Below are 288,358 nucleotides of genomic sequence, written 5' to 3'. Positions count from 1 at the left end.
CTATTTTAAGTAATTTACATGTATTATCTCACCCAAATAACACCTTATGAGATAGCTGGTATTATCATTCTTTATTTACAGAGAGGAAAACTGATGTTCAGAGAGGTTTAATAATCTGCCCAAGGTTACACAGATAGTTGGGGGAAAATCGAAGACGTCTGACTTCTAGTCACTGTGATATACTCCTTTCTAGAACAATTGCTCTCACCCTCCCTACTGCTCTTTTTCCTATGTGCCTACACTATTTCTTGTGCAATTTCCTCCTCTCTTGGAGAAAAAGCATTAACAAGTAATATTACAAGTTTTGGAGATTGTATCCCACTTGGGATTGTTGGACAGAGCTGTTGACTATATTGTACTCCATGTGGAGGCGACCCCTCCTCCCAGGGTGGGGTACATAACATGTCGACTCTTCTCTATGCTCAGGCCAATCCACAATATTTGCGAGAGTAAGAAATCCAAGTCATCCACCAATCAACCAGAGTTTAATTGTAATAAATACAATAAAACATGATAGGTTATAATTATGACAAAAGGCATGGCAAGATCCAAAAGTACTTCCTAAATTATTAGTCTGGTGACTTATGAGGGTACTAATAATACCCATGTTTTTAATAGACTTCTGGTTCCAGCCCCATGGTAGATTGAGCTAAATAATGTGTATTGTTCTTCTAATGCAATTACACTGAAAGGCTGAACAAAGTATAGTACAAACATTTTAAATCATAGTGGAGCTCAGAAATCATAGAGCTCAGAAAAGGGGCATTGCCATGTAACAGGAATGAGGAGTGAACCTGAAGTCACCGTGCTTATTTCTATCAAGCTGATGCGGGATACAAGAGCACAGAGGATGGCCTGTAGGAAAGTTTTGTGGGCCAGGCCTAGAAACAGTCTATACTGCTTCCACTAACATTCCGTTGAGCACACCTGACAGCAGCTAGGAAGCTGGTTTAGCTGTGTGCCAGGAGCAGGAGCTACTGTGTTTGGAGTTTGCACACCTGTATCATAGCAAACAAAACAGTCTTACCTTCTAACCACTCTGAATAAATAAGAGTTGGAGAAAAAAGTACTAACGCTTTGTCTCAGGTGCTTACATGTTCAGGAAGAGTAGATTGAGGTATTTTAAGTAAATTAATTAGTAGTTAAAAGTCTTTGTCCATGAGTACATTCTCTTTTTATCTTACTCTCACCTCTGTCCCCAGGTCTCCATGCTCCTCTCTCATCAGCGTGAAAGTGTGATATTGACTTGCACAGCAAAGGACAATGCTCTGCTTTTCCATTGATGAGTTCTCATTTGCCTAATAAAGTTATTTCTCAATCCAGGAAAATATGATTTCCCTGAATTACTCAAAATTGGCATGTATTTGCGGCTCTGTAGAAAATGATGAATGTACATAAATCAGGAGGGTAAAATATCTGCATATGTTTTTAGGGATAAATGAATTCAGATGTCATGGCCAAATCTACTGAATTGTAGATATAGTATTCATTTGAAAACATGAGTTCAATTTGTATATTTCTGAGCATTTGCTTCATAGTATTCTCATGTAAGAGTTTAGTTTTGCACAAAGCTTAAAGGTTGGTTTGATTTTCCTTAGTTTACCCTAAAAATTGAAGCTCATTGGCTAGAGATATCAAATCAGAAACTGAAGAGCAAGAGACAAAAAGAAAGAGTGTGCACTTAATTTTCCTTTCTTTATCTGGAAGGTTCTACAAGCCTCTCTTTATCCATGGTACCTGGAAATCCTTAAGACAGCCAGCCAGCCCCCTTGGTCTCAGTCAGGCAGGCTCACAGCTCACTGTGCTCTGAAGCCACTGATTTTTTTTTTTTTTTTAAATGAGGTATAATTGACATATAACATTGTATTGTTTTCAGGTGTACAACATACAGATTTGATATATATATGTATATATTGTGAAATGATTAACACTATAAGTTTAGTTAACATCCGTTATTGCACATAGTTATAATTTTTTTTCTTGTGGTGAGAACATTAAGCTCTATCTACTCTCTTAGCAGCTGTCAAATATACAATATAGTATTGTTAACCAAAGTCACCATGTTGTACATTACATCTCCAGGACTTGTAACTGGGAGTTTCTACCTTTCGAACACCCTCACCCATTTCACCCACTCTCACCCTCTGCCTCTGGCAACCACCAATCTGTTCTCTATCTATGAGTTTGGTTTCTTTTTTTTGCCGGGGAGGGGGGTTAGATTCCAAATATAAGTGAGATCAGACAGTGTTTGTCTTTCTCTACCTGACTTATTTCACTTAGTATGATGCCTTCAAGTTCCATCCATATTGTCACAAATGTCAGGATTTTCTTCTTTCAATGGCTGAATAATATTACATTGTATATGTACCACATTTTTGTTTCTTATCACCATGCCCCTTCCTCTTCCTTGTGGCATTCTTCTCCCTCTGCCAGGAGCACCATCTTTGCTAATTAACTTGTATTCATCTTTCATATGTCAACTTAAATGTCATTACAGAACCACACAACCTCAAGAAAACCTTTCCTGAACTATAGGCTGGGTCAATGGCCTTATAATATACTCTGTAAAACTGGTACTTCCTTGCAGAAATTTATCACAACTACAATTAAATATTATTTGCAAATTTGGTTGTTCAATATTTGTTTCCCCTGTGAGAATATAAGCTCCCTGATAGCAGTGGCCATCTATTTTGTTTACCGTTATAGTCCTAGTTTCTAGTAGAGTCCTTGGTTAAGATGGGCACTAATAGATATTAATGTAATATGAATATTATATTCATTCATAAACAGCTTGAAGAACCTTGCCTATCTTCTTCTTATGAATCTCTATGGCTTTTTACTGAGTAAAGGGCTAGAAGAATACACTTTCACATACCTTCCTAGCTGAGAACATCCCTATTCACTACTCTCTCTGCCGGGGCCTGCTGGTGGCTCCCACCTACCTATAAGGGTTCCAAACACAGCATGATGGAATATGCAAGGAAAAACAAGAAGATGGGCAGGTGTTGTCTTTGGCCAGCTGCACAGTGGTAGTTTAAGAGACATGGTACATCAAGCCTCTTTAATTGTGCCTGGACATGTTAGTCAAATAGAAAAAAACCTCAGGAAACCAGAAACTCTATTGTAAAGGCTTGAGATCCGAAGGTAAAGGTGGTGTGTGTGTGGTGGGGGGGCGTCTGCCTCCTATGATATTATTAATAATACACCTGGTCTAAATTCAAGCATGTTCTCTTTATACCATGAGGAGCAATCCTGCTGGGTTGGGCATTAGAGTAACTCATGTCTGAGGACAAGCACTGTCCACTCGTTCTTCTCATCTGGCTTCCCACTCAACCATTTGATGGGACTTTGGGGTGTCAGGCAATAGGACTTTTCAGATTCTTTTACAATTCCATTTCTGTCCTTGCCAGAGGCTTATGCAGGATTTTCTCAAGGCCACAGCTGCAAAGAGGTTGTCTCAGGTCAGTGAGAAAGACTGAGCCATCCCTTGGAGTGAGACTAAATAAAACTTTAAAGTCAATAGGGTTGCATTTTTCACAGGGATCCCTGAGAAGACTCAGGTCATCCAGGGCCACTGGACCATAGTCAGCAACATGTGGTGGGGACCTGACTTGGGGCTCCCTTATAGCTGGAGCAGAGGACAAAGGACCTCAAGACCTCCTTTCTGTGATCTGCAAAATTTTATTATTTTAAACAGAAACAAAGGTCTGATCCTTGCTTTGACTATTTCTGGAGCAAGAGATGAATAAACTGCACTTTTTTTTTTTCTGCTAAACCCTGAGAGATGTTTGAAACTAACCATGTGAAAAGAGGAAGAACTAGCGCCTCCCTCAGCTGGTTGTAATTCTCCACCTGGCTTCTTGGCTGGGACCTTCATTCAACCAGACCCTCAGTACTCTTACACCACAGGCCTTTCTCCTGAATTCTTCCACTTTCACCGGTAACTCTTCAACATTCCTTGGCTCACTCTTATTATAGTATTCTGTACAATTGCTTTTCGCAGATGTGCTATTCTAAGTATACGCTTTCTCTTAAGCCATCTAGGAAATAGGGCTTTTTCATGAACTGAGCAGTGGTTTTAGGTAGAAGGGTCTCCTTACACTAGAATTACTTTTTCTTAGCATTTACATTTGTCTATTGTTTGTAGAGGAATCTGAAAATGGTTGTATGTGCATAGTACCCATCCTGACCTAACTCTCCTATGTCTTTCACTTTCTATGGCCAGTTTTTGTAAGTCTTACATTATTAATAAATGAATTTAATAATATAACCTGCTAGTACATGCACCATAGAAATAAAAAACTTTCACAGAATCTTTTCAACATCTCTCTACCATTGGCCTCTAGAATGAATTTACTGCAGTATTCTGCACAGAGACTGCTAGCTGCTTCCCACTGTCTATGTTCTGTTTCTTAGCCATAGGAAACCAAACTTTTAGCTGGGTGCATTACTACCTACCTTAAGGCACATCTTTCAGCCTTCCGTGCAGCCAACTCTGGCTTTGTCATTAAGTTTCAGCCAATGGAGAGGTAAATGTAATGGTTAAATGGAATTTGGCAGGGAAGAAATCCTTCAAAAGGAAGTCTCTTCCATTTGCTATCTGGTCAATAGATCTAATTAAATGACTTCTTGGGGCATTCATGGACAAGGACCACCGCCTAGGGGTAGTGATACGGAGACCTGAAAGGACCCTGGGTTCCTGATGACTCTGTAGAGCCCTCAACAGCTCTGTACTGCCTACCTTTGTACTGCTTTTGTGATTGAGAGAAGTAAGACACAGCTGTCTTGTTTAAGCCACTGTCATTTTGAGTCTTTCTGTTACATGCTGCAGATCCTAATCCTAACTCATAGAGCCACCTACCATTTGCTTAATACCATTGATTCAGGGACCCACAAATGAGTATAGTAAGTGTTTTCAAACTATGGCTTTAAGGATAAAATGACAAAAGTGAATGGGATGCCTCCAGTTTCAAGAAGTAAAGTAATTGCTAAAATTCAGAGGAAAAACAGAGCTTAGAACCATTAACCTTATTTTCTTTCTTGCCCTTTCTGTCAAGTGTAGGATTATTAAAGTCATTACCCAAGAAACATGTCCACTGCCATCTAGATCCTGTTGCTTCATATCCCTGATTTCCATCCCTGCATGCTCCCACTGCTGTTCCTAGCACACACAAAATGAAATTGTTTGCTGCTCAGCCAAGATTAAAGCACTTTTACAAACAAAGTTTGGTTCCTGGGCTTGGACTAAAGAAATTAAATGGGGCTTGTGTACTTAATTACTGGGTTGTACAAAAGAATGTTTGTTCAAGTAAGAAATCAATTCAGGAAACAAAATGCCCAAAGTGATGTGTATTATAATCATGATATCAGAGCCCTTCATTGTTTGACAGCCAGACCCAATAAATCTTAAACTTTGTTCTTAGTGGTGGTTATTTGAGTTATGGATACTAAAGTCACCAGGATTTCAGAAAAAGCAACAAAAAGAGGCCATTTCACCTTTTCAGAAAGAAATGAATGAAGAAACATTTTATAAGTATGCTCTACTACTTTAATATGCCAATTCAGTTTTCCTTTCCTATTTAAATAGTTAAAATGAGAAACATTCCATAGATCAGAGATTCTGTTTAAACTAAAAAATAGAAGGAGAAGATAGTGTGTAAAGAATATCTAACTCCCTCTTGGTAATACTAACAGGCTTTGAAATATTTTTCATTCTCTTGAGTCCATTTGTCCCCAAATGGTGTTTCTCTCATTTCAGGCATGTGATGGTGCCATATGATCAGCAAAGATTACCTTGTTAGAGTAAAAAAAAAAATCTATAAAGAACTAAGCAAGTATGAAAGGAGCTTAGAATGTCCTTTTTCTAGAGTGAACTATATCTATGAATTATAATAGCTGCTGGTTTCATGATCATTCACCTTTGATCCAATTCCCAATGCCTCTGAAAGAACTGGCAAAACACATGTCACTTTTATATTCCAGGCCACTTAGTTGATTATTATAAAACTATATTCAGTCAAATCTCCTTTCTCAGTGTGAAGAGAAGGGGGGACAAAGATAATTCCCAATTAGGATGAAAACCAAGGTATAGTCAACTATTGATTATGTGAGATGACTTAACTATGGTTAAAGAGTTAGTGGGAACTTTGCCCCCAAGTTTTGTTCTTTTCAGTCCAACCAATGTCAATTGTTATCATTGCTCAGCCAGCGTCCAATCATAACCCCTAATCAGATATCTACTCAATACCTCATCCTGGGACCATGAATTATTCCACACCAAAATACTGTAACAACACCAACAATTTTCAAAAGTAACAGAGTGCTACTCAGAAGCACTCAATAGTCATTCTTTCAAGCTATGTATGTGCGTTAGCTCATTTATTCACATTAACTCTCTGAGATTCTATTATAATTCTGCTTTATAGGCAAGTTAACTGAAGCAAGAGATTAAATAACTTGCCCAAAGCCACCGGGCTTCTAAATGATACAGCACAGGAAGTGTGACTTCAGATCCCATGGTCTTAACCACTGCACACCCTGTCTCTCTAGTAAAGCAAATATAACAAGAAAAGCATGTTGGAGAGCATTCAAATAAAACTCAGTCTCATCCTGCATGGAGCCTGCCTCTTCTCAACCTGCGGAGATGTTAGATCTGATTAAGAGTTGCCGTCAGGTGATGATTCTAAAGGGAATACTAGCAACCTTTTGGGCATATGTTCTACTTGGGAATTTTGCTTTAGTGAAAGAAAATCTGAGTTATGCATTTAGAATTATGTCATCCTCAGAAGAATATCTCTCTCAGTTTCCCCTCCACCCCAAGTCTCTCCTTTTGAAGGAAGGTTAGTATTTATCATACTCTGGAGATGTTCCCACGTCTCCAAGTATTGCTACGTAGCCATGCCAAATACATTCCTCTGCTCTTTAAATGTGCTCCCCATACGCCCTGGCCTGTTTGACTCAGTGGTTGGAGCATCGACCTGCGGTCCAGAGAGACCCGGGTTCGGTTCCCGCTGGGGGCATGTACCTCGGTTGCAGTTTGTCCCGGTCCTGGTTAGGTTGTGAGGGTGGTGACCACTTGATGTGTCCTTTTCACGTCGATGTTTTTTTCTCTCTCTCTCTCTCTCCCCCACTCTATCTGAACAATATATATATATATATATATATATATATATATATATATATAAAGGTGCTCCCATACACTGTACACTAATAACTGAAAGAACTCTTCTATCATCTTTCTCAAAGCAAAAAAAAGAAAATAAATCTTTGCCTTTGGTGTTTTAATTGTATTGTTCTTTCTTATTTTGATGTTTTTATAAATTATTAAAATTTGACTCTTTTCCTAGGCAGGCTAAATTAACAAAATTTGGCTCATTTGTTTTTATATGAAAATAGTAATTGGGTAACCCTCATAAATCACCAGCATAATGAGTCAGGACCTGGAAACCAGCCTGACTTGAGTGTCATGCATTAAACAGCCTCTAAAGACCTATTTGTAAAAAAGCAAAATGCTTTAAAATGCTTACAAATGTTCCATTGGAGTCTGTCCTTTAGATTACTAGACTAAGAAAACTTCTACAACGTAGAATCTATGCGAATCTTTCCAAACAGGAATAGTGAAGCCCAGGAGGGATGAGTGACTTGTCTAAGGTCACACAGTTATTGACAAAGCCAGGACTCGATCTTTGTTTCCTAGCTTTCTTCCAGTGATGATCTTGCCATTTCAATACATTGTCTGCAAGGATAAGAACAAGACACATGCTCTGGCTCAGAGATCTCAGGCTGAACTTTCAGGAGCTAAAACAGACATTTACTATCATTCTCTCAAGAGCAGCTATAGATTCTAATACTCATATCTTTTCTAGAGTTCCCAGAAGAAAGTGGGGGAATAAAGAGCGTGTTCCTATGCATCATGGCTCCACCACAGAAACACATCCTCTGCAAGTCTTAATTGTTCTACTACCTGGTTTAAAACTTCTAGTTCAACTGTAGTTCTTTTCCATTCACCTTAGTGTCTGACCGTTAGAATTCACCCGAGGCCCTGGGCTCATCCTCCTTCTTACTCTTGCATATTGTAACCCCTAAGCCCCACCTCCTTCTCTTGCCTTGTGAGTACTTTCATCCTAAATTCTGCTTTCAGTTTTTATAGTTATTCTACTTCTTCAACATCATTTCTTCCAAACTAATAGCTAGATCTCTGATCAAGCCCTAAAAAGTCCCCCTCCTTGTAGCCCCTGACATCTCTCTAGACCCTCACTGGATTCAAGCTGTGGATAAACTCCAACATTTCTAACAACAGAAAATTAGAAATTCATCTATTTCTTTAGCAGTCTGCCTCAAATTAATTTAGTCTTCTTCTCTTCCATTTATCTTTTTTTTGGGTATAGTGGAAGGAATGCTGGACTTCGAATAAAAATAACTGGGTTACGGCCTCAGTGCAGCAATCTAGCAGCCTGGGTTCTACGGGAAAAGCATTTACTCTTTCTGAGATTCAATTTCCTCATCTATAAAATGAGAATAGATGGCAACCGCTCTAGCTACTTTAGTGGGTGATTATCATGCCAAATGAAATGACAGATTGCTCCATTCATCACAAATTCAACAAATATTGGCACCTGCTCAGAGTCAGGCTGTGGCTGTGGTTGGGTGTAACCAATTGTGACCAAACATACAAGAGTCACAGACATGGAAACAGTGTGCAAGTTGGAAACCGCCTCCTGGAATTTCCTTGCCCCTTCATTCTTATTGATTAAATCCCCAGGTTCCAAGGCAGGCTTGACTGAAACACTCACCACACATGTCCGAGCCCCACGACACGTTTGGCCCGAGGAATGAAGACGTGGGCACACTGAAAGACAGGAGTGACACGGAGGATGCCAACCCCTGAAAAACCACAGGGAGACTTCTCAAACGTGCTTGCAAATGGTAATGGGGCAGGGTGGGCCGAGTTGGGCCCGGAAGCCACCATCTGGAAGGTTCGTCTTAGCTTCCTGCCTTGTCCTTTGGGTTCTACCTTGCTTCACGTTTCAGCTCGTACAGCTTCAGGGTGGAGGGAGCAGCATCAGCGGTCCTAACCACTGATCTGTTTCCCAGATGTCGCCTTTTTCTTTCATTGGCTTATTTGAGAATATATCAGAAGTCTCTCTCTTTCTGTCCATTCCCAATGCTCCTAGAAAGATTTTTATTTGGAAGTATGAGCATAAGAGCAGGACTCTCATTTACCACATCCTCGGAACAGCAAAAGAGAGAGAGAAACAACTCAGCAGCTGTTGACTATAACATGCATGCTCCTAGATTTTCTAGTCAATGCCAGTGTCCTTGCTGCCAACACTTTATAAATTTAGGCACTATATGTTACAGATCACTTCTGAAATATATTATAGGTTTTCACTGATTTTTCTGAGCCCCATTTACAGTGAACCAAACTGTGTCAGCAGTTTTTGGAACTCGCAGCAGAAATTCAGACTTTGCGTGGAACTGGATGTATGTCAGTCCAGAATACGTTAAACTGACTGGGTTTTCTTTCCTCATCTTCCCGGTTCTCTCCAGTGCCAGGAAGTTCTGAAATAAACACCTAGTTTGCGGCTGATTTTGAAGGGGTGGCATGACTGCAGTTCAGGGTCTTGCCATTAGGAAATCTGTATCATTCCTTCTTATAAATAAATCCAATACTTACATAACCATCTGAGGTCATTCTTGGATTCCGTGCAGATGGTGGTGACAATTGCTGATTAATATAAAATTTTTTAAAGGAGGGTGAAAAGGTGAGAGATGTATGAAAAACATCCTCATGTTTTAAGCTGGTAGTGAAGAACCTGCCAGCACAAAAGTCAGTAAATATAGGCATATTTAATGCCTCAAGAAAACTAAGATTTTTCTGAATTTCACAAACGGGGGAATAGTCACTGCACACCCAAGCAGCAGCCTTGCACCACCTAACACATTTCCTGGCCCCAGGGCTTGGAGTAAACTTTGGGATGAAACCTAAACTATTATTTCTGAAATGCTGCTGGCCTTTAGCCACCACATCTCATGGGAGGATCTTAGAAAAAAGAAGTGTAGAGCATTTAAACAAAAAACCAAAGCCACATGTAACCTCATGGCTTATGTGGCAATGTCATGTGGATGGGACAAGGTAGCAAGGTCGATGGTCTGGCATGTGTTTTGGTAGCAGGGAAAATTCTCCAAATTCTTCATGTTCAGTGACAGTAAGATATTTCATAGAAAGGCAATGAACTCCCATATGTTTATTGACCTTAGTTAAGCATTTCATAGCAGTGTGTCTGGCAGCTTTGGGAACTATTGTGTAAGCGGGGTTACCCAGAAGTGGTTGCCAACATTCTGAGAATATTTCACGATCAAGGATTTGGCACATTCAGTGTGAATGGCATTGCCCCTAACTCCGTCTTTTTATAAGCCAGATTTTCGTTCTGAAACAGAACTTGGATAATTATCTCTTTTGAAAATGTAGCCCAGCTTGGCAACCCAGCAATGCACGTCAATTCGAGGACCCATTTCCAATTCTCTGGTCACATCTCCCGTTCCTACTGGCTGCCATCTCTCACTGATACCTTTGAGAAGAGTAAATCTGGGCTGATGACGGAACATTCTTTGCACACAAAAGAAAAGCTGCACAATCAACTACCTGTAAGGGCCCAGGAAAGCATCACAGGTTGAAAATGAGGCTGAAGAGTGAATATCAAGTGTCAAACCCTTTTGGGAAAACCCCGGACCTAGCCAAGGTCCCTTTGCAAGAACACATGGCAGAGAGCCTGAGTCTTGGACTGTCTGAGTGGCTGACTGATATTTGACTCTTTAAATAGACAAAGAATTCAAATTCAATCAGCAGGCACGTCTCCAGACAGAGAGAGAGAGAGCCAGCTATGTGTCTAGAAGGGCAGAGTGGTTCAGGACAGATTTCAGGCAGGACACCTAGAAGACTGGGGTTGAGGTGGCTGCTGGCCATCACTGTGGGAGGTGTGTGGGCTTCAGAGTAACATGCAGGAGGAAAGACTTTGGAGTGTTGACTTTGTCGCTGACTAGCTGAGTGACCATGAGTAAGCCCTTAACCTCTGAACCACCCGGGGATAACACTTTCCTAGGGTTATCACAGGACTAAATAAAGATTGTCTTGTTAAACACAGCAAGAGACTCAGACATAGGAAAGGCTCAAGAAAGGGGAGTTAAAATAATCAGAAGCTTCAATGAATGAACTTCTAAAGTGTCTCTTTAAAGCAAGAGGAATACATTCAGGGCCTAGAGACAGGTCACTGATTTATGCAGTGCAGTGAAGATGGGCTTTGTAATAAATTATACTGGGGCAACTGAGTATCCAAAGGAAGAAGGAACAAAAAAGCTGGACCTGTACCTCATCCTATACACAAAAATTGGTTCAGGGTTGATCATAAACCGAAACATGAAAAGCAGGATTATAAAACTTTTTGAAAAATCTAAGATAATATCTTCCTGAGCTCAGGAGAAGGAGTGTGGTGGTGATGAGGACCTCCCTAGATTCAATTCCTTCACCTGGGAGAAAGCTCTGCTATTATGCACTTCATAATTCCTTTGTAAGCTACAGATACGTGCTTTCTGGCCTCCTTTTTATGTATGATCTTTCTCTCCTTTCACATTCTCCAGAATCACATGTTATCTATGTCCCTTTTCAACACATCCCACAGTCAGGCCATTTTAGAGGACAAACTCTATGTTTAATGGAAAAAATAAGTAAATCAAATACAATAAATATTTAAATATAGCAAAATACAAATATTTGATTTTAGGCTCTGAAGTGCCTTAGACCATTTCAGCATGATCTGACTCTAAATTCAGTGTTTGCCCTGCAGCATAGAGCACATATATAAAGGCGTCTGCAAGGCGTGATTCTCAGAACAGGTGGCAGAGCACATCAAGGGGCATGCAGCCGTTCGTCATAACATTGCAGCCTCTTTAGCCTATCTACTTTCAGGACTGACTGCAAAAACCTTAATTTCTAAGTCTTTGGAAACTAATATGGGCAATGGCATGACTTGATAGCACATTGCATACCTATCCCCTCCTGTCTCAAAAAACTTAATACCTATCCCCTCCTGTCTCAAGGCTGAGCTCAGCAGTACTACCCAAATCTGGAGATCAACCAGATGATTTCTGGTATGGAGAGAAGAATGAAGACAGAGACACAGGGTGAGAAAGCTCTATTTATAGGATTTTTAAACTCCAAGTTGCTATTCAGACTTACTCATTATTGTTGCTATTATTAAGTGGGCCACAGTCAAGTGTTTCCCTCTAGGGGACATGTAACGGGACACAGGCTTATCCTGAATGATCAAGCTAAGAGCCCTGGACCTCAACTAGGATGACATGCACATGCATGTGAGAATATCCTTCCAGAATGTAAGTTATCTCCCAGGAAAGCACAGAAAGTCTCTCCCAACTTTAAGAAATCTCTTTGTGGAATATTTGCGATGACAAAATTTTGTGCTATGACTAAATCCAGTCTCCCTTCAAAGTGTCCTTCAATTTACTAAGGATCAATCTGTTGTGCTGCAGTATCTGCAGTGGTAGATTAGAAATCTGAAAGAAAAGTAGGCAATCCTGGTGAAAAGCAATTAGAGAAACTGACTCCGTTGGAGCTTCGCCACAGTGCTGATTTGGAGAGGATCAAATAAAGCTACACAGCTATGTGCTTCCCTGGAGACCTTTCTTTTGCCCAGATCCTCTGCTAGGTCATGTGTGAGAACGAAGGACAAATAATGCATCATAAAGGTTTTCAATTCTACAATGTCACCATTCATACAGAAAAAGAGATAAAGCTATGCCAATAGACTTGTTTTTTGCTTTAGAATTGCCAAACTAATCTCCCTAAAACATCTTTTGGATCAAGTCACTCTCCAGTTCAAGATTTTGCAGTGGCTCTTCTTACCCCATGAAGGCGAAGTCATTCTTCTTCACTTCAAAGTCTTGAAGAAGAAGTCTCTGCCCCACTTCTGCCTTTCTTAGTTTTCACGGTTCCCAGAGAGAAGTAACACAGCAAATTTCATTGAAAACCTACTATGTACACTAAGCACTGTTTGACATTTACATACATATTGCATTTAATTGCCCTCACTTTAGAGATGTATAAACTCAGATGAATGTTCAGAGAGTTTGAGTGACTGGCCTAAAGTCACAGAGCCAGCAAGAAAAAGCCAGGACTATAGAAGCCAAGTTTGCTTGATACCAAAGCTCGGGTCCCTTTACTTGTGTCTCACAGCCTATGCAGCATACTGCAAAAAAAAAAAAAAAAAAAAAATCTCTCTCTCTCCATATATATATATATATATGTAATGAATGACTGCAGCTCAACATAATATATTCAGGAAATACATCATTATGTGGGGAAACGTGAAAGTCCCCATTCACCCACATCAAACCCAAATGCCTCCCACATGCAAACAATGCTAACAATTTGATATGTATCTTTCTCATTTTGTTTTAGCATTTATAAATATGTATGCACAAATACACCTGGGTGTTTTTTGTTTTTTTTTACATAAATGAAAAAAAATGTTCAAACTTACTTCTTTTACCTAATATCTTTTCATAATGATCTTTCCCTGAAGCATATATAAATCTATTCCAATATTTACAACAATCATAGAGTAGTATTTTATAGTTTGACTGTTTCATCTGTATTTTGCCCCTGAGGGGCATTGAGGATTTCCAAATAAGCATCTTTGCAAACGTGTGTGAATCTTTTCGGATAGATAATCAGACATAAAATGCTGGCTGAAGTCATACACTTTTTTGTTATCACCAGCAGCGTATGCTATACTAGTTTATCCATATCCGACATCTTGTTACTTCACTGATTATTAGTGAGGTTGATTATCTTAACTTTATTTGTCCTTTTGCATTTTTTGTTCTGTGAATTGCTTATTACAAGTTTGGCTCATTTGAGAGGGGGTGTAGTTCCTTGTCATTTTCTTATAAATTTGTAAATCCTCCCTTCATAGTATGGACATTATTCTTTGTTATATGGATTCCAAATATCTTCTCTTAAATTGTCTCCTGCCTCTTCACATTATTTATGATGCCTTTGTCTAGTGAATTTAAATTGGTAATGGCAGAGTTGTAATGAGCTTAATTGAAATTTAAATATGTTTAAATTTGCATGTGGTCAAGTTTATTAATCTTTTTTCTTTATAGCATGTGGGTCTTGTGTCTTGCTTAGGAAAAAAAATCTCCTTTTACCTTAACCACTACCTTCCACCAGAGTAATTACATAAAAATTCTTTATTTTCCCCCTAATATTGTATTTTATTTAGCATTTATGTTTATAGGTAATAGTTCAGGGCATTAAATTTTTTTTTTTCAAAAAATTACAGGTCCAGAACCTCTATTTCTAGGAATAGTTCACTAAATAATTTGGATGAAGCTTTCTACTGACCACAATTAAAAAGCTAAAGAAAATGGTAAAAAAAAAAAAAAAGCCTTAAAAGCACCAAACAACCAATGAATGAAAGAGAATATAACTTCCAACCTAATAGAAGAAGGGAAACAGAGTAATAAAACAGCATGTAAACCACAGGGCATGACTGCTCCAATGAAACTTTATTTACAGAAATATCCAGCCAGCCTAGGAGTCTGCCAGCCCGTGACTTAGACCATCGCTTCCGAGGTGGCAGTGATGGGCTGCCGTCAGTCCTGCACGCGACATGTGCTGAGCAGAGGTGGCGGGAACTTCAGGGAGAGGCCTTGGCATGGCTGTGTACTCCACTTGGACTCGACCCTCCCTTCCCTATTCTGAGAGATAGTTACTATTCCTTAATAACTTTATTTTCTGCTGAAACTAGACAGAGTAAATTCTGTTATTTGAAACTTCAAGTCTGAGTTATACACCCTCCTTCTTACATCTGCGATTTTCAATAGGTGTACCGCAAGAATTTTTAAAGCTACTTGGTCGGGGGCACTGACCTCTTTTCCCTTAGATTGTCAAATAAAAAAATGACAACAGCCAATACTACAATAGACCCCTGGTGTGAATGAATCAAAATTATACTTATTTTTGGTCAAGTCAACAAGAAATATGTTTTTTGGTGTGCGGCAGAATTTCAGTAATTAGTTTATGTGTGCCATGAGATGAAAACGGTTGAAAATTGTTGCCCTTCATTATTGTACCTCCTCTAAATTTCTGTTGAAGAAAGGTATTTTCTTTTACTAATATAAATTAATTCTATCATTAAAATGTTTTTCTATGATCTTATGCAATGTATTCATCTGTCACTTGCTTCACTATCCCTGTAAGTCTCAGAGGAATTTTAAACAGTGAGTATTTATTCTCTTCAGCTGTTGCTTGAGAATCTTGCAATGTTGACTGTTGTAGAATGTATTAATCAGACTCCTCCTTCTATATGATGCTTAACTTATTCATATGTCTATGATATTGCAGGTGTCATTGCCTCACCTTAAAAATCCCACTTGTATACAAAACAGCTCAAGTGTCTCCACCTCCACAAAGCCAACTCTGACTTCTCTAGCTTTCATCAATATATCTGTGCTTTGAATTCTCAGCATGGATTATGTTACACCAATTGATTCGGAATTAACTTACTTGTTTAAGGTAGTGAATATAATAACAAGATCTAACATTTCTATAGCCCATACTATAGCCAAAACACTTCCAAGGAATAATTCATTTAACCCTCATAACTCCCGAAGGTTGGTGGCATTATTATTATCCTAGTTTTACTGATGCAATAACCAAGGCAGACTCCAGATTAAGAAAATTGGCCATGGTTTTACAGCCAGTAAGCAGTATAATCTGGATTCAAATTTAGAGTCTGGCTCCAGAGCCTTGGCTTTATTCTCTACACTATCCTACCTGTTATGTGTTTGTTTTGTTTCCCCTATTAAATTATAAATGTTTCTGCTTTTCTCTAGGAGCCTCGTAAAGGTGATGGATCAGAATGGATATAATTTGGTTTTGCAGATGAATTATATCGCCATGTCATGGCCATGTAGTCTGCATGATATGATATCAGTTAAAGTTACTCTGATCCACCTGGCTCCTCCAAGACTAACCAAGACAGTCACCGTTTTCCTGGGAAATGCAGCAGTTATCGGAAGTGGCCCTTGACAAATCCATGTTCTAACCAGTTGGTGGTCTTTGGTGGAGATGTGAACATAAGGTCACGATATTCATTCCTTGTTTCTTCTCATTTTCAAAAGACTGAGACTATGAGTGTCTTAAAACTAGAGAATGTAATACTAATTTTTATTTCTTTCAACTTGTCACTTTCTGGCACAAAAATAACACATAGTAAGTATTCAAAAAATATTGATAGAATTGAAATAATCTCAGTTTACCTCAATGACGACAGAAAAGTGGCTGGTAGATGGCTTGGAGAACTCACCGAACGCCACATGTGGCAGGGGACAGCTGCAAACCAGAGGGTTTGATTCCTGGGACCCGTGACTGTAACAAGTGCCATCTTCAAGCAAACAAATGCAGACAGAGGGGTTTCTGTCAGGAAACATGATTGCTCCCGTTGGCAGCATGTAAGGTTTTTGACACCTTGTGAATCATAAATACTAGAGACAAAGGATCAGATTTTCCCTGCTTCACTTGGGAAATGATTCAGTCCTTTGCTGCCACTTATTACCAGACTGCATGTGTGTGTGTGTGTGCGTGTGTGTGTGAGAGAGAGAGAGAGAGAGAGAGAGAGAGAGAGAGAGGGAGAGAGAGCGCGCGCCAGGAAGGGAGCGAAGAGGTGACTGGGGAAAGGAGTGTCTAGGGATGGGTGGAAGGATAAAAGTATCTTACAGATTTTGTCTTTTCTCTTTTTAAACAGTCTTTTGAATGTCTAAATTGGCCTCTAATTTGTAAATATTTTATTTTTAAGCCACCACAATGCTCCCCCTTTAATCTTTTTCTATATTAGAGGATAAACCTTGCATTTTCTTGGGACATTTTTATTCCTCTTTCAAGACTTTTCTGTAGCCACTGATTCCTCATTGCTTTCCCTGGGGTGTTAGGAAGGAAAGGACATGGTAATAGAGCGCAGGTGCAACAGCATGGAGCCACTAGTGGCATGTCTGGTCTCGGGGATGGAAGAAGACACTCGGCCATCAAAGCCAAGTGCAGAACTCAAGAAGAGTGATTCTTCCAGGCTGCAAAATTAGCAGCCTCAAGGGTGTGATTCTGAGCATGAGCTTCTACTAAATACAATTTTGTAATTATCTCCCACACCAGTGGAAAAAAACCCGTGTCCAGTCTAAAGGGAGGCCCAGCTGTAACACAGGACAATGAGCCCAGTTTCTCTATCATCTATAGGAGTGGAATGTTTGCATTGTTTTCAAGATGAAAAATTGCTGTTAATCTTGAAATCTGAGGGAGAAGAGAAACAGGAAGCCATTGGGAACATAGCATAACATGCTGAACTTTGAAATTAAAAAACAGGAAAATTCACTGCCTGGTTTGCCCTATGAAAATGGCTTTCATAGTCCCTTGAAGAAAACAAAAGGAATCTGTTTGTGAAAGATTCACTAAATCATATACATTTGCTCAGTGTTGACTGAAACTTGGAAGTCTGACTTCAAAGAACTTCACTTAAGTAAGAAGGTTGGCTTTTAAAAAGTTTTCAAAACCATTTTTTGCTTTTCCTTCTCTTTCATGTTCCTTGCATTCTGTCTCTCCACGATCCGTAGCAATGTCCACTAACATCTCATAAATGTTCCTGTAAGTAAGAAATGTTATATTAACGCATGTCATGTCTGTCAATTCAAGGGGTTGCCCAAACCTCTCCCAGCAGCGCAGTGGTGCAACGAACCCTGGGAGTTTAAACCTAGAATCCATTTTTGCTCGAAGACTAATTATAAGCAAGTCAAGTAATCCTTCTGTTCTATACCTTCATTTTTTTTTAAAAAAAGGGGTGTGGTCTTCACAGAAAATATAAAGTCCCTTTAAAACAATCTGATCCCAAAGCTCGTTTATGTTTAATTTATGCAATCTTCACTAGAATATAAACCATGAATGCAGGGTCTTGGTCTGTTTTGTTCACCACTAAGTCCTCAGAAACTATAACAATTCCTGGCCCTCAATAACTATTTGTTGAATGAGCAATGAATGAACAAATAAATAGAAGACACTGGTTCATTAAGAGCTGTGAGAAAGACAAGTGCCATATGATTTCACTCACATGTGGAATCTAAAAATTAAAATATCAAGCAAAAAAGAGACAGACCCATAGACAGAGAGCAGGTTAACAGCTGTCAGGGTGGGGTGGTGCTGGAGGGGTAGAGGAATTCATAATAAAGAGAAAAAACATGGACAGAGACAACAGTATGGGGATTGCTGGGGGGAGGAAGGGAAGGGGAAGGGGAAGAGGGCATAGGGGGGATAAATGGTGATGGGAGGAGACTTGACTTCGGGTGACCCCAGCAGATTTTAAAGTTGAAGTTGGGAGCAAGAAGGATTCAGCTTCCCTTGTTTCAAAGGGAAGAGCTCAATGAGAGCTGAGAATTTAAGACAAGACTGAGTGCAGAAGAAAAGCCCCTTCTCCCAGCCTCGGAAAATTGTGTTGATGCTATGGAGCCAAGTGGAAAAATAAGTCAACGGTCCAAAGTGGGCAAGAAAGAAAGCCTCAATTTCAGGAGTCAGATTCAAGCTGGCATGTGGAGGGACATGCATACATATGGAAAACTGCAGGTAAAGGAGAAAGATGAACCCAACTTACATAAATTACATAAAGAAAAAGAGACTCTTAGTTATATAGATATAACTAAGAGAGCTTTCCATGCTGTTACTAATAAGGCTATCTCTTTTGTAGCTGTTGGTATTGGTTAGAATTTTTTTAAGGTAATGGATATTAATTTCTATATTTTAAATAAAGGAGTCTATCAAGAAGTAGGAGAAAAAAAGTATCTAAAGGAAAGAATTTACTATTGTTTTATTTGGAGGAAACTAAGAGACACTGCTTTTAGCATTGCTTTCAAATGTAAAAAAATAATTTCTTTGTTCATGTGAAGTAGAACTTCCTGCTCAGGGAGATAACTTAAGAAATATGCAAACCAGGGAGCAGGGTGAAATCTCCTGCATTGTGGAAAACAGTCTGGCAGTTCTTCAAACAATTAAATATAAAATTGCTATATGATCCAGCAATTCCACTCCTAGGTATGTACCCAAGAGAAGTGAAACATACATCCATTAAAAACTTGTACATGGCCCTGGCCGGTTGGTTCAGCGGTTAGAGCATCGGCCTGCGGTCTAAAGAGACCCAGGTTCGGTTTCTGTTAAGGGCACGTACCTCGGTTGCAGTTTGTCCCCGGCCCTGGTTTGGTTGTGTGTGCAGGAGGCAGCCACTCGATGTGTCCCTTTCATGTCGATGTTTCTCTCTCTTTCTTTCTCTCTCTCCCTCCCACTCTATCTGAACAAAAAATGGGAAAATGTACTCAGGTGAAGATAAAAAACAAAAACAAAAAACTTGTACATGTATGTTCATAGCAGCATTATTCACAATAGCCACAAAGCAGAAATAATAGTAACAACCTAACTGTTTATCAACTTATGAATGGATAAATAAAATGTGGTGAATCCATACAACAGAATGTTATTCATCAATTTACAAAAATGAAGTTCTGCCCAGCTGGTGTGACTCAGTGGCTGAGTGTCGACCTGTGCACCAAGAGGTCGTCGGTTTGATTCCCAGTCAGGGCACATGCCCAGGTTGTGGGGCTGATCCCCAGTGGGGGGCGTGCAGGAAGCAGCCAGTGAAGTTCTCTTTCACTGATGTTTCTATCTCTCCCTCCCTCTCCCTTCCTCTGTCTCTAAAACCAAATATGGAAAAAAAAATTTTTAAATAAAAGTTCTGATACATGCTACAAAATGAATCAACTTTGAAAACATTATGCAAAATGAAAGAAGCCAGTCACATAAGGCCACATATATTATGATTGTTTATGTAGAATACACAGAATTAGAAAATTCAAGAAAACTGAAAGTAGGTTAGTAGTTGCTGAGGTTTGAAGGGGCAGCGGGTAGGAGGAATGTAGACTGACTACTAAGGGTGAGAAATTTCTTTTTGGAGTGATGAAAAATACTCTAAAATTAGATGATGCTGATGTTTGCACAACTCTGGGAATATACTAAGCACCACTGACTTCTATACTTAAAGTAGATAAATTTTGTGGCATGTAAATTACATTTCAATAAAGCTGTTAAACAATTTTTAAAGAGTAGACATTCATCTAAAGGTTCTAGGAATAGCCACGCTGAAACAAACAAATATACCATATAACCTCTTATTGGCTCTAGAATACTATTATTCTGTGACTTTGACCCACAAAGATACCAGACTTAGATACGATGCAAAGACTAAATAGATTGGATGTTTTAAAGGGGTAAACAATTTTGTACAGATCATAAGGGAAGATGCTTTACTCTGAATGCATGCAAGTAGATGCTGTTAAGAAACCAGTTAAGACTCAACCGTTACTGTCCAGAGGTGAAAAGTTTTATAGAGAGGACAATGTGATTTTTAAAAATGTAAATCAGAACCTGCTACTCTTCCTACTGTACTTAACATAATCCAATTGTTTACCCTCTCCTACAAGCCTCACAAGAGCTGGCTTCTGCATTCTTCCCCAGACTCAAGCTACATTGTCAGTTTTCTGGCTTTCTGGCATATAAAACTTGTTTCCACCTTAGAGCCTTTGCATTAACTGTCCTTCTCCCAGAAACACTCTTTCCCCTGATTTTATGTGGCTGGATGCTTCCTTCCTCTTCTTCAAGCTTCAGCTTCTCATTAACATTGTCAACACCATAAGAGCATACTATTTTATTCTTGGAGCTTATCATATAATAAATGCTCAATAGTATTTGTTGAAAGAATGAATTATGGATTTCTTACTACTCATTTTGAGGAATTGTGACATTTACCTCCTATAACAACCCTACAGGGCCCCCACTTTACAAATGGAAAAGTAAAGACAAAGCCTGTAAAAGGCTACATAGCAGGTTGAGGTGGATGTTGTGCAGTGAGGATACTTTGTTGGGAGAGTCATTTAGTGGTTCTCCCTGTAGGTTCCCACCTCCCACTCTGCCAAGCAGGTTGTCAGCCTTTGCACTTCCTTGTCTCAGGGATTGCTGCTGGGTTGTTTGAGGGCAGTGGCTTTTCCTGTATTTGTACGTTTCTTGTATTTCTTCCAGTTGACAAGCTGATTAGTGTTCTGAAGGGGCAAGGGAGGAGGGAATGCCTTTGAAAGGAACCAGTCTGAAAGGAAAATTCCGCAGAATAAGGACCTAGAGCCACAGAGAAGCATGTTCACTACAATGGCCCAGGAGAAAGCAAAGTTCAAAGGGACATGGTCCCAGGGATGACTCAGAACAGAAGGCGTGGCTTTCCCGCCCCAACAGTTTCACCTCCCCAGGCAGGTTACAGGAGTAGATAGTTGAATTTTAAGGGATTACTTAGGTTAAGACCTAATGATGTCAGTGTATCTATGATGTATAGAGACAGGAAAGCCATATCCTATAACACTGTGCTCTGTTACTCCCCCTTGAGGTTACAAAAATCAAGCAAAAATAAAAACAATTCACTTCCCTCAAAAAAAAAAAAAAAAAAAATCAGAACTTTGTTTAAATATTTGACCAAGTTAACATATCTATTAGGAACCTAGTTATACCACCCAGGGGAAAATGGGCACCTGCTCCAGGCGGAAGGAGCAGCTGCCAGCTGAAGGAGTGCGGAGGCTGGGAGGGAGGCGGAGCCTCTCACAGAGGGCGGGGAGGGAGGACAGACCTGTGTGCAGCTTTAAATAGGAGGGCCCTCGGGTCTTCTTGGCTGTTGGTTCAGAGGTGCCAAGCGGAAGATAAATCATCCCCACTTGCAAAAGTATACCCGAAGAGAGTTGGCATGAGTCAGTCAGTGACCTGTCAAGGGTTCAGCCACCTGGGAGTGCTATTTAGTGAGGGTCACTAGGTAGGGATGGGCTCTGCTTCAGTGAGTTGTCCTCTCTTGGCCCCTGGGGACCAGCTCTGGCCCTTCCGCTCAGACGCTGCAGCCCGCTCGGCTGTCCTCACCAGGACCGTCCGGGAGCTGTGTCTGCACAGCACAGGCCCTCCGGAGGAGAAGGCAACCAGCCTGCTCCACGAAGTGGTGGGCAAACAGGGCTCTGGCAGTGTTTCACCGGCGAAGCACTTAGGTGAAACCCCATCTAGGGTAACATGAGAGCAGTAAGCGTCCAAGCACGATTTATGAGGCAGCGCATTCCTGAGGGGCGGTGGCCGCTGCGGCGGTGTCAGTGGGCCGAGAGCCACAGGGCCTCAATCCCTCCGCCCGGGAAGCTGGAATTTCTATGAAACGCTGTTGTCCTGGTCTTTGGGAATGCTGATAAATCCCAAACTTTCTCACCAACATGAAAAACAAAGAGGTAAACACAGGCTTGCACTGCTCCCCTGTCGGTGGGTTAGCGGTCTCCGCCCTCGCACAGCCAGTCTCTGGAACCTCCCCTGCCGGATGGCCCTCAGCTTGCAGAGCCCCAGCAGCATCCTCTCCAGCGGGACCCCTCCACTTCCTCCACCAAGCCAGGTACCCACCGCTGCAGGACAGTGAGCACGTGAACACCTGCCCTTGCAGTTAGCCCGACTCCTCTGGCTTCTCCAAGGAGCCCCACAGAAAGGCAGACCCTGGCTAGTCCTGCCCTTCCCCCAGGGTGAAGCCTCCAGGTGGATGATTGAAGACCCACGAAGTGGAATCCAGCCCCAAACTGCTCCTTTGTTCTCTTCCAAAAGGGTCCTGTACCAGTGCCCATCTTTCTCTCATTGGCTCTCATGTTACTATGTCCCTACTTAAAGACTGCAAGTCACCTGACTCTCCTGTCACCTTCATTTCTAATGTTCATTCCGTCCTGTCTCAGAGGCGGACGTCTTTCACACCATCTCTCCCTTCCCATAGTCCTCCACCCAAGAACCTGGGATTCTACCTCTTTCCTGGGTGGTTTCACAGCCTGCAGTCTGTGTCCACCTCATTCCTCCCCAGGCCACTACCAAGTGACACTTCTTCGTTTATTTTCCATTTTCATTTATGCAACAAGTATCTACTGAGTCCTGCTATGTGCTGGGTACTGTTCTAAGCACCGAGTGTTGCAAAAAAGTAAATTGCAGAAAAAATATGCATGGTCGACACAGTTTTAGAGCTTACATTTCTAGTGGCGGGAGCACAAAGCAATCAAACAAGATACAGTAAGTCAGGTGGCGGCCAATGCTGTGGGGTAAAAGGAAGTGTTTACTAAGGGAAATAGACAATGCTGGGGCAGGGGCAGGGGCTACTATTCTATGCTGGGTGGGGAAGGAAGGCCCATCTGGGAAGGTGATATTTTAGCAGAGACCTCAAGGAAATAAATGGATGAGTGCGTAAATCATGGGAACGTCCGGGATAAGAACAGTCTGTGTAGAGAGTACAAGCAGCAAAGTCCTGAGGCAGAAGCAGGCTTGGTGTGTTCAAGGAGCAGTAAGAGGCCAGTGTGGCCGGAGCAGAGCGCGCATGGGGATTGGCAGGTGATGAGGACAGGCAGGGAGCCCAGCGGGCAAGGCCAGAGGATCTAGGGACCTGTCGGTGGCTGTAATGACTTAAGCTTTTATTTTGAGTGAAATCCAGAGCCATAGGGGGAGTTTGAGCAGAGGTCTCGTGAATTTTAAAAGGATTACTCTAGCTACTTTATTGAAAAAAAAGGGGGACATGGTGGAATGAGAGAGGAAGCCATTGCAGTAATCCCGGTGGAGAGATGATGGTGCTTGAACTAAAGCTTAGTGACGGGGTATTAAGAAGTAGTTGGTTCTGGGAATATCTTAAAGGTAGAGAAGGTAGGATTTGCTGATAAATGTGGGGTGTGAGGGAAAACAGACTTTGAGGTCTTTCTCCTAAGCAGTTAGTAGACTGGAGTATCCGTTTATAGAGATGTGGAGGACTTAAGAAAGAGAAAGTTGGTGTTGGAGGCAGGGGTTAAAATCTGGAGGTTAGTTTTGGCCATGTAAAGTTTGAGATGCTTTTTAGATACCTGTGTGGCAATGTCAAGAAAGCACTTGGATATGTGAGTGTGGAGGTCTGAAGAGAGGTTGAGTCTGGAGATATGCATTTGAAAAGTGTCAGCATATTGATGGCATTGATGGGACCAGATGAGATCACCCAGGGAGAGGCTGTTGGCAGCATCATATAGGGTGTGTAATGGCACTGAAATTTCTCACCGTCTACAGAGAACAGACGTTCCTTGCTCCTGCGGCTGCTCCCCAAGCCCAGCTTGACCCTGGCTGATCAAAAACCTTCCTTTTTGTGAGTCCTCTACACTCATCATTACTTTCATCTTCTTCCCACTGAGACCAGGTGTACCTTGCACATTTTCTTATCTTAAACCTTAAATGCTACCCATCTTAAAACGCCTGGTTCAAATCCCACCTTCACTTGTTCATTCACTCCCCAAATAATTTTGTAAATCTATGGTGTTGGGGGCCAAAGAGAGGGCAGTAACAAAGATGGTCCCTTTTCAGATGCCTTTCCCGATGCCTACCTAACTGCCCTTTCCCTTATGTTCTGTAGCAAACAAATCAGAAAATGTAATTGGCACTGACTAATGGGACACACTCCTCGGTAGGCAATAGGGCAAAACTAAACAAGAGATGATCACAGTCTACTGGAGAAGCAGCAAATCAACATGAAATTACAAAAAAAAAAAAAAAGTTCTTTGGTAAGCAAACCAATGCCTCACCAGCACCCGAAATGTCCATATCCTAATGCCCAGAACGTAGAATATGTTAGTTTCCGTGGCAAAGGGGGAATTAAGGTTGCAGATAAAATTAAGGTTGTTCATCAGCTGACCTTAAAGTAGGAAGAGTATCCTGAGCTCTCCAGGTGGGCCCACTGTAATTACCAGGAACTTGAAAGTGGAAGAGAAAGGTCTGTGATGATGGAAGTTGTGTTGTTGGCTTTGAAAATGGAGACAGGGAAGCATGAACCACAGAGTGTGGGTGGCCTCTAGAAGCTGAGGAGGACAGGGGAGTGGATTCTCTGCCAGAGTCTCCAGAAAGAAATGCTGCCTGTCATGTACCCATCCCTGGATTTTAGCCCAAGGACACCCATGTCAAATTTCTGTAAAATACTATATTTGTGTTGTTTTTAAGACTAAGTTTGTGGTAATTTCTTATGGAAGTTACAGAAAACGAATCTTGCACCCCATGGTTATTGAACTTTTCAAAGGTGTGTTATCTCTCTCATTATAAATTGCCAATTTCCAAAGATCAGAGAGGGTGAAAATATCTTTTAAAAGCCCCTCTTTTAATGTTCATATTAATTAGGGTTCTTTTGGTTGCAAGTAACAGAAAACTTGGTAAAATTTTTCTTAAGCTGGAAACCTGGCTCCATCAATGAAAAATTATGAAGGAGGTCTAGCTTCAGGCAGAGCTGGAAAAAAGATGCTCACGTGATTTTGATGTTATCAGAAATCCATCTCTCCTCTGTGCTTTCCTTTCTGCTTATTTTATTCTCAAATAAGCTGTTCTTAAGTGGTGGCAAAAATGTCCACACTAACGGTGTACCATAGTCCCATCACTGGGCCTGCGTCATGTGCCCATCCCTGGACAGCAGCACCCTCCACCCCCAAGGTGTGGAATGAGGATGAAGAGAGTCTACAGTGACCTCCCTTTCCCCATAATGCCAGGGCAGGGTGTATGGCCTAAAGCAGAATATCAGAGAGGTAAACGGACGTTGAAGTCAGATAGGTTTAAATTACATCTCTGTCTTTTTCTAACTGGGTGTCGATCAGCAAATCTTATAACCTTTCTGAGCTTCAGTTCCTTTTAAGCAAAGTTATGTAATAGTGTCTGTTTTATTGAAAAGTTCTTAAACCAGATCATTTGTGTAAAACTGCCTAGCACTGTGCCTGGCATGGACAGGGTGCTCAGGAAATGTAGGTTCCCTTCTCTCTTTCCATCTATCAAAGATGAGTGTCCTGCAGCCAGGCAGTCTCCTACAGAACACCTCTGCCCTTGGCTTATACTGCACTAGTCTCTGAAAAACCTTACTTGCCTCTACCTTCTGCCAACTTGAGTCTTCCAGCTTCTCGGGCGAGTTCTTGGCCATCTCAGAATCCTTCACGCGTCTCTAGCTGAAAGGGAATGCGCTTTAGTTACTTAGTTAGAAACAATGAACCCCTGTGCTCCTGCAAGAGGTACATATCCCTTGTAAGACATCCCTGCTCAGGCCTTAATCTGCAGTGAGAGGAAAATGCAGAGCAAAGGTGCATGCGGAGTGCTTTCATTTCCTTCATAACCTGAAGCATCCCACTGCCCTCATGAGAGCAGGCAAAGCCCAGCGTGCTACAGAATTTTCTAAATATTTAGCAAATCAATAGCAAAGCTGCGAGTGGGTATTTAGAAGCAAATGGAACTAAATAGTTCTCAAATTAAGAAAAAAAATCTATCTGGCACAGTACCCTGACCTATACTGTTCATTAGCTCACATCTCACCTCACACTGTCGCTACCCATGTCAAGAGCTGGAACAGGATTGGCAGAGTCCTGCCAAGAATTCCAGCCAGTGCTGATCCCCTTCTATGAGAACTCAATACAGGAAAACTAGAAAGAGTAAGGAGAGTGTCTCCAAGTCCTCAAGACCCATTATCAGTTCCTTTCTTCCTCTGTTCTTTTAGGTCTGACCTTATTTTACATACTGGTGTAGGCACCTCAACTCCAAACCTCAACATTTCCTGGTAGTTAAGTACCCTAATACCCTCTGAGTCTAGATGGATAGAGTTTTCCTCATCACCCACGTGCAGCCAGGAGACAGAAAACCCCCTAAAAATTCCATTCCACTAGAAACCAAGTGGAAAATCACATTGCAGTCCTGTTTCCAAGCCAATAAAGATGAACAATCCAATAGTGGGGAGGGGAAGAAAACAGGGGGGACAGTCTGGGAGAGAATGAATAGAGAGGACAAGAAAAGAAAACTCTAAAGCTATCTTCAAATGTCAGGGAACAAAATGAATTTAAGTTGCCCAGATGCACAGAATGAAAACATTTAGCCATTCTCCCAAATCTATAAGCAGAAGTAATAGGCTCCACATTAGTCTACCCAAACGAGGCACAAATCCCATCGGCAGGTCTATTAAAAGGAAAAAAAAATCTCTGCAAATATCATTAACTCACCCTATACCTGCTTCCAAAGGAAAATGTGAAGTGATGAAACAATATCAATAGGAAGATGTGGTTCACAAACAAGGGAAGACTGTAGAGCAAATGACATCCCTGGGATCGGCAAAGCTTTAAGGGGAGACCGAGAAAGTGGCTGGTTTTGCTCTAACGGAGACAGATACTTCATTTTCTGCATCTTCCTCCCGAGACAGCAGGAGAATTTGCCATGCCTTATTCTGCATGCTTAGCTTCACAGAAGGAAAGCAACATGATGAACTCCTGGGGGCTAGGGGGATGACAGCACTCTAAAGTTATAAAGCAAAAAATCGAAGTCAAGTATTGCCACACTAACCTTCCATCAGAAACTGAGTTAGATTTATGTTCAGACTGGTTGATAGTTTGGCAGGAAGGGTCATTGCCTCCCCTCTTTATGAGCTGATGGAGATTTTAATGGCAGCTTTTAACACAACTGACCCTATCTCCTTTGTGGACATTCTTTTCTCTGGGCTTTGCAAAAACCACAGTCTCCTAATATCTTTTCTTATACCTCTTTAGACATGTTTTATTACTTTCCTATGGAGTGACACTTCTCTTCCTTTTTTAATTTTTGCATTTATCTTTAGATAGAGTGGGGAAGAGAAAGTGGGAAAGAGAGAGAGAGAAACATCAACGTGAGAGAGACACATTGACTGGCCACCATCCACATGACCCTAACCAGGGCCGGGGACAAACTGCAACGGAGGTATATACCCCCAGCAGGAACGGAACCCGGGACTCTCTGGTCCACAGACCGATGCTCCAACTGCCAAGCCAAACCAGCCAGGGCAACTCTTCTCTTCCTGATGTTCCTTCCCCAGGCTTTGCTCTTGGCCTCCATTCTCTATTGAGCTTACTCTCCTCCGGTGTCTGCCCTTGTGACCTCAGCTGCCATCCTCGTGCTCCGGGCTACCTTCCCTTCTGTGCTCCAGAGAAATGTAGAAGCTGCTTCACTGGACATCTCCACTCTGGTTCCTCAGTGCATTTTGGCCCTCAAGTTTGTTCACTTTCCCTCCCCCAAACTGCCACATTCTTGGCATTGCTGCCTCAGTGCATGGTTCACCTATACTCATGAAACACTGGGTGGTATCCGTAACACCACCTTCTTGCCCATTCCCCACATCCAGGCCCTGTCTAATCTACCTTCTGTTTGTTGAGTCAGTCCGCCTTACATCCATCTGCCACCATTTTTATCCAAGCTGTGACATCAGAAAGCAGTGCAGAGCAGAGGTCAAGAGAACAGTCTCAGGAGACAGGGTTTACATTTCAATACTATTTCATCTGTACACAGAAAGTATAATGCAACAAACCACATATAGTTGTGGTAAAAGTTAATAACAATACATGTGAAATGCTTAGAAGAGTCTCCAGCACATAGTTAGCTCCAGAAAGTACTAATTGTGGTTACCATAGTTACTATTACTGTCATTATTTATTACCCACCTTGATCATTGAATCTCTCACCTAACTTCACCTCCTTATATACATTAATACTTCTCTCCAGGGCCTTCTGCACATTACTTGAAGAGTTATGGTTTCTAACAGCAAATCCTATTATAGCACCACCTTGATTATTCAGTTTCCCTCAGGATAAAGTCCAAATCCCTTCACGTCACTTAGAGGCTCTTCAGTACCTGGCACTTTCCTGCATCTCTCTTGCAACTAGTCCTCTCTGACATGTCTGGTCCTTTTCATGTGACTGGAACACTTCCCCTTCCTCACACAGATAACTCCTGCTCTCCCATAAATTTTCCATCAAGGGCCTCTTGTCGTTACTGGGGAAACGTAATTGGAAGCAAAATCTTCTCCCAGCCCAGAATACCTCCCCACAAAGGTAGTGGAAATAAAAAAAACAGTTTTATTATTGAGCAAGCATTAAACCAGAAAGTGATGTGTGGCTCAGACAATCCCCAAGAGACTGCGAAGACAGAAAGAAATCTCGCCCTTTTTGTAGCCAAGCAGATACAACCCATTACACGCGTTTTCAAGATAAATGATAGTTAGTTCACAAATAAGAGGACTCGGCTGTACCACTTGTCATACATGGTTCACCTTAACTTTGCCTGATAATTAGGGTGACCATCTGTGCTTGCTAATTGGCTTTATCCAAAAGAAAAACAAATTTCTCAGACCTTTATGACAGGAGGCAGTTTTGCAACTTGGATCAAAGAGCCCATGAAGTTAGGCTTCTGCTCCCCCACAGAAACTGGGGAACAGGGGTGCTATTGCCCTTGATGTTTATATTTCAAAGAGATAGCTTACAGGTCCTTGAGAAAGACACTTCTGGTCATAAAGCTGAGAAACGGTCTATCTATTTTCAAAAGGATTTATATATGTCTCAAAGAGAGGAGAAAGTACTTATACTTACAAGCTTTCTAAGGTAAATTCTCTGAGAAAAGAGAAGAGAGGAAAATCTTTTTCCTTATTTTCAACAGGGAGAATCAAGACTCTTATTTTTTATTTGTATTTGTCCTTACACTTGCACCAGACAGGTTATGAACCTGCCATTCTGCACAGAAGCAACCTCCTCTTCCCCTACATCACACTTGAAGCAGCCGGTATTTCATTCATTTAATATCTAATTTAACCAGGTTTGGATACTGGTTATGTTGTGTTTAACAAACTGACATGGTCTTATCTGAATGAAATTTATAGTTAGTGGGGGAGCTAGACAAATAACTAAACAAACAAACAAACAAACGACTGTATAACTAAAAATGTGATAAGTATAAAACAAGCATGTCACTTTCAAATAGAAACATTTTGTTCAGGTATTAATTAAGGGTTGAATGACTTTATTTCCAAGGCTCCATGATTTAGAAAATAGAGATGGCCTGGACAAATAAAAAAAAAATTAGAATTTAAATTGGTCTCTAGCCCCCAATAGAGAATGACTACGTTTCACATGGGCAGAATAGGTGGGGAGTGAGGACATTGGTTCATGCTGCTAAATGTCTCCCCCCTCTTCAGAGGGTAAGAGATGGTGTACAGACACTTTCTATGAAACTAAAATATTAATGCTGATGCAGCTGCAGGCATTCAAATTGTATGGCTCTAAAATCAGTGTTCTATTTCCCAGGCAATGAATTGGGAGAAATCTTTAATTCTTTAGGTGTTGGTTGACTGGTAACCTACACCCAGACTGTGGATTTCATTCTAGGACTTGTGAGAAAGGGTTAGAAATAAGAGATGTATATGACAGGAAGAATGAGGCAACACCATGGCCAATTGCAGTTGGCCTGCTTCCAAGGGCCCTGCCCATGCGGGCAGCATCTGTGCCTGATTCCACTCCCATCACTCATCCCAGCCAGAGATATGCTCCACTGCTCTCCAAGATAAACATCATCATTTTTTTTCTATGTCCCAACCTAATATATATTTTTAAGATGTTAACTCTGATCCAGCCAAGGAGGCTCCCTGCTTGGAAGATGTAAGGATGGTGTAAACAACTTCTTTGAAGCAGATTTAAGTTGTCCAGAGAAACATCTTTGTAGATAAACACCAGGGGTAAAATGCTCTGAAACCGAAGCAGTAACATTTATCTTGTATGGTAGGACTGGGAGGGAAGAATTCAAGTTGAGGCTTAGTTTGCATCAGAATCACCTATGGAGATTGGAGTTTCTAATTCAGTGAGTCTGGGTTACAGCCTGATTGTTTGCATTTCTAACAGTTTCCCAAATGATGCTGATGCTGTTTGATGTTAATGGTTGCTAATCTTAACTGCACATTAGAATGATCTGAAGTGCTTTTAAAAAATACTGATGCTGGAGTATTACATCAGACCAATAAAATCAGAATCCCTTGGAACAGAGCCAGCCCTCTGTATCTTTTATTAAAATGCCATAGAGGCACCAGGATTGAGGACAACTGTTTTAGATAAAGCCCTGAAGACAGAAAGCAGAGGAATGAGGGGAAGGTACAAAGAGTAGTGTGAGAACATCAGTGAACACCCACTCGAGCTTTGTGAGAGGTATAGAGTGGAACCAAAGCATGGCAGATTATGATTACATGGTCCAAGCCCCTCCTGTGAAGGATGGCCCAGAAGGGATGGGCAGTGACTTGTCTAAGATTTCACAGCAGATTCCTACTGGCTTTAGATATGACTTCAAGTTATCATGATTTCCAGTGCAGTAATTTCCCCCCACTAAACTTAAATTTCAGCTCTTCAAAATCTTCAAAACATTTAAAAGAAATTCATCTTCAGAGACAGGCAATAAGTAGACAGGAGAATGCAATGTTATAAATTTCATGCTATCGGAACAGGAACACCAAGTGAGTTATTTAGCTCCATCTAGTAGGGTTAAGTGATAAGTCAGTAATAACCAGTGGCCAGCAAAGGGTATTTTAGAGAGAAAGTACAAAACAAGGCATAGAGGTTGGTTTGTGAGGGATTCACAAAGCTTTCAGAAGAGCTGCAGCATAAAGAGAGGCAGGTAGGGCTCAGGTTGTAAAGGACCCAGATCTTACAGGTCATGGGAAGACATTGATGCATTTTAATAGCAAAGTGTGAGATAACAGGGTAACATTTGCCTTTTAGACAGGTCACTTTGTCAGCGGTGAAGAAGTTTGATTTGAGAAGAGCTAGTCTGTAGGTAGGGGTATATTTAAGGTGCTGTTGAAAGAGGTTAGGGAAAATATATGAAGGGTATATTTTAGGGCAGAAGTCTAGGGATCAAGAGGGAACAATGGATTTGAGAGACTTTGGGTTGGGAATTGAATAACTGAAGAATGTGGAGATTGTTTCGAGATGGCATATGAGAAAGGAAGGTGGATCAGGAGGATCTCCATTACTCACTGGACTGAGCAATGAGGAGAAATTGCAATGGGAACATGGAAGGAAAAGATGTATGGAGAAGATGAGTTTACTTTGAAGGACATTGAGTATTGGGGTGTCTACAGATTTGTAAGTGGAGAAGTCTCGTACATGTTGGACAAGAGAAAAACTTGTCCTCAATTCCCATTCAGAGACAGCGAGTCAGAATCACAAGAGTAGCTGATAAAAAACAGCAGGCAGTGCAATCATGGAAACTTGGGAGGATGCCAACATTTCAGGGGACGGTAGAGCAAGAGGGGCCAATTATGTGATGAGCATGGAATGGAACATAAACACTGATGTGTGAGTAATCATTCCTCTACATCACTTTTCCTCCACTCCTCACCCATGCTTTAAACAGAAACCTATATTTGGCCCCTTACTTATTGCTTCCTCTCCTTTCCAAAATAGGAAAGATAGCAAGAAGCAAGTAAGTCTATACAATGAAGAGATGGATGGAAAAGGGCATAGAAGAATGAAAAAAGTAGTCTTGTATCTGGAGCTCCAGAAGAGAATTTTGGAGATCATGGTGTAAGAAGCTCCAGACCAACTGTGAGGTTTAAGAAAACTTTTGGACATTGCAGGAGTCTTCGATAACTGTAGATGAATTAGATTCCTTAGGAATGTACAGTTAAATTGTCTTTAATTGTTGCTCTGGACATCTTTTTAAAAGTCTCTGAGCATAGCTGAGTAACATGACACAATAGATTTATCAGGATTATAAGAAGAAATCATCAGAAGAAAGTAATGCCACAGAAACCAGTGAAATAAAAGAGAGGCCCCTAATATAGAGTGCTGCTCAGAAATCAGGTAACCACAGTCAACTTTTGCCAATGTAGTTTTGAAAGAAAGGAGTCAGAAGTCAATGGACTAGCCCTGGCCAGTTTGGCTCAGCAGTTGGAGTGTCAGCCTGTGGACCAGAGAGTCCCGGGTTCTGTTCCTGCTAGGAGCATGTGCCTCCGCCCCACCCCACCCCCACCCCCCCAAAAAAGAAGAAGAAGAAGTGAATGGACTCTAACAAACAGCTTGACTGATAAAGGAAAGAAGTAGGAGTAGCTAATAGGAAATAAGACTATTGAAGTGAGACATCAGTTTATGCATGCACAAAGTCATTGATCCAAGCAGGTGTTTTCAGTTCATACACTTTGATTCTCTCTTGCTCACGAGTTAAAGGTCAGCTTCTCTTCTCTGATAACTTGATCTCTGAGCCACTTACCTCATTACTGTTGGTCAACTGCACATTATGCTCATGACATAATGCTCAAGAAGGAGTAGCAAAAAAGAAAAAGATTGGCTCTTCTCCAAGAATATTTGGAAGAGGACTTTCTATGTTCTCCTTTGTGTGTTCTATAACTATTTTATTGATTCTTTTTTTAGTTTAGGAAGTTCTCTTATAAAAATATTATAAAAAATGTTAAAAATGAAATCAATTCTCTCTTTCAAGTAACACATTTTCAATAATATATATATTTCAACAGTAAATATGGTGTCTCTACTCAGGCTAGCCTTGGCACAGACTGGAATTGAAATCCCTCCTGCTTACTCTGACTGGGGCAATAGCTCCTTTAGAAAGGAAGATTTACTTAGGAGGAGAAAAGCTAAACCCATGACTATCTACACATTCTTTTTTTTTTTTTTTAATCCTCATCCGAGGACATTTTTCCATTTTTTGTACAGACAGAGTGGGAGGGAGAGAGAGGAAGAGAGAGAGAGAGAAACATCGATGTGAAAGGGACACATCGAGTGGCTGCCACCCGCACGACCAACCAGGGCCGGGGACAAACTGCAACCGAGGTACATGCCCTTAGCGGGAACCGAACCCGGGTCTCTCCAGACCGCAGGCGGACGCTCTAACCGCTGAGCCAAACCGGCCAGGGCTATCTACACATTCTTATTTGCAAATTCAGAACTCTCTTCTTTGATGATTTCCAGTTAAGATCAGCTTGCCTGTGTCAAGAAGGTGGGAAACATATTGAAATTATTGAAATAGTACTCTGCTACCAGACATCTGTTTTTGGTGCTCGATATTGCCCAGCTTGAAGGTGTCAGACCAGCGCTCCACAAACTGTGATCTGTAGGACAGCTGCACAGGCAACTCCTGCAAGGCAGGGAACATGTCAGAAATACTAATTTTCCATCACACTCTTGATCTACTGAGTTGGAATTGCTGGAAGGTAGGGCCCCCAAATCAGTGTTTTAACAAGCCCTTTGTGAGTCTCGTGTCTGCTAAGGCGTAGGAAGCACTGCTGTCGGATCCTGGGAAGGAAGCCTGCCTTGTCCATCTGTGGGTTAGATATCTTCCTTTAGCCCTCCAGGTCTATTCTTCTGCATACTCACGCCAGCTCATTTAAGAAGCTGATCTGTATTGATAATATCAGCAGTATCCTGTGGGGTTTGATTGATAGAAAGCACCAGGAGATGGATGTGAGTGGTGAGTTTAAGATGTTTATTTTTTCCCAATTCTCTTCCTGCAAAATCAAGGGCTGATGGCTTCCTTTAACTAAGGGTCCTGCCTTCCCATCAGTTGATTCTCTCCACACAGCTTCCCCTGACTCAGTCTCCCCCTCTCAGCTCTTCTTGTGTAGTGGTGGGAATGAATTCTCCACCACTGCTGTTAATAGTCCCCCTCCCCCCAAATCTCACTATCCCTTATCTTTTCCTTGTGATTTAATTCTAACCAAATGATAATTTGTAAATAGTCATTCTATGGTACTCTCTTTAAATTATCCAACTTAATTTGTTTTCTTTATTACCCCAAAATTTATTTCCTTTCAGGATCCTGACTGATAAAATTCACATAATCCCAATGCCTAGCATACTGGTTTATAGAGGGAATGAATGAAGGAAAATATACATGGAAAAGAGTAACCCTCCCCAAAAGCCTTAGTCATTAGCAACTTAGTGACTTTGCGGTGTTTTTTAAAATGCCAGCCAATAGCCTACTTTGAAAATGGGATGAGGATTTTAACAAGTATGAGGTCCAGAGAGCTGGCTTTTAGAAGTAGCAGCTGGAATACAACCCTTGTTCATTAGGGGGGGGGGGTGATTGATCACAACCAAGGACCATCAAAATTCAACTGCCCTGGCCTTTTTTCGTTTGAAAAGTAAAATGAGTGATCATAGTCTCAAAGGAGGAAAAGACACAGTAGACAACTCAAAAACAACACATAAACCTCCAGGAATTAGCAAGGCTGGTTGGTGGGAGAAGAGCACCTCACAGCCATCAATCAAATCCTGCTCTTATAAGCAGTAAAGATACCCAACTGGCTCATGCTTAAGAGGTGGCGGTATTAAGGACAAAGCTCCAGTGCTCGGAATGGTGCCATGTCTGTATTGTCACTCAGTGGACATTTAGAAAATGGCTATTTTCTTTTATCACAGAAGAGATCTACAAATATCAATGTGCCCTGTTTTCATAGAACCTGCCAATTATTCTTGTTACCCTCTCTAAGGTGCATTCCCTGGCCTCTGCCAGCACTGGAAACCATTGTGACTATGAATCAAAAGAACTTGGGAGACTTGGTGGTTTGAGACCTAGTGCGCAGCCGCACCCCACACTCCATCACCTTTGTTAATCTTCCCCAGCTCAAACTTTCAGGGCCATGGGTAGGCACTTATCACTGTGTAAACAAACACAAATAGATGGACAATGGACATTGTTTGTTTAGAGTTATGATATCCTGGCTGTTTTTTAAATATCCCTGGTATTTTAAAAATTCTTTTTCTAAGAAGGACTGAATTTCCCAGTCAGCTTGTCAAAACAGGCAATCCTGCAAAGTTTTATTTAAAGTTTCCATCTGCAGCAGACCTTCTTCTTTAATCACTCCTTTCACCCAAACTTCTCTCAACATAACTTGATTCAACTCTTCAGATTCTTATTATGGCTTACCACATGTCAAATCTTGCTAAGCAAATGGAGAAACAACACTCAACACATCTCTTCCTGTCAACGACAACATCTGCATTTGAGTCATTAAAGGCTAGAACCTGAATTTCACCCCACTGCTTACTCTCTATCAAACTCTGCAAGGAATGCATATAAGAACTTTCCCATATCATTATGAGTTGAGGTATGCAAGGGCTCAGAATCTGCACCCTTATGTTTAGAAACTTGTGCCTTGATTGCTAATTAAAATAACTCATCTCCAACTACTTTTTCACCCACATGATGAATATCTTGCCTGAGAGAATGCAAATGTAGCTACTCTGTCAGACACAGTATATACCTTCTACTAAAGATGGGGAGACAGTAGTCACCAGGATGAACTGTCATCTGGTTAAAGCATTTTAATCGCAGAAGAGCAGTTTCTATCTCTACCTAAGTTTTTGTACTTCAGTCCCTTCAAGAAGTATTTCTATTTGAGGGCACCGAATGCCAGTACCCAGTCTAAGTTCTCAAAGCAGAAAAGAGTTATTAAAACAAAATATATTGTGCCCAAGAAATGACACACAGTCTAGAAAGAAACGAAAATGTTCGGGTAGCTAGTAATTTGCAATCTTTTAAAAACCCATCTGTATAAACTGGAAATGAGGGAACCACCCTCTCAATCTAACAAGCTTGGAAGAACAGTTGTTTTATATGGGCGGTGGAGGGGCAACAGTAGGTCTATAGTTGTTTATATGGAAAATAATACAATAATAAATAAATAATAATACAAAAAATAACTCACAACAGTAAACCTATTTTTGCCACACCCTGTATACATTTGAAAGTAAGCCACGAGGTTTTAAAAATTCAGTAGGAAAAAAGTATTGGCCATAGTTGGCTCTATGTGCAGGTTTCATTTTCCCTTGCTCACTTACACCAAGTGTCCATCATATCATGCATCACACGTCATCAATCTCCGCTGGAAATCCCACGTTCACTTCAAACTCAGCAAGTCACAAACTGATCTGATCACTCTTCCCGTATGTTAGTCTTCGTCTCTCGACTTTGTTATCACAGTGAATCGTAACCTGTTTATTCAGAGGCTCAAAGCAAAACTCTCATAACATTCCCATCTCTAACTAATCACCACATCCCTTTTCTATTTCTATTATATTTATTAAGTTTTTCCCTTTGTATTCTCCACCACCAATGTCTTAATTTTGTTCCTCAAAATTTCTTCCTTGAATAAGTGAAATATCTTCCTAACTGGTCTCTTTGACTCCAGACTATTTGAGTCTCAATCCATTCTCCATAGGTCAAAGTGGTTTTCTGAAAATATAAATATGATCTTTGGCTTCAATATCTTTTAGTAGCTTCTTATATCTTTAAGTGGTTTTTAAAAAATTCAAACCCCTTATTATGCACACAAACTACTTTATGAAATGACTCAGCCTTTGCTTCAGTCTTATTTCTTGCCACTTTTCATCTCTTATTTACATGAAACTGGAACAGACTATATATTTGTATTTTCTTCAGCGAGGTCTGGATTCTCTAGCTTTCGCATGCCGGCCTGCATCTCAGCCAGAACCCTGGTGACCCCCATTAGACCGGCAATATCTGGAGACATTTTTGATTGTCAGGATTAAGAGTCGTGCTGCTCCTAGGTACAGGACAGCCTCTCACAACAAAGAATTATTCAGCCCAACATGTCACTAGTTCCAGGGTTCAAAACCCGACCCTGGTCTCTCTTCTTCCTTTATGTAGGCAGAGCCTACGCCTTTCTTTTACTAGTCAAACTTCCCAAGTGTTGGCTGGGCACACAGTCACTTAGCTGGACTGTATCCTCCAGCTTTCATTGCAGCCAAGTGGAGGCATGTGTGTGGTGCAGAATTAGCATAGCAGGCTTGAGACTGATGTCCTTAGAAAGGCCTGCTTGCAAGGTTGACCCTTGGCTGGCATCTGGGAACTCATATTTCAGGGTAAAAGTAGATCACCACGCCTAAACTATATAAAAATACAAAGTTTATGATGAACATCTTCTTTCTTTCTGGGAGTCTGGAATTTTGGTGTGTTCTCAGGTAGAAAATGACTACATGACTAGCCTCAACAAAAACTCTGGGTAATGAGTCTAATGAGTTTCCTTGGCAAACAGTATTTCATACATGTTTTCACAATTTGTTGGTGGAAAAATTAAGCACATCCTGTGTGATTCAACTGGGAAAATACTTTTAGAAGCTTGCAGCTGGTTTCCTCTGGACTTAGCCCTACACGCCTTTGCCCTTTGATGAGTTTTCTTTGTATCATTGTCTTGCAATAAATCTTGGCCAAAATACAACTATATGTTGAGTCCTGCGAGAAGTCTAGAGACTCCAGACAAAACATTAACTAAGTTCTGGCCAATGAGAAGTGAACAAAAGTCAACTTCTGGGTCACATCCTTTGAACAATTGTTTGGTTCTTCCTCTTTTCCCTCTTCCTGTATGCTGGACTGTGGGTGTGGTACTTGCCAGCCAGCTTCAGTCAGGTGGAGAAGGATCATACCTTAGAGCAGAGGGTCGGCAAATTTTTTCTGTACAGTCTATATGGTCTCTGTTGAAACTACTTATCTCTGCCATTGTAGCACTAAAGCAGCCACAGACAATACATAAATAAATGTGCAGAGCTGTGTGCCAATAAAACTTTATTTACAACAGAAGAGGTGGGCCAGATTTTGCCTGAGGCTCATAGTTTGCCAATCTCTGCCCTGAAGGACAGAGGTAAGAACGTGTTGAAAGGCAATTCTCCCTGGGTTTAACTTTTCTGCTCATCTGGTGAGCAGAAACACTGATCACCTTTGTTACAGATGCTTTTCTTTCCAGGGATGTTTGTGTAGCAAATAGCATAAAAGAGAGAGAATGTCCCTCCAAAGGGCAAGTTTGTTACCAATCCAGGATAATAACATCTTCCTCTGGGATAAAAGTTAGGCCGACTTACTGACAATTTTGAAAGATTTGGTTTCCTAAATGTGGGGTTCCTCTCTTGTAAAGTAACTCACTGCCAGTGAGGTATCTTCTGCCCCTCTTAGTGTGCTTTGTGAGATTTCAGACTCAGGCAACTGGGACAAATGCTAACACTCTAGTCGCTGCTTTGACCATGAGTAACATAGTGCTTTGTCTCTGACTCAGGAGTCTCATGTTTGTTTCCATCTATAAACCTGTGGCATGCTAAATTGATACTTTACAAGTAAGATAAAATTTCAGGTTCTTCATGGTCCTTGACACAGGAATGTGGGACCTTGATAATCTAATGGGGTAGAGCTTCCTACATCCCAGTACTACCTTCCTCTGTTGGAAGAAAAAAATTAATTTGTAATTTATTTGAGGCACTGGAGATCAACTTAGCCTATAACTTAATACTCCTAAACTAATTAATGATCCTATAATTGCCAAGTTAGGGGAAGTCTCCTATGATGTAATCCAATCACCCACACACACTACCCATACAAATCCTGGGATAAGTTTTTCCATTTCATTCCAGGTATGAATCTATCACAACAATTACTTTCCTGAATTGTTTTTTTTCCCCTTCATTAATTCATAAGTTCTTGAGAGGAAGGACCATTTACACTCATATCTTTGATACCCGTCACACTGCCTAGTATGTAGAAAGACTAAAAACAAATTTGTTGATGTGGTTAATCAAGTATATTTTGCTTCTTGTGCTCTTTGTAACTCATCCCATGGTGTCCTTGGCAGTCGAATGATTGAAGACAGCCTCACTCCCCAGTCAGAGCTCGACGCTGTAGCATTCCCCTAAGGCCCTCCTATCTCGGCCACCTCTCAAAATAAGTACACTTCAGGGGTACACATGTTTCACTTTGCACGTGTTTTAGGTTTTACATAATAACACTTAATGCAATAGAACAGAATATACACTGAAATGATATTTATATCTCACTCCTAGAATCAGGTCCAGAATTTTAAAATTGTCCCCAATGAACTTTGTGTTCATTTATTACACACAGTACATAGCTTCCTCCTATGGGAAAATAACGATACCAGATATGTCCCAATAATTCAGGTGCTGTCACATTCAGGAGTATGTTCTAATATAGCTAAGGGACAAATGACACAGTGGGACTTGTCATGCTTGTGAGGGACAAAAATAATCACTTTTTTAAAAGGCCAGAATGTCTGGCCCTGGTACCTGCTCCACTGGTACACTCTGTGCCCTGTACAAGGAGAGCCAAACATCTCCCCATATGCCCTCCTCTGCTCTTGGAAACAGCCCTATGGGGCATGTTGAAGCTATAATTTCTTTATTTACATAATTGCTCTTTCTTTCCCCTATAGCCATGCTTGAGTGTTAGTCCTCAACTGGATTCACCCCAAAATTATGTGAAATGAAGGCTTAATCATAGCTGGGAGCCACCAGGTACAGCTCAGAACATGTCTTCAAGGCAGGCTGTCCAAGTGCGAAGGTTTAGGTGTTCTCCCTGCAGGCTGTCAGTTTCTTTGTGACCAACTAGTCTGTCCTCTCGAGTTTACATTAAGCACACCACTACCCCCATGAAGCATTCTCTGGCTATGACTGTTCACATGGTTCTCAGCTAGTTGTCTTTCCTGGTACCTGTCTTCAAAAAGGAGGCGGCAGGTCCCGAGGGAATCAACAGGACCAGCCTGTTTCTGGACTCAGAATCTCCTGAGGCTGCTGGTTTACCTTCTTTGGATGTCACTTATTGGCCACTTATTGTCCCTTAGTTTGAAACAATTAATAAAGGGACACCGAGACTTTCTGAAACCCAAGGTAATAAAATATTCATACATTGGTTCCTATCTGATTTGACCATTCATGAGGCAGGAGAAGAAAATGGTATATCAGGGACTGGGAAAATCCAGAGGTATAAACGGATATAATCACAAATATACAACATCTAAACAATAACAACTAAAAAAAAATAATGTGATATTGAAGAAGTACATAGTGTTTTGGTCAAAGTTTATGAGAACCAGGAGTGTCACCCCTAGACCCAAAGGCAGAGGTAAATAGGTAATTTCAGATTATCTGGATTTGTATCAAATAGAAATCAAATTCCTTATCTCACACCATATAAAAAGGTAATACAAGACAAAGAGGCAATGTGATAAACAAACCTAATCTGAACTGTTGTTCTATGCTTTACTTAGTTTTCTATTTCTGTCTATCTAAATAAATTCAGATAATTTTTCTTGCACAAAGTTCTTTATTATCCACCCACCATTCAGTTTCTACCCATCCCGCCAAGCCTACCATAAATTTTTTACTCTCAAGCATCCATTGCTCTCCCTTTGTGGTTCCATTTTCAGGAAATTTGTCTGCCACTCACAATATAGGCCTTCATCACACACGTCCTTGTGTTACAGAGTGTTCTTGTACACAAACTGTTTCTATCATCTCCTCTCAGGGATAAGCTGCTGGAGATCAGAAGCCTTCACTAAAGCACTTAGCTTAGCACAGTTACACTGTAGGTACTCAATAAATTCTTGTTGATTGGTGGGTTTTTAAACATTGTAAAAGTGAAGAAAAGCAAAAAATAATGAACACTGCGATACAATGAACACGAATGGTGTGCAAACCAATTTTGTGGTAGCTGAGGTCTTTCGAAAAGCTTCCGTGCTTTCATTGCAAGAAGTTCCCAGGACGCCCGGCCTGCAGCCGGAGATCCCAGGGAAAGTGTTCCCAGGCTGTTCCCTTCCTTGAGTTCTGAACGCTGGTATAAACGCATATTCAAATGCCCCACATTCACTGCCCAGAAAGAAAAGCCCAAGTTTGAAGTGCTTGACAGGTTAGAGTACTGGCCCCATATTTCAACAGATGTCTTCCGTGACCCAGGCATGGGTAGGACAGTCCGTAGGAGTTCTTGGATCCCAGCACAAGGCCATGTAGGGTGAGTCACGTGGGGCCTGAGAAAAACCAGATGCTTGGGAAAGAAGTAACAGGCGATACTGGAAATACTGTACGGTCTAGACTGAATGCTTCAGTGGTCTTAAGATAAACAAAGTAGGCCAAGGGTGAAATGTGTGAGCTCAGCCAGCTTTCCCCACGAGAGTTCCAGCTCCTATCTTCAGGAAACAGCTAAGGCTCGTGTATGCGACCACAGGCAAACTTGGCATGCACTTGACTCGCTTTCTTTCAGCCTGATTGGTGCACTGGATTTCAGAGGACGGCACATTTCCATCGCATGCATTTCCCCAGATCCCAGGGCCTGATCTTAGGACATATGGAAAGGAACTCTCCACAGGTGTTTCCTTCTTGCAGAAGGTGCTAACTGAGGTACTAGCTGCTTGCTCTCCTCAGATGTTACCAGGGGCAGGTCAGTGCTGATGGTCAGCACATTCACCATGGATGGCTTTGCAAAGGTTGGGGGAGGGCTGGCTGGGTGGAGGAGACGCCTGACAGCGCTGTAGGTGCCTCGTCCAGATGGTGTCAAAGCAGTTATCCTTCACACAGACATGAGCCATCTTCAGCACAAATCTCTCATCTGACAGACTAGGAAAACAATGCTCCAAAGCTGGTGCTTGCAAAATTGTCTGTCAATGCTGTTCCCTGCTCATCAAATTACGAGGATCTATCTGGGCTCTGATATTGTCAGAACAAGGGCGCTGTCCAGCTGGGCTCACTGACCTGCGCATAAGATGTTGCCAGAGCATTGTCTCAGCATTCCCAGGGCAAGTTCCTGAGTTGGCTTTGTCTCCAATCATCCTGTTTCTGACCCTCACTTTGATCCTTTGGCTCCTGTTTAACTCAGCTCCTCCAGTGTGATGAACTTTTTGATTTATTATTCTTTTGGGTTGACTTAACTAGACTTTTAATTAACTTTCTTCCTCTGATAGTTCCATGCAAGCCCTGTTGGCTCCCTTCCAGGATCCCCTCCCACACTTCTCCAGGGCAGCCCCGATTAGAGATGAACTAACTCCACCATCCCACCCTTCACATGACTTTGCCTTGGAGGCTGTAGAAAGCACTTCTGCAAAAACAGATGTATAATCAAGTTATATTAGAAAGCCAGAGTCTTAATACTTAAAAGATCCAAAATTTCCATCAATAGTTAGAGTGTCATAATTTTAGTCTATTAGTCAAAATAATGCAGAAACCACCAAGCTCTTTAAGGTCCATAGGTGGCAAGTATCAATGAAGGCACCTAAAATTGACCTCAATGGGCAATTATACTTTTAAATCCTGGGGGAAAAAATTGATGCTTGAGATCCCAGACTTAGAAATGGAATTTAAAATCAAGCTGGTGATCTATTAACACAGAGGCAGCATGTAGAAGTAATAAAAAAAAAAAATGGAGAAATGCAAATCTTCTGAAGAAAATCAGGGAAAAGTGAACATAATTTAAGTAGGTGCTCTGAGCACTCATGCAATGCCTTTCAGATTGTCTGCTTTTTGGGCTGCCTTATTAAAATATCTGAGTCTGCAGTCCCAAGATAAATTCAATTTTTTTATGCCTCTCAGCTCTAATTTGGGAAGTTAAGAACAGTAAGTAAGTAGCAATGTTTTTCTTTATTTTGTTATGTATGTATTTACTTATTCACCCAGCATTGCCTCTGTGCTGTTTCAGTCTGCTCGGTGGAAAATAAAGCATCTTTCAATTTCCTGCTTTTGGACTTGTGGTTCCACTGTGTCTTCTGCCCAGAAAAATTTCCTTCTTTCATCTGTTTTTCCAAATCTAACTATCCTTTGAAGGACAGATCAGGTTCTACCCCTTTCTTGAAGCTTTTTATGACTGTGCCAGGCAACTATATTTTATTTTATCTTTTGAACTCTCATTTTATTTTGTTTTGTTTTATCTTTTGAACTCTTATATTGCTCATTGTTCTTCCCATTCTTCTAGCATTGCCTGATTATTTGAACCAAATACAAAGGTTCATGAAAATTTACATAGGCATGCAGATTAACATATAACCTCATATCAGTATTGCATTCTATCAAAATAAAGGTCCTTAGTAATTGGGATTTGTTATTTGACTAGTATCTTAGTTCTAGGATTAAAAATGGCTTCATTCTAAAATTAGATGCAAACTGGCAGTACTTGGGCCATATTCAACACAGGAAGTGATTTTTGTGTTGTTTTTTTAACCTCAGAGTGATAGACTGCGAAATGTTCTAAAGTCAAATGATTATATACTTGATATTTTGAAATAGGGAGATTTCACTTAAAATATATATCTCTAACTTTTTGTCAATTGTTTGCATAATTGGCAGTCCCGGGTCCTCCTGATCGTTGTAGGACAGAGCACTCAACTTAGATATGGCAGCACTCTGGATGCTCTAGTCCTGTGTCACTCACGTTTCTACGGCACTTTCTGCCCGTGGCCTTCCATCACTTTCTAGTCATTTCCCCTCACTCATCTGCCTTGTCTGTCTTGCCACCATAAGCACCGGAGTTGGCAAAGTCCCTCTTCACCAATTTTTTTAAAAAAAATTTTTCTTCATTGATTTTTAGAGAGAGAGGAAGAGAGAGGGAGAGAGAGAGAGAAACATTGATGAGAGAGAACATCTATTGGCCGCCTCCTGCATGCCCCCCACTGGGGATCAGGCCCACAACCTGGGCCTATGCCCTAACCAGGAATTGAACCGATGACCTCTTGGTGCATAGGTTGATGCTCAACCACTGAGCCACACCGGCTGGACAACCCCAAATTGTATTTGACCACAGTTTGGCTCCGTTCAAATTTTAGTAACAATTTTTCAACTCCCTCTTGCCTTCACTTTAGGGGTCAAAATTCTTCTACTTAGCCTCACTGGCTGCTGAGAGTCTTCAGAACTTCAACGAAACTTAATTTCAAATGCTCTTAACTATGTACTTTGAAATAATCTGTCTTCTTAATTCTCCTAATTATTGAAACACTTCTAATGCACTGTTCTCTCTCTAACCTCTTTTTTCTTTCTTTCTTTTTTTTTTTCTTAAAGAGAAACTGACTTCCAATCCATATTGCCAGCTCCATTTGGTTTGGCTGAGTTAGAAAGAGCAAGATGGCAGCATCACCCCTGCCCATGTCCCTAAACTGTAGAGAGTGGCTGACTTTTCAGTTACAAATAAGAGAGACGTTTTCCACAAATTTGGCAGTTACACTGGCATTCCAAATGATAGGAAGTCAGCTCTAAAAACAAGAATTGATACCTACTTAGACCATACAACTGTCACGATCTCCCCTTCGAAGGGGCCGGGGAAGCAATCTGGCACCGGAGGAAACAGCCTGGAGTCTGGCTCCGCAGCTCAGCGTGTTCTCTCCCCGATCAGGTCTGTAGATATGCAGTCAAATCTCCTGCCACTCAGCTACTGGAGTTCAGCTACTACAAGGTCTTTGGAGGGCAATCAGGTGCTATTAAAAATATGCTAGTAGCAGTTTGTGATCTAGCAGCAGGACCCCAGGATTTGGGGTTGGCATGGCAACTGCCAGCAGCAGATAGTTGTGGCAGAGCGGGAACAACGGAAAGAATTAGAGCGAGCTGCTTAAATGCAAGTATTAATGAAAATTCTGGAGCACAGATGAGGATCAGAGAGCAGGTTTGGTGCCCTCAGCAGTGAAAACACACACACACACACACACACACACACACACGATCCCAAACCTGACCGTGAAATCAGCGCCTTTCATTGTGCTGTGGTGATAGAAGGAAAGCCAGCCGCTGGGGAGATGGAGTGTTTAGCCTGGTGGTTTCACAGAGGACCCGTGGCTCTGTTGAAAGTTCTGTGTTTCATATGTGGATGACAGAAGTGTCATGTGTGTAGGTGTCTCCTCGCCAAGACTGGGAGAAGAGGTCTGACAGGGAACAGCTTTTAGCAATCTACGATATCAAAGGCAGTACAGATGGCTGTTTTTGCTTTTAGCTCAAATGAATGTCGAAGAGAAGAAATGGGCTCCCTCTCTAGCACATACCCAATGTGTAGAAGGAGGGGGAACTAGGTCTTGTACCCAGGGGCATGTCAGTTACTGGGCAAACCGACGGCATGTTTACATGTATGTGCACACGGATGCCTTCCTGTATTTAGGTGTGCCCTGCACGCTTTTTTCTCTTTGCCTGAAGCTGGAACTTTCATAGCAAGTCAGCCTCTGTCGCTGTGGGCTTGAGACCACACAGAACAAGGTCTTCCCTGCGTTTTTTCCATTGCAAAGGGGACACACCACGGGAAAGGGTTTCTCATGGCGGGGATGGACAAAAAGCATGCCAAGTTCACTGTCTCCATTAGTCTCGTTAGCTGATGTGGCTGAGGCGAGTGACATAGAATAAAACAGTGTGAAAGGAAACTATCTGAGAAGGGCAACGATGGGAGGGACTCCCGGAGAACAGAGGTGATGTGTCGGCAGCCAGCACAGAGACGGTTGCATGCAGAAGATAAAAATAACGTCCGCAATGCAGAAAGGTGGCACCCACATCTCTGGGGGTGAAGGGGAAAGGAAACAGAGAGTCAGCTGGACCATGAGTTAAGTGAGTTTGGAAATGTAGAGAGGACACTGGGGAAACTCGTGAAAGCTCAAAGAGCGATCTGTATGCCGAAGAGTAGGAGCAGAGCAAAGAAGAAATTCAACCACTAAAAATGAATGTTACACACACACACACACACACACACACACACACACACACTGCCCTCAGCCTCACCTGAAACCTCTACTTTGGGAAAAAGTTTTGTCAGTTGAAAAATACACTTTTAAAATGACTTAGGCATAACTTCCTTTTCTTAGTCACTTCCTTCCTTCTCTTTGGGACAATAGCCCCTTAAAGAAAAACCAGGGGAGAAAAGCCGGTGGAAATGCGCAGGATTTGAAACAATTGCTATTGTCCTAGATGTGTTTAAGCTAGCAGAGACTCACAGGTGTTCTGTGGCTGAAAGCATGCACCTATGTATAGCTTCATATAAATAGCATCTGGGGACAGGCTGAAGTTTGTATAATTTGGGGAGACCCATTTAAGAAAAAAATTACAAAATTGTAGTACAAAATTACTAGGCCCCTCCAAGAACCTTGGAAAGGGCCTGGGCAAGTGAGGGACCTTGTCAAATAATCCTCGTTATCTACCATATGTTACTCTGTCAACATCTGCGGCTTTTTCTTTCTTTCTTTTTTAAAATATATTTTTATTGATTTATAGAGAGAGAGGAAGAGAGAGACGGAAACATCAATAAGAGACACACTGATCGGCTGCCTCCTGCATGCCCTGCACGGGGAATGGAGCCCAAAACCCGGGCATGTGCTCTGACCCGGTGACCTCTTGGTGCATGGGTCAATGCTCAGCCACTAAGCCACACCAGCTGGGTAGTCTGTGGCCTTTTCAAAAGGGGTCCTTAGGCAAGGGAAAATTGGGTTTATTTATTCTTTTTTTATTTAAGCAGTCATCCAAAATATAGTCTGGGCTTAAAACACCCCAACAGTAGTCTGCTATTAGACTAAACTCTGCATCCTGCACTGCTGTTAGCACTTTCTACGGAAATGGGCTGAAATTCCCAGATAATGGCACTAAGAAGCCAAATGTGACAGGCACATTCCTAGGGACAAAGGACTGTAGTATTTCACTTCAAATAAGACACAATCTCCTGGACTTGCAGCAGATCTGGCGGTGATGCAGATGGTTTAGAAATGATAGAAGTCAGCCCAGATGGTGTGGCTCAGTGGGTTGAGGGGCATGCGGGAGGCACCGATCTGTGTTTCTCTCTCATCAATGTTTCCATCTCTTTCTGAAATCAATAAAAACACACATCTAAAAAATATATAAAAATGACAGAAGCCAAAAGGTTCATCTTGAATTCTTCTAGGGGCCAGAAACAGGCAGCTCATTGCTTATATGATAAGTACAAATTAAATTAGAACTATTACAGAGAGTATTGGGCTCCTAACGGAAAATATGACTTAGGAAATAGAGCACTAAGGTTATAACAGGAGTTTTTTGTTTTAGAATCACAGCAGCAACCTTAATTAAGCTCCACATGAATTTAAGAGGGCCAGTGTCCTTTCTGTCATCATCAAAGATGTTTTCTTTTGGGGCCCCTCTGAGGACCTTCCTTTCCTCTGAGGTTGGTGGTGTCAGGCACAAAGGATGTGAATGAGTGAACAAGGACTTTCTTCTGCAAGGGTACCCTCTTGTGGGAATCTCATTAATAATCTTGTAAAGGAAGGGGTCATATACAGTGTACCGCCCTTACAGGGTATGTGTGGGGGATACATTCCAAACCCCCAGCGGATGCCTGAAACTGGATAGTACCAAACCCTGTATATACTCTGTTTTTTCCTGTACATACATACCTGTGATAAGTTTAATTTATATGTTAGGCACAGTAAGAGATTAACAACAACAATAATAAAATAGAATAATTATAACGATATATTGTAATAAAAGTTGTAAATGTGGTCTCTTTCAAAATATCTTATTGTACTATACTCACCCTTCTTGTGATGATATGAGACAATACAGTGGCTACTAAATGACTAATGTGGGGGTAGCATATACAGTATAAATACGCTGGAGATTTTATCATGCTACTCAGAACATCATGCAATTTAAAACTTTATATGTTGTTTATTTCTGAAATTTTGTATTTAATATTTTTGGAATATGGTTATCCATGGGTAACTGAAACCATTGCCTTATACAGGAAAAGTGTTTCTTATAAAGCCTTAACCACCAGGTCTGGCCTAGAAATGATCTCTCCTCTCTCTTCTCACTGTGGTTAAACTGGTGTATTTCTTGATTCTATTAGATCAGTTCCCTGTCAAGCAAAACGAGTGTCCTGAACACACACTGCTCGCACCCTAATTGGACATTCTGGCCGCTCCCTAAGGCACAGAATTAACCTGTTGCTTACTTGCCTCTTTCCTTGCCTTCACCCCTCCTTCCCTGAAGCCTCTCAACTCACTTTTGCCTCCAGGTACTCTCACAGGCTGTGGTTTTCTTCACCTGAACTATGCTTCCTCTTAACCCTCTCCACATCTTCATTTGGACACCTGCAAGTCACAGCCTCAAAGTCTGGGGAGGCCTACTCTTCCACAACATGGAGCTGCTGTGTCTCTCCTAGGCTCCTATTACAGCTCTTATTGGGCTCTATTTTGATCCCCAAAGGCAAACCTTCTGTCTGTTTCTACCTGGTCCGTTCCTGTTGTGAGACCAGTGCCCAACTCATCTGTCACTTAACAGGTGTTAAATAGGTGTTGGGTGATGAATAAATAAAGAGTGACACATAACCAGACACCGTTCTGACACTACACACCTACTTCTTAGTCCCAATGCACACGCTTCGGCTCAATTCCTAGGCAATATTTGATTACCACCAATATATTTAGAGAGTAAAAATTACCCAATATCAACTATGTGTCAAACACAGAACTCAGCACAGTGTAGAAGGAATTGAAGGAGAAATTAGGGAGAAACAGGATGATGAGCAGGGAAGAGTGGTGTCTTTAATGCCGAGGGAAGAGAGAGTTTCACCCAGGAGAGGACTGATCAGATAAAGCTTAACCTGCTGACAGCAAAATGCTCAAAGGCTTTGCTGGTTAGGTGGTCATGGCTAGAAACGCTCTCAGGAGCAATTCCAGTTAAGTAGAGAAAATGACTGGCTTGCACTGCTACTTTAATCACATTTCAAGGTTTCCATGTAGAGTAAGGAAGAAGCAGACACTTTCATGTCTATTGCAAGGAAGCTCCCCAAGCAGTTGTTAGTTTTTATTAAATCTTGGCCTTCATGTGGCCCCAGTGAAAGGTTTTGATTTGTTGGGCCCTCTGGTCAAGACCCTTGTGGAGCCCCGCATCCCCCAAATCTTCCTGCCTCCTTTGAACGTGTCTCATCTAGCTTTTTGGCTTCTCACTGGGCTCAAGGAACAATCTAAAATTGTGAGAGAGCACTTTGGAGGAAGTAACTCCTATGAATAACTAAAGAAGGTCTCCTAGCCTTAAAGTGTTGTTACCAGGATCTCTAAAACCTGCAACTGATATGATAATTATTCCTGAAGCGCCTTGGCAGCCCTTAAGTATAATTATCATGTAATCTGCAAGGCAAGTAATGTTTGCAAAACAAGCATGAACGAAAAAGAAAGCTAATGAGCCCCTCCCTTTTTTATTAGCACAGCCCAGCTCTGAGGTCAAAGGGACCAAGGTATGGCCCACAACAGGTCATGTCCAAGAGCGCCTCCTTCTGGTGGGAGGTCTGTCGCTTAGTAATCCATCCTGACAGCCTTGTTTGCCTGTTGGCTCTGAATGGTGATTCTGTGCTTCTGTGCTTTGTTCCCTCTCTGACACTGCAGGTAACTCCTGCACTTCTTTCGTGAAATAGTCAAGCGAGTCCTAAGGATTTAAAGATGAACTCAGAGTGAATTAACTTTGTCAGGCATGGTGGAGAGAGGCTTTTCAGTTTACTTAGATTGCCGGTAGAAAAGGGGAAATAGGGATTAATAGGTCCATAAAGCCTGTAGGTTCTGCTCTCTATGAGCAACGCGAACTGGATTTCACCGGTCCTCCCAGAGAACACATGGTGATTGTCTATCTCCTCCGGACCATTGGTGCCGTGGTGTGAAATGGGGCAACTATATTTAACAAACAAAGCACAACACAACTTTACAGCTCAGGGCAAGAGACCAAGAAAGGCTAATCATGTGGCTATTTGGGGAGATATTAAGTGAAAGATAATTTTGAAAACAGCAGCACATCCCCATCACAGAAGAGTTTATTTAGCTGCAGTAGTAACCAGAGGCTTGCCTGTGGGGGATGAAATCATTGAATTGTGAGGACCTACAGGACAGAGGGTGTGCATTAGTCCTTTCAGTGTTACAGGACACAGGTTCTGACGCACAGAATGACCTCAGTGGTGACTGAATGAATACCCTCCATACAGAAATCTAGAGCTCTTGGCTTGTAGCAAATGGAGACCATGGACACAAGACAGAAACAAGAGCAGACAGAGTTTGCTGGTGTGTAGGCTACAGCCACTAACCCCACGTGTTGTAAGATGTACTCCTGCTCCCATGGTCCCCCAACTCTGGGGCAACTCCACCTCAGCCAGGTCTTTCTCTTCCCACCTCTATCCCCCTGGTCAGTTGGCCAACCCTCTAGGACAGAGCAGTCAGATTCAATATAGAATAGTTCTTGGTCTCACACCAGAGACAAAACGTCAGAAGAGGATTATTTTTATAAATAAAATTTTGTTTGTTTTTTTAGTTTACTTCATAAACCTGTTTTTAAAAAGTTAGGAAAATAAGGAAAAGTAGAGAGTGTAAAAGTTACCCAGGATCACTGTAGCCTAGCTTTTAAAATATTTTTTTAAGCATATTTCCTTCTTATCTCTTTCTAAGCAGTGTTAGCCCCTTCCTTCCTTCCTTCCTTCCTTCCTTCCTTCCTTCCTTCCTTCCTTCCTTCCTTCCTTCCTTCCTTCCTCTCTCTCTCTCTTTCTTTCTTTCTTTTTCTTTCCTTTTTGTTTTTCTGTAATTGTGTGCATATAGCATATATCATTTGTATTTTACCTTAAACTTAAGTCATAATCATTTCCCAGTGATGTTATTGTACACTCTTCATAAATATTTTTAATGGCCATAGGATGACAGGGTCATAATTTATGTATCCATTGCTATATGGTGGCAACATGATATTATTTCTAATTTGTCAACATTGAGCAGTAGGGCTATGAGAATGTTCTTGTACATATAGCATTTTCTTTCTTTAAATTTATTTTCTTAGGGAAAAATTTTACAACCTTAGGTTCTGCAAAAAGTTCTTTAAAATGAAACCAAAATAATATCAATTATCTATAAAGAAAAATATATAATTCAGATCTAATCAAATTAAAAACTTTTGCTCTGTCAAGAAATTGCCAAGAGAATGAAGGGATAAGCTACAAACTTGGAGAAAATATTTGCAAACTATGTATCTGATGAAGACCATGTATCTAGAATATATTTTTTAAAAAACTATAGAAACTCAACAATAAAAAACAAACAACCCAATTAAAATGGGCAAAGGACTTGAACAAAATCTTTACCAAAGAGAATACAAGGATGGCAAATAAACACATAAAAAGATGCTCAACATCATTAGCCATTAGATCAATGTAAATCCAAAACCACAATTAGATATCACTACCCACATACCAGAATGGCTAAAATTAAAAATACTGACAATACCACATGCTGACAAGGAAACAGAACTCTCATATATTCTTAGTAGAAGTGCAAAAAGGTACAGCAACTCTGGAAAACAGTTTTGTGCAAAGTTAAACATAGTTTTACCACTGACCTAGAAATCCTGCTTCTGGGTATTTACCCTAGAGAAATGAAAACTTATGTTCACATAAAAGCCTATACACATGCATTTATAGTAGATTTGTTTGTAATAGCTAATAACTGGAAATTACCCAATGTTCTTTAATGAGCAAAGGCATAAAAAAACTGTGGTGCATTCATACAGTGAAATGCTACTAAGTAGTAAAAAGGAATAAACTATTAATATGCTAAACAACTTGGATAAATTTTGAAAGCATGCTGAGTAAGAAAAGCCAGTCTCAAAGGGTTATACATTGTGCTACTTGACATTCTCAAAAGACAATATTATAGTGATATATACCAGATCAGTGGTTTCAGGAGAGGGGTTTATGACTGTACAGGGATGGCTCAAGGGAACATTTTGGGTAATGGGACAGTGAAGTTTATTGACTGTGGTGATTACAAGAATCTATACATGTGTTAAATCTCATAGAATTCTACTTTAAATGAAAAAAGTCAGATTTACTGTTTGATCATTCTTTGGAAATTAAGTTAAATTTGAAAATAGTTATTTTTTAGGGAAAACCATCAAAAGTTGAATAAATGGGGCAAAAAAAATCAATCATATAAAAGAGCCATGAAGAGCTTCTTTAACCATTCAGCTCAACCTTTCGGAAACTAAGATGAGATGAGGCTTGCCCAAGGTTGTTGGCAAGCCTGGAATGAGAAGGCGAAGTCATACCCTCCTGTTCCAGTGCTGTTTCTGTAAGTGCCCAAGTCTCTGCAACGGAAGGATGTGCCACGGTGAGAATAATGGGGTAATCTTCTCCTCATGAATCCAGTCCACAGAGGGTATGGTTGGGGTAGGGGTCAGAGAATTGTCACTTGCACTTTGGGAAACCAGCCCCATTCTGTAGAAAATCTTGTTTTAATCAGTCTGTGACCATGCGTTCTCACCAGAGAGCAAACAGGCATAGCTCTGCAGGATGACGGATCCCAGCCCTGCATCAGACGGAAAAAAAGTTTAGTAAGCTGGTCCTAGGTTGGCTCATGAAAGCTCCAAATGTTTTTGTTAGAGGAAAAACTAACAAATTGTAACAAAAGGGTAAGAATTGAAAGCCCCATAAAATGATATGATCGTTCCCCATAGTGAAGATGACAGAAGTAATTCAGTTTTTCGTATCAGTGAATCATTATTGATTACATGAAAATGTATGCACTTAAATGTGGAGATTCTTAAGGGAATTCTCCTCCCCCCACCAACGGATATGCTATTTCATGATTGTTAAATATTCCATTCAAGACTGATGAGAATGCTTAATACATTTTTCTATCCTTTTTTTTTAGGATGATAAATAATTATAAAATATACAATGGAAAGTTTTAATTCAACTATCATGTATTGTCACAAATGTTTGTTTCATTTTTCCATATTTCCTCTAGCTTTTCCTATAGTTTCAAAGTCACTGAAAACCTCAGGGTAATAAAACAGCATAGGTATGCTGGTAAATAAAGCAATCACAATTCTAAATGGACTGGGAAATAAATCTGTAAATATATTATCAACTTCTTGTAAATTGCAATAATGGAGCATATACATGGAAAAAATTGAAATCTTAATAAAAAATATTATGTACATGTTCATTTATAAACTGGCCCCTGTACACAGAGGGCAAGCAGAGTCTTAAGAAAGAGTCAGACCACTCCAGATTGGTAGGTGACAGGTTTCATAAGCAAGGAATTCAAGAGGTTCGACTTCGGCAGCCTCAAGATAAGTAGATCTCTGCACCCACCTGCCAGAATCTTAAGGTTTATATAGAGGTCTTAACTGGATTCAGCCATGTATACCATTCAGATGGTCTCAGCAACACTTTGCTCTCTCAGGGCTGCGTACTTGAAACCAGCTGCGGTTGTGGGAATGGTGGGCAGACTGTACATTCCAAGGACAGAGGAGGAGGGAAGGAGCCTCTGATTGCCCGGGTCCAGCTTGAGGGTCAAGCAGCAGTCACATCCTCTCCATGACCTCCTCCAGCAACACTGAGTTTGAATTTGTGTCCAAACTCTCTTCTGTGACACTAACTACCTAAAAAAGTCTAAAACAAGCTTTGTCATACATTGAAATACTTGAAAAATGCATTTTATTTTTTCCAAATTTCTTTGATTTCATTCAAATAAGAGTTGAAATGATAGACTTTTAAAGCTGTAAGGAACTTTAAAGATCCCTTATTACAGATGTGGAGATTGAAGCAGAAAGAGGCCCACAGCTGCTGTGTGCAGAACTGGAGCTTGCTAGAAGTCAGTGCCCCCTCTCTTCCCTCGGCTCACAACTGGTTCTCCTCCCCACCCCCCTAAAAGCATAGATGTCTTCCTGACAGGTTGGGGGAACTTGGGATCTATCAGATAGTCTTCTGATAACACCACCTGCAAACAAACAGAACATATGCTTGCGAAATTTTCAGAACACTTTGTTTTAGGAGGCAAGTAAAATTATTACAGGTTTGTCCATTTTACTCTTTACTGTCCATACTTAGAGCTACAGAAATCTCTAAGAGAATAGACAGAACTTGTTTTGTTGCCTGCTATCCTCTGGACATGTCTATATGATCACCTCAATATTTGTTTTGGGAAAGTAGCAGGAAAATGTGGTAATTACTCAACTGCAAAATTATCTCAGGGAAGCATTTCAGGAAAGAGATTTATTGTAGAGAAAGAGATTGTCATGCGAAGTTGGGGGTTTGGTGTTAAAGACCACAGTGACAATTGAGTTGTGTGCATCTCACACTTGATTACTCTTGGTTCATGAGTGGGGTCTGTCTGTATGACTGCCAGCTGGCAACTGGCAATATGTGTTCGATGCCTGAATAAATGATACTCTTGCCCCATATAATGTTGTTTATGTCTACAGAAACTTAAAGAAGTAGTAAGATGATGTTAGAGCTCAGTATGATAAAGAAGTTTTGCAATTTTATTTTGTTTAAAATGGAAGAGAAAAAAAAGGGGGGGATGGGTTATCTTATAGAATATTTATTCTCTTCTGTGTGCCAGAAGAGGCCAGAAAAATCACTACCAAGGAATCTGGTGGAGACTTAAATACAGAATGGGCAAAAGTAGGTTTACAGTTATTTGTCTGGAAAATAATGTAATAATTAATTAATAATAATATAGGCATAAACTCTGTGTTTCCCTGACTCACAACTGTAAACCTACTTTTGCCCCCTTCTGTATACATCTACAATTCTTTCCTACTCTAATGATTCTGGGATAAATAGGTTGGCCCATATTTAAAATTATTCAGGGTTATTATCTCCTTCCTTCCTTCCTTCCTTCCTTCCTTCCTTCCTTCCTTCCTTCCTTCCTTCCTTCCTTCAATTTCTATTTTTCTTAAAACAAAAGATGTGGTTAAAACATTGATGAAAATTTATGTAATTATGCTATATGAATATATTCTATCTATATCTCTATATAGATAGAAATACATACATCCAAGCTAGGACATATATTCATATAGAAAGAACATATATTCATATACTTCTATATATAAAATAATTTTTAAAATTTCAAGACCTCATTTATGTAATTTATTTATCTGGGTATCAATTAGTTTCTCTTATCTATTATGAAATTAATAGTCAGGTGCCAAGGAGTGACTTCTGGTAATTAGGTCAGCAAAATGCCCTAATTGACTAATTCTATTCCATTACTTCTGAAAGGGATTGGTTATTTGGTGATTCAATCTACAATAATTCTGTACACCACTGGCAATTATTCTGTACACCACTGAAACTGATGAAAATATAGTTCTAAGCCTCAAGTGGGAGTTCATATTTGAATTTTTTTTCTTACATTAACCTTTCTATCAAGGAAATAATAATATGATAACTATTTGTACGGAATTTATAGTTTTCAAATAAATTTCACAAATTTATTAGATATAATGCTATTTATACCTTATTATCTATAGCCTCACAATAATCCCCTGTTATTACCAATTACAGACAAGAACACGGGTTCAGAGCAGTGGAGCGATTTGCCCAAAGGTACGCAAATAGTGACTGAACTGAGACTGAAAGCCCCGTTTTCCAATCCCGGATTCGACATTCCTTTTCCACTACACTAATAATTGATAAATGTTCTCAGCAGCTTCTTCAAAGATGTAATTGAGTTAATAATAGGGTTCTTTGATATCTATTTGAATGCTCTTCAGTGTAAAATGTAGAAATGTGATAAATATAAGTACTAGAAAATAGGCCCTGCGGAAACAGATTGATTTATAGAATATTTCAAAGACCCTTTAAAAATTAGAACAATGACATTTAACTTTATAATAAACACAATTAGGAACATTATGTTCCTAATAGTTCTGCTACTATATATTGAAATGACAAATAAAAGTGTGGCATAATCCCAAATAGGCATATATCATGACTATGTCTATACGACTCCAAAAATAACTGGTTTTCTTTTTAAATTTTATATTGTAGATTCTAATTATTTAATTACTCTTTCCATTCTTTGGTTATGTTTTTGATATAGCAGAGGTTAGAATTCTATCTAAAGAAGCATAAATACATGAAAATTGAAGAATTCAATCTAATATATCTGAATTTTCTTACATGAATCTTGCTAGTCCTTTTTTATATTTGACTTCAGAGTCTACTCTTTGATCTTAAGCTTCTTGAACACTGGAACTATATCTAGATTATATTTTTTTCTAACATGCTGTAAGGAACAGGTGAGTGGTCTAATATATGTGTATTGAATGGAATAAAACATCAAACAGATGGGCTTTCACAATATCCTGTTCTATGAACTTTGGTAATTTTCCATAGCTGTTAAAGTTTCTTGACAAGATGAGAACCATTTCTTTCAACGTGGATGACTACTCCTTCTTCCCTAAAATCATCTCACCCCACGGCTTGGGAACACTTCCTCCTGGTTTCTAGTTTTCTCTCTTCCTTTAGTGTCTGTGCTTCCCAGGACCCTCTTTTCTACTTCCTTTTGTTCCCTTTGCACATTATCCCCGGGTATCTTCACATACTAATAATTCCCACATTTATATCTGCAGCTCATAACTTTTCTTTGAGTTCTAGACCTACATATGTAGCTGCCCATTGGATAGCCTCATATCTGCACTTGAATATTACACAAACACCTCAAACTGAATTTATTCTCTTTCTCTACAACTGGCTTCTCTTATTTTTTTTTTAATCCTCACCCAAGGGTAGTTTTTCATTTTTCATCTTCAGACAGTGTGAGGGAGACACACACACACACACACACACATACACACACACAGAGAGAGAGAGAGAGAGAGGGAGGGAGAGAGAGGGAAATCGATTGGTTGCCTTCCGCACCATCCCAACCAGGGCCAGACCGAACCACAACCGAGGTACATGCCCTTGATTGGAATCGAACCTGAGACTCTGGTCTGCAGGCCAACACTCCACTGAGCCAAACCAGCCAGGGTTGGCTCCTTTTATTATAACCACTATTCACTTTGCCTTCTATACCAGAAACCCTAGAATCCTGACTTCCTCTGCCCCTCATTTCCCACCTCCCATGAGCCACCATGTCCAGATGAAACTGCCTCCTTAATATTTCCTTACATAGGTCTCTTTTCTCCATCCCCATTACACAGCTTCTAAAGAGGCTCTTACAATTTCTCTTAAATGATCTGGCCACTCAAGCTCATAATGCTATAGCCTGAGTCCTTGTTACAAAATGAAACTATGATCAGGTTTCTCCTGGCCTAAATTGTACCTCATTGGCTCCCCCTTGACCTCAGCCTCTCAGCAGAACCTTGCAGGCCCTCCACAATCTGATGCTTTCTCCCTCCTCTGGCTTCAGTGAAAGCCATATTAACCTATTCCTCCTCCCCCAGTACGCTATCCCTTATGTTTATGTGCCATTGAAGGTGTCTCAGGCTTTCAGACTAAAAATAAAGGAAGGAATTGGGGAGTCCATTACCCCACTCTAGCAGATGAAAGGAACGAGACATCCAGGGTCAATATGGGCAGTGGCAGTTACCTGGCGGAGACATAGCAGGCCAGGGCTTAGAGATCATAAGAAAATGAGAGTGGGGTTTGGAAGTCGGAATATCTTTGTGAGTTTTTCCAAGAAGAGGAAAGTCAAGGGAAATGCCTGGGGAAGAAAGGAAACGCCTTTGTTCCCAGCAGCCAGCTTGAGAACTAAGTGATCCTTCTTGATTTCCTGATTCCCATAGTTCCTTGGTAGGTATTGGATAGTAACATTTTACTGATCTTTTCATGCTCCCTTTTTCTTAATTTATAACAAAATTAATATTAGCTAGTTTTATTAAGAATTTAATATGTACCAACCATTTTTCTTAGGTGTTTTATATAATGTATTATTTCATTCTTATATCAACCTTAAGAGGCAGGGGCTCTTATTACCATTTTATAAATGAGGGCACTGATGAACATGGGTCAAATGACCAAAATTACTTTCCAAGCTTGCATAGCTAGAAGGAGGAATGTGTGATCATATATCTGTCTGGAATCAGATTTAAAGAAAATTGACATCTCCTTGACAGCTTCAGTCTTTTATCTGTGGGTAAAGACTTTGTTTACAAGGAATATTTTTTTTATTATAAGATAATTATTTTATGATTGATACTAAATGTATTCAATTTTTTAGATTATCTTTGTTAGATTATTATTTTTTCCTTTGCAGCAGACATAGAAGTTGAGAAATGGTTAGTAGTGGCAGTTAGAACTATCTTAACTGAATTGAATTTAACGCAAAGCTAATTCAATCAATCGATTCAATGACCTTGTAGAAACATGACCTTTTTCATGAGAGAACTGGAAATACAGTTTATTAATGACTTTATTCCAAACCACTATGTGCATAAACACAAGTTGTAAATGTGAAGGACATCCAAAGATATGAGCCACCGTGAACCAGACTTAGTAGCATGTACTAGTGGCCATACTTTGCTGGCATGAGAGGTCAATGTCATACCAAATTAATAATATGTCAGATGCACAGAGCAGAAGGTTTTTTAGCATCTAAATGTGTACCCTTTTTTCTTTTCCCTATACCAACAATATTTAGGAAGAAATATTTTTAAAACCAGTGTCAATAACAAGCCTCTCATAAACAATACCAGAATTTCAGACTCAAAAAGTACTGAAAACCATCTTAGACCACGAGAGATCATCCACCTTCTCATATATGTTTCTCATTCAACTTATTTTCAACCTTGCATATGTATTATATCTATCTCCATGTGAACAAATCAGATCATTATATTAAAAATACACTGTAATTGAGAGAAATGAGGCAGTGGAGTAATGAAGGGACGCGAGGGGGAGATAATTGCAAAACAGTAGCCCATATTTTAAGAAATATGGTGTATTTCAAAAACCCTACTCCCTTTGTATTTAGAAATAATTCTTATGTTTCAGCCAAAGCACAATAAATGTAGATGCATTTTATCATTAGACTTGTACATAATGTTATTTAATTGTCATCTGGTGGTCTGGACATAATCGACTTTCTGAGAACTGACAACCAAGAATTTTTAGAAACACATTAACTCTTTCATGTGAATGAGCTCCATTTGGTAATCCGCTGGTGCTGTGTACAAAATGTTGCTCTACAGATGAACAGGAACTGTTGTTGGTTCACAATTGCTTAAATTAGTAGAATAAAGACCTTGACTGATGTAAAAACAACCACCATATACTTGTGCATGTGCGAGCCCATTGAAATCCAAAGTAATGATAGTTAGGCTGTGTCTGGTCAACAACACAAAATGAAAAAAAAAAAAAAAATGTTAGCATAGCCTTTCCAGAGGGCTGGATGGCTAACTAGGATTACTGCTAAAAGCTGACTAGAAATTGTCTGGTGGGTTTAATCAAACCAGACACTAGTCTGGATAATTCAGACCGAAAGAATGATATTTCCTCTTACTAGAGAGTCATTTGAAGAGGCAACTTAAAGTCCATGTAAATCAAGTCATTAAAGCTTCCCTTTACTGTATGAAGACAGAGTCTCAGCTTATATAGAATCACTGATAGAACTATGTGCTTTTTTTTTTTAGCTGGTGGGGAATTCGGAACCATTTTGTTACTCAAGTTCCTTTTTCAGGAGCCACCATAAAATCACCCGTGAAGGGTTCTTCCTTGGTTTTACAATTCATGAGTGTTGCTAACAGAGAAAGTGGAAAACTTACTGCCCAAACTTAGAATTTGACAGTCTGAAAGTCATCCAGTCTTTGAACTGGGCTCAAATTTAGTGGTAGTGTGTCACACTGGAATTCTAGTCACTTAACCTAAAGACCCAAGCAAAATATTCACATTCACAAAAAACAAAATAAATGAACAAATAAAACAAGTTTTATGTGGTGAATAGATGGGGCAAAAGTAAGTGTACCGATTGAGAGCCAGTTTGATAGAAAGGTCAAATCGGTGCAAATAATCAGAATAGCCTGTGTGAGTTAATAAGATTTAGTTCAGTTTAAGAACTATTTATTCTGCATTCCAAACCATGTAACCATCATTGTACTAACTGATGAAATGAAATACCAGGCATACCTCAGACATATTGGGGGTTCAGTTCCAGACCACTGCAGTAAAGTGAGTATCACAATAAAACGAGTCACATAAAGTTTGGTTTCCCAATGCATATAAAAGTTATGTTTATACTCTATTGTAATATAGTGATGGACTACGTAGACAGCTGTGCTATGTAGCTTATTAAGTGTGCACTAACATTAAAATGTACATACCTTAATTTAAAAAGATTTTGTTGCTAAAAATTGCTAACCATCATTGGATTCTTCAGTAAGTTATAATCTTTTTGCTGGTGAGGGTCCTGCCTCAATGTTGATAGCTACTGACTGATCACAAATCACCATAACAAATATAATAATAATAATAATAATAATAATAATAATGAAAAAGTCTGAAATGTTGCAAGGTCACCAAAATGTGATATAGAAACATGAAGTGGGCAAATGCTGCTGGGACAATGGTGCGGATAGACTTGCTCAGTACAGGGTTGACAAACCTCTAATTTGTAAAAAACACAATATCTGTGAAGCACAATAAAACAAAGTGCAACATAAAGGTATGCCTACAGTGTCCCTGCCCCAAATGTCTCAAACCTATAAATCAATATTTGGAGTTCAGTTCCATATACAGGTAATGGATGTGTGAACAAGAATCAGAGTTTCTATAAGATGTTGGAGTTAAAAAAAGAGAGAGAGAGAGAATGGAGGAAAGAAAATCAGGACATTTGTCACATTTTCAGTGACAAAAGTGGAATTGAAAGATAAATGGTGACTAAGATGACCTTAACATCCCTCAGCTTGACTAATCTTTAGAAAATCTTGCTTCTGATTCTAGGCCCCTGGCCTTCCTTTTCTAAAAGCATTTACCTCAGAAAACTCTTCATTGTAAATTATGTCTCTGCCCCTTTGCGATGTAAATCTTTTTAAAAGATCATTGTCGGTTTTACAACCCAAGACTGTGTTCCTCAGTGACCTAGGAGCCATCCCTTTGAAATGTAATCATCAAGGAAAATAGATCCCCTGTCTCCCAGTCTCTGCAGGAAGGTTGAATCTTACTTCCATGGTGCCGATTAGCAATCACAGGTGGCCTAATCACAGAGAAAAACATTTACAAACCCAGGAACAACTCAATGTGCTGAACACATCCCATTGATTAGCCTCCTCCTAAAGTCCTCTGGCACTTTCCCACCAGCTCATCTCAGTCTTAAAACCGCCCTGCTCTGTTTCAGTGGAGTTGAGTTCAGATTCAGTTCTGGTTTCTCTTTGCTGTTGCAATGCCTTGAATAAAGTCTTCCATGCCTGGTTAACTTTGTCTGGTGTGATCTTGCTCTGACAATAGAAAGTTAACAAGTAGACAGAAGGCGGACAACATAGAGTTGGCAAAGACCTGGAAGCATCATATCATACTATGTAGTGAGGGATATTTAGCTATATTTGCTACATATATGAGGCTACAATCCTCTCTGCCTACACTCCACCTTGAGTGCCCTTGTGTCAGAATTTTCTACTCCACGCACCCTCGCCCTCCCGCCCCGAGCAACGCCAACATGCACTTAGGTGCACTTCTAAGAATCCCACCCGTTGTCTTCTGCTCTCTTCCCCCCGGCCTGGAGGCATCTTATCCAAGACCTACCTCCTCAAACACCTCTTCTGCTATTTCCTTCTGTTTCCTCCATACAATCTCCTAGGTGACTAAGTTTGAACACAAACCACCCTGCCGTGTCCTCACCTGGAGAAAGGAGGTAGAGTTGGCTGCCTGAATAGAACATAAGAAAAATACAAAATTTAAGCAGAAAACATAAATTAATAACTCAAAAAAAAAAATTTAGCAGACCAAGTCTAACCTCCTCTGTGAAGCAGTCCTTGAGTCCCAAGCTGATGTCAAAGCCTCACTTCTGCAATTCCAAAGCCCCACCCACCCAGCTCCTGGGGCCTCTGTTCTGGGGCACTCTGCACACTGAGGCCCAGAGTGCAGAATTCTCTTCAGTCTCTTTCTCTTCAGATCTGTAACTAGAACTCTCCAGTGTCCGCTAAAGTCTGTTTTATCTTCCTGATGAAAAACCCTAAGAGGTCTTTTAGTGTATGTCTCTGTCATTTTATAGAAGGAAACTGAGTCCTAGAGAACTGTGAGCACAAACCTAAATGCATGAAGTTGGCCAACTACACCAGCGATGAGTGGCAGTCATCTTGGGGAGCCTGTATTCAAGAACTTTAAGTATAGTAGACAACCCTGTATTTTAATTCTGAATATTTAGGACCCACAGATATAGAAACTCAGAATAATTCATATTTGAAAATCAGAGCACTGACCTCTAGAAATTTAGGCCTTTCCTGAACCTACACAGACTCTCAGCTGAGTCCCTGGTAACCTCCCCAGCATTAGACTTCTCTTCTGCCTCCATCTTGCTGCTGGATGTCTGCTCCCTGTCATGTCAGACCACAGCGTTGCTGTTACCCACAGAACAGCTGGCCAGAGGGAGGTTGGAGTGAAAGGATCTCTCCCCTATTGTTAGGTAGCAATGAGGTGGGGAAATGATGATTCCCAACATCCAGAGTGCACAGGTTGAACAAGCAAAGCCCCTTAGAGAACACAACCTTTGCCAGCTTCTGGTCCGGGTGTGCAGCCAAGTTAAGGAGGTCCCCAAAATACTATCTCTTCTGACCAAGGACCCCTGGCTCTAAGGGGAAGAGTTCTGGCTCTCAATTTCCTTCTTCTCCTTCCTCCCTATTGGAGGATGGAGACATCAGAAATGATGAAAGTAAATGGGAAATATGGAGCATTGCTTAAAATGATCAGTTTACAATTGATAAAATCATAACTAGTGTTTTATGGCCACCTAGTGGCCTAAATTGGGTTTTGCAATTGGAAATGTACTTTTCTCTCAAATATTAGCTCTAACTTTATTTGCTGTCTAAATACTCTTAGAGTCAGATAATATATGAGAAATCTTAGGTTAACTTAAGAGACTAAATATTAGAAAGTCAAATATAGGAGTCATTTCAATTTTCAATAGTTTGTCGCTAGTATATTGCTCTTATATCTTTCTATCTTGTTAAACTTACTTATTTACTCTAATAACTATAAAGATATATAGATTCCATACAATTTTCTATATAAATATCATGTCACCTGTGAATAAAGACAATTTTATTTCTTCATTTCTAATGTAGATGTCTTTTATTTCTTTGTTTGGCCTGGTTGGGCTGGCTAGAACCTCCAGTACAATGTAGACTAGAGGTGATAGGAGTGGACATCCAAGCCCATCTCCTCTTGGTAGGGGAAAGAATTTTGTCTTTCCTCATTAACTATAATGTTGGCAGTACAGTTTTTATAGTGGCCCCTTATCAGGTTGAGGGTAATCCTTTTATTCCTAGTTTGCTGACTGTTTTTTACCAGAATCAGATGTTGTGTATTTGTCAAGTGTTTTTTCTTTATCTATTGAGATAATAATATTGTTTTCATTTTTAGTTTGTTAACATGGTAAGTTACATTTTGAATATTAAACTAACGTTGCATTCCTGAGATAAGCTCCACTTGGTCATGATGTATTGTCGTTTTAATATAGGGTTAGTTTGATTTGTCAAAATTTGGTAAGAATTGTTGTGTCTGTGTCCAGGAGGAATATTGTACTGTAATTTTCTTACAGTACCTTTTTCTGGTTTTAGTATCATAGTAATGCTGGCCTCATAGAATGAGTTGGGAAGTCTTTCACTTTCTGAAAGAGCTTGCTGAAATAATATTATTTCTTCTTAAATGTTTGGTAGGATTCACCAGTGAAGGAATCTGAAAATAGAATTTTCATAGTGGGAAGGTTTAAACTCCAAATTAAATGTCTTTAATAGACATTGGGCTCTTCAGGTTAACTATTTCTTCTTGAACAAGCCTGGTAGGTTTGAATCTATTAAGGAACTTGAACATTTTCTTCCTTCTTAAGGTGGAAGCTGATGTCATTTACTAGGGCTATTTCTTCTTTTTTTAAAAATATAGATGTTCATAGCAAAAATACTCCCTGTACTTACTGCTTTAGGTATACACCATAAGTTTGCATATGCTATGTTTTCATTGTTATTCAGTTAAAATTTTTCTTAATTTCCCTTTGACTTCTTTTTTGGCCTATGGGTTACATAAATGTGTGTAATTTAATTTCCAAGTATTTGGGTTTTGTCCAGATAACTTCCTGTTATTGATTCCTAATTTAATTCTATTGTGGGCAGAGAACATACTTTGTATGTCTTTTGTTATTGTATCTTGATTGCAAACAGAAAATAATTCCATATTTTGGACTTGTAGCTTGTTTTTAATTTTTGTGCTATAAAAAACAATTCTTGGATAAAGATGAACTTGGAATCTTTGCACCCATTCTTTGGTATTTTCTTAAATAAATTCCCAGAAGCAAAATTCTGAGTCGAAGAATATTTGCTGCATTTTATAGAATTTGTACACACTGCTAGGTGGCTTGTTTCATGCTTTCTTTATATTCAATAATGTGCAAATATTTCCTTCAGATCAAACATTTTTTCTATCACATGTTCTTAAGACTACATAATATTTTATTGAAACACCAAATTAGCCCTGGCCAGTTTGGCTCAGTGGTTGGAGCGTCAGCCTGCGGTCCGGAGAGACCCGGGTTCGGTTTCCGCTAAGGGCACGTACTTCGGTTGCAGTTTGTCCCCAGCCCTGGTTGGGTCGTGTGGGTGGCAACCACTCGATGTGTCCCTTTCACGTCGATGTTTCTCTCTCTCTCTCCCTCCCACTCTATCTGAACAAAATATCAAAAAATGTCCTCGGGTGAGGACTAAAAAAAAAAGAAACACCAAATTATATTTAACAATCCTCTATTGTTGGACAGTTCTGCTCTGTCTAATTTGGGATGAATTTCCATAATGCTTTAATAAATCTCATTATGGACCATTAATATGTGGAAGAGCACTGACCTCCTAGAAGCAGTGAATCAGGAAAATTAGTTAGGAACTGGCTAGAGGATAGACTTGGGCTGAGAAGGACTGAAAGTAGGAAATCTGTTCCATACTATTAGGATTTTAATATAATACTACAAACATGAGTCTGTGGTGGAGACAGAGGAACAGGCTAACTGTAATAAGAGTTCCCTTCAGAAATAATATTGGGCCAGGCAGAAATTCAGAGACCTCTGCCCTGGCAACAGACTGCTATAATTTTCTGGGTGAGCCCATCTGGTTCCTCTTTCATGTCCATGACTGCTGGCTTTATTTTTCTAGAGGTCCTTCCTTGACCACATCTGAAATGAGCATAGATCAGATTAAGGCTGTTGCCCTGCCCTGCCCGGAGCTGAAAAACTTTCACATTCTGTGTTTTGCTGGTGCAGGTTTGGGTACTTACGTTTGCACTGTGCTCAGACAGCCAGGCTTTGGCAGGCCAGATGTGTGGTTTCTGTGGTAAAGATTTTCTCTTACACTGAAGTCTTCCAGGCTTTCTTCTGGTCAGTTTCAGTGTGAGGACTGTATCCAAAGAACTCACCTAGACATTATATATAAACTGAAGTTTGAAGATCTGGTTTTATTTATTAGCTACTATCATCTGCACCGTCTCTTTTCAACCTAACAGGGGTGTTTATTAGTTGAATTGTATTCCTTCAAAAAATGAAATGTTTGATTCTTAACCCTCAGTACCACAGAATGTGAACTGTTTTATAGATGGGATCTTTACAGGAGTAATTAAGTTAAAATGGGGTCATTAGGGTGAGCCCTACTCCAATACAAATAGTGCCCTTATAAGAAGGAAAGATTCCAACATAGGCATGCACACATGGAGAATACCATGTGCAGATGAAGGCGGAGATCAAGGTGATTCATTCACAAGCCAAGGAATGTAAGGTTGCCAATAAATCACTAGATTCTCCCTCACAGGTCTCAGAAGAAGCCAACCCTGCCAACACCTTGATCTTGAACTTCTACCTCTACAACCATAGAACAATAAATTCTTGTTGTTTAAACCACCCAGTTTGTGGTACTTAGTTACAGTAGCTCTATTTTGCCCTAAAATAAGGGTCTTGAATGGTAGGCAACACCCTTAACATGATCTATGCTGCTGGCTGGTTCTCCTTGTCTAGTTCAGAGTGCTTTGCAGAGGTATTTGTAAGTAGTTGGGGCCGCCGAGCTCCTTCCGAGCAAACCCTTAGTATTACTTCAGTGTGGAGGTGCAGACACACTGAATTTTTCAACCCTGTGAGGTGCGAAATTATTAGGCTCACGAATATTTTAGGTTCCCTGCCACAGATTGAAATTCTCTGCTACCATTTTAGATGTTCCGTCCTTTCCTTGGCAGAGATATATTCCCTTCATTTCTCTTTGCAGACTGACTAGATCTAGATTTAGTTCATCGTTCTCTTGCATAACTTCACTGAAAGTGGCGGAACAACCAACCTACAGCATTATGAACTTTTCCAATGATTTAACCTATAGCTACAGGCTGGATCCAATGTTAGGCAACCACTCATCAACTGTTTAGTCACTGAATACGGGGTCTCCAATTTTCCACATTGCTATGCCTGTCCTCACCACCTGCAGTTTGGACTGTTATGTCAAGAAAACATACATGAGTATCCTTAGGGGTGTGCCCCACTTCTGAAGTTTATATTGGTCAGAGTTCACTTGCAAAGAACAGAATCCACTTTAACTGGTTTAGTCAGAAAGGAAGTTAGTACAGGTGTTTTTCATGGCTCAGAGAATCAGTAGGAGTACTGAAGAAATAATCAAGAAATCCTTTGAGAACAGTTCAACAGAGTGGGGCCAGCAATGCTGATGCTCTGATATCTATTGGGAAACCACCAATATCATAAACCAATCTTGAACTAGGGCAGGGGTTTGGGAAACAGAAACCCATGGTAGAAGTACAGAAGCAGCAAAAGCATGATTTCTACCTTGCAAATGTGTTACAAGTATATTTGATTAGCAGGATCCAAGCCAATTCAGACCTCTAGCTTATCTGTGTGTTGAAAATATCTGTTCTTATGAACTATGATGTACCCAGCTAAAACCTAGCGGTTCTGTTTCTGTGAGAGAAAAAGGAAGAAGGAGATAAAGAACGAGTAGTTAGATTGTGAAGGTAGTATATTAGGATTATTTCTGACCTAGGGCAGGCCCTTAATAATGGACACATTTATGGAAACATAATACAAGTTCTCTCTTTCAGAGAGAAACACCTGAGATCAGAAATATAAGGTCAGGTTTATAAAAGGCAAACTATGTCACAATCACTTTGCATTATGCTTACTCAAGTGCAATACAGTATTCTCTGAGCTGGAATAATGATAAACGCAACCCTCTGGTTAACAAAGTTCATTCTCTGGAGGAGTAATTGACCTTAAAAATTAAAAGTCTCTATCCAATTGAATTTTCCTACGTTTTGTTCTTTTTCAAGTGGTTTTACCTCCCCTATGTCCTCTGATACCCATGATCCAAGGAAATAAGAGCTCTCAGATGTTATCAAGTCAGATTTTAGCTCTTTAACATTTCAGATGTAAACCTAGTTTTGTAAAATGTGCTTTGGAGCAGAGGTCAGCTTTGTGGGTCACAGAGTGTTTGCTGCACATCGTAGTCATGACACTGTAGTGTGAAAGCATCCATATACAGTTCATAGATAAATGAGTGTGCCTATGTTCCAACAAAACTTTATGTACAGAAAAGGTGGGCGACCTAATTTGGAGTGTGAGTTGTAACTGGCCAACCCTTGTTTTAGATACTTGCATGAAATAAATTAAACAAAAAACAAAGCCTTCATCAGAGGTACCTTGTTGATGACTGAAGATGTGGACTCTGGGTGGTCCATTCTCTTTTCCTTGCGTATGTAGAATCCTTTCTTTCACACACTACACTCAACCTAACATCTGGTGTTTGAGACACTTTGCAGTCATTTATCAATGTTCTTCTGAACAGTTTTGAACCTAAACACAACATGAAATTTCTTTAACTTCAATAACCATCTTTATAACGGAGACAGCAAGTTGCTACCAATTGACTCAGCCACACCTGGAGCAACCTGCGTGTTCTTCTGTCAGCCTAACCTGTGGGCTGGACCCCCGCACAGGTTCCTGATATCCTTCCCATACTATGAGTACCTGGGAGCTAGCATGGCTTCTCACACAGGACAGAAGTGCTATCGCTCCTGACAGGGCATTAGCTTTCATACTGAAAGGGAGAATGATCTCTGCCATTCATTATGCATATGGTCTTAGGATAATTACCTAACTTTCCTCTGCTTCAGTTTCCTCATATGCAGGATGGGGGGTCATCGTAGTACCTACTTAGAGCAGTGCCTGGGCTATATCACACATTCCATTGGTGCTATCTGCTAAGGAGAATTTGGTATCAGCTATTTATATCATTTAGGATGATTATAATTTTGTTAATTGGCCTCCATTTTCATCTGAATATTTTGATACATGAACAATTAGTAAAAGTTGAGTTTTGTTTGCTTGTTTTAATTATGGTCTCCTCACATAAATATTTTGTATACATTGGTACAGCATGTTTTACTAAAACATGCCCTAAAAGTGTATTTATTTGTTTTTGTTTTTTTAAAAAAACAAATGAGCATCAGCTTGAAACATTAGGGCATATAGCACAAAACAGTGAAGCACAAGAAGTAAGTAACAGAAATAAACACCATGGTCAATTGAGCATTATACCCATTGATTCTTAACAGTTGCCTGTTCCTCTGGCCTGCTATGTTCTCACACAAATCTTGCTTCCCTGTCTTTTTTGGGGAGTCTTACACACTGGTCAGACTGGTCTTAGATGAGGTAGGTGGTCTAATCCAGGGAGGCTTGTTAAAAGTCACATTCCCAGACCCGCACCCCCAGAGATTCTGATTTAGTAGTTTTAGAATAGGGTTTGAAATCTTTATTTTTCACATGCCTCCCACGATGCTGATGAATGGGAGATTTGGGGATCTGTGCTCCACATCCTCCCTAACTCCCACGCCCTTTGTCTGTGTGCCCACATAGTGCCAAAGGCTATGCCAACCTCTGCAGCCACTGTCTCGAACAGTTACAACAACCCTGCAAAGAAGATATTCTTAACCACACATTACAGGTAAGGAAACTAAGTTTCAGTTATGTTTAAAAAGCTGTGCAAAGTCTTCTGCCTCCTTCTTGACAAGAGCATGTAGTTAATAACCCTAGTTGACATTAGTCCATTTGTTTAAGCATGTAAAAAGTCTCCTTCAAGGGATAGGCCAAGTGTTGTACTTCTGTGAGTCTGGGATTGATTACAAGGAACAGAAACCCATTCACGACATGAAGTTTTATTGAAATGTTATAGGAGCATTTCATGGAATCCAACGTGGAAAATACAGTTTGGCCTTAAGGAAACTCGTTTCAACGTGGCCTTGGTGTGTGTGAAATTTGTAACAACAAAAGAAATACATAATTTTTATATATGTGTTCACTCGACATATGTATAAATAGCCTCACCCAGAAAGTTGCCCGGCTATGTGCAGAAGCTGCTCAGGAATGCAGGAACTCCCTTGTCTCCCCACAGCCAAAGCTAAAAATGTTCAGGTCCTCCTTCCTTAGAGCTAAGTCTAGGATATCCTGTCCCCACACCCCACCCTTTCCCTGGCTCTCCAGGCCATGTGCGGGATAAAACAAAGGGAGAAAGTGTGGCAAGGGAAAAGGGGCCCTCCATTTCCTAAAGCCCCCTTCGTCCTAAATGAGAGAAAAAACCAACTCAAATTGACTTAAAAAAGAAAATAGGAAAAGAAAAGAAATTTAGTGAGTTATGTAAATGAAAAGTTCAGAATTAAATCCAGCTCTGAAATTAGCTGGATTTCACTTTCTTAACTGCCCCAGCTTCAACAGGGTTCCTACAACAGGTATTTTATACACATTTGCCGAATTGAATTAAGGCTGTGAATTTTCCTGTGTCAAATTCTTTAAATATTAAATTTGTCATATTCCCTGCTTTTGATATATAGGGGTTTTATTTTAAATTTATTTTTATTAATGTTAATATTTATTGATATTTTACATATTTTTATTAATATTTTTCAGTAAGTAATATTTGATTTTCTTTTTGATCTAAGAGTTTGGGGGATACATTTTTTTTTTTTTTTTAGTTTTCAAGTAGTTGGGGATATTTATGCATGTGTGTTTTATTTTATTTCTATATTTATTGCCTCCTGGTTAGAAATTATGAATATATTATTCCTGTGTTTTCAACTTTTTTCCACTGTTTTTCTTCTTGGAAATTCTTTCTTTAGATTTGTTAATATAGTTACTCTGATTACAGACAGAGCTGGTCAGGGAAGCTGTTTTGTCTCTTTAGGGTGACTTTCCGCACAGCTGGTCAAATACATTACATGTCTCTTTTATACCTGAAGTCTAGATGTAAAGCTTATTTCCCCATATTCAAATTATTTGGAGAGGGACCTGTCTGTTGTCCTATATACTATGGTTATCTCATGAGTATAACAATAATAGCATATACCTCCTGGGATTGTTACAAGGTTTAAATGAGTCACTGTGTAAAATGCTCAGCACTGTTCCTGATTCATAGTAAGCACACATGAAAAGCTCCAGATGATATATACATATATTTTCTGAACCTGCAGGTCTGCTTTTAGTAGCATTTCAGTTTGATAGACACAGGGTGGTTTTTAATGACCCCAGCTTGTAACCTAGAAAAACATGGCAACAGATGAAGAATAAAAAGCAAAGAAACATAACTCACCTCACTGGACATAAGTGGGATGCAATGACCTGATGCAGCACCCCCTTACACAAAAAGAAAAGCTATTAATCTGGTCTTAAAGAGTTCTGCTAGATTCTGTGAGATAATATGCAGAACTGCCCCGCAATGTACCCATATCTGAATCCTAATAACAAGGGATACTAATTTTCCACTTTTATGAAAAGGGTATGAGAACTTGTTCCTCGCCTCCATTAAACAGCATAAACCTTCTGGGCAGGGATTAGGCTTTTTATTTCTGGTCCCCATGTGTGCCTGACTGACAGCTGTGAAACGCACTGAGTTTTGTGGGAGTTAAGAGCCCCAGTTTTAGACTTCAGTAGACTAAGACCAAATTCCAGTCCAGCTACTCAGAAACTAACCTGCCTTAAGGTAACTTGTTAGTTATTGTTAGACAATTGTGGTCCTTGTTTGCATATAAATGGGTAATAATTTGAGATAGTTGGGAGAAAGTGCTTTGTATAACGTTTTACACACTTGATATTTCATTGAGTCCATTTAACAGCACCCCAGCATAGGTGTGTTTTCACCTATTATAATGGAAAGTGATCAGCTCCTTTTATAGATCAACAATGAGGTAAGATTTATTTATTTATTTATTTTGTTAATCGTCACTGGAGGATATTTTTTTCTTTTTTATCCTCACCCGAGGACATTTTTCGTTCAGATAGAGTGGGAGGAAGAGAGAGAGAGAGAAACATCGACCTGAAAGGGACGCATTGAATGACTGCCTCCTTCCTGCACGACCCAACCGGGGCCGAGGACAAACTGCAACCGAGGTACATGCCCCTAGCCGGAACAGAACCTGGGTCTCTCTGGACCTCAGGCCAATGCTCTAATGCTGAGCCAAACCGGCCAGGGCGATATTTTTCCATTTATATTTTTTTAGAGAGAGTGAAAAGGAGGGAGAGAGAGAGAGAAACATCAATGTGAGAAAGGCACATCAATTGGTTGCCTCCTCCACGACCCTGACTAGGGCCAGGGATTGAACCTGCAACCCAGGTACATGCCCTTGACTAGGAATCAAACTCACAACCCTTCGGTCCAAGGGCCGATGCTCTAACTGCTGAGGCAAATCAGCCAGGGCATTGAGGTAGGATTTTTTTAAAAACCTGCTGATAGCCCTGGCCAGTTTTGCTCAGCGGTTAGAGCGACGGCCTGCGGTCGGGAGAGACCCGGGTTCGGTTCCGTTAAGGGCACGTACCTCGGTTGCAGTTTGTCCCCGGCCCTGGTTAGTCGTGCGGGTGGCAGCCACTCGATGTGTCCCTTCACCAAAAACAAACAAAAAAAACAACAACAACAAAAAAAACCTGCCAATAATAGCTAGCAAATGGAGTGTGGTAATTCTTTTCCTAATGCTAATTTAAAAATACATAAAGTATGATTTATTCTCATTGCAAGTATATCAATAATGACTAACAGTGTAGCATTCCATTCATTCCTAGTCTGGGTTTTCAAACTACATATCCTAGTAAATATAATTAGCAAACACCTTATTTTTAGAATTCAGATTTGCCAAATATCCCATCAGATGGGTGACCTCACAACCACTGGACGAAAAGGTACCTTCAAATAGATGAAAACTAGAGCGCTTCGTGAGGCTGTCAAAGATACCTGCCACACTTCTCTAATTTCAAGTTTGTCTGCCTCCAAACTCCCTTATCTGGGTACAAAGATTCACACCGTGGCAGGGCGCATCATCCTCAGCACTGGCGCCTTTTCTTTAAATATGCTTCTTTTGTTTTTATTTTATTAGAGAGAGGAAGGGAGAGAGAGATAGAAACCTCGATGACAGAGGAACATCCATTGGCTGCCTCCTGCACGCCCCATGCTGGGGATGGAGCCCGCAATCCGGGCTTGTGCCCTGACCGGGAATCGAACCCTCTCGGTCCATGGGGAGACTCTCAATCCACACCGGCGGGGCCTCTTCTTATTTGACTTGAGGTCCTGGGAGGGTGGTGCTTAGGCGTGTTCTAGATCTTAACAGCTGAGGAGAGTTTGGGCCCGCCTAATGCCTTCCTGTCACCATTCACTTCTTTGTGTTTGTATTTCTCTGGGCTGGAATCGTCCGTGGGACACCCCACGTCAGCGAAACGCACACCGCCAGGAAACCCCGGGCAGTTCCCGCTAACTCACACCCACGCGGAATCATTCCATTTTCCGGCGACCAATCAGCACTCTGCACGCTGCCGCGCCAGCCAATCCAAACGAACACACGTTGCTCGGTCCAACTTCTGCTTCTAGCCCCCCGCCGAGTCAAGGTTCGAGCCGGGGGCGTGGCTGGCTGGAGGTTCGGCCCGCCTTCCCCTGAGGAGCTCGATGCCTTCCAATTGGCTGCGACCCGCAGCGGCTCGACGCCCATTGGCTGACACCGCTGCCCCGACGGGCAGGGAAGCTTAGCGAGCTTGAACGCGTCAGCGCTGCGGGGAGCGGCGAGTTCAGTCCGGGTCTGATGCTCCTGAGCTCCGTGCCACTCACTCCTCGCTGCTTCCCAGGTAGCCTTGGGGAAGTGAGCGGGGTCGCGGCGGAAGCCAGGCGGCTTGGTGGGTGGGCGACGGGGCCGGTGCGTTGTCCCGGAGCTGTTGCGGGGAGTGCGGGGAGGGAAGCGGCAGTGGAGGGAGGCCGTGGCGCCCCCGGCGTCCGGGCCGGTGTGGACCTCCCAGGTGAGAGAGAAAACTGAAGGGGGGAGGGGGCAGAGGGCGATCCGGAAGTAACCCAGGGATTGCGCCTCGTCTCTGCACTGCTCAGCAACTTTAAGCGTTTGGACACCGATTAAACCCAGTTTCTTCATTTGTTAAATTGAGAAGGGGTGATAATAGCCTGGCTTCCAGGGCCACGGTGAAGATTCATTAAGGTCAGTTCTGTGAAGGGCACCGTGCTTCCTGGCTATTGTAGGTGCGCAGGCAGCGTAGGGTCCATCCTCTCACTAAGCATTGACCGAGATGGTGATGGTAAGAGGGCTTTTTCCAGTGCTCACTGTGCGAATCTTCCAAGTTCGGTGCTAAGTGTATAAACTTACGCAATTCCTCAAAACATTAGTGTTACTGTTATCCTTAAATTACCAGGGCTATTGTGGTTTCAGAAGTCAGGACGAAATATGAAAAATTCAATATGATATCAGATTTTAAAAAATGTTTTTATTGATTTTTAGAGAGTAAGAGAGAGGGAGAGAGAAACATCTATGTGAGAAACATTGTGTGAGAGAGAAACATCCGCCCATCAGTGCCTCCCTTACACATCCCCACCAGGGATTGAACTGGAAACCTGGGTATGTGCCCTGACAGGGAATGGAAGTGGCCACCCTTGGGTGCATGGGAGGATGCTCAAACAGCTGAGCCACACTAGCCAGGGCTGATGTCAGAATTTTAATGTAAAGTGTCTTCAAGCCAGTGATCAGCTTTCAGCGTTTTACAAAATAGACCATTAGTCTCTGAAGTCAGAAGCCTTGGGTTGGAATTCTGTCTCCATCACTTACTAGTTGTATGATCTTAGACAAGTGACCTAATTTCCTTATTGCTCCTTTTCCTTTCTGTAAAATAGGGATAAGGCTGGATTTTAAGGTTCTTAATGAGGATTAAATGAAAAAATACAAATTAAAGTGGCCAAAAAATTGATCACATAGTAAATGATAAAGAAATGTTAGCTCTGATTATTTTAAACAAAGGACTAGAGTATTAGGAGCTTGAGCATTAACTTGGACGTAAACTTAAGTTGTGCTGTCATTAGAATTCAGTGTTGCCTTGAGTGTTGTAAAAAGTCTCAACACTGTTGTAAAGCTTGTACTACATACAATAAACCAAAATGGGCACTAAACAGAGGAACATTAGTCACATTGCAGAAGTGGGCTTCCTTGTTGTACACCTGCTGTAGACAATCTCAAAAATGAGAAACTTCCTACTTGACTGAGTTGGAAAAGCTAAATTACCTATTCAAGACTGATTGGAAATCATGCATATGCTGAAATTGTTACTTTAAGTAGACAATGTAATGTAATTTAAAAGGCCTTGGTTTGCACAGCATTTTGGGGGGAAATCTGTGGCATGTTAAATTGAAACTATTCACATAAATGAAACTCATATATTGATTGATGGAAGGTCAATTTTGATATAAGCATTTTTAAGTGAATTCTGACTTAATCATACTACATAAGTACAAACAGATTTTGATGGCAATCATATTTATTAGAGGTTGAGATGTTTATTATGTTCTAGAAAATGCAGCCTGTCACCATTTCACTGTGACATATATTTGACGAAAATTGGGGTTGTACTGATCAAAGACTATGGGACTCATAGAAAAATTTTTACTGGAGAAGGCTGCTCACTCTATGATGGCACCCATTATCTACACCAGTGATCACTTCAAAAATATGGACATAGAAAACATGAACAAAAGGGTTAAAGTAAGGAAACAATGAAGATGGACATTACTCAGCACTGTGTAGTAAAACTATCAAAAGCATATAATCTTTTATATGGAGCTGTTAGATTCTGATAAGGTTAAGTGGTATCACTTCTCTCTGAAATGTAAGTGGTGGAGCTGGAGAGTTTCCTGATATTAGGTCAAGAAAGGGAATTAAAGAGTTAGTTAAGAGGGTGTTCAGAATGGTATTTAAAACATTTTCCTGACATTCTCTGCAGATGGAGATTGCAGTAGGGCATATGGCATGCTTTTCTTTCAATTAGCGTGAATGTCCTGTTATATTAGGAGAGTGCCAAGACCTTGATAATCCCTGCCCCGTCTTGGTTCTGGCATATATTTCTAGAGATCCTACATCATGTCTGCCCACACATACATAGTTTAGACAGTAACCATTACTCCCTTTTGGACTTAAGCTTGATGAACAAAAATGCATGCAAGAATTAACTGGTTAAATAGTTTATTGGCTAAAAGAGAGCTTTCCCAGTTTATAGTTTATTCTTTTCCTACTCCGCCACCCTTAAAGTGACTCATTAGCAGTTTTTATTGTTTTAGTTTTTGTTACTGTTGCAGTTAAAAGTTTACTTGAAGGGTGACATAAGCACAAACTGGATTATATCCATTTCTATAGTTCTAGGACCTGGTATATACACTTGGTGAATAAAATAGTAGAATTCTTTGAGAAATTGTTGTTTTTCATTACAGTAATGGAAGTTTTAGTCATTCAAGGATGATTAGTATAAACGGGCCTGCCTTAGATATCTTCAGGTCTTCCAGACCAGTAGCTCACTGTCCACCCATTTTTTTCTGTTTTATTCACTGGGTTCCTACTGTATGCTAGACTTCACATTTCCTGCCCCAGAAGATGTACAGTTAAATAGGGGAGGATGACAAGTGAATAATTAAAGAGTTGCTGTGAGAAAGCACTGGATGGGGAGCTAACCTAATCTTTAGGGGAATCCAGGAAAGAAAAGTAGAAATTGGGCAGTGAAGCTCGGCCAGTTCATGAAAGAGTCCATAAGCCATATTAAGGACTTTAGACTTGATAGTGATCAGTAGGAGTGAATGATTACTAAGGTAAGCACCATAAAGATTCAGATTCTCATTTTTATAGTTTATATTGCTTACATTTTCTGTGCTGGATTTGCACAGAGATAATATTGTTTATGATAACAGTAGCTTTCCATTTCATCTTTGATTTCTATCAGATATTTTTGAAAAAAAATTCTCTTACCTGCCAACCACAGGAACCTGGCAGGCAACCTTTGGGTTTAAAGAATTTGTTTAATTATGGTGATCCCAGTAATAGATAAATGAAATTTCTTTTGCAAGTCCTCTCTAAGAACTTATGCTTGTTTATAACATATTCTTGAATAAGGTCTTTGTTCTGGCTATCAAGTTGGCAGTCTTTTGAATGGAAATGGGATATATTCCTGACTGGCAGACTTTTTGAATGAGCTCATTCACATTTAGTCTTCAGGTAGGATCTGTACTTGTTATACATTTGGCATCACTTACATAGGTCCTAAATTTTCTATATTGAATTTTCTAGATATACTTTCCCATGTTTCTGAAGAGATATGCCACCCCAAAATATGCCACTTGGGATAAGGATTATTATTATTTTTTCTTTTTAATTTATGATTGACAGTATTGCAGATGTCCTCCATTCCTCCCACCACCCCCACCCCCTTAGCCTCCCTCCACCCAGCCCTTGCCCCACCCCACACCTTCCCCACACTATTGTCTGTGTCCATGGGCAATACATACATGCATATATGTTCTTTGGTTAATCTCTTCCTGTCCTCTCCACCCTCCTCCCCTCTGAGATCTGCATTCTGTTCCATGCATCCATGCCTCTGGACCTATTTTGTTTGTTAGTTTATTTAGATTACACATATAAGTGAGATCACATGGTATTTGTCTTTCTCTAACTGGCTTATTTTGCTTAGCATAATAATCTCCAGTTCCATCTGTACTGTTGCAAAGGGTAAGAGCTCCTTCTTTCTTACAGCTGCATAGTGTTCCATTGTGTAATTGTACCACAGCTTTTTATCCACTCATCTACTGATGGGCACTTGGGTGGTTTCCAGAGCTTAGCTGTTGTAAATAGTGCTGCTATGAATACAGGGGTGCATATATTCTTTCTGATTGGTGTTCCAGGATTTTTAGGATATATTCCCAGATGTGGGATCACTGGATCAAACATCAGTTCCATTTTTAATTTTTTGAGGAAACTCCATACTGTTTTCCACAGTGGCTGTACCAGTCTGCAGCCAGCAGCATACTAGGGTTCTCTTTTCTCAACATCCTCACCAGCACTTGTTTGTTGATGGTAGCCATTCTGGTGGGTCTGAGGTGATACCTCATGTAGTTTTAATTTGTATCTCTCTGATGATTAGTGACATTGAGCATTTTTTCATATGTCTGTTGGCCATCTGTATGTCCTCTTTGGAGAAGATCTTTTCAGGCCCTTTGCTTGTTTTTTGATTGAATTGTTTGTCTTCCTTGTATTGAGTTGTGTGAGTTCTTTGTATATTTTGGAAATTAACCCTGGGGTAAGGATTATTTTGAGCTGAAGGCAATTAAGCAGCAACAAATGAAAAAAGAGCTATTCCTCCCACTATCTGCCTTAAAGTAGGGCATAAATTTCCCTTTGTGAAGGTCTTCGCTGATTTCTCTTATACACCAGGAGGAGGGCAACTCTTATCACTGGGTATAGAAGGTTGGCATCAAGATGGTCCGCACAAACAAACTTTACTAGAATAACCCCATCTTCTGTTGTTTTCTTCCATATAATTACTTCCCATAATTTATCACCCCTAAAGCCCAACTCCTTTTCCTCTGTCTTGCCACTTCTCCATAATTTATCACTCTTTATTAAAGTGCTGTGCAAGCCCCTGGGTATAGCTACTATTTTGGGTCTCCATTTCTTTTTTATGAAGGCCTCTGTACAGGTAAAAATTAAAATCTTAACATCAAATAAGATTTGTGTACCTTTCTCCTATTAATCTATCTTGCGTCAATTTAATTTGCACATCCCGGAGACAGAACCTTAAGAGTGTAGAGGGAAAGTTATTTTTCTCTCCTACAGTTCTATATCATTTCAGTGTGTATTGTTTTTAATGGCTTGTATGCTCAGTGTTGTGCTATTTAAACATTGACTACAACATTGATTTATTTTTCACCTTTAGTTTTTCAATCAATGGTTTTCAACCCTGGCTGGATAACAGAATGATCATTGAGGCTTTATAAAGGACCTTGATTTCTGGGGCATACCCCAGAACAGACCCACTGGATCACACTGTCTATTCTAGTGGGCCCTGAAATCTAACATCTAAAAAGTGTAAAAAAAAAAAACTTGAGTCAGGCAGAAGTTAAAGTGGTAAAAACAAATCTTGTTTAAGAACTATTGCGATGGGAAATGGAAACCTCAATATAGAACTGTGCTTCCTTCTGACTACAGCAAGGACAAGTGTGAATTTATAGCCAAGGAGCAGAATAGTTGTCACTGGATGGAAAATTATTAACAGGAAACATTAGGGGTAATGAGGATTCTGGCTAAATTGACTTGATAGGATTCTTGCTGAAGGTAGACCAGAGTGGTAAGAATGAGGGTGGGATGAGAAATTTTTGAGGGTGAGGAATTTTCACTAAATTGATCTAGCAGGAGTCTTGCTAAAACTGAACCAAGGGGGCTAAGGACCAACCCGAGAGCTAGGCCTAGTCAAAAAGCAGACTCAGAGGAGACTAAGGAGGGAGTCCTTGTCAATAGCACAACTACTACAAAATATAACAAAGATGATCCTGATGTATGCATCTGTAGTTGAGAACTGAAGCCTTATTGTCACAGAGGCTTGATATGTCATTTATATCTTTTCTTGATCTACTTTTTAGTAGCTTGATGGGTCTGAAATGGACAGCTTTCCCCCCAAAGCCTTTTCTCTGTCAGGCTTTTCCTGGAGTGTACCATGGCACCAAAAGGAGGCAAAGTTAAGACCAAATAGTTCTTGTTTTGCGGCAAACACTGCAACAAAGATTAGGGCCCTGATGTGTTCCAGGCAGTTCTCATTGGTGGGGATATGGTGGTGAATAAGGCAGAAAAGGGCTCCTGCTGTTAGTTGGGGATATGATGGTCAAAGAGTAGAATACAGTATACCGATAAATGAACAATTTAATTTCAGATAGTGATAAGCACTATGAAGGAAATAAAAGAAGGCTATAATAGTGACTTAACAAAAGACTTAGTTAAGGACAAGAGGTCCAAATGGAAAAATTGTCATTATAGGTTGTTATTGATCATGCTCATATTTGGGATCTAGTAATCCAGGTAGAGAAATACCAAGCCCAAAGCCCAAAGTCAGTGACAAGCTTGGTCTATTTGAGGAACAGACAGAAAACTAGTAGGAAAAGAACATTGTAGGTAAATGGGATGTGGGGGAGGTGTGGATAGCAATCTCTTAATTCCTATTAAGGGTGATTTCTAGGTTTTGGACTTTAAGCAATGGGCTCAATTACCCTTTATTAGCAAATTGTTAAGATGGGAAAACTAAGGAAAATTGAGAGAAGCAAGAGGTGCCCATGGGGCATGAAGCTCTGAGTAGGCTTCTGGATCTGGGGCTTAGGAGTGGTGTCTCTCTCCCTCTTTCCCTGGGTCTTCCCATATGTCAGCTTCAGGAGAGCCAGATTTTTGCATGCTTGTATTGTTGATCAAAGGCTCCCAAAGCAGTCATTCTAAAAGAAACCTGCAGAAGCTGCATGGACTTTTCTAACCTAGCCTGGGAAGTCATGCAGAGTCACAGACTTGGTGGGAAGTGTGTTAAAGAATTTGCAGCAGTGTTTTAAAACCATCACATTACAGAATCTCTCTCTCTCTTTTTAAAATATGTTTTTATTGATTTTTTAGAGAGAGAGGAAGGGAGAGAGAGAATCATCAATGTGAGAGAGAAACATTTGTAGGCTGCCTCCTACACGCCCCCTACTGGGGATTGAGCCTGCAACCCAGGCATGTGCCCCAACCAGGAATTGAACCAGGACCTCTCAGTCCATGGCAGGACACTCAATCCACTGAGCCATACTGGCTGGGTGACATTACGGAATCTCTTAAGTTTGTTACCTTTCAAGATTAGCAGTCATTTCTCTTTAAAAATAATGTTGAACAGTACGTTGTCTTTGGAATTATTAGTGATATAGTACTTTTCTACTTTATATAATTAAAATTGTTCTCTTAAAATCGTGAACCATTTATTGATGCTGTGCTGGTGGTTCTACAAGTCTTCATAGGACCATTTTCCTTACACTTACTTAACTGAGTTGTTACCTAACTGAATGTGGTGTTTGCTGATGCTGATCTTGGTCTCTGTCTCAGGGGAACAAAAATGGAAGGCCTGCCTGATGCTGCTGATTTTGCAACTAAACTTAAAAACACTCTCATCCAGTACCATAGCATTGAAGATGATATGTGGCGCGTTGCAAAGAAAACGGTAAATTAGTTTAATTGCTTATGTTTGGGATGTATTTTCTGTCTAATGAATTAGTTAATGACTTTCAGAATAGTGTGGTAAAATATGGACCATACATCAGATGGATATGCAGGATAGATCATTTTGCTAATAAAGTGGGTGGTTTAGCATGTCATAAAGTAACAGACAGAGTAATCCCACACTGCTTTCACTAGTTCTTTAGATATTGGACATGAGAACAGACTCATGGCAACAAGAGCTAAAGAATAGCCTCTTAAGTCAACAGATAGAATGTATCATTATCAACTTAAGGAAGTATAGTAAATGATAGTTTGGAATATTTTCATTTATTTCAACATGCCTGTGAGGGTGGCCAGTTAGTATTCTTTTTTATCGATTTGACTTGCCCAAACTATCACATGGTTGAGTGTTGATGGAGCCAACCCTTGTCTTGTCAATTCTTTCTTCCCTTCAGGTAATTTCTATCTTGAAGTTGTGTGTATTATTTCTGTTTCATACTTTGACCACATGTGTGTATGTGCTTCCTTTAGTAACTTGCTTTTAATTTTATCCATTTAATATTTTGGTTAAGTGTTTTTAGCTATTCTGATGTTCAGAATTTCTTGGGAAATGATCAGAAAAAAAAAATGTAGAAACTAATTCAAGGTAGCATTGTCATTGTAGATGTGAATTGTTTAATGTTTTAAAAGATATGAGCAAGTTCAGAATGAATTATTTAGCATGTCTAATGTCTTAGTCTAAATGTGTCAGTGGATAAGATTGGGATAAGGCAAATAAATAATAATGGCCGATGACATAGAGCCATCACTGAATCTTCACAGTGTTTGAGTCACATTAAACTGCTGAAAAATCTCTTTTGGAGGTCTGTAATTTAAGTAAAATGTGAAGAAATTTGGGATAGAGAAGAAATTCAAATTCATTTGATGGTATAAATAACTTTTATGCATCTCTGAATATTAAGTTTTAATGCAAAGACTAATGTTCTAGACTTATGAAATTGTCAGTTTTATATTCAAGATTCCACTTACGTAATTATCACCATATGCTGTTTTTCATTATTCTAGAGAGATGTCACAATTTGGAGAAAACCTTCAGAAGAATTTAATGGATATCTGTAAGTAAATTCTAATAGTTTTATGTAGCTCTTAAGACATTGTTAAACATTTACACACACACACACACACACACACACACATTAATGATTACTAAATGATCATTACCAATAAAATTAAGCCTTTGCTTTTAAGATTTAAACTTTCTGAGAAGCAAATTACCTTATGAAGTCAAAGCCTATGTCCCTATCCCTTGTGGACTGAGTTGGTGGTGAGGGAATCATAAATAATGATGTGAAATGACTGATACAAATCTTAATTTCTTGGCATTGTGTATAAGATTCTTCTAATACTCTTCTATATTTACTCAGCGTTATAGCATACTTTATGCTAGGAATTTATCTTAAAGAAATCATCAGGCTCATTGCCACATGCATTGCGAGGATGAAAATCCTTCTCAGCAATCGGACTGTGAACATCCCAGACAATGTGGACATCTCTCTGAAGGGCTGCACAGTTATTGTGAAGGGCCCCAGAGGCACCCTGCAGAGGGAATTCAACCACATCAATGTAGAACTCAGTCTCCTTGGAAAGAAGAGGCTTTGGATTGACAGATGGTGGGGAAATAGAAAAGAATTGACCACAATTCATACTATCTGCAGTTATGTACAAAACGTGATCAAGGGTGCTGCACTGGGATTCCATTACAAGATGAGGTCTGTGTATGCTCACTTCCCCATCCACGTCATTATTCAAGAGGATGGTTCTCTTGTTGAAATCAGATAGTTCTTGGGTGAAAAATACATCGGCAGAGTTCGGATGAGGTCAGGTGTTGCTTGTTCAGTAACTCAAGCCCAGAAAGATGAGTTAATTCTTGAAGGAAACAACATTGAACTGTATCAAATTCAGCTGCTTTGACTCAGCAAGCCACACAGTTAAAAACAAGGATATCAGAAAATTTGGGGTAGTATCTATTTTTCTGAAAAAGAAACAGTTCAGCAAACTCATGAATAAAATCTAAGTTGTCCAGCTATAGAAACAGCAATCTGCTGAATGATTTGTCACACTTATTGGTGATATTTTAAAGATGCAATAAAAACCTCATATTGAAAAAAATAAAAATCATCAGAAAGACAATAGTTAAATACTTGTCTCTTCCACCACAGCATTGCTCATAATATTAAAAATTATAAACAACTTGAATAATCAACAGTTGGAGAATGATTAAATTTGGGAACTTATATGATATTTTACAATCTTTAAAAAATACATTTGCAAACATCATTTAAAAACACAAGAAAATGCTAACCATATAATCTAAAGCAAATACAATGAATATTCAACTGTGTATAGCACAATTTTGAGTTGACTTTATATATTTTTATATATTGAAAAATGTTTTTATTTAACACCAGATGCATGCCTCTAGATGGCAATTTTATGGGTGATTTTTATTTCCATTGTTTGGTATTTTTATGTAGTTGAACATAAATTATCCCTTTAACCAGAAAAAAAAAAAAATGTTGCTTAAAAAAGCCAGTGGGGACAATTGCCTTGTGTAATTGGAGTGGAATGTTCACATCCTTAGGACTCAGCCCTTTTAAATAAAACTGGGGTCCGGCCTCACTTACTATATACAGAATGTTCTGAAGTGTATAACACCAGAGATAGCTTTTGCAGAAAGATGAGTCATACAATATTTATGATGAGGACAGGGAAACTGGAGGTGGATTAAGAAAGTTAATCCTGAAACACCAATCAGAAAGAATATATGTACCCCCATGTTCGTAGCAGCACTATTTATAATACCTAAGATCTGGAAACAGTCCAAATGTCCATCAGTAGACGAATGGATAAAAAAGCTGTGCTACATATACATAATGGAGTACTATGCAGCTGTAAGAAAGAAAAATCTCTTATCCTTTGAGACGACATGGAGGGACCTGGAAAGTATTATCCTAAGCGAAACAAGCCAAACAGAGAAAGACAAGTTTCATATGATCTCACTTATTTGTGGAATATAATGAACATAACAGTCTGAGGAATGGGGTAGTCCCAGAGATGTGGAAGTGGGGTACAGACTGACAATCCCCAGAAGAGGGTGTGGTGGGGGAGAGATAAACCACAGAAAATATATGCATGTATGCATGAACAATGGACATGGACAACAAGCTGGGGACAGGGTGGGAGGGGGGAATCAGTGAGGGAAAAAGCAACATCTGGAACAAAAATAAATAAATTAATTAATACATAAATAAAAAACAGAAAAAAAAAAAAAGAAGAAAGTAAGTTAATCCTTTAGATCAGTAATTCCCAGTGGGGGTTGACAAGTATAAAAAGTGATAAGGGAACATTTTGTTTGGTGATTTGAAAGGACTTCACACAGGAGCTAATATCTGAGCTGAGTCTAAAAGGAAGAATGGTTATTTCTTAGGGAATGGAGGATTGATTCATGTCCCAGGCAGAGGGAATTGCATACTGCATAAACACAGATGGGAATCACTTCAAGAAGTTTGTTTAGGGAGGTAGAAGTTGTGTTTGTATAGCTGGAGCAAAGTATGAGGGTGGGGAGAACATACGTGTGCAGGAGTTTTGTCTACTAAGCTAAGAAATTCAGGATGGCACTTACCCTCTGTTTAGCCCCTCTGTTCACCTCCCCGTTCCTCAAAGGATTTTAAATGTACTCTAATAAGATTGTGAAATAGCATCGTGAAATGGGCATGGAGAGCTCAGAGAAGAGGTTTTACCTGTGGGTCCATGGGTAGCTTCTTGAATTTCCCCTAAGATTATATACAAAGTTTTGGATCAGTGTGTATATTCCTGGGAAGACTTTTTTCAGATTTCTAAAGATCAAAAGAGCTAGAGACTGATGCAGTGTTGAGTTGGACACAGACTGCACAAACTAAAAACAAAGCATGCGAGTTGAAAAGGACAAATCAGTCCAGCTGGTGTGGTTCAGTGGTTGAGCATTGACCTGTGCACGAAGAGATTGCCGGTTCAATTCCCAGCCAGGGTACATACCGAGGTTGTGGGCCCAATCCCTAGTGGGGGACATGCAGGAGGTGGCCAGTCGTTGTTCTCTCTCATCAATATTTCTATCTCTCTCTCCCTTTTCCTTCCTCTCTCTCTAAAATCAGTAAAGGAAAAAAATATAAAAATAAAGGGCAAATCAACATGAAAGAGATTTAGTGATGATGATAGTAGATGATAATGATAGCAATGACAATATTTTTTGAATATTTAGGAACTCATCTTATTAAATTTAGGAACTCATCTTATTAAAACATGGTAACTTTGCCCTGGCCGGGTTCAGTTCCCACTAGGCCCTAGCAGCTAGGGGCATGTACCAAAAATAAATAAATAAATAAATAAATAAATAAATAAATAAATAAATAAATAAAATAAAACGTGGTGACTTCTTAATTCTGACTGTTGAAATGAAGTTAAGAGAAAATGAAGAGTCAAAGTTGAATCCAAGATTTCTCATTTGGGTGACTGGATTAATTTATAATATCCCCACCTCCCATTCTCTACCCCAAGTTAGAGAACACAAGAGGGAAGAGCAGATTTAGGATGGAGGAAATAATATAAATTAGAACTTAGAATTTGTAAAATGATAAAACAGCGTCAGACATTTTAAAGAAAACAAACAAAAAAGACCTCCCAGAATGTTGCTCATGGAGTTAAAGCTAGTCCGTCTCTCATTTCTTCTCATTTCTTTCCTGCCCCTAGAAGTAATTGTTATCTTGAAGTTGTGTGTATTATTTCTGTTTCATAATTTGACTAAATGTGTGTATGTGTTTCCTTTAGTAACTTGCTTTTAATTTTATCCATTTAATTTTTTTTTTATTCTCACCCGAGGACATTTTTCCATTTTTTGTTCAGATAGAGTGGGAGGGAGAGGGAGGAACAGAGAGAGAGAGGGAAACATCGATGTGAGAGAGACACATCGAGTGGTTGCCACCCGTATGACCCAACCAGGGACGGGGACAAACTGCAACCAAGGTATGTGCCCTTAGCGGGAACCGAACCTGGGTCTCTTGAACTGCAGGCTGACGCTCTAACCGCTAAGCCAAACTGGCCAGGGCTCCATTTAATATTTTATTTTCAGGATTTAGCCATATAGATCTGTTCTTTCACTTCTACATGTATATACCACAAGGTGTTTCTCTGTTTGCAAATTTGCCTACTGATAACTTTTTAGGTTGCTGTCAATTCTTTCCTATAACATATAGTGCTATAGTAAACTTCATAGTAGCTATCTCCTACACATGTGTGATTTTCTTTGGGTGTATACCTGGATCTTAAGGATATACATCATTCAACTTGACATTGTCAAATTGCTCTCTAAAGTGATGGCAGCAGTTTGGGAGTTCTCATTCCCTTGCCATTCAATACTTATTATTTTAGTTTTTATTTTTTTTTTTCTTTATTGATTTCTTAGAGAGAGAAGGGAAAGGGGGAGAGAGATAGAAACATCGATGAGAGAGAACATTGATTGGCTGCCTCCTACATGCCTCCCACTGGGGATCGGGCCCACAATGTGGACATGTACCCTGACCAGGAATTGAACCGGCGACCTCTTGGTGCATGGGTTGATGCTCAACCACTGAGCCATACCAACCATGCTCAATACTTGTTATTAAGTTTATATTTTCTGCCAATCTGAGGGATATGAGATGGTATCTTATTAGTATTTAGTTGATTATGAATGAAGTTGATCATCTTTGTTAAATTTATTGACATTTCAGGTCAATCTTAACATGTCTTTTGCCCATCTTTTCTTTGGATTGTCTGTCTTTTTTCCATTGGTCTATAGGAATTATATATCCTGCATAATAATCATGTCTGTATATATGTGATGCACATATCTTCTTCCAGCCTATGACTAGTTTTTAAAGAAATTACTTATTTTGTCATGTGTGTTATGCAAGTTTTAAATTTAACTATCTTGTATTATTTGTGTTTTTATGTATTAAAAAAAAATCCCCTTTATCCTGAGGTCACAAAGATGGTCACTTGTATATTTTTTTCAAAGTTTAATAGTTTTGCATTTTACATAGCAGTCTTTACTCTGGAATTAGTTGTTTTGAATGGTGTGAAGTAGTGATTTAGTTTCTATTTTCTTCATTTAGGACAACTAGTAAATCCAAACATCATTTACAGAATAATACATACTTTCCCCACCAATATGTAATGCCACCTTTAAAATATGTCAAGTTTCAGTATTATTCATGAGTCAATTCTGGGTGTTCTATTCCTGGGTGACCTATTTTTCTGTTCCTAATGAAAAGTTTTTAAAAGTCAGGGTAAAAATATATGTATTGATGTTATTAATGTTAGAGCATAACTGGAAAAAGACTATCATACAAAATAAATGGAAGCGTAACTGTTCTGCACGCTGTTTTTGGCCACATTGTAACATGATGGTATTTTTGTTCATAATAACATATAACGTAGCCTTTTCATTTCTCATTAGATTTGAAAACAAAGAGTAAATTCTGATGAAATAATTGATAGAACATAATTTACCAGAAAAGTCTTTGGGATTTACACCCTTTAATAAATCTTAATTAACTTTTGTTCTTTTTGAAATTAGTTCTGAACTGTGAGGGCGTGCTGAAATTTTTTATTCTAATAGTATTTGACCTTAATATTTTTTCTCCAGTTTCAAAGCCCAAGGTGTTATAGATGACGTTGTCAGTAGTGTAATGGATCATATACGTCCAGGTCCCTGTCGCTTGGATTGGGACAGATTAATGACTTCGTTGGACATCTTGGAGCACTTTGAAGAGGTATTTGTTTAGAAACATTACTTCAGATGTGTGCATGTGTGTGTGTGTATGTGTGTGAGAGCGAGAGAGTGAGCGCCCTGTGGGTGTGAGCATGCGTATCCACTTGCAGTCATTGCTTTGAGAATAAGTAGTCATGGCAAAGTTGTCACAAGGGAATCCTTGGTGCCTTTTACAAAGTTGGGCTTTCTCCTAGTAGCTCATGAGTGCCGTCAGAACTGAGTTTGTTTTCCACGGTAGCTCTAGATAGCCTTGCTGCTTAGGAAAACCATCAGCATCTTTCATTGTAAAACTTGACTTGAGGTTCTGAAATCTAAAATTCTGAAAACACCATTTTTTTTTCAGGTTTCCAGGTAATTGTATGTAAGTTTTCTATTTATATTAAACCAAAATCAAAGACCAAGGATAAAAATGCCACCTTAGACTTCAGAGAATTAGGTAACCAAAGTGGCTTGCTCTCTTTTTCTACTTTTATTAATTCAGTTATTGTTGTGTTTGAGTTTCTTTATTGAACTGTGTGGTAGGTTAGTAGAAGTATTTGTGGATTTTATTTTAAATTCCTACTTCTACACCACCTACTTCCACGTTGAATATCATACAGGATACAGAGTGGCTGTACTGAATTAGAGATTTGGATATGGAGTAACTTATCTCTCTCTGTTTTGATTATCTTCTTCATGGGCACCTAGCAGCAGTGAGACTTAGAACAGAGATCTAAACCTGTCAGAATCACTGTAAAAATTATTACTATTAATTGTACATTTTAAATGAGTATTAGTTTCTTGCTAAAGATGAACTTATGATGTATAAGTCTATGTATGTGTCCCTGTAGTAGTAATACCTGTCACCTTTTCGCCTTCAGAATTGCTGTGTGATGCGTTACACCACTGCTGGTCAGCTTTGGAATATCATTTCCCCAAGAGAGTTTGTTGATTTCTCCTACACTGTGGACTATAAAGGAGGGCTTTTATCCTGTGGTAATGATCGCAAAACCTTATATTGTCTTTTAATTTGTTTTAAATACTTGAGTTTCTTAGGCTGGATGTTTCTTTCTATGCAAGATATGATTTCATAATTATTTTATAATCCTAGGCTTTGTTTGCAAATGTGAGCCCTAGGAATTAAATTAACAGTATCAAGAGGGTTCTGAAATCTTTCTAAGTTTTTATTTCCAGTTATGTAGTATATTGCAGGCCACAGCTAACAAATATGGATCACATGCCTCTAAGAAAGAGATCCAATAAATGAAAAATAGCTTCTTATTCATATACAGAGAACAAAATAGACTTAGTATGTGTTAGAATATTGTACTTCCCTGAGTCATATAGTATTCTTCTTTTCAAAATTAAAAATACTGCTATTAGAAGGCTCCTGCTTTCCAAGATATATCTATAGGTAAGTTAATGTATTTTCTGTATATACTTGAGTTGACAGTTGTTAAACATCTACTTGTTTATTCTTAACCAGCTAGTACCAAAGTTGGATATGGGAGCGCCCATGAGGAGTTGGTGGTACCACAGGTTTGATTATTGGCACCTGGAGGCCTGGATGCTACATCCACGATTCTTAGTTTCCAGGGAGTTACCGAGATGACATGATGTTGTCCATCCTGAAGAAATTAGAACTTTCTGCATTACCTATTTAGTCCCCTGTCAGAATTCTACTTGGTCATTTTGTTTTTTTCATTCTTCAATGGCCATTCTTGGGGCTGAATTTTCATCCACAGGAATAACAAGAGAAATATTTAAACAAAAATCTAATAATATTTTTTAATGAGAGTTTTAGACTTCTGTCAGTCATGACCATTAATAGTGTTATTTTAAAATTGTCTTGTAGGGGTAAGTCTTGACTGGAGTGAAAAGAGAGCAGAATTTGTTCGCGGATATAACCACCCCTGCGGTTGGTTTTGTGTCCCACTGAAAGACAATGCAAACCAGAGTCTTTTGACAGGTTATATTCAGACGGATCTGCATGGGATGATTCCTCAGTCGGCAGTAGATACAGCCATGGCAAGCACTTTAATCAACTTCTATGGTGACTTACGGAAAGCCTTACAAAAGGCATAAGGTGTTCAAACTTGTAGTACTGTGGTCCCTGAATCAACTCCTCTCAGCAAAATGGCCTGTAAAGATCATCACCCTTTCCTCTCTTCTTTGTAACCTGTAGACGAATTTGAGATGTTTTTGGGTTATGTTTTTCATGATGTAAATATCCAAGAGAGAGCATTGTCATTTTCTTAAATAGTTCTATGCACATTGTTTGGTATGACAGTATATCTATGAGTGGAGAGTATGTAAGTAGATAACAGTTCTTTGAGCCAAACTCTTAAGAAAATGAATAGCTGCTTGGAAATTAGAGCACAAGCTTCATGCTGTTAGGTTAAAATCTATTTTAGAGCTTTATGCACATTTTGTAAAAGTCATCATTTTTTTCATATTAGTGCTTTACTTTTGGTATGCTCTATGAGTTTGCCAATATCTTGGAATAAAGAAAAAACTCTTATCTATATTTTATAGAAATTAACCTCTTTGTCAATTGACTTGTACTACTTTAAGTATTAAGATCGGAAATAGGAAAAAGATAGATATTATACCTATAGGTTCAAATAAAATGCAATTCAATTTTGATACCTAGATAGCATTATTTTGTAGATACCTTTAAAAATATAGTTGTATCTTTATGTACATTTCTTTTGGGAGTCTTAAAGCATTTATACATAAATAAAAGTATAAAAACTGCCAAATGCGTGCTGGGAACACCTTACTGACTGGACAGTAGTCTGGGTTGTGTGAAATGGGTGGTGTATCCTGTATTTAGCAACAGGGAATCATCTCTCTAGAAGATGAAATTCAATTAATGTTCTGTACATGTTTCAATTTTAAAAGTAACACTCAACTCATAAAGCATTAACTAACTACTCATAAACATTCACAATTGTGATGTAACTTTTGTCTGAAACTGTAACAAATGCAGACATGTGTCCAAATGCTACATGAGTCATTTTATAACTAGAATGGCCTATAATAGGCCTGTTGATTCTATGGCCACCTTAAATGAACATTCCTATACAATTTCAACATTGCAAATGACTCTTTGGCTTTTGAACTCTCCACCTCGTTTACTTCTGAAATGAGAACTGGAGGCGACTCAGTGTGTCCAGGCAAGTTTTTTAATGTATGTTTGTATACATGCACACATCTTCAAATCTGTTTTGTTGTTCAATGTGAGTTCTCTCTGTGTTATTGTTACTGTTTCATTTCATTTTTTGGTTAATATGAAGTCACGTGAGCTCTGGAAACGCATGCCAGAAGGGCCACAAAAGCACAAGAGCGTATAGGGGTTCAAGTGCATAGAGGTTTGATCTGTGTTTTACTTTGTTATGTTTTCCTGAGTTTAAAAAAAGCATCAGTCATGGTTCCTCAGACCTGTTTTGATAAAGTACAAAAAGTTGAACTAGTTTTGTCTTTATTTTTATTGTTTTGCTATTAGTAATGAAGTTCAAAATAAATAAATAAAAGGTTGATGCACTACAATATCCATGGTGAATAATCTCATAGTTTTTAGACGGAAAATAATTTGTTTCATGATCTGGCAGAAGCAATGATGAAATGGTCTCATTTTCTTAACTGGAAATATATTAATCAATATTTTTTTCTAAATTGACTAACTTTGAGTTGCTGGATTTTTCTCCCATTTTTCTTCTTCTTGTAATAGGAAAAGAAAACTCAGCAGTTTAGTTTTCCGTTTCCCACAGGAATTGTTAAATGTTGATTTTGACTTTCTATTTTTTTATTTGGTTTTATTAGTGTAGCATAGGAAGTTTCTTATAATTCAGTATTCAATCTAAGATGATGAAACACCAATAGATGTTCAACGACAAAGGTGCCCAGATTACGGAAAGGATTGGCAACAATGTTGTGCATAAGGGCTACGACTGCCTGACCCGGGTGCCCCTGAACACAAGTGAACGGTCCGCTCTCAGTGACCCTAGTATTCCCTTTGTCCTTTTCAGTGTATACCTCCAGTTAGTGATTCCATAACCGCTGTTTACTGTGGACCCACAGGAGGTAAAAGGATACACATGGAAAAGTTTTCATTGCAACTGAGTCATGGATTGAAAAATTATATTTGAATTACCTGAAATGTAGATGCAGCTTCTAAATGGCGCTTTAGGTCTGCCATGCTCTAGCTGTGTACTTAAAAACAAGCAGCTTTATTGAGGTATAATTTACATACTATACAATTTACCGGTTGTAGGTATACGGTTCAGTGATTTTTTAAAAATACATTTATAGTTGTACAGCCATCACCACAATCCGGTTTCAGAACATTTCACCTTCCAAACAGACCCTGTGCCTGTTTGCAGACTCAGGCCTGACCAAAGTTTAGCACTGTTGCAAGTGTACAGAAGATGAAAAAGATTAGAGTAGGATTTTTTGTTTTTGTTTTTAGGAGTAGCAGTATATTTGAATCTAAGCTCAGGAATCTTGTGTTAATGTATTAAAATATGTTATCTCAAATACATAATGATACAAAAATGTGACGATGTGGGTTGGGACTCGTGAGTCTGCTGTTTCCATAGCAGTGCTATAGCATAGGAAAATAATGTGAAGTCATGTGTCATTTTAAATTTTTAGCAGCATCATTAAACAAAAAAGTAGCTGGAGTTAATTTTAATAATATAATTCATTTAATTCAACAGAACCAGAATATAATTTCAACATGTAGTCAATATTAAAAATCATAAGGATATTCTATATTATTTTATACAAAGTCTTTGAAAGCTTGTGTGTATTGTACTAATTTGGACTAGCCACATTTTAAGTGCTCATTATTCATATGAGGCCAGTAGCCTGTACTGAACAGCACAGTTCTATAGTATATATATTGATTTGTTATTCTATAATGAAGTAGAGAATTTCATGGGATTACTCTTGAATACAAAATATTTTCTGATTTCTGGAGCCTTCAGAGCTTGCTAAATGGGGACTTCCGAACATTAGACATAAATCACTTAGTAGTTGTCAATAAAATAAGTATAGCCCTCAAAAACTTCCTTTAAAGATAACTTTTCATTGGGGCAGTTAATGAAAGAATACAATCTGCCTTGTTATTATGTGGATGATTATTTTCTCTAGTTTATAGCTAGTTTGTATTAGATGTGTATGCAGGAATACTTGGCATAGTGGTTTTTATTACATAGTACCTATTTTTTCATACAAGAAACAGTAATTTATCATGTGATACTTTTGCATGAAATATTAGTTTTATTTTAACTCTTGACTCACTCTTGAAGTTTGACACAATAATCAGCAAAAATAATTGTGAGAATTTAGTGTTCTGCAATTATGTATACTAAAAACTTCTACAGTATGAAAGAGGTTGTAAATGTTCAAAATCTCTTCATTTCACTGATCATTGGGGTTGGATATATTTGGAACTGTAGATTTCTGTGTCTGAAATAATCTCCAGTGCAAAAAGCTTTTAGGTCTGAGTAATTCCCTTTGGCTATAGACAAAAGTTTTACCTGTTTACTCAAGAGTACAATAACATCCTTAAACTTTGTTGTAAATAAAGTCCAGTGTTTTTTAATTTAGCTGGTGCTATAGCTATCCCAACCCTATGGATAAATGAACAGAACCCAGAGAAGGTTAGGGAACTGAGCAGATTTCCATTAGAACCTGTGTTGTATAATTCTTATCTGATGTCTCCCATGCTTGCTTATTCAATTTCCAGAGGTAGGGGATGATGGGATCTGAGCATAGAGGAAACATTAGATTAGTCAGAGCACAGGAAATTGGAATTATAATTTTTTCATTATTTTATTGTTTCCAAAGATTTTTATATGTATAATTAAATAAAAATTCATCTCTTGCAATTTAATGAAACCTGTACTATATATTTATTTTATTTTGAAGACATGTATAATTCTTTTATGAACCTGTCTGTAAAACTAGAACCTTTATTATACCAAGAGCATGTGTTAATATAAGTAAAATTTGTATATATTTTAAATTGCTACAAAATATATCAAAATAAAATTTCTAGACTCTTATAATTTATCATTGATACTGTCTGTATAAGTTGCTTTAACCTTAAGTGCTGATGAATAGTTTCATGTCAGAACTTAAATTATATAATTTAACTTCCTGAACTCTTCCAAAAGTATACATATAAACTGGAAAATAAAGATTAGTATTGCACATGCTAACCTACCAGCAATGTCTCATGTAATATTAGCTTCAGTACTTCTGAATTTTGATTTATTATTATATAGCTAGGATGATGATGAATGTATTCTGCCTTTATTACAGTAACATATGGAGACATATACTATAATATGTAGTGTACATATGTTTAAATAATTGTGTTAATTTGATTAGGAATTATGGTGATAATTTTTTTTGGAGTTTTAAAAAACTGGAAAAGATTACAAAGAAATACTTGATCTATGTTAAAAAAGAAGCAGTTATGGATACTGTGTACAGTATGCAATAGAAAATTTGACCACTAAATGGTTCAAACAATAGGGAGTTATTTTTCTCATAAAAAATCTGGATATAGTCTGGCCGGTGTCACTCAGTGGTTGAGCATTGACCCTTGCACCAAGAGGTTGCCGGTTTGATTCCTGGTCAGGGCACATGGCCAGGTTGTGGGCTCAATCCCCAGTGGTGTGCATGCAGGAGGTGGCCAATCTATGTTCTCTCTTATCGATGTTTCTATCTCTCTTTCCCTCTCCCTTCCTCTCTCTAAAATCAATAAAGAAAAAATATTTTAGAAAAAAATTTGGATATAGGTCATTGTTAGTGTTTATCAGCTCAAGAATTCGGGGCCAGTGATTCATTTCTTCCTCACCTTTCCCTCATAGTGATGATCTGACTGACTAGCCATGGATATATGTGCACTCAAGTCAGGAAGTAAGGGAAGACATGATACCACTTACCTGTCTCTCTTATCAGGAAAGCAGTTTTCCCAGAAGCCTCCAGTAGCTTTTCTTTGCAGTAGTCTGGGTCACATGACTACTCTGAGCTGTTACCCTGGCTGGAAAGGCAAGCATAGGGATTTCCAGCCTTTTGGAGTGAGGGTTGGTGATGACTTTTTGGATCGCCAACCATTGCATCTCTCAGTGGCTCAGCTCTGGGAAGTGTGTGTAAGGTTCCTTCAGATGTCAACAGGAGCGTGACAGACTCCACAAATAGAAGTGAAAATGGCAAAGTAGTCATTCACTTCTTCATGAAACATTTACATAGCTATCCTTAACTGAGGTAGTGAGGTGATGGAGCTTCCTCTGTAGGTTAATTAATGGGTGACATCACATGACATCCAAAATGAATGACCCATGTTCAGATTACACCATGTTTCTATTCCTCTGGGGCAAAGGGTCCACTTTGAATGAAGGCTCCTATAGCTGGAGGCTCCCCGAGAGGGAGAGTGCCAGTTTAGTATTCTCATAAAGATAATGGAGGAAGCCCGGCCAGTGTGGCTCAGTGGTTGAGCGTTGACCCAGGCACCAAGTGGTTGCCAGTTCGATTCCCAGTCAGGGCACATGCCCAGGTTGTGGGCCAAATCCCCAGTGGGGAGCATGCAGGAGGCGGCCAGTCGATGTTCTCTCTCATCGATGTCTCTCTCCTCCCTTCCTCTCTCTCTAAAATGAATAAAGGAAAAAAGTAACAATGCAGTGTAGTGTACAGTACCAAAATAGGCGATTTACTCATCATTTGGATGGTACTCTTCTTTACAGGAGCTTTACCTTCCTACTTAGGTTTTGCTTTAGTGACATCCCTTAAGTGACAACTGATTTTTTTATTAAAGGAAATAGTCCAGGGATTATGCAAAACGGGGGTGAAATAAAAATATGTTTCTTACAGTCAAAACGGGTTTGCGGGTGGGAGAGGTTTTTGGTTTTCTCAAGCACGTCCTTCCATTGAGACGTCATTTATTAGGCTAAGTGTGTCTTTTCAACAAAGGGAGGATTTGGGATCTAATGGTAGTAGCAAGCTGCGGTTCTCGGGTGAGCTCTGCTGCCACATTACCCCCTCTCAAATCTTTCACACAAATGTTTGCTAACTGGTTGAATGGCCAAGCTTCAGAAAGATGTCCAGATCCTTACAACTCCTGCAGCTAACCATCAGCTTCTTAAGAGTGAACATGCGGTTTTATCCCTCTCCTTCTCGTGTCCTGTAATTTCTAAAGCATTATCATGAAGTGACATTTCCACTTTAGGATTATATCCTTAGGAGATTTCCCCAAACACAGAAGGGGCTTTACGTAGTGTTACTGAACAACAAACAATTGAGACTGCATTATTACACAGCTGTCATAAATGGGGAGATTCTGCAAAAATGTTTGTGCTTTAGTGTTAGGTTGATACAGAAACATTACAACATCATTACAAGTGGAAGAAAAAATAAACTAATGCTGGGAAAAGACACTGCTTGTCTTTGGAAGGTGTCATTATAATTTTCTGTATTTTCACAATGAAAAATCAGTTTTTATATGAATTGTTACATTTACCTTGTACCCACTGGTGACAGATGGGCAACCCAGATCTATTCTCTTCTTAGCCACTAACTGTGACCTTAGATAAGTTATTACCTTCTGGGTGTCATGTCTCTTTAACAAAATTATGGTGTTGGATTAAAGGGGAACTACTAAGTTCTCCTGTTGACTTGTATGGTGTTAGGACTTGAATGTCATCACTGTAGAGTGTTTAAAAATGCTATGAAACTTAAAGTATAATTTTATCCACGAGAATGGGAAAACACTGAAGGAATCATTCAACTCCGTATTTCAGATGTAAGGAAGATGTCCATTGTGCCACTCTTGAAGTATGGTAACCTTTCAAAGCACAGAATGCAAAGTTTTGGTGTGCTCTTAGATGATTTATTATCATACTGTACATGCAAATTGCTTTACAGATTTCCCAGCAGCATGATGTATGCTTCCTTTGGCATGTTCTTTTGACACATGTGGGTGACGTACACAAAGTAACATTGGTTCTCACTAAGGTCAATTTCAACAGTTGACCACCATCGTTTTTGCCTCATGTTGCATATTCTTCCTTTCTGTTCCTGGGAAACACCAAAAAAATGAGCCTGTTTAGTCATTTAATCGAGTTCCTTAATCCTGAGTCCAAAAGAAGCCACAGTGTGTGTGGCTCTCAGGTGGCTGCCCCAGGCTTTGGGCAGCTGGCAGCCAATGAGTGTGCTGTGCCTCCTCTGCAGGAAGCTGGGACTCACTGCCAGCCCCACCGACAACTGTGGCAGCTCAGTCAAACGCTAATGGACATGCTTTTGATGGTTCTCTACAAAGGTTTGCTGTATTTACATTTATGGCCAGGTTAGACTTATATGCTTACCTAAAAAAATTTCAATGTATCTGTGTATTAAGGAGTCGATAGCACCATTTTGACAAGGTTTTAAAATGGAAGTGTTCACAGCTTGTTTTTCAGTACTTTTCAACCAGAGTTGGGAAGGTAGCCTATAATCTTGGCTGTGTAAACTAATATATTTTATCCTCCAAATTCTACATGGACTTGTTTTTGGCTAATGACTTGCAATCTAAACTACTGGAGATGTAGGTTTCCTGTATGTAATGGTACCCATTCATCAGTATCTTTCGACAATCCAGAAATTCAAATTTCTCTGTGAAAAACTAGAAAAGACATACCAGATAATGCCATGTAAGCTTGAAAAACCCTAGAAGGAAGTTCTCCTTTCTGAATGCCCGCCAAGTTGTGTTTTCTGAACCCTCCCTGTGTCTACGTCTTAGCTTTTCTTCCATCACTCCGGTGACAACCTTTGTTCCTTCTTTCATTTCATTTGCCTGAGGAATGATGCAACCATTCACAGTCCCAGACATGACCTAAAACAAGCAAAGTGGCAAGATAACTAAAGTAGACATGCTGTAATCTAATCCTAATTGGTAAGTATTAACAAATAAATTTTTCAACATGGATGTAAAATACTGTCTGCAGTGAATGAGATACAGAGGGATTTATAGAAGGATGTGGGAAAGAGCCAAAGAGGGATTAAGAAGTAAGGACTTGACAGGACCAGCTTGATGTTTAAGGAAAGCAGTTGTGAACATTTTAAGTTTCATTGAGACTTAGCTTTTTTTTTTGTATAGGTTATCTTTTCAAGTCTAAATTTAGATGTATAATTCTATCTCAGCTCCTGCAGGGATTGCCTTTTCAGGTCAGATCATTTTTAAAGGGTTAAAATAACTATAGCAGAAGTAACAACACACCCCCTCACCCCCACCCATTGACAAAGCTTTAGTAAGTCCTCAGGTGATTTCTAGAGTTATTCAGATATTGGAGTTTTGCAAAACTTAGACAATCACTATCTTATTTACTCTGTTTTGTCAGTGGATACTAGCCAATGCAATCTTTGCATCAACTGATCACTTGCAAAAATGTTTGATGTCTTGGGTGATTTTTATTCTTAGGGATGTGCCCAATTAATAAAGCACATAGGAGATCACAGAAGGCTAGGTACTCAGGAAGTGCTGAACTTGTGTACCCAGAATAAGAAAGGAGCTAGGAGATCTGTTTAATTCAACTTTGCACAGGTCTGAGACTCTTATGCAGACTGAACAACACTTCCCTCAGAGTTCAGCTTTTCAACCCCAAGCTGTTCCTTCACCACTTTGCCTTGCATTTCTTTACTCTAGATTTCTCTGCCAGATGTGTCCCCCTCCTCTACCCACAAAGACTCTCCCCATCCTTCAAATCCATCCTGTGTTCCCATGAAGCTTCCCTGGATCATTCCAGACAGAAGGGAGCAGTTCTTTCCATTCCAAGAGGGCTTAATTCACTAGAGGCATCCAAGGTAGCACGGGCTGCATGTGAACACTTGTGTCTTCAACTGCAGTGCTTACTCCTAGAGTGCTTGAATTCCTCTCTGACTCCTTCATTGTGCACAACTGTTTCTCAGTGAAAATTTGCTGAGACCACGGGTTCCTAGCATGGGCTACTCCTGGAAGCTTCAAAATTAGTAAACCATTTCCTTAAAGTGTGCTTGTGCTGTAGGCCCAATGTCCCCTAAACCCCACTGTTTAAAATGGTTCTGAGAGGAAACTTAGCTGTTGACTTTCGTCTACTTATTTCTAAGGGAAGCAGGTGACCCAGATATTGAGAGTAATGTAGAAATGTTAATTTAAGTCCATTAACAACTGCCTTCAAACTGAGCAACAATGAAAAATGGGCAGGTAGGAACAGGGAATCTTAATCTACATTTTATCTTTTCCTTCTTCCATTCTAGGGAGACAGTTTCTCCCTCCTACACACATCAACCATGAGGAGCCGGCAGACGATTCGTCTAGTTTTTCCTGAGTTTTATATCGTGTCCCAGTGGTTACATCATATTATTAATTGCTGCAGCAGTTTAAAGAAAGAAGTCTATTATTTAATTAGAGTCATGATGTAATTTTAGGCACTCCTAATAATAAGCTGATAGTAGGTTTTCTATTCCGTATCTCATTTGTAACCTTTGGCTGCAGATGTTCAAAGTCAAACGCAAAGGTCGTGCATGCCTACATTCCTCAATGTCCAGGACGCCTGCTTTCCTGAAGACAGCTCCGATGGAATGAATAATTTCTCTGTGACAGGAACAGACTTAGAGAAGGACCCTTCTAGGATTTCTAAACACGTAAGAACAGTAAAGGAAAGCAGGAACTCAAGGCCCCCTCTTTCAAAAAAGTTGATTATATAACACTCAGAGAAACATGGGGGTTGAAAAGCAGCTTTCTTACAGGAAAGAATGGGCTGTTTGCCTGTTCCCTGAGCTATTGATGAGCAAGTTATTGTCATGAAATGTCACAGAATAAAGCACATTATTTCCTAACAATGATTAAATGCAAATCCAATTGATGTGAACTTGTTGAGAATATTCTAAATGACTCTGAAGCAAAGGTCTCTCTTATTTCTTGGCTGACTAAGTAATAGCTCCGGATTGACTTACATGTGCACAAACACCAGTGCAAGGTATCATTATATTATTTTAAACATAAGAATTGACTTTCTAAACATGCTCAAAGTGCTACAAAACTTTTTAATTCCTCACTCCCCCAAGTCAGTTCATACTGAAAATTTGTTTCAGGAAGGATGCAATTTTGAATTGTTAGCTATGTAGGGATATTTCATTGCTAAGTTGTACTTCTAGCAGTCACTGTGGTAAGACTATCTGCAACAGAAAGAAAGTTCTCCTAACCTCCTAAGAAGCAAAATGGCAATAAGAACCCTAGGCTAAGGAGAAGAAATCTGGAGTATGGGAATCTGTGTTCCTAGATGTCACCAAAAGTCATGAGGTCCACGAAAAACCAGAGTTGAGTTTCTTTTTTTAATTATTATTATTATTTTCTCTAAAGGGCCAGATAACCATATTAGGCTTTTCTGGGCCATATTGTCTGTGAGGAAACTACTCTGTACTAGTAGCATGACAGCAACCACAGATAATATACAAATAACTAAGAATGGCCATGTTCTCATAAAACGTTGTTTTAAAAAAACAGGCCTCTGGTGGATTTGGTCTGTGAACCATAGTTTGCCTAACTCCTGAAAACCGTTCTTTGGAGATTTGAATTTATTTCCTTGGGTAATTATGTGAAAATTACTGTTTTAAAAATGCACATATGTTGTATATGTATATCACAAAGACCATAGATAAAAGAATGATTGGCATTCAAATAAGAAAGAGTATAAACGTTAACCCCTAACTCCTTTACTAATAATTCCTTTTCCCTGATAGCCTTGGTTTATTGGGCATAAGGAACCACTTAAACCTGTCTCTGTGAACTCATAGGATATGTTAAAATTTCAAGGGAAACATGAACATCTGTCGGACATGGGACACAGTGCTATTATTACATTGTTTGGACCTAACTATTTAATCAATGGACATGTTGGGTAATTCTTTGGGCTTTCACGAGACCATAAAATATTAGAGACAGGGTGAGTGAACAGAAACACCTTCGGAACTTCTGACATCATAACCCTGACAAAAAAATGTAAACAAAATTGTAATTCATGAATGCGCTATCTGTACCCTATGCTACTGCTTATCAGCTGCACGATAGGCTATAAAACAGGTCAGGTTAGAGGAGGCGGTTATGAGATGCCAGTTTTCAATTTGTGGTCATACTTACTTGTATCCTTTTCAAACCAGATTACCTTCTACATATACACCAAGGAAAAGACAAAGAAAAAACAAACCTGGTAAATGTTTATCATCCACAACTGATGGTCAGAGTGAGGGTGCTTAGGAAAAACAGCAACTTTCAAAAATTCTAACATGAATCCTATTGCATGTGAGTAGCTTAAAATAATCTTCCAAATGGACAATAAAGATTATTTACTCTGAAATGAAATATCTATCATGTTTAATACAATGAATCACAGCAAAGATTCCTCGGGTATAAATATTCCATATCCATGGGTTTTCCAGGTCGTGATGTCCACATAGAAATTTCTTCAAAATGTGCTGAAAACAACTATTAAGAACAGTGTGATTTTGCAGTCTTAGCACTGCGGCTTAGTTTCAAACTAAGTTCTGGGCTCCCAAGCGCCCCACATTTCCGCAGCCAGCGTGGGACGCTCCTTCCAGGGTTTGAGAGAGGATCTCACAGTCTAGAGGCAGCCTGATGGCCAGAGGCGTGGAACAAAACAGATCCGGGGCAAATGGTAGCAAACCAAGACACCGGGAAGAGCAAATGATTGGTGAAACCCCACTTTCCATTACTAACTGCAATATACCAATATTCAAACTGCATCGCGTTCAGTCAGAGCTGGGGAAGAGGTTTTCTTCCATTTGGCTCATTTGAACTCAACCAGGTCAGAGGCCTGGAGTCTTCTCTAGAGTAATGTCTGATTCCTGCGAAGGAGTCAGGTGGTCCGCTGTCATGGGAAGACTTGCATCTTGCCCTAGGTGGACCTCTGGGCCAGGTGACAGAGCAGAAGCTGAGTGTTGAAGGAAATTAAAATCAAGCCATCAAATCTTCAAGTACATCACAAGCATTTATGAAAATTGGGATTTTACACAAGGAATCATAAATTAGTCAAGTTGGTTATTGCTCTCCAAAATAAGAATATAAATGGTTGGACTTTGTGAGCTGAGATTATCTGAGCTCAGGTGATATCTGAAAGGCATAATAATGGCAAAAACTGGTCCTTAATAGATCAGAATATAGAAAGAGGAAATGCTGAACTTGGTCATTATGGGTGGATAGTTGATATCTCTCCTGTGGTCATTTTTTTCCTATTTGTCGAGGAACCAGAAAATCCCCTAACTTATGCCAGGGGAAGAAAAGGACTTTGAAAAAATTATAGAAAATTATTGGGTACATTTCTGCTTATCATGTGGTTATGACTATTATAATATCAACATTGAGATTATATGTGCGTAAATATTTTTAAAAAACACTGAAGACACACAGAGTCTAACCATTAAGCAGTATTTAACCAGTAAGTGTGCAGATGTTAACCATGACCCTGATCAGGAACACATCAGTGATGAGCATTAAGAAAATTGGAATATGACCTAATAAGCAGTAATTACAAGGATATTACAAATCTTATTATGTAGGTAAATGTCTGGAAACTTTGCACCATCTAAAATAGTATACTAGATACTCTACAATGACACATAAATTACATAATGGCATTGTAATTATATATGACTCTGCTTTTAGTATATTTATGTCAATTATATGTGGAGTTAACCTTCATCAAGAAACCTAGTGCTGATTCACTTGGTTGCCTTTTTTTTTTTTGCATTTGCTTTGCAAGAACAATCCTAAAACAGAATAAGTAGTTTGTTAATTTCATTCTTTGCCTTTTATGGCATTTACTTTTTTTTTTTTTTTCCTAATTTGAAGTGCAATCAGATGCTTCTGTGAAAAAAACAACCTGAATTATGAAACAAAATGGCTCTCTCTAAATCATTGGTGTGTGGGCAACCCAGACAGTTACCTCGCATGTGAAACTGGAAATAGGAATTGTTAGACAGTCTAAATTACAAAATATGTTTAAAATGCTATGTAATTGAGGTCACAGTATAAGGCGAACTGTTCTTTCTTTTTAAGTCTGCCACTAAAGATGGCTATAGAACCTTGAGGATTATTCTAAAAAAGCAGTATGTAAGAAATATTCAAAAGTCTGTTGAATCCATGTGTAATGGCAGTGTTGATCAAACCCCTCTAAGAAAATCTAAGAAATGCCAGCCAACGGTCATATCCACATTTGGGGGCTTATTGTCCTCATCGTGTCATCTTCATCATGCAAATTTGGTGTGTTTTAGTTGCTTTCCAGAAAGAACTCTTGCTTGCAACACAAGGATGGTGCCAGCCTAGTCCAGGCCTACAAAGTCCTATTAAGATTCTGTGTGCAGTCCTTCCTGAATGGGGATGCATGGTTCACCCGCAGTAAATAGGGGTGCACGAGAATGCTACTGGCTCATGGCAGTACTAGGGAGAGACTAGCCTGCAGTCAAGATTCCAGGGCCCCGAGGGATCAGAGGGACTGTGGCCAACAGACAACTTGGCCATGCCCAGGGAAGTATTGTTCCCTAAGTCATGCTGGGAAACGCTCCTCCTCTTAAGCGGTGACTAAGCAGAAGGGGCCAGTAGAGTTTTTACTTATTTCAGTCTGTGACATGTCTGAAACATTTTCCTTTTGGCCTCCTACCACCTCATCAGTGTAGAGAACTTAGGCAGCTCTAATCTAAACATAGAAATTCAGGTGTCATTCTGCTTAGAAAATACTCTAGAACAGCACTGTTCCAATATGGCGGCCACCAATCATATGGGCTACTGAGCACTTGATTTACTTAAAGGTGTAACATATACTACTGATTTTTAAAACAGTACAAAAATAAAAATTTTAAATATTAATTTCTCATATGATATGTTGGAATAATACTTTGGATACATTGGGTTAAACTATGCAGTTAATTTTGCCTAATATATATTATATATATTTAATGTGGCTAAGAGAAAATTTAAAATTACGTATGTTCTAGAGGATAGTTCTTCAACCATATCGTTCAAACTTCCACCTTATTTATGTATTCATGGAACCAATGAGCTCTTATAGTATGAGAAAAATCACCAGGATTCCAACTAGGCTTTTTAAATGGGGAAGATTGAGACTGTCCTTCTTTGTGGTAAAATAGTTTAGGTTATGCTTTGCATCTGAACTTGTCTGAAAACAAAAAATCAATAATGTAAAATGATACCTGTCAGCTCTAAAATGCAAAACATAATTTATTGTTCTTTGTTGAAATTCTCTTAATTCTTTTGCCTTAAATATAATTTGACTATATTGTCAATTAGTGGTAACCTTATGAAGTAGTTCAGCAAATTAAAGCTCTGTCTGCCGTTATTTAGCCTGGTAATCTTTGAGAGAGAGAATAAATCCTATTTCAGTAAGTAACATATCTATTTGCTATTCTTGCAAAATGTTAACCCAATTATCCAAATTTAGGTTGTGTTTCTATGAAATCTTAGATTGAACCTCTTGGCTGAAAGGACCAAGTTTTATGACAGCTTGGCTTGTTTTCCCCTGAAATGACTCAATTAGCCACTATTTAGGCATTATCAAGGACTTAATCTTTAACATAAGAGTCAAAATTTAAAACTCCCACTGATGTTTAAAGAGTGCAATTTACAGATTAAAAAAATAATAATAAAGGAAATTACCCTCACACCTTCAAGTACTCATCAAGGAATAGGTATGTGTACTCATTGAAATGGGTGAAACTCTTACACACACATTGGCCCTGGCGTTTACAGTGCTGTCTCTATCGTCCACAGGGCCAACCGCCGAAGGCTGAAGTCAGCCCTGAGTGTGGGATGGTGTAGTGCCCTTGCAACAATATGGGGGTGGCTGGTTCTGATATGTTCTGATCCTTCATGTCATGCCACTCTCTATTAAGATCCCCTTCCCTCTCTTCCTCCCATTTGTAATATGTGGGGCATTTACTGTACATACCTGGTAAGTCTCACTGGGAAAAGTACACCAGGCAATTGATCTTTTAAAATGGAAATCTGAATGCTTAGTAAAAAAGGCATTTTAAAGGTTAAACATAATGAGCCCTTTATAATAGCTGAAATGAGAATTTTGAGAGAGAATAAAGAAGAAAGGAAAGATACAAAGAAGAGGAGGTTAAGTACCTTCTACTAGTTAATACAAATGAAATAAAACAAAAAATTGTCTTTCTCTGAGCCGAGATGATGCCTTACGTAAGGGCTGTTTCCTGCATGCCAGTGACCTGTCAGCCCCTAACCTATGGAAGACGAGAAATCCTACCTTGTTCTCTTCTCAGGAGAAAATCCGTACAGGAAGATTTGTGCTTGGAAAACAGAATGTCTACTAAAATCCAATCACCTCAGAAACCAGGGAATTCATTTTATTTTCCAATTTAATGGTTTTGAGGAAGAGCCAAGGAACTTTTAAGATCTCCTTTTTGGATGAGGATTTTTATGTGATAGTAATTTTTTTTAAGTATGGAACACTTCACGAATTTGCGTGTCATCCTTGAGCAGGGGCCATGCTAATCTTCTCTGTATCGTTCCAATTTTAGTATATGTGCTGCCGAAGCGAGCACGTGATAGTCATTTTTTTATTGTCTGTCATTTTGTACTTTGAATATAATTCTTATTTTTTTTCTTTATTGATTTTTAGAGAGAGAGAGGAAAGGGGGAGAGAGAGAGAGAAACATCAATGAGAGAGAACACTGATTGACCACCTCCTGCGTGGTCCCCACTGGGGATTAGGCCCACAGCCTGGGCATGTGCCCTGACCGGGAATAGAACCTGCGGCCTCCTGGTGCATGGGTCGACGCTCAACTTCTGAGCCACACCGACCGGGCAAATATAATTCTTTCTGGAAATTAAGAAAATGTACTAAAATGTGATACGTAATTAATTTTATAAAATGTTCATTTCATTTCATACTAGAAATAAATCTGAGGTACTTGGAATTTCAATGTGATTTCTATAAGGGAAAAGTATTCATATGAAAATCAAAGAAATTTATTTTGGAAAAAAGTCATAGTCAAGTATCAAGTCTAATGCTACAGCTTCTCAAGTCTGACTTAAAATCAGTGATTTTCCTTTTTGTTTTGTTTTTTAAGGTAAAAGTTTCACTGTCCTAAATTGATGTGAACATTTTCGAAACTACATTGGAAAATGTGGGCACTTCATTCCAAGTGTGAGAAGATATACTAGCTTTCCAAATATATCTTTAGTTTATAAGTAGTATATCTACATAATCATCAATTGAAGGGGGGAAAAAAGACTTTATAAACAAAAATGTTTCCTTATTCTAGTAAAGTCAATAATGAATGATCCTTTAATGAAATACTATTCCCACTCTATTCAGACATTTTGGCACTACCCTGTAGGGTAGATTTTTCTAAATATTTGAAACTTGGTAAGTATAAAGTTTATCCATAAAAATGCTCCTATCTTTAAAGTTGTACACACTCATTAATCAATTCAATTTTACCTCAAAAAATAACAAGAAGTTAATCTTTGTTATTCCAAGTCCTGGTCTTATCTCCTTTCTTCCCTAAAATTCCTTACTCCTCCCTAAGTGTTGTCCATCAGAAGGGCATCTTATTAGAGAGCAGGTAAAGGATGAATTTGTAAAATACTTTCCTCAGGATTGTAAACTGACAGAATTTTAGAACATTTTTGGTTATAATTAATATAGTATATATAAATAAGAACAAAATAAAAAAGCATTCTCCATACAAGCTTTGGAGCATATGGTCTCATGGCCCTTAAAGTGTGCTTCAATTTCTTACCACTGTGGATATTTTTTGCACATGCCGTACAACTATAATGTATAACCATCTCCTTGTAAACAATTTGAACACATTGATGATAAGTTAAATGTTAATGTCATAGGAACACATTTTAGAGCACGACCCAGCACTAGCTGAGGGAGAGTCCAAAGGAATGACTGCCTTGTGAAGATGTCCAAAGGGTGTAGAATGGTTAGGTTTCCAAAGCGAAAAACACTTGTTAATATTTACTTCAAATGTGTGCTACTGGTCCCTGAAAATGCATGTTTTTAAATGTTAGGTTGTGTTTACTTAACTCATCAGCATTAGGTATCCGTTACATACCATAGAAGACACTATTTTTCATAAAGCAGTCACATGCATTGAATTTAGGATTACCAGCTGATATATATGTATTTTTTTTTTTTGCACCTCAAAAACAGAATCACTATAGTGCATATCATGCTTCCACACCTTCCTGGCTGAAGGACGAAATGCATACAGTACCAGGATTTGGCTTCCAAATCGGAAGGAAGCCAACTTAGTACTCTGGCAGGATCACATCATTCTGCTGAGCTCCAAATTCCAGACCAGGGTTTTCTTCATCTTCTTTGGGGGCTGCTGCTTCTTCCACAGTCTTCAGCTTCTCCTGCAGTAAGCCCTCTTCTACTTCTGGGTCAGACACCTTTACCACATCCTCTACTGCCTCAAGCACCATCCTGGTGGCATCAGCAGCATTTGCATCAGCATCTTGAACTTCCTCCACGCCCTTCACCTTCATCAGCTCAGCCTCTGCACTCCCAACGGCCACGTGGGCCTCATCTCCTTGACCTTTCTTTTCTGGAACAGCTTCATTGCCATCTTGGGTTGGGGAGGGCTCTTGGCTGACCTTCTGGCTCTCCTGGATGCTGCCGTGGCTACTGCTGGCGCTGCCCAACCGGGAGGAGGCCACTACAGCCTTCACTGCTGCCTGATTGGAAACAGAAAGGGTCAGGCGTCACCTCCACTTAAAGTCCCAAATCAGAGCCCAGTCTCAAGTCTGCATTTAGAGATTTTGCTCTATATGTTAGTATTCGATCTTTCAAAGTAGTATTATACTAAGATTGTCCTATGAAAACTCATTTGGAGAATAAGCAGAAAAATCTCTCTGATCTCAAATCGGTCTGTGTACTTAATCATCTAGACAATTGAAAGCCCCGAGTAAATTCGTTTGTCCACGGATTACCAGTTTTTAAAATTTTAGACTTGTGTTTCCCAAAGTATTTGTTTCGTGAAACACGGGTTTCATAGATGTTAATAGGTGTTGGGAAAAAAGAGGTCCATAGTCAGATTTATTTGAGAAATCCTGGGTTAAGTCAAGGTTATTTAATCCAGGGTATTTGAAGTTTGTTTCACCATGAAGTTTCTTTAGCATCAGCCTGTCAGTACATGATGGCTGAGTAGAACCCCATTTTTGATCCCCAGCTGTTCACTGAGATCCCTGTACATCTAGCTAGTCCTAAGCAACAGGCAAGACAAAAGCACCTAGTCTTTATCTCTCATATATTTTCTACAAAGAGATGTATTTTTCTGGATACGTTTCTATATCATTTACATTTTTTGCCAAGTATGGTAATTATTTATCTGTATTACAAAATTTAGTTTTTAAAGATTGTTTCCCAATGTTCACAGATTCAGAAAGAAGACAACTTTCTGAATAAATATCAGGTCCCCAAACAACGCTATGCAAGCAGGTCAGACCTAAGTACATGAGAAGCAGTGATAAGGTACTTGGGTAAACCTCGACATGAACACACATGCCCTCTGTTAACAAGAAGGTCTTACAAGAGCATAACATGAGACTCTAGGTGGCTTTAGACCAGCATGGTGGGGATTTCAAAGCAGGATTTTGCCTGTTATCAGAGGAGATGAACAATAGTATCAGATGAAAAATGGTGGAATTATCTTTCATAGTTCAAGATAAGAGAGAAATCTTTTTGAAAGAAACAAATCAAATGCCCTCTTACCTTAAGCTTACGCCGGGCATTGAATTCCTGGAGCTTCTTCTGAGCGGTATCCATGTGCACAAAATTGGCTGCTTTACCTGTCACCCACGGGTGCTGGAGGGCTTGGAAAGTAGTCAGCCGTTTCTTAGGATCCAAAACAATTAGTTTTCTAACCTGAAGTGATAAAGAGCCGTAAGGAGATTTGTATGGTGACTTGGACTTGCCCTTCAGCTTGTGAACCTCTAGGTCTTATTCTGTTTCCCCAGCAGTACCACTGAATATACTTAAAAGCAGTCTGTTTCAGCTCTCAGAGGTCACTGTGGGTGACCATGGCTTTGGGCAGCAGTAGCTGAGGGAGCCTGAAAAGACAGTGGTGTTTGCCACCCGAAAGCCCAAACTGTCAGGCGACTTTCCAACAGAGGTCAGAGGAACAGGTGCTGGCTGGCCTGTCTCAAGGAGAACCAGTATCTCAGTAATTCTAGGCTACACATCACAACACTTAGAATTCAGAACTTCAACGCCCTCTCAGTGGAGATGGAATCATCTGCTCATCATTATTCTTTCTGAAGGATTAAATGACAAGAAATGGGATTGTGTCATAGCCTCTATGATTATGCCACGATTCATAAATTCACGGTTCTCTCTAATCCTTGGAGGGTACTTGAAGAAATAAGCAGAGTGTTGGGGTAAAAGCCTATTTGGAATCGAAGTAAAGGTGTTGGTGGCTTGGGGACATAATTTATTTAAAGGACTAATTCCACCGATGGCAACCCATTCCGGGAGGGTTACCCCTGCTCCTGAGGATGAGCAGACAATCAACTGCCAGGAAGATCAACAACTCAAGTAATCCCTGGCCCTGGGCTAGGAAGCGGGGTCTGGAGTGAGTCAGAGACTCTTTGAAGTCAGGAGGCATGTTCAAGCCCTATTTATGTCTCCAAGTACTTTTGTGACCCTAAAGAGCCATATATGAATTCAGTGCCAGTGGCCACTCTCCTGGGCCCTTTTGTTACATGATCTCATTTCCTTTGCACATGCATTCTCATATACATATAAAACAAATGTAACTTTATTGATTTATTTTTATTTTAGTTTATGTTTTTTATCACCATTTATTCCCTCTATGCCTTCTTCCACCCCCCACAATCATCCCTCACAATCACCACACTGTTGTCCATGAGTTCTCTCCCTGCCTTTTTTTTTTGCTCGATCCCTCCATGCCCCCCACAAGTCCCAAACCCCCCATATAGCTGTCACCCCGCTCTCTATCTATAAACCTGCCTCTATTGTACATGGTAGTCCAGTTTGTTCATTAGATCGTACATACAACTAAGATCATCTGGGGCTTGATTTCTCTCACTGGCTTATTTCACTTCGCACTTAAATAATGCATATAATCCTTTCCATAACCTTGTCAGCTCATAAAGGAGGGATGGAAGAAAGCTCAGAAAGAGGCAGTGACTTGTCTAAGGCCAAACCACTTGTCACTGGTGGAAGCTGGACTCAAACTCAGGTCTGTGCTGCTTTAGAGCTCATGTCGTGGTCCCTACATTGTGGCGCCACCCAGGCAGTCAGCTCCTCTGGCCCTTGGTCTGCTCACGCTTGAAATGAGGAACTTTGAATGATTTAGGTTATGAGAAAGGGGGCACTTGAATCCAGCGGTGTCAGTTTTCAAACATCCATGGTCTCTGTCCTGATTCAGTGTTTCACTCGGTAAACATTTATCGAGTCTGTCCGCTATGCCCATATGGCAGTAAGGTCTTTTCTAAATCTAATAACCTGAGAAGAACTGAACACAGGCTAACAAAATCAGGCAGCGTGTCAAAGAAAGAATAAACATATGGTTCTCCTTTTGCTTCTTTTCTTTAAAATATGCAAAAAAAAAAAAAATGTGTCTTTGGGGTAGAGACACTGACTTTGTAGAAGCCAAAGACATGAGCCTGCTTAGGCTTAAAGTCTGAGAAGAGGTGGAGGGAGGATTAAGAAAACAAATGCACAGCAGTAAATGAAAATCTGATAGTAGTCATGCCTATCATCTGCTGGACAGGTGAACTAATACTTTTTATGGAAATGGAAACTAATCTTTAACAACATCCTTGACAATGAGATATTTTCCCATCATCTTTTCCCTCTTCTTCCTCACTACCATCCTCCTTGTCATGAAAATATGAAGAATTTACTGAAAGCCAATAGGTATTGAAAATTTACATATATCCGCATTAATTCTTACATTTGAAGATATTGAAGCACTAAATTGTTAAGAAACTGAAGGAAGGTTGGAGAGATCTAGGATTCAAACCCAAAGCCTTACGGACATCCAAAGCCCCCCCTTCCAACCTGACTCCCCACTCTTGGCACTGACACCTCTGCTGAAACTAGAACAGATTTGAGTTCTGCTGATACGTACACATTTATGGACTCCAGGATTCCTTTAGTTCTAAAGTTTTATACAGTTATTGACCAACATGATTTAGTTAAATGAAGAAACATCGCTGCTAATCCTCTTATCCATTTAATCTTTAGAAGGGATGAAAAGAAATGGAAGGAGGGCTAAATAAAGGAACTATTATTAAGTTGGTGTAATTACTTATCATTATATCCCTTCAGTCTCCCAACAATCTATAGGTACCAGTATCATCCCAGATAGGAAAAAGCATAAAGAGGTTAGATAACAAGCCCAAGGTTATACCTGTAGGTTATGAGAAAGGGGACACTTGAATCCAGCTGTGTCAGATTTTTTAAATCCATGGTTTCTGTCCGATTCATTGTTTTATTCAGTAAACATTTATTGAGTTTGTCCTCTACGCCCATATGGCACTAAGATCTGGGCACCCATGTTTCATCCTCTTCCAAAGTTTACAATATAATTAAGGAAGGCTTTTGTACAAGGAAATGTAAGTGATGGCTATCGTGAAAGAGGAAGTCCAGGGGCAAAGGAACAATGTGGCAAAAGGAATGAACCAATTATAGGAGGAGGGACTGCCACAGAGGGGCAGACTAGGCCTCCCAGAGGATGTCAAATGGCAGCTAAGGCGTGTGGTGTGTGTGTGTGTGTGTGTGTGTGTGTGTGAGAGAGAGAGAGAGAGAGAGAGAGAGAGAGAGAGAGAAAGAGAAAGAAAGATGGTGGGGAGGAAGAGGGAGGAAGTATGGAGGAAAGAACCTTACAAAGCAGAAGAGAGAACGATGGCCATATGCAGAGCTACGTGGGCGAGGGACTGGGAGGCTGGGGCCCTGAAGTGCAGACCTAGAGGACAGTGATGTGGAATGAGTGGCACAGGAGAGGGTGGCAGGCTCCCGTGTTATGTAGACCTGGTTACAAATCTTGGATTTTATCCTCAGGGCCTTAAAGCAGAACCGTAAAATGATGTGATTTATTTATAGACTGTCCCTCTGGATGCTGTGTAGACAAGGCCACGAGAAGAGGCAGGAAGACCAGGCAGGAGGCTGTGGTAGTGGTCCAGTGGGAGAGGCTGGAGCTTGGACTGGACAGAGGTGGAGATGGAGAGAAACGGATGGATTCAGGAGATGTTTAGAAGTGTGGGGCCTGCCTTGAGGGCAACGTTGGGATCACACAGCCGCATGTCACTCATACTCGCACACTTCCCAAGCACACTGGAGAAGTAATGAGGGATCTGCCTCATTAAAGAACATGGATGGTAAGGAGGAAATGTTTGGAGGGGGAATGGGTTTGGATAAGGGGTCTGGAAACCCAGATCATTAGTTCCTGACAATGACTTTCTGCTGGGAAGCTATGTGACCTTGGACAGTCATTTCACTTCTCTGGGCTTTAGCATACTTTTCTTAAAAATGAGGGGAAGTCATTTCAGATGACTCCTAAGATCCCTTGGAGATCTAATCTCTGTGATTCAAAAGTCAGCTTGTAGTGATTTCTGTGTAATTCTATTCTAGAGGATTGATGGTAAATGTTTTAATCCCATGCCTGGCCGGTGTGGCTCAGTGGATTGAGTGTTGTCCCATGGACTGAGGGGTCCGGGTTTACTCCCAGTCAGGGCACATGCCCAAGTTTCAAGCTTGATCCCCAGTAGGGGGCGTGCAAGAGTTAGCTCATTGATGTTTCTCACATTGAGGTTTTTTTCTCTCTCTCTCCCTTCCTCTCTCTCTAAAAAAGTCAATAAAAACATTTAAAAAAAGTTTTAATCCCCTGCTGGTATCCTCTTTATTGTAGAACAGGTGGGCCATCTCCCCACTTATTTCCTGAATGCAAACAAACTTCAACACAAGCCCGAGTGACGAGCCAAGTAAAGCAACAAGAACAGAAACCAAATAAAATGCACTGTTAGCACAGTGTTCCCTGTTGACAATGCCAATCACGCATGATGGGACTTGTGTCAGGATCAGGATATTTTAATACGTTTAAACATTTTAAGAAAAATGCTGTTTTGTTTGAAATACAACCAAATCTAGATAATAGCCAGCCATTGTAAAAGCAGAGTTCTTCTGTATAAGTTACGTTTGGATTCAGCCAGAATATCTGTCTTTATCAGCAAGGCTCTACATTGACTTGGTGGAAAAAAATCACGAATTAAGGCTGCAGTAATTTTAATTTGTGATAATTTGGCTAGTGGTGAGTCATACCTATTTATTATTCATGATCTATAAGGAAAACATACTAGTTTGCATTGTTTTATTAAAAATACAATTATAAAGAAGTAAGATATTAAGAGGGGCAAATTTTAAAAACGGCACTGCCCATTAATTAGCTAAAAATGAATGTGAGGGGTTTTGTTGTATTTTGTTTTGGTCACACTTACCAAGTCCTTGGCGTTCAGAGATACTTCATCCCACCAGGGGGAGATAAAGTAATATTCACAATTCAGAATTCTCCTGAACATGAACTGATCGCCTCTTTCATCATAGAATGGTTCAAATCCACAAAGTCTAGAGGGACAAAAGATAGGTAATAAAATGTCTCTAAAAGCTTAAGTATATTTCACTAATTTTTTTTTTTTGCAGAAACTCCAGACTGTTCTTCTCACAGTCCCCTGTTATGAATGCAAGTTTATTCTGCACAAGTATGAAGTGGCCTGGTTATCACTCACTCTTCAGTGTGTAAACACACAATCATGTCTTCAGGAAGTAGGAAGAGATACAAAACCAATCTAGGATTTCCAAAAGCAGTTATAATAATATTAATAGTTATGACACAAAACAACAATTATAGTAGCTAACATTATTCTAGGCAACTTGCCAATGATTTTCCATGATTTTTTTCACCAGGAATTGAGAAGACAGAGATTGATTAGAGTTCTAGTTTATTACAAAGTGGAAGAATGAGGAGATTCAAAGGTGGAAAGAGATTTTCATTCAGCCCTATTCATTGAATTCCTACATATAAATGAGTCAAGTATTAGCTTTCCATCCTATTCCAGTTTGGATTCCGAGTGAACAGAGAGAGGAGCTAAAACTAGTGTTGGAGAATGGCCTTTTAAAACTTCATACAGTGCACAGAGAGATGCAACCAGAGTCCTCTACCGTGTGTGTGACACCCCGTTTTGTACATCTCAAGGACATTTCACGGTGTTCCCCTTCATTTCTCACAGCAGGGTCTGCATAAAAGTGACTGTGAAAGGTGGGAGGAAGGAAGCGGGAACCACCTCTGGCATCCCAAAGAGAGAAGAAAAGTGAGTTCTTGGTCCAGGACCGTCACCCTCTACTGTTTCTAGATGGGTGGAAGTTCTGAAGTCACTAGGAACCAGAACGAAACTATTAAAAAACAGTCCCTGCCAGAACATGTGTTGCATTTGACGAAGAATGAGGGGAAAAGAACGAAGAAGTTAAAAAACACTTTCCCAAATCCTTTCTTCAAACTGGCCGGGTTGGCGCAGAGCACAAACGTTTGTTTACGTGCGTCCTGACCTGACGTGGTGGGTTTCCACAATTTCTCATGGCCCTTTGCTCAGGGGATGGCCCCTTGGGAGAGTCTTTGTCTTTTTCAAACATTCTGGAGCCAGCCAGGCAACGGCAAGGTCAGGCGTGTGGAGGCGCAGGCCAGGGCACCCCGCCCTGCCGTGTCTGCACAGAGGATCCGGCTCCAGCTTACGGAGAGAAGGGGGCGCGTGTCCGCACCTCCACAGGAGGCAACTCGGCCCCACCTGGCCCTCCTGTGCCCTCCACAACACTAGAAAAACCCAGCCTGGTCCAGCTGGTGTGGCTCAGTGGTTGAGCGTCAACCCATGCACCAAGAGGTGGCCGGTTCGATTCCGGGTCAGGGCACATGCTCTGCTTGCGGCCCGATCCCCAGTGGGGGGCATGCAGGAGGTGGCCCATCAATGATCTCACTCATTGATGTTTCTATCTCTCTCTCCCTCCCACTTCCTCTCTCTATAAAATCAATAAAGGGGAAAAAAATTAAATAAAAAGAAAAACACAGCCTGTTGTTGGTTAGTCATGGAGAAATTAGCCACCTTTGCAGGTTTAGTTTAGGGAACTCCCGTGGTTCCCCTTCTGGAAATCTAGAGAGAAAAGTGACAGAAGGTACGGAACTCAGACGCCTTTCGTCCTCCTCAGTCACGTCAGTGTGCGCATTGCTGACGGGCAAACAGTGTCGTGTCAGCCTGAAGTGCCCCAAATGAAAGAGATGTGGCACACGGCAGAGTGTGCACGCGCACGCAGCACAGAAACCCTGCGGAAGGGGAACGGTGCAGGCTGCCAGGGGCGGGCAGGACGGTGGGGTAATCAGGCTGCAGTGTGCACGCACAACACAAGTAGCTCCAAGCCCCTGGGCAGAGCTGCTGCGTGGGAAGTGGAAGGAGAGCGTTTGAATCTCTGACGCCATCCGATTCTGACTCTGACCTGAGCATTGTAGTCACTGCTGTTGTCTGTGGGGACGAAGGGTTTAGGTGTACAAGGTAGAGGGCCCAGAGTTCCTGTGAGAAACAACAAAATGGCCTCAGACACAGCCAGGTCGTACCACGAAGCGGCCTGCTGGAGCGCTCAGTGATAATACAGGAGATGCACCGGTCCCAGGGCCGTCACTGGAGACCACGTTCCAGTGACCCTTGCTTGGCCGACTTCATCGATGATTAATGAACTACAGATGAAATGGGAAGTCCCCAGCCCCCTGGCAATGGGCAAGGAGCACCTGGTTGGTGGTGTGGCCGTCCTGTAGCCAGGGGCCAAGCAGACGTGCACTCCTGGTTCCTCCTGGCTTGACGCCTGCCAGGGGGCCAGAGCTGCCCACGCTTGGGGCACATACCAAAGGAACAGTCCCGGGTGGCAGAGTTAGGCCAGGATTGAGGGGTATTAGTTGTAAGCAGCAATCCTATTTTCATTCTGGGGGTTCTCACTGCTTACTTTCAGCCGACAGACTTTAAAAATTATTTTCAGGGCTATAAGAAGATGTGTCTCAAACGATCACATGTTTTTCCTCTTCATTTTCCCATGTCCGTAACCATATCAGGGAGTTTTACTCATCCCATACTTCAATTTTTCAAGGTGAATGTAACGCAATTTCCTTCATCCACCTCTCTGAGTTCTTACACATCCCTAATGCTTTAACCCCTTCCAGAACATTTCAAAGTGAAATTGTAACTGGGTGGACTTATTGACATTTTAGGGGCAAACCTGAGTCATTGTTTATGTGACTGAGTTTTACACTTAGCGTCACTAAGTATGATATACCACCTGCATAATTTAGGAGAGAATCTTCCTTCCCTGGTATCAATGTGATCGCAAACACAAGCTGAAGGGATCTATGATGGGGCCTTAGGAATCCATTTTCATGAAATCAAGCACTCAGTGTGGCAAACAGAAATTACCTAACAGTTTGCACTTTCATAAGAAAAAACATGGTTCTCACCTCTCCAAGTCTTCTGAAGCTTTAAGATATTCAGGAAACACAAGGAGTTGATCACTGAAAATATCCTTGGACACATCATAGCAGATGGCCATTTTATGGGTCGCTTGTTGACTCTTTAGTTTTGGCGACTGACCAGTGTATATACTAAGAGTTTACTAACTTGGTTGGGGGTCCTACCCCAGTTACCCCATGCCTAGCCATATTACCTAAACACCGCAATTTCTAAGATCACTATTACATTAAAAACAACAACAACAACATAAAGCCCTCTTTCTTCTATGGACTAAATTGTGTCTCCTCCTCAATTTGTGTGTTAAAGCTCTAACCTCCCAATGCGATGGCATTTGGAGATGAGCTTTTGGTAGGGAATTAGGGTTAGAGGGGGCCATGCCAGTGGGACCTCATCATAGTATTAGTACCCTGTTAGGAAGAGACACGAGAGCTAGAATCCTCTCTCTGCCATGTGAGGACACAGTGAGAAGGTGGTTGTCCACAAGTCAGGAAGAAAACTCTCACCAGAACTCAGCCTGCTGGCACCCTGACCTCGGACTCCCAGCCTCCAGAGCTGTGAGAAATAAACTTCTGTGTGTAAGCCACCCAGCCTGCGGTATTTTCTTATGGCACCTGCCTGGACAATACACTTTCTTTTACACCCTCTAAAATCTCTTTACAGATTTGAATATTACAGGTTTCGGTAATTAACCTTGCAGTGTCCTCTAAATGACAACCAAATCTACTTGTTTTGAATTCAGTTCTGGAGCTCATTGACATCTTGCTTTTGTAGCCGCTGCAGACGTCTTCCTCCCCAGACCCTCTGCCATTATTCCTTCTTATTTCCCTTGTAGTCACCTGCAGTTCCATCATCTCTTTGGCAAATTTCCTGAAACCCCTGTTTATTAGTACACAGGAGCTCAGGAATGGAATTGGGGATACCAGAGAGTGAGAGATTTAGCCCATTTTTTCCTACCAGAGAAAATGTTTCTCTGAGTTTAGGGTCTCAAACTCGGGGTCCTTGAGAATCAAACAAAGATAGAAAACAAAATTGATAGCCAAAATGTATTTAAAACATTTCTGATAAGAAATGTACCAGTTTTGCCTGGACGGCATGGCTCAGTGGATTGAGCAACATCTCATGGACTGAGAAGTCCAGTTTGCGGTTCCTGGTCAGGGCATGTGTGTGGGTTTCAGGCTCGATCCCAGTAAGCGTCGTGCAGGAGGCAGCTGATCAATGTATCTCTCTCCTATTGATGTTTCTATCTCTCTCCCTTCCTCCCCCACCAAAACAATAATAAAATATTAAATAAAAAAATGTACCAGTTATTTAATTAAGAAATTAAATAACTATTTGCCCTTTAAAAAGGACTAATGCCCTAATTATTTTGATATGATGCAAACCAGTAAAATAAGAGCTCTTTAAATAGGTATACATGAGTTTCATATTCATTATTATCACCAAATAATGACTTGTCCCCCAAATCTTCTATGTACTGCATAGCAGAATGAGACACAGAAAGCCCTGGATAGAAGTTCTAGTCCCAAGAAAATGACAAAATGAAAAGCAATGCTCATTTTCAGAAAATTCTACCACTAACTATATTTAGTATGTCACAGAAAATCACAAAAAGTAAACAAGTAATCTTGCTTTTTACGAGGACTGTGAGTACCTAGCCAACATCAGCCAAGGCAAACAGTTTGCACGAAGATTGCTTTCTTCACTTACAGGATGTAGGTGATTATCCCCACAGACCACATATCCACCTCAGGTCCGTAAGCGCAGCCTCTCAGAATTTCAGGTGCTGCAGGAAGAGCAAGAAGTGTGTTAAACTGGAGTTTAAATACAACACTTGCATTTTAATAACAATCAATGGGTCAGACATGAATTCATCAACATGAACTTCAGAATGGTTTTATAATCAACCTTCTCTTCCCCGAACCAAAGTAGGAGGCTACAGATTCTTTTATCTATGTTAGTGGGAGAGCTTATGGTCTCTGTGTTTGGAGTGTATAAAAATAAAGCCATTAGCTTTAATATTCTGCATCAGAACATCAGGATACTGCTCAAATCAGAGAGACAGGGCTCTGTCTCTACTACAAAAGATCCTTTACTTCAAAGGGAGCTTTGTACATACAAAAGAAAGAAATGAAAGTGCAGCGTAGTGAATTAAAGCAGGCACAATTACGCTACCTTGAGAACTCAATCTGCCCGGAGCTCGGGCATCCACGAGTGTGTATGTTTGACAGTGTACAAGCCAGAGACTGGGGCAGACGGTGGGAAGTTCTGGAAAGTCACTGGTGCTGAAAGGTTGGAACAGGAGCCCCGAGGGGCCCTGGCATACGCCCTGGATGGTATTGAGAACTACACGGAGGTCTGCAGAGAGCAGCTGCCCCGGTGAGTTTAGGACTGTGAACTGAGAAAAGAGGACTCCTCCGTGTATAATGAGGCCGCTCCCATTAGCCCTGCCCACACTGGGAAAGAGGAAGGCGGTTCTCAACCGCAAAACAGCCCTGGAGTGTAGAACTGGGAAGAGTTCTTTCATGTTCTTACTACTTGGGAGCTGTGAAGACGGAGAGCTAACTGAGTCTAATTATTGGCCCTGAGGATTGCAGGTGTTGTTGGTTTGCCTCACTCACAGAGGAAAAAAGGATGAGAGCGCTCTACTGTCTATGCAGAAATAGGGCCCAGGACCGCAGCCCACGGTGGCCTTTTTCTGTTTTGAACAGAAGTGCGATCAGTGTCAGTGGGGTCCCTGAAGAAGGAGCTGATTGAGGAATGCTGAGCGCTCCTTGAGGGAGGCTTTGGGGAGGGGGCACCACAGTCCTCCTTCCCGCTGGGGACAGGAGAGCAAGTGAGCTGGCTCCCCTGTCCACATTGCCCCAGGGGGCTCTGGAAGGAAGCAGTCCTCCCGCGCCTCAGGGGAAGAAACTCATAGGAAGAAACACAGTAGATTTTCCACTGACATATTCCCATACTACCCCCGCTCCCCATCCTTTCCCAATCGTGATAGTCTCATTCCTGTGGAAATTGTGTTCCATAGATATCAGAGACGAAGAGCCTGTAGGTGACATGGGAGTGGGCATCCATGCACTTGAAGGCAATTCAGCAAGATGCACCCTTTAAGAAACCGTATCTGGGGCCAAGTAGTTTTTCTCATCCATAGTCTAATTATTCCTAGAAAATTTCCCTTTTAAGATTAAACCAGCATAATTAAGAAAAATGCACGCTCAGTGCCAACACCATTCACTCTGTCAGGTTGGCTTTCACTTCCCAGAGCAATCTGAATTTCTTTGGGCCCCAACAGCCCCAACACCGAACTCCCACTCAAATGCTTTGCTGTGGTGACAGGAAGCTCGTTAGGCGGCCACTCTCACGAGGGCTCCTGCGTCTGTCTCTGTCTCTGAGACTTGTTGCAATCTGGGTGCTGAAATGCATGCCCAGGAAGCACCTTCCCGCTCAGGTCTTCACAGTGGTGAGGTGCTACCAAGTCCCCCCTCCCCGCACCATTTAAACATACATACAGAAATGTGTTGGGAGAGTCTTTTACGTTTTCTGGGTTTCTATGTCCCAAGTCTAAGAGAATTGGACATTTCCAAGTCTGCCTTGAGTTTTAACCGCAAGCCGCCGTGCCGCTGGTAAAGGGAGAGTCACTGATACTTCGAGCAAGAGGACAAGACAAGCACTCTACCTGCAGAGCCTGCTACACTCCCATCCTCCTGCCAGAGCACCTTCGTGTGGCTGCTCCGTGGGCATCCCTCCTGTGGGCTGTAGTGAATCAACCCTCTCACCCTGCCTGGTCTAGAGGTTAGCATGTTGCCGCAAAGGTCAGGTGCTTGCTCTGGCCATTCTTCATAGCCCCCAGGACGACAGCTGAATGCAGTCAATACCATGGAACAAAATAGTTTCTGAATCCACTTTCTAGGGCCTCTAGACATCCTACCTGCCATGGCAATATCTGCTCCGCCTTCACAGCACTGGGTGCAGCCCTATTCTCCAGAGGCAATATTTCCTGGTAAGGCATGTTGCTCTGCGAGTACCCTTGAGGTGTGAAAGCTACACTTTGCACCGTGAGGCGCACTGAGACCAAAGGAACATAGAATGTTTTTGTCCTCCATAAGGAATTTCTCTCAAAAAGGTTTTAAAGAAGGAATTGATAATATTTATTAATCATGACGTAAACTTTGGGTGAAACTCTAAACACCTAGACACAAGTTGATACCGTTCATACTATCCTTTAAATATTTTCAATTACTAGTTAATGCGGCCTTGACTTCAGAGCCAGCAGAACTTACTCTTGTCATCTATCTGGACCCTTTCCAAGAGCCAAATGCTTTTCTAGACTGAATATCAGGCTCTGGCACACCAGGGCTTCAAGTTTCCTAGCTATCAAATGTCGCTGCTGGCGAGTCTACAGATCTGTGATTTTCTTGTTTTAAAAAAAAAATTTTCTTCCCTTTATTGATTTCAGAGAGAGAGGAAGTGGGAGGGAGAGATAGAAACATCGATGCATGCCCCTCACTGGGGATTTGGCCCACATCCTGGCCACGTGCCCTGACCGGGAATCAAACCAGCAACCTCTTGGTACATGGGTTGATGCTCAAACAGAGCCACACCGGCCGGACATACAAATCTGTGATGTTTTTAGGGTGAGAAATTGTTAACTACTTCCAATTTTTTTCAAGAAAAGTCATCAGCTAGTCCACCTTTTCATCTGTAAGCACACCTGGCTGTCCTTCATGTCTTTTCTCACCTCATGGACAAAACAAGCAAAGTGGAGGAGGGAGAAAATCATTGCAGATGTATTACAGTTTTTTAGAATGAATTTAAGATCATTTAGAGTAATCTTTTCTGTTTATTTTTTTTTTAGAGTGGGAAGGAGAGAGAGGAAGAGACAGAGAGAGGGAGAAACATCGACATGAAAGGGACACATCGACTGGTTGCCACGCACATGACCCCAACCGGGGCCGGGGACAAACTGCAACTGAGATACGTGCCCTTAGCAGGAACTGAACCCGGGTCTCTCTGGACTGCAGGCCGACGCTCTAACCGCTGAGCCAAACCGGCCAGGGCTAGAGTAATCTTTTCTGAAATAGTCAATAATCATTGATTGTTTTTCTAAGTGGATCCAAGTTTTCTGCCACTTCCTAAAATTACTGTACCCTTCACGCTATTGCCCACTGAACACTAAACACGACAGAGCTCCTCGGAGAAAACACTCCAGTCTCCAGCACAGAGCAATCTGGTAGATGGTTTCGGAATTGCCAAGATACCAGACATACCTTTTTAAAAAGCAATTTTACCTGAATATAAAATTATATAAAAAATTATGTCTCTAATTATAATATTTATTCACCAATATACCACTTAGACCTCACAGTGCTGATATTTTTAGAAGACTATGATACCATTAAAATATCTAGAGATTGAGGGTCCACCTAGAGATAGGAGTAAATGTCAGTTTGTTAAAGAAACTCACTGTACCCAGCATCAGATATGGCCTCTGACACATAGGGACCATCTGTGCAAGGTTTTCCCTCTTTCCTGAAGCCCTGGGAGGAAAAATAGGGGATAATTCTGGTCCTTGATTGTACCTTTATTTTGTCAATGTCCTAGATGAGCTTTATGATTGCTTCTTACTGAGTGAAAACTACAGAGTGGCATTCTTTTTTCTAAATTATTTTTCTTTATTGATTTTAGAGAGAGAGGAAGGGAGAGGGAGAGAGAGATAGAAACATGAATGAGAAAAAACATTGACTGGCTGCCTCCTGCATGCCCCCCACTGGGAATCTGGCCCACAGCCTGGGCATGTGCCCTGACCGGGAATCAAACCAGCCACCTCTTGGTGCTTGGGTTGACGCTCAACCAATGAACCACACCGGCCGGCCGGGCCAGAGTGGCATTCTTTATCAGAGGACTTGGTCAAACTGCTGTTAACTTTTTTGAGAAAGACAAATCTGAGGGACACTAAGGTGAATGAAATCAACATGTTCATTCATTCACGTGTTAAAGACATTATGAGCGATGTATTCAGCTCCTGCTGTAGGGTAGGCAGTGTATTAGATGGTGGGGGGGGGGGGAAGAACAGTGGGGAGTTAAAGAGAACAAGTCCCTGCCATCACGGGGTTTATAGTTTGGTGAGGGTAGGAGATGTTGATCAAGAAAATCATGTGAAGAAACGCAAAGTGGTAACTGGAAGTGCTTGTAGCGAGAGTGTCTCTTAGAGAGGGCTGACTGTGTCAGATGAGAAAGCAATTTAACCTGAGATGCAGAGCATTTAGAGAAGTGAACTAGACAAAGGGGGAGAGGGCAGTGATTGGGGAAAAAGAGAAGAGGGTGTCTGGTGGAGAAAGCACATATGAAGGGTCGTTGTGGCAGGAAAGAGCAAGAGGCACTCAGGGAGCTGGGAGAAGGAGTGTGGCTGGGGCACAGCCTGGTGTGTGCAGTGAGGCTCTGGTGCGATGGGCAGGTCAAGGCCAGGCTGCAGATTCCAGTCGGTCAGGTTTGCTGTTTGTTTTTAAATTCTCTCCTGTGCTTTCATTTGAGCGATTCAAAACACGGGGAGAAATCTGTTTTCATAATAAAGCCTCAATCTGTCTTTACTCCCATCTTAGAGTATCGGAAAATGTTCGCTATAGAGGCTTGTCTTGAATTCAGAGTTTCTTGGGGCCACAACCATCCATTGGCATCTTCAGCACACTATCCAGAAGTCTCTCTAAACTTGGCCTCTAGGGAGTGAGCAGTGGGCAAGGAGGAGGGAGAGGGATTTATCTGCAGAAGAGAGTGTTGGGAAATTCTCTGCTCCCACCTGGGCCTGGGAACGCAGAGGAGAGAATGCCAGGCAGCCCCCTGCAGGCGGCAGGGCGGAGGGCCCATGCCAGGCGGACTCCTATGTTATGGTGCCGCATACATTTGGCAAGAACAGGGCACAACCCTTTTAACATTGTCAAGTGCAAATTTTGCTGTGACAGCAGACAAGAGAGGCGATGTCATAGCACAGGTGCGGGTCAGACCGGGTTGCAGTGGGAGCACCCTTGTCCACGAGTGTCCTGCAAAGACTCAGAACGCCGCCAATTCTGTGCACGCCACGCGGGAGGGGAGGGGCGCGCGGAGGAAGCAAGGAAACAGGTGGAGGGATGTTTTAAAACAAATGATACTTTACATGTTCTAACTCATGCTTTCCATTTCCTTGGGCTCTCTTGATCTTTTACACTACAAATAGTCAATCTACCTACCACTTCATACTTTTCGTGTAAGCTGTTAAAAATGTCTTCTTTGCCACACAAACTGTGTGATCTTTCTCTGTATAAATCGTATAAACGCATGAAGAAAATAACTTGCTTCTTTTCCTCACCTTACTTTTTATTTTTTAAATAATACCCTGAAGAGAAAACCAGATATTTGGAGAACACCTAGTACTTTTCAGAAGAGAGAAAACAAACTGAACCCAGCTTCTTTTTATAACTCTTGAAAGTTTCATTTCTGTGAAGTTCCCTTTGCTATGATTCCACGGGGCTCCTCTCCCACCTGGGAGTAGTCACTGTTGGTTCCAAATCTTAATCAGAATGGGTCTCCGGTCACTTGAAAGTCGTGAGGGCCACTGGCCCAGGACAGCAAAGGAGTATTAACTGCCTTTCCATTATTGTGGGATGAGGTGGGGTATAAATAAATTAACCTAATGAATAAATAAACCTGACATCCTATTGTGACACCATTTATGTATCTCTGTGGACATGGAGATGCAAATGGGAAGTAATGGACGTCGAATTCGAACTCTGACTCCTGTTAAGCATGGCAAAGGCTGGACTGTCTCTAACGGTGCTATAAATCTCACTGATAACTATCAATAATGATTCTTTTGAAACTTCTTTTATTTTATGTGTATCTTTTCTGCAGCAACATTCTGAAAAGGAACATTTTGCAGGGTGTTCAGGGCCCAAATAATATATTTTAAGCGAGTCATCTACCCACATGCCATCAATCACTCTTCCTTTTGACTTCTCCCTCACATCACTCCGCCCTCACACAGTGATAGCAGAGCTGAGCCTCATGGCTCTGGGAATTCTCCAGCCGGCTGGTTCTGTTCCGAAAGCAGTCACTTACAGTTACAAATAAGTGGGTACAGAAGATGCTTTCTAGTTCGGGGAGCCAAAAATTAAGGGTTACCAAGACCTTCAAACACTGATGCTAAACCAAAGAGAACAGGAGAAGTGAAGATATGATGTTGGTGAGGATTTCTTTAGACTCCATTTTATCAGCCATCTCAGGCCATATTATATATGGTTAACTTTGATTGAACTGATTGCCATGTTCTTCAACAGCTTCAGTGACAATGTTTAAAAACCATGTACCGTGTATCTGCTGGGTGATATAAATATTAGCAGGACTCCTCCTCCCTTCCTTGTTGATAGCCCTGAATCCCGAGAGATGCGTCAGTCGGCTTTTGTGAGCATTTTCCAAGCCAGGGAGGCAGCCTATCCTACCGCCGACAGCTTTAGATGTTAAAAAGTTGTTTTGCGTACTGAGCCCCAAATCTGTGCCTTACAGCACAATTCCTACTTCTGTCCTGCGGAGCTTTCTCTACTATGTGATATCTATGAATGATAAATGTAGTTCCTTCTCCCCTCTGGCCTCCTGATGGTATTGCCCAGGGATCAGTCTGGGCTGTTTCCTTTCCATCCTGGATAGTATCATGCCTTTAAATAGCACCTATATGCTGATAATGCCCATGTATCAACAGCGATGTCTTTGCTCTGAACTTCAAACATATATACCCTTCTGCCCACATGACATCTCCCCCCTTCTCCCAAAATCAACAAGGTCCCAAAGTCTTCCCCATCTCAGTAAATGTTAACTCCGTCCTTCCAATTGGAGCTCTCTGCCCTCCCCCCCGCCCCCCACCAGGCCCACTGCCTTGTCGCTTCACTCAATCAACCAATCTCTTTGCTGAACCTTAGAGGCACGCAGGCCTGTTCCAGCCTGGGGGCTGGTGTACTCTGTCCTCTCAGCCTGGAATGATCTCTCCCTAGACATCACATAGTTTGCTGTCTCCCTCCCCTCATTCAAGTCCTTGCTCTTATGCTCCCTCTTGAATGAACCTCCCAGATCACCCTGTTTAAATTGCAGCCCAGGCTCCTAGCACTCCCTATTCTCTTTCCCAACTCTATAGTCTTCCATAGAAATCACCACCTCTTTCCAGCTAATTTACACATTCATTTGTTTGTATTTATCTTCTTCCACTGAAATGTACTGTCCTTAAAGAGTATTTTTCCCCCATGGCTCGATCTCTAGCACCTAGAACACTGCCTGGGATGTAACAGGAGCTCACTAAATATTTATTAAATAAAAAAAGGAGCAAACAGCTACACAATGGAAGTTCCACAGAATACACGTTGTTTATGTCAGTACCAGACCAATGCAAAGACCCCATGAGATTCATTTCCTCTAGATGTAAAACTCTCAAGACAGCTTAAAGAAAATCTGCTTTCAACCTGCAGAGTCCTGTCCTCTGCAAGGTCAAGAACAAATGGGCTCTGGCCTTTCCTCACCACTTTTTCCTTCACCGGGCACTTGTTCGTTTGGATTGAACACCGCAATCATGCCTCTGGGACAGTCATATGATGGCTGTATTTCAGGGACACAGTGTATTTCAGGGACAAAGAAGGACTGTGGTCAGGAACAGGAGCTGGGCCTGGGCACCTTTTATCCACCTGCTTAGCATTTCCTTTCTTCCCCTCACCTTCCCGCTGCCTTCCTATCATCAACAAGCCCCGTGGGAACCCTGATGTATACACATTAGCTTGTCAAGCAGAATGTACACAAAGTGCAGTTGACATTTTTACTGTATATTTAATTCTTCTAGTTTTTAAAAAGTTCATAGTGAAGAGAAAGTCATCATTAGGCATATTTAATTAATTTTCAGGTGAGGTCACCTTTTACATGATTCGATTACCAATGTCATTTGATAATATTATTTTACTTTAGCTATTTAGTCCTCTAGCAAGCAACAAAAACATGTCTATAATGAAAATATTCTGAAAGCTTGCACTTTATATTTACTTCTTTTATTTCATTTAAATTTTCCTACATTTTTCAGTGAGTAGTTGTTCTGTTCTTGTGGCAGAAATCTCTTCTGACTGACTATAGGTTGTTGAAAAATTATCTTTAATTTTGGTATGAACATAATAGATTATTTCTTTAAAACATTGTAATGTGGCAACAACATGGAATTATGACTGTGATAATGAGACCCTGGCAAATGCCAAGAGATAATAAATTCTTAACAGCTTGGAACCTTGAAAATAGAATTTGAATAAATAGACGAGTAGAAATATGAAATAGGAACATACACAGTTTAATTAATTAAACTTATGGATTAATTAGATAATTGGTATTAGACATATTTTTTGTCTAACCCATCACCATATAAGTTTACTTTCTACTCTAATCACTTGTAGAGTAGGCCCTGGAACAACGTGGGTGCGAACTGCACAGGCCACTTACACAGATTTTTTTTCAATAAATACATATAGTACTGTAAATGTATTTCCTTCTCCTTATGACTTTCTTACTGACATTTTCTTTTCTCTAGCTTACTTTTTCATAAGAATATAGTATATAACACATACATAAAATATGTTTTAATCAATAGTTTATGTGATCAGTAAGGCTTCCCATCAACAGTAGACTATTGATAGTTAAGTTTTGAGGACGTAAAAAGATATACACAGATTTTTGACTGTGGGGGTTGGCACCTCTAACCCCCAAGTTGTTCAAAGGTCAACTATCCTTATTTTCTGTAATTGGCATGGGTAGTTTGAGCAACACCCATAGAATTTAACCCTTAAACATCTAAATCAGTTAAGACATTTTGGTAGTAATATTGCATAGTTAGATTGCAGCACATTTATCAGGAGCCATGGCCCAATGGATTTTTTTTTTCTAGAAATCTATTTCTTTGCCCAAGAACAAGATGTCGAGAATTTCTTTAATGTTGAACTCTTCATGGACTATATCAGAGAATTAGTCATTGATTTCATTTAGCTGGGTCACTAATTGTAATTTTCTGGCCTGGAGTTTTGTTTCAACTGGGCACATTTCCCAGGAAATAATATTTGCTTAAACATGCAGCATCTGTGATTTTTATTTTGAGATTCACTTTTAGGAGAACCCTCTGGGGTAAATAAAGGGTCTATGAATGAGACCGAATGTGTGACTTTTCTTTTTTTAATTTCTTGACAAATGACAAATGGTATAACATAAACATCCACTTTCCAGTGCACATAGGAATAATGGGCCTAGGATGTAATCACTCTTATAAGCAAGGAAAGAAGCTCCTATCCTCCCTCTCCATCAATTATATGGACCTCAAACACTTCAAGTTAAATGTTGTCTCCGTGTAAAGGCATGTAGCATGACAGTGAATCTCACTAGTCTTGTATTTGGATCTCATTTCCAACTCATTCTATAATTGGACAGTTTCCTCCCCACCTAAGTATCTCAGAAGGACACACACCAAACTCTTGACAGTACTTGTAATGTGGTGAGGGGACAAGGGGCTGGAACCGAGGGGGAACCTCACAGGGGACTCCAGCCTCATCTATAAACAGTCTAATTTAAGACAGGTAAATAGAAATAGTCATTATTATATTAAATTTTTTTTAAATTTAGAACTCGGCATCTTTCCTTTGTTCTAGGCTGTCCACTTCCTTTGCCCTGATGTCACTGTACTGTCACTTGTTTTTCCATAACTCAGCTTTTCCAGTTTTTCTGTGTTACTATACACAGGTATGTATTTTAAATCCTGCCTCCTCCTCTACTCCTACTTTGAGATATTTTCATTGGGTCAAGAGAATGTATAAATAAATGTGTTTATTTATATATAAGTTAGACCGTATGTTTGTAATTAAGTACATTGAACTTACTTGTTTTTGACTTCCAAGTCTGCCTCACCCTATAAAAGTAATTTCATGCATATATTTAGTACTTCACAGTCCACAAAGCATGTTAATTTTCCATGTCAATTCTCTCCCCTCCCACACTTCAGTTTTCTTGTTTCTTTCTCTTCCTTTTCTTATAAAATAGCAAATGATTCCTTCTTGGTGAGCTTCTACCTCTACAGCAGGGTGGAAAGATTATCTTGATCACTGGCAATCACTCAGTTCCCTTTTTCCTCATTATGCAGCCTTAGGGTGACATAGATATTTGCAAGGAAAAAAAATAGTAAGTGGAAAATAAGCATTCGTTATAAGATGACATTATCTGTAAGATAGGCTTGTTTATGGCAAGGACAGCATTTGATATAGTATTTTTACAGTCATTTATATTTAAAAAATAAATTATTGAATTTAGGAGTAGAACAAATACATTATTTGTTGAGAAACTGTGAAGTGACAATAAACTGTGTGTAGATTTCTGACATGAGGACAAGAAAGAGCACTTGTAATAGCTTTCGAATTTGTCTTTTTTTAAAAAAACACACAAAAAACCCTCTTTTCTTCTCAATTCCAGCTGTCATAATGTCATTGTCAAGGTATTTATAAAATACAGATTTGATTAAAAAATATGAGGGCTCTGATTAAGAACCTTTGATAGATCACTATTATCTATTAAAGCAAGTCTGAATTATTTAGACTGATGCACAAATTCTTTGAAAATATGGTCCATCTGACCTTTCCAAGTCCCTCTGTATCCTCTTCACCAAGGAGTCTATATGTTCCAGTCATGCAAAGTGACGAGGTAATAAACAATCCCTGAACGTGCCAGATGCTACCCCTCCTCTGTGACTTTTCCTGTGCCTGCTGACAAAGAAGGCCTTGTGGCCACCTCTTCACTTGTTAAGCTCCTACTCATCCTTCATGTCCAGCTCAAATGCTCCTCCGCTGTGAAGACCTCTCTAAGCAGGATTAATTGCTCCCTCCCCTCTGTACCCTTGAGCCTTTGGCTCAGATAAATATAAAATGTACTTGGATTTATTGTGTACAGTTCCTTCTTGTATGGCCCATGAAATCCTTGAAAGGCAAGACCATACTGTATTTACTTACTCTTGTCATCTCAGTGCCTAAAATCGAAACGAATGTTCATTTTATCAATGAATGAACCATTCATTTACAGAATGACCATTCTGTAATGCTGCAAAAAAGAACTGCTCCTACCGCTATTATTGAAGCCCTTGAAAGGTTGCTGCTCTCTCTGAGTCACAGAAGGGACTCTGAGGGATCACTCATGTAATCGCTTCCTGATCTCCCCATTTCAGGGCTGTTCAATTCCCAGGGAATTGTTCCAACCTACCTACTTCTTTGTAATACTTAGTGTTTGGTATTAGATAACAATTACTAAATTACTCATCAGCTTTCTTGTGGGAAACCCTTTAAGTGTTCTATCAATTTTTTTTTTTTCAGTTCTCTTTGCCCTTACCAATTGATCAGCAATTAGTGACCATAAATGGGCAACCCCATTTTGGCACATGGTACTAAATTCAGCACCCCCCCACCTTGGTCTTGGAGATCTGGAAGCCTGAAAGAAATACAGGAGGAGGGCAAATAAAGATGTATGAATAGAGAAAGGCTAAGTGCCTACAGCACCATTAGAAGAGAAGAGTCATGGACAGGTTGTCAGCTCACAGTTCTAAGGAAAACAAAATATACAAAAACAAATCAAGAAGATGCCCACAGGGAACGTGGTGTAGTACAATGGCTCTCACTTGTTTTTTTTTTTTTTTTAGGAATAGAGAAATTACTCCTAAATTTGTTGTAGAGGTAGCCAGTTGTCTAATGAAATACTCATCTTTAGTAACAGAACCCTGAACTCACTTGGGGTAGCAGCCTGTCCAGCTCATGTGGCAGGGTGAAGACTGTAACCAAGTACTGGCAATGAGATGGAAGTGGACATGACATGTGGGCCTTCCATAAGTCTATTTCACAGTGAAAAGGTACATTCTTTTTCTTTAAAAAATATGTTTTTATTGATATTTTAGAGAGAAGTGAAGAAGAGGGAGAGAGAGATAGAAACATTGATGAGAGAGACACAGTGATCAGCTGCCCCTTACTGGGGATCAAACCTGCAACTCGGGCATGTGCCCTGAGCAGGAATTGATCCGGTGACCTGTTGGTGCATGGGAAGATACTCCGTCTACTAGGCCACACTGGTTGGGCAGTACATTATTTTTTAGTATTTTCTCCTTCCTGTTGTGTAGAATGCAGATGTAATGACTAATTTCCAGCAGCCATTTTGGACCAAGAGGAAGCACACTAAGAAATGGTAGAACAAGACAGAAAAAGCCAAGATCCCTGGCAAAAAGATCCTTCACACCTGCCAAGCCGTAGTCATGGAACCCACCAGGATTGCCTATTTCTAGACTTCTGACATGAGAGAAATCAACTTCTATCTTAAGCCACAGTTATTGTGATTTTTCTGAATTGACTCCTAATTGATAAACTGCTCTTGTCCTCAGAGAGCTTAAGATCCAGAAAAAGAATATTAAGCACAGTGTAAATATCTAATAGAAATATAAGTACACTTAGTTCTGTGTAATTATTGATTTCATGAACACTTGAACAGCAATAAAATAATACTGTAGATTTACCAGAAAAACTAACCAGTTAAAAGCAAAATTATAAAATGTTTAGGAGAACATGGAAACATGAAGTAAGGGGAGAAAGAATGCATGAGGTTACTAATATTGATTATCAATATTTGCATTTTTACTTCTTATAATGACCACGTAATAACTCTTTACATTTAAAAAATTAAAATAGAAAACATTTTAAATTAAAAGCAATAACATAAGTATTTCTATAATGGAAAACTTGTATTGATTTATCGATATTGCTTTTTTAAAGAGGACAGTTTACAATTCTGTTTATAGGCCCTTGGAGACCTGGTTCTCATCTCTGATCCACTAACTAGTAGAATCTTGGGGAAATCATACATATTGGACCTTAGTAAAATGAGAATGTTAGTAAATAAACTTTAAGGTTTCTTCCAGCATTTACATTCTATGCATTTAATTGTACATTTATTTTGGTGGATTTCATACTGTACTTCTCCAGTCTGATTTCTATGAATTCAGTAGTTGCAAAAGTGAGTTAGCTATGTAGCTTTTATGTGTCTATTTCTTTTTTTTTTAGAGTTTTAAAACTGATTTTTAGAGAGAGTGAGAGAAACATCTATGTGAGGGTGAAACATCAATTGGCTGCCTCCTGCATGCCCCCTACCGGGGATTGAGCCCAACCCCAGCATGTGTCCTGACTGGAAATCAAACTGTCAACTTTGTGTTGCACAGGATGACACCGAACCAACGGAGCCACACTGGCCAGGGCATAATGTGTCTATTTCTGATGCCATGAAAGAATAAGACAGGTAACTTCAAATACCACATGTTTCCTGTGTTTTCATAATGGCTTTCCAGGCACATAAACGTGGTATTTCTTAAGGTACTATACTTTTTTGGTTTCCATGCCTGTCCCCCTATAGAATGTGAGCCCCTCAGGTGGGGCTGGGACCTGGAAATGAGTCTCCCCAGTCAGTGCCAAGCACTGGCCTGAGTATACAACAGGGGATTTTGTTGAAGAGATGAGTGAGTCAAGGAAAACTTGTGTGAAAAGACGATGATCCTAAAAGATAACGAATCTTGTGACTGATAATTTTTCATCTTGTCTCTTTTCCAGATTAGGTTTTTAATTTGCTTGTGAAATATTCATTAGTCACAAAATCTTTAGAAGTTTTTGATAATTTTTGCAAGCTTTAGGTTGTTGCCAGATGAATTTAGCCATCAAGAAAAAAAGACTGTGTATCATGCTTGTGCGGATTAACAACTATTGCTCTGTCTCTGGACTGTGGACTGTACATGGGGTGCCTCAGGCCATCCTGGGAGACTGGGAAGGAGGGTGTGAGGACTGTTGTACTGTTTATTTCAAGAGACTGGGAGCTCTGGTTGGGAAATCCTATCTGAAGCCCTTCTGTTAATTGAAAGGGTCGGTAATGTTTTAAAGGGTAAAGGTAAAAGCTTGCAAAAGGTGGAAACTGTGGAAATTGAGTTCCTTGCATGAACTTTGCTCAGCCTTCTGTTGAGAATGGATGAGGATTATCTGGATTATCTGCAAGGCAATGAATCACCCAGCAGATGACAGACGAGATACCAGACCAGTCCAACTGCAAAGTGGACAATGGGCCAGGCAGGGTACATCGGCAGGAACTGTAGGAAGCTAAAAGTAGAGTATATAACCTACACCCCAACTGCTATTCGAGGCTGACCCCTTTTCGGCTCAGCTCGCCTGCACCCAGGCACATGCAATAAAACCGGTTTGCTCTACAGTGGCCTTATGTTGTGGATGTGATCTCCGCCGGCTCAGACCTTTTATCAATGAGGCTAGGGCATTGCGAACTAGGGATTACCCCCTTCCTGCTGCTGTCCTGCATACCATCTGAATGAATGACAAGCTCTCTCCTTCCAAGTAAAAGCAAAAAAGGAAGTGCTAAAAGGCTCATGGCTTTAACTCCAAACACAAACAGAGCTGTTTCCCTGCCTTCTTTCTGGTGATGATCTTGCTACTCCCGAGTGAGTCCAAGGCAGATTCAGGGTACCCAGTCCTCCCTCCCCGGGCCCCCCACCCCTGCTGTTCTAACAGGAGTGCCCTGAAACCAACCTCATAGAGCCCCTCACAAAGAGCAGGAGGTGGTCTGAGGATGATTGGTACATGCCTTCCTTGTGAGAAACTCACGTCAAATTGTAAACATTGCAAATACGAATATTAGGAGTTAAAAATAAGAACATTAAGTAAAAATATGCTATAAATAACAATGAAAGTAGAATGTCAGTACTAAGGAGCCTACCGCAGTACCCTGGCGTTCCACACACTGTCTTCATGAGCACTTGATGTTCCACAATTTTGGAGAGTCCAAAATCAGCTAGCGACACAAGAAGAAAATGAAAAAAGCAAGTTTTGTCTCAGCTTTTATACAATGACAGAATACCTCCGTTCTTCAAAAGAAAAGTAACTTTTTTATGTGTTGGTTTGTTTTTGGATTGGATGATGGGTGGATGTAGATGGAGACCAGTCACCAGGGAGAGAAAACTAAAAACAACACCAATAATAATCTAAGTCTTGCTTTAAATTAGAGAAAAATATGACTCCTAAATACTTTTTTATACTTTTCTCTATAATCCCTAGCTTTTAGGAAATAAGCAATTTCTTCTTGAAGTAATAGATGCAAGAGATATATTTTGTTAAATATTAATTCTGAGATTTATGAAACTAACTCTAAAGGACACTATGGAGTTAGCAATATAATCCAGAGCTTTTACTCCATCGGAACAAATCAAAATAAAACATTAGACTCCCATATATGTTGAAGAAATTAACAGAAGCATCACAAGGTTTATTCTCCTTCAAAATAGTGCCATTCCTAGTGTATTTGACGAATAAGAATTTACTCTCTTATGAGGAATATGACTTTCTTTTTTTTTCTTGGCAAAAGTCTTTTTTATTTATTCCTCAGAATATTACCTAGATAAAACATGATCAAAAGTGGTATCCGTATGGTCTCCTTGCTGGACTACATCTGTCTCACCCAGGAAACACCAGGAACCCTTTTAAGGACATTTTTCAAGAGAGGCAGGTTCAAAATTGCCATTTTAGACTTCAAAGATAAACCCGTTTTTCCACAGAGGTGCCGACCCTTATCAGAGGAAGCAGCAGGAAGTCCTTCAGAAAGAAGGCGCCCCTGCCTAAATTAGTATCTCTCCATCCATTTAAAGAAAAGTCTTTAAGGGTAAAATCTTTGAAAGTGGTGTCAAAGGAGATGGGAGCCCCCCTGCCGTCCACCGCCTTTCAGGGGTGATTATGAGAACAGGCTGCAGCAGCAGGACTCGGCTCTTTCCTCCAGGCTCCTGCGTCACCCAGCCCACGGTGTTGTCTGAGCGCTTCTGTGAGATGCATAACTTCACTTTCAAAGGCGTTAACACGAATGCCGTGAACTCATCAGATTAGCATTAGAAAGAATAGCACTGGGAGTAATGTCCTTCAGAGGACTTCATTTAGAAAACTTTAAACCCCTTCCAGGCAAGGCGGAACAGATTCTGCTAAGGAGAGCCCGTCTAAAATAAATTTCACTCTTTTTATTGGCAAATGAAGATTTGCTTCCGAAGGCACATGCAAAGTAATGCTTAATATACTTTTGTCTAAAATGCTGATTGAAAAACCTCTTCGCGTAGATCAGGATTTCCCAAAGTTCATCTTTGTTGTTCTTCAAAGTGCATATTCGGGGAACACAAGGTTTCCAGGGTCAAATAAGGTCTGGGGAAAGCCTTTTTCAGGTTTGGGGGACGTTTTGAAGAAATAATCTTGTTTAAATTGGCATTTCTAACTTATTTGACCAACCTCAGCACCTCTGCAAACCACTTCCACTTCCCCAAAAGGGAATGGTGCACCCTTGTCCCGTCAGCCGGGAGCCAGCGCTCTGTGGCTGCACTTTGGGAAGCGCAGACCTACCCTTACCTCTGTTCACATGAACAAGAGACTCAGAGCCTACATTCACTGACCGGCACCAAACATTTTGCGGCAAAGTTCTTGATTATCTAAAATTAAGCTCCATCTAATTTGTGGAATAAAAGTTAATAACCAAGAAAGAAGTGTTATGTTATGTGTGATTTCTTCTACATAAACATATCTACAAGATACAAGGTCACCCCCTTGTGCCTGTTATTTCCAAGAGCTGTGATTCCATCTGAGTCCAGCAATGCAGCGCTAACTTTAGGCACGATTCCAGATTCATGTTCCAGGACGGCACACAGGCTTCCGACACTGTGCATTATTCCTTCACGGACAGCAAGGATTCGAGGAAATTGAATGGAGCCGTATTCTAAAATTCCACAGAATAAATGTCTCCTGCTCTGGGAAAAGGGGTCATGAAACATCAGGACACGTCCTCACCAATTTTGAGTGGTGCGTCTGGGGCTGGAGTTGCATAGAGAAGGTTCTCTGGTTTGAGATCACGATGGACAATCCCGTTTTCATGGAGGTACTAAATGGGGAATATAATGAAGGAACAGTCATGTCATTATAGTCATGGTTCCAACATTCATATTTACTATTTTCAGAACTGTAATAATCTTTACTAAGATATATGATTCAACAACACACATAGTATACTTTAAAATAAACACTATAAAAAAAAAAACATTTTAAAACTATGCACATTCTAAAATAGCTTAAATCTAGTTACCTAAAAGTAAAATACAATTTAAATGATATAGAATCGATTGCCAGAAATAAAATATTTACCCCTCTGAGAACATTATTTGCAGTTCCCTTTATGCATATCAGTTCAAAGTGGCTAATTATTATTATAATAAAGTCAAAGTGTTGTGTCTTGAAATTTGTCTGGTTTATCATCTGAGACGCGTAATTGTATGTGCCATCTTATGAATTTACAACCATGGCAAAGACTTCAAATTACTGTTTGCACAGACATTTAAATGTGAGTAGTTATTACAGAGAACACATCTGATTCAATCCAGGACCCTGTGTAGATCTCTCTCCTCACTCCCTCAGGTACCCAGCCACAACCCTGCCCCACTCCCATCCCTACCTAGTGCCCTTGGGCCACACCTATTTTCCCTCTTAATTATTCTGATGACTAGCTTAATTGCCAGCTCCCTTCAGCCCATGCCCCACACTGTCACGAGAGTCATTTTTTTAAAGTGCAGAGCTAGTCACTCCCTGGTTTCCCTGGCTCTGGACGGAGCAGCAGCAATGAAGAATTTGATTTTGCATCTCCAGCCTGGGTCACAGACCTCCAGGGGTAGGAAGGTACGGTAAAGAATGAAGGAAGCTGGAAGAGTGTGAAATAAGAGGGAGACCTTGGGAAGCCCTAGGGACTGCAGCTGTCCCTGGAGGGAGCATGAGCCTGAAGAGGCCAAGGTGACTCGGGGTCAGCCAGTTGTCAGGCAGGACTGCAGGCCCCGTGTTGCTGGCTCTTCTGAGTTTTCAAGGCAAGGTAGACATTCGTATTTTTTTTTTAGTGTAAGATATTACAAAATTTAAAGGTTGGCAATGAAGTTTGAAACCCGGTATTGGCCAGACAAAATACTCTGCAGTCTCTAATTCTTGCTTTGGAACTTAAAATAGTCCTTGGCGCTCAGTAGATGCTCAAGAGAAAATTGTTAAGTACATGAATACATTTTCTCTCCTGACTCTGCTTCTTACATCAAATCTTTGTTGAGACTCTGCTGCTGGGCTTCTGTTTTGCTGTAAACTCTGCTCTACTGTTTGTCTACCCCCCTCCCTTCTGCTACTTTTAATAGCCCCCCAAAAAGTATTTGTGAATAAAATAAAACTTTTGTGGTGGAATTGTCGTTAATTTTAGTCTTTTTCTTATATAAAATTGAGCTATAAAAATTATGTATTACTTGGGTGATACATTTAAAGAAATAAATTTTATATAACTGGCTGGCATTTCATGTTTGCTTATCCTGAATACCACCCATCTGCTGCAAATGATGTGCTCTGAATATGAATAAATACATTCGGTTGGTAACTATGTCTGGTCCCAAATTAACTAAACAGACGATGTAATTACATTGCTACCAGTTTAAGAACGTAAAGACCATTCCATGCTAGCATCCTAGAAAAGCGCTCCAGTTCACCCTGTTCCTAAGCTCCAGCCCGATTCCTCCCGCTGTCTGTGTCCAGCTCCCAGCTGGCTGCTTCACGGCACCTTCAGTCCCACGTGTCCAACCGAACTCCCTGCCCGGACCTTCCTGCTCTTCCCACCTCCAAGTGTGGCCTCTCAGTCAACTCAAGTGTTCAGGCCAGAAACTGATTCTCTCCCCCTCCCTGCTGCCTCCATCCAATGCACAACAGAGTGCGGTACATTCTGATTCCAAAACGACTCCTGAATCACCCTGCCTCTCTTCATGACATTGTCGTGATCTCAGCTGGATCCCACAACAGCCCCTTAACTACTTCTTTGATGTCCAGGGTGCCCCCTCCCATCAGCTCTCCTTGGAGCAGCACAGGGAATTGGGCCATTTCTCCTCCTTGGGAAAGTCTTCAGTGGTTTCCCGTTACCTTGTTCGGGCTTTCATGGCCTTGGCCATCCAACTCCCGCCTCTCCCTCCAATCTCATATTCTGCCGCTTCCCCTCCACTGCTCCGTTCTGCCCACGTGGACTTCCTTCCAGTTCCTCAAGAGCCTTGATCTCTTTCCCACCTCAGCACCCTTGTCCCGCTGCCTCTCTTATTGGACTGCTTCTTTACCCTTTCCACCTGGCCAGCCCTCCTCCTCCTCAGGACACAGTCATCACATCAGTTTCTCAGGAGGCTGTACCTGTCCTTTCAGTCTTCTGTGCTTTCATAGATTTCTCTTATTTTTCTTTACAGCATGCCTGTTTCTTCGGAAGTTTACGATCCGGATGTCTCCCTCGCTAGACTGAAAACTCTGAGAAGACATGGGTGTTTTTATCTGCTTTCCCAGATTCCTAGCACCTGGCACGGGGTATGCACCCAATAAATACTATTAAATGATAAATACATATCTCCATTTTCCTATTGAGAAATTGTAATTCCTATTGATAGAATTTGCGTTTTTTATTCATTTGCCAGTATTAATTTGTAATAGAAGTTAAATTTTTTGTGCCTACATGGCAGCAGTAAGTTCCAAAGCAACATCCCTTCGATACATTCAGCTGTAATAAGGCTCAGCATCAGTGTACTTATGAAGCATACTATACTTTATTGTTTAATAAACTTAATCACCTCAAAGATGCTCACTAAGTAGCAGTTAGATGAATTCGATTTATAGCATCATTTTGAGAAAAGCCCAAACCCAATAAGAACATTTTAACTGAAGATAAGGCAAAAGGGTTTCATCTTCGAAATGACCTTTTGAATAATTACATGATCACGTTTTGTTCTTCTGTAGTAGCATTAAGTTGATAGTTATGGCTGGCTGGACTAATTTCTTCACATCCTTTGAAGTTGATCTGAATATCCAATACAGAATATGCCTCAAGGGACTTTGGGTAATGACAGTTGAAAATGCATCTGTTAGTTTTCCCTTTGGTTTCCTTCGTGTTTTGCCAGTGTAATATAATGGAACTGATCAGCGATTCGGCCAGCTATAATAACACATTAATGAACAGTGGGCAAGCCAAAAGGCCTCTGTTAGTAAATGAGGGCACCCTGCTGGACTCCAGGGGTGAGCTTGAAGGTGACCGGGCCTGCTGCTGTCCCTGCAGAAAGGTTCGCAGGTGGGCATGGTTGCTTTAGGTTTGGAGTGCCTGGATAAAGCAAAGCTTTGCAAAAAATTCTGTTGGAATAGCAATTATCATGGGGAAAGTGAGGAGGATGCTAACAGAGAAGGTGACTGTAAATGCCATTGGATGGGGTAACCTAGGGGTCACGATAGAGTAGCTGTTGGGGGAGAGGTCATGAAGAACAGAGAGACTCCAGTTCTAGTTTCTGATTTTGATAGGAGGCTCCTGATATACAATGTCAGAATAGGAGAATATGGAGGGTTTCAGCAGGTTAGAAATTCATTTTCCTGTCAATTTATATTTATGCATGCCATAATACTCTGTTAAGTACAGTTTCCCAGAATGGTCTATATAGCACTGGTGGAAATGTCTTTTATCTGTATGTACTATTTTCCTTAGATTCAACTCAAAACCTAAAACATTCATTCAACTAAGACTTCAGTGAAACACTTACTGCTTTCAATAGCAATTATTAAGTGAATGGTAATCATTTTAAATTAGGCATTATGCAAAAAAATTAATGGAGAAAAGCAATGTGCCTTGATTTAGGCAGATAAGTCTCATGCTAACACAAAAATATAAAGAAAACTGAAGTAACGTACATGTAATCAACAAAAGAATCAGTACATAAATGTATCTGTGTATAACTGCATGTCCTGAGGCAACTGCCCAGGGGCATGTGGAGAATGTTTAGAGAGGATAAGCATGTGATAATTTCATTCTCTTTAACCAATGCATGTGTCTAGATTTGAGCAAAGATGAGATTTTAGGGCTGGAGGCTATGACATGTTTTCACCAATTAAATGGAGGCAGTAACCAGGAGATAATGCATAGCTTGAAATAAGGTCCAAAAATAATCTGCAGTTACAGAGAAAGAAGAAGCGAACATTTTTATAATGATAAAGAAGAAATCAGGTTGGAGCACAAGAAAATAAAAGGTAGCTCCTGAATCTGCATGCTCTGGTCTAGCAGACTCCATAGTCAACAGAGAGGGTGACCTCTGTTCTGTCTGGAGAAGCCGATTGGGCAGGACTGAGGATGCATGTAGAAAGCACTTTATCCTCAAAGAGACACGGAGAGATGACTGTGCTTCAGATTCCCATCCCCGCTTTATACATTGATAAGTTAAGAATGGATATTTGGGATGTATTAGAGAAAGTTTTTGGATACAAGTGAAAAGTATATCAAATATGACATAGCGAAAATCTGTACATTTTTCTTGGAAAACATTTATATCCACAGATGTATAAATGGGTCTTAAAAATGTATTAAAATAGAACGTGGGACTTAAAAAACCCGACCCAAACATAGTTTACCATTTGGTCTTTCAAAAGTATGCAATCACCCAACACTCAAACTCTCTTTTAAGCAGACAAAGATAATACTGATGCTCTGAATTCAGGGGTGTCTAGACATATAATTAAACTCTCTCTATGGTCCTAACAAAAACTGCGTCATTGTGTAATGAAAGCTACTGCATAGTAATTTAGTTTAATTACAGCTATACTGTGTTCGATGGGCTGTGTGTAGTTAATTGATCATGTTTCAGGAGTTAGTAGGGGGAAATTTGAATCTCCTTAAAAATCTAACAGGACAAAGAAGAACCTGTCATTAAAAAAAAGAAAACAGTGTTCTGACTGCAGTTCTCCTATTGGGAAGAAAAATTAAACTTCATTGAATTAGCTCTTCTCTACTCAGAAAATTTAGAACCAATACGCATCCATTTAAATAAGAACGTCAGAGTGAACATTCTACTTTTGGGTTGTATCTGCCTTGGAGAGCTGCTACCACCTTTGTCTTTACTCTTGAACTCTAGGATGTCTTCAGAATTCTCAACAGAATAGACGAGAACAGCAGTAGGTGACTATCTCCCATGGCCAGATGAAGGTTAGGACTGACTGGCTGTGAAATCCGTGGTAGGCCTTGATCTGTAGAACATCCCAGGGCTGGAGAAATCCACACTAGGCAAGGTAGCCAGTTCCGGGGCCTGGTAGGCTTTCTCATTATTTCAGTCATCTTTGAAGCCTCCTTTCCTCTCAGTAGGCTTGGCCAGTCATAACTCCTTCTCCAAAATATATCTCATATCTACTCTTTCCATTTACATGGTCACTGCTTAATACAGTCCTTCAGATTCCCTATGGGTACTATTACCATTTGTCTCCCAACCATCCCCACACATCCCTACACCCAGGTCTTCTTTGTAAAGCACAGAGCAATTGTCAATCTGCTAGTTTAAAAACAAAAACAATTCACCTTCAAGGGCTCCTCATTGCCTATGAATTAAAGTTTAGTCTCCTCAGTATAAACATTAAAAGTCTTTAGAGGTCTGACTACTTAGGCTCAGTGGTTAGAATGTCAGTCCATGGACCAAAAAGTCATGGATTCAATTCCAGCCAAGGGCATGTACCTCGGTAGCGGTTCATCCCTGGCCCTGATCAGGGTCATGTGGGAGGTAGCCAATTGATGTGTCTCTCTCACATCAATGTTTCTGTCTCTTCCCCTCCTGCTCTAGCTGAAGATATTTGAAAAAAAATATCCTCAGGCGAAGATTTAAAAAAAAAATAAGTCCTTAGAAAACTGTCCCCAATTTCTGGCTATGCACCATCCTGGGACAGCTTTTCCCATGCACTAGCCACATAACCTTACTTAATATTCCTCTGTCACGCCATACACATTTTTACTTGGTGCTTGGATAATAATAATAATAATCTTTCATGGGCCAAACTGTATTTTTTAGTCTTACAACAATGTTACTCATTCCAAATGTTTTTGTAGAATCTTGCCACTCCTCATCTAGAGGTGGACTCTAATTCTCCTCCCCTTGAATGTGGTCTGTGACTTGTCGGTAAGCAATAGAATGCAGTGTAAGTGACACTGTGTGATTTCTGAGGTTAGAGCGTAAGTCAATGCAGCTTCTACCTTGTTTTCTAGATACTCATTTTTATGTCCCTGAGCTGTCTGACTCTCCTAAGGCCATGATGCTGTCTGAAAACTGGGCAACACAGAGAAGCTAAATATAGTTGTTCCCGTTGACAGCCTCTGCTGAAGTCCCGTGTAACAGACATCAACTGCCACACATGTAAGTGAAGACACCTCTAAATGACTCCTGCCTCCAGTCATCAAGCCCCTCAACCTTTGAGACTTCCCAGCTAAGACTCCAGACACTATGGAGTCGAGCTAACCAAATAAATGAAATGGCGGAACTACCTGAGCTAGGGCGGGAACCAGCTCCTAACAGCTTGATATTAGAATACCTGTCCTATGTTCATCCTAGTTCGTAACTTTGTGTGGCTTTGTGTTCAAGAAACTTTGTGAACTCAACTCCTCCTGCTCCTTGGTGAAGGCAATAGCAATGGTTGCCCTTGGATTTCAGACTGGAAAGTGAATACAACGTAAATGGATCAGTTTTATTCTGCAGGGTACAACCTAAGTTACTTTAGTAGTATAGATCTGCTAGTGATAGATTCCATTAGGTTGTGTATGACTAACAGCCTTATTTTGTCTTCATTTTTGAAAGCCATTTTCAATGAGTTTAGAATATCAGCTTGCTCCAGTTTTTCCCCTTACAATACTTTGATACTGTTATCCCACTGTCTCTTACTTGCATAGTTTTTTATAAAAAATTTAATGTCATCCTTATCTTTGTTCTCCTGATATAATGTCTTTTTTTTTCTCCTATGACTGCTTTTATGCTATTGTATTTATCTTTAGTTAAGAAAATTAAATATAACGTGCCTTGGTATTATTTTTTGTGTGTTTCTTGTGCTTGAGATTTGTTAAGATTCTTGAATATGGAGCTTTATAGGTTTCATCAAATTTGGGAAATTGTGCATATTATTTCTTCAAATATAATACTCTCTCCCATCAGTTTTCAAAGATGCCAATTAATCATATATAAAATATATAAGTATAAATATATAAATATATATATATATATCCATAACTTATTGATGTTCTGTTCATTCTGTTTTCCGTCCTTTTTCTCTGTGTTCCACCTTGGACAGTTTAAAAAAAATTTTTTTTCTTTATTATTTTTTAGAGAGAGAGGAAGGAAGAGGGAGAGAGAGAGATAGAAACATCAATGAGAGAGAACATTGACTGGCCACCTCCTGCATGTCCCTTACTGGGGATCGGGCCCACAACCCGGCATGTGCCCTGACCGGGAATCGAACTGGTGACCTCTTGGTGCATGGGTTGACCCTCAACCACTGAGCCACAACTGCTGGCCCTCCTTGAATAGTTTTTTAATGCTATGTCTTCAAGTTCACTTTCTTTTATATCTGAAATGTCTAATCTGTTATCTTATGAATATTTACACAATTGAATTTTAATTTTCATTTGACCACAGATATGTTGCAGAATTGCTTTGTTATTAACATTGTTTATGAGAGATCTCAGGGTCAGTCCTTTTCAATGTTACATCATCTGATGAGATTAATAATATATAATACATAAAACCAGAACAGAAAAAGTTAGATCTTTTAAAAGAAAATGGAGTATTTTTAGAAAAGATTCTATTTTTTCGAGTAGGTTTAGGCTCACAGCAAAACTGAGGGAAGGGTAGAGTCTCCCCATTATCAGCATCCCCCACCAGAGCGGCACATTTCTTACAACTAATGAGCCTATACTGACATATCATCATCACCCCAAATCCATAGTTTACACTATAGTTCTCTCTTACTGTTGTACATTCTATGGTTTGGGAAAATGTGTGACATGTATCCATCATTATGGTTTCATACAGAGTATTTTCACTGCCCTAAAAATCTACTGTGTTCCACTTATCCATCCCTCCTGCCCCAGCCCAATCTCTAGCATCTGATCTTTCCTTCGTTAAATGTATCTTTATTGTTGAAAGTATTACAGATGTCCCCCCCCCTTGTTCCCCCACTGACTCTAGCCACCCTGCTCCCACCCCTCCCTAGGCCTTCACCACACTATTGTCTGTGCCCATGAGTTACGCATATATGCATATAAATCCTTTCGTTAATCTCTTCCCGCTGAGATTCATCAGTCTGTCCCATGCTCCCATGTTTTTTGTCTCCATACTTTTGCCTTTTCCAGAATGTCATAGAGTTGAAACGATATAGTATGTAACCTTTTCTGATTGGTTTCTTTCACTCAATAATATGCATTTAAGTTTCCTCCATGTCTTTTCATAGCTTACTGGCTCATCTCTTTTTAGTGGTCAATAATATTCCATTGTTTGTAATACCACAGTTTCTCTATTCACCTACTGAAGGACATCTTCATTACTTGCAAGTGTTAGCAATTATACATAAAGCTGCTATAAACATTCATGTGCAGGGTTTTGTGTGGACATACGTTTACACCGCCTGCTGGATCTTATGGTTAAGAGTATATTTGGTTTTGTAAGAAACTGCTAAACTGTCTTCCAAAGTGTCTGTACCATTTCGCAATACATGAGTTATTTTTGCTTTACTTCCTAACGAGCAGTTTGGGGTCTGGGATCTTTCTAATAGTTGTGTAGTGGTATCTCATTGGTGGTTTTAATTTGCATTTTCCTGATGTGGAGCATTTTTTCATGTGCCTGTTTGCCGTGTGTGCATCTTCTCTGGTGAGATATCTATTATGATCTTCAGCCTATTTTTAAGTCAGGTTGTCTTCTTTCTTATTGCTGAGTTTTAAGAGTTTTTGTATATTTTGGATAACAGTCCTTAATCAGATGTGTCTTTCGCAATTAATTTTCTCATTCTATGGCTTCTCCTGAAATTCTCTTCACATTGTCTTTCTTGGAGCAGAAGTTTTAAACTACAATGAAGTCCAGGTTATCGATCATTCCTTTCACAGTGCTACTGTCATAATAGGTCATGCTGATTCCTTTCAGCCTGTATTTATCATCATTTCTGATACTTAAAGAACATTGGATGAATGAATGAAGTCCTGAATTCTTCCAAGTTGAGCTCTCCAAGTCTCTCTGTATGTTGGTAGATGATTGCCCCTGGGAGAGTTACATCTGTGGAGCTACGATTTTCCCCACTTACTCTTGTCCTAAAAAGAACCGAGTATGCATTTGCACACATTCTTAATTTACCTGAGACAGATTTTTAAATCGATCATATAAAGTGATTTTCTTTTGTTATGTCAAGTCAGTAGTTTCCAAGAACTGAATCCAATAGTGAAAAAGCAGAGAGAAACATACACAGGCACACCTGCTGCCCTGCATCTGTGTCTTTAAAGAATACGTGCGACGTTTTTTTTTTTCTGTAACATGATCTCTAAAATGGATGTATCTCACTTGTCTTGTTTCAGCGTTAGCCCTGGAATTCCTGCAGTTGGGGCTTAGGTCTGCTCCTCTGTGTCTCTGGCTTTGGGCTCCACACAGTCTCTAGCGGAGTACAGTTGAGGAAGGCAGACCGCAGAGGAATTAAGCACATCAACTCTACAGCCATCTTTTAGTTTGCACTCTAATTCTGATTCTACCACGGGCCAACTGTGTGACCTTGAAAAAGTTACCTCACCTTTCTGAGTCTCTGTTTCCTTATCTGTGGAATGAATATAATGAGACCCAGAGCTTTATAGGTGTGAAGAGTCAGTGAGATAATACACCTAACGCTTTTGGCTACAGCTTGGTCCACAGCAAATGCTTAGTAACACATGGTAGTGATGGCTGGTATTATTATAATAATTGAGATAGTCATTATTAGGTTTTAGTCACATTTAGTCCAATTGGATATTCCTTTTAAGACTGTATCTTCTTTCAGTTTTCTAGCAAAATAGACCATAAGTATTTAGCTCCTTTGTTAAATGGCTCATTATATGGATAAACAGAAGGTATGAACATTGTGAATCAGTGGGTAACCAGGCTCTTTGTCAGTGATAAGAACTTACAAAAAGATGGCATTCCTAGAATTCTGCAGGATCCAGAGCCATTAAGCTTTCAGTGTGGCTAAGTTTCTCTAACAGTAATTTCACAGGCAAAATCAGGAAGATACAGTAACAGGTAGATACTGTGGTTTGGATCAGTTGCAACACCCAAGGGAACATTTCAGAGGGTAAATTGCACAGGTGGTCAGAACCTAAGGCACATTCCTCAAGGTTAAATTCTGAGAAGTAGAAACCAAGATTAGAATGCCAAATATACGTTTGAGAAATTACATTTTTCATTGTGGGTTTTCCCCTGCATCTATCATCATGTCAAGGTCTGTGAAGTTAGATATATTTTCCCAAACATACAGAAATATGCCCTGTGTGTTTATTTACATATTACAACCATATGTTGTTCTTTGAAAAGTGCTCTCCTGCAGAGTTAGATTAGCATTATCATTTTTTAAAGTAATATGATGTTTTCAAGTAATGTGATTAAACAGTTTTTTGAACTATTAAATGTATTTGAAGTCCTATTGTCTTGTAGACACCATGAATATGAAGCCAGTTCCATAATAGTCCTAGTATTTAAAATGCTGAATCCTAAACAAAATGTGTAAATAATTGGATTCAAGTCAATGAGTATATATTACGCCTATTATGTGCTGTGAATACAGAAAGATATATGGAGTGTGTGTGTGTGTGTGTGTGTGTGTGTGTGTGTGCAGGTGAAATGAATGACAGATATAGATGAATAAGTCATTATTCCTAGTCTGGAGATAACCTGCCTACTTCAGGAGACAGGCCTGTGTACAACTAACCATAACACACCAGCAGTGGAAAATGCCATGGGAGTAAAGGGAAGAGAGTAGATTTGTTGAAATTCTCAATTTATATCTCTCAGGAATGGTAAAAATAAAAATGAAACAAATATATGTATATAGCTTCAGAATGTATTACAGGTGAATGAAGGAGTGGGCAGAACCTTAGATTAGTATTCAGAAATTCTCCAAGTAATGGGCCAGGGAGTCATTGAAACCGAAATAGATAAAATGTTTTATCTGCTTTGATTTAAAGAGGTGGTGAAGAAAATGATCAAAATCCTACAAGACTGCTTAAATTAATGGATTTTTATACAGACTGAAACTGAAAATACCTAGAATCCCAATGAGGCCAATGAGGAAGACATACAAATGCCTGGCAACATCATCAAGCTTAGACTGGGAATTTTAATAACTTTGGTTCAGCTGTACAACCCCCGAGCCTGTGAAAATGCTATATAACATGTCAAAGGGATTTTGCAGATGGAGTTAGGATTACTAATCACTTTGTTAAATGTGACTCACCCTTGTCCACCTTTCAAGCTTTGTATGTAAACTGCTAATTTTCTTATATTTGCCAATATAACCAGACAACTTATACATAACTTTTTTAAATAATTGGAATGTTTTATTAATGAAATCTGAGTTTTGACTATTTTTATTTGTCCAGAGCACAGATAAGGAGCTCTCTATTTAATTCACCAACTGCTTATAATGTAGTAGGCAGAAACCTGCTATTCTAGCAAAATTTTATAAAAGTATTATATTTAGAATAGTATCTTCTTTAAAAAAACGATCAGAGCAGGCTTGGTAAACTTGATGCAAAATAAAAATATGGAGCAAACGCTGAGGTCAGGAATTTTGAAGGATTAATATTAAACACACAACATATAAAATGCATTAGAATTATGCCATACTTCTTTCATGGATTAATAAAAAGAATATTGCACAGAGGGACTTTAAATTACATTTACAACAGGCAGAATTATAAAGTAGACACTAGAACACTGGACTGAGGAAGGGTCATCTCGTCTTAGGTCAAGAAAACATTTTGAAATCTGTAGAGGTTATTGAAACCTTTCTTTAAAATAGGCAAATAAGTTAACAAGAATTGTTAGTCTGTGTAGCACTGCATACATTGCAGTGGTGTTTACATCGCTTTGGATCCTTGGATGGTGGTGATTATGCTCTGGAATTTACAAGGTACATATTGGTGGGGACAGAGATAGGTTAAGGAAAAGAAGTTGAGAAGAGAGAGAACAGATTAAGGCAAAGGTTCCACTAGATGAATAGAAAATTGTGTGAAAGTGTTGTGTGTGTGTGTGTGTGTGTGTGTGTGTGTGTGTGTGTTTGATATGTTTCTGGTAGTCAAAATATCTGGGTCTCCCATTGGCACCTAGTATATTAAGTCTAGTAATATGGTCTGAATGTTTTTGTCTCTCCAGAATTCATACATTGAAGCCCTAATTCCCAATGTGATTTTTTTGGAAGGGGAGTCACTGGAGGTAATTAGATTTAGATGCGGTCATGAGGATGACACCCCCATGAAGGGATTAGTACCCTTATAAGAAGAAGAAGAGGTCAGAGGTGACTGTCTCCCCAGTGTGAGGACACAGCAAGAAGGCAGCAGTTTGTATACCAGGAACAGAGCCCTCTCTGAGAACCTGACCATGCTGGCATACTGATCTGGGACTTCCAGCTTCCAGAACTGTGATAAATAAATGTTCATTGGTTAAACCACCCAGTCTATGGCATTCTGTAATAGCAGCCTGAACAGGTTAAAATAGTCAGGGATGCCAGGTTCCTCCAGCGGTCAGCTGGTCCCAGGGTTGACCAACAGCCTCATAGCCCCACAAAGGCTGCTTAAGCTCAGCTATCATCTCCGTGTTCCTAACAGAGCAAAAAAGACATCCCAGAGACTTCCTGGAAGTCCCACAGGGCACTTCTACTTATGTTTTGTGATCTAGAACTTAGTCACATGGCTGCATCTAGCTTCAAGGGAGGCTGGGGCATGGAGGCTGCTAGGACCTCCATCCTGGAGAATGCAGGCGAGGTTGCTCATTGACCTGTCTGAAAAAGCAGGCCTGGCTAGAGGTTGATGGCACCCCTTACCCGTCCAACTGGGACTCTCTAAATACAGGACCCTGTTACCCTCCAGACTTTACCATTAGAACAGCCCTCTCACTTTGAATGACGTCTGGGTGTCTGCCCCACCTCCCCCTTGAAAGTCCCAATTTATGGCAGAGGTTGCAGGGGGTCCTGTCCAGGTTACTGGTTTCAGGGTGACCAAGTGCCACTCAGATGGATAGCAGTTCCCAAGTTCAGCGTCCAAAAGGAGCCCTGAGGCCAGTGTGGGTGGCCTGGGAAGTGAACGGGGAATGATGGCCCCCAGTCCCTTCGCTGTCTTCCTGTACCCTCTACCCACGTCTGTCCTTGAGGTCATCTCCAGGGCATAACCAGGGCAGCCTCTGTTCTCTGGTTGGGTTGCTGGATGCCGGCCCCAGTTTTCTTTGTTAACAGGTGTGCCCATCCTCATCCTCCAAATAACACCAGGGTGTTGTTCAAGTGGTTCAGAGTTCCCATTGCTCCACGCTTGCCCGACACATGGTGGTGTCAGACGCATTAAGTTCCTGAGCTTGGTGTGTGGAAAGGGGGCCCGAATATGACTGCGAAGGATGCTGAGCGTGTCTCCATGTCTGCCAGCCCCGTGGGGCTCCTCACTGGCTTCACTGCTCTTGGACTTCATGCTGCCAGCAGAATAAAAGTCCAGCAGCAAAAGCCACTCGGGGTTTCCTCATCTTCAGAATCACATGAACCTCTTTCATGAGTCATGTAAGCCCCTCAGGACAAGTCCCTGCCTCTCTCTCAAGCCCTGGTTCTCACTGTCTATCGATAATGGTGCCTTTGTACCTTTAGTCTGTTATGTTCCCTAAAAATCTGTGGGAGAAAAGGAGTATTCCTGAAATTCCCTTTCTTTTGTATTGGCCATCTATTAAACAATTTTTATTTATTTTATTATTATTATTATTTTTTTTATCTTCACCCGAGGACATTTTTCCATTTTTTGTTTAGGTAGAGTGGGAGGGAGAGAGAGGAACAGAGAGAGAGAGAGAGAGAGAGAGAGAGAGAGAGAGAGAGAGAGAGAGAGAAACATCGATGTGAAAGGGACACATCGAGTGGATGCCACCCACACGACCGACCAGGGCCGGGGACACACTGCAACCGACATACGTGCCCTTAGCGGGAACCGAACCCGGGTCTCTCTGGACCGCAGGCCGACGCTCTAACCGCTGAGCCAAACCGGCCAGGGCTAAACAATTTTTATTTTTAAACCCAACTCAGATATAACTTCTTCTGGCAAGATATTTCTGACATACTGAATATCTTTCACCCTCTCTAATGCCTTTGAATCTGCAAAATGTATCAACTGGTTCACGTATATAACCTTACAGCCATGAGCTCATATGTGTCTATCTGCCCTAAAATCTGGAGAGTTTCTTGATCTTTTACTCAAGGTTCTGACACCTACCAGAGAATCAGTTAATGGTTAAACTGAAGGGTTACAAAACCCTAAAGCATCAAAAGTCATTTAGAATGCAATAATTGACATGATATTTTTGTATAGTAATTAGAAAATTCCCAGACATATGCTCAAGAATTTATTGTGATTCTTCTGAAAATCAAGAGAACGCCCATTAGACAGAATTTGATAATCTTTTGATATCATTATGCTTGCAATAAAATGTGCAGAAACAATTAACAAGAAAGATACCCCCTTCCCAGTAATTACTTTTAGGTCTCCAGTTTCATAATATTAAGTTATACTTTTCAGAATGTAGATCTTTTTTGGTTTTACTTTTTTTCTGATAAAATATCTGTTTTGACTGAGCCACTTGTCTACTTTATCTGTCAAAAATAAAAATATTAGAATAGTAATAGAACTGTTTATTATTTACTCTCTGATAACTGTGATCCCTCAATTCTTCATGAAAATACATATCCGCTTTTACTTTTACTGGTAGAAGTATTCTTGTAATGTTTCAATGTGTTGAGCCTTGCATCCATGTTCAGGTGAGTAGAGAGACAAACTCCTCCCAGAAAAAATACAAACACCATAGTAACTGAAAACTTAAAACAAATGACAAAAATCCCACTTTTTCTGTTCTAGCCTCTTATTATTTAATTGAACTCTCAGGTCTTTTTTATTGACAAGTGCACCCAAGCAGGAACAGTGTTCACAAAAACAAAGAACAAGTGTCTGAAGCAAGCTTATTGTTAATAACCTTCGACCTCACTGTGCCTTCAAATCATATTTAATCCTGACTTCTCAGTGTGTGGGTGTGCATTGATAGTTGGTAAAATTCAGTTTTTAGAATTTTGTGTACTAGAATCTTTTTATCTGCGAGTATGACCTTCATGTCATGTTTCAATGGATAGAAAATTATACAACCTGCTCTGACCACAGAATCATTAGCATATCCTCAAAAGCGTATTCAAGAACAAGTTCAGTATCTCATTGCTTCAAGAAACAGGACTTACAATTTAAAGCAGCAGAAACATTGAGAATTTATTATCTTCTACGATTTATCAAGCAGGAGAAGAATTCTAATTGTGTCTATTTTTTCTGTCTTCTTCAACAAGTTATGTTTCTCTTCATAATTAGAAGATAGCAAAAGCAGTTCGCAGGATCATACACAGACTCAACTACGCCAGTGACAAGGGAAATGGCCTTTCCTCCTTTGGGTCTCCTTTCATAAGGGGGGACTTTTCCCAGGACTCACCAGCAGCCTTCCCATTACAACTAATTGGTGAGGATCGGGTCATAGGCTCTTGCCCAGCAACAAGGGAGTCTGGGAAAAGAAGTTCTGGTATTTCCCATTTTTATAAAGCTAGATTGGTTCTGCCAACAAGGCATGGAAGATGACTTAAATGTATCAAATCATGTAAAGTTTAATAATGTGTGTGTGTATATATGTATATATATACATATAATATATTGAGTAAATCCATAATGTTATCAAGCAGAGTGCTCAGGGTTAAATATTGATAGTAGTTTATTTATTTATTAAATTTTTTCTTTCTTTATTGACTTTAGAGAGAGAGGAAGGGAGAGGGAGAGAGAGACGAAAACATTGATAAGAGAGAACATCGACTGGCCACCTCCTGCATGCCCCCCACTGGGAATCAGGCCCACAACCTGGGCATGTGCCCTGACTGGGAATCAAACCAGCCACCTTTTGGTGCATGGGTCGACGCTCAACCACTGAGCCACACCGGCGGGGCTAGATAGTAGTTTATTTTAATTCTGCTGCACTTGTCTTGATTTCCTTGACCTTGAGTCCATTACATGCACATTAGTAAAGACTATGAACATTTTAGAAAACTCTATAGGCATAGAAACTTCGAGATTTTTGTTTTCAAATAACTTCCTGTACCATTTATTAAGCTATTGTCTCTAAACTTTAAACCCACGCTTCTCTAATCCACTTTGCGAAGCCGGGACTTGAACTACAAGCCACACTGTCTGCTGGCCCTTTGGCTCTGCCATGAGAGTGCTCCAAGGAGAGAGTGGGAGGCCGGAAGAGCATGAAGGGGCTCGCCCATCCTCTTTGCTTTCTGAGTCAGCCATTCTGCATGTTCTCCCCGTGTCCCCTCGGAACACTCTTTCATGCTGCAGTAGCAGATCATTCCAGTAGCAGGCGTGAATACCAATTTTAGTTATTCCAATGCTCATAAACGAATCCCAGTGTGCCTTCTCAGCAACATCAGCACTGGTTGGCTAGAATAATATTCTCAAAGGTTTGAGTGCCAGCTTCATGGGCAAGGCCTCTGAACTCAGAGTGAGATACCAGCACCAGCCAAGCAGTGCGCCCATCCAGCACTTCCTCTAAGTGCGTAGGTTTTATTCGTCTCAGCCTCTTCAGCGCTTCCCCAGTCTCAGGGAACTTCCTGCTTCCGCAACACCTTACTTTAATGTTCCTTCTGTTTTTCCAGCTCTTCAATATCAAGTCATTAATTCTTTATTAACCGATTCTCTAAAAGGCTAAATCTGCTCTTTTTCTTAGAGGGAGTGGTTACAGATTTATAAACATTTTACCAAAAAGAACCTGTACTATTTCATCTTTGTCTGCATTCCTATAATTGCTTTCATGTACTGTTTTTCTTCACTGTTCAGATACCATAGTGGTATCTGAACTTGAAAGGATTACACGCTTCTGTTTGTAATTCTTCACTCACATCATTAGAATCTTTAAAACAATTCTAACCAAAAATCTCTGTGCTGGGATAGCAGACATAGTTAATCATTTTCAACCACTTCCTTGTAGTTTGTTAAATATGCACACATTCTTCCAGGCTCTGAAGTCCTGGCTTTGAAGTCAAGACACACCTAAGAGAACTGCAGCCAGAAAAAGAGAGAAGATAGGACCCGGGGTGGGAAAAACAGGGGGACAGTGATTCTTTTGGAAATAGGAAAATAGTAGGATATCAGTGGTGACAAGAAGTGAGGTGGTGGTAACAATAAGAGATGTCAGAGGAGATAAAATATTCCCACGTTATCTTTTTAAGTAAATATGGGAAAGGAAGGCTTTAACGTTTGGCGTTAGGTCCTATGACCAATGAGAACACAATGACCCTTCCAGAATGTCTAGATTGACCTAGACACTCTAACTTGGGACTACCTGGGATTCATTTCAAGAAGCCAGAACACTCAAGAAGGCTTAAGGACCTTTCCTCAAAGACTAACTGAATGAATTAAAACCAAAGGGGAAACAGCTTCCAAATTCACTTTAAAAGCTTTCAAAAATGCTATTTAAGGCTAAAAAGCAGAAGGAACAAGATTATAGTCGGATAAATACTGTGAAATATGTGGGGCAAGAACTGGAGGAGTGGGGAAGAAGAGATCTGTTACCTGAGAGGTATAATTATACCTCCAACGTATTTCCTAAGGATGTTTCAATCTTTAAGTTTTCTGCTTCTGTGCTTTCAAAAACCAGTCTAGATATAGTCTTATAAGTGTGTGATCCAGAATAAATGTGAGATATATCAGTGATCACTTTGAGTTCCCACCTGTCCTATTTTTCATAGCTATCTATAGCTATGTAGTTGACAATAAACTATTTTATAAATGTCAGCCACTTCTCACAAGTTTTAAATTGCTTGCTTTCTACCTGTGAAACACTTAGAGAAATGACTTTAATTTTTTTCTCGAAGTTAACCCTTTGTTGCAGCAATCAGAGGAAATTTTATTTTTTAAAAATAAGACTTCTTTCAAAGAATGTTTTACTTGAATGTGGTAACTTACTTCTTAAACTGGAGCTTTGTGAGGAGGTAAAATAAAACATTTTTTTTTTTGTTTTAAATTTATAAATTACAGTAGACTACTCAACCCATCTTTGCAGGCCTGGAATGGAGTTCTAAGAACTCTGGGGCCTCGGTTCTAGGTAGAGCACCCTCTGGAGTATTCCAGTTGGGGTCCTTTTATTTACTAATTGGTATAATCCCAATAGGTGAAAAATTCTGGTGCCGAAAGTGTCCATTTCTCATTTATTGAATGAGAATTGTGTTCTCCCCGAGGTATCACTAAATTGAAACATGCCTACTGTGATAAGCCAAGAGAATCAAGAGCTGACCTAAATGGATGGAGGCAATCAGAAAGAACATATTGAAAAAGGTGAGGTTAGAAAGATAGGAAGAGAATTAAATGACTGTAAGGGAGCAGAAAAGTATCTGATAAATGGAGGCAAGTTGTATAGCTTTGTTTCATATGAGATGAGTAGAAAAAAATGATAGTAAGGATGTTTCAGTAAATCCTCTAGAGAGGCAAAATATAGAATAGTGCCTCTTTCTGATTATTTAAAAATTTTTCATTTATTTATTCAGTAAATATTTATTGAGCATCTACCAGTGTCATGTGTTTTTGTTTTCAGCACTTAGCTGGGGTGTAGGTATGTATATATACAATAACAATATTTAATACATCTTTAGATGAATATACTGAGTCTGAAGTTGTGTATCTTTTCTCTCTCTTATGAACATTGCTATGGCTGCCATACTTATCTCATTAGTCTTTTCCACAACCCTGTTGGGTTGAACGTTATGCCTATTTTACATGAAGAAACTGAGGCACAGAGATGTTTAGTGATGGGTCCAAGCTTGCATATCTAGAAAGTGAACCCAGCTCTGGTTGACTCCCAAGTACTCTTAACTGCTCCACCAGCTGCCTGCCTGGTTTTGGTAAAGTGATACTGCCAGCAACTTTACTTGAATAGATAATCCATATTTATAGTAATGAAAAATGAAAATTTAAAATGGCTAGCTAATAAAGGCATAACTGCCATTATTGAATTCAGAAGTGACAAAATAAAACAATGATTACAAAGGAGGAATCTAGACTTCTTTAATTAAGGATAAGAATTGGAAGCAAGTAAAAGTATTTTTCTTTGTTTGTTTTTCAAAAGGCACGCGTAAGACAGTAACAGTCATAGCATGATATGGAACAGGATTAGGTTCATGGACATTTGCAGGAAGATTCAGCCAAAGTTGGGAAGGTGAATGTGAGGAGAGAAGGTAATGGAAGAGTTAATCATTCCTTAGTTGGCAAACTTAGGAAACCAGAGATGGTAAATATACTGTGATTAATTTTTAAAAATGAAGTGGTTCTTTTGGGTATGGTAAGAAGATGAATTTGATAGTCAACATTCACATAATGAGGAGATGCATTGTGTATTTAGAGTAAAATTCTGTGGCATCCTCTCCAGCTTTTATCCAACCCCAATGCAAACTTTTTATCCCCCCCACAGCAAAAGACAAACACTTTTATAGGGAGGGGTCATTTGGAAAGACTGGGCTATAAAACCAATTGAACTTGGTGTTGATAGCTCAATAATGGATTTGGTTAGACCAGAGATCTCCTATTTCAAGCTGCCTTTCATCATTGGTATATAAGCTTGTTAGATATCAAGGACTTTCTGTCCTTCCTCCATGCCTTTCCTCCTCCTCCTTCCCATTTTGGTTGTGGGTAAGATTCATAGGACACGTGTTTGTGTCACTGTGGCTGATTTCTCCTGATACTAAATAATGATTTTAGAGAACTGACTCTGAAAAATAGAACAGATCTTAATTTGGGATATATTTTACATAGATTTGTCTCTAATTGATCCTGATAAATATCTTGAGCCCCACTCTGTTGTTCAGAGAATAATTTATTCTGGCTTTATATTTAATAAATGAATCACCAAAGTGTCTCAACACATATTAAACACCATTTAATATATGAGAAGTTTTTTTTAACCAGTGGAGTCTGTTTTATCTAGGCAAATATTTTCTTATTAATTCAATCCAAACAAACTTCTCAAAATTATTTAGTTTTGTAAATGTGTATGCATACCATCATTAACTTATAAAATATTATTCCACTTTAAACTATTAACTTCTATTTCTTTCTTCAAAAAATAAATTGTCAGAATTTCTCCTTCTAATTCACTCATTTCTTGTCTTAAAAAAAAATCAATAACCTCTATGCTCCAAGGTCTATAATTATCACATTCAACCTTCCTCTAATTTCTTGATAAACAACCAAAATAATAAAGGAACAAAGTCAAGAAACAAAAAAGTAAAAAAGAGAGAGAGAGAAAATAACAACTACGGGCACCAAAGTCTGATGTGATTTCATGATAATAGACTAGAAAATATTTTTAAAAACTTGTGGTATTACATAGACGAGGTTACATCTTTAAGAGTTTGAGTAATCATTAGAAAATAAAAATTTGTTGGGTGCATTTTCCCACAAATGTCTCATAGGGTTTTGCTGTAAATTTTAGGGCTTGTCACAGATACATACTTCTTAAATGAGGTTCTGGTAAAGTAAGAAAGATATCACCAAGGGTTACACTATGGCTGTCACTTCGTACTCACAGCAACAGCCTCCAGGATTTGTTTAACAGCATCTGCAGCATCTCGCTCACTGTAATATCCCTTTTCCACAATCCTGAAAAAACAACAACATGGAACGTGTCTCAGACCTGTGCACTCAGCTGAGTGGATGCTAAAAGAATGAATTAAATTAATGTTAAAGAGGATGCATCCAAATTATTGCAACAGGCGACCCCAACACCAGGAAAAAGACTTCCACAAACTTGCACTCTAGAAATATTTGGGTTGATTTAGGAAAATCAAAAAACATATATTTTCTATTAACATTATATAAAGCAATGAAAAGGAATAAACTTCAATTACTCATAAAAAATACAAATAAAAAAATAAAATTAAATCATTTATTTTGCCTGAGCTTGAACAGTCCATTCTATCTTAGGACAAAAATTCTTTCTTTTTCAACTTTGTATTGAGAATCATTTTAAACATATACCAAGCAGACAATATGCCCGGTAAACCATCCCCTGTAATTGTTGCACAGCTTCAAAAGTTATTAATTCATGACCAATGTTGTTTTATCTGTCCAATTAATTACTTCCCCTCCTTTTTTATTATTTTGAAGCAAATATCAGATGTCATAATTTCATTCATAAATATTGAAGATATCTCTAAATGATAAAAGATATCTTTAAATAATTTTTTTATTGATTTTAGAGAGAGAGGAAGGGAGAGGGAGAGAGCTAGAAACATTAATGAGAGAGAACATCGATTGGCACCCCTTGCATGCCCCCCATTCAGGACCTGGCCCACAACCTGGGCATGTGCCCTGACCGGGAATTGAACTGGCGACCTCTTGGTGCATGGGTCAACGCTCAACCATTGAGCCACAGCAGCTGGACGATGAAAGATCTTTTAAAAATCATGACTACAATGCCATACCTATAAATTACAATACTTCTTTAATATTATCAAATATGCAGTGTTTCAAATTTCCAATGGTCTTGGACATGTTAAAATTTGTTGTTTGTTTGTTTGTTTGCTTGTTTGAATCAGTATTCAAATAAGGTCTCTCTTTCTCTCTGTCCTCTTTTTATTCCCTCTTTCTTCCATCTGGTTTTCTTTTCCAAATAAAGGACTTGCTCCTTTTGCATCAATGATAGCAAGTAATCTTTCTTTTAAGTTTCATTCTTTTCTTTTTTACTTTCAGGAATGTTTTGTATTTATTTTTTCCCATTACTTTGGTTTCTTCTTTGGGTTGTGCAATTATACACACATGAGTTTTTCAAATTTTGATTCACATTGTTCTGTGATTTTTTAAAATTTTAGTTTATTTTGCAATATTAAATTATAGTTTATCAATTTTTGTAGGTACATCTTCCTGGCATGCTTTCACTACCTAAAGGAAACTTATTCTGCTTCTTATTTTCTGAGCTCTTATGATCATTTTGTATTGGAATTAACTGAGACACCTCTCTGTTGCTGTTTATTTTTAAGCCAAATTGGTTTTCTTTGTTTTTAAATTAAATTATAGTTAACATACAATATTATATTAGTTTCTGGTATACAGCATAGCGATTTGACATTTATATTCCTTATAATGTGATCACACAATAAGTCTAGTAACCTTCTGTCACTGGGCAAAGTTATGATGATGATATTGACTATGGTCCCTATGCTGTACATTACATCCCAGTGACTTATTCTTTTCTTTTTCTTTTTTATAACTGGAGGTTTGTACCACCTAGTCCCCTTCACCCTTTGACAGAGTGATGGGCCAGGATATCTTTTCAAGTTTTATGGCTTTTGACCTTCTGTTTTGTTTTTGTTTTCCCATGAAGTATTAAAAATATGACCTTGTACTTTCTGAGATCTCCTCTATCTATCATCTCTACTCTCATTATTGGAGTCTCTCCTTAGCAGTTTCTTCTAAACACAGGGCTTTTCCCCTGAAGGGCTCCAGGCATTAATTTCAGGAGTTCACAGGCCCTTGAATGCATTAGTCACTTCAGAACTCATTGTGAGTAAAGCCTTTGTACTTTTCAGAAATTTAGATGGCAAAATTCAGCCGCTTTTTTTGTATTCCATCCTGCCTCCCAGTGATTTGAAGATTTTAGAGATCTGAGTGTTCTCCCATTCTTAGGTTCATCGCATGTTCCCTTGTCAGCCTTTGCAACCTCTTACATGGATGCTGACACCATGTGGCTCTTGGGAATGTCATTAGTTTGTCCTCATTCACTTGTATTTTAGGCTTCATGGGGATATCTTGTTACCTGATTTTATTATGTTGTCTGAGTTTTGGCTTTTCTGTCCTAGTTTCTCTGTTTATTCTTAAAGAAATATTTGGAAAGAATAAAAAACTACTCTTTTGCTGTTTCTATCTTACCAGAATTTCAAGAGAAAACACATTTTGGATGTCACTGTAGATTACTAACCTGCATAAGATGTTTTTAGCTAAAAAAAATTTTATGGTAAAGACATGTGTGAAAAAGGTCAATTTAAAAAGACAACTTCAATGGTTTTCATAACTGCATTGAAATTTGTTTTAAACTGTTAATTTCTCAAATAACATAGTTATTTTTCACAAAGTATCTTCCCTTTTGATAAAAAATATTTTAGCAAGAAGTTGTAAGTTCTCAAAGTAGCTGGTGTTATAAGTTGAATTTAAAATCTATAAAATGTTTTATGATAGAGGGTAAAGGGTGAGGAATGCAGAACAGAACAGATAGTACAAAAATTTTAAAAAGTTACCTCAGTGATCATAATTTTCAAGATTCAGAAAAAAACTATATTGATGCAAAAATTCAATTATTTTATTTTCTCCATTCAATTATTTAGAACATTGTCAAGAAACACAAACTCATCTTTTCAAAAGCTAGAAGATAGAATATTTTTCTCCCTTTTTATTTCTTGGATAACTGTTATGCAACAGGGTCAAATAAAATGTGGGAATAGATTACAATTTTCAGGGAATTATTATTAATTGGTTCTTGAAAATCAATTTTCATATGATATTTCCTTACAAGAATACACATTTTTCTTGAATTCATGATTGAGTTACATAGTCTACCTACTCAACATTTAATTGAAATACTGTCTTGAACTATACTTTCTGAACATTTTTAAATGAAGTGTAAAAGAAGGGGGAAGGGCTGCCGTGGCAGAGTGAGCTGAGAGCTTTGGCTACCGTTACTTCATCTACTGCATTTTGCTCTAAATGTGGATTTTGTGGGACACTCACCAATCAACACAAATGTAATTAGTGTCTCCTCTGTGCACTGCACCTGCTAGTCTCAGCAGATTGCTTGTTTCCAGCTGTGTTCAAGGAAGGGCGTTATAACAGATATGATGGAAGAGAATGGCCAATAGTGAACTTTCTTTCCCCTTCAAGGGGTGCTACTCATGGATCAGTCTACGCAAATAGCCCAGAGCCAACATGCACTGCCACGTGTGGCCTCCCTGGTGGGAGCCCCTTCCTGTCTGCTCAATACACCTGAGTTTCCTTGGAGGAGCAGTGCTTCGCCCACGAGAGTTTCCTCACTATATTTTGGTTTATTATAATGTCTCAAGCTTTGGTCTAAATATAATGTTTATGAATATCCATTTGGGCATGATTTAGGGCTAAGTGCCTGTGTTCAGACAGGTCGTTGTGTGACTATCTAGGGACTGGCTGGATGGAGCAGCGACTTTTCTTGGGAGCTGCTTTCAGGTCGGATGGAGGGAAGAGCAGTACGTGTGAGAAGAACTGCTAATAAAAATTTCACTAATTTAAAAAAAAAAAATTTGCCCTGGCCAGTTTTGCTCAGTGGTTAGAGCATTAGCCTGCGATCCAGAGAGACCCGGGCTTGGTTTCCACTAAGGGCACATACCTCGGTTGCAGTTTGTCCCCAGCCCTGGGTGGGTCGTGCAGGTGGCAGCCACTCGATGTGTCCCTTTCACGAAGATGTTTCTCTCTCTCTCTCTTCCTCTCTCTCCCTCCCACTCTATCTGAACAAAAAATGGAAAAATGTCCTCGGGTGACGATAAAAAAAATATTTCACTAATTTTTCAGAATATATGTTACATTAGTAAAACATTTCATGTAATTAATGGAGAATGTGCATTCTAACAGATATATCCATTCATTCATGTACTCAAAACATATAATGGGATGGCTGTTCTGTGCTGGGCACTCAGTAGTGAACCAGCCTCGGCCTCTGCACTCAGGAGGTTTCTCTTGGTGTAAGGAGACAGACAACAATCAACACAGTGTGCTACAGCAGTGACAAAGGTATTACGGAACATGGCCCGAGAGCTCCTAGAAAGGGCAGGCAATCTATTCTGGAGGCCATGCAGGGTGGGGAAAGGATTCCAGAGGCAGCGATATCTCAGCTCAGACCTGAAGGGTGTAAAGAAGTCTTTTACCTGCGGAGAGGATGGGAGTTGTGGGGCAGGATAGGTTTGGGAAAAAGCACGGGACTGGAGAGGAGGGAGACTGTGCTAAGAAAAAGGACCAAGATTAAAGTGAGAATGACAGTGTGAGGATGAGGCAGTGATAGTCAGTCAACATTTCTAACTGTCTACTGTAGCCAGCACTTATTGGATATATAAAGAATACGATTTGGATCTTGCCCAGATGAGACCACAGAGAGTGGAGAAGTTATTAACAAAAACATCATCCTAGATGTACTACATACTATATTGAGGTTTGTACAGCCAAGGGGGTTATCAATTATGTTGTCAGAAATGTCTCCAGAGTGGACATGGGGGCAGGAGCACACAATGCAGGCGCCTCCTCTGCCTCATCTCGTGTGCAGTCTGCACACCACAGCTTGGCCCGACCATCAGAACTCGGTGGTTTCTCTTCCTGGCTCCTTCTTCTACAAGGAATTTTGATCCCAGTTGATTTGTTCATCAGAGTGTCACAGAGTTGGGTTTCCAGAACTCAGACAGTCAATTTTAAATATTTTATAAGTTGAGCTGCCACCCAGGCCATCGGTGACTGACTAGGAAGATAATAGCAGTGAGCTTCTCAAGTTGCAAATGCAGGTTTATAACTTAGGGCGAAGATTATAAGTGAAGATATTAGTGACCAAGCAAAGGAAAATGAAGTTCTCAAATCTTTCCGTTTAGGTAGCATGACTACAGCGATGTGCTGAGCCAGTGCCTTCTGCAGGGCATGGTGGCAACGCTATAGCTTCTCACTAGACTGTTGCTTTGATCACCCACAAAGCCTAGCTCCAAGCCCTGCATGTAGTAGATTACCAATAAATATTCGTGGAGTCAATACTAACTACCAAGTAAGTGATGCCAGAAAAATGTCAGACTGTAGACATTTGGACAACTCCTTTGCCTATGTTTCTTATCATAGGGAACAAAAGCACTGAACTGGGAAGTGATGCTCATCACAAGTACCTTGGCCATGGATCCAGAGGGAGAACAGACACAGACGCCTCCCAAGGCAAAATGCAGTTGGTGGAAGGGTCACTGCTGTCCTTAGGAAGACACTCAGAGTCACATCCTTTCTAGATATTACTGTAATAATATGAATCTCTTTAGAAACGCATTTTAAATAAAATCAAACTGATTCAAATTGATCAAAATAGAGCAGTATTTTTTCCATGAAGCAACATAAATTCCTACCTACAATTTAGCTAAAATTAAAAAAGAAAATTGCCAATGAATTGAACCATGCATATATGGTCAAGAGTTTATAGCTTTATATAGAAAATACCAGGACTTTAATTTTAAGAAGCAATGAAATGTTCAATCATGGTAACATTTTTAGAGCTTATAAAAATAGAAGGATAATTTTGGTTATTTTTGCTTTTTCTATTTAAACATATTTATTGCTATATTTCTCTTCAGATTTAATAAACTATTTTCCTTTTCATGCTTTGTAAAATAATAAGAAGGCAGTAACAATGCTGCCAGCATCTTAAAATCATTTTCAAGGGCCTGGGGCCATGTAATTCGTTGCTATGCCACACAATTTCCTGTGGATCCATGTGGGCTGGGCTAGAAGACTCGATGCTAAAAACAAAATCTCTCCTAGGATTTTAATCACAACACTGACCCAAAAGGCTGCCCCGGGATCCCAGTTCCTGCAGGTCCCAGAGTCGCTAACCCATCTAGCAAACATCTGGAGATCTGGGAAGACAGCACAGCAAGGTGTGTGTTTTCCTGGGTTCCTAGGCTGTGAGTATGGCCCCCGCAGGCCCATGCCAGACTGGCCTTTTCCTTCCACTGTGTGCTGTGTCTGCCCACATGCTCCTGTTTCCCCGCAGTTGGGACTGTTTTCCTTTCCATCACTTTAAAATTGTAGGATGAGAAAACACAGGCGATGCCCATCCCTCTCCATGGATCTGCTTTAAAATTGGACTTTTGTGCATTTGCTTCTGTCACCTTAATTGCTGCAAATTGAATTGAGCACATCTCCAGCCGGGCAGTTAGCTCAGGCGATGCGGCTGAAGAGCTCTAATTCGATCAGAGCCAGGGGCCCTCCGACTTCCTGGCATGTGCGCTGGGGGCTTTACTGCTCTCTCCACCAGTGGCCGTTTTTTCTCAAATGGAGATGTTATTGTTATTAGATGACTGTAGGTTTGTGCGAGAAAGACATTGGTCTTATGAAAATGTGTACTAAAGGATGGAATGACACAGGGTAAAAGCCCCGAATAATAGGGGTTTCAGGAACCAAGTCTAAAGGACTGCTAGGACATCATTATGCTGTCACATTAAAAAGAACCAGACATTAAAATGAATTCTGCTGTTTCTGTTTAAATCCACTGCTCCTTTATAAGCTTGATTTACCACCTCTTCTTATTTCACTGGTGGCCCCTTGGTCTGTATTGATGCTTTTTTTAAAGAACTTTCCCAAAGAATATTAAATTCATATACTTTAAAAGAGGGAGAGAGAGAGAGTCTCAAAGGTCCTGTTACCATCTGCTAAATTTGAAAGCTAAGGAGAGAGTGAGGAGATTGTGGATCAATGTGGGTGCTGGCCAGGGAGTTGATGGGGCAGGGGAAGTGGGGCAGAGGGCAGATCAAACTATAGACCTGGGGATGTAGATGAGGGATTCCTAGTTCAGTTCTCTGCTACTATAAATTAAAAGCCTGACCCGAAGATGTTATATAAACTGCCCAAGAGCACATTGTTTATTCAAGCACTTGTTTGACAAATAGCTAGCAACTGCTTGCTTCCTTGATAGAACAGCTTCTAAATTGGGGAGTGAGCTACTCACATCTAACCCCACCAGTGTGCTCTGCTTTTGGACATCACTTTGTCCTTCCCTCCACCCTGTACCTGCTGACCTATGATTTCTCACTTAAGATTCAGCTAAAAAGACTTCATTCCTCCCTGAAGCCATCTCGGACTTGGAAGACCCCCTATGCTCTGCCCCTTGTACTGTGTTTATGCCCCAATTACAGCATTTATGGCTCCTACGTGCATCCTCACAACCATATCCGAGCCCGACCTCTAGCAAATATGAAGCATGTTATGATATTTCTTTTGTGTATTGATTCTTATCTCTCTCTCTATTTTTTAGTCCCTTCTCTTAATTTATTTATTTTGTGGATCACATTTAATAAATTTCTAAGAGTCATGACTCGATGGAGCAAGATGGAAGAGAAAACCTCTGGAGCTCTCTTTTTCATTTTATCGTAATTTTGTAGAGGTGTTTGTTTTTGTTTTTGAAGGGGGGATTCCTTGGACAAACACACACACAAAATCACTGATTTTATTCCAAAAATTTTAATCAATCATCCTATGCAATTTACTATTTATACTCTACATGAAATGGCAAATCCCACTGGATTTTTTTCTGTTTAGTTTTTTAGAAGCACCGCAGAATAGATCTTTTAGTGCTAATAAAATACAACTATTTTGCCTATAAAGTACTAATATGATTATTTTTCATCAATTGCTCCATTAGTTCATTCATTAGATACAATTAAGGCCATCATTAGACCAGGGGTAAATTTTTATATTATGATTTTTAACTCTCAAGAAAGAAAACAATGCATAGATAATAATGAAGGATGTATTTTCAGCTTGACACACTTTTAAAGATAACTGTAGAATTAAGTAATTTAATGAAGAAACCAAGTCCATCTCAGATATGGCAACAGACACGCAGACAACAACATTAATGGGAGGAAACAGTCTATTGTCTAAGGCAACTAAGAGTTTATAGAGTAGTTGAGTGTTTTACTGGCTATCTGCCATTCTTGAGATATTTTCTGTTAATTTTGATTATTTCATCCATTATCTCTGTTAATAAAATTTATCAACAGCATTTAGTTTTTTATTTTTGTTTAAAACTAAATTAACTCTATCTCATCAAAATCAACTAGATTACAAGATAAGAGGACCAGAATTCCTTCATGAAGGAAAAGTTGGGAAAGAGGGGAGGAAAGAGACTCTTGATTCCGAAATAATTTGAACAAATAAAGGTAGGTAGGTAAATAGCAAGTGCTCTTGGTAGACAATAGCTTCAGTGTGACATACCTGTCCTACAATTATTTAACAATTAAAGAACATGAGATTTCTCTCTGCTAGACCTTCAAAAGACCTCATGGCTACAAATCTAACTATACATTGACTCTAACTGTAACTAAAGAAGGAATATGTTCATGAAAGAGTCAGCTAAAGAGGTGTTGAAAAAGAAGCCACTGTAGACAAATTTTGGCAACATTCAAATAAGCTAGTCCAGAAGAGCCTTGACGAAGCATAGGAACATGATGGCATTAGATCCAGACTGCCCTTATATAACCAGAGTGATCAGATTGTGTCAGATCAGCAACAGAGTGGATCAGTGTCTTGGCTTCCTTAGCATCGTAGAACTGCTTCAAATTTGTTCTGGGTTTCAGAGAAGTTAAGCAAATCACTCTAGGTTAGTTATTTGTCCCTTAGGTCAGCATTTGAAATCTTGAATATAACTATCAGCAAATTGCCAAGAAGTATTTGTTTAAAAATTGATGCCCACTTCCCTCAGTTGATTCATTTATTTGCAATGTATGAATATAGTTCACCTGTTACAACTTTTAAAGTCTGATATTCATATAACCTATTCTAAGGAAACTTCAACATATGTATTAACAAATTATATGTCTGTTGAAGATACATATGTAACTCCAATCAAGCTGGGCCATTTTGCTCCTTCCTACCTGAAGATCCAAATCTGCATTGGGTAATATTGAAAACAGAACCTTTGAAAAACAATATAAATACTTTTGGAAGCTCTTGAAGAAGCAGCAAATTTAACTGGGTGAAGTTGGGGTGGGAATGAAGGTGAGACGTGCTCCTCTCCCAACACATTTTAAACCTATCCCCTTTAGATATCTTCCTTCTCAGAGTCCACTCATCTTAGTGGTTGCTCATTTATTCATTCATTTGGCAAATATTTATTGAGAATTTACTGTGCTCCGGGCACTTAAGATATATCAGCAGTTAACCTCAATCTCTCTTCTATCTTCTGTCTATAGCCCACATCTTTCTTAACCAATTTTTTCAACTAACAAGACCTTTATATCTGTGCATAACTTCTTTTTAAAAAGATGTTTTTCTTTATTGATTTTAGAGCGAGAGTAATGGAGAGGGAGAGAGAGAGATACAAACATCGGTGAGAGAGAACATTGATTGGCCACCTCCTGCATGCCCCCCACTGGGGATCGGGCCCACAACCTGGGCATGTGCCCTGACTGGGAATCGAGCCGGCGACCTCTTGGTGCATAGGTCAATGCTCAACCAGTGAGCCACACCGGCCAGGCTCTGTGCATAACTTCTTACTGTTTCTAATATATACCTACTTAATCCTTTGACTTCTTCCAATTTTTTTTTTTTTTTATTACCTGAATGAACACAACAAAGGGGTCCCAAGAGACCATCAGGGCAAACAGGAAATTCTCCTGAGAAGACGAGGCAGGTGGGAAAGCTGTGGAGACTTAAAGCTTGTGTCTCTCTTACGTTTTAAAATGTTTTTTTTGTTGTTGTTGTTTTTTAAAGAGAGAGGAAGGGAGAGAGGGAGAGAGAGATAGAAACATCGACCGGCTGCCTCCTGCACACCCCCTACTGGGGATCTAGCCACCAACCCGGGCATGTGCCCTGACAGGGAATTGAATAGGGACCTCTCAGTCCATGGGACAATGCTCAATCCACTGAGCCACACCGGCTGGGCAAGCTTGTGTCTCTTATATAAACAGTTTGCCTATATAATACTCTATCAGTTTTCCAGGCATACTCCCTGCCATTCTCAAAACTCTGCCTTGAATAATGAACATGTGAACAGACACCTAAAATTGGTTATTATTGCATATAGCAGAACATGTTATACTCTGCAACTTGGATCTCTTTAAGTAGCCTAATAGAAAAAGTGGGCCTCAAAATAATCATGCAAAGAGTATTGATTTTTAGAAACATTTGTAACAAAAACAAATGAATAAATAAAAAATTTAAAAAAAAAGAGTATTGATTTTTAAGAACATTTGGATCATACTAGAGGATATTATTATCACAAATTTAACTTTCTATAATTTTTATCAAATGTTTTCTCACAAAATATTATCATTAATCTTACTGGTTAGTTTAGAGTTAGCATTTTAGAAATTCTGTTTTCTATTGGGGAAGTAAATGTTTGCAAAAGTAAATAGTTACAGAGTTTCCCTTTTTACTCACTAAGCATCCCAACTTTTCATCCACTCACATCTGATCAGATGTCACTTTCCATCCCACACTGCTCTTAAAATATATTTTAGTAGAATTTAACTGGTATGATGTTTCCTTATGAAAAATTTCCCTTTGATTCTTCTTTCGGTGCCGGGAAGCAAAGCCTTTCAGTGGCTGGATTCCCACGACCAACTCACCTGTCAAACAGCTCTCCTCCCGTGACGAGTTCTAGGACCAGGCTGATTTCTACAGGGGTTTCAAATATCTCTTTAAGTTTTATCTGGAAAAAGATATAAAACATATCACAAATTCCTTATTGTCACCTTTCTGAGAAATAGCTAAAGCCAAGGCTAAAACAAAACTCTAATAGTAATAGGTTGGATCATTGTTCATAAAGGGTCCTTATGCTAGTATCTGGGAGCCAGTTGTCACTCTCGTTTTTATCAGTGACTTCATTTCTTCAAGGTCCTTTTGAGTTTTTACATTATTCCTTTTGACAGATGGAAGATACCTGCTTTAGAAACACTTTCTAATTTTTGCAAAGTACCACAATTTCTGAAATGCTGCAGAATTTCAAAATAAGAGCAAATAAACAAAACTCCCTGAACCATTCGAAAACATCATGGTTGCTGGAAATATGAATACCTTTTACCCCCGGGAAGGAACTTGGAATCAGGGGTCTGAGACAGAGCAGCACCAGGTGAAAGTATGTCTTTATGAAAGGATATCCCGCAACTGCTAAAAAGTTGCTGGTGGATGAAGGGATCCTCAAAAAAGTAGTAGTGGCCATAACCTGATTGACCATAATAGGGTTTTCATCACAGAGAATCCATCCAGTTTGGGATGTTTCCTCAATACATCTGAGAATCTGGTGACAGGACTGATCTATATATGAGGAAAATTCTACATTGACTTTTCTTTGAAAGAAAAAAGATGGACAATGTGAAGGTGGTGATTGTATGGGGCAAATTTTATTGATTGTTTACCCAAAGCCTTTCTCCCCCTACTCTACTGCAAACAGAGCTCTGCATTTGTTTAGGGAAGGAAGGTGCCTAGCCTCAAACCATGGACCGTGACTGGTCTGAGCCGCTTGGGATAACCCTGCTCCCCATTTTCCCAGTCTCTGTGATGTTCAGGTTGCTCTCATGACCAGCAATGACCAATAAAATCTGAAGACAGTTCTGCTGCAGCTGGAAATTCGGGAAAAACTTCTACTCTTCTCATCAGACTCTGCTTATGGGGTCTTTCCACTTCTTTCTGTCTTTAATCCAGACCTGAAGGCTTATGGAAGGTGTGGAGCGGCCATTTCTGGGACAACGAGGGAACAGCATGAGGGTAAACGCGAATGTGCTGAGGATGGCAGAACCGATGGGTGGTGGGCATCTGGGTTCTGCATGACACCACTGAGGAGCTGGAACCATGCTAGGAGCTGCCTGTCTTATTATTTCTTATAACTTAAGGAAACTATCTGCTTAGACCACTACGTTCAAGTTTTCTGGTTTTTTTTGTTTGTTTGTTTTAATAGCTGAATGTATTGCTAACTCGTAAATTAAGTGTTTTTTTTTTAAGCACCTGGCCTTGAGCCTAAGCATTTCGGGTCACCCTCCTGAACACCACTTTCTCAGAGAAATAGTAAAATATTTTCTTTAAGTAGTTGGCTCAGTTCATAAAAACAAGTGATGGTCTGGAAACTGACTTGGTTCTTTTCAATTCACTGGCTCAAGAGAGCTTTTTGCCAGACCTTCCCCTCGGTGCCTTTGTCTGGACACAGGCTCGAGCAGAGCTTCGGAGACCTTTCACTTGCCCCTTTCAAACGCAGCCTTCATTTGAACCTTCACATTGTTTCCAAAGCGGATACTCTCTCAGAGGAGGCTGCAAGGACCTGGGAGAGCAATGCATTCTCTTCGCAGGCTTTTCCAGCACTGGTGTATTAATAAGATAGACACACGGAAGGAAAAAGCCTGTGTTTAATTAGAGTGAAACAAAGCTATACAGATTTTAACTATCCTTTTATGCCTAAAGATGGTAGTTCTTGCTGATCTGTCCATTTTAAAACTCTTTGAAAAGGTTCTATATTTAAGATTTATTCAGCTAAAGAATGGAAAAATGTGATAAGAACCGGTGACTGTGGCTGCTTACTGGTGGTGGAAGAATCCCCTTTTCATTATCAGTGTGGACAGTAAAAAAAAAAAAAAAAAAAAAAAAATCCCATTCTGTAACTTTGGAGATTATCTAAAATAGTAGTTAAAAAAACACTTACAATGTTTGGATGTGAGAGGCGAAGAAGAACTCCTATCTCAGTTCTTACGATTTTTTTGTCCACCTAAAAGGCAAAATGAAAGAGAGGAATTGAAAACAATTCCCACCTTAGAAATGTCTTAATTACAGCAGAGAATCAGAAACAGCAATAACCACCTGGGTGAGTCAGGTAAGTGTCAGAGGCTTATTGCTAAGCTTTTTTCTCCTGTCTCTTCACTCCCTTCCCTACCCGCCTTCTCTCTCCCCATGTCTTTTCTCTCTGCTTTATACACAAAGTAGTTACAAATATGGGTCACAATTTGTCAGACCCCTTGCATGGCCCTTTTCCTATCAAAAGTCATTGCTATCACCACTAAGGCACAAGTTCATCTCAACCAATTCCTCCTCCTTCTCTTCCTTTCTTTGATGGATCCTTGTCCCAAACCCCCTGGAGCTGTCAATCACTTCTCCTGTCTTTCTCCCACAGCAGTGACCACATAACCCAGCCTGACAGTCAGTGTGCTCTGTTCCCTGGCCATTGTGGTTAGTGGTTGTGTCAGGGATACCCAAAGTTATCCCAATAAGGTCCTTCCTAGAAATTTTGCTCAAACAGTTAAGAAAGGGGTATTTTCAACAAAAGGAAGACAAAGAACCCAATTAAAAAATGGGCAGAGGAACTAAATACACACCTCTCCAAACAGGACATACAAATGGCTAAGAGACATATGAAGAAATGCTCAACATCACTAATCATCAGAGAGATGCAAATTAAAACAACAATGAGGTATCACCTCACACCTGTCAGAATGGCTGCCATCAACAAATCATCAAACAAGTGTTGGCAAGGGTGTGGAGAAAAGGGGACCCTAGTACACTGCTGGTGGGAATGCAGACTGGTGCAGCCGCTGTGGAAAACAATATGGTGTTACCTCAAAAAATTAAAAATTGAACTTCCATTTGACCCAGTGATCCCACTTCTAGGAATATACCCTAAAAGCCTGAAACACCAATCAGAAAGAATATGTGTACCCCATGTTTGTAGCAGCACTATTTATAATAGCTAAGATCTGGAAACAGCCCAAGTGTCCATCAGTAGACGAATGGATAAAAAGGCGGTGGTACATATACACAATGGAGTACTATGCAGCGGTAAGAAAGAAAGATCTCTTATCCTTTGAGACTACATGGAGGGACCTGGAAAGTATTATCCTAAGTGAAACAAGCCAAACAGAGAAAGACAAGTATCATATGATCTCACTTATTTGTGGAATATAATGAACATAACAGTCTGAGGAATGGGGTATTCCCAGAGACGTGGACGTGGGGTACAGACTGACAATCCCGAGAAGAGGGTATGGTGGGGGAGAGATAAACCACAGAACTTATATGCATATATGCGTGAACAATGGACATGGACAACAAAGCTGGGGACAGGGCAGGGAGGGAGGAGGAGGGGGGAATCAATGGGGGAAAAAGAAGAAACATCTGTAACAAAAATAAATAAATTAGCCTTGGCCGGTTTGGCTCAGCAGTTAGAGCGTCGGTCTACGGTCCGGAGAGACCCAGGTTCGGTTCCCACTAAGGGTATGTACCTCGGTTGCAGTTTGTCCCTGGCCCTGGTTGGGTCGTGTGGGTGGCAACCACACAATGTGTCCCTTTCACATCGATGTTTCTCTCTCTCCCTTCCACTCTATCTGAACAAAATATCAAAAAATGTCGCCCTGGCCAGTTTGGCTCAGCGGTTAGAGCGTCGGCCTGCGGTCCAGAGAGACCCGGGTTCGGTTCCCGCTAAGGGCACGTGCCTCAGTTGCAGTTTGTCCCCAGCCCTGGTTGGTCGTGCGGGTGGCAGCCACTCGATGTGTCCCTTCACGTCGATGTTTCTCTCTCTCTCCCTTCCTCTCTCTCCCTCCCACTCTATCTGTACAAAGAATGGAAGAGTGTCCTCGGGTGAGAATAAAAAAAAAAAAAATGTCCTCGGGGGGGGGATAAAAAAAAATTTAAAAAATTAATAAAAAAAGAAAAAAGAAAAAAAAATTAGTTAAAAGAAAGAAAGAAAGAAAGAAAGAAAGAAAGAAAGAAAGAAAGAAAGAAAGAAAGAAAGAAAGAAAGAGGTATTTTCTGTTTCTCTGAAATTAGGAGATCAGAAAAAGGATAGAGGATGCCACCATCAGGGACCAATTTTGATACCATATGGAAACCACTTAACTGGAAACAGAGCCAAAATAAAAGAAAACCTTTCTGAGAGATAAGAATGAGTACTGGTGGCATAATGTAACCCACTGGATTCAGTTATGCATATACTAGTTTGCCCTTTGAACTTTCTTTTTATATGAGCCACTAAATTTTCTTTTCTACTTAAGTTAACCACAGTTAGTTTTCTGTTGCTTGCCATTAAGGAATCCTAGTTGGGTGCCACTTCATCTCTATGTTTAAAACAGTAGCCATTTACTTTAGGATGTTAAAAAATTAGGAGTGTTTCCCCTTTGTAGACCATTAACTCTGTTAATCACAGTGAACTGAAGTTGCAGATCCTAAAAGTCATATACTAGACAGAAAGATCTTAGTATCCTCCTCTCCCAACAAAATCTACCAAAGCAGTATGTAGATTATACCTGCATTCTTCCTGCTGCCTCTGCCATCTAAGCTGTCCAGAACCCTCAGATTGGCAGAGCTCACAATTTTAGAAATGAATATGTAGAGGTTTACGTGCAATGAACAGCCAAGCTCTGTGGGTATAATCAAGAGAGATGGCTTCAAATGGAGAGTGAAGTCTACTATTTAAGTTGCATCCCCGAGAAACAAAAGGTGAGCCAGAGGAAAAATCCAATCACATTTTGTTGGTGATATTCAAATTTCATTCTCTAATGAAAATATTAACCAACAAAGATATATTGGTTCAAAATAAAGAAGAAAAGGTCAAGGGAATTTTACAAACTATATGTTCATTTCCTTGATTGCCACATATAAATGTATATATTTTTTCTGGCAAATATAATTTTGTCAGAGCCTGGAGTGCAATACTTAAAGACAGTGGTCACCATTTACAAATGTTTTTAGTTCTATGAGAAGAAAAAACATTTACAAGAAATTGTTAAAGAATCCTCATTCCAATAAGAGATTTTTCAAGAGTTTATTATTTCATCGCTGTACATAATAAAACATTAAATAACCATATGGAAGTGTTAAGGATTCTTAAACTATAGTAAAAATTTTGGTCATTCATGTGGTCAATTAAAAGGCTCAGGGTGTTTTAACATATTTTTGCCAAAGAAAATTAAGCTATTAAAATTGATTCACAATGCAAAACAAAATATATTCTACTTAGGTTGAATGAACACCAGTCTGTGCACTCAGCATACTTTTGAGACTATTCATTAATCTCCCATATAAAAATGCAGAATCAGTTATAAATTTGGACTAAGAAGAGGGATAAAGATATGATCCTAAAAACCAATGTGAGGCAGTCACACAAGAGAGATTCACCGTGAACAAAGAAAAACAAGTTGCTAAGAAGTAACCAAGAGACTGTACATCAAATTAATAGGTGCTGGGACCTTCACAGAAGAAACAGAGGAAGATATACACCATGTTTATGACTCAAGAACTTTGGAAACCGCTTCACCAGTACATCCAAAACACTAAACTGTAGCACAATTCAAACTATATATTAATCAAAACTTTTTAGTGTTAAGTAACATCCAGCTGAAATTTGCTTAAACCAAAAAGGTAATTTATTAGCATATGTAACTGGAAAGTCACTGTAAATCTATCTTCAAACAGCTAAATCCAGGGGTTCTAATGTAAACAATGTAGTGTTTTCTCTCTCTCTCTCTCTCTCTCCCCCGCTTCACCCCCCCTTTTTCTCTCCAAATGCCAGAGAACATGGATATTGGAAGCACCAAGCCTATATTCTTCAGTCTCATATTTTGAAGGGAAAAGAGGCCCTCATTTCCACATGTACATGTCTAATCTCAGGTAGCTGTCTCCATGTGTACGTAATTGGGTAGCTATGCACACTTTCCATGCTAATGTCTTAGCATTGCTCCCTCTCTGATATTTTCCAGGACGATTTTAAACTAAAAGAAACTCAAATTGGAAAAGACTAAAATATCTTTGACCAGTGGTACCTGTCTTAGGAGGAATTTTAACTGTCACAGGAAATAGAGAATACTTTTAAATGAATTTTCAAATGTCAGTGTGGTAGGTAAATTTTGACATCCACATTTCCCTTTATAAAAATACAACCAAATTTAAAAGATGAGGATGGTAATCTTGGATCTGCTTTGATTTATCAGTAAAAGAAACCATTCAGAGCCTCTGGTGCTTTATTATGTGTGTCACACCTTGAAACTCATCAAACACCTACGTGTGTCCTGATGCCATGATGGAAAAACAGCTCTAGATCTGATCTCAAATCTCAAAGAAAAATCCTCCCAGTGACAGCTTGATATGTCGTGGGGGGTGGGGGGGGGTGGGGGAGGTGGACATTGCAGATATAACCATCCATTTGATAGAGCTTTCAGACTCTGGAGTAGAGATAAGTCTGAGCAGTGTGAACTGAATTTATCCTGTGATACTGGCACTTGCAGCAGAAAGGAAATTGGAACTCGATACACACAACCGCACCTGGGCCATCGCTGCCTGGCGTCTACTGCGGAGACAGAGCGGAGTCACAGCGAGCCGTGCATGTGCTCTGCGTGGCAGGCACCTCCAGTTATTCTTTCATTTGTCAGTGGCTGCTGTACGCTGCGACTCGTTACACTAAGGCTTTAACAGCATTGGAAAGGGATACGTTGCTTGTATTCTCAGCACTCAGGGAATGTCATGTAACCTTGTTTCCCAGTGTGACTTCGAACCCCACTCAGCTTCTCTGTGTCTGTGTGTCAGTGAAGGCTTTTTCATCTTGCATGAGCTCAGCAACACACAGCATCTAGGTTTGGTCCTAAATGTGGGCCATGAACACTCCTAATTTCTTTTTTGTCTTTTTCTCTAACAAGACCTAGTTAGTATAAGTAGGAAGGGCCCAGATATGGGACTCAAAAGCCCTGGGTTCAAATTCTACACGCGGTTGGGTACTTTGGACAAGTCACTTCTCTAAAACTCCCATGGGGCACTCTGCATCGACATGCATCGGGCTACCACACTGGTGTTTGATGATTAAATACAAGCTCCATTCTCATTAGCATTATTCTCCCTTACTGTTAAAACTGTAAAGTGGCATAAGGTGATTTGAGTGCTTACTTAAGAAAAAAAAAAGAGAGAGAGACAGTTGAATGCTAATTCAATACTAAAAGTTGTTTACATCTCTTCTAATTAATATTCTTTGCACATAGTCACTCGCTTCCTCTCTTTTAGTGAATAAATGGTTTTGGAGTTCCATGACTTGATCCTTTTAAGCCTGTTTCTCTCCTCTCTTCTTCCCACTGTGAATGGATGGATGCAGCTCTGACCATCACTCAACTTTGTACCATGAAGAAATATAAAAATAAAAATAAAAATGGATTAAAAATGTTTTTGCTGTTGGCACTTAGATTATAGTTTTTCTCCTGCTCACTAAAGTATAAATCTAAGTTTGCTTTGAGGCAGGTAGGCTGGGTCCCCCTGGCTCCCTCAGCTAGCCTGGTTGTGGCCCACTGGGCACCAGGCCCCGCTCGGATCTCCTGACCTTGGGCTCCTCTCACCTTTCCTGCCCCTCTCCTTTGGTTACAAGACTGTTCTCACTCAGGTCTCTGAGAAATTCTAGTCTTTTCCTTCCGCTCGAGAACAGTAACATAAGCTCTCCTTCTAAAATTGTATCTGTTTTTGACTAGTTCTACATCTCATTTTTCTGCTCCATAGATTTCATATAAAGGGTAAAGATCACTTTAGCTGCAACCACCCACTACTTACAGGGTTAAATGTGGTAACTTGAGTAGATGGTGTAACTGCAAAGTGTGTTTTGCATATGCCTATGTTGTCTACATTCTCTCTCTCTTTCTCTCTCTCTGCCTCTCCCACACACACACACCTCTTGCTTCAGCTTGCCTCTGAATTAGGGTGTTTATTTTTTAAAAAATAACAAAATACCTGTGAGAGTTTAATATAATGACGATGGATAAGCAAGCTGAACTGTGTCAGATTCTAGCAGTATGTCTATAAAAGAAGAAAACAAATCAAACTGCAACAACTAATTCTCTACAAGAATGTTCAGACTTCCAAGGGGTTCTTTGGATGGTGAGGCATACCAATCAGGACAAGCTTTTAACATTCCACCTACTACCTTTCTTCTCTTATAGACATATAATTGTCACAAACTGAATAGAAATATCCCTGTTCCTATTCCAGGAAACCTGGTTTAATAGTCCCTATGAAAATCAATAGGTTCCATCTGACAGAACGCTTGGGGAAGATTCGCTTCACTTGACGCGGCTTGTTATCTGCAAACTACTTTCCTTAATGTGTTCTGAGACCTCAATCGGGCCCAAAAAGTCTATTTCAGCCAGTGATTTATTATTCTCCTCTCCATCACTGACCAAAGGTGACCTTGCCTGCACTTCGAGCGCATACCCACGAGTGGTTAAAAGTGGCTACGGCGGTGTTTAATAGGTGCATATCTTTAATCCAAACTGACCCAGTTATCTCTCTTACATACATCATAGCAACTGAAAATAAATGGTTTTTGTGGTTAGTTTTCATGTTCTCACAGGTTAGACACAAAGAGAAAAGATCAGGTAATTCCCCAGTTTAGCCAGTGATATAAATGGTATTATTTCTAGCTTAGAACTGAGGAAGCTGAACTCTCTACTGGAGATGTCCTGGAGATTCCCCTACCAAGAATTTGGGAGGAGGCCTGTGTACATTCTATAATTTAATCTAGAGCAACCTTTCAAATGCTTCTGCAACATTATGATTATATATACTCAATGCCAACTCTCATATGAATATAAGGAAAAATAACTAGAAGTTAAAAACTAACTCATAAAATGATTGGCAAGTCATGTGTGGTTCCTCAACTAAGTGAAAAGAGCATAAAATGCCAAACCAGCATGTATGAAACATTTTATAAAAGTTATGAGCATTTACTAGATGAATGTCAATTAAATTATTCAAGAAAAAACATGTCCAGAAATGTATAGGTAACTTTATATTATAGTAACTAAAATATGACGAAATTCAGGCCTGCAGCAGCTTCTACACTGATCATCACGCTGCTCTGTGGTCAGAATCGGAATAGAGCCATTGGTTCAAAGTGCTCCAAATCTGGGAATTACAGGCATCCAAGATTTGTTTAAGTAGGAGGCCATATGATCAGAAATCTTTATTTAATGCGCCATTAGATTTATTGATACAATAGTAAAATATATCCCTAATTTTATTCATACAGAAATGCACAATGTGTCTGCTGCTGCTAACTGTGCAGTTTTAAGTCAAGCTGATGAGAACATTAGACTTGCACAGAGTAAACTGGCACTATTATAATACAACATATCTGTCTGGACCCATTACAATGAATAATTAGAACAATTTTCACCATTTATTCCATGCTTCCTGGGTGATGAGAAATATTTTACATAAATTACCTCATTTTTATCTTTGCTAGAACACCATGAGCTAGATGTTCTTAAAGCCAATTTACAGATGAAGAAAGTGAAATTGAGAGACTGACATAATTCACTGTAAAGTCACACAGGTAGTAAGTGGCAGAAGGGACCACAAACTCAACGTGTGTGGTTCCGGAGCCCAGGACCTCACCCCACAGCCGCACAGCCATTCCTCAGGAGAGTCAGCATACCTACGCCTTCTGGACCTGCACACTGAGCCTGGCTCTCAGACCCATACATTCTGAATCCTCACACAGATTAGTTCTTAGATTCAATACTGGGTATTTCATGAAAGGGCAGGGATTCTACAATAAGCTGAATACAACTTTTTCCAAGAGTTGAGCCACTGAGAAATTTCATCTGAATTCCAGAATTCAAATATTTGTCTCCAAAATTTCAGGGACACTCTATGTGACCAGTGAGCATAATTTCTTACATCTCAATCAGTTCTTGAAAAATGAGACTGATTGATAGGACTGAATGTGTGATTATTTAAACACACCCCGAGGTATATACACCTAAGGAAGGTAAAGCCCATAAATTGTTCCTGAAATAGTGACTCCATTATTACCACGTTAATCTTCAAAAGTTGTGATTCCATTTTGTTCAGTGAAATGTAGTCCCAGTTGAAGGTTTCATCTTGCTTTTCCTACTAGCTGTGTCTGTCAGAATCCTTTAATGCCCCAAAGTCATGAACCTGAGGACGTAGCTTCGTAAATTGTTCTATCGAATTCAATTTCTACTAAATATCGCATCAAATGGAGATGACAAAGGGCTTGTGCAAAAAGGAAAAAATAGCCTTCTTTCCTTCATATCTGATTTCTGGCTTACAAAGTTCATAGTAAAAGTCCCACTAAGCCTGCAAGCCAATTAGTTCTTATGTACAAAGTAATGAGGTATTTAGAAGTAAATGGCACTCCTTGTGAGCCTGAAACTATGTCAAAATAAAAAGTTACAAAATAGGCCACCGTTTCCCAAGAGGAGAGTACGGATGCCACTCCTAGTGAACGGACTTCTTCAGTATAAGAAGCACTAATAAGAAGTGGGGAAAAGTTATAAATACACACTAAAACATCTTACTACTCTCAACGCCTAATCCTCACTAATGATGCAATGAGACAAATGCATCTTGTTTCTGTGAACATCCAGGTTTTTTCAGTACAGTAAAAAGTTGGTTCAACTGTCATTTTTTATTTTCTGGCACTAAAATACATATGTGATAGGGAATCACCAATACTTATCATAACATTTAGAAACTGCAAGACCTTAAAATGCTTTCTGCACGGCTAAAAGTGATGTTAACTTATATAGAGCGGGATCTCAATGTTGACATTATGTCTTTCCCTGAACTTTCTGTTAGGAGAGCTTCCATATATACTGAAATGTTGAAATATCATCATGGACACCGGTATACTGTCCTAAATTCAAGAATTGTTGGTTTTTGACATATTCTCTCTCTCTCTTTCTCTTTGTCATACATGCATGCATGCACACATACATACACACTCTCATTTGATTGATATAATTTTTAATGTATTCTAATCCTCCAAGCTATAGTTTTTTTTATATAAAGTAAAAAGCCCCAAATCCATTTATAAAATTTATGGTAATAAAAAAATTTGTATTATAATTACATATTAATTTCCTACAGGGGTATTTATATAGCTAAAATACCCAACTGTCTGAAGATGACAATTCATTTTCATTATCAGTATTAACTCTGTCCTGTACCCGACCAAGAGTGGAATATGGATTTCTCCATAAGAGTTGGTGCTATAGTCTGTCTTCCTAGGGGTTAATAAGAGTATTTGTCTATCACCCAGACATATGAGTGCTGAACGGATTCTCAATGATGATCAGGGTGTTTTATGGGGGGATAAGTAAATGTAAATGTAAACTGAATTATTTCTAAAATATTAAGCTATGAGAAAGACACGTAATACTACCACAGAATAAAATTTGGGTAAACTGTCTTGAAAAAGTATTTAAGTAAATCCTGGGAAAGAGGATTATTGTTTCAAATAATTAACTATAAAAGAGATAGGAAACTTTTACTGGACTTCTTATAGGTAGTATCATGGGAGAAAATATGTCCCCCCCAGAAAGGTTTACTGAAGTCCTAACCCCCAGTACTTCAAAATGTGACCTTATTTTGAAATCAGGTTGTTGTAGATATAAGTAGTCAATTTAAGATGAGGTCAGACTGGAATAAGGTGGGCCCTTAATCCAATAGGACTGATGTCCTTATAAAGAAGAAGGGAATTTGGACACGGACATGCACAGAGGAAAGATGATATGCAGACACGAAAGGAGAACATGACCGTGTGACCAGGGGGCGGTGAGTAGAGGGATGCACCTACAAGGAACCCCAGGCAGTAGCTGTCTGTCACCAGAAGCAAGGAGAGAGGCATGGAACCGATTTTCCCTCGGAGACCTTGGAAGAAATCAACCATGCCGACACCTTGATTTCAGACTTCTAGCCTTCAGAACCATAAGAAAATAAATTTCTGTTGTGTTAAGCCAGTTTGAGGTAGTTTATTACAACAGCCCTAGAAAACTCTCATGGATAGATGATCCACAGGTAGGTAGGTAGGTAGGTAGGTAGTTAGGTAGGTAGGTAGGTAGATAGACAAGATAGATAGATAAACAATCTTTCAGATTTCTTAGGTTTAGTTCTAATCATAAAATGAGGACCTAATGAACTATCCAGTGAAACAGTATTGTGGTCCCAAAGTGGTTAAATTGAACAATATGTATCTATTATATTGAGCCACATAAAGATTGCTATTTTTGTAGGGGAAAAAATGATTTCATAGAGGTAATTTTATGTGGCTCAATATAATAGATTACATAAATAATTCAAGTTTTCTGAAAACGCCCCTTCTCAAGAGCAGACCCTTGGCTGAATTTGCTAGAAAAATACTGTTTTCCCTGCATGACTTTCCTTCTTATAAACAGATTCTTCTGCTTCCTTCATTTCACTCAGATAAGGAAGTTTCCACCTATGTGGAATTAAACACTGGAACGAGTGCTCTTTGAGGTTTCGCCCGCTATTTCTCTCATCTCAATGCATGGTTTATTCTAGGAGGCAGTGCTGGGATTCTGTCTAATTCATCTCCAAAGCTGAGGTTTCTCCAGGGGTTTTCTCTCGCTCCATTTGGCACAGCAGTGGCTGTGCCTGACATCTGTGTTACAGCACCGCTCTCCAGCTCCCTCTGACTCGGTTCCCATCCGCCTTCTCTTCCGCCAGTCTTCTGAGGAAGATGTGTCCACACAGAGGCGGAGAAGAGAGTACAAAGAGGGCAGGCAAGAGCTGAACTTTCCAATGAGTATGAGTCACGAACCCTCTAAATGCCTCCACCTATCTCTCACTCCAATTCATCCAAAGAATGTTTACTTAAACTAGCACTCGTTAAGACGGTCCTTTGTCCTTTGGAACTCTGAGCATTCACAAGTTATTTCTGAATGTTTATTTTTCTATACTTTCATATAGTTTGTCCTTTTTAAAGTTTCCTCAAATATGGAAACAAAGTAACCGTTCACAAATTTTACTGACTGGTTTTTTTTTTTTTAACCAGCAAGAAAGGATAGATACAACCATTTCCAAAAACGTCTCATGTGTGATTCCTGCTAACCCAGGCCAATTTAGTTCCATAAGCAGTAGATATTGAAGAGAAAATTCCATGTCATAAAAATTTTAATAACCCTTAATTCAAATACATTTTATGAATATTGAAAATTGATTTAAGAGAAAATTCCAAAACTTGCCAATCAAAAAATTCTTCTACATTCTTAACTTAAATCATTGCCTACACCAAACAGGAAATCCAGAATATAGAATTGATATGTAGCAACTGCCATTAAATTACCCACTTCAATTAAACTGTTGTTGTTAGTTTGCTATGTCGTTAAATCCTAAGAGCGTTTCCCAATGTCATTCTAGTTCTACTGGCCTGAAAACCCTGTGCCAGTATTCTGTCCCTCATTCTCTGAGATCTAAAATGCCTGTGCCAGACAACGTATATCAGATGGTGATATTAAGCTGTCGTTAGAAAAGAAAAAAAAAGTCTACTAGCCCAAAGCAGGTATTATTTGACTTCAAGACTTAGGATATGTCTCACATACTTTATAACTGGGTTTCCAGAAGTATATATATTTCATGCATTTATTCACATAAAATTTAAGAAAGGATGAATGTATTCTATAAAAAAAAAAAAACCTGTCTTTTTGTGGTTTAATAAGGAAAAACCACCTGAGGATAGAAAATGCATGTAAGGCATTATAACGACAAACACCCTCTGGGGCCCAGGGAGTGCTACATCCTGCTGCCATTTGTGTTTTGAGCTTTCGCCTGCTGCATTTCCAACTCACTGGAAAGGAGCCTAAGTAATTTTTGCCTCCTCAGTTCTCCTACAAGTATAGAGTAAAAAGAAGCAACCTCTCCCCGCAAAAGTTTGTTCAAATCCAAAGTTCTTAGGTGAGCCAGTTCAGTCCCAGAGACATTAGCATTTGTCCAGTTGTACTTGACTGAAACAAATACAATATTTGAAAATCTAGGTATATACATATGTATATCTAAAGTCATGACTGATATACAAAGCAAGGTTCACCTACCATCTCGAAATGCTTTCTCTTTCCACACTTCTCCTCCCCACAACCACATCCAATCTGAGATCCAGTTGTTTTCAGAGTCATGCAGTTTCCATCAGACAACCAACGGCCCATTTGGTTGCACTCTCATAATCAAGATTCCAATGAGCTAACTGTACATAGTGGCTCTCTGGCCCCTTTATCCTTTGAATCAGGGCTTCTGGCTTCTCCAGGTAACAGATCCCATTGAGATGCTATTATATATAATGAAACAAACTTACTGTTTTCTTTAACACTTTGAGAGCATAAGGCTTCTGAGTCCCCTTCTGTTTGCATCTGTACACAATGGATGTAGCACCCCTTGAGGGGGAAAAAGACAAAAAGAAAATGTTATGATCTGGACATGCAATAAAGGGGAAACCTTGAAAATACATCTCTTGCAGTTACCCTCACAAATGACAGGTGTTTATAAGTTCTATTATAGAACCAGTCTAACCGTTGAGAGTATTTTTTCTCTTGCAACTGGGTATAGTTTACTCAGAAATGCTCCAGTTTTCCACTCTGCTCTTTTCCTTTGCCCCATCCCTATACAAGTTACAACATACTTATGGCTGTTGCAGGCAGGGGCTCTGGAATAAACCAGGCCCTCAGGTGAGCATAGCCTGTGGAATACCTCCACTCAACTTCTGAATCTCTGAACTTTCCTGCAAGTAGGTAGGTGTCTGGAGTAAAGTAAGGCACTATGGCTTCAGTGAGAGGGTTTACGTTTAGCACTTGGCTGCAAGGGTCCGGACCCTTTGCTTGGCAAAGGATCCGGGACCCTTGAGAATTTACACCATTTGGTGCCCTGGCATTCTCCCAGAGCCAGTGTTAGCCCCGTAGAGATTCTGGCTCCATCTTGGTGAAAACTGCTACCACTTATTTCACGTGCCTTAACGAGAAGAACTGTGTGAAACGCTCAGGAGGAAATACTATAGAAATGCTTAAAGGTAGACAGGGAGAAAGATCTATCACTCTATAAAAAGCTCAAAGAAGTACAGAATGATTTTCACCTGTGAGGGAGAATGGTTAAAAGGAACTCATTGCTAACTTCATGCTTATGCAAGGTTGTTAAAGGAGAATATTAAACAGCAGGGAAGCATGATCCTGAGGCTCCCTCTCCACACATGAGGACAGGAGACCAACACAAACAAGAAGAGACTCGCTGACCAAGAAGTATCTCAGCTTCAGAAAGAGAACTTCAGATGAATCTTAAAATGAGATGAGTTCAAGTGAATCTGTCAGACTTTGAAGATTAAGCCAAAGGACCTCTTATGCAGGCCTATGGTTTTGAAATTTTAAACACAAAGAATTTATACAAGTCAAACATATTCCTAGTTGTCTATGCACAACACATTTTTAACAGACCCAGGAGGAGTCAGGAACTGGTGTTGTAAATACTAATAGATTTTAAAAATTTCAACACATTTTTAATTTTTTTTATAAGATATAACATATACATAAAGAAATAAAGTATTCTAGAAATGGAATACATGGAGGTAAATATATAATTCATCTTTCCTTATTTTTAATTGCTCTAAAAAAGACAACTTTCTAAAGCCAAAATGTGAACAATGCATTGTGTTTATAGCATACTTAACAGTAAAATGTATGACAACAATAGTATAAAGAATGGGGGAGAGAAATAGGGAAAACACTATTAAGCCCTTATACTATGTATTAAGTATGATATTATTTAAAGGTAGACTGATTAATTAAAGATATATATTCTTTCACCTAGGAAAACAAATTATTTTTCAAAGAAAAATAAGTAATAACAAATCAGTAATGGAGCTAAAATAGACAATCATAAATGAAATACAATGTAGGGAAAAAACAACTTAAGAGATTAATAATAAAACAGCTGACAATGTGATGAATTTTAATCCAATAATATTAATAATTGCATTAAGTATAGACCTTATAAACACATCAATTACAAATAAAGATGGTTGGACTGGATTGAAAATCAAAACCAAACTATATGCTGTGTACAGAAACCGATATGGAATCTAATGATCAAAATAAACTGATGAACAACATAGAACCAGAGGCATGGATACAAGGAACAGACTGACAGCTTTCAAAGGGAAGTGTGGGGGACTGGATGAAAGAAGGCAAAGAGATTAGCTAAAGACATATATACATAGCTCATGGACACAGGTAAGAGTGTGGTGATGGCCAGAAGGAAGGAGATTGGAGGCAGGCAAAGGGGGAGAAAAGGAAAATATGTGTAATAGTGTCAACAATAAAAATATAGTGAAAATAAATAAATAAATACAAAGGCTTAAATAGGTTAAAAATAAAATGATAAGAAAGAGATACTATGCAAACACTAATCAAAGAAGTCAGGGATAGCTATACTAATAATATGTTAACTAGACATCAGAACAAGGATAGAGAGAGAGAGACATTACTTAATTATAAAGGTGTCAATTCTCCCAAATGACATAACAAATATAATTGTGTATACGCCTAACAATAGCATTTCAAAATACAGGAAGCAAAAAATAATAGAACTAAAAGGAAAAATAAACAAATCCACAAATATAGTTGGCAACTTCAAAGCACACTAATAACAACTGATAAAAAAGTAGACAAATTGTCACTAAGGATATAGAAGACATAAACAGCACTTTCTTTCCTTTTTTCCCCTATATTAATTTTAGAGACAGAGGAAGAGTGAGGGAGAGAGAGATAGAAACATCGATGAGAAAGAACATTGATTGGCCACCTCCTGCATGCCCCCCACTGGGCATCAGGCCCACAACCTGGGCATGTGCCCTGACAGGGAATTGGACTGGCAACCTCTTGGTGCATGGGTTGATGCTCAACCACTGAGCCACACTGGCTGGGCTTCTAATTTTTTATTTTTTCAGCACTTTCAACTAAATTAACCTAATTGACAATTTGAGAAAACTCCACACCAAAACAGCCAAATACACATTCTCTTCAAAGTCAGAGGACTCACATACTTGATTTCTAGATTTACTATAAAGCTACAATAATTAAAAGAGTGGTAATGGAGAAATAATAAACATGAAGACAAATGGAACAGAAAAAAGAATCCAGAAATCACCTTACACACAAATATATAGATGGCCAATTGGTTTCTGACAAAGGTAAAAAGGTAGCTCAGTGGAGAAATGATAGTTCTTCCAAATATAAATAGTGCTGGAATAACTAGACATATACTCACATACAAACAAAACCAAATCTTTATATACACTTCACATTATACAAAAATTTATTTAAAATGGATCATGAATATAAATGTAAAACCTAGAACTCTAAAACCTTTTTAAAAACATAGGAGAAAATTTTGTAACCTTTTGTTATGCAATGCTCTCTTATGCACAAAATCAAAACCACAGTGATTAAAAGAACAAATAAATAGGACTTCATTTAAATTAAGAATATTTGTTTTTCAAAAGTCACAGACAGGGAGAAAAATACATATAAATCACATGCCTAATAAAGGACTATTATTTAGAATTATAAAAATTCTTGAAGCCCAATAATATGAAAACAAACAATGCATCTAAAAAATGAGCAAAAGACTTAAACATATAATTCATTAAAGAAAATATGTGAATGAAAAATAAGCACAAGGAAAGATGTTTGGTCTTATTAGTCATGAGGAAATTGCAAATTAAAACCACAATGAGATACAACTACAAGCTTATTTGACACTTTATAAAAAGAAAGATAATACCATGGACTGGCAAGGATGCAGAGCAATGAAACTCTCATAAATGGCTGGTGGAAATGCAAAATGATAGAGCCACTTTGGAAAACAACCTGGCAGTTTCTTATAAAATAAGAATACTATATCATCCACACATCTCACTCCCAGGTATTTACCCTAGTGAGATGAAAGACATATTCACTCACAAATTCGAACATGCATCTTTATAGCAGCTTATTAGTAATGCCCCCAAACTTCAAACAACTCCAATATCCCCCAACTGAGAAATGGAATGACAATCTATGACGTATCCATATAGTGAAAGACTACCCAGAAATAAAAAGAAATGAAGTAGGGTACACACTACAACTTGGATGATTCTCTAATATAATATCCTAAGCGAAAGAAACTAGGTCAAAAGGCTATAAACTGTATGACTCCATTTATATAATATTCTTGCAAAGAGAAAACCATAGGCACAGGAAATAGATCAGTCTTTGCTGGGGGCCCAGAGATGAAGGGAGGTTTGACTACAAATGAGTATAGGGAAATTTTTTAGTATGATGAAATTGTTGTATAGCTTCATTGTGGTTGGGTTTACACAACTTAAAACATTTGTTAAAATAGGTAGAGCTATACAATAAAATAGATAAAATTTACATACAACAATAAAAATACAGTAAAAATTTTTTTCAAGGAAACTATGTTGTTCAAAGGCAAGATTAAAATCCATAATAGCAAAATATAGCCTATTACATTCCATTCTATTTTTGTTTCATGGAAATTGGTAAATAATTTAAAAGGAATGTAAAAAAAAAAAGAAAAGAAATTTGAAACATTGAAAATAACTAAAAATCTAACTTAAAATGTTATACCAACTGAAAAATTAACATTATTCAATAATTCATGTAAAGGAAAATAAATTAAATAGCATCCATTCCATAATTTTCTAATCACAACTTATCAATAATTTCAGTATACAAACCATTATCTTAGCAAAGCGTTAAAAAATTTTTTTTAAACAAAATGCACTCTTGACTGATCAACCTCAAGACACAAGTATGTTAGAATTAACTTTTCATTTTTTATTTTTTGTATATGAGGAATCTATTAAGAAAGTCCAATTTTGTTTTACTAAGTAATGGGCTTATTAATGTTAACAGACCTTTTATTATTTTCCAGCTTTATTGAGATATAATTAACATACAACATTGTAAAAGTTCAAGGTATACAATGTAAAGTCTTGATATGTGTATATCACAAAGTAATTACCACAATAGTAATAATGTTAGTTCATATTTATCACCTCACATAGTTAAAATTTTAGAAATAACATTTTAAAGGATGAAAAGACTAAGTTAAAAGAATAGAACAGCCCAAATAAATTTATATAAAAATAATATTTCAGTAATTTTTCAAAAATATAATCTGTATTATTTGCTGAAATTAAATGAGTATCATGTGTAAATATAAGAAAGCATATTTTTAGCATGTTTATATAAAAGTAAAAAATATTGTGCACATTAACAATTAACTTTTAATATAGAAAGAACATTTTGTTACAATGTTATAATCTCATTTCAAAAATAGATAATATAAAGAGAGAATGAACATAAAATTTCCTATAATCCAAAGGAAGAAAGGAGATCATAGATTAGAGGATATTATATTCATAAAGTTATTTAACTGGAAAAATGTGCTTCACTACTCATATCTATTCATTTATAACCTATTCTTTAACAAAAAGGCCCAGGAATATAGAAAGTAGAATTCTTTCTGCTATGATTTGATGACACAGAAAATCAATACTCCGAGGGCATCAGAGCCTGACTTCTACTTTCACACTGCTTTTCTTTAACAGAAATCATGGAAAAATCACTTTTTAGCTCTAGCATTGTCTAATGTGGTTGATTATAGGGAAAAAAAAAAAAGATTAAAGGCAAAAAGCCATGTTTCACATCAGAGAAAAAAGAAAAGTAGTCAAACCTGTAATATGTTTAAAACATCATGTGTACATGATAACCATAATACGTGTATGCTATTTTATATGTATATATTATATGCACACACATTATAGCCCCTGTTAAGCTGTTAAGAAGCACTTAATGTTGGTACCTAGCCAAACTAATGCATGTGTAGAAAAAGCTTGATATATATTTATTTGCCTAGAGACAATTTAAATATAGAGTCCTTTGCTACCCATTTAGGGCTACTGAGTACAAAAAAAGGGGGGCTTTTTAACCTACAGTTTATCTTTATATGTTCTTCCCGTTCAACATTTAAGGAACAACCATCAAATATTTTTTCATCTCCTATTCCATAGGTTCTTTTCTTTTCTTTTTTCATAATCTCACTCCCTTTGCTCTTCTTTCTAGTTTTAAGGAAAAAGAGATTGGTTCAATATTATTTTTTTCCTCCAAAAGAAATTCAAGCACATTGACCTAACTGTTTACCCACCAGCTGAGAGATAAATATCCAAATGCATTCAAAGGGCCAGGTACAGATCAATTCTGATTCAAAATGGAAGCAGAAAGTAGAGGTCTGAATTCACATCAATGTTTCAAGACATCAAGATGAGACTGCACAATGTTAAGACAACTGGCATCGCGGGCATTCTCCCATTAAGGGAGATATAGATCAGAGACTGATTTCCTGGGGGGAGAGCCTAGAGGGACATTTGCAATTGTTTGGGTTGAAGCAATAGAGCTTGGATTCCTTTGTCATCAAATCTACAACTTGCTCTTCAAAATGCAAGGGAACTTCAGGTACAGAATCTCTTGAAAGACAGACGTCTGGAGGCACTGTTGACTGTTGTTTCTTTGCTCCCTCTGTCTCTGCAATGATATGCTTCACAGCCATATAAAACTGTCTTTGCTAAGGGTATCAGGCAGTATAAGTTATTGAAGAGTTTCACTTTTTTTTTAACGGAAGGGGTCTTGAAACGAACCCAACGAATCTTGTCTTTTTCTAATGTTGAAGGTGCTTGGTTAAGGAATATAGTTATAGAAACAAATTAATCATTGTAAAAGATTTTAGTGCATTTATTCTTCTTGTTTTTGCATTTGATTTTTAATTATTTTTATTGTCAATGTGTGTATGTGCTTGAAGGAAAAATCCTCCTAATGCTCATTATGAAAAGGTTTAAAAGCAAAGCTGTGATTCATAAGAACTGTCAGTCATCTGCTGAAAACATAATGTGTGCAGCTTTACGTATCGTTGTATTTCTTCTGCAGGATTGACTTGCTATTATTTAACAAGCCTACTCTTGTCATTGATTTTTTAATTAGATGAATTATTAGAGAAGAGTGGTTATAGCCTCAAAATGGATTCTTCTTGGGGCGAAAGTAGAGTCACATTCAGGATCAGGAGCCTGAAAAAGTCAACGTCTCTAAATGCATGTTTAATGTCAGCATGCATTTCGCCCCATTCCAGTCACAGTGTTTCACTGTTTCATTCTCCACCTCTGTCAGCCTGCAACTCCTCAATGCTCTTCAGTACTTGAGTGTTTCAAAATGTTTTTTGGTCACCAAACACAAAAAATTGGAACCTTAACTCAACAAAGAACAGGAGGAAAAACTGCTGAAATGACTTAATTACTGATTTGGCATTTTCAATCTACAATTTGAAGAATGGGTAACCTTTAGAATTTAAAAAGTTGTTATTAGACCTGGAGGTTTTCCAAGTCAGTTAAATATTACAGTCTTAAAGTAAATCTCAAAAATATCATGCTGAGCAATAATATTGAACAGCAGATCTTAAGAACTTTTGAAGCCCAAGGTTTTAATAAGCTTGGGTTCAGAGTCTGTCCATAACTACCCTCCCCTTCTCCGGCTCACGTACTTGCTAAATCAGGGAGGGGTGAGGACAAACACCCTATTTTATTATCAGGGTTATATCACATCCTCCTACTTGGGGTTGTCTCATTTACTTTAAACTGTCTTTATTTTACTCTCATTTTTGAGACATATTTCCACTAGATACAGAATTCTAGCTGACAATTTCCTCCCACAACTTTATTTTTTTATTATTTTTTTATGTTCTTTTTTTTTTTTAATGAATTTTTTTATTTATTTTTTTGTTACAGATATTTTACCTTTTTACCCCATTGGCACCCCCCACCCCACCCCACCTCCGCCCCATCCCCGGCTTAGTTGTCCATGTCCATTGGTCATGCATACATGCATATAAGTTCTGTGGTTTATCTCTTCCCACCCCTCCACCCCCTCTTCTGAGGGATGTCAGTCTCGCCCTACTTCCATGTTTCTGGGTCTACTGTATTCCTCCCACAACTTTAAAGGCATTGCCCCACTGTCTCTGGCCTCCATTTTTTTTCCGATGAGGTATTAGCCATCATTCAGGTCATTGTGTCTTGTGTATTGCATGTCTTCTGCAGTTGCTGTAATGATGTTTTCTTCATCTTCAGTTTCTGTCTTTTGACTATACACCTATGTTTTGTTTTCTTTTGGTTTATTATGATTGCTGCTCAGTGAGCTTCTTGGATCTGCAATATTCTTTTATCAAATTTTGAAATGCTTAACTATTACTTCTTTCAAATATTTTTTGGTTTAATTTTTTTTCTCCTCTTCCTCTGGGATACACATTACTTGTAGAATAGATTTCTTGGTATTTTCCCACAAGTTTTTGAGGTTTTGTTTATTTTACCAGTTGTTTTTCTTTTTATTCTTCAAATTAGATAATTTCTATTGATTTGTCTTCAAGTTCACCAGCCTTTTCTTCTGCAGCCTGCAATCCAGTCATAAGCTTATGAATTTTTAATTTCATGTAATGTACTTTTCAATTCTAAAATTTCCATTAGGCTCTTTTTTATAGTTCCTATTTCTGTGCTGAGATGTCCCAAATGTTTACTCATTATACCCATATTTTGCTTCATGTTCTTGAATAAATTTACCATATTTGTTTCACACGCTTCATCTGTTTATTAGAACATCTGGATCATCTTCAAGTCTATTTTATTGACTGTTTTTTCTCTCCATTGATTACAGGTTCAATTTCCTGCTTCTTTGAATGTCTGGTACCTTCTTTTTTGATTGGGTTATCAACATATTTAAATGATACACACTAAGAAGTCTGGATTATATTATCTTCTTTCAAAGAGAATTGACTTTTAGTAGCAGGCAGTTAAATTGTGGACAAATCTATTTGATCCTGTGCAGTTTGGTTTTATTTGTTGTTACAGAATATCTATCTGAGTTATGTTCTTGGTCCTACGTCATGGTCCTTCTCTGGGGTAAAATCTTTATTCTTAAGGTGTGACTTTTTTGAGGTCTCAACTAAATATCTGAAATGCTCAGTGAAGTTTCTCAACCCTTGGCCATAGAGCCAGTGTCTTCCAAGAATACATGCCCATCCCCCCTCTGATATATTTGTTAGCTCACAGCCCCTTCCCAACTGTTCCTGCTCAGCTTCATAAAGTCCCATACTTGTCCCAGTTAGAAAGCCAGGGTGAATACAGCACTCACCTTGTTTTTCTCTTCTCTCAGGGATCACAGCCCTATACTGCCCATCGATCAGTGACTAAGACAACTATCTTATGCAGTATGTCCAAGTCATTTATGGAAGAAGGTCAAGTTCAGTATTTGTCACCCCATCATTGCCAGAGCAGAACTCTTCCCTTATTGTCTTAATTTTATCACCTTACTGAGTTTAAATTAGACATTAGTGATGCAGAAGAGAAAAACAATATGTTTATTCTTCATGCATTTATCAATAGTACATTACAAATGTTTAGAACTCTTGTGATTGCAGGAGGTTAGCAAATGATAAATCTACAAGAGCTGAATTAAGAAATCCTCCTTTGGCATTCCAGGCAGCTTTTTAAACATCAACAGCTTTTGTTATTGTTTCTGGAGAAGAAATAAATTTTGAGGCATGAGATATAATTTTATGATGTCAAAACACTGTGCCCAAGAATTTTTCCTGTTGAATAGATGATCAAACAGACATATTTTAGGACAAAATAACTAACTCATTTTAGATCACAGGCCTTGAGACTACCCCTACTGCTGCTTCTAAAGGATTCGTGTGGCCGAGAGCTGTCCCAGATGGCTGATACAAACAAGGAAGAGATTCATCTCTTCCAGATGTGACTTAGTCTTGTCACTGGCATTCAGAGACATTTAGCATTTAATATTATGAAACCGAAAGGGTTAGAAATCAGTATGATCACTCCTTCAGCAAGAGGCTTACCAGTGAGGCAAGGCTGGTAGCTTATTGATCTTCCCAGGTATGTTTTGTTTTGTTTTTGTTTTTTTACCTTCCCAGGGCAATTTAAAATGTTGAATGCCTTGCCAACATTTAAACATTGAGAAGTTTCATTTAAAATGTCAGATTTTCAGCTTCTCTTGAATCCAGCAACACTACTATTTAATTTGCCCAGCAACCGTCGGTACAACCTGAATAGCAACTGTCTTTTAGAGAGGGCATGTGGTTCCCTTCCCAGCTCCACCCATTCCCACCACCTCTCAGCTACTATGGCCTACACAGGTGCCTCCCCGATCTAATGAATACTGAGGAAGTGGGGATAGCTGGTAACCAAAGCAGAGAAATATCTTAAGGCTCCTTTCCAGAGATGTAGGTGGGATCATCATTTGTAGAACCTATTCCATGGCTTTCAAATTCAGTTTAGTAGTTAAAAGTCCATGACGATTATTTCATTTCACTATATCCAAGACATCATCAATCTGAAGAGGTATCATTATGCTATGATCTCTGAAAAAAAGGAAGCCTGCCACCATTTGACAATCACATTCCATGGTCTGAAGGATACATCCTCATTGCAGAGATATTAAAATGTGGAAGATTTTGCATTGCAATATCAATTTAAAATGGTAATCTCCTGTATTAATAGAATGCTTTTTCAGTTACAAATCAATTTCAATCTCTTCATAATTTATAATCCCACTGCCATAGCTTCTTAAATAGACTCCAGGGCTCATCTCACCCTGTCAGCCCCCCTGCATTCTACTAGTAGAATAATATTTCTAGAATAGAAATCTAACAGTGGGTCTTCCCTGTGGTCACTATCCCCATGACAGTGAGAAGGATCCAGGTTCCTTAGCTTGTGATGTGAGACCATTTACCATTTTGCCCTTCTCTTTTCTGGTCTCACTTCCTCTGCCTTGCCTCAGGTACGTAACAATACTAAATTCACTCAGTCTTTGAGCATCCTGCCCTTTTTGTTTGGATCACCTCCTTCACTTTCCTGGTTAACAAGATTTTAATCATTCTTTAATACAGCATGACCATCACTTCGTAACTGATATCTCCCATGACACACACACCACATCCTTTTAATTCCATTATGGAGTTATTTGAAGCTAGCGTGGTCCACTTCTGCACCTAATAGCTGCCTTGTGGTCTATTCACATGCATGCTTGTGACGGGAGCTAACGCCATGGAGATCACGGCATCTCGGAAGTTGACTTCACCCTTCACAGGTACATTTTGCCCACAAAATGTTTAGACAATTTTTGTAATTAGATGTCAACATTAAAACAGAGACATTTCACATTTTAAGAGAGCTAGAAACACTGGACTAGCATTCCTGGATAACCACAACTAGTTAAAGTCATGGCAAAGACTGCCCCATCAAGGGTAGATATACTTTCTACAGTGTGTCAGAAAACCTATCCGTCCCCCTGGTTTTTAATGCCTGTCTATCTGGAGATATCATGAAACTCTAATACTTTTTCAAACGATAAGTCAGTCACTACATCCTCTACATTCCCACCGTTACAAAACTTATCACACACTGCTTTGTATTATAGTTAATTATATGTATGTGTCTCCCTAATGTGACCTGATGATGAAAACCTGTGACCAGCCAGTGCCTTTCATGTAATAGACATGCAACATCAACTTGGAGAATTTAAAGGAATTGAACTCACTATTCTTTATTATTTCTATCATAATAATGCCTCAAATCCTGAATGAAAGAATGGAAGGAAAAACGAGATAAAGGAACAAAATGGAGGGAAGAAGAAAGGAAAGAAGGAAGGAAGGAAAAAAGAAAAGGAAAACATTGTGATAAAAGAAGAAAAATAAAAATGCAAGCACTTACACCTAGTTATTGTTTCCTATCTTTATCAACAGTATCTGTCATGATAAAAATCAATAAACTCAAATTTTTTCTAATCCACACAGGATTCCAAGTCTTACCTATATTATTGTCATAATTAGTTTCAGATATTTGTATTTGTTTCCACTAGGTCATAGCCACCTCTCTCTTTAATGGTATCATATGATTCATTAAAGCCAGATTATTTGTTCCATTAGTGACATTTCATCACAATTTAAGAGTGACACTGATTTTCTGGACAGTGATGTCTGAATTAAATGGTTTCTGACTGATAGCAGACTTGGAATTTCCAGCTTTTTCCCTCCCCACCCCAAATATAATAATGTCTTTTTTCTCTTTCCCTTAGGTAATCAAGTTCACAGTTATGTTATTCATGGTTATGTTAAGGCAATCAACCCAATAGAGTCTAATACTCCATACACAGTATTCAATAAGCTTCACTTACTCATCCCAGAAAACAGGAACAATATTCAGTGTTTTACTACCTGACAACTTCTAGGCCTGGTGCAGGGATACTTCTCAACATGGGTGATAAGAATTATGAATTCAATTAACCATATACTTCGCCAGTTTTAAATCCAAATATGGCAACCTTGATCACTTTTTGTGGCTATTACTTACTAAGCCATTTTATATAGTAAATAAATAACATACTTCCTCCTAATGCAATTACTAAATTGAGTAATATACTCATAAATCAACCATTATTATTTATAATTACCATCTTGCCATAATGAAGAGCGGGGGTTTGAAGGGATTGGGTAACTTGTGAAACTTGAATCAGTGCTTCAGTTCTCTCTGCATAGAGTACAAACCTGCCCGTCTCTTTCTGCAGCCTGTATTTATATTCTACTATACCATACTCTTTCAACACTTTTTATGCATTTTTACATATTACTCAACTGGTTTTAGGATTCTGGATTTATTTGAAAAGATAATGTAATTTTGCATTCAGGCAATACAAGGATACCTAGTTCAAAAATTATTAATAATTTCAAAATAACAATAATAAAGCATTAAATCAAGTGAAGAGCTCTTCAGAATACAGGAAGCTGTGTGACAGCAGGTCACTTGCCGATGAAATCGCTCCTGACCAGAGGCAAGTCATTTGACCTCCTTGACCCTCAAATTGCTCATCTACAAAAGTGAACTAATCACAACTGCCTGGTTCACTGCATGCCTCTCATGGTCACTGTAAGAATCACATGAGTTCAAATGCTTTGTAAACTCCAAATCCCTTAAAAATATATATTTGTGTTATAGACTTATTGGTTGATGCACATGATTTATTTTTCAATTTATTTGACAAGTTCTATAAAACACCTCCTAAAGACCAAACCTGAAGCAAGTGAATATTGCTTATTTCCCCATGAAGACTCAAATCCTTTCTTAAAACAACGGGCTCAACCATGATTTGACACCAACTGTAGACTTCAGAGAGTTAGCAATAACATACCCCTTGAAACAAGAGTCCATTAAATAGATCTACCTAAGCACAAATGGATGACTTGAAACTAATCTAAACTGCTTCAAATCACTATGCAAGGTAACTCTAAAATGTTTCGTTCATTTTCTGGCACATTCAAGACCCAGCGTCAGCCTGTCCCCAGTTCCACAAGCCTCCCTAGTTTCTGGGTGGAAGTTCTCCCAGTATATTATCTTAACAAATGCATTACTAGGCGTTTCTTAGTCCTTGTTGCTGATATCAGAGTTTATAAAGAGGGAAACCCGAGGTCTCCTCACTTTTGAGCTCTTGTGTTTTGGCAGAATTTCCTATCTTGTGGTAAGTGGGTTTTTTTTTTTTTTTAATGTCTCATCAGCAACTTTACTATATTTTGCTTTTGAGTCAAAATCAAAGGAAACAAACTTAAATGAGCTAGAAACTTCAAATACATTCCTGTAGGTTCTTGATTCTCAAACCACAAAACTTGTCAGGATGCAATTATGAAAAAGTTCAATTTTTACTGTGGAGGAATAATGTCTCCACTTTTTGTTCTGATCTCTGTTTTTATTGAGCCTTCCAAGAAACATTGAAATAGCTATGAAACAGACTAGAATATCACTATTTCTATCCCTGAAAATGTAATCTTAATTAAAATTATAAATTTCTTTTCCCCATAATTTATCAATACTAGCAAAGGATCAAGACACAACAGTCTCTGAACCCTATTTTTTCTTGTAATAATATAACCACAATGTAATCTAAGAAAACTATCTTTTAAAACGGGTAATTTAAACAAAGAATAGAGTTCTCCAGTTGAACAGGACACTGTCTATGATTGCAGAAAAGCCTTCTCTATGCATCTTCACGCCCCCTCCTCAGCATCTATGTAAAGCTCAGGGTCTGGCCCTCAGAGCTGGAGGAAGATCAATCACTCAACTTCTATTGGAGGCTCCGAGTTCAAAGAAAGAGCCACTTTTGAAGAAAGTGTCCTCATCTTCAAAGAAAAAGTGAAGGGAAAGGAGGTTACAACTCAATGTGTTTCCAAATGTCAGGTAGGGTCCCTGCGAAAATGTCTGTGGGGTGGGACTGAGTGGTTGAGAACAGTTAAGTGGTACGGTAGTGCTCACAAAGAAACCTGACTTGAAACTGGAAAAGGTTGGTCACAGAAAAGGAACTGAGTGGATGCTTTATCTCCCCTAGGGGACTGCTGACATTCCCTGCCCCGTCCCTATGAAGCGGGAATGGCCAAGGGAAGCTGGGAAAAGGATTGAGAGTATTAGGCCACATACAAGGGTGTTGATGTGAATAGAAATAATTGGAAGTCTTTCGGGAGAATGACAATTTCCTCCTGGAAATGTTGGTAATGTTTGATTAGGATCATGAAATACTTTGAGTTAGCCTAAAATGCAATCTTTAATGGCTAACATGTAGTGGTCTATTCTGCTTCCTACGTTAATTAGAAATGACATCAAATTATTCCCTAATGAACCAAACAAAATGATAAGCTTTTCGAGCCCTCTTTAACTTGAACCCCAGACACCGATCTGCTTCCTGAAGAGAGCAGTAAAGCAGGTGTAACTTACACGGACCAAGAGGGTTCTGGCTATGGCGTGGCAGCCCTTTGCAGAAGCTGCCCTTGGCTGCAGACTGGAAAAATCTGACAATGAGCCTTTTCAACAAAATATATTAGAATTTGTGGAAACATTACCAAACAAAACATCATATTTTCCCAAGCTGATCTGTATTTAGGTCCTCCTCCGCACCTTTCAGGGAAAGGATTAGTGAGTTTGAGAATTACAGAAAAAGAGATAAAAATGAGGTCTAGAGTTTCTTTATATGTGAAAAATGGAGATCATAATCCTCAACAGCTGAAGCTGTCATAGGATTAAATTAGGTATTTTATGACAAAAGGCCCTAGCCCAATGCCAGGCACATAAATAGACCTAAATGGATGTTCATTTCCTTGTTTCCCCATACTAGTCCTGACTTCAGAATCCCAACTAAAGACTAACCTAGTCAGATAGACACAAACTCTTTAATACACAAGTGTTCCTGTTCTGTTCACCATTCACAATGTTAATATTTCAAATTAATCTGAACAAATTGATAGTCATTAAATTGCACAAGGGAAACAGTACATAAAATTAAAGTAGTTCACTATTTCTCTCCCTAATCAATTGAAAAGCTAATGCTGGCAAAGGTTTCTAATTATATGTGCAAACAGTGACCTTTTCCTTTGACTACCAATTTTACAGAAGAAATAAAACCTTTCAATGAACAGTTTTCTTCTTAAAGAACTTTGGCCGAAAGGTCACTCAAATGCATATTAATTCCAACTAAAGTATGGAAGAATTTCCCAGCTGATCCAGCAATAAACAAGATAAAATATTTATCAGGAAACAAAGGGTCTTAAATAGAAATTGCTGTGTGCAGCGATGTATGTTATCCATTTGCCATATCATTCTACTATTGTGTTCTCTTATCTTTGATATAATTACCTTTTGATATCAAATCCATCTACTTCAGAAATGACACTGTCATTTAAATTGATATCACCTCATCAAAATGTCAAGATTGAGAAACCTCACTCAGTTGTGTGTATGTTTCTGCTTCATAGTAAACACAATAATATCTCACATATTAGGAAATGTTAACTCTCCTCATTTTTATATTAATTATGAAGATGGAAATAGTAATTTAAACACATGATCAAGATATTTATTTGATGATCTTAATGATTTTCAATGATATTTATAACAGAAATGATACAAAATTATATTAGAGTATATCATTATAATATTGATGAGAACTAATTAATTCACTCATTAGCTTCTGTAGACTTTTAACCACAGCTTTTGAAAGTTCTCAAAATACAAAAATATTCTGAAAAAATGATGAGGCATTGTTTCTTTTTGAATTAAAGGCACTATTAAATCTATTGGTCAATAATAAAGCAATTTTTTGAAATGTAAAATGTGTATTATGGGGCAAATGAACAATACTTTATATTAACCAGAAGAATATAAAGCAATTTACATTCTGTAATTACATTGAAGAAGAGCAATAGTTTATAATCACTGATAGGCTTCACCATTATAAAATTGGATTATACTATTTACTAATAAATAGATTTCCAGTTTCATGATTGCAAAAGTGTTAGAATCATATTAAAACACGACTTTCTGTTATGTGGATTTTGACGTGCTATTGGTCAAACCTTATCTGTATTTGGACAAAGGTGGTGAAGATAAGTCTTCATGAGTACTCAGGGTAGGGAGGATAGGGGACTCTCCATAGAGGAAATGGGGCAGAGGGGACAGAAGAACCTCCATAGAGGCAACAGGGCAGGGAGATCAGGGTACATGGGAGGGAGCCAGGCAGCGGCACCTATGGAGGTCTACTGTTTCTCTGCCTCATCCCTGCACTCACAGGCCTCTAAGGGGTGTGTGTTCTGGTATCATCTTCATTTGTCCTGCCTCCTGCCGTGTGCCCACTCTCTGTACCTGAAGCACATTTCTCAACCTCTTCATCTATCTAAATCTTACCTGTGCTCTCAAGACACATCTCAAGCTGTAAGAAAAGATGAAATACTACCATTTGTGAAAACATGATGGACCTTGAGAACATTTTGCTAAGCCAAATAAGTCAGAGAAAGCTAAGAACCATATGATTTCACTACCATGTAGGATATAAAACTGAAACTCATAGACACAGACAACAGTATGATGGTTACCAGAGAGAAAGAAGGTGGAGTAGGGTAGAAAGAGTGAATTGGGGCCAAATATATGGTGACAGAAGATGACTTGACTTTGGGTGGTGGGCACAAAATATATATACAGAAATCTATACTTGAAACCTATATAATCTTATTAACCAATGTCATCCCAATAAATGTAATAAAAAAGACATCTCAAATATTTCAAATGTTGTCACAGAGTGATCTTTAAAAAATATAAATCACCATGTGAAGATATAGCAGAAAGGCAGCTGTCTACAAGTAGGGAGCAGACCCTCACCAGACACTGGATCTGCCAATGCCTTGATCTTGGACTTCTCAACCTCCAGAACTGTGAAAAGACCAATATATTTATATATAAATCAGATCATGTCATTCTCATGCCTATATGCCTTAATGGTTCTGATAGCATTTTCAACCCTACTGAAGGCCCCTTATCCACCGACCTGCCCTCCCTACACCCCAGCCAGCCTGGCTCACTCTGCCCTGGGAACAGAAAGCTGGGCAGCCAGTGAACATGCATCTGGTTGGACATCTGGACATAAGTGCAGCTCTGTTAGGAAGGAAATGGAGGGAGGCATCTGCTAGGATCAGCCATGCACGAAGGACAGAACTTTTCATGATATGGTGACGGGATCACAGCTGCATGACCCTACCATGCTCTCACTCCCCCACTGTATCCCAGGGGACCCATGAATTTCCCACAGCAGGAAGCAACTCCCTGGCTTCTGAGCACCCATGGACCCTTTGTGGAGCCCTTGAGCTCACGTGGCTGATTTCAGACTACGGATCCTAGATACCTTGCGTCCTGGGATATGGCCTGTTTCAAGTTTTTAATTTCACACATATAAAGAAAGCAAGGTCTAGGTCTCTCGTACACTGCTGGTGGGAATGTAAAATGGTGTAGTTGCTGTGAAAAACAGAGTAGAAGCTCCTCAGGAAAAAAACAACAATATAGAACTACCATGTGATCCACAATCCCACTTCTGGGTGTTTATTTAAAGAACTGAAGGCAGGGTCTTGAAGAGATATGTGCATACCCATGCTCACAGAAGCATTATTCATTCACAATAGCTAAAAGATGGAAGCAACTCAAGTAACAAATGAATAGATAAATGCAATGTGGTCCATTCATAAAATAGAATGTTATTCCTCCTTATAAGGAAAGACATTGTGAGAGATCCAATGTGGCAGAGTATGTGGATATTACACTCACCTCCTCCAGGACAAAATAGGAATTACAGCTAAAATGTAGAGCAAGCAACCTGAATAACCAACTGGAGACCAGCTGAAGAGAAGTCTTACAACCAGGGGTTTACAGAAGAAGCCATATTGAGAATGGTAGGAAGACTAGAGACACAAAAAGGGCTGGCCCCATTTCCAGAAGGGCTATCTCAGCTCTAGGGGAATTCCCCTGAGAAATATGTACTCTCAACTCAAAGCTGGGCTCCCCAGCCCAGAGCACCAAAGTGGAGACGAGGCACCCACATGACATCTGACTGTAAAAATCAGCAGGGATTCTTTCTTCCAGGGAGAGACAAAAGTTGGCTAGAGACACAGGCACCCTCTTAAAGGGCCAACAAAAAATCTCTGTTGCAGCCACTCACACTGAGCTCTGGTGGAGGGAGAGTAGAGCAGACTAGAGTTGCATGAGAAGAGACTGGGGTTTGTGGCTCTGGGGAGAGAGCTGAAGGGACAGATGCCAGGATCTCTGTGCTGAGTCCCTCTCCTACACTGCAGAAGTCATCTTGGGTGGAGCACTCCCCTCTATTCAACATCAGCCTAGAAGAAAGCAATAGCCCCACCCTCTGGACTCCTTCTGGCCTCACACTGAGGAGCTTGTACCTTAGACCAGGGTGTAGAACTCTGGGGAGACTCAGGGGGTATCAGTGACTGAATTGTGTGGCACTCCCTCTTGGAGATCTGCTAGTCCCACTCTAAGTTCCCAGCAGCCTCACCGTCCTGACTACTGGTGGCTTCACCCTGCCAAGGGCTGGGCAGGATCTGGGGCAGACTGAGTTGTGTAGCTCTGAGGCAGAGCCACTCCTCCCACTTTACCCCAGCCTGATCAGTACCTCTTCCTCACAGGAGGTCCACTAGCCCCACCTCACAACTCCCAGCCACCCTGTCCCACTGAGCTCAATCTCCAACAGAATCTTGGAGAGTCTGAGTTGTGTTTTTCTAAGACGGAGGTTATTTTTTTCTTGCATGCCCAACTGGTGCAGAGCCCTCCCTTCACTGGCTAAATCTTGGTCTCTTTGGGCCAGATAAACTCTGTTGCCCAGGGCCAGACACAAGCATTGTTTGACATTGGCTGACACCAAAGTTCCTCCCAAGAGGTCCCAGAATCAATGCACCCAGTGGCCAGCTTCAGACAATATCAGAGCAGGGTCTAATTAGCTTCACAAGTGGTACATCCAAAGACCCTGCTGAGGTGAATTCCACTCTGTATGGTAAACACCTACATAGCAGTGCATACAGTGTAGTTAGGGTTGATCCTCACAGTCAGCCAGCCTGAAGGTCAACCTCATGCAAGAACAGGCCAATAGTGAGCAAGACTCGGTTACAAGAGGAAGGCATACATAACTCCTACAAGGAACATTCCTGGAGCACCCAGCTCAGGTGATCAAGGAGACTGCACCACTGGGTCCCACAGGACACCTACTACATAAAGCCACCCTACCAAGCCTGGGAGTTATAGCAGATCTGCCTAATACACAGAAATAAACACAAAGAGGGAGCCAAAATGGGGAAACAAACAAAAAAATGTTTCAAATGGAAGAATAGGAAAAATCTCCAGAAAAAAAATCTAAATGAAGCAGAAGCAAGTAATCTACCCAATGTAGAGTACAAAGCAATGGTTATAAAGATGTTCAAGGAATTTAAGGGAAGAATGGATAAAGTTAGTGATAACTTAAACAAAGAGATAGTAAGCATAAAAAAGAACATATAAAATATAAAAAAAAGAGTAAAAATGAAGAATATAATATCTAAAGTGAAGAATACATTAGAAGGAATAAGCAGTCAGTTGGATAAAACAAAAAATTGAATCAGCAATTTGGAAGACAAGGTAGCAGCAAACATCCAATCAGAGCAGCACAAAGAAAATAATTTTAAAAAATGAGTTTAAGGGACTTTTAGAACAATATGAAGCATAACGTCTGCATAAGGGTTCCAGAAAAAGATAAACAGCAAGGGATCGAGAACTTACTTGAAGAAATAATGACTAAAAACTTGTCTAACCTGGTGAAGGAAAAAGACACACAAGTCCAGAAAACACAGTCCCAACCAATGAACCCAAAGAGACCCACATGAAGACACATCATAATTAAAATGGTACAGGTTAAGGACAAAGAATCTTAAAAGCAGCAAGAGAAATTTACCTACAAGGGAGCTCCCATAAGTCAGTCAGCTGATTTCTCTACAGAAACTTTGTGGGTCAGAAGGTATTGGCATTAATATTCAAAATGTTGAACAGCAAGAACCTGCAACCAAGATATTACTCTACCCAGCAAAGCTAATTTAGAATCAAAGGACATAAGAAAAGCTTCCGAGACAAGAGAAAGCTAAAGGAGTTCATCATCACCAAACCAGTATTACATAAAATGTTAAAGGGTCTTCTTTAAGAAGAAAAAGATAAAAAATCAAAATTATGAACAATAAAATGGTAATAAATGCATATCTATCAACGATTAAATCTAAAAACCAAAATAAATAAACAAGCAGAATAGGAAAATACTCATAGATACAGAGAACATTTTGATAGTTGCCAGATGGGAGGGGGTTAAAGGGATGGGTGAAAAAGGTGAAGGGATTAAAAAGCACAAATTAGTTGTTACAGAATAGTCATAGGGATGTAAAGTACAGCACAGGGGATACAGTCAATAATATTCTAATAACTACATAAGGTGTCACATAGATACAAGATTTATTGGGAGGATCACTTAGTAAGTTATAGAATGTTTAATCACTGGGGTGTACAGCTAAAATGAATATAATGTTGTATGTCAAAAATGATTTAAAAACAAAACAAAGCAAGTTAAGGTATTAAGCACACATTTGTATTTTAAATGCCAGATAAACTAATCAAGCATGCACCTGATTACACATCTTTCTATTAGAGCCATCCAGCAGTATAACTAGAGTCCTATGTTTACCTTGTCCCTTGACTCTGTTTGGAGAAAACATGAACTAAATCCGGACTTCACTGCCCCAATTCCAGGACATTTCTTGTCAATTATAGATACCAGCTTATTGTGAGCATCAGATATTCTTCTATCTTTTATCTTATTGCATGTAAGTTGTAAACATGACTTTAAACCCTTATGAACTTGATTTCCCCAAAGATTTTATCCTTATCTCTTTTGATAATCTTCTCATTCTCCAAAATAGTTTCTCTGAGTTATTTAATAAATAAGCTTAACCCCTTTCTCCTGAAATGTTGTCCTCCTCCCTTCTAGAGAAAGAGGAATGAGGTAAAGGTGTGTACTTTACAAGTCAGCACGAAAACAGGACTTAGGGCAGACTTAGCACAGATCTGGGGTAGGGGAATGCAGCTGGAAAGAGCTGTGTTTTATCACATACGTACTCTATCGATCAGGTCTGGGCTACAGGAAAGAAAAATTCTTCAGGCTCTTTTAAGCTAAAAAGCTAATACAGGAAACTAGGAATCCGCAAAATTATTGGCGGGACTGGAGTAGCGGGCTTAGGCTAGGCCACCAGGAGTGAGTCCCAGGAAAGACCACAGAACTGTCTCCCCTACCCCGAGTCATCCTCAGGAATTTTTGGATTTCCAAATCTATGGATCTGGAAGTTACTGATGCCTCTGCCGTAATTATCTCCTGACACCTGTCAAACTAGCGTCTTGGCCATAGAATGCTATTATAGAAAAAAACAACAAAACAGAAACTTCTTTACAACTTTACTTGCCCACATGAACACCACAGCAGAGATGCTGCCCTCACCTTACTTTCTTCTTCTAGATCTTATGTGAGTGCATATAAATAGCAGGGCCAAATCACATTCAGAAATTCAGTAAAACTAAAGAAGATTCTAAAAACTCCTCAGCCTTCCCAACTATTGGTATCATAGCAACAGTACAACCAATACTGATACTCCATGACTATTCTGAAGAAGTCTGTCCAAGCACTCTGAATTTTGTTCTGTGTTTTAATTAAAATGCTCAGAGGTCCACAGTTAGATCATGTTTCCTCTCGCTTGTTTCCTTTCTGGTTTTGATCTCTGCCAACTTGCATGTAGAGCTCACTGTGCCACAGTTACCATCTGTTTAAATAACCCACATCCTAGAGATTTACACAGCTGCACATGTCTCAGAAAACCTTCAGTTTGTAGATCTAGGTCAGTCAGCCTGGATTTTTAACAGAATAGTTGGCTTTCCTATAGAAATCATTGTATTTAGAATTTTGGAGTGCTCATTTTCTTTGCCAAGTTCTTGATAATCTGCACACATTTTAATTATAATAAGACAGCAAAATAGAGGTCAAGAAACATGGGTGTTAAAGACAGGACCTTTGATGTGGTGTCTTAAAACCTGGTTTATAACTAGGTTATACAACTAGCAGACTTATTTTGGGTCTCAAAAGAGCAGTAAAGGAATTAGAACTACTGAATTCTTTTTTGCCTTTTAAGGTACAGTAGTACTTGTCTAGCGGCTTCAGAATGTTTCTTCATGTCAAGCCTGTGATTTTCTGGAGCTGATCACTATTACCCAATAAACTATTAGAAAAACCATTTAAAAGCTTGTTCTGTTTTAAAATGAACCCTCTCACTGTGATGTCTGGGAAGTGTTCTTATTCCATTAGTAAACCACTATCAGATACATGAAAGCACACATTTTGAGAGATGTTCTTGTGTCCTTTGTAAAAATTGCCTTCTAATGTTTTTGTTTACAAGCTGCACACATAAAACTGACAATTTTCTTTCACCACTCTCTGGACACTTGTTCTGTAACACTCCCTCTTCTGTGTGGCCACCTCCGGTCCATTCACTAATTAAATTTAGTCAGGAGTGGCTCTCGTGTTCAAGAAACTTAGCTGTTCCTAATTACCTGCAACAATTTATTTATTTTTTTAAATGTGTTTTGATTGATTTTTTTTTTTTGAGAGAGAGAGAGAGGAAGGGAGAGATAGAAACATCAATATGAGAGAGAAACATCTATCAGCTGCCTCCTGCATGCCCCCTACTGAGGATGGAGCCTACAACCTGGGCATGTGCCCTGACCGGGACCTCTCAGTCCATGGAACAACACTCAATCCACGGAGCCACACAGGCAGGGCTACATGCAACAACTTAAATAACATTTATGGAGTGCCTAATTAAGTGCCAGGCATTTTGGATTCAAAGGACACAAGAATAATAGCACATAATTCTCATCCTCAGAGCACTCAACATCTATTAGAGAACAGATACACAAACATGCAATGCATATACACATATGCACATTTGCATGTGCACTACAGGCAAAATTATAATCATAATGAGTGCCATTCTTGCAATATAAAAATAATGTTCTTCATGAGTTCTTAAAGATAAGCAATTAATAAGCAATGGGAGTCAGGATTTGCTGAACTTACTCTACTTTCACACAGAGTAGAATAGTTGTAGTCTATAACCATTAATTATTTCTATCAGATTAAAAAAAATAAATCACCTTCAGGGAAAATTTTGCTCCCTCCCTCCCTCTCGCTCATCTATGCTTGGTTTGTGCACCCTTCAGTACATAGCATCTGGCTTTATTGTAAATGGATTTGATGGCTCAGGGCTGGAGCTGATTGGCAGACACAGCTAAGATCTGCAGAAGTGGTCCTGAGTGTTGCTATGGTGACAGAGCTCATGCCTCCAAGTGGCTCAGTCAGGGTCTGTCAAACTGAACCGCAGTCACTGGGCCCTGTGAACCCTAGCCTAGCCGCACTCCTTTTCCCCCATAGTATCCATTATTCTACCCCGACTTCTGAGGTCAATATACATCATCACTTTAAGCCTCCAACTAAATTTGCTTCAGACAAAGGGAATTTAGGGTGCAAACTGGACTCATCTCATCTCTCTGAGCAAGACCCTGTGTTGCAAAACTCCAAGGGGTGCCCTTAATACTAAACTAAGGCTGTGCTCCGGAGGCACCATTCGCTAGAATGTTCTCTGAGGGTTGTCCCCAGAGGTTGTATGGAGATATCCTACTGCCATTGAGTTAGTGTCTTAAAGTACTTGACAATCCTTTCTAGAACTTTCTAAGGTAACTTTTTTTTCTGTGAAAAAAGATCCTGTGGAAAAAATATAATATATATATGTGTATATATATTATATATATATATATATTAATTCCTTGTAATCATTTTGAAACCATTCCTTTTTTTCCTCCCTCTGATTTTTTTTTTTTGTAAAGGAAAAAACTGAGGTCTTTTTGCAAGAGTCAGAGACCGGTAAGATGCATAGTAAGCTTTGCTAAGAAAATAAACCTTTATAAGTGCATAGGCAATAGATTTGTATATTAGTTTTCTGAACTATTCATTCACAAAGATATAACAGGATCTCTGTTTAAAATATTATAAGGTAATCTGATATAAAATATGTATATGTATTTGAATGTTACAAAAGCACTTTTCATTGAGTTAAAGGTTTTGGTAACTGTGAGTAACTTCCCCAAATTATTCTGAACTACTTAAGCTTCAATGTGAAAACAAAACAAAAAAATAAGCTCAATAATTCAAATTTCATGCTGAATAACATTAATCCACAAATCTGCGTAATGCAGTGATCACTATGTTTAGCCGCTGCCCTTTCCCACACAAAGGTTGGCACTCCCGTGTGTCCAGGGCTGTGCCAGTGACTGCAGACCCCCAGCATCCTCTTTAGTGGACACAGTGGAAAGCACTGTGATTGTTCATACAGAAGGGAGCAAAGGCAGAACTCCTGCCTTCATGGACATTACCCTCTCAGTTGGAAGAAATAAACATCCAGAGGAGTCAACACATTATTACAGCCACTGAGAAACCAAGTACCAGAGTAAGTTGGTTCTTGAAGTGGTAAGGCACACACTTTCACCACATGCCAGCTTCTCCTCTCTCTGAGTTATACTGCATCCTAAAGTTATTAAGTAATTATTATCTGTAAGATAAAACATTATCTTTGACTGTATTGAGTTTAAGTTTTTTCTAGGTTCACAGTTTTATACGTATATACGCACTTGACACCATAAAACATTCTCAATTCTCACCGCTGAGAAGCGTTTAATAACCATTTGATCCTCCTAAGCATGACTAAAAAGAGTAGTAACGTTATGAAATGTATAAAATCATACATGCAGTGTAGAAACAAATTTAAGAGACACAAAAAAGTTGTGTAAACACACTTAGAGAAGAAAAATGTGACTGGGTTTCATGACCAGCATTTTTAAAGTGCATTTATGGTTTTACTTACACATCTAAAAAGTTTATTGATATCAAGTTAATGCCGACTCTCCACCCTTTTGGAGCTGCTGAAATTTATAATGCTGAACCAAAAGTGAAGTCACTGTCGACCTTATTATGGGCAACTTTGAGGGGGAGGTAAAAAGGAAAATAAAAAATAAAATGGCTTCCAGTTTGTTGAAATTGCAACAAGCAACTGGCTAGGTGAAACATTCATTACCTTTAATCTCAGAAAATCAGTTGCAGGGAGTCTGTGTGATGTATTATGCTCCTAATGCTTTATGACACAACATACCCACATGCCACTGTTCAAGTCGACGGATATTTTTCAGCCGGTTGCTACAAGAACAGGCCAAGGACTTATCCCAGCTTCTACTAGATTCCAGCTTAAGTGGTGGAAAGCCTGTGGCCTCCAAAACCACAGCCAACATCTCTAGGATTTTAATACCTCATTATTCATGGAGCTTCATGTGTTGTATTTTTAAGTCTAGTTTCTCAAAGTTTATCATCCATGTGTTAAAGTCTTAATGAAAATTAAGTACATCAGAGATAACTTTCCAACAGCATATTTTGGGCTCTGTGAACCCAACTCCTGGGAAATGAAAATTCAGCCAAGTGGAGATTTTCATTTAAACAGCTAATTTCAATCTAGCCAAAGATTGTCGATGGTAAAGAAATAGAAATATGCATGCCTAATTTTAAGATAAAATTGCTTACAGCCTTGGAAAGTTAAAGGAGCCAAACCCTTGTGATTGGGAAGGATAAGTAAGTGATGGCAGAAAGATGGCTGAGAATTATATTTTTTAGAAATTTCAGTAAGGACTCTTCAGTCATAACATCGCTAATGCCCAATTATGTTTATGACAGAGGAGATACTACTGTCATCTGACTCATCAAGGCAGGGGTGGGAGCAAGGTGGAATAACTCATTAAACCTCCCACCCCACCTCACTTGGAATCCAGACAAATGACGGAAACACATTTGAAAAACAAAAAATTCACAAAACTGTAGAAAACAAGGTGTGACCTAAGTGAACAAGTAATGTCTAAATGACAGAATTCATAGTGCTCAAAAAAGAAAAAGAAGAAAGAGATGGAGGACAGCTCCAAGTTTGGATGAGTTGAAGGTTCACTGCCAAACTGGGAGCAGAGGCGGCCCAGGGGCTCAAGGTGGTTGGTGCATCGCCAGACAGGCGCCTCCCCGCTAGGGACCTGCCTCTCCATAGCCCCCCAGCCTCACTTATGCCCAGGAGGAGGGACCAGCAGTATCTGACTCCAGGTGACCTGAGCTGGTGTTGCCAGGAGTCCGCAGAGCTGGCCTCCAGCAGCCCAGAATGAGGACGCCTCATCCCCAAGTATCTCCTGTCACTTTCTCTCAGTCACAAGCAGGGAAGCAGCAGTTACTGTAAACAGGTCTAACAGTCAGACAAAGGTGAAAACATAACATGAAATTACCATATGAAAGAGAGACCCAAATAGAACACACAGAAGTAACCCAATACACAGAAGACAGAACAAAAAGAAATGACACATTTGAGAGAACGAGTCACCCTCCATGTGCGTTAGAAGTACACTATATGACACACAAAGCCCATAAGAGATCTTAAAAATAAAAAGAAGTTTAAAAAATTAAAAACAGAACAGATAAGCTAGGAAACAAAAGAGATATAACCGAAGAGTGAATTAGTTTCAAGAGGAAACTTTCAAAAGTCCATAAAATTCTTATATAAGGGTGTTCATAGTAGCTTCTTTCATGAGAATCCAAATGTCCATCAACAAGAGTCTGGGTAAAGAAATCATAATATATTCATATGATGACATAATTCTCAGGAGGTTAACATCATCAGGAAAAAAAAATCACACATGTATTGAGTGAAAAAAATAGACGCAAAGGACTATATGCTATATAATTTCATTTATATTAAGTTCAAAATAGTGACTGTCTCTGGTGGAGGGTGGGAATTGCCTGGACAGGGTCCCAAAAGGACTTTCTAGAGTCAGGGAACAGCACGCTCGTATCTTGATTAGAATGTTAAGCACTTGGGTTCTGTGCATTTTAAAGTATGTAAATTACAACTCAAAGAACAGAAGAGTGAGAAAATAGCTGAAAAACTGAGCAAAGAAAGTATACCAAAATGCATCAAAAAAAGAAAAAAGAAAGAAAGAAAATGAAAGTGTGAAAGAAAAACACAGGAACCTATTGGATAGATATTAATCTTTAAACGTTTATGTAATAGTAGCTCCTGAAACAGAGAATAGATACAACTGACTGGAGAAAATGTTTCAGTAAGTTATATATTGAAATACTTCAAAAATGAGAACATTTCTCAAACCTAAACAAACACATCAACCCTCACAAACAAAGGGATAAGAGAGTTCAGAGGAAGGCAAGCAGACACAGATCATAATCAGTCTGGGGAAACTAAGAATAAAAAAAAAATACTACGTTTCCAGTATAAACATTAAAGAAAACAAAATTAACTTTAGGTTTAAACAGAATTGTCAATGATATCAGGTACATGAAGATAGTGAGACTATATCTTTTTTTTTTAATCCTCACCCAAGGATATTTTTACATTTATTTTCAGATAGACTGGGAAGGAGGGAGAGAGAGAGACATCGACATGAGAGGGACACATCCACTGTTGCCTCCCGCAGAACCCTGACCAGGGCCAGGGACCAAATGCGACCAAGGTATGTGCCCTTGATAGGAATCGAACCCGGGACTCTTTGGTCAGCAGGCCAACACTGTAACTGCTAAGCCTAACCGGTCAGGAAAAGATTATATCTTAAAAGTTATGAAAGATATTACTTTGAACTCAAAATTCCATACTCTAAGCTAGAATTCATACGTGAAAGCAAAATACATTTTCTGGTACATGAAACTAAGTTTATCACTCTCAGATGCTACTGAAAGAATTACTACAGGAGGTACTAAAGTAAAGTAAAAAATAAATATAAGAGGAAAATTGAACACATAAGTAATGGTTAAAGCAAACAGTAAAATGTGCTTAAGTGCAAAGAAGTCATAATTGTAAATTTTTAAAATTGCAGTAACAATTTGGAATTGTAACCCCACATGCTATCAATATGAGAAGAAAAAAAAAAGGGAGAAAAATAAAGTGCTCTGAGATTCTGGTTTTGTTCAGGGAAGAATGTAGCTCCTAAAGAGTAAGTAAATCATTGAAAGTGAAATATGAGTATAAATGTTTGTAAAAAATTAAGATGTCCTAGTAGGAGGACAGAAAGAATCAATGTAATGTTCAATCCTTCTCAGTTCCAGCTTGACCAGTGCCAGGGTTGTGTCTGTCCAATTCAGTATTTTTTAAAAGTCAATTAGTTGCCAACACTTTAAAATAGGACTACTTACATAAAATCCAGATGGTTTGACAAGTTCATTTAAAAAGAGGTGGGGAGAGAAACAAGGAATAAAAAAAAAGGATAATAAAAATAGTAAGAGATTTATAAAAAATTATAAAACACTGAGAAGTTTAACACAAAAAATTTTAAAATCTAGGCAAATAATCTCTTTAGGAAAACATATAGGGTGGGGCAAAAGTGGGTTTACAGTTGTGAGTACAAGAAACACAGAGTTTATTCTTGTATTATTTATTAATTATGCTATTATTTTTCATGTGAACAAACCTGCTTTTGGCCAACATTGTATCAAAATTGGTACAAATACACCATAAAATTAGAGTTCAAAAACAATAAAAGAGATGAAAATATCTACCCCAAAAAGTTAGCTGCTAATATATTTTAATGAGTGAATTTCTATATCCTATCAAGGAGTCAATAATTCCCAGTTTATAGAGACTATACTGTAGTATGGAAAATTAAAAAGCTATTTTAATAATTTATGATGCTAAAATAACTTCTATACCAACCCAGACAGGGAGATAGTAAAACAAAAGTCAATCTTACCTACAAATATGTAGTGAAAATTCTAAATAAAAATAATAGCAAATTGATCCTATCACAACTAAATAGGTCATTTATTTCAGGAATGCAATGGTCTTTCAATACCAAAAATACAGTATACCAATGTAATTCACTACAGCATAGACAAAAGGAGGGGAAAAAACCATAAGAGGACCTCAAGCAATAAAATCCCCAAACCTATGTCTGATTAAAACACAAACAAAGCTCATAGCAAACTAAGCAACATTCCTGACTCAATTTGGAAGCTACAAGAAAACAAGAGTAAGCATCATATTTATGGTGAAAGCTAAAACCAGAAATAAGAAAAGGACTTTTCTATCTCTTCTGTTATTCAACAGTGTACTGGACTTTTTCAAGTTGCCTTATAAATCAAGAAAAAAAATAATTGATATACATTTAAAAGACGGCCCTTTTCTGGACAGTTCTATGAGAAATAGACATGACACTTGTGTACCTTACTGCACAGACAACCCTTTAGGTGGATACTGATGATTACATTGATGATTAAGTGGTCTCCTAAATCACACCTGCGTGTATCAGAGTGAGGAAAGGTGATGTACATAATCTAATGATCACCTATGGATGGCACTAGCAAATTAGTTTTCTCATTGCCAAGTATTTTATAAACATTGTGCAGAGACAAAGATTATGCAGACAAATGACTTCAGACCTTTTTAAAACCATGGCTTCTCTAACAGTTTTCTACAAACTCTGTAGAAATACCCATGACTCCTTTCTAACAAAGCCACCTTTCCAATTGGAGGAATTTATTTTAATTCCTTCACCCTGGCACACAGACATTTTGCAACTTTGTTGAAACACTTGACTAATTTTATTTACAACGCTTCCAAGTAATTAATTACCTTAACGACAAATAGTCAAATACATTGCCTACTGTCTGATCTGCAACCACTGCATAGCACATACTATGAATGTATTAAGTCAAGTGTACATTATATGTGGATTTATGTAAGCTGTAGTCTCTCAAAATTATGGTTCCAAAGTATATTGTTCAAATCAAAATTCAAGTGTAAGCTCCTGCCACTTAACAGCTGTATGCCCCTGGGCAATTTACTCACCCTCTTGGCACTTCAGTTATCTCACCTACAGACTAGGGAGATAAAAATCTACCTCTTGGGTTATTATTGTGGGAATCACATTTTTTTGTGTGTGTGGAAATCACAATATATTAAGGGATTAACTAATATATATGAAAGTACTCAACACCATCATTAGCATTTATATGTTGGTTCCATTCCCTATAGCATAACATATATTAAAGACCAAAAATTTTAATTTAATTTAATTTAAATTAAAAGAATAAATGGGGAAGGAGGGAGAATGGAAAGCATGGAAGGAAGAAAGCAGCAGTGGCCCATCAGATACTTGTAAAAGACTCGGTGAAGAATTTGATAAATGAACTCTGGCAGAAGTAAGGCAAAGCAATCATAAGTTGAAACCAAAATTCCCATCACATCTCTCTGGATATCTAGCCTTTATTATGAATTATCCATTTTTTAAGTTTGTAAGTTTATTCAATGACACCACCACCACCACCAAGTAAGGCTGTCTATGGCCCAGACAAGATGATTAGGACTAGTACCACAGGGCAAAGAAGACACATGCTCGCTCCAGGGTGTGTGGATTGGGAGATGCTCATTTGGAAGACTTCCCAGGACAGTTAAAAACTATTGAAGAAGGTAGGATAAGAGTTGATATTAACTTAGCAGGAAGGAAAGCCCAGTGACACAGGGATAATGATGCCCATTTTGCTTTGAATATAGGGCATAGATGAACTTTTATGGCACATTCAGAGAACCAGTGCCCTGGTAAGAAAACTTGGAAACTAAACAAGAGAGGGGGAAAAAATGAAGCTAGGACAAAGCATAACCCCAATAAAAGTCTAAGATGTAATCTTGTCAATAATTAAGATGATTCTAAAAAAAAAATTACTAGTATGATTGTGCTGAACTATGAATTTACTTGTATAATAAAAATAAGAATTCATATACAAAAAAGTAGGCACTGAACAAGAAACACTGTCATTGAAGGACCATGTCCATTTTATTAACTGCTGAGAGATACTCCCACCTACTGCTTGCTGTGTCTCACACCCATGCAACTTGCAGCTCCTTCCTCCTTTCTCTTCCCACCAGCCAGTCCAACATCACTATTTGCACTACTGAAGCAATGTGGTAGAGGGGCAAATAAACCATGATGCTAATGCAGGTGACTGGTCCATTCTGCTTCAAGAACTACACACTGGCCAACATGCTTTGAAGGGCACCATGTGCCAGCCCCTCGCCACATGCTTTATCTTCATTGTGCCTTTGAATCCTCATGTATTGGGAGATGTTATTATCATCTGTATCTTAATAATGAAGAAATGGAAACACAGAGAGGTTTAGCCATATGCCTGAGATCTTACAGTTTAAAAGGCGGTGTTTATGTCTTATCTGAATTCCTCCCTGGGATGGGAAATGTCATGGCACAGGCAGCCGCTGCACCACTGGGAGGAGGACAGGCTGCCAGGTCGGGCCCGTCGGACTGTGCAAGCAGAGGAGAGAGCAGGCAGGATTGAAGTGTCAGATGCATAGGTCCTTTACCTTCCATTCTGGGGAGGAGCAGGGCATTATGCAAACTTCCAGGTAGGGATGGGGAGCTCTCAAACACCGGGAAGTCTGGTTGGTGGCACACTTCCATGCATGTCGTCTGAGGAAGTGGCTCATGTGCACATGCCCAGCATTGTGTGACATACAGCAGAGGCACAAGTAGAAAGAAGTGGTTCAGTGGGTGAGCTGAGGTAGAGCTCCAAGCCCCCATAGGGGAGTCCAGAGGTTCCCACATGCTCCAGGTAGAAGATAAAGAGGTGCTTGTTGGACGCGAGGTTGGACAAAACAAGCACGGTGCAGGGACTTGGTGAGCAATAGCAAACAGCTGGGGTCAGGGACATCAGCTTAAGTGTTTCCATGGTATCCATATTGCAAGTCATGGCCAGACAGACTTCAGCAGCCATCAATCAGTCTCAAAAGCAAACCAAAGCAGACACAGCACCGCCAGGACCCAGGAAGGTCCAGAGGACGTGTATGGGCTATGTGACCCCCATTTGTCTCACTAAGACCATATAAGACCTATGCCCCCCACACAGACAGATGCCACCTTGGAGAGGAAAGAGAGAGAAGAAGAAATAGAAAAGACAAATTAAACCAGAAAAAAAATAAGCCATCCAATATAGGTGACTTAAATCAGAAGATAATGTAATACAATGAAATTGGTAAGTTTAAGGTTTGCCTTCTCAATTCTCCCCAGTCAAAGCCTTCACACACCCACTACCCCAAGCAGCTCTCCTCCCCCAGAGGACGTGTCGCTACCTCCATTTTCTTGGCAAATATGCATGTGGTGTGCACGTTTACAGTTTCACTGTACACAAATACAAAAAGTATTTTCTCAAGTTATCATTATTGATAAGAATTAAAACACTTTTAAACTAAATTTTCCATATCTTAATTTCATTTTATTCCTTCTAGTCATATACCTCTACATCATCAAGTAAATGTTCCTTGCTTTTAGATTTTCTTCTTTGCTGCTTTTCATTACTTGCAGGTTACAGCCTTTCTTAAACTGATGTAGCTCAAGTCGTATGTTTTAGCTTCTATAATCTTTCCTTTTAAATGAATACTCCTGTTTTCTTAATTTCTTTTTTACCTGCTTTACTTGCCATTTCTTTATTTTCAATACCTTTCAGGTTTAGAGGTAGCTAGAAAGGAATGCCCTGTTCATGATATCTCATTAAAACAGAAGCATGAATTATCCTCGACACGCCACACATCACTTAGCAGCCTTCTCAACTATTAAATCACATCAAAATTGTATGTAACATAATTTCCACTACCAAATCTCTTCCCTTCCTCCTTAATGTTTTCAGAGTTAGATTCGAGTTTAGCTGACCCCAAACCTAATGCACAGAATGTCGAAAGGCCTTACCTTTTCCCCATTAATTTCATACAAAAGTTAACATATTTTTCTTGTACAAAATAACAGTTTACACAGTAAAATTGAGTCAGGCATAAATGTTAACTCGCTGTACCTTTCTCTCAATCTTGCTTTGGCCCTAAAGCTACTCTAAAAAGATAAAATCTTAAAAAACAAAATTTCAGTGGGGATCATTTGTAGGCTGGAAACTCAAGGGACGCTACCGGGTGAAAACTCCAGCCTCCTCAATATTCCCTGAGATTAGTTTCAGCTTTGTTTTTTCTCCAAAAGGATGAATACTCATATGTGCTATTCCTAGATCACAAACACACCTCCATCCTCATTTGAAAAAATAATTAAGATCGTCTCCAAGTGGCTTTCAAAGTATTAGCTATTAAAATATGTTAGCAGAAAACAGAAAGTCAGTACTGTATATTCATTGGAAGTAAAACATATAAAAGGAGTATTGCTGATCCCAGTGAATCTAATATTTTCACAAGTCTGAAAGTTATTTTAACTGCAAGAAAGTAAAAATAATGAAGGGTAGAGGGCCTATTTCTGGACTCCACCACCAGGCACTTCTCACCGTGAAATACTCTGGGTCTAATTATGCTAACCTGCCAGTTGCATGTAGAATTCCCACCAGGCTTCTCTTGGAAACCACTGACAGCCTAAAATACAGAGAAGGGAATACTGAGGAAAAGTTATTTCTACTAATCAGTACCATCTGCTACACAGACAAATAAATAATACAGAGGTCTGTAACTTTCTAAATTGATTAGAACATGTATACAATGTATTCATCAGTATTCTTCCTGACATTCCCTAAATCAAAAGCCATATATAAATCATACTGGTGATGACAGTGTTAGGATTGTTCTTCTGAAGCAGTTGGGTTTGTAAAGTGGGATATTCTAATTCTATCATCCCCTGTGTCCTTCAGAGCCAAGATTCTCGATGTGGAAGAAAGGAAACACTGATAAAATATACAAAAAATAAAAAAAGAACCATCTAGTCCTAAATTTGAATTATATGTATTAGTATTAATTTATGTATATATAACAATAAAGCCTAGAAACAATGGCAAACTCTATCACAACAAGCACCTCTAAGCCTCAAATTATGGTCTTGAAATACCATTTCCCACTACAAAAAAACAGGACTTCCTAGAGAAATTGTGGGTCCCAGGTGTAGGGCAGGAGATGTATAAATAAAGCCTAACTTATCTTCATATACTAGGTAACAGAAAAGCTAGCAAAATCATGTGAAAAGGATTCAGGAGGCAACTTGAAGAGGATCCTACTGGCCAACAATGTGGGAATGAAGGTATTGGGAGATGCAGAATTAGAAGAGAGGAGGACCTAGCCTTTGGGAAATGTCAATAGTTAATGGTCAAGTAGAGAATATTCCAGCAGGGGGAAAAAAAATAGACTACTAAGAGGCAAGGAGAAAACAGAGAGAATGCTATATTATGAAAACCAATAGAAAACAATGTTTCAAAGACAGAGTGGACATCAGCATCAAAAATTCTAAGAATTAAAATAAGTAAGGATTGAAGCTCATACAGTGAATCTGGCACTTTGGCACCATAGCTGGAGCTATGACCTATGCTCAACCAAAATACAGGAATGAGATATAGGAGCACAATGTCCTAGGGCTAGACATGTGATTTGTATGGCAAGACCTCTCGGAAACAAGTATGATTCCATCTGGGGTATGCGTGTGTGTGTCTTAGTGGGGGTGTGCAGGTGTGAAAGACTTGCAGAGAAAACTAGGCCAACTATGTTAATCTGTTGAGAATACCTAATTAATAGAAAGATAGTAATGCATAAAAATAGAGTATTGATGGCCAAACTCTAGTCTGGATGTTTCAATTATGCCAGAAATGTGGAATATTTTGAGAACTCTAGAGATCTGAAACACACTTTTAAATACTTGAGAATAGTAAAATAGACCCAAAAAGTTTATTCAAAAAAACCAGTGCCCAGCCAGTGTAACACAGTGGATTGAGTGTCATCCCGTGGACTGAGAGGTCCCAGTTCGATTCCTAGTCATGGTACATGCCCAGGTTGGGGGCTTGATCTCCAGGAGGGGGCATGCAGGAAGCAGCTGACAGAAATTTCTCTCTCACACTGATGTTTCTATCTCTCTCTCCCTTCCTCTCTCTAAAGAATCAACAAAAATAATGCGCAGTCAGAGGGAGCTCATGAGTGAGAGGGTAAAAAGACGTGGGTGTGAAGAAGAGAGCAACATCAATTTAGGGTATATGTAGTAAGAGAAAAGTCCCTTGTGGGTGCAAGATTGTGTTGTCGTGTGTGTGTGTGTGTGTGTGTGTGTGCATGCGTGTGTGTGTGTGTTGAATACATTTCTTTAGGAAAATTACTACCCTTCTACCAAGCACTGTTCTGTCATCTCTGGATCATCGTAGTGCAAAAGACTGCTCAGCGATGGGTCTTCCTGCCTCCGCCTGTCTTCACTCCAATACTTCTGCCAAAAGATGTCTTAACTTCCTTTGTGAAGCACAGCTATGCTACTGTCAGTCCTGCTAACAAGTCTCCAGTGGCTCCCACCACCTACAGAGACATTCCGAGCCTTCCAAGGGTTGAAGTCCATTCCCAAACTTCTGCTGATGCTGCTGCTCAACTGAAAACTCCTCTTCTTCCACTGCCATTCCCTCTATTGGTGCCATTCCCTCTATTTGCGCCATTCCCTCTATTTGCGCCATTCCCTCTATTTGTACCATTCCCTCTATTTGTCAAAGTCTTCAAGATTATTAAGACCCAACATGAAGCTAATCTATTAATAAAGCACTTCCTGTTCATCTCCTCTCTGTGTGATCACTCCCCTTTCTAGATTCTTCTAGTATTTGTTCTGCTTTTTATGGAATTTGCAAGATGTAGCTCATGGCCACTCTTTCAATACCCTCACCCAACTCCTATGTTTCCTTTTCTTCCCCATTTCATGCAGCTTTATCTAAAAGGTCAGGTCACAATCAAAGTAATATGAATGTAACATAATTAAAAATCAGTGCTGCCTTGGGATCACTAGCTGTATTAATGAAAGGGGTGGGAGAGAATAATAGAATAGAGGACTAATTGTAGTAACGTACTAGCCATAGTTATAAGAAATGTTAATCATCCTTTACCATGTTAATCGCGATTGCTTTGATCTGAATAAAGAAAAGCCCATTCTGACCTGGCTGGGAGGTGTACACCTCTGGCATTTACCTTAGGGATGCTGTCCATTCTCCTAATCTGAGGACAAGGGGGACTACCTGACATCATGGGAAGATTAAACCTGATTATCAGAACACTGGGCTCATGACTGTGACTCACTGGCAACCAGCCCCTGCAGTCTCCTACCCATATTCCTCCCTCCCTTGCCTCTAAGCAATATACCCACTTTCTTTTCCTTTTTGCCCAACTGCCCTTTCTCACATGGTCATTGTTTTTCTACCCTTTAAAAGCAGCTGGCAAGTGAGGGAGGGCAGAGCAGATTTAATGGGACGACCCACTGCTCTCCAATACTGCTGGCAAGACTGGAATAAACGCTCAGATACAATTCAAACTTGTCTCTGCTTAATTGACCCAAGTAGAGACAGGTGGCCCAGACCTATTCATTGTCTTATTTCTTTATGAAATCTAGTTCATGTAATAGGCATGGAAAAACTAAGTCAAACACCATTTCCACTAGGTAAAAAAAAAAAAGAAAAATGATCTGATATAGTCAAGACTCACCCTTGAAAGTGTATCCTTTAGAAAGATGATGACATTGAACTATGATCTCTTTTTGTTGCCTTATTGACTGCTAGCTACCCTTTCTCTTTAACTTACCTGCCTTTTGGCTTAGTATGAGTCACTTATATTAGAAACTGCCTCACGAGGGCACTAAATCGTTTTCCGTGTTGCAGACAGATTTACCCTAATGGGTACTTCTACAGTAAAGAGAAAGCAGTAATACAAATCAATCAAACCACAAGTATTTGCCTGTGTGATAAATGCATTCACCTTTAATAAACAGTGAGTCAGAAGGAAGAAAATAGTGATAATTGCAAAGCATTTATTTTGAAGTGTCTTTCATTTCTCCTCAAAAGGACATAACCTAAGAGGGAAATTATTCATAGTTGTATCATATTGTTAGAATAAAGTATATATACATTTCATTAATAATGGCACCTGCCCTCTTACTTGACCTATTTAATTGTTACTGATGAAATATGAAAAGCCACATGAAAGCAAGTTTAATACGTTATTATTTACCTTCTAGTTTATACTTAGTCATATGACCAAGATGGACTTAAAATTGCTTGACTAAACCTTAACCTGGTTTCTTCCTGACTATATGCCCCTGACCTCCCTTTTCTTAGAGCATTTACTTAGAAAACGTGCAATTATAAATTTTTTTCTCTTCCCGTTTGAGATACAAACCTTTTACAGCCCAGGAATGTCTTTCTACAGGATGTGGGAGCCATCCCTTTGAAATGTAAGTCAAGAAAGATAGCCGTCCAGTTTCCCAGTCTCAGTGGGAGGTAGGAGCTCAACTTCCACAGCACTGGTTACCAAACACAGATAGCTTAATCACACTGACCACCTCCCCAGGAGCCCATCCCTGCACTTAAAGAGTCTTCTGCCTTTTATTTCAGTAGAGTTGAGTTCAAGCTCTTTCTCCCATTACACTAGTCTCTCTCCCTCACTGAAATTGTCTTGAAAATAGTCTTCCTTGCCAGTTTAACTGTTTGGGTGCAATTTTGTTTACACATCAAAGCTGCAGATGGAACATTTAAGTTGGGTCTTCACCATCCATGAAGATATATTTGGTGAAGTGAGGGCCCAGGAAATCCCTGGAAGGTGCTAATGAATGAGCACAAGAATGAGTCTGCAGATCTAAGACTCAAACTGTTAAACTATCATGGATAGGAGCCTGCCTTTAATACCCCAGGCTGTATAAGTGAAAAAAAGGAGAAGAAACACTGTGCAAGTTTTGCCTCTAGACAGTGGTTCAGCATGTGAAGGGAAGAAATACTTTTCAGAAAAGCACAGTGCCAGTCACTCAAATTGGCACATATTTCAGTCCCAAGGAGCTTAAGTTGGTTCACAAGAGGGAGAATCTATAAGAAACAGTAAAGTAAGGGATAGGGTCTTACTACTGAAGGGGTAAGAGGTAAATTCTGTTTGTTATCAATGCATAAATTGGGAGAGAATGCAAAACAAGTGGAGGTGGAGGGTGTTCTCCCCAACTTTTGCATGGTGAATGTGGATACCAAATAGAAAGAGTGACTGTGTCACAATATTGGAAGCACAAAAAGCGCCCCATTCTGGTTACATGAAAAGCAACTGTCAGGCAGAGTCTAAAATTCCAAGGATGAAGAGATGAAATAGATGAAGACAACTACTGTTGTGATTGTTTGCGAAAAACTGTTGTAGACTTCGGAAGAGTTAGGGCAAAATTCACCATGTGCGACAACCATACTCGATCACAGGGAATGAACAGGAGTTCACCAGGTGGACAAAGTCTGAGACAGGGTATTCTGGGAAGAGTGACAATGGATTGTAATATGTGAAAAATTAAGTTGAGTATTGGAATAGCAGTTAATTTATGTATCTAGAGATGTAAGGAGGGGTGAGATTGCAAAAATGTCTCAAGAAACATGATTGAGAAGAATAGATTTTCATTAGAAATATATTTCTGACTTTATGAGGAGGGGGGATGTTAAGAGTAAGGACTTAGGGATCAGGATACAGGTTAGGGAACCACTGAAATAATCCAAGTAAGAAAGGTTGAGGACTTTAACAAAATAGTGGCAGTAAAGATATAGAGAAGTTTCTGGATTTGAGGGATCTTTAGGGTTGGAATATAAGGGAGTGAACTGGGAAATAAGGAGTGAACAGAGATAACGAAAAGATTAAAACTACACACTTGGGAGCTTGGTAATGTAAGAGCAGGTATATAGGAGAGCAACTGGGTTTTTTGAAGAAGAAAAATTATCCAGGTTGGGAAATCAGATGTACAGTTCAGAAGAAAATTAGGTGCTATCAAAACATATGTGACAGAAGAATACTGCGTTATAACGAAAAATGTTGGCACTTACGAACTCACCAAGCATGAGCTGTAGAGAAAGACAATGAGGCTAGCGGTGGAGCCTTGGGGGAAGCCCACACTTCAGGAGCAGACTAAGAAAAGCCAGTGAAGAAAGCAGAGAAGAGCTAGTGAAATATCAAGGAGATTTTACCAGAAGACAACATATAAGTAGAGCCAAAGGAAAATGTTTCCAAAATTTTGTATGACTGAAGCTATCAAATGCTAGAAAGAAGCCAATTGATGGAAGAACTACACGTTTCTATTGAATTTGGCTAATAAAAAGGAACATTAGTGTTTAAGATTTAGTGACCCGGTAGGACAGAATCAAGACTGAACTGAATAGAGAAGAGAATAGAAGACAAAAATGAGGAGAATGAAAGTGGACTGACTTCTTCAAGAATGTTCACCACAAAGGGAAAAAGAGATATACTTATTTGGTCTTTTAAAAATCTTTTCAGTTATTATTTATGATGACATTAAAAGAATTTATAGACATTGTACAAGTGTATATAATTGATATGCTCTTGCAAAATGGCATATCAATTATTTTCTGTTTAATTCATCTAAAGGTTTCAGGAATACTGTATGTCACTTTTGATTGATCTTCAAATTCCATTGCTTCCTAACACATCATTTTTATACTTTTCTACCCTCAGAACCTTCAGGTTGTTAATAATTTATACAAATACACTTTCACACCCTATAGAAGTTCACTCTTAAATGAATGTTACAGGAAATCCTTTGTGAATGGGAAGTGTTTTTGAAATAATTTTAATTACCTTTTTACAGTGGACAATATGTAAATCACATTCTCTTACTGCAAACCAGAACAACTAGGAGATCACACATACAACTGTGGTATTTTTTAAATTATGACAATATTTCCTCATTACTTGGAGCATTCAGTGCATGTGGGTCACCATTACTACCTGGTGAAGAGGATTCAGAGCAGTGTACATTGACCACCTCACATCCTTCAGAGACAGCAGATCCTTTGTAATCATTTACAATGGACTATGAAAACTTGTCTTTGTCTCCTTCAGTATTCTTCCCATGACTATCATGAGTTCAGTAAGAAAGCCCATTAGGGTACTCGGGTTAAAATCATTTTTCTTTCTTTTCTATACTTCAAACGAAATTATACTCAGAGAATCTATTAGTTTTGTATCATTGCTATAACTTTTCCCTTGACTACACTCAGTTTTATTTTTTAATTTTATTTTAATCAATGTATTTATTTTGTTGTTGTTTTTTATCTTTACTGTTGAAGTATTAATCCCCCGGTTTTTTTTTTTTTTTTACTACACTCACTTTTAAAAGACTATTCAGTTCCCATTTATTTAACGACTACGTGTCAGTAGTTAAATATTCAATTCTATGGCAAATGCTGAGGTATGGCAGTGAGAGACAGAATTAATATAAAATGCATTACCATTTAAGAAGTATATACTCTGTATGTCTAGGGGAGGCAAGGAACACACACGCTTTCTGCCCCTTTCTGTGGGTTCTTGTTCTATGATTATTATTACTTACTTACTTACTTATTTATTTTTACTTCACTGGGGGAAGGAAGAGAAGATTGGAAAAGGTACATACAGCATGTTCCCAAAATGATTTGTCACCTAACAAATTAGGAAAAGCACGAAAGTCTAAACCCCTTCTCTTTCCTTCCCGAGGTTTGGGACTGACAGTTCGACATGAATTCCGCGCCATATGTCGAAGTTCACAACCTCGTGTTTCCCAGGTCCCCTTTGCCATAGCTTGAAAAGCTTGCTTTTCTGAGCCAGCTTGAAGGCCTGCATGTGGATTAAAAAAAATTTTTTTAAGCAATAAAAAAAAAAGTAAACAAGTTCTACCACATTAACAAATTTTTACAACAAAAAGGCTAGGATTGGCACATTATTCTGGTGTTTGTGTGTGAACCTGATAGTCTTTTCCAGCTCTGAGAGTCCATCACTACTCTTATTACCAATGTCGGTGAGGAAAACCCTGTTCCCCTTAAGGTTCCTTGTAACTACTGGCTCATTTGAGAAAAATTATTTTTAAAGAATTATAGGTCTACAGGAAGTTAGAAAAATATAGAGAGGCCCTGCCTCCCCTTCACCCAGTTCCCCCCAGGAGTTACATTTTACCTAATTATACCACAAATCAAAACCAGGAAATTGACACTGGTACACTGTATTGTATTGTCCTGTGCCATTTTATCATACGTGTTGATTTATGTAATCAACACAATCAAGATGAAAAATTATTCCATCACCATAAAGAACTCACTCATGTTCGTTCCCCTTTGTATTCACAACCAATCCCACCCCCTCCCAACTCCATTCCAGATCCCTGGCAACCATTAATCTCTTCTCTCCCTCTGTAATCTTGTTATTTCAAGGCTGTTATATAAATGGAATCAAACAGTATATAACCTTTTGGTATTGGCTTTTTTCCCCCACTTAGCATATGGCCCTTGAGGTTCTTCCAAGTAGGTTCATGCATCAGTTGTCTGTTAATTTTATTGCTGACTAGTAGCCAGTGTATGGATGTAAGACTGGCTCATTTTATAGGACATGTGGATAAATTTTGTGATCAAATAGTCAATATAAAAATATATACAGCTATATATGCTGTGAGTGTGTGTTTGTGTGTGGTCTAAAGATGAGGACACATATCTTGAACAAATGTTTTTAATCTTTATATCATTAGCTTTAAAATCATTTATTTCCTGCAATAATGTTGAGTCCAACCAATTATCCACATATCCAAAAACACACCGAATGAGGTTGGTAATTTAAGCAGTGTAAAACAGTGTTGTGGTAACTAGAAAATTAGAATTTATTTAGAATACCATCAGAGACTACAAATTATCATAAGATGATGATACAGTGAATCCATAAATGCAAAGCTTCTGAGACTACACAGATAAAAAATAGAGACTTTACATGTACAGTTTGGGGCTTTGGGGATACAAACACACAACTCAGCTCTTGGTTCCATTCCCAAAACAGGCTGAGCTAAGGTGTTGCAGAAATTGTTACTCTAAAAGTCAGCAATAACGATCTTAGGGAACTTTAGATAATGGCTTTTCAAAGGTTCCACTACACTTATTCGAACCCTGACCTTGCTAAAGTTGTCAGTAAAGATAAAACAGTTTGGTAAACTCTACCAAGAAATATACAGAAAAACAGAAAATCAACCTTCTACAAAAATAAACTGGCCGGGCGTGAGTCCAACAAAACCCACTCAGATTATAAAAAAGACTGCTGCACACATTTTCTGTTTGTAAGGAGAAATGTAACTGCTTGGTGCTTGGAAAGAAGTTTTCCACACATCTCTCATCAAAGCAAGCAGGTCCAGAGGGGATGACAACAACATGAGGGGCAGATAAGTTACCTATAAAATACAGGCCACCACAGCAGTGCAGATAATATTCCACTATGATATTAGACCTTCAATAAAGCCAGTCAAAAATGTACTTCTGTCAAATCAGGGATTTCTAGTAATGAAACCCAGTTAAAGAGACACATACAACCACTCTGATTTTTTTAAGTTCTAAGTAAAGGTTGGACAGAGCCTGCTTCAAGAACAGTGGGATTTTGTTAGATTATTTTCCAGTCACTGACTCACTGCAATACCACTGCCACGAAGTGCTTCCTGTTTCCCGCCAGCACATGATGGGGTGCATCAAGATCAACACAAGTAATTGCATGAGGTGTAAGAGCCTCCAAGAACCACAACAACCCACAGAAAACCGAGAGAACTGAGAGCCATAGCTACCAATGTTGGATGCAGTGCCACGGGATTAGCAAAGGCAGACCCTCGCCCTGCAGATGTTGGCAATCCTTGGAGAAAAATCGATGCACTCAAGAACAGATGGGATGAAAAGATGTATTTATGTGAATGGATTTCTGTGACTCTTGGGAGAAACTGACCTCTTGGCTCTTCAGTTTCTTTCTCAACATGTTACCTTCTTCACATTTCACATGAACATCATCTCTGCTACACTGTAAATACCCGAATCTCGATATTAATGTCAGTTCATGGCATCACAGAGCGGGTAGGAGCTAAATGAGGTTAACAGGTCTGTTGCCTGTGTTTCATCAAGGGGGCAAACTCTGCTCACAACCTAGGAAAGGATTCTGAGCAGAGACCTGGGTCATCTGACAGCCCACACTGCAACGGCCACACGGCAGCCGCCTTGGCCAGGCTCCCAGAGGATCTGCCCGCAATGACCTCCCTTTGGGCCTTACCTGCCCCCCACTCTAACCCCATTTCCTGTCAGCTTCGCTCTTTGTACTAAACCCATAAAATGAGTTAATGTGAAACAGTGACAAAGCTAGTTATGCTCCAGGAAGGAGAACAAAGGCCCTTGCTCTCAACTTCCAAAACAGACCTTGACTTGTCCGAGAACAAACTCTGAGTCACTGCCACCTCCATGTGCAGCAACGATCCAGAGGAAGACCATCCATTGTGGACTGTTAGTTTTCATAAGCCAGATTCAACACTCAGACCTGAAACGATGATAGTTCTACCCGAGTGCTATGTCTAAGTACCACAGGTTTCTGAAATGCTTTCTAAGTGAACATAAAAAGATGTCTATATACTATAACAAGCGACTTTTTATTTAAACAACTGAAATGTATTTGGAAATTATTTAAATAATGAACTGATCTGTCATTGTGCAGCTAAATGGAGCTGATAATGACAAAAGTCTTGTCTGAGATGAAGTACCAGTGCGCATATATAAATATCAAATTAGAAAATTAAAATGGAAATTTCTGGCACCCTCATTTTTGAAAAAGAAAAAAAAAAAAACACATGTATGAAATCTACTCAGTAGCTAAATCTTTTTAATCTACTATGAAATGGAATGAATAGATGAAGATCATAGAATTTCAGTTAAGCATGTTAGCAAATGTGCCATGTTCGTTTCTGTTTCTTTTCTCTTTTTTTTTTAATATCATGCTTTACTCTTGCCAACATTATAGCTGTTGGCTATTTTGATATGGCATTGTGTTCCCCTTTTCTGCTTCTTTTTAATGAAAAGTAACTCACAGAATCTACACAAGAATTGGACTTCACCAGGTGACTGGACTGAGAACACTAAATGCTGACCATCTGCTGAGGCAGAACAGCCTGGCCCCATCCGGAACTGAAACTGTCTGTGCTCCCAGGCTCCAGGGCTAAGCGGGTGGCCAGCACCTGCTGCTTGTTTGAGAGGTCTGCTTAGAAGAGTAGCATCAGCACATGGCTCCGAGGCTACGCCATCCTCAGCTGCCAAACCCAAAGGTGCTTTTGGAGAAAGATGAAAGGCGGGGATGGTGGGGCAGGAGAGGCACACTGAAGACTACCTAGGCAGAAACTAGCACCCACCCCCACATCATCACCAATGGGAACGCAAAGGTGTGTGTTCATGGGTCTGTCTTACTCAAAACTCGTTAATTAATCAACAGAAGCCAAATGACCTAAAAAGAAACAAGTCTCTTTAGACAAGAAATCAGGCTGGACAAAAATAAGAACGCTAAAGGAAAGCAAATACAATTTACAGCCTGAGCCCTATATCCTCTCACGAATTATCCATGCTGATCTGTCACCAGCACAAGTAGCACCACTTGCTACTGCGAAGTCGTTGTCACACAGATAATGCTACATCAATAACTATCATTACCGTAGGGGCAAATTCTGTATCCAGTCCTTATTTGGAAATCAGTAGAATCAGAGATAAAAGAATTTCTCTAGAAAATGAAAATACGTAGCGAGTCACACAAAAAACTGAGTCAAAGTTTTTCTAATAAGTTCTTTGGGTTATCATTACATTACAATTAACTTCCTATTGCAACATGATTATTACTGCATTAGTTCCTAATTGCTAAGAATGCCATTATAATTCTTTAAAATTAGGTATTATGTATAGGTCCTCATTGAGACCTACAAGTAAGGCTTATAGGATTCTGTGATACTAACTCCACCAGTAACCACCAGTTCCCCAAAAGTGTTTTTCTATTTAAAGTTGGTTAGCCCTGGCCGGTTTGGCTCAGCGGTTAGAGCGACGGCCTGCGGTCCGGAGAGACCCGGGTTCTGTTCCCGCTAAGGGCACGTACTTCGGTTGCATTTTGTCCCCGGCTCTGGTTGGTCGTGCGGGTGGCAGCCACTTGATGTGTCCCTTTCACGTCGATGTTTCTCTCTCTCTCTCTTCCTCTCTCTCCCTCCTACTCTATCTGTACAAAAAATGGAAATATGTCCTCGGGTGAGGATAAAAAAAAAAAAAAAGAATTAAAGTTGGTTAAATAGAGAGGCCCAGGGAAATATATATATAAGAAAACATTGTTCTTAGATATATCATGAAGGCTCAAATAAGAAAGCAGTCTTATTTGTGTTCTTCCACACTTCTCCACACTAAACAAAAGTATCCAGGAAGGCTTTCACTCTTTCTTGGCTCATACACTATTGCTATGTCAAAGTATCTACAGTGTGAGCCTATATCTCTGTGTACAGATTGCACCTTCGGCAGCCAGAGATCAGTCTCCACATAAATCAACTGGAGAAGCTGAGACAAATGACTTTGACAAGGTTTAAAATACATCTTCAAATGGATCCGTTCTTAGAAAGTATATAACTACAGACTTGGGGAGTAATTCCCAGAGTTGCCATAAATACGATGGTGTTTGGCATTCCATAATTATAACTATGACTTGGCATCCCACAACTCTGCCCTAGCCCAGATGTCTTCTGTTACACTAACACGACTCAGGAAGTAATACAAGCATTAAAAAAAAAAAAAAAAAGAAAACGCACAAAGATGCATGAATTTGGGTTCATCATTCTTTCTTGCCCTCTCCCTTCAAATCTGAGTTCATTAGTGGCAAGGAGACATCAACACTGAAATCTGGGAAGGCACAAGTCAGTGAACCCCAAACTCCATACGACAAAGTCACATACTGAATACCACACAATGTGAACTAGAAAAGTACAAGCTTCCTCCAGGTACTTATGTACCGGGAACCTTCATTAGTGAATATATCATTGAATTTCCCTTCTATCACAGTTCTAAACCACATTCTTACTTATTTACATTTGATATTAGAAGCACTTAAAGAAAGAGAAAGACTAGGCAGAAAGAAGAAAAATAAAAAGCAAAGGGACAGATTTAAAGAAAATCATAGACATCAGAAAAATCACAGAAAGAAAGTCCTCTCAAATTGAATTTGCATAGTTGTATTTTTTCTTTCAAAAAGAAGCTAAATGAAGATAAGGCTGTAATCAACTTAGTCCTGCCTTCCTTCCAGCTTTATGATGGAGTGGGCACAGCAGATACATTGAATGTGTCTTTTTAGGTAGTTCTCTTCTGACACAATCTTGGTGTATATTTCCGAGATCAACTTGGACACCCATGCAGACAAAACTGCTGCTAGACTAAATTTCCCTGGAGAAAAAGAATTCAAAATAGACACCTGTTTCTCTGGAATGAAGTGGCTTGGTCAATGAAGAATGAACTGATGTCATTCATTTGGTCAAAAGCTTTTGTGCAGAATACAACCGATTGTTGAAGAGTAAACTATAATTAGGTTATTCATAACACAAGAGTCTTTTCACTTGATGAAAGTGCAGCTAACAGGAGTGCAAATATAAAACGCAGCTACCCACAGTATATTTCTTAAAGATACAAAAATGCCCTCCATTGACTGAACCGTCTGGTGTGGGCATTCTTCTAGGAATAAAGTGGGTACATAATGAGCCCACAGGTGTTGATAATGGCTGACAAACACAATGTGTTATCAGCTAGCCTCAGTCTTCAATCTGGGTCCTCTAACACTATTTTGAGGCCATTATCAGAATAAACCTGATTTTTAAGAAAAAAGTCTGGCCCAGCCGGTATGGTTCAGTGGATTGAGCATTGCCCCATGGACTGAGAGGTTCCGGTTTGATTCCCAGTCAGGGCACATGCCAGGGTTGTGGGCTCGAACCCCAGTAGGGGGCGTGCAGGAGGCAACCGATAGATGTTTCTCTCTTACATCAAAGTTTTGATCTCTTGCTCCTTTCCTCTCTCTCTCTTAAAAAAACAAACAAAAAGTCTGGAGGAAGTCTTCCCTCTCTAAGGAAGTACATCACATCTTCATTCAGGCAGGACCACGTAAAAGGACTCTCTCCCCTGACTAGTCACATGGTCCCTCTGGAATGTGAAAGCACTCTGAACCGCCTCTGTCAAGTCTTAAATATCAAATTGGTATTCATGGCCAATTTGCTCATAATTTCATTCCATTATATCTTAGATATTTTCTCAAGGACCTAGTAAATTCAACATGGACTTCACTTCAGAAGGGGCAATACAATAATTTTAAGAGCATCATCTTTGGGGTCAGACAGATAACCAGATAGTCCTGGGCCGTGGCACTTACTACCGCTGTCACATAGACCAGCTATTGCTGTCCCCAGGCCTCTGCTCCCTCAGGTTAATAATGTCTGTCTATCAGGTTATTATGAGAGTTGAGGGCAATAAAGATAATGTGCTAAGCTCACAGTATATACCTGCTAAATGTTAGCTGTCATTATTGTATGTGATTTTGTATACTCAGTGAAAGAACACATTAAAGATGATTTTATATTTTATATGAATCATATAAAAGCAGTATACTTTTACAGGAATTGTTTAAAATGAGCAATCATTTTACATACATAAGAATTTATTAGTGGTAAAATAATACCTCGCAAACTTGCCTTACAGAAGAACTATAAATAATATATGTAGGAGGCAGAGATTTATCACCCCCCCCATCCTAAATGTGGTTAGATTCAGTGACCCAGTTCCAAAGACTAGACAGAGTAGGGAAAGGGACATAGTACCCATGCGATGGGGAGACCTGGCAGACACCTGTGTCCCATGATGAAGGTTAACATCACCGGTGATATAATGTACCTGTGATGATATGATGGGGGTGGGGGGTGGAGAGCACTTCACCTCTGCAGCATTCTGTCCGAAAACGTTTAGAACTCCAGTTAATCACGTGAAAAAGAGCAGACAAACCCATTCTACAGGATATCTGGCCAGTAGTCCTCAAGACTGTCAAGGTCATGAAAAGCCAGAGAAGATGGAGAAACTGTAACATGTCAAAGAAGGCAGGGGAAACATGACAACTAAATGCACTGTGGTTGCCAGACTGGATCCTGGAAACAAAAGAGGACGTTCATGGAACAGCTGATGGAATCCAAAGAGAGTCTCGAGTTAATAGTAAAAAAATAACAACTGTTGTTACTCAAATAAAAAATATCTTGCAGTATGTGCACAGCTTGTTTGCTTAATACAGTCACATAACTTATCTTTCTTAATTCTTTGCCATAACCCTGTGAGAAAGGCACTAACATTTTCATTCCACAGATGAGGAAAGGGAAGCTCATTGCAGTGGAGAAGATTCATTAGAGAAGGCAGCTAATGGGCACCAGAGTTGGAATGTAGTTTTATACTACCAGCTTATCACTGGAGGTTCTATTAGTATCTCTTAGAGCCATTGGTTCATTCCATGTGGCCTGCAGCCCTGCTTTTTATTCTCAGCATCGGACTAGAGCCAACACATTTCCAGAATCTTGGAATCAGAAGACATCGTGAATGACCGTGATATCCAATCCTGTACAATGCCTCCCCCTTAGCAGAAACCATTCAGAATGAGGCCCCTTCCCTGAGTGGTATTCAGGTGAGGCATGTCTGACGTCATCTGGTCTCTATACTTTGCCCTTTTTCCCTAGCCATACCTCTCCTCAAAGTTTACTAATTTGTTTTCTTAAGTGCTACAAAAACAAAAACAAAAAAAACGCCCTGGCCGGATTGGCTCCGCAGTTAGAGTATCGGCCTGTGGTCCAGAGAGACCCGGGTTCGGTTCCTGCTAAGGGCACGTACCTTGGTTGCAGTTTGTCCCCAGCCCTGGATGGGTCGTGCGGGTGGCAACCACTCGATGTGTCCCTTTCACATCGATGTTTTTCTCTCTCTCTCTTCCTCTGTCTCCCTCCCACTCTATAAAAAAAAAAAAAAAAATCCTTTATCAGAAGAGAGACTAAGACAATTAATAGTAGCTACTAATGAAATGTATGATGAAATAAAAAGCCAAGCTTTATTTTACCATTCAGGTTCCGGGTTAGAAAAATACATTTTTTTAGGTATGATTAATAGTGACATCATTTAAATATAAGAAGTCTCTTCAAGGTCATACTTTTTTCTTTATTAGTGTACACAGACTACAGAGTACTTTAAACAAACAAACAAACAAAATATATATATGTATATATATATGTATGTGTATATATGTGTATATATATATGTATCACTATATATGGTGGTGATGAGGGGGTGCATCTTAAATGATTTCCAGAACTCTATTCTTTATTTCTGAATTCTAGTCAAGTTACAGTAATTCTGGATCTGGATATTTAACTTCCAGTGAAGAATACACTATCCTAAATTTAAAAAAACTAATAAATCTAGGACAAAGCATTAAAGTTACACAAATAAGATCTCAAAGTTACAAAATAATTAATATTTTCTCATTTTAACACTCTTCTTATAAGCAAAGCAAACTGTAAAAATTATACAGAAAGACCCACCTACAGCTATTATTTGAACTATCCCAACTGTCCTTTTGTCTGCAGACATGGAATGTGAAATCTGAAGAATAGTAGGCAAATTATTTACAAACATTAAGATCTCTTTTCTTGGATCACCTCATGTTCATGCGAAGTCATGCAGGAAAACATCCACATCCAGTGCTGCTCATTACCCTGAGAAACATGAGCCTTATTCTTGAGAATCTACCATTTGAGATATGAAACTGACCCCGACTGTCAGAGAAGACAACCTAGTGCGAAAGAAACACTGAACAGGTTAATCAACTCAGTAAGACCAAGTCGCATCTCAGTAAACTGGCCCTCAACCAATCATAAGCACCACAGGATTTCCGAGGCTGGAAATTGCGTTTGGAGTAAGCAGGAGAAAATGTGGCCAGCGACCCAGAAGAATATGGGTCCTCAGCCCTGAGAGAGGTGCCCAAGTGATGGCGTGAGTGGTGCCAGAATGCAGATCCGAATCCTGATGGAAACATATGATCCTCAAGATGGGCCAAGTTTTATTTTTTAATATCTCAGCTTCCAGTTGGCAACAAAAATATCCTGTGCCAGCTGCTGAGGAAATAACGTGCCTGGAGCTGGCAGGCACTGGCGCTTGGGAAGCCAACAGGTATGGATGCGCCGTGGAGACCAAGGTGCCGGTGCCTAGAAGGCAGAGCGGCGAGGGGCGTGTGACCACAGAACTGCCCCAGTCTAGGTGTGGGACGGCCGCACAGTGCTAGCCAGCTTTCTCGTAGTTAGTTACTCAGAAAGAGAGGAAAGCAACTCAGAGTCAGCTCCGGCAACCTGGAGAGAGCAAACATAAGGGCTGTACTCCCCACGAAGTACTCTGGATCGCTTGCCAAGTCAGCACGGAGGAACTCGGGTTAGCTTTTGAAACATAGCAAGCAGCCCTGGCCAGTTTGGCTCAGCGGTTAGAGCATCCACCTGTGGTCGAGAGAGACCTGGGTTCAGTTCCCGCTAAGGGCATGTACTTCTGTTGCAGTTTGTCCCCGACCTGGGTCGTGTGGGTGGCAGCCACTCGATGTGTCCCTTTCACGTCAATGTTTCTCTCTCTCTCCCCCTCCCACTCTATCTGAACAAAATATCAAAAAGTGTCTTCAGGTGAGAAAAAGAAAACAAAAAAAAAAAGAAACATAGCAAGCAGAATCCAAGGGTATCACTGAAGTCAGACAGATGTCAAAGTGGAGAAGAAAGGCAAAAGGATGTCTTAGCTCAGGCTGCCGTAACAGAATATCATAGACTGGGTGGCTTAAACAACAAAAATTTGTTTTCTCACAGTTCTAGAAAATGGAAGTTCAAGATCAGGGGCCAGCATGGCTGGGTTCTGGTGACAGCTATCTTCCTGGCTTGCAGATCTTATTTGCTTCTTTCTCACATGAAAAAGAGAGAGAATGAACTTTTTGTTGTCTCTTCTTTTAAAGGCATGGATCCTGTCTCGAGGAGCCTCCTACATTACCTTATCCAACCCTAATTTGCGCCCTTCTCCAAATACCATCACCCTAGGGAAGGGGGCAGGCTTCAAAATAAGAATTTGGGGGTAACACATTCAGGCCATAACAAGGGAAGACATAAGGAAAATGGGAGAGACCCTTGCTCTGGTGTGACAAGGAGAACAAGGGGAAATTAGGCAGGGACAGAGAGGTGCTTGTGAGTTGAGCTGTAACTGGAATCAGAAAACAAGAAGTACACCTGGATGGGGAGTGTTAGGCCAGACAGCACCAGGCCATGGGTGCCTCTGTAGATATGGCCTTGCATTGTTCCTGCTCTTCAGAACATTCTGTCCATTTCTCCTCGCCACACATCCCCCACTACTACTGGAGCCGGACCCTTTGCACTTATCATACAGCAACCTATACCCTGTTTGCATAGCCTTTGTTCCTGTACCCACCCAACGAGCCCACCAAAAGGGCCTGCCCAAAAAACTCCATACAACTGGCAAACCCCTGCCAGTTGAGGCCATTTTGGACTCAGCCGGTCTGCTTTGCAGATGCCTTGAATAAGATGCTGTTCCTGCGTCACTTCGGCCTCATGGTTTCTCCCTTGGCAACCTAACAGAGTGGCCTTCCTTCTGTCTCTGCCCCTCTTCTTCCTGCACACAGCTTTTTTTTTATTTAAGCCATACTCCCCTGGGCTTTGTTGTCAAAATAGAGATGAGGACATTCACATTTTCCAGAATAATTATTTTGACAGTGCATAAAAATTATGAACCTAAAGTTAATGACTCTACTTGGAAGTTAAGTCAAGGAGCGAGTGATTTATTTATTGATTGATCAAAGAATTAGACATCTCAATGGAATAAAGATAAACACAGAGCAGATCATCTACGTTCTTATCTCCTTCATGATGCTCTCCTTAGCTCCTCCCCTCTGTGCTCAGGCAGGGCATGTGTCACAGGACTACGTTACAGGACCTTGCTAATCGACTGCATAGTCACAAACAGGACCCAAGCCAAGCTTTTTGAAAAGAATGATCCTTTTCAAAATCAAACCTAGAAGATGGGAAAGCTGGGAAACATCCTTTCTTGCTAAATCTTATCCTAGAAATGCCAGCATTTTATGGTCCACTAAAGGAAATAAAAATGAACAAATACAACAATGAGTACATATTTCTAAAACAGGTGAGGCATTTAAAAATGCTAATAAAAATTATTTTTTTAAAAAAGAATAAAATTATTTCAGGCTCTTCCCATACATTTACAAAGCCTTTGGAGCTGAGAGCCCCACTTAACTCCAGAAGCTGCTCTGTCTACTGAACACATAGCTGAGAGCTAAGGTAATCATCCAGAGAATTCAATTGGAAGAAAACACAGATGCACAGATGCTTGTGGCTGGAAGGGACCTGAGAGGTAAATAATTTAATCACAGAAGGTCACACTATTCCCAATCATTCAGAAATGGGGCCCTTAAAGAGGGAGTAGACTAATGCAAGAGCCCCTTGGGCTCCGAGAGACGTTTAATTGCAGAAGCCCTGTTGGTACAACTGACTCACTTACACAACAAATGTTTACTGAGTGTTCACTGCTCAGCAGGCATTGCTCTGGGTGCTGGGGACAGAGGCTTGGCCCCTAACAGCTTACACGCCAAAGACAGGGCCACGGGCACTGAATACATAATTTCATAGAGTGCTGGTTTAGCAGAGGGCTGTGGAGAGAAAACACCCTGAAGAAAGAGATGTAAGTCCTCCTCATGGTCCTGCAGCTATTCACCTAACATTTATTCATTCATTCATTCGCTTATACACAAACATTTATTTAGCACTTATGGGGGAAAGGCAGTAGGCTGAAGAATAAGCTCAGTAGTGGGGATAGAAGATGGATAAGACATGGGTTTCTTCTGCCTGAGGAGTAGATGCCCTGGTGGTGAAAACCACAACACACTTACCTGTAAGACAATTAACATGTGAAATGATATGAGAGCAGAGAGGTGGGTGCCTGGGGTGTAAGATGACTACCCTGTAGGATTTAGGACAAGGGCATTTTAGGCCAAGAGAGTTTCAGGCACAACATCATAGAAATATGAAGATCCTGAGGGATCCTTGAGACCAAGGCAGGTATAGTGAAAAGAGAACAAATGCTGAGTCTGACATATTAGGATTCAAGCCCCAGCTCCGCTCCCCTCCCTTGCAGTGTGATCTTGGACAAGCTGCTTGACCATTCTGAACCTCAGGTTTCTTCTCTGAAAAACAGTGCTGGTGATGATCACCTTGTTACTTTGTTGAAATAATTTTCAAAACACATATGACAGTAAAACCACTATACCAAGCTCCTAGTGGACGCTACAGGCTGGTAATTAGAAGTGGTGGAGAGTGGGCTTGGCAGGCAGGTTGGAGTCAGGGTGCTGACAGGGCCATGGAAACTGGATTTAGCATCCCCCCTATAGATATTCCACTTGAGATCATTATCCCCCACCTCCCATCTTGTCCCCTAAGTGAGGAGAGCTCACCGCAGTGCCAACTGTGGAGCTAAGAGTTTGTATATACAAGAATGACTTCATGCCCAGCCAGTGTGGCTCAGTGGTTGAGCATGGACCCACACACCAAGAGGTTGCTGGTTTAATTCCTGGTCAGGGCACATGCCCAGGTTTTGGCCCAAATTTCAAGTGGGAGGCATGCAGGAGGCAACTAATTGATGTTCTCTCTCATGGATGTTTCTCTCTCTCTCCCTCTCCCTTCCTCTTTCTCCAAAGAATCAATAAAGGAAAAATGTTAAAAAAAAAAAAAAAGAAGAAAGAAATGACCTTATCTCATGATCATAGAAATCTTGGGCAGGATATACCACCACAATCTTCATTTTACATACAAATGAGGCTAAGTGAAGTTCAGTGTTTTGCCCAAAGGGACACCGTCATCAAGTAGCAATTTTATCCTGCCTGTTTTGCTGCCTGCATCCTCTACCATCTCCCTCAGTTCTTGTCTTAGCCCTGCCTTACTCATCAGTTTTCCTTCACCCCACCAATTCAACTGTCCAGAATGGCCTGTTGGGTGCCCCAGCCTTGAAGCCCTTCTCAGCAGCTATCTGCCTTGCCCACCTCTCCCCTTGATCTGGGGCTACCTGAAGTTCATTACCCTCCACTGCAGGCCAGCTCAAGCCGGGACTGGTGCTCTGCTGCCCCCTCCTGGCCAGGGCCAGAACCTCTACTGCTCCCCAGGGCCTCAGCTCAGTCCTGACATTCCATTTCCTCAGTATCTCACAATATGAAAGAACTGTATTGATTTGCTATGGATTATTCCGATAGTGTCCTCAGATTTCCATTTTACTAATGTGTCAAATGTACACATGAAAATCTCTGTTTATTATGTTTTTACTTTGCTTCTAGTTACAGGTTACTCTCAGGAGAGTTTTTCAAGAGTTTAGCTCATTGAACATTTTTATTAGCTTATGTGTGCATGTTGATGAAGAAAGGAGAGGAAGGACCCAGAATCTTATAGGAGCCACTAAAAATGTTTCCACTTACACAAGAACTCTTCAGAGGCCTACAATGACCGAACTCTCTGGGCCAGGCTGATTTATTGAATTATATATTTTGAATTTTAGTCACATTTAATAATAATCTTGTCCTAACAGGGGACTTTTAAAAATATATAAGATACACTTGAATGAATAGACAGTAATATATTTACATCCTGTCAAAGATTAAAGTTGGACTGACAGTTGTCACAACTAAAGAACAACCTTGTACACCTGTTAGAATCCCAAATTAACTTCCTAAATTAAAGTAGTTACTAATTACCTATCCTTCAAGACAGTACAAGTAAGTCAGGCCAAGATAAAGTATAATAAAGAGTAAAAGGCAAGCAAAGGTCCCTATTAAACAGTCCATGAAGACTTAAAGTAGGGAGAAATCATTCGAATACCGCATTGTAGATAACAATAAATGTGTGAACATAATGAGATTTGCTGTCCCCTACTCCTCTTCCAGTTTGTAATATTAGTCAAGCTCTGTCTATAATCATGATCTAAATAAAAGAAAGTGCACTTTCAACAAGGAATGCTACTACAAACTGAGAGAGAAAACAGTTAATAACATGTCATGTCCATTACCTTTTTAGAAGACAGTTCCAGTCTAAGAGTTATTCAAGTCTATCCTTTTTCATTTTCTAAGACATATTTTTTTACCTGCTTAATTTTTCAACCACATCACTGAAGCATAACTTCAGATGTAATGAGGTGATAACAATGCACCTGTTAATGGGATTAAATTCGGCATCCTCACATCAGTGCCCGCTGTTCTTCACGCACAGCCCACCAAACACTGCAAACAAAAGCCATCATCTGCCCAAGACAGCAGTTGGCAAAATTTACTATGAAGTAAATCAGATATATTAAAATTGAGGTTCTTTTGAAATAATATGAAATTTGGGTTCATCAACAAAGAACAATGTATGTTTCACCCTCTGCTTGATGAGCAAGCTGTATTCCTTTTCTCTTTTTCTGGTTTTGTTTTGTGACTTTCTCGGTTACAATGGCAGTAAGTTCTTATCAAAATCTTCCATCAAGTAGTCTTAAAACACATAACAAGTGCACATAAGTACCCACTTCCCCTTTCTACATGAAGACACACCTTGCAATATGATTCCTTTTTTGTTTGCATTTTGATCTATATATCTGCATTTAAATCATTTTCATAAAGTAGAACGTTATTTAAATATAAGTACAGAAGCTTATTCAGTACCCACTTGTAACTACCATTCTTTGATGCGATAATCATCCAACAAGATGTTTTAAGCACATGCTCCTCCCGTTATATAGACTTATGTACCTATAAATGCCATATATGTGCTACTGAACCAACATGTAATGTGCTTTTTTAAACATCAAAAACAAAAATTAAAAGCAAAAGTTAGGAAAAAATGATACTCTAATATTTTTGTACAGCACCCAACTATATTACACATACCCTGGATGTTGACATCCCATTTTAGAGACCTCGGCTTTAGTCAAAATATAAGTGACCAGTTTAGTTTGGCACTAAAGTCTATTCAAAATAAAAAAAAAAATAATACTTTTTTTTTTTCAAGAAATTGCTTATTTAAACAGATTCCCAATTTAAGGACCGTAACTAGTCCAGCTAAGATATATGCATGGCATATAGAAGGATTACTCAACGTGCAGATAATAGATTAATAAACAGAAAAAGTAATTAAACTTTACTAGAGACAAATCTTTTATCAGTAATTTATTTAGCACATCATTTTGTAATTAATTGACACTTGAAATATAATAGAAGACCGGTCAACTTGAAACCTAGTTAATTATGATATACAGAGTAAATTACCCTTCAATAAATAGTGTTTGGAAGTGAACACTGATCATAATCCGGAAATTTAACTTAAACACACTTCTTGTAAAGGTTCTTCATTTTGAAGAACATGAATAATGAACGGAGATAGCTAATATGCTGCATAGGTAAGAACTGTAACTGTTACAGTTTCAATAGATGTAGAAAAAGGATGAGTAGGCAGGCATATAAAGGTTGTGCCTACCTTAAAAACTAATATTATGTTGACATTTACAAAGTGTAATGGAGATGCAAGGTAGTTCCTTGAATGAATGAAGTCTTGATATCATTTTAACCTGAAATTCTCATGTAACTGAAGAGGAGTAGAATTTTAGCTTGATTGATCTAAGTCAGGGTTTGGCAAATCACAACTACGGGCTGCTTAGTTGTACAGTCTGCAACTTAAGAATAGTTTTTACAGTTTTAAATGTTTATTTTTTAATAAAAAGAAATAGAGAAAATAAAAATTTACTATTTTGTGGTGTAAAAATTGTATGAAATTCAAATTTCACTGTTATAAATAAGATTTTATTGAAACACGACCATGTGTATTTGTTTCTGTGTTGTCTGTGGCTGTTTTCACTCAACCATCACAGAGCACATATGGTCCACAGAGCCTAAAATATTGACTGTCTGCCACTTCACGGGCTCTTCACCAGGTCTAGGTAACTGATGCAGTCCCCTCAGTCCCAAACTTCCCCTTTCTGTGGGCGGTGTTTCTTTCTTTCCTTTTTCAACAAGCATGGTAACTTCTCTCTTGCCCAGGCCCCTGGTTTATGGGTAAGTGGCAAGTTCTGAGTCTTACAACTTAAGTCTAAGACACAGCTGCTTTTATATAGTTACCTTTTGTTCTCATAATGGTTACTTTCTTCTGCTTCAGTTATAGATGCAGTCATTTTTTTTTTTTTTTTTACATGCTATCTTTGGTCTGACATCAACTTATTCTTCCAACCTCATCTGCCACGACAATGTTCATGTTTTGTTGTTTTTAAAATAAAATGTATAGCCTGCATTTTTCTGCCAGTTTTTGCCTTTTCTTAGAATGTACTTTTCATCTGGTATGTCCTTCACCAAAGATCTATCTGTTAAAATTCTGCCAAATTTCAAGACGCCTCAATCTTCCTCCTTAGAATTATCACTGTCATAAAGTGGTTCCACTATTGCTATTTTGTATTAACTTTATTTAATTATTTATTTCATTTTAAAATTACTGTCGATGCATAAACTATACATTTGGAAGCCAAATAGTGTTATATACATCATACCCATTCACACTACCAACATATATTGCCTAGTTCATAATTATTCAAAAAACCTATAACAGGACTTTTAGTTGGCACAAAGGTATGAAATTAAATACCAAGGAATCAAAAAATGAGAATTTCATTCTCTTTTCAATGGTTCTGATTATATCCAGAAGAAAACCTCAATTTGTGCTGTTGTGGTTTTAACCCTGCTAATTTTAATCATCTCCCTTTTTAAAGAAGAGAAAACAACCCTCAGGCTTGGAGCTTTTGCAAGCATATATTTTTACCTATAATTTAATAAAAAGTGCTTTGTTTTTATTGCCATTTATTTTTACACTTTGCTTCCATTTATGACATGAATACTTATTTAATAAAAATACGTATTCTTGATAAATACATTTAGGTTAACAAAATTAGGGTGATTTAAACAAAAATATTAAGCAAATTTTAGTACAGATGGTATGCACATATGACTGAAATCTTTATAGTATCACATAAAAATGGGAGAAACATTTAGTCAGAACAGATACTCAATAAAGTCAAATACTTTTAATCCACCTACCTCCCTGTTGTCAACCATCTACATAAACTAAAACAAAAGCATGCAAGAGCTTAGCTTCAAGCTTCTGAGACAGTGGTTCTCGACAGGAAAGGGGAGGTGGGTGGAAGACATTTTTGACAATGTTTAGAGACATTTTTGTCACAACTTGGGGGTTGAGGAGGAGGGCTGACTGCTACTGGACCTAGTGGGTAGAGGCCAGGGACACTGCTACAGATGCTCGACAACAAAGACTACCTGGCCCCGAATGTCCACAGGGCCAGGGTTGAGAAACCAAGCTTTTAGAGAAAAGAGAGCTCTACACGGACCACTCTTTGCCCGCCGTCTAGCACTGCTCGGCCCTTATTTAATCTCTGCCACTGACAAGATTACTGAGGAAAATCCCACACCCAAACCTTTCACTATTTGACATCCCCACTCAACCACTGCCCTTCGTGAGGATGAGCATTTTTTTTGATGGACTGTATTGAAGAATATGTCCCCTAGGGGCTAACACTCTGCTATCAATATTTAATTCTAACTTCCTAATTAAGCCATTGTAGTTATAAAATTTTCAGATGTTCTCACATTATCAAATAGGAAAAAATAATATAATTTGAATAAAACTTTGATTCTAGCTGCTATTGATTTCATGCAAAGTTATTCTTCGGCCTGAATTATATGGTTCATTGACTCAATTAAATATATTTTGCATGATAAATCTGACCTTGAAATTTTTAAAAAATCAATTTTTTATTAGCTAGGTTAACTTTCCCAAAAGGAAGTCTAAAAAGAACTACTCTTTAAGCTTTTACCTCACCAACCTCCCCCTCAAAATCATTAGCATAAAAAGTCAACTAGTAGTTGAAACAGTATTTGGCTATCACTCAGGACTTTATTCTCAAGTGTATTAGAGCAAGTACACAATCCACACATCTATATCTGAGGGTTAACTGTTCACCAGAAAGTTCTTTGAAGCTATTTTGTGGTTAGTGCTTTCTTTCTCTTTCTCTCTTTTTTCTCCCCAAGTCAAGTTCTTCAGAACAGTTTAGAAGCAGATGGCACCTGTGTCTTTTTTGTCTTTTTTTCAAGTTAGGAGTTATTGTTACCCTTGCAACAATAGTTAAGTACAAAACAATAGTGTGTTCTTAAAGCAATAATTCTATCAGAGTCTTCACTTGAAGTTGAGGCTCCTTACAATGAGTGTATTTCCAAATTTAGCAGTCAATATGTATTAACTTTAGTTGTTGGTATAGCTGAGAGGCATTTCATGCCTTTAGGTTCAAGTTGATTTACCTCCTAATTCTGACACGCCTGTGGTAAGATGATAGTGAAGGTGAAACTGCATCCCTTTCATTTCAGAGACACAAAGCAACTCTGCCATCAGAAAGGTATTTGCAACACCTAAAAGCTACAGAGGTGGCAGTTATCAATACTCCCGCTGTGAAGAAAGGAAACCAAGTGCTGAATGACATCAGGGGAATGGCCCCACAAGTTTTTGGGAGAGAACTAACAGGTCACAGGATTTCCCTTTCCCTGGGGTCCCTAGGACTGAGATCATCACCTTAGGACCAACAGAGACCACTTGTCAAAGGAGAGGAGAGGAGCATTCCTACTATGCCCAGTGCTTTTCATTCTCCTTCATTCATGGTCTACAGTCCTTTGTGGGGCACCTGCGGAGTACTGAGCGCTGCAGCAGGAGGAGCAGACCACAGTGAACCAGTAAACCCACCGACTGCCCTCCGGGAGCTCCCAGTCAGCACCGCAGCGAAGAGCCTGTGCTGCCCAGTCTCTGTGCGCCCACTGCAGGCCCACCTTGCTCCCAGGTCAACAGCTGGAGGAAAGACTTGGGTGCACAGAGAACAAGAGAAAGACCAAATGTTTATATTTTAATTCCCGGGCTAATAAAAAAAACAAAAACATACAATGCCCCAAAGAGCTCAGATACCAGTGCAGTGTATGTGACAGAGGACCTGTAGCCAGCAGTACATTCCCAGGATAGGATGTGAGGCCCTAAAGGGGGTGGGGGTGGGAGTGGGGGGCTGGACTGAGGATGTGAGAAGTCCTGGCTAAGGGAACAAGAAAAGGGAAAAGAGAGGATCTATCTGATTCCTCCCCACCCAGGAGCACGGGTTGAAGCATTTCTGTTAGAAAGTGCACCTGTCATGTTTCCTTGCAGGAAGCATTTTTGGGCCATTACCTGGGCCAGAGTTCTGTGTTACCAAGTGGAATACACCACTGCTCAGCCTTCTGAATTCCTCCCCTCTGCAGTGAAGGAGAGCCTGGCCCAGCCTCCTGCCCCTCAGCCATGCCAGAGTACAGTGCCCCCAGCAGATCTTGGGGAGACACCACAGTTTTTTGAAAATGTTTAAAAAAAGAAACCCAATAATAACTGGGAGGCAAAACTAGGAGAACTTTTCTCTTCAGAGCTGTGCAAATGGAGACCACTTAATGTGATCTGCAGGGCATTTTTCTTTCTTTTTTTTTAATCCTCACCCGAGGACATTTTTGCATTTTATCTTCAGATAAAGCAGGAGGGAGAAAGGGAGGAAGAGAGAGAAACATAGATGTGTCTGAGACACATCGAGTAGTTGCCACCCACATGACCCCTCGGGGACAAACTGCAAGTGAGGTACCTGCCTTTAGCTGGAACCAAACCTGGGTCCTTCTGGTCCACGAGCCCACGTTTTGACCGCTGAGCCAAACCGGCCAGGGCAAGCAGGGCAGTTTTCAAAAGTTTTCTGCCTCATACTTCAACCTGTCATACACTGATTTAGGGCCTGAAACATCACTTTTCAAACTGAGTCACAACCCATTAGTGGGATGTGAAATCACATGGGTTTGGCTTATATTTTTAATGAAACAGAATAAAATTACACAGCATCAAACAGGAAATATTATAGTACATTTTTGGTAATAAAAATAAACATTGTTTTATGAAACTAGTATCCATTTCACAGACATACTGTTTCCATTTTATACACACCTACGTCTCCCTATTTTAATCTATTTGGTTCTTAAGCAATAACACATATAGCAAGGGATCCTATATCATTATGCTTCAATTGGGTTGCCATATAAATGTTGTTTTTTTAATTGAGAAACAGGTTGTAGGGGATGGAGGGATTGGAAGTCACTAGCCTAAAGAAACAATAGTTAAGTGGTCTGAAAATTTTTAAAGAATGGATTCCAAAATAATATAACATTCTTCTTCTTTTATCCTATTTATCTTTTATTTGGTTTCTCTAGATATGTGTGTGGATGTGTGAACACATCTAGTTTTATTATAAACATTTTTTTTCAATTACATACAACAAACAGAAACAAACTGTGGGAAATAACTGAAAACAACACAATATAAAACATGGATTTGGGTGCACAGGGCCAAATCCCCACCACAGAGCAGGGCAGGCCAAATCCTGCCCTCCTTCTGCCAAACCACTGGACAGAGTCTGGCCCAGACCAGGATCCCTTCTTCCTTGGCAAAGCCATTAAAATGCCAATCTCTCAAATCACTGGGCAAAGGACCAACTGCTCTCTAAGATACGGAGCCCTGAATAGGATCATGGCCAATTCATATTTTTAAGTAGAATTGAATTTGTTGGTGTATCATGATTTTTTGCAAACTTTTGGGCAAATTGTATAAATGAAGCAGTATTTTCAAATGTAAGTTTTGAAAAATTTTATCAGTCGCCCTGATACTCTACTCTTAAATAATCCTTATCACCCCCCACTTCCACCCCTCACCTTTATCCTGAAAAAATAAATAAAAAAGCTATCACATCTGCTTTGGTCTAAATGGCTACATGTAGATCATTGCTGCCATCACCATCCAGGGTCTTCAACTGGTTAGAGCCTTGGGAATTTAGCTCCCCGAAATGTCTAAACACATGGTTACATGTACAATCCTCTTGAATTTAGGAGTCCCTGACTTACAACAGATAATTGTAATGGAAGGACTACTCATAAATTCACTTACTCTAGTGGGAATTGTCTATGCCCTGAAACTAAACCACACTGGCACCACACAACATTTGGAGCATTGTTCTCTTAGCGTCTTAATGATGAATGTGCTACTAATGAATTAAATGTCTCTGCCTTATGCCCTGGCTGATTTGGCTCAGCAGTTAGAGCGTTGGCACTTGAACCGAACAGTGGTGGGTTAGATTCTGACCAGGGGCACGGACCTCGGTTGTGGTTTGTCCCTGGTCCTTGTTGGGGTGCTGGAAGCAACCAGTCAATGTCTCTTTCACCTCTCTCTCTCTCTCTCTGTCTCTTTTTCTTCCTCCCTCCCATTCTATCTGAAGATAAATGGAAAAATAACCTCGGGTGAAGATTAAAAAGAAAGTATGTCTGCCTTAGACTCAGGTAGATTTGGTCCACGGCAGAGTAAAGAGTAAAGACTGCAACCAGTTGTTTCAACTTTATCACTAATGCAGGAAGGAAGAGGACTTTTGTCACTCAGTCAATACCTACGACTATAATTGTGTTGCATTCTCTGGCTTTATCTATTCTTTGTAATTATATCTGTAACACAGGTTGGTTTTGGTTTTAGTTTATTTATTTTTTTTAAATTTGACTGTGAAGTGATAATATTCTTCAAAGTCTCAACAAAATGGAGTAAGCATGCCTGTCACCAATCCTGCCATCTCCAGAGAACTTACTTAATACATGACTGATGCAAAACAGCAAAAGTAAGAATTTTTAGTTTTTTTTCAAAATACTTTAATCCTGTGATTTTCAAAGTATTCAAACAAGTAGGTAGCAGAGCACGAATCTTAACGCTATATAATTGATTTCATCTGTCCTCCAAAATGTATTGCAAAGTATGCACTTTAAAAAAATAATAACTTCAAATTCCTTAGTTTTTTTTTTTCCCTAAGGAAGTCTACCAGTCCATATATATGTACAACTGGCAGTTTATTTACTTTCTAACCACTTTCCCACTCCTCAAATTAAGTAAATTGTTTTAGTTTCCTGATGGAGAAGCTTATTCATAAAGATGAACATGTGCAGATGATAAATCAGAGCCAGTGGGAGGCATCTGGGGCAAAGGTTACTCAGACAACAGTTGGAGTCCGTGGTGGGACACAGCCCCTGCAGCACCAGCAGGCGCTTCCTCTACTAGGTGGCAGTTTCTAAAACACCAAGTAAACAATTTTAACATTATCTCTTTGATCAGACGTTTACACCGCTCCACTGCAGCTCATCATACAATACAAGTAGGTTTCGAGCCTAGGAAGGAGACATCTCATTTTCAGCTTACTAGTGAATGCCTACAACAGCATATCTTCACATGACCATTGAAGAACTGGATCAGATCAGGATGTTTATGTATACATGACTCAGTGCTTAAATATTTGAAACATTTATAAGAGTGACAAACTACTACATTTTCATTCAGTTCTGCCTTTCTTATACACCTTCTGTACTCCATGAGTCATTTATAGTAGTGAGACACTGGGGGAGGGGTGACTCTTACACCTTCCCTCTAAGTACCAGCATCTAGAATCCTGCACTGTGGTCTCCTATGGCCTAAAAAAGAAGGGCTGTTAGCTAAATTCTTTACAGCAAAAAGAGAATGAAGAATGGAATTGCAAAGAAGCACTAAGAACAGCCACTTCCACCGTCAACAGTTGAAATTAAGTCTTCAGATTCCCTATCATAAAGGGCCTGGATCTAAAATGAGTGTTGAATTCTCCTTAGCTATGGATAACAGAAAGAAAAGAAAAGGGGGAAAGTAATTTTCAGTGGATAGTAATATGAGAACATAGGGCATCGTTCACAGGGCAGAACTCCTACCTGTTCGGATCTTCAGACGAGGGATGAGGGATGAGGGACATTTCTGCAACCCCAGGGAGGCAGCTTTTTCATACATAATTTACATAAATCACTCCAGTACATGAAACTAGCCAGAGCAGCAGAACTCTTCTAATTACTGCCTGGACCCCGGTGCTGCTTTTCCTTTAAAGCCACACCAGTTCATTATTCTCCCGTCAACTCTTAAATGATTCATTCCCCCTTCACTCCGAGCAGACTTTGCAGGGAAGCTAGTATTTGAGTTTAATTTCTGTGCCACTTGCTTTGGAAAGCTTGCTGAGGGGAAGGAGGAAGGATCTAATTTTATAGATTAGATTAAATCTATTGATTTGGAGGGGCACCTTCGCCCCCACCCCCAAAATAGCTAGACAAACAGGACCCTCAGGCAAGCTATAATCCTATGCAAAGACACCCACCGGGAAAGCGGGGCCCACGTGCGGCGGGTGCTGTCACCCAAGGGAAGTGGCAGCCGGCGTGGAGGAGGGAGAGTCGGGCTGCTGTTCGCAGCTGCAACGGCCTGAGCGCTCAGGGGAAGAACCGATCCCCATCTGAATGGTGCTTCGTTCTCTCCTAGACACCAGGCAGGGAGAAATCTAAGGGCAGGGAGGCCGGCTTCCACAGCCTTGGGACCCGTCCCTGCGAAAGGGACAACCCCAGTGCGCGCCCGGGTTTCCCCAGAACCTGAGCCCGCGCGCTGGGCGCTGGGCTCCACCAGGTGAGGGTGCCCCTCGCGCGCCCCAGCCCGCCGCACCCAGTCTTACCGTCCCAGCTCCGACTCCACCTCGAAGAAATCGTTCAGAGCATCCCTGTTGGAGCCGTCGATCCAGTAATCCGGGACGAGGCTCCCGGCCCCCGGGGCCACACTGGCGGTGACCGAACTGCAGGACGAGGCCGAGCACGAGGGCACCGTGACTTTGAGCATCTTCGCGGCGGGACTCCGGAAGCCGCCACCGCTGTCGCCGCCGCCGCCGGAGCGAGAAGCCCCGCCGCTCTGCCGGCGCTGCGAACGCAGGAGCGAGAGGGGGTGTCCTTCACCCCCACGCACACGCCCACCGCCGCCGCCCCCGGCGCCCTCGCCGCCCCGGCTCGGTCCTTTTCCGCACGCTCGGGAGGGAGGGTGGGCGAGCGGAGAAGGGGGCGAGGAACTGGGAGAGGATCTGGAGGGAGAACTCGAGTCGCCGCCAGCGGAGAGAGAAGAGGCTGGTGCACTGCGAAGGAGAGAGATTCCCTCCCCCTTTGCTCCTTCCCTCCCCCCTTCCCCTCCGGAGCCTTTCCAGCCCCCCTCCCTTTTTCCTTTCTCCCTCGCAGGCAGTGGCTGCGGCGGTGCGGGCTAGGGCGGCTCCGGATGCAGGAGCTTGGGGAAGCACAAGGACCAGAGCATCATCCCACGCGCCCTCCTGCGGGAGCAGGGAGCCCGGAAAGGACTCCGCGCAGTGGGACGCTCGCTCCGGGAGTGGCGGGCGCCCAGCACGCTCTAGGAGCACATGGATCGGGGTGGCCCAGCAGGGTGGTGAGAAAGGGACCTGGCTGTTGGCACAACTCATCCTTCCTTTAGCGCGTCTTGGTGGCCGGCCCCTCCTACTTACCTCTAGCTAACCAGCCATCCCTTCGTTCGTCCCTGCTGGCCTGTATCCACGCTGACCTGACTCGCCTTTGAGTGAAGTCTGTTGGAATAGATTCTGTGCTGCTGCTGCTGGCACTGCCTCCTCTGGCACCGTGGAAGCTCTTGAAAAGGCAGGTGCTTGCTGTGTCTCCTTCACTCCCGAGCTCTGAAAGCTAACAACAGAAGTGACCCAGAGAATTACAGGTCTAGAAGGGCCCTGTGGAAGGCCACTGGTCCAGCCCTCCGCCTTAAGGCAAGACCTGTCATCATTCATGTAGAGAAGATTGCTACATTTTAAAGCTCTGTCCTCTTCCCAAGAGATGTGTCCCATCACAAACACTCGTCTGTCCATCAACCTTCAGGCATTGGTTAAATATATATAGCTTATGTCTCTATCTTTGAACAGTTTCTTTTAAGATTTCAGCAGAGATGAATAGCAATTAGTTATTATATTTTGCAATAAATCTTTATATAAAAAATCACCTCTCATTTCTAGCTCAAATAACTCTAGGCCCTTTATTTAATCTTACTTCACAGGTGTTACTTTTAGTCTTTTTTTTTTCTCTCTCTCTCTCTCTTCTGAGTTTCCTCCAATATGCATTAAACTCTTCTCAGTGTGACCCCTTTCCTAATAACACCAGTAAACAAGGTCCCAAATTTTTTTCTCAATTATTGATTTTTGCTTACACATAGAGCTTTTGTACTATATTGGTGAACTACCAACAAAAAAAGTTAAACAATGATAGAAATGTAAATCCTTAGTTAACTGAAAATGAAAGATAAATATAAAAACTGTTTCACACAAGTAATATTATGACAAGGTCACATGCTCAGTTTATAAATGGCCTAACAAACAGCAAGCATACATAGATTTATGAAAATTCAGTTAAATAGTGAATGATTTGATGAAAGACTAAAATGTCACAACGTTACTTTTCAGAGAATGAATTCACTAATCGTCATGTTAGAAAATCAAGTTCAGAAACAAATCAAGCTAATAAAGCCTCTAACGTAAATTCCAGTTCTCACTAAGTAACTTTCCTTTGGCTTGCCCTGACCAGTGGAGGGATGGGCATGAAGTGTGGCGAGGCTGGTCTTGAGGAGGCTAGTCTTCATGGCCATCCCTCCACTGCATGTAGATACTTGTCTGTTGTGAGAACTCTTTACAACACAAGTCCAAAGCAAGCATATTCCATTGAAAGATATTATAGCCGTTTTTCTTTTTTTTTCTCCTGAACAACAGCCAGAGAAATACCATTTCATGGTACGGGGGTGACTATAAAGTTGATATTTACTTTTAACATTAGTTTAGTCATTTGACACCTATGCATTATAAAAGTGTTATAAACTGAAGTTTAAAATAAGTATATTTGGTTTAATAAATGCAGTTTGCTTTTATTTAAAAATATAAGATGAAAATAAACATTATTTTAAGACAGGTGAAACAGGAATTAAGTCCATGCAACTTATCTTCACTCCTTTGAAATATCATCTAAACTGACCAGGAAAGGAACAAAGGAGAAAGGAAGAAATACTATCAACTAAATCTTAGAATCTAGGAACAGATGGAAAAATGGTAACTGACTTAGAAGAGTGGGTAGACCTGAAACCCAGATTTACAATGGCAGAAGAGAATAAGAAGAAATCTAATTCTTACCACAGAATTCCAGAAATGATCAGGAATTAGAGTACCAGATCCTTCTAAAATGGAGCGTAAAATGATACATTAGAGGAACTTTGTTTTTTCTTTTTAGTTTGTATGTTTGTTTTTATTTTTTATTTATTTTTTCTTTATTAATTTTATTTTTTCCAAAATTTTTTTTTATCCACACCCGAGAACATTTTTTCATTCATCTTCAGACAGAACAGGAGGAAGAGAGAGAGAGAAACATCAATGTGAGAGAGACACATGGAGTGGTTGCCACCCACAAGATCCCAACCAGGCCAGGGACAAACTGCAACCGAGGTATGTGCCCTTAGCGGGAACTGAACCTGGGTCTCTCTGGTCCATGGGCCGATGCTGTAACCGTTGAGCAACACTGGCCAGGGCAATTTTTTTCAACTTTTATTAATTTGTTTTTGCTACAGATGTTTCTCTCCCCCCCCCCCCAACACCCTCTTCCCCATCCCTCCCTCCTCCCCCCAGCATTGTTGTCTATGTCCATTGGTTATACATACATGCATATAAATTCTTTGGTTTATCTCATCCATCCCCCTTGCCCCCCTCCTCTGAGGTTTGTCAGTCTGAACCATACTTCTTTCTATGTATCTGGGTCTATTTTGTTTATCAGCTTATTTTGTTCACTATATCCCACAATCATGTGGTATTTGTCTTTCCCTTATTGGCTTGTTTTGCTTAGGATAATACTCTTGAGGTCCCTCCATGTCATCTCAAAGGATAAGAGATATTTCTTTCTTATAGCTGCATAGTAGTCCATTGTGTATATGTACCACAGCTTTTTTATCCACTCATCTATTTATGGACACTTGAGCTGTTTCCAGATCTTAGCGATTGTAAATAGTTCTGCTATGAACATAGGGGTACATGCATTCTTTCTAATTGGTGTTTCAGGATTGTTAGGGTATATTCCTAGAAATGGGATCATTAGATCAAATGGCAGATCAATTTTTAATTTTTTTGAGGAAACACTATAATGTTTTCCATAGTGGCAGCACCAGTCTGCATTCCCACCAGCAGTGTACTAGAGTCCCCCTTTCTCCACACCGTCGCCAGCACTTGTTGTTTGATGATTTGTTGATGGCAGCCATTCTGGCAGGTGTGAGGTGATACCTCATAGTTGTTTAAATGAACTTTTCTAAAATATATGTTTTTATTAATTCTTTAGAGAGAGAGGAAGGGAAAAAGAGACAGAAACATCAATGTGAGAGAGAAACATCGATCAGCTGCCTCCTGCATGCCCTCCGCACCCCACTGGGGATCGAGCCTGAAACCCAGGCATGGGCCTTGACAGGGAATCAAACCGGGATTTGAACAGGGACCTCTCAGTTCAAGGGACAATGCTTAATCCACTGAGCCACACCAGCCAGGTGGTTGAATGTTTTTATAAGAAACTCTTAGCCTCTACATTTCTTCTACCATTTACAGCAAAAAACATACTTTCCAAACTCTTGGAGTATACTTAATCTTTGGAAATGAGGAACAAAAAATTATGTCTTAGATCACAAGGCCATATTGAAAACGGGGATTCATGCAATTCTATGTACTAAGCAGTGAGACTTCCAGGTCCATTAGGTTCCCAGAAAGCAGAAAAATATGCTTATATTTATTACATCTCTAACCAGGAAATTGGAGGGTTAATCACTGAGATAATCAAACAACTCAAACGGAGGGGACCTATGGATGCTTTTAGAATACGTTACAGTGAAGCCCATCATTGAACAGGCTCAGGGACCCAGTTTCTAATGAATGATTTTTGTGTGTCACTTAAACATGAATGGACAAGGTTCCATTCTGGTATGGCAGAGTAGCTGGTATGATTAACCCTCCTGCATATAACAACCGTAATCTGTGGACCAAGTATAAATAACATTTAAGTTATTTAAATGTGCAGAAGAATCACCAAAACCAGAAAACTGGAAATGATATAGTTCATGAAATAAAGGAACTCTTTGAATAAAATGCACACTGATTTGGCCTTTCCTGTGAGGGCTCTGCAGGCCGCACAACTCGTAGTAGCTTGAGGCATCAGAAAACAGAACTCAGGGCTAGCAGAGAGGCTAGAAATAGAGGAGGAAATTTCAAAAAGAAGGGACTGCAGTGGAGGAATCCAAAGATCTACAAATAAAGTGCTCAAATACTAGGATAACTTTTGAATTACACACATGTGTGAGAGACTCCAAGGAACACAGCAGAAAGCACAAAGCAATAACTGGAAAGTTGAAAAAGCTGAGAAGAAAGTGTAGCTGTTTTTCACTACAGAGAGACAAGGATCGAAGAATAAGTCCTGCCAAGCAAGTCTAACTGTGTTACAAGAAAGAAAGAAAGAAAGAAAGAAAGAAAGAAAGAAAGAAAGAAAGAAAGAAAGAAAGAAAGAAAGAAAGAAAGGAGGGAGGGAGGGAGGGAGGGAGGGAGGGAGGGAGGAAAAGAAAGAAAGAAAGAAAGAAAGAAAGAAAGAAAGAAAGAAAGAAAGAAAGAAAGAAAGAAAGAAGAAAGCTCTTCAAGAAGAAGATAACAGAATTCAGAATCTCAGCAGGGAATCATCGACAATCCAGTACATAAAACAAAGTAAAAACAAAACAAACAAACAACAACAACACCCACATCACCACCACCAACAAAAGACACTAGTATATGAAGTAGAAGAAAAATGTGAATCATGGTTAAAAAAAAATCAATCAATAAAAACCAACTCAAGATAATTCATAGGTTGTATTCATTGACAAAGGATTTAAAAGAGTGATTATAAATATGTCCAAATAGTTTAAGGAAAAGATAATCATAATAAGTGTACAGATGAGTAACCTTATCAGGGAAATAAAAACTATTAAAAAGAAATAATTAGAAATTAAAAAGTGAACAAGTAAACTATCTGAAATTTGGGGGGGCAAAACATTTAATGAGTTTACAGAAGAGTGCAGATTGCAGAAAAAAGGATGGGTGAAATTGAAGATAGAATATGGTACCCAACCTCCTAAATAGTTCTATCTGAGCTTTGCCTCCTGGTAATCATGTCTTCCTGAGTTCACCTACCCCACTAAATTAGGGTTGACCTATGTGACAAATAAAATATGGTAGAAGAAAAGGTGAGTGACTTCCAAGGTCATAAAAAAAGAGCAGATTCAGCCTTGACATCTTGGGTTGTGAATTCTGAAGAAAGCCAACTTCCATGGCATGAGGATACTCAAACAGACTCATGGGGATGCTTCTCTGAAGAGGAACCAGCTTGCTAGCCATGTGAGTGATCCAACATGAAAGTAGATTCCCCAGCCCCAATCAAGCTTTCAAATGATTACAACCCAGACCACATCTGATTACAACCTCATGAGAGGCCTGAGCTAAAGTGAGCCAACAGATGATTCAGAATTCTGAAATCACAGACTGTAACTGAGAAATTAATTATTGCTGATATTAAGTCCCTAAATTGTGAAACAATTCTTTATGTAGCAATAAAGAACTAATAAAAGCATAGCTATAGAAATTATCCAATCTAGAGAACTAAAGAAACAATATTGCGGGAAAAAACTGAAAGTCTCAGTAAGTTGTCCATCTCAAGCTATCTTACATGTAGCTGGAGTCCCAGAAATAAAGAGGAAAGAAATGGTGCAGAAAATTTATTTTTTTTTAAAAATGGCTGTCCTCACTTCAGCAGCACATATACTAAAATTGGAACGATACAGAGAAGATTAGCATGGCCCTTGCCAAAGGATAACACACAAATTCATGAAACATTGCTAATTTTTTATATGAGTAGATAAAAAAGCTGTGGTGCATTTACACGATGAAATACTATGCAGCTGTAAGAAAGAAAGATCTCTTGGCCTGGGCTGGTGTGGCTCAGTGGTTGAGCAGTTGACCCAGGCACCAAGAGGTTGCCAGTTCAATTCCTGGTCAGGGCACATGCCCAAGTTGTGGGCCCAATTCCCATTGGTGGGCATGCAGGAGGTGGCCAATTGATGTCCTCTCTCATTGATGTTTCTATCTCTCTCTCTCCCTCTCCCTTCCTCTCTCTCTAAAATAAATAAAGATGAAAGAAAGAAAGAAAGAGAGAGAGAGAGAGAGAGGGAGGGAGGAAGGGAGGAAAGGAGGAAAAGAAAGAAAGAAAGAAGAAGAAAGAAAGAGAAAGAAAGAAAAGAAAGAAGGAAAGAAGAAGGAAAGAAAGAGAAAGAAAGAAAGAAAGAAAGAAAGAAAGAAAGAAAGAAAGAAAGAAAGAAGGAAGGAAGGAAGGAAGGAAGGAAGGAAGGAAGGAAGGAAGGAAGGAAGGAAGGAAGGAAGAAGAAAGAAAGAAAGAAAGAAAGAAAGAAAGAAAGAAAGAAAGAAAGAAAGAAAGAAAGAAAGAAAGAAGAAAAAAAAGAAAGATCTCTCTTACCCTTTGAGGTAACATGGAGGGACCTGGAGAGTATTATGCTAAGTGAAATAAGCCAGTCAGAGAAAGACAAGTATCATATGATCTCACTTATTTGTGGAATGTAATGAACAAAATAAGCTGATAAACAAAATAGGTACAGAGTCATGAAGTAGGAAACAGACTGACAAACCTCAGAGAGAAGGGGTTGGGGGGGATGGAAGAGATCAACCAAAGAACTTATGCATATATGCATAACCAATGGACACAGACAACAGTGTGGTGAAGGCAAGGTAGGGAGTTGGGGGATTGGGAGTTTGGGGGAGTGGGGTGTGGGGAGGGTGTCATTGGGGGGGGGGAAAGGAGGGACATCTGTAATACTGTCAATGATAAAGATAATTTTTTTAAATGACTGAAATTTCTCCAAATGTAGTTAAACATCAACTTATGGATTCAAAAATCTCAGAAACCCAAACAGCAATAGATATAGAACCACACCTTAGTGCTAATTAAGTCAAATGCTTTAAAACAATATATTTTTTAAAGTTTTAAAAGAATTTTTGCCCAGCTGGTGTGGCTCAGTGGTTGAGCATAGACCTATGCACCAAGAGGTCGGCAGTTTGATTCCTAGTCAGGGCACATGCCCAGGTTGTGGGACGGATCCCCAGTCGGGGGCATGTAGGAGGCTGCCCATCTATGTTTTCTCTCATCAATGTCTCTCCCTCCTTTCCTCTCTCTCTAACATCAATTAAAAAAAATTTTTTTTATAAAGAATTTTCTATTGAGAAAGGGAGGGTATGTTAAAGTAATTATACAAATGACAGATAACTCTTGAGCAAAAATAATGTAGACCACAAACAATGTAATGATCTTTCTAAAGTCATTTGCCTTTAAAATGTATTTAACAACTAAAAGAAAAAATACTGTATATCCAAAATTCATTCCATGCCAAAGGAATATTTTTAGGCTAGAGGGAAATAAGATGGAAACTCATATATTCAGAAAGAAAGAAATACAGTAGAAATAGGACATATATGATAATAAAACAGGCTATATTTCTTTTTCTTTTATTTAGAGAACTCATGGTTTAATGCAACAATTATAAAATTGAATTTTTTGGTTTATAATATATGTAGAGGCTAACTATGATACAAAACCCTATGTGTAATTCTTCCTACATAATATTCAGGAAAAGGCAAACTTTGGTGACAGAATGCAGATGAGTGGTTCTCAAGGGTTAAAGTAAGGTAGAGACTTGATTGCAAATAGATTTGAGAGGATTTGGGGCATGATAGAATGTTTTATATCATAATCATTTATTTATTTATTGACTTTGAGATAGAGAGAGAAATATCAACTTGCTGTTCTACCTACCCATGCATTCACGGTTGCTTCTTGCATGTGGCTGGGCCTGAGACTGAACCCGCAACCCTGACACATCAGGACGATGCTCCAACCAACTGAGCTTCCTGGCCAGGGCTTGGACCGTAATTTTGACAATGATCATATGATTTTATGCATCTGTCAAAACTCTTTAAGTATACTTTTAAAACTGATGAATTTTATTATATATAAATTATAAAATTGCAATAGCAGCACAATTTTTTAACTTAGATAAAATTTAAAGTCCATGAATATTGAAAAAGAAGAAGTTAAACTGTTTTTATTTATAAATTACTTAATTTTTACATAGAAAATGCAAATGCTAGAATTTGACTTAGACTCCTAAAATCAACAAGTGAATATGACGAGGTCACAGGGTATAAGGTTAGAATAAACAATCAATTGTATTTCTACATCCTAGCAGGTGGAAAATTGGAAAATGTCATAAAAATATTTCATTTGCAACAGAAATTTTAAAAACATAAAATTGGGAATCAATTCAACTGAAAAATATTTTATTTTTTTGGTACGTGCCCCTAGCAGGAACCGAACCCCAGAGTCTCTGGTCAGCAGGCCAATGCTCCAACCACTGAGCCAAACCAGTCAGGGCTCAACTGAAGAGCTTTAAATCCTCTACAGTGAAACTACCAGATATTGCTAAGAGAAATTAAATAAGATCCAAATAAAGGAAAAGATATACCATGTTTATTTGTCAACATATTACTTCTCCACTAATTGATATATAGGCTAGCTCTACTAGGTTTTCTTTGTAAAAATTAAGAAGTTTTATTTATAAAATGAGTAAAGAAATTCAAAATATCTGGAATGTAAAAACAATGCTGGAAAAGAACAAAGTTGGAGGTCTCACTTTATCTGATTCCAAAACTTACAATTAAAGCTATGGAAACAAAGACAGAATGGTATTGATGCAAGGACACAAAGAACAGGCCAGTGGAACAGAATAGAGAGTTCAGAAATAGAACCATATACATGTGATCAATTAATTTCTGAAAGAAGTATCAAAGCAATTAAATGGGTAAAAAAAAAAACTCTTTTAAATAAATGGTACTAAAACAACTGAATAAATATATACTATATCATAACCCAAGGTTGTTTTACCCTTCTAAAGTCAACCCTATATTTCACCTATATTAGCAAATAAAGAAAGAAGAAGAATATGCCATCGCAGTAGATGCAGTAAAAAATGATAAAGGTGGGTGGAGGTGGAAGTGGTTAGATGGGGGATAAATGATGATGGAAAAATAAAATAAAGAAAAAAATAAGAACCAAAAAATACATTTAACAAGCTAGAAATAGAATCTGCAGCAAAGATCACACTTAATGGTGAAATGCTGAGAAGTTTCCCTCTGAGATCAGAAATTATGAAAGCGTGCTCTCTGCTACCACTTCTACTCAGTACTGCACAGGAGGTCTTAACCAATGCAACAAGGAAAAGAGAACTGAAAGGAATAAGTATTAAAAATAAAGAATCGGTCATTATTTACAGATAATAAGATTGTTATGTTAAAAATCCAAAAGAATCTATAAATGAATATTTAAAATTAATGAGCTTATATAATTGAATGCAAAATCAATATAAAATTCAATCTAAAAATTATATTTCTATGTATTAACAACAAACAACTAGATAAGAAAAAAATTGTAATGTTACTACAAAGCAATAAAAAGAATAAACTATGAATACACAAAGAAACATGGGTGAGTTTCAAAAACATTAAGCTGAATGAAAGAAGTAAAAGCTAAAAAGGGTATGTATTGGCCCTGGCCGGTTTAGCTGAGTGGTTGGAGGATCGGCCTGCAGTCCAGAGAGACCCAGGTTCAATTCCCACTAGGGGCATGTACTTTAGTTGCAGTTTGTCCCGGCCCTGGTTGGGTTGTGCGGGTGGCAGCCACTTGATATGTCCCTTTCACATTGATGTTTCTCTCTCTCTCTCCCTCCCACTCTATCTGAACAAAATATGGAAAAATGTCCTTGGGTGAGGATTTAAAAAAAAAAAAAAAAAAGGGTATGTATTGGATTCCATTTATTCCAAATTTGGCGGGGGGGGGGGGGGGGGGCAGGGACGAAGGTGAAACAACCTACATGGAGGTATATCTTGGCGCTATTTAAGAACACTGATGTTTCTGAAAAAAATAACAAGGTTATCTAAAAATGAACTGGAATTTCATCACACTTCTTATCAATTACACTGGATTCTGGAGCAATCACTTCAAAGTTCAAAGGAACAACTGATTTTGAACCTATGTCCAAGCTAATTAGCTTTCCAAGTAAAGCAAAAAACATTTTCAAATATTCAAGGGCTCAAAATATATATCACCCATTTATCTTCTCAAAAATAATCACTATAGGATAAACTGTAATAAAACCAAGTGTGTGCAAGAAAGTGAGTGACAATATAAGAGAGAATACAAAATGAAGAAAAAAACCAAAGTCTTAAAAATTATTAGTGCCCAATATAATAATGTGAATTTGTACAACATATCAGTCTAGAAGTGGGAGAGCCAACAGAGGAGAGAGGTTAGGGGCAGAAAATGTGCAAGCACACTACAAATTCCATCTCTTTCTGGCAAAGAAGAGATATTCTGATTAAATATGGACATTCACTGAAAGTTATAAGGTTAATATACATTCAAAAATGTAAGGACAAAAATGATAAGAATAGAAAGTGTTTATAGTTTTCAAACAACAGGTGGGGAGAGAAAACAGGGCAAAGAAAGTTTGGTAGAACAGGGTAAAAAGAAACAAAACAGCATCATAAAATATTTGGAATGGCAGTAGAGGGGATGCTGGGGTGCACTGTCAAGAATGCCTCACTCAAAGTTAGCCCCCTCCCTGGGAGCAGTTTGCATCTGATTTCTCATCTCGGACTCCCTGCCTCCGTTCAGGACCACTCCGAAGGTCTAGCCCATCTCCAGAGCTCTCTATGGAATTGGCTGAAACCTCTGGGACAAATGTATCACAGTTCAACCTCTCCTTCTGCCCAATCATTTCCTTACACCCTGTTGTTCCTGACTGTTCCCCCAATAAACTGTGTGCACGTATATGTCTATCTACTCTATCTCAACGAATGTTTCTGAGGGGACCCGACTTCAGATAGCTGGTGCCAAGTGGTCCAAGAAAGCAGATTTTAAGGATGGAGTTTTGGAGCCGAATCACTCACCAGCTGCCTAACAATGGACATCCCATTATTGTTTGTGAAAAGTATGGTAGCTCATGGCATCCTGTGGCAACATATTCTGATTATATATCGTTGCCTAACAAATAATTCCAAAGCACTGTGACTTAAAATAACTGTTTCATTATTGCTCATGAGCCTGTGGGCTCAGTTGGACAGTTCTCCAGTTTCAATGAGGCTGTGAGGTTCCAGTCATCTAGGAGCTTAATTGGGCTCATTCGCATTGGTGAGAGCTGACACAGGCTTCACTTGTGAGATCACCTGGGACCGGTGACTGAGTGCCTACATGTGGGCTTTTCACAGCATGGCACCTAGGATCCAAAAGGGAACAGCCCAAGAACAAGAGTTCCAAAGGAGAAGATGTAGAAAGTACGTCAATTAAGGGCTAAGCAAAGAACATCACTTATACCTACTATTATATTCATCAAAAGGATCACAAGCCTAGGCCAGATTCAAGGGGAGAGGAAATAGTACATGTGACGTAGACAAGTAGGATGCAGTGAACTTGAGGCCACCTTAGGAGACTAGCTACTGAGCTGCATAATTGTTAAAATTTCACTAGGGGTGAACTAAGATGGGAAGAAAAAGCACTGATGAGTATGATGTCTCAAATCTTTGAAAGGTTGGGGGGAAGGCATAATTATAAGGATAATGGAGTCAGATAGATTTTGTTGAGTGCAACCAGGCACTGGAGAAAGAACTAAAAGGCCAAGGATAGTTAGTCACCAATTTAAGGCAAAGTGAGAAAGCTAGGAGGCCTGTTTGGCAGATTTTGAAAGGACTCACACCTCCTGCAGCAGGACCACAAAAAGAGTTGTGAATCAGGCTCAGGACTTAATTATAAAGACAGTTGCAGAAAAAGCTGAATTCACAGTCCTAGAATGTCTATTACACCAAGGACGGGACCTTTAGCAAAGGAGCAAAACCCTGAGCCTTATGAACCATCTTGGTTCATACACGGGAGAGATTTGAAACCCCAGATTTCCTGAACCATCTGAGCCTGTAGAAGAGGCCCACCTCTCCCTACTCAAGGCTATTACAGCCCCCTTGCTGGCAGATGATACAGAGGCCACTGTCCTGTAAGACAGTGTGCATCCCACTCAGCATCTGCTCTCCCACCATCCCTCCTGGTTTCCAGGCCAATAACTAGGGTCAATTCACAACATAATGTTACACACCAGGGAAGTGCTGGACCTGCTAGAGGAGAAAGGTGGCTATTTTCCAAAGGAGCCCCAGGACCTAGCCAATGGTACTGGCACGAGTTTGGATTCTGAGGTTTCTGAATCAAGGAGGTCAGAACACAAAATGGCGTAAGGGGAATTGTATGGGCACAGGAACTGCTCCCTTAATGCTGGATTTAAACCTCTAGATCTAAAGCTGTGTTGAGCCACAAAAAATATTTCCATTATTCAAAAGAGGAAATCATTCAGGAGAAGTTTTCTTACTAAATTACAGTAAAATTAAGAAACAAATAACAACAAAAATAGCAAAAAAAAAAGTCATGCACTTGGAAATTTTTAAATACCCTTCAGATAAAATTAAAATGATAAATTATAATCTATGTCTTTTATAATGAATAAAAATGAAAGCACTAATGATAAAAATTCTGTGGAATGTAGTGAAAATGGTACTCAGAGAAATATTCATAATTTTAAATGCATGTGTTAGTAAACAACAAAGATTGAAAATAAACGAGTTGAGCCCTAGCCAGTTTGGCTCAGGGGTTAGAGCATCGGCCTGCAGTCCGGAGAGACCCAGGATCGGTTCCCGCTAAGGGTATGTACCTCGGTTGCAGTTTGTCCCCGGCCCTGGTTGGTTGTGTGGGTGGCGACCACTCGATGTGTCCCTTTCACATCGATGTTTCTCTCTCTCTCTGTTCCTTTCTCTCCCTCCCACTCTACCTGAACAAAATAAATAAATAAATAAAAGAGTTGAGATAATGTAATAGGTATGGTGAACTAGAAGATATTGGTAGGATGCAAACACAATGCAAATTTATTTATCTGACACTATCTTTTAAAATCCATTCTACAATCTCACTCTTCCCCTCTCCTTGGATAAAATACTGAGACAAGGTCATGGCTTTTTCGGTTACTCCTGAACAGTGAAAAAAGAACCCTCCAGTCACTTGTTCTTTATTTTTAATTCCTCACCCAGGGATATGTTCCCATTGATTTTGAGAGAGAGAGAGAGAGAGAGAGAGAGAAGAGAGAAACATCGATGTGGGAGAGAAACATGGATAGGTTGCCTTCCATACCAGGGATTGAACCTACAACTTAGGTATGTGCCCTGACCCGAAATTGAACCTGCAACCATTTGGGGTACAGAATGACACTCCAACCAACTGAGCCACCCTGGCCAGGGTCTCCAGTCACTTCTAATAACAATTATGGTCTTATTTAGATGACTTAAAAGTCCATTTTAGTGAAATAGTCTACATTTGGATTTTATTTAATGTTTCACTTCTCCCCTTCTGGGCTCAGGTTCCTTTCAGGGCAGGGAAAGGGGGGGGGGTGTTTGTGGAGACTTCTGACCTTGCTTTGGCAGCACCATTTTCTCCACACCCACACTTTTAGCTGTGACAGTAGGATTCTCCAGGGGTGCAGTCAGGCAGAGTCAGAGGTGGGATAAGGGGACAAGAGGTAAGAAGGTCTAACTTGATGGGGTGGGGGTTGTGATGGGGTGATAGTGCTCCTGGAATGGTTGAATCTTCATTGCTGACCTCAAGAGGTATTTTTGTGGGTTTTGTAGATATGTCTGTACTGGGGACATTCAAATAGAGGTCCCTCAGTGTAAGAGCTCACTCTTGGACCTGGCCATTTCAGGCTGTGCCCTCAAATTTAGTATCTAATGGTTGCCTCCAGCCCCTTTTTGCTCCCCTTTTTATGACTCGCAGCTGGTCCAGGGAACATTCTGCTCAGCTGTCAGTGCAAGAAGGTACTCTCTCTGCTCTTCCCCAGGAAGGCAACCCTAATCATACACTCTCTGCCTTTCATCTTCTGAAATGCAGACCCAACCCTGTCCCTTTGCCCCATCAAACACCAGGAGCAGAGGGCCGACAGGGATATAAAATTCTGCAAGAGGGTTTCTTAAAGGCCCTACTTTTCCCAAGATCAGGGGGCTCATCTCCCCACCTTAAGTGTGGAGAGGAAACAGGAGTGTAAAATGCCACAGAGTAGCAACACTTCCTCGAGGTCTCTTCTCGTCCCTGGCTCTCCCCTCAACTTTGATGAGGGCCTCAGGGCCAGCAATCCCCTTCTCCCGCTGCACACAGATGAAACAGCCCTCATTGACCCTTGTTTTGTTTTTGGCCTTTGCATTTCAGACCAAACCAAGAGAGCAAATATCTGATTTACTCAGCCTGTCACACACACAGCTTAAGAAACTGAGAAAGACTGACAAAATAAGCCATAAGAAACTTAAAGAATAAATATAAAAACAGCAAAATAATTAAATACAATTAAAACATTAACCACAATCAATAAAATCAAAAGTTTGTTCTTGAAAATCTCATTAAATTGAACACCTGGTGATTTTAATGAAAATAAAATTAGAAGAGGCAGGTAAACAACTTTATAAGTAGAAAGAAAACATAAAATTACATCAAACAGGATAAGAATTATACAAAAATATTACGGTTATCGTTAGCCACAAATTTGGAAAACTAGATAAAGTGTATCACCTCATAGAAAACTATGCATTATTACAATTAATACAAGTATAAAAATAGAAAAAAATGTTATTAATGAAGAGATAAACAAAGCAATTACAATTTGTTCTTTAAAAGACTTTAGGTCTAGCCCTGGCCAGTTTGGTTCGGCAGTTAGAGCATCAGCCTGTGGTCCAGAAAGACCCGGGTTGGGTTTGGTTCCTGCTTAGGGCGCGTACCTCAGTTGCAGTTTGTCCTCGACCCTGGTTGGTCATGCGGGTGGCAGCCTCTCAATGTGTCCCTTTCACATCAATGTTTTTTTCTCTCTCTCTCTCACTCGCTCCCTCCCACTCTATCTGAACAAAAAAAAAAAAAAAAAAAATGAAAAAATGTCCTTGGGTGAGGATAAAAAAATAAATAAATAAAATAAGACTTTAGGTCCAGGTATTTTCACAGAAGAATTATATCAAATTTTAAATACCAGATATTTTCCACATTATATATAAAATGTTCCAGAATGGGAACAAAAAGGAAAATTTGGTGAATAATTCCATGAAAACAGCAAAACTCTACTATCAACAAAGGACAAAAATTATAAAAAAAAAAAAAAGAGAGAGAGAAATAAAATTCAACCTTTTCCCGTTGGAATGACTATCATAATCCTAAAGTAAATATTAACATTCTAAACTGGGCAGAAAACTAAAGAATGCATCATAATCATGTAGAAGTTACCTCTGTCCTATATATTTGCAAAAATCAGAGAAAACTTGCTTTTCTGATACAGAAATATGATAAATAAAGAGGCACAAATTTCAGTGCATTAAGAGATTTAGAAAGTAGAATACTGTTCCACTGACCATTTATTCTATAGCCAGTACTATATTACACATGACTCAAATATTGTCACACTGTTTTTCAACCTTTGGTTTACGAGATTTGTAAATGTATCTGAACTCATATTGACCCCTTTCCTCTCTGCTGTAAGAGAGACGGATGGAGCTCCATGGAAACCCTTCTAGTACAGCTGTGATGGGCAATGATCCCCCCCAGTCACTACTCAGTTGTTCATTCACACTGGTTAAATGGTCAAATTTCTCTCTGTTCTTCGGTAGGAAAAGGAGAGGAAAATGTTTGAAATGTACATTTGTAAAAAAGATTCTAACCAAGCGTTTCCCAGAACACCTGGCTACATGTTTGAAAATAAATGCATATATCATTATTAGCAGACTAAAGAAAAAATCCATTTGATTATGTTAATTCTCTACCAGGCATTCGAAAATCAGCAAGCAGACCTAAAGGGAAACATCCGCAATCTAATAAAAGGTGCTTACAGGAGATCTAAAGAAAATACCATAGTTCGTGGCAAAATATAAGACGTGTTCTGACTGAAAACACAAGAAAAGAATGACTGCCATGGCAATACTCAGTATAAGAAAGCAAAGGAGGAGGAGAGAAGAGGCATCACTGGGAGAAACGGAGATAAAGCGAGGACATTTTATAAACAATATCTAGTGAGGAAACAGATCTCATTAAAAAAAAAAAAAAAACCTGGAAAATATAATCCAAAAGACTACACATATCTATATCTATAGATATAGTTTATCTATCTATAATCACTTTTTCATAAGAAAGAAGAGATGCCCAGAAGAGTAAAAAAATCTGAAAAAGACTATCCCTGAGCAGGACTTTTAAAATGGATAGAAATACATGTTATGAGGCCCATACTAATTAAACCTGGAGCATGAAGGAATGGGAAAAATAAGTCGCTAAAATTGAATAGGGTACTGAATAAGCAGATTCATGTGTATGTAAAAATTTAATTTATGATTAAGTTGGCCTTTTAATTAGTGAGACCCCCCCCAACCCACAAACCATCAAGTATACATGATAGATTTCTCCTACAAAATTTTAAAACATTTGCATAATAGGGGAAAAATATAAAAAGGATAGAATACACATGGCAGAGAGAAATTACTGGAACACATTTAGCAGACAAGGTATTAATAACCAGAATGTATAAAGACTGCTATAAATAATTTAGGAAAAGGCAAACAACTCAACACTAAAATGAGTAAAGGATGCCAGATGGTTATTCTCAAAAAGAGAAACAAAATGGATAGTCATTCTCACTGGCAAGTGTGTGTGTGTGTGTGTGTGTGTGTGTGTGTGTTTTCTCATTTATAAGATGGCATAAATTGTCAAATTTGGAGAAAATGAGAGGAAAGTGGCATATTTATATGCAGTAGATAGAGGTCTTTTTGAGGTCTTTTAGAAAGGTAATTACATGTTTTCTATCTTAAATTTCTTTGGGCTAGAAATTCTGCTTCTAGCAATACATTTTCAAGAAATACTTTCTCAGCTGTCCAATTAAACATTCAAGACTACTTATAACCTTATTGTGTTAGTGTAAAACTGGAAACACTGAAATGCCCACCAATAGGAAAGTAGTGAATGAAATACACTGTATGGCATGTAAAAAGAAAAACATAAACTTATATATATTACATGAACATTTTCCAACCATATTATTTTGCATGATACCCTTTGTGTTAAAAAATAGAAAGCTAATATATATTCACATATATAAGAAAATATATATGGAGAAAGAGAAAGAGGAGAGAAGAGAGACAGAGAGAGATTGAGGGAGAAAGAGAAAGAGAGACACATCTGTAAATGCATGGGGAGAGACAGGAGAATGCATGCCGGACTCTTAAACAGCGCACCAACTGGGAAAGGAAAGTAAGGTGGAGCACACTACAGGTGTCATTTCAGGGTTTGCTCTTAATACTTCTGTATTTAGAAAGTATTTTACAATGAGAAAATACTCATGCATTAGTAGGGTAATCAAAAAGAAAACAATTAGAGCAATGCAGTAGTAAAGACTTTTTGTTTGGGGTTCATTGCCATATTTGTGTGTAATGGACAACTGGCCCCTAGCATGACCACACCATTTATTAGTCATACTTTGAGACAGGACCAAATATTCAATGAATACAGAGAAAAAGCAGCACCATATTTCTTAAAACAAATTATTCAACAACACAGTCATCTCAAAAGGCTCCACTTTAAATACATATTTACCTACGTTCCTCACTTTCCTCCCCTGGAATCTAGAATTTTACTTCCTGAAAATTCTAGTTGCTAAGCAACATTTCCTTCTTTTTCTCTGTGGAGCTTGGTTGCCATATTAACTTTTCATTAGCTGGATCTTTCTCTTTCTTCCTAATCAACACACACACACACACACACACACACACACACACACACAGACTTTTCTAGAGCTCTTTCATGCATATAGTGTTTATTCATTCATTTGTTCTGTAAGAAATATAATTCTTTTTTTTTTCTATTGTTGCACACTCATAACCAAAAGAATGAAGAGGGGATTCCCACTGCTTCTTCAAAGAGGCTAGCCACTAAAGAGATGGCTTTCCAAAAACTAAGAAGAGAGTTGGTCTGGGGGTTTGAATTTGGGGATGGAATCCTAGGTCTTACTCATTACTTTAGGGTGATGGCTTTCAGATGGTTAAGGCCTATTATAATTTCATTAGTAAATAGTTATTGAGCTACTGTTATGCTCACTGTAATGTACTGGATATTGAGAATGCAGTGTTCAGTGGAAATAGTTCCCATCCTCAAGCAGGTTACATTCAAAGATGATAAAGTATGAATGAATGTCTGCCTCTAGCTTATTCAAGCTCTTCTCCAGCTTCCAACTATACCTTCCCCTTAAGCTGGATGGTTATCAAGGAGAAAGAACTGGGGGGGGGGAGGACAGAGAAGGAGTGATGGGGTACAGAACATTTTCCTTCTTTGGCCAACACCATCTGAAAACTTCCTGTGGGAAGGCCTCCAGCAAGGATCTGAGCCCTGGAATTCCTGCTGAGATGTTGGCCTCTGGAGAAGCTTGTTCCCTCTAGAGGAGCTACTGGTCTCCTTGGTGTTGGGATAGCTGTTAGGGATACATAGGTGAGGGGTGCTGTTATGGGCAGAGCAGCACATTCCCTTGCTGTTGACAAAGACTGCTTGGATCTAAATCCTGGTTCCAGAGCTTTCCGGTTGTGAAAGCTTGAGCAAGCCTTTGACTCCTCTTTCATAAAATGGAAATAACAGTGTGTAGACCAAAGGGTCATTATTACAGGAATCTTTCAATTTTGATAAATTGCTTAGAACAGGACCTGAAACATAAACATGGTCAAAAATATTGATTTTTAAAATTTCATCAGCCTGACACTAATTCTGTAGCTCAGAATGGAAAGGGAGGAGGTTTGCTTAGGAAGGAACCATGCGTGTCAGTCATCAACTCACAAGAGTATATGGTGCCATTTCTCCCGCCGTTGGTGGTGCTGCTGTTTGTAGTACCCAACTGTGTTGCCCTGAGCCCTGGGGGCAATAAAAGCCAGTCCCCAAAGGGACCCATCTCCTGGTGGAGGACGAGCAAGCAGAGCTTGTGGCTCCCAGTAAACAGGTAGATCCTAAGGATAAGAACTTCTGATGGAGACAGGGCCCACATTTAGTAACATCAACAACAACAAAATAAGATCATTTAAGGACATTTAGTCACAACCTTAATGGAAATGAAGGGCGTGGTTTTTAATTTTTTAAAAAAGTGCAAGGCATTAGATGAAGTGAAGAACACAATGAGCAGTGCTGAGAACTGAATTATTGTCATGGATAATCAAAGTAGAGACATGTTTAAAAATGTAGCAAAAGATAAAGAGGTAGAAATATTGAAGGAAGAAAGAAGTGTTTTGGAGAACACATGTGAGTCCAAATAAGCAAATAATAGATGATCCAGGAGAGGAGAGAAAAAGGGAAGAGAAGCAATAATTAAATACTAGGAAAAAATTCCCTGACTTCAAGAAAGAGTTGATTCTGCAGGTTAAAAGGGCTTACTGAACTTGAGCAGGATTAACTTGTAAAAAACAACTATGTATTTTATGATAAAATGATTTAATCCGGAGGATAAAAAATTTTTTAAAATTATAAGCTTCCAGACAGAAAAAAAGAATTAGTTATAAAGGAAAAGAGAACAGACTGACATCAGATTTCTTGTCTGTGATCCTAGAAGCTAAATGGCATTTAAATAGCATCCACAGGCTAGTCAGAGAAAAAAAAAACTGTGAAGAAATAAACAAGAATTCACAGAAGTTATCAGCACACAACTCTTCTGAGAATACTAAAAAAAAAAAAAAAATCTTTAGTCAAATGAGTGATTCAGAACAGAAATCTTAACATAAACAAAAGCAGATAAAAACCGGTGATGAGAAATGAACTTTGCAATATGTGGGAAAGGAATTGAAATAATTAAGTGCTTTGAAATGAAATGTCATTTTCTAAAATAATAGTTTAGAACAGCAATTTTCAACATTCATATCTGACTATTTGGTAAGGGGCACTGACCTCTATTCTCTTAGATTGTCAAATAAAAAAATGACAACAGCCAACAAAACAATAGCTGTTTGGTGTGAGTGAATCAAAATTATACCTACTTTTTTTTTTTTGGTCAGATTGGCAAAAATTAGTTTTTTTTCGGTGCCACAGAATTTTAGTAATTATTTTTACATGTGCCATGAGATGGAAAAGTTTGAAAATCACAGGTTTAGAATTAAAACACAAAATAATTTCACCAAAAACCTTTGTGCTGAGAATGAGGAGGAAGGGGGAGAAGTAAAGGAATTCTAATCATAGCTCAGGGAGAGTAGGGAATTAGAGCATTCATCCAACCTATCTAATGTTAGGGGAGCAGCTGGGGATTGGATGTGCCTTGGTCAGGGCCACCGTCTCAATGCGGACTGCATTCAGTTTCACAAAACAAGAAATCGGACTAAATGGATTTCTCAGGTAACAGAAGTCGGCAGCAGACAGTATAGCACCAGTCCACACTGCCAACAGGGTCCTACAATACATGCCTGCATTTCCACTCAGTCCTCTTCTGTGGCTTTGTCATCATGCTCACATGATGGCTGCTCCACCTCTGGTCACATCTGCATTTCAGGCAGGGAGAAGAAAAAGGCAAAGGGCAAAAAGTACATGCCAAGTATATATATTATCATTCTCCCTAAAGCCCCACCCAGTAAATTTCTGTGTGTATACTAATAGCCATAGAGTGGTCCACTGGCCACTTCTAGTCAAAAGACAGCATAGCTAATCAAGTCTGCCACACCCACGTCCCCAAAGAAACCTGCACAGGATTAGTAGAGAAGGGAGGACGTTGTCAGTTAGGGCACATGTTAGTTGGAACAACTGGCCCTTTCCTGTCTGAAATAAGAGCTCTATACTTTCTCATGTGAATTTGAAAGTTCAACTTTATATTTCCATTGCACTAAGGATTGCCTTCCTTTTTCAAACACAAATTCTCACTTGTGATACAAAAGTATATGACAGGAAGTATAGAGTGCTTTCAAACAGGAAGGAGCCAAATTGTTCCAATTTGGTTTAAAAACAAAACTCTGACCCTGAGGGTATTATGCTAAGTGAAATAAATTAGAGAATGACAAATACCATATGTTTTCATGTGTGAAATTAAAAACAACAACAAAAAACTCATAGATACGGAGAACGGATCGGTGGTAGCAGAGGTGGGGGTGGGGATGAGCAGAGGGTGAAGGTAGTGAAAAGGGACAAACTTCCAGTTATAAAGTAAATAAATCCTGGACAAATAATGTACAGCATGGTGACTATGGTTAATAATAATGCATCATATATTTGAAAGTTGCTAAGAAAGTAGTTCTTAAAAATTCTCAACACAAGAAAAAATTTGTAACTGTGTGATGATGGATGTTAACTAGACATATTATGATGATCATTTGCCAATATATAAAAAATATCACTATGTTGTACACCTGAAACTAATATGTTATATGGCAATTATATCTAAAAAAATACATATATATATATGACAAGCAAAAAATAAAACAAAACTATATGTTATTTATAAGAAATATATCTAAAGTAATAAATGTAAAAGATAGTAAACAAATGAGAAATAATTACCAGGAAAATGTAAATAGAAAGGATCAGAGTGGAATACACATATTGAACAAAGTCAACTTGAAAACACAATCACTACTCAGTCAAAAGGGCCATTATATAATGAGAAAATTTACAAATTTTAAAGATGATAAGACATATTCTTGTATATGTCAAACACAGTGACTAAAAACACATGGTGATATAACTATTGTAACTATAACTTGAAAAATTATAGAGGAAGATTTTAACATATCACTAAGAATTAGGCCCACCTAGTAGAAAAGAAGCTTATTTTCTAGTCAAGTTATTGGGAATGATTGTAATTACAGACAGGCAATCATAACATACGAAATAATTGCAACAATGGAAGTGAATACAAGGTATCCCTAACCCAATTTCTTTTCTAGTAGATACTACATGCACAAAGTAGGTTAAACAAGGATGTTTTCTGCCTTCTAGGAGTTCATGATTAATTCCATTCTGTGACACACTTTAAAGTCACCTCTTTTTGTTTCTAAAGTTTTTCCTGGTTTAAAATGGAAAACTTAACAAGTTCAGCCCTGGTCAGTTTGGCGCAGTCGTTCGAGTGTCAGCCCTCGGACCCAAGAGTCTTAGGTTTGAATCCCAGTCAAGGGCACATATCTCGGTTGAGGGTTCGATTTCTGGCCCCATCAGGGTCATGCAGGAGGCAACCAATTGATGTGTCTCTCTCACATCAATCTTTCTCTCTCTCCCTTCTTCCCTCCTACTCTAAAAGTCAATGGAAAAAATATCCTCAGGTGAGGATTAAACAAACAAAAAGAAAATTTAACAAGTATATCATCAAAATAACCTGTAATAAACACATGCTCTTCTAAATAGAAATATTTTTCCAAAAATAAATTATTATTATTTTTTAGATCATTGATATTACTCATTAAATAGTTATAATGAAGTAAAAGTCTGGGAAAATACTCATCTAATTAATTTTTTTTCTCATTTATAGTATATGAATGTAGGCCCTGACTGGGTAGCTCAGTTGGTGAGAGAGTCCTCCAGCTACACCAAAGTTGCAGGTTCAACCCCCAGTCAGAGCACAGGAATCAACCAATAAATGCATAAATTAGTGGAATAACAAATCCATCTCTCTTTCTTCCTTTCTCTCTCTCAAAAAAACAAAAAATGAATTAAAAAAGTATAGTATAGCCCTGGCCAGTTTGGCTCAGCAGTTAGAGTGTTGGCCTGCGGTCCTGAGAGACCCGGGTTCAGTTCCCGCTAAGGGCACGTACTTCGGTTGCAGTTTGTCCCCGGCCCTGGTTGGTCGTGCGGGTGGCAGCCACTCGATGTGTCCCTTCACGTCGATGTTTCTCTCTCTCTCTCCCTTCCTCTCTCTCCCTCCCACTCTATCTGTACAAAAAATGGAAAAATATCCTCGGGTGAGGATAAAAAAATAAAAAAAGTATAGTATATGAGTGTATCAGATCAGGTGTTCTCAGGTCCTTTAAAACAATCACTCACTGTTCCAGGACAGGATGAGACTGATGATAAGTTACATTTGTTGCTGTAATGATATTTGACTGACAGTTTCTGAGGGGCGCCCAAGATTGTGATTTCATCAATTAAGTCACCCCCTGTTCCTTTATCCTCTCAAGACAGTTGACAACTTCACTAACATGACTTCTAATGCTCCTTTTCCTCCAAATTTAACCACTTTTTTTTCCACGTACTCTTGATATATTTACTGTTATAGTTCTGAAGTGTACTATCATGATTCAAATATGTAATTATTACTAGAGCATATTCAAACCTTGAATTTTACAGAAAACAGTGAATTACATAATCCCTTTTTTAAACAAAACAAAAAACAGTGCTTTGGTAAAATGCCAACAGAAAAATGCTTATCAGATATATACACAGAACTACTTACAAGAACATGTAAGTGCAGCAATTAGATACAAACTTAAAAAAATATGTTTGTTACATAAGACTATAATTTCATCTCTGAATTTTAGATCTTGCATTTATTCCTTCCAGATTGCCTCACTTCTTGCAGCTTAGTGAATGCTGAGCATTGAGAATCACCTAGACATCTTTCACACCATTACTAAAAGTTTTCATTCTTTGAATCTGACCCAGGCTGATAACTGAGATCTACAGCACTGATTTCTAGAGAAGGCTGTACCACACCTCGGGAGAACACTGTAGATCTGTGGGCCCTTTCGGGTCATCACAGTGACTGGGGAGTGCCTGGGTGAGAGATGTCAGGGGGTGTGCATGCAAGGAACAGTGACTCACATTGAAGGGGCTGCTTCGCATGAGCACAACTTCCAATATCCCACCAGATGATTATGCAACTGAAAGATCAATTGGAATTAGCTGAGCAAAAAGTACTTGACATACAAACACATTTAGAATCTTTAAAATGTAATCACAAAGAGTCTTCGCATAGTTTCAATATTTTTCAAGAATCTATTTAGAACGTTGATCATTTCAGGAAATCATTTTATGAACAATGCTCTTTGTGGTTTTGAGTTGATAATACAAATACATCACCATCAGTCTGGGTGCATTTTCTTAGTTCACATGCAAATGTGTAACAGAGGAGATGGAGATTCCTTCTCAATAGACTTAAAGACACATATTTTAAATGAGCAAAGACATATGACATGTAGGAACCCTGAATGTATTAATAAAGGGGTTTTTACATTTTTATCTTAGTGACTTCCTATGTAATTTATAGTTGTAGCACAGGATCAATCTAGGTTATAAAATTACAAATTGCAATGATTTCTTAGAGGGTTATCTATTACTCTTCATTTTCTCCTGTTCCCAGAGTCTATTACACAGCCTCTGTATGACCCTAGTGTTTCTGTTTGTTTCAGTCCATCCTCAGTCCTCAGCCTCCTACTGTCAGAGATTGAAGGTAATTGCCTATGTGACCCCATATCAACGGAAGTTTTTCCACTTGTATTGTATACACATAAGTCATGTCTATTATTACTTATTCCAAGCGTAAGTTTTATTTTATGTCCCTTGTACCTCTGTTCTGTTTTTCCTGTGTTCTTGTACTGATAGTGTTGAATCAACTTCTCTTAAGTCCAAATTTACTCATGATGACAGAGTACAAATATTGGCTTCTTCAGTGTTTTCTCTTTTAGTCATATTCAATTTTTACATATTGAAATATATAAATTGTTTTATTAACTATTTCCATTTTAATATAGTTAAAACATTACATTGATTTTTAAAGTATATATTATCAGGTTTTCATATCTCTAAATTTAATTAAAGGACAGTGAAAGGGGCATCAGAATTGATAAATGTGAGAGCCATGTGATGTCCCAGAAATTTAGTGGATATGAGTATGAGTGTGATTATGATTAACAGCTACAGTCATGGTTGTGATTACCTTAGTGCTATTTACCCGAGTAAAGCCAGAAAAGCAGCTAAATACTAATCCATATCACTTGAGTCAAAAGTCTTATGAATTTACTTTTATTTTCACTTTCTTCATCTTCTTTCTTTAACCCTCCTCACCAACATATTTTGCCCCTTATTCCTTCTAAAATGTTTCTAGTTTCCAATTTTACCCAATGCCTCTACTCAAGTGCTATTCATCCTGCCTGGAATGTGCTTCCCCGACAATGTTTTCTCGGGTTAAGTCAAAACTATACTAACAGAAAATCTTTCCTCATCATCTTTACTGGAAGTAAATATCTTTAGACCCTGAATTTCCACAGCTCTATTTGAAAACAAATATATTTCTCTTTGTCATAATCTCTCTACTTGAGGGCAGGATGCTTGCTTTGTTTTTCCTCTACTATATGCTTCACTTGACCAAATGAGTAAATAATCTGTAATCCACCAGGAACCTGAATTCCTGGGAATTCTGAATATCAAGTAAGTGTTATTTTCAATGTTATAATTAGATATCTCATCTTAAATTTAATTGGGCTTAAACTTGACATATGTAATATATAAAATATTCAATGTAAAAAGATTTCATTGAAATTGAGAAGAAAAAATATTAGTGTTTCATGTACAAACATTTAGATCTTCTGGTAACATTTTTGCTGAAACTTAACTATGGTTCAAATTTCTGAAGGCTGTTTACAATAACAAAAAAAAAGGTCCTATTAATATCACCGTGGGAAGATCACATGGTTTAACAGAAAGATTGGATATTTCACAAAGGAAGGTGTTATTTGGATAAATGGGTAGGTGGAAACATCTAGTCTAGTTCTTTCTTTAGCAGAATGCTGTAACAAATTGTACTCAAATGCAGAAACATCTATTAGAGCAAATTCTCTTTGCAGAATGTCAATGTTTTGTGCACTTCTAATTCCTCTCTGTCTTGAACTTCTGAGCCTCATAAAATTAAAATTACTTATTAGGAGAAAAAGCAATTAAAATCAGACCTTTAGGTTATATTTCACAAGTTTATAGTGGACCAGCCTTGGGAGAGTACACAGAGAATCAGCGCCTAGGGAGCCTCCAGAGACAGCCTCTTCAGTCACAGCCCAGGCCTTGCACAACCCACGCTGAGGCAGACAAACAGATTCTGTAAGGGAAGGCATAATCAGTACTAAATCAGGTGTATTTTCCCAAAACTTTTTTTGGTAATCCTCATCCAAAGATTTTTACTTTTCTTTTCTTTTTTTTTTTTTTTTTAGAGAGAGTGAGACAGAGGGAGGGAGAGAGAGAGAGAGATTGATAGGTTGCTTCCTGTACGACCCCAACCAGGGTTAGGGCTGGGGATCAAACCTGCAACCCAGGTATGTGCTCTTGACCAGACTCAAACCCGAGATTCTTTCTTTTGCAGGCTGACACTCTGACCACTGAGCCAAACCATTCAGGGCTTCCCAAAACTTTTAATATAGAACAAGAATTGTTTGCCTAAAAGGATAAAAACAAAGTTTCAGTAACTAGGCCTTTACATCTTAATGAAAACTCATACTAAAAAAAATTTAGTCATTTCATGTTTTAAATTTTTATCATGCATACATTATTTAAAATGAAAATGTCCCTACCAATCTTAGAAAACCAAAATTGCAATTTAAATATTTTCTATTTGGATGTTTTACTGCCATCTATATTAATAAACTTATGAAATTAGCACACCTTTTCCTTGCCTTATGAAATAACAGATATATCAGTCGGGGTCCAGTTGAGAAAACAGAAACCACACAGTTATTTTAACAGAGTACATTTAATTTAAGGAATTGCTTGAAGATTTATTGGAGGATTGAAAGGTAAAAGGAAACAGACTTAGGAACTAGAGAAAGCGGCTCCTACCTCTCTAGGGCTGGAGGAACAAGGGGGCGGGGTTGAGGTTATTGAAACTGACCAGCTGGTGCTGGTATCCTGGGAGCTCAGAAGAGGGATCTTCGTCGCTGGGACTCAGATGTCTGAGGGAGGGCCCTGAGGGGGCAGCTCAAGCTGGGGCAGCTGTCTGAGGGGGCGATGAGGTGGGTTCTGTGAGTGCGGAAAATAAACTGCGCTGCCAGGGTGGGAAGCGATTGCTGGGCTGACACCGACGTGAGCAGGAAATAGAACTGGAAGGAGCAAGTCTCCTTTCCTTCCTCCTGTTTTGCCGTCTGCCTCTTGTGCCCCATTTTAGCAGGGAGCCAGATGGCAAAGAAGAAATGCAGTTTGCAAAGTTCCAGCCCCAGAATCATAGAGAAGAGGAAAGAAGGGGGAGTTGGAAGCCAAAAACTAAAAGCTAATAAACAGAAAGAATCAGTAATTATACTTTTACATTTTAATGGACATGCATAGTTGAAAATTTAAGTCTGAATTCATGATTTAATTCTTCATTTTTATGCTATACCAAATACAATGCCCCCAAAAGATTAAAATTTCAATTAAACATTTTCATTAATATCACATTAGTGAATTCACAAATGTGTTGATTTTCCTTGCCTTGTAACAAATAATGGATTACTTATGCCATAATTTTATTCAAGTTGACAGTGACATCCTAAACTATTTTAAATTTTGGTTTATAACACTGTTAGAATTCTTTGATTGAATTAGTCTCTACATGTCCATCAATCTGTAATATTTTTCTTCAGATATGATTTTCTTCAAATATTAATACTATACATAAAAATAATATTATAAAATAACAATTCTGGATCAATTAGGAAATGGTCTTTATAAAGAAATATGTAAGTTTTATTTCCAACTTAGGCTCTAAAATATATATATATATACACACATTATTTTTTTCTCTCAAGCCTTACACTTTGGAATAAATAAAAATAAGATATTTATGGAATAACTACTTTGTATCAAATGCTGCCATAATCAATACATAGATAATGTTCACTACAAATGTAGCCCTGGCCAGTTTGACTCAGCGGTTGAGTGTCGGCCTGCGGACCAGAGAGTCCTGGGTTCGGTTCCCGCTAGGGGCACATACCACAAAACAAACAAACAAACAAAAAAAAACAAATGTTTGGGGAGATACTATATTACCATTTTATAATGAAAGAAACTGGGGACCTAAAAGCAAAGTAGTTTTATCAAGAACACATGATTAATTAATAGTTTAAAATAAGCTTTGTTATAGTGCCATTAAAATCAACTGCAGTGTACAGTAACTGATATTAACTCATACAGCCCATCGGTATGAACCAAAAATGATTTTTTTTTCTCTAGAATGCCATAATGATTCCTTTGAGGAAGAGTGTGATCTACCATTCAGACAATTCTCTGTCCACATATAACTATGTTTTTAGTTGTGGTTTGTGCTATGCACTGCTGGAAAAGTAGCATATGTAAGGAGGATAGCCTAATCCATAAGTGGTGCCATAATAGGGTTTCAGAGTTGGAAGGAACCTTAATAAACATCATCTAACCTAACTGACAAATCTCTTCTCATAATACACTAAAAAAAATTATTGAGCGCTTATTTTTCCTAAGCATGACGCTATATGGTTTATAGGCACTATCTAATTTAATCTTTACCACAACAGAACTATTAAGTGATAGGAAGATTGCTAGATACAAGATAAATGTACAAAATGTAATTATCATCTTACATATCAGCAACAAAAAAGTAGAAAATAGAATAGCATCACTTACAATAATATCAAAACTCACCAAATACTTAGAAATAGACATAACAAACAGTGGGTGAAATTTCAGTTCTCGAAACCACAAAACATTGTTGAAAGAAATTAGAGATATGTTAAAAGGAGTAATAAATCATGCATATGAATTGGGAAACTCCAGAATGAAAAGACTTCATTGTCAATACTATAATAATGGATATGGGTCAATATACATTTATCCAAAGCCATAGAATGTACAATGTGAACTCTAATGTAAACCAGGGACTTTGAGTGATAATAATGTATCTGTGTAGGTTCATCACTTATAACAAATGTAGCACTCTGGTGAGAGATGTTGATAGTGAGGGAGGCTGTGCCTGTGTGGGGACAATGGATATATGGAAACTCTGTTTGCTTTCTGTTTACTTTTCCTGTGAACTTAAAACTGACCTAAAAATTAAAGCTTATTAATTATTTAAAAAGATGTCATTGTTGATTCTCCTCAAATAAATGAAAAGTATCAGTTCAGTTTCAATAAAAACAACAGGTTGTCTTTTTTGTTTCTGTTGTTTTTGCAAAAAAAAATGACAAGGTGATTTAAAAATCCATATAGAATTCCAATAGCTAAAAATAGTCGAAGTAATTTTAAAGACGCTGGAAAAATCACAAAAAGAGATATTGAAATTGGTATTAAAAGGTATGTTACTTTAAAAATGTGATATTGACACATAGATAAGCAAATTGACCAGCAAAATATAATGGAGAGTGAAAAAATACTTAATTTCTCAAGAAGATGACACTGCAGTCTTTTCAATAAATAGCACTTAGTCAATTAGATATCCATATGCAAATTTATTATAGTATCACTTTAAGCTTCAAGAAAACTGGAAGCAACTTGATATATCTTGACCCTACCTTACACCATATACAAAAATCAATTTCAAATGGATTGCACATTTAAAAGTAAAAGGCTACAAAACAAAGCTGTTAGAGAAGAACATAGGGAATATCCCCAAGGCTGTGAAAAAATAAAATTTCTTACAGTGAGACAAAAGGCCACCCAAATTGACACATTGGGCTATATTAAAATCTATGACTTCTTGATGACTTCTCTGCATCAAGATACTATCAAGAGACTAAACAGGCAAACTATAGACTAGCGACAGTATGTATATACAACAATTCATACCTAGGGACATAAACAACTACAAATCAATAATAAAAATGTGGTCCATCAAATGAAATGCAAGCAAAAGGCAGTCAGTTCCCAGAAGAGGATATCAAAATGGACAATAAACATATAAGAATGCACTCACCTTCATTAATAACTAGAGAAATATGAATTAAAATTTAAGCCACAATGCAGCATCTCTGTATACCCACCAGACTGACTAAAAGTAAAAAGGTAGAATAAACAAATGCCTGTGAGGATGTGCGAAGTCAGATCACTCACTCATTGCTGGTGAAAAATGGCCCTAGTGTGTTGTAAAAATGTTTAGCAGTATCTTGAAACAAAAGCATATTCCATATGACCTACAATTTCAATCTTAGAGTAATACAAAACAGAAATGCACATATATCTTCACCAAAAACAAGTAGAAGAATGTTTATTAAAGTCCAAAACTACCCAAATGTCAGAAATAGTTTAAGGAAAAGTCAATAAAGTGTGGATTTTATAAAAATTGAATAGTGTTTGCAATGAGAATAAGTTATATTTACAGTCACATGCAACAACATAAATAAGTCTCACAAACATAATGTTGAGCAGAGAAGTCAGACCAAAAGAATGCACACTAAATGACTCTACTTATGCAAAGTGCAAAAGGAGCAAATGAAGTGTTGCTTTTCCTTGTGGGAGTTGTGATTGGAAGAGATCATAAGGGAGTTTCTGGGGTACTAGTACACTTCTATTTCTTGAATTAAACATTATTACACAGGTGACCTGTACATTTATAATGTCTTCACAATATAGTTATACTTTAATTAAATGTTTAAAATGCTCATGCCATAGGAGTCAAATGATTAGTAAGTATTATATACAGAATTTTTATTGTAGTATCACTCTAAGCTTGAAGAAAATTGGAAGTAACTTGAATGTTAATAGATGAATAATTAAATGTGGTGTATTTCACTTGTACCACAGAGTAATATGGCAATTAAAAAGAATATTATTGAATTTCTACCAGCTGACTCAGAGGGCTTTGCAGTGTGTTATTAAGTGAGAAAATCCACAGAGAAGTATATAAATAATTATTTCATATTTATAAAATGATGTGTGTGTGTGCACTCATGTGTGTGTATTTGTGTGCATGCGAGTATGTGTTGATAACACTGGTTACTTGGGGTGGGTGGATGCCAGAGTGGAGTAAAGAGGACAGGTGAGTCTCACACACACATACACACATATTCACAAAACTACATTTTGAAAAGGTGGCTCAGCATTTGAAGAAGAAAAAAGTCAGACATGTGCTGCCCTCATGTCTGTGCAGTTGTGCATGGACTTAAAGAGATGAAGAAAAGATTGATCTTTTAAATGTTAACTGTTTTCTCTCAGGCTTGTGGGACTTTATGTGTATTTTTAAACTTTATTTCTCATACATACATGCATTGTTTGAATTTTTACATTGTGTATGTTTTAATTACATGATGAAATCTACCATAAGCTTTTTTCATTATAAAAATAAACCTGTGATAGGTGAATAAGTTAATATTTATAAGAAAGTTCAACCAAACATTGATTAAATGGCTACTGAATAATTTGAGAAAATATTTTTTAAAAGATGTTACTAAAATGCAGGAACACAGCCTGGCTGATGTGGCTCAGTGGTTGAGCATCAACCCGTGCACCAAGAGGTTGCCAGTTTGATTCCCGGTCAGGGCACATGCCCAGGTTGTGGACTCAATCCCCAGTGGGGGGCATGCAGGAGGCAGCCAGTCGATGTTCTCGCTCATCAATGTTTCTGTCTCTCTCTCCCTCTCCCTTCCTCTCTCTCTAAAATCAATAAAAAAAAATTATAAATAAATAAATGTTTGAAGGGTTAATAAAATGGTTTAAAATTTTTTTAAATGTGGAAACAGAAACATGGAAGACTATAGAATGTTGATTAGACTTAAAATATTTTGTGTTGATAAAAATGAAGGTTTAAAAAGTATGTCTGGAGACTTCCAGTCAAGATGGCGGCATAGGTATATGTGGTATCTCCTCCTCCCACAACCACATCAAAATTACAACTAAACTACAGAACAACCATCCTTCAGAACCACCTGAAATTGAGCTGAATGGAAATCCTACAACTACGAAATTAAAGAAGCCACATCGAGACTGGTAGGAGGGGTGGAGGCACAGACCAGCTGGTCCCACACCCACGTGTGGTGGATAAAAATCAGGAGGGACACCTCGGCTGGGAAGGTCCTCCCTGAGGAGTGAGGGGTCCCTGTCCCACACCAGGTGTCAACCTCAGGGTTTCAGTGCCAGGAAGAGAAGTCCCCATCACTCTGGCTGTAAAACCAGTGGGAAGTGAAGCTGAAAGAGGCTGACAGGCAGTTCCTCTTAAAGGGCCCACATATGGACTTACTCGGACTTTTTCCCTCTGAGTTCGGAAGGGAGGCAGCTTGAGGTGCACCAGAGACATACAGGGAAGAACTGAGCTGTTTGGCCTGGGGATGAGGGCTGGAGGGGCAGCTTTCTCCTGGACAGAGGTGCTGGCAGAGGCTGATGTTCCTTTGGTGAGCCCTTCCCGCACAGGGCAGGCAGATCAGGCCATATCCAGCAACCTGCCTCACATTGTTTGCCTCACCCTGGTGATTCCCTGAGGCCCTGCCCCACCCAACTTTTGGGCCCACACAAGCTGTCTCCAAAAGCTTTACCATAGGATTGGCCTGCTTCAGAGTTTTCTAAAATCTCTTAAACAAGAAGCATCTGGTCTCAGTGAACCCCACACCTCTCGTTTTAAGTGGCCCCAGGCCTGGCACTAGAAGCAACCAGCTTTGGCTCACAATTCAGCTTTCCCTGGACACCCCCAAGCCCAACACAAGAAGCAGCCATCTGCAGATCACTTTGCAGTTTGTGCTGGGTGGGCCTGGATAGAACATAGGCAGTGGCTGACCTAGCCTCAGAGCTAGCACACCCAGTGGACAGCTTCAGACACATCGAAACACCACCACAAGTGACACATTCAATGAGTGGACTCAGTGGGTATCAGAGCCCTGATGAAGTAAGTCTTGCACTTTGTGGTGGGCCCCTACACAGCTGATCCTGCAAGGTAGTCAGAGGCCAGTGGCTAGTGGGCACAGCCAGTCCTTGCAACTGATCAGCCTGAGTAAATCTCTCCCATTGATATGCTAACAGCAATCAAGGTTCAATTACAACAGAAAGGTGTACAGTCCACACTAGAGGTGCACCTCGAGGGCTCAGCAGGGGTGATCAGGGAGACTGTGCCACTGGATTCTACAGGACACCTACAATAATAAATCACTCTAGGAAGCCTAGGAGACATAACAACTCTACCTAATATAAAGAAACAATCACAGGGAAGCAGCCAAAATGAGAAGACAAAGAAACATGACCCAAATGAAAGAAGAGAACAAAACTCCAGGAAAAGAACTAAACAAAATGAAGATAAGCAATCAATCAGATGGAGAATTCAAAATACAGGTTATAAGGTTGCTCAAGGAACCTGATGAGATATTCAAGGGACTTAGTTAGACCTTCAAGGAACTTAAGAAGATCTCCAAAAAACTTAGCAAGAACATCAACACATCAAAAAAGGCCAGTCAGAAATGAAGGATGCACTAACTGCAATAAAGAATAATTTATAGGGATTCAATAGTAGAGTAGGTAAAGCCAAGAAGCAAACCATCAATTTGGAATATAAGGAAGCAGAAAACACCCAATCAGAATAGCAAAAAGAAAAAAGAATTAAAAAAAAAATGAGGATAGTGTAAGGAGCTTCTGGGACAGCTTCAAGTGTGCCAATGTTCACATCATAGGGGTGCCGGAAGGGGAAGAGAGAGAGCAAGACATTGAAAATCTATTGAAACAATAGTGACAGAAAACTTCCCTAACTTGGTGAAGGAAACAGACATACAAGTCCAGGAAGCACAGAGTCCTAAACAAGATGAACCCAAAGAGGTCCACACCAAGACATCATCATCAAAATGCCAAAGGTTAAAGACAAAGAGAAAATCTTAAAAGCAGCAAGAGAAAAGCAGTTTGTTACTTACAAAGGAGCTCCCATAAGACTGTCAACAGACTCACAGATGCAGAGAACTTTTTGTTGCTTGCCAGATGGGTAAGGGGTGGGGGGATGGGTGAAAAAGATGAAGGAATTAAGAAGAACAAATTGGTTGTTAGACTGATAAACCTCAAAGAGAGGAGGGGGAGGGAGGGCAGGATGAGATAAACCAAAGAACTTCTATATATATCTGCATAAACCAATGGACACCGACAATAGAGTGGGGAAGGCAGAAGGGGGGTGGGATTGGGGAATAGGTGGTCAATGGGGGAAAAAGGAGGAACATCTGTAATACATTCAGCAATAAAGATGAGTTTAAAAATGTATGATATTCAAACTTTTGAGAGAAATTTAAAATGTAATAACTGCATATACACATTGGTATGAGATAGAACATGTGTGGAATGATTCACAAGGAGTCATCTGGGCCCTAGTGGTTGACTATGAGGAGAGGAACAAGAGGTTGATGATGGGCATAGACTTTCTTTGACTTTATCCCTTTGTGCTTTCTTTCTTTCTTTTTTTTTTTTTACTTTATATTAAGTATTACCCCTTCAAAGGAGTAAGGAAAAGGAAAAAAGGAAAATACAGAGAGAGGAAAGAAGTGTTAACTTCAGTGCTTTATCAAGAGTCAACATTACGATTTGTTATTTTTCTGACAATACTATTGCTCACAATATCATTTTTGGTTGAGTGGTAAAATGAAAATATGGTCCGTCCTTTTATTCTTAAAGTCAGATGGGACTCTCTTGTGAGTTAATAAATGTAAGCATAAATGTATATAAGAATGTTCCATTTATTATCTATTTGGTTGTTTTGTTTTCTGTGTTGAATGTACAGTCCATTGCAATGAATGGACAAAGGACCTCTATATAGAAAGTACATCAATCCAGTGATTCTGAAGAAAGGATAAGCTAATCATTTCATGAACAAGATTTTGTGAGTAGAAAGTAGTTCCTGGAATAAAATGTTTACTTTTTTTTTTTTTTTCTGGAAAAACAGGCAATGAGAGTGCTGGGAATTTATTATAGTGCGCCACATATATCATGAAATTAGGTTCAGTTTCCTTGACATAAAAGTGACTGCAATTTTTTCTGTTGCCATGTTCTGTTTTGTTTTTTTTTCTTTCTGTGTAAGATTTAATCTTATTTCAAATCTCAGAAAGTTGCTTATATTGAGAGTAAGTGGATTAAAATAGATAACGAGAACTAAATAGAAACATGTGCACCTCTTGTCAGATCTAAACACTTCTATGAGAGCACAGCACAGTCTTATGGATGATTCTCAGTGCAGCCTTAAAAGAGTTTCTTCTCTCAGCTGGGTCTGTGTTTTTTCAGTGTACAAATTAATTAAACAAATGAGCTAGGGGACATCTGTGATGGTTTACTATGGGCTCTGACTATACAACAATGAATAAGTCATAGATAGTCTGTTAGTGGATATTCAAATTAGTCAGAAATAGATGAGTAAAATAATAATTACAATACTGTAGAAAAGTTTTTAGGTGAAGAAGGTGTCAGAATATGTGCATTTATCTTCACTCCCAATTGAAACCCCACTAAAATAATAGTAAAGGATAAAATAAACCTCAAATATAAACTTAACATGATTCCAAAGCTCCCATTTTGTTTAACAGTGTCAGAACACTGTTCAATCCGTCAGGACTACAGTGTTGATAACACTGAGAAGACACAGGCAACTCAAGGCACAATTTTGACATTTAGCTTAAGCTTTTTACAAGTGAGAAGTATTGATTCCACTCAAATATTTTAACGACTGTATATACCTTTTCAGGATGGGTAGGTACATATTTATATGCAGGCTAGCATAATCGTTGGCAGCAAGAAACATTTATATGACTTACTAGGTTTGTAATATCCTTGACTATTAACAGAATCAGAGCCTATATTTTATGAACTGTATTTCAAATGAATAGAGTTTATAAAGATTAACCCTAAAAATTAAACAATACCTTATCTGCCAACAGCACTCAGAACCAATGGGGAAACAGAAGGTCAAAATAGAATTGTGAGAAATGAACTCACCAAGGTTTGTGCAGAAAGCAGACATACTACCCACAGCTCATGTGAGTATAAAATTGTCTCCTTTACAAAATGTTCATGAGTAGGCCCATGAGATGTCTGATTATATAAGATGATGAGCCTGGGTAGAATTAGGACATGACATGAATAAATGGACAGAAAATGGAACAGAGAAGAAAAGTTCCTATATTCCAAGTTTGACTGTTCCTTGTCCATTGTCTGTAGCTGTAAATAACCACAAAATTGGCTTAAAGGAGTTGCAATCAATCAATAAACTACAGCTGTAGTTTAGTATCCCCACTCTGAAAGTTAGCCAATTTCTAAACTCCATGATAAACATCAGCCAATTTTTTAAATCTCTCACTTTTAAAAATCAGCAAATCTCTACCCTTCATTTTTGTCCAAACCCAATAAGACAAATTCTTTGCTTTGTTCAGAAAGACTGTGTTCTAAAAACATATTTCTATCATCTTTAACAAATAATGAATTTCACTTAGTTTCAGGTCCATTAGTGGTGATCTCTTCCAGCTTGAAAGAACATGGGAGAAAGTCCAGTAGACTAAATACATGTTTAGATTTAATAAGGCACAAAGTCTGTATGTCAAAAAGCCAAAAACAGTTGGTCTTTTAAATACATAATCTTTGGGCAATTGGGAGCCATATAGAAAAAGATAAAATTAGATCTATATTGTTAATTAAATCAGAGTAAATTCCAAATGAGTCAAATACATAAATTTAAAACAAAAATAAAAGTACATGAAAATATTTCTTCATTATCTTGGACTTGGAAAGGCTTTTCTATGATACAACATTAAGAATCTATAAAAGAATAATTAAATAAAAAAAGAAACAACGTCCTGACTGGCAAAGATATACCATAAGTAACTCAAAATAAATGACACATTGGGAATAAAGATTTGCAATTCAAATCACAAGAGCCAATTTCTTTGATTATAAATATTTCTTAAATATAAATAAGAAACACCTGGCTGGTGTGGCGCAGTGGCTGAACATCAACCCATGCACCTAGAGGTTGCCAGTTCGATTCCTGGTCACAGCACATGCCCAGGTTGTGGGTCCTATCCCAGTTGGGGGCATGCAGGAGGTGGCCAATTGATGTTCTCTTTCATCCATATTTCTCTCTCTCTCCACCTCCCTTTCTCTTTCTCTCAAATCAATAAAGAAAAAAAATATTTTGAAAAATTAGGAAAAAAAGAAAATCACAAAATTATAGAAAAATGGGTGAAAGAGAGTTCAAAAAAATAAGTACAACTATTTATTGTACATATGAAATTGTTACACTACTCAAATAAATATAAATTAAAACTGTATTAAAATATTCCTCCTTTATTATATTGCTGAGCATCCAAATTTGACAGCATTCTGGTGACAAAACTAAGGGCAAAGTCGCTGTATTACCTAGAAGGAAGAAACTATACAATCTACCTTGAAAAAAATCTGATAATATTTATCAAAATTACTAATGCATTTACCTTTTGATCTCATAATTGCACTTCTGGGAATTTATTCTGCAGCTAAACCAGTACAGGTATCAAATAAAGTATTATAAGATTTTCATTGCAACATTGTTATAATAATAAAAGATAGGAAGCAACCCAAATATTTATCGGAGGGAAATAGCTAAATAAACATGAATTATTCATATAAAGAAATCCTACTCAATACTATATCAATGTTCAGGTGAAAATATCTCAAGGTTATATTATCAGATTAGAAAAAGCAAAATTCAGAATGCTCTACATAGTATACTAACATTTCTATTAAAACGAAGGACTAAAATACATATTTATATTTGCTTGTGTTTGCATTTAAACAATGTTAGAAAGATAGCACATTAGAAGCTAGTAAGATGAAGAAGGGAGGGAAAGGTGAAAGTGAATGGGACTGAGAAGGAAGCAATCATTTTCAATATATACCTTTTTGTATTATTTTTATTTCTAAGCCAGGTGAATTTTAAAAAATTATTTCATGTTTAAAAATATACATAAAACACCACAGCCAGTGTGTCTCAGTTCCCAGTCAAGATGTGTGTGGGAGGCAGCTGATCAATGTTTATCTCTCACATTGATGAATCTCTCTCTCTACCTCTCCTTTCCTCTACCTCTCTCTAAAAAAATAAAATAAAAATAACAGTAAAAATACATATTTTTTTAAAAAAAGAAGGACTCTATCAACTCACACTCAACTAACAGTGTATATGAAGAACTGATTCCCCAGTTCTTAGAAGTATTATGTCTATAAAAAATAATACATAGGGGAATCAATTGCCCCACCCACTGAAAATCCTCTCACCATGTCTCCTGGGAGTCAGGGGAGCCTACATCCAGCTGAAAACTATAGTCTGAGGCTCATTAAGTGACTAAGACTAACAATCAGCCTATAGGCACAAGCAGATCTCTGGAATATTTTAATCTTTGTCTACCTGGGACTCTAGCATAGAAAATAAGACCAGACATTGGTGTTCAGCTTGGTTCCTTTCATAAACATACAAACCCAGCAGAGGGAGCCACAATCTGTGGAACATTGATATCCACAGGAGATTTTGGCAGGCTCCAAACCCATCTAAGACAGGCAAAATGGTGAAACAAAGAAACAAGTCCCAAATAAAGGAACGAGAGAATTCTCCAGAAGGGCTAAATGAAATGAAGCTAAGAAAGTTATCAGATAAAGAATTCAGAGTAATAATTACAAGAATACCCAACAGCATAAGAAAAGATATAGAAACAATGAAAAGCAACCAATCAGAAATCAAGAATGACATAGCAGAAATAAAGAACACATTGAAAGGAATCTGATCAGTGAATTAGAAGACAGGGTAGAAAAATATCACTCAATCAGAAAACCAAAAAGAAAAAAACAATTGAAAAACAGGAGGACAATTTAAGAGAGTTGTGGGACATGAAACATAACATCCACATCATAGGAGTACCAGAAGAAAAAGAAAGTGAACAAGGGTTAGAGAATCAGTTTGAAGAAACAGTGGCAGAAAACTTTCCTAACTTGGTGAAGGAAAAGGGCATACAACTTCAGGAAGCACAGAGAGTCCCAAGCAAGAAGAACCCAAAGAGCACCACACCAAGATACATCATAATTAAAATGCCAAAAGTTAAAAACAAAGAGAGAATCTTAAAGGCAGCAAGAGAAAAGCAACAGATTATCTACAAAGAAACTCCCATAAGGCTGTCAGCTGATTTCTCAACAGAAACACTGCAAGCCAGAAAGGAATGGCATGAAATATTCAAAGTTATGAGAAACAAGAATCTGAAACCAAGACTACTGTATCCAGCAAGGCTATCATTCAAAATAGAAGTAAAATAAAGAGTTTCCCAGACAAAAAAAACAGGCTACAGGAATATATAACCACCAAACCAGCTTTTCAAGAAATGTTAAAGGGACTGCTGTAATAAGCAAAAGAAATATAAATATAAACTAGGCATAATAAATAAAAATGGCAATCAATAATAACTTTAAATATAAATGGATTAAATGCTCCAATCAAAAGACACAGAGTAGCTGAATGGATAAGAAAGAATGACCAATATAGATTTTGTCTACAAGAGACCCACCTCAGAACAAGACTCACACAGGATGAAAGTGAAGTGATGGGAAAACATTTTTCAAGCAAATGGAAATGGAAGAAAAAGCTGAAGTATCAATACTCATATTTGATAAAATAGACTTCAAAATGAAGGCCATAACAAGAGACAAAGGCCACTACATGTTATTAAAAGGATTGATCCAACAAGAAGATATAACCTTGGTAAACATACATGCACCCAATATAGGAGCACCAAAATATATTTTAAAACTTCTGGAGGATTTCAAGGAGAGATTGACAGCAATAATCATAATAGGGGACTTTAACACACTACTGACATTACTGGATAAATCCTCTAGACAAAAAATTAACAAGGAAACAGAGACCCTAAATGATGGACTAAATCAGATGGATTCAATTGATATTTAGAGAACTACGCCACAAAGCTGAAGAATACACATTCTTCTCAAGTACACACAGGACATTCTCAAAGATAGACTATATGTTAGGACACAAACTAAGTGTCTACAAGTTCAAGAAGATTGAAATCATATCAAGCATCTTCTGAGATCACAATGACATGACACTGGAAATTAATTACAATAAAACACTAAAAAACATTCAAACACGTTGAGCTTAAACAATAAATTTGTTACCAAGGAGATCAAGGAAGAAACAAAAAAAGTTCTGGAAATGAATGAAAATGAACACAAAACAACACAAAACCTATGGGACACAGCCAAAACAGTCTTGAAAGGAACGTTCATAGCATTACAGGCTTACCTCAAGAAACAAACAAACAAAAATTTCTAATACACTATCTAACCCTACAACTTAAAGAACTAGAAAGTGAACTGAAAGAAAAATTCAGAGTAAATACAAGGAAAGAAATAATAAAGGTCAGAGTGGAATTAAATGACATAGAGACTAAAAAGAAATACAAAAGATCAATGAAACCAAGAACTGGTTCTTTGAAAAGATAAACAAGATTGATGAACCTTTAGCTAGACTCACCAAGAAGCAAAAGGAGAGAACCCCCCCTCCCCAAAAAAAAGAAACAACAAAGGAAAGGTAAAAGCTGTCACCACAGAAATATAAAGGATTGTTAGCAAATGCTATGAACAATTATATGCCAACAAATTAGACAACCTAGGTAAAATGGACACATTTCTAGAATCATACAATCTTCCAAAACTCAACCAGGAAGAGTCAGAAAACCTGAACAGAAAAATAACAACTAAAGAAATTGAAGCAGTAATCGATAAACTCCTAGAAAACAAAAGTCCAGGTCTGGACATTTTCACAGGGGAGTTTTACCAAACAATCAAAGAACTAATATCTAGTCTCCTCAAACTATTCCAAATAATTCAAGAGGAAGGAAGACTTTCAAGTTCTTATTATAAGGCTAGCGTAATCCTAATTCCAAAACCAGATAAAGATACTACAAAGAAAGAAAATTACAGCCCAATATCTTTGATGAACATAGATGCCAGAATTTTCAATAAAATATTAGCAAATTGAATCCAGCAATATATTAAAAAGATTATTTACCATGACCAAGTGGGATTTATCCCAGGGATGCAAGGCTGGTACAATATCTGCAAATCAAGAAACCACATAAACAAAATCAAAGATAACAATCATATGATCATATCAATACAGAGAGCATTTGCCAAATTCAGCACCCATTTCTGATAAAAATGCTCAGCAAAGAGAGAATAGAGCTCTGGCCAGTTTGGCCCAGCAGTTAGAGCGTCAGC

The 288,358-nt window shown here is 39.2% G+C and overlaps 2 protein-coding genes and 2 non-coding genes across 5 annotated transcripts; 2 read left to right on the top strand and 2 right to left on the bottom strand.

Annotated features, from left to right (window-relative positions):
• The first annotated feature begins 73,738 nt into the window (after positions 1-73,738).
• STARD4 (StAR related lipid transfer domain containing 4) lies at positions 73,739-91,705 on the top strand. Of its 2 annotated transcripts, XM_036280713.1 has the most exons (6): positions 73,739-73,836; positions 81,129-81,243; positions 82,308-82,357; positions 87,964-88,090; positions 88,950-89,064; positions 89,924-91,705. In XM_036280713.1, the coding sequence occupies exons 2-6, from the start codon at positions 81,139-81,141 to the stop codon at positions 90,151-90,153; spliced, it is 627 nt and encodes a 208-aa protein (XP_036136606.1). In that variant the 5' UTR covers positions 73,739-73,836; positions 81,129-81,138; the 3' UTR covers positions 90,154-91,705. The 2 variants fall into 2 exon arrangements, with proteins under 2 accessions (XP_036136606.1, XP_036136608.1); XM_036280715.1 differs by lacking the exon at positions 81,129-81,243 and having other exon boundaries at positions 73,775-73,836.
• A 13,878-nt stretch (positions 91,706-105,583) lies between these two features.
• Positions 105,584-105,690, bottom strand: LOC118642930. Its single transcript, XR_004961839.1, has one exon. It is a non-coding gene; the product is annotated as a U6 spliceosomal RNA (small nuclear RNA).
• A 1,161-nt stretch (positions 105,691-106,851) lies between these two features.
• On the bottom strand, positions 106,852-247,579 carry CAMK4 (calcium/calmodulin dependent protein kinase IV). Its single transcript, XM_036278914.1, has 12 exons — positions 247,483-247,579; positions 246,658-246,896; positions 181,776-181,854; positions 169,347-169,409; positions 167,284-167,366; positions 156,487-156,559; positions 135,598-135,688; positions 133,499-133,573; positions 118,394-118,469; positions 113,627-113,753; positions 108,879-109,031; positions 106,852-107,842 (listed from the first exon to the last, which is right to left on the bottom strand). The coding sequence occupies exons 2-12, from the start codon at positions 246,816-246,818 to the stop codon at positions 107,414-107,416; spliced, it is 1,410 nt and encodes a 469-aa protein (XP_036134807.1). The 5' UTR covers positions 246,819-246,896; positions 247,483-247,579; the 3' UTR covers positions 106,852-107,413.
• A 5,234-nt stretch (positions 247,580-252,813) lies between these two features.
• On the top strand, positions 252,814-252,920 carry LOC118642951. Its single transcript, XR_004961860.1, has one exon. It is a non-coding gene; the product is annotated as a U6 spliceosomal RNA (small nuclear RNA).
• The last annotated feature ends 35,438 nt before the right edge of the window (positions 252,921-288,358 follow it).

The sequence above is a fragment of the Molossus molossus genome, unplaced genomic scaffold (genome assembly GCF_014108415.1).
Source record: "Molossus molossus isolate mMolMol1 unplaced genomic scaffold, mMolMol1.p scaffold_m16_p_3, whole genome shotgun sequence".
Lineage (NCBI taxonomy): Eukaryota > Metazoa > Chordata > Mammalia > Chiroptera > Molossidae > Molossus > Molossus molossus.
Note: the sequence above shows the minus strand (reverse complement) of the source record. Positions and strands in the feature narration are given on the sequence as shown.

What these genes read in the sequence shown, in the direction of transcription:
- CAMK4 (XM_036278914.1), bottom strand. Translation starts at nt 246,818, where the DNA reads ATGCTCAAAGTCACGGTGCCCTCGTGCTCGGCCTCGTCCTGCAGTTCG. An exon ending in TGGAACGCCAGGGTACTGCG is followed by an intron (nt 118,470 to 133,498) that starts GTAGGCTCCTTA and finishes CTCTTCCTGCAG; the next exon opens with CACCTGAAATTCTGAGAGGC. An exon ending in GGGATAATCACCTACATCCT is followed by an intron (nt 113,754 to 118,393) that starts GTAAGTGAAGAA and finishes TTGTCCCTCTAG; the next exon opens with ACTTTGTGGATTTGAACCAT.
- STARD4 (XM_036280713.1), top strand. Translation starts at nt 81,139, where the DNA reads ATGGAAGGCCTGCCTGATGCTGCTGATTTTGCAACTAAACTTAAAAAC. An exon ending in GAAGAATTTAATGGATATCT is followed by an intron (nt 82,358 to 87,963) that starts GTAAGTAAATTC and finishes TTTTTTCTCCAG; the next exon opens with TTTCAAAGCCCAAGGTGTTA. An exon ending in AGGAGGGCTTTTATCCTGTG is followed by an intron (nt 89,065 to 89,923) that starts GTAATGATCGCA and finishes ATTGTCTTGTAG; the next exon opens with GGGTAAGTCTTGACTGGAGT.